The sequence below is a fragment of the Anolis carolinensis genome, chromosome 6 (genome assembly GCF_035594765.1).
Source record: "Anolis carolinensis isolate JA03-04 chromosome 6, rAnoCar3.1.pri, whole genome shotgun sequence".
NCBI classification, from domain to species: domain Eukaryota; kingdom Metazoa; phylum Chordata; class Lepidosauria; order Squamata; family Dactyloidae; genus Anolis; species Anolis carolinensis.
Genome location: NC_085846.1, coordinates 65,223,710 through 65,443,926, shown reverse-complemented (window position 1 = coordinate 65,443,926; position 220,217 = coordinate 65,223,710). Strand labels below are relative to the sequence as shown.

General features: G+C 40.2%; 4 protein-coding genes across 13 annotated transcripts; 3 read left to right on the top strand and 1 right to left on the bottom strand.

Annotated features, from left to right (window-relative positions):
- The first annotated feature begins 4,163 nt into the window (after window positions 1-4,163).
- On the top strand, window positions 4,164-34,321 carry LOC100551686 (protein-glutamine gamma-glutamyltransferase 4). Of its 4 annotated transcripts, none has more exons than XM_008115534.3 (14): window positions 4,164-4,448; window positions 8,735-8,914; window positions 11,596-11,702; window positions 15,052-15,181; window positions 16,444-16,562; window positions 17,078-17,185; window positions 20,189-20,372; window positions 21,316-21,448; window positions 22,074-22,177; window positions 24,712-24,969; window positions 26,547-26,843; window positions 28,102-28,271; window positions 29,906-30,042; window positions 33,317-34,321. In XM_008115534.3, exons 1-14 carry the CDS (start codon window positions 4,433-4,435, stop codon window positions 33,495-33,497), a joined length of 2,124 nt encoding a protein of 707 aa, XP_008113741.1. In that variant the 5' UTR covers window positions 4,164-4,432; the 3' UTR covers window positions 33,498-34,321. The 4 variants fall into 4 exon arrangements, with proteins under 4 accessions (XP_008113741.1, XP_008113743.1, XP_008113742.1 ...); XM_008115536.3 differs by lacking the exon at window positions 33,317-34,321 and adding an exon at window positions 28,689-28,745 and having other exon boundaries at window positions 29,906-29,956; XM_008115535.3 differs by lacking the exon at window positions 29,906-30,042.
- Window positions 34,322-36,897: 2,576 nt separating this feature from the next.
- Window positions 36,898-106,054, top strand: LOC100568257 (protein-glutamine gamma-glutamyltransferase 4). 3 transcript variants are annotated; one of them, XM_062957998.1, is made up of 17 exons: window positions 36,898-37,037; window positions 44,492-44,529; window positions 68,313-68,485; window positions 76,350-76,529; window positions 79,519-79,578; window positions 80,049-80,155; window positions 82,349-82,475; window positions 84,663-84,781; window positions 86,293-86,400; window positions 89,227-89,401; window positions 89,857-89,995; window positions 95,766-95,869; window positions 97,740-97,991; window positions 99,559-99,861; window positions 102,479-102,648; window positions 103,848-103,984; window positions 105,151-106,054. In XM_062957998.1, exons 3-17 carry the CDS (start codon window positions 68,473-68,475, stop codon window positions 105,290-105,292), a joined length of 2,136 nt encoding a protein of 711 aa, XP_062814068.1. In that variant the 5' UTR covers window positions 36,898-37,037; window positions 44,492-44,529; window positions 68,313-68,472; the 3' UTR covers window positions 105,293-106,054. The 3 variants fall into 3 exon arrangements, with proteins under 3 accessions (XP_062814068.1, XP_062814069.1, XP_062814070.1); XM_062957999.1 differs by lacking the exon at window positions 36,898-37,037 and having other exon boundaries at window positions 44,394-44,529; XM_062958000.1 differs by lacking the exons at window positions 36,898-37,037; window positions 44,492-44,529; window positions 68,313-68,485; window positions 76,350-76,529 and adding an exon at window positions 78,362-78,714.
- Window positions 106,055-107,599: 1,545 nt separating this feature from the next.
- On the bottom strand, window positions 107,600-160,153 carry zdhhc3 (zinc finger DHHC-type palmitoyltransferase 3). 5 transcript variants are annotated; one of them, XM_062958004.1, is made up of 8 exons: window positions 159,880-160,153; window positions 152,650-152,725; window positions 141,611-141,940; window positions 139,688-139,812; window positions 130,510-130,606; window positions 128,467-128,548; window positions 126,389-126,519; window positions 107,600-113,016 (listed from the first exon to the last, which is right to left on the bottom strand). In XM_062958004.1, exons 3-8 carry the CDS (start codon window positions 141,914-141,916, stop codon window positions 112,777-112,779), a joined length of 981 nt encoding a protein of 326 aa, XP_062814074.1. In that variant the 5' UTR covers window positions 141,917-141,940; window positions 152,650-152,725; window positions 159,880-160,153; the 3' UTR covers window positions 107,600-112,776. The 5 variants fall into 5 exon arrangements, with proteins under 5 accessions (XP_062814074.1, XP_062814073.1, XP_062814071.1 ...); XM_062958003.1 differs by having other exon boundaries at window positions 141,611-142,060; window positions 159,880-160,152; XM_062958001.1 differs by lacking the exon at window positions 152,650-152,725 and having other exon boundaries at window positions 141,611-142,060; window positions 159,880-160,152.
- Window positions 160,154-169,464: 9,311 nt separating this feature from the next.
- exosc7 (exosome component 7) lies at window positions 169,465-208,231 on the top strand. Its single transcript, XM_062983960.1, has 8 exons — window positions 169,465-169,754; window positions 173,928-174,029; window positions 178,203-178,297; window positions 191,503-191,668; window positions 201,587-201,657; window positions 204,204-204,324; window positions 204,934-205,089; window positions 207,985-208,231. The coding sequence occupies exons 1-8, from the start codon at window positions 169,563-169,565 to the stop codon at window positions 208,087-208,089; spliced, it is 1,008 nt and encodes a 335-aa protein (XP_062840030.1). The 5' UTR covers window positions 169,465-169,562; the 3' UTR covers window positions 208,090-208,231.
- Window positions 208,232-220,217: the final 11,986 nt, after the last annotated feature.

Sequence of the window (220,217 nt, the reverse complement as noted above, 5' to 3'; positions counted from 1 at the left end):
TCCATGGTTTCTGGTTTCCATGGATTGCATCCCCAGCAGAAATGGAGGTTGTACTATATAGTCAAAAGTATATCAACCTCTTTTTTACATTATGAGCTAAAACCAATGGTGACCTTGCCCTGGAAGAAAGAATTTCTACCTACATAAGGAGTCAGTGTGGTGATTTTTTTTTTACCAATTTCATTCTGTTTCTTCAAAGTTCAGGTACAGGATTCCAATGGGTGCGAATCAAGCACTCAGTTTGGATGAATAAGACCACTTAGATAATTATTTCATAACTGGATCCAACCTCATAACTGTGAAATAGAAAAAATGAAGGAATGTGAGATTCATTGGAATCACGTTATTAAGTGTAACAGTGATATGTTATCAGAGAAATATGGAAAGGTCTAGAGCTCAAGTGAAGTACACTGAAAATTAATTCATGATCCACAAGATGATTATTCTGAAGGGGATTTGATAGGGGACATAACAATTCTATCGTTTTTATCCAATCCATGATTTTATCATTTTATTTTTGTATGTGATTTTTATGACTGTTTTTACTGCTGATTGATGTTTATATTGTTGATTGATCTGTTTTATTGTTTTGCTTTTATACTGTTGTGTCTGGGCTTGGCCCCATGTAAGCCGCCCCGAGTCCCTTTGGGGAGATGGGGGGAGGGGTATAAGAATATAATAATAATAATAATAATAATAATAATAATAATAATAATAATAATAATAATAATAATAATAATAGTTGTTGTTTTTCAGAAAATATGTGATATGGAACATGTCGCTGTGACACTGTAATACATGCACTCTACATATGTTCAAATGCTCTTCCCCTTTAACATTCATTCATGGTTCTATTCCAGTATTCCATAAACAAAATCACTAACACTGGAGCCTGATGAGCATTCATGATTACATCAAAGTAAATCTATTAAGATCAAGGTGCTTGCTTACAGGTAACTGCTTTGTATTGCCATTGCAGACAATCTACATCTCCAATGACTATGTTTTCTAGAGGGAATAATCAAATGCCACCTGAGACTAATATCTTTAACATTAAGTCTTTTCACTATAATTTTCTGCCACAGATACCATATCCCATATGATCCCAAATATCTTCTGAAATATTGTCATTCTGTAATAGTGATGTATTGTACGTTATCTTTCTTGATTCTTTCTTTTCTTACCTTGAACTAAGGAAGAGCTATCAACAGAAGACAGGAAACCAGTTAGGGGTGATGACCTCAAAGGTACATCCAAAAGCAGCATGGATTTTTTCCTCCATAAATGTATTGTATTGTGTTTCCCTCTTTACGTGTCTCATCTTGAAGGTCTGCTTTTCCTTTTTCTGGGTCTGATCAGCTATAAATGTCCCAAGGTCACACCATGACTGCTGACTCTCTTATACTTTGCATTTGGAAAAAGAAGAAATTCACGCCCTCAAAAAACTACTCGACAATTACTGATGTGACCGAAGGCCCTTTGATTATTTTTGAGATAAATCTGAATTCTGCAACATTTCCATTGCGTTTGTGACAACAAAACCAAGAGATTTGTGAAATCTGAAAAACTTCACGAAAGTGTTATAATCCAACTCGATCAATCAGAAATGCATGGAGTGATTACCTTAAATCACACCTGGGCCCTTGGTAAAGTAAACTGTAATCCATGAAAACTTCTACCTTAATACACTTCTATTTCACCTGATGTCACTTAGCTCAATGGGATTTATTCATGAGTAAACACACATGGGACTAAAGTGTTTGTTAGCCTTTCAAGTGTTACAAGACTCTGAAAGTATTTTATATAGATGTCCATATGTGGCACAAAGAGGTCATAAAATTAATACTGGTTAAGCATCCCTTATCCAAAAATCCATAATCCAAAACTGTCCACATTGAGAGATACCTTTTTCTGATGGTTTAGTGTACGCAAACTTTGTTTTATTCACAAAGTTATTGAAAATGTTGTATAAAATTACCATCAGGCCATGCGTATAGGGTGTATATAAAACATAAATAAATTTTGTGCTTAGACATTGGTCCCATCTTTAAAATATCTCATTATGTATGTATATACAAACACAATTATTCCAACATCCCAAAAAATCTGAAACTTCTAGCAGAAGAATTAGGAATTAAACACCGCGTTTCCCTGAAAATAAGACAGTGTCTTACATTAATTTTTGCTCCCAAAGATGTGCTACATCTTATTTTCAGGGGATGTCTTAGTTTTCCATGAAGAGGAATTCACATTTATTGTTGAACAAAAAAATGAACATTTATTATATACTGTACAGTAGCTGTCATCACAAACCAGCATAACCAGACAAACTGTGAATCCTATCAAGAATTTCTTGTTACTACCATTATTTCCACTCTGATACGTACATTTACCAATCCTGCATGCTCTGGTGTTCTGTTTGGCGAGCATGCTTCCAAACAAAAACTTTGCTAGGTTTTATATTTAGCAATTCAGCAAAACCTCTACTAGGTCTTATTTTCTGGGGGTGTCTTATTTTAGGGGAAACAGGGTAGCTAGGCAGGGCAAAAACAAAAGCGTTTGCATTACTTAAACACAATACAGTAGAGTCTTGCTTATCCATCATAAACAGGCTGGCAGAACGTTGGATAAGCGAATATGTTGGATAATAAGGAGAGATTAAGGAAAAGCCTATTAAACATTAAATTAGGTTATGATTTTACAAATTAAGCACCAAAACATCATGTTATACAACAAATTTGACAGAAAAAGTAGTTCATTACACAGTAATGCTATGTAATAATTACTGTATTTATGAATTTAGCACCAAAATATCACGATATATTGAAAACATTGACTACAAAAATGTGTTGGATAATCCAGAATGTTGGATAAGTGAGACTCTACTGTATATTATGTATTGCAGGACATCACGACACCATATAGGAAAAATATAATGTCTGTATTGGGATATTCTGCAATACTTACATACACTTTTTGAATTGGAATGCACAAACATTTCATAAATATAATTAAGTAGACTCCAAAACTTGGAGAGGAATCTCATACAGTTCAGTGTATGAGTCAGTCTTATTCAGTTTAGGGATTTTACTCCCAGGTGATGAGAATAGGGTAGCTAGGCAGGGCAATGAGGATTTTGGAGGAATGGATTTTAATCATATGTTTTATATTTTTATATTGTTTTAATTGTTTTATTGGATTTTCATTGCTGTTTTAATTATGTGTAGGCATCGAATTGTTGCCAATTTTGTACGCCGCCCTGAGTCCCTTCGGGTGAGAAGGGCGGGATATAAATGTTGGAAATAAATAAATAAATAAATAAATAAATAGGCAGCTTGATATCTGTCATTCATTAAAGTGCCACAGAACTAGATTTCTTTGCATTTGATGTAAGAAAAAACCTTAATGAATATTATCTCAGGAATGTTACATGTGTATTATAAACCATAAGGCCCTTCCACACAGCCATATAACCCAGAATATTAAGGCTGAAAACCACAATATCTGCTTTGAACTAGATTATCTGAGTCCACACTGCCATACATTCCTGGTCAAAGCAGAAAATGTGGGATTTTATTCAGTAGGGAAAGGGCCCATGTTGCATTGTTATCAAATTTGTGTGAGCATATCATCATAAAGAAGATGGAAGCATTGCATATGGGTAGGAGGAATTAGCAGTGGATATTATTACAATGTTGAATCATGTAAGCTGGCTTCGATCTTAAGTCTTACAGTCTGTATAAGACAATTTTCAAGTGGAATATTGGATGTGTTTTGCTCCTTGCATACATGCAAAAGTGCCCAAAGGATCTGCTTAAAGTTGGCCAAACATGCTAGCTCAGCTCGAACATTTTGTGAGGGAAACCTATTGGTGGTGTGCTTCTTGTGGAAACTCACAGACCATTTCTTCTTGATACACAATCAGTCTGGAATTTCCTGATAAGGGAGAAAAAAATGAGAAAAGAGAGTGGATTACGCCCTATCTCTTGTAATTTGTCATCAAGTTGACTTTGGCTTATGGAGACTTTAGGACCACCATCAACTACCCTTCTCAGATTTCACAATTGCACATTTCTTTATTTGTTGGACAACCTTGTTACTTTAAGAACCAAAATTTTCTCCTGCCTTTGACACAGAGTATTTAAATACAGCTGAATTCACTTGACTCTGCTCTTATACACCAGTCCCTGCACTAATGTGTTTGTAACTCTCTTTGTGTATTAGATAGGCTGCCTGTTAGAAGTGTGTTTGGTGTGTTTATTATTACTACTTAATACCTTTTTATCTTAATAACATTTAAGCTTTTATAATACATTTTAACTTTTGCTTTGCAAGCACCACCCTATAAAAAGGGGGAAAGGTTCCTTTTTCTACTTGTATAAGCTCAGGGCTGTTTTCTCAAAATTTTCAGGAGTAAAGCCTAGGAAACATCATGAGCGAAACAGCAGGTAAGTACAGGTAGAAAGTACTCTTATAGTTTGGACTCTGTTTATAGCAACAGAAGTAAGCTGAAAAAGTGGGGGAAATGGGAGCTAACAACTACAGCAGAGTCTCTCTTATCCAACGTTCTGGATTATCCAACGCATTTTTGTAGTCAATATTTTCAATACATCATGATATTTTGGTGCTAAATTTGTAAATACAGTAATTACTACATAGCATTACTGCGTATTGAACTACTTTTTCTGTCAAATTTGTTGCATAACATGATGTTTTGGTGCTTAATTTGTAAAATCACCTAATTTGATGTGTAATAGGCTTTTCCTTAATCCCTCCTTATTATCCAACATATTCGCTTATCCAACATTCTGCCAGCCCGTTTGTGTTGGATAAGTGAGACTCTACTGTATATCTGAAAAATAGGCATTGCCAGGTGTATACACTACTCTATATCTATAATATATATATATATATATATATATATATATATATATATATATAAAGGGTAATGAAATTTCGGCCTAGGACAAAACAACAAAACTACACATCCCAGAAACACTAAACTTGGCAGCACAACCCTTCATCCATGCCTCTACGTTCATACAACAAAAAGCTCCAGCTACTCCAGAAAACGGCCAGGCTTTGAGACTGCAAGGCTATTCACTGCTATTCCACCTGGCCAAACAAAGGGTTCCCATAAGCCACAGCAACGCGTGGCCAGGCAAAGCTAGTTATATATATAAAAGATAAAATATGTGCAAGCAGTCTTTGAGTTATACACATTCAACTTACAAATGACTCATAGTTTAAAAGGGAGTGAGACAACAGAGAGAGAAATTTACCCCCAGGAAAGGAAATTAACTCACACCAATTTTATGTACAAATTCAACTTGCGAACAAACTTACAGATCTTGTTTGTAACTTGGAGACTGCCTGTATTATGTTTCTATATATGTTTGTTTGATCCACAAAGACTCCTACATGTCTTGATGGTACACATACCCGTCATCATAATCCAACGTAAAATACTGGTGGGTTGGTGGAGGGATCAGGGCAGATAGAGAATGATGGAGGTTGGAGTCCAGCACATTATGTCAATCCCACTCATGAGGGATCTCCATCAAACTTGAGACACATACCCTGCATGATCAAACATAAAATACTGGTGGTGCTTGGAGGGCTTATAGAATATGATAGGAGTTGGAATCCAGCCACATTCAGTAAACTCAGTGATTCCTAATTAAGATGGAAGGTGTGGTTTTCCTTTTAACCCAGTGGTTCTCAATCTGTGGGTCCCCAAATGTTTTGACTTCAGCTCTCAGAAATCCTAACAGCTGGTAAACTGACTGGAATTTCTGGGAGTTGTAGGCCAAAAACCTGGGGACCCACAGGCTGAGAACCACTGGAGTACAATATTGAGCTCCTGGGCTTCCATCCTCGGTCCCATCATGTCAAACACTGATTGCAGGTCTGTCCCTCCCTAGATAGAAAATGCAAGGCTATCACATCAATAAATGTAATAGTCCAGATGAATCGCATGAGCAAGTACAGCCATCTCCAATCTTCCCAGAATGATAGGAGCTGAAACTTTGTGGGAATAGCGTATATGGTTTGAGAAGACTGACCTGAATATAGGAAGGGAAATGAGTCCATCTCTTCATGGAGCAGAAACACACCAATGATGTACAATCCATTCAGTTCAATAGCAATAGCCCTCATTGTACAACCGATCTAGGAATATCTTGGGAACTGCCTTTAGATCTTGATCACAATTTTAGAAACAGGAGTAAACGTTTATTCTATCATGAATGAGCAAATCCAGTTTTAAAAACAATTTGAGCCCATTGTTATTGCTTAATAACATAAGTGTTCCCTCACTTATTGCTTGGGGTTATGTTCCAGGACCACCCGCAATAAGTGAAAATCCACAAAGTAGGGACATTATATTTATTTTAATATTTATACATTATTTTAGTAGTTATACACTATTTTAAGTCTTTATCAACCAATCATGTGTTGATAAATTGCCGCCTTCTCCTCCCATTGCTGCTTGGGCTCCTTTTCTCTCCCTTTGGCTTTTCCTTCTTCCCTTCCTTAGGCTGTAAATTGTAATTTTTTATGATTTATAATAGTCTTTTAGAGTTTGTTGAAAAAACGGGAAACAGCGAATCCGCAAAAAGTGAACCGCGAAGTAGTGAGGGAACACTGTATCTGAACCCCTTCCTTTAAACTCAAGAGCACAATTTGCCTCACATTTGTATTTAATGATTAAAGTTACTATATGGATTGTTGTGTATGCTAAAAGGTTAACAAATACCTTGAAAACCTTCTCTTTTCCAATTCATTTCTCTTATCATCATGATTAATAGTTCTTTAATGGTTTTTACCAGTCCACATGAACATTTTTGTGCGACAGTCTCCCATCACGGTTGCCAAATTAAGGCAAAACTCAAGCTCAAATTATTTTGGAAAGGCATGACTTTTTAGAGATACCGTGTTTCCCCAAAAATAGGATATCCCCAGGAAATAAGACCTAGTTGAGGTTTGGGGGAATTATTCTATTATTCTATGATTATTATTATTACTATTATTATTTCTACCTTTTGGAAGGGAGACAAATGAGGAAGGAGGCATTGTGGCCTAGGATGAAAGAAAAAGCATTTGCTCCATATGCGACTCATCTTGACCCAGAGGAAGCCATTCTTTGCATGCATTCTGCTGTATATGTTGCTGGCCTGCAACTCCCACCATTCCATAGCTAAGGTCTGATGGGACTTGTAGTGCAAAATCTATTTTCCATTGACCTTAAAAGAGTGCTCTGACCATCCACTTGAATGCCAAGTTTTTGATATATACAGTAGAGTCTCACTTATCCAACACTCGCTTATCCAACGTTCTGGATTATCCAATGCATTTTTGTAGTCAATGTTTTCAATACATAGTGATATTTTGGTGCTAAATTCGTAAATACAGTAATTACTACATAGCATTACTGCATATTGAACTACTTTTTGTCAAATTTGTTGTTAAACATGATGTTTTGGTGTTTAATTTGTAAAATCATAACCTAATTTGATGTGTAATAGACTTTTCCTTAATCCCTCCTTATTATGCAACATATTCGCTTATCCAATGTTCTCCCGGCCTGTTTATGTTGGATAAGTGAGACTCTACTGTATATGTATATGTGTATATAAATAAGACATCCCCTGAAAATAAGACCTAGCACATCTTTGGGAGCAAAAAACAATAGAAGACACTGTCCTAAATTTGGGGAAACAGGGTAATAACCTTCTGGAAAAGCATGACCTTTTAGAGATCATAACCTTTTGGCAAACTAGAATCTCCATAACCCTTTTGGAGAACAGTGGCATTCACAATCTTGAAAATCATAACCTTTTGTAAAAGTATGATCTTCCAGAGAAGAGCCAAAAAACTTATTTGAGTACAATCTTTTCTTCAGTGGTATATAACCACATGTACTTATGCAAGACAATTTTTGTTTTCAGTTGTTAGACTGATAACTTAATTGTCTCTAATCTATTAGGAACAGAGATTATGCACAAAAACATCTACTCTTCCATAAATATCTTGTTTTTATATCATGCTCTCAAGAGACAAAAATACAGTAGACTTCGTTAAAAGTAACACATCTGGTTTACTCACAACTTTCATAAATTCTGCATGCATGTACATAACTTGTCAATCCAGTTACAGATAGATTTGAAGTAGTTCTCTGTGCAGATAACAAAGGGCATTTTTCTTATAATCAGCGGCAACATGTGTTTGCTCTTAACAGTCCATAGTCTAAAGCGTCTCTCAGAGTCTGTGCTCTAATGGAGTCTGAAGTCTAAAATAGAGTCTGAGCTCAGAGCAGTCCCAGAACTAATCATGTGGTCTGCAACCCCTCCCACAACATCAAGAAACATAGAGTAAAGGGAAAGCTGCATACCAAAACATACATATTCAATACAGTAAGTAAACAGAATCATATACAAAACAAAAAATTTCTAAAATTTGCAGCATGTTAACTAGATAATCTATGCTAGAACTCTGTTCATTAGGATTGCCAACCTTTCAAGCATGAGGGCTTTTGGACACTGACATGGCCAGAACCAGAAAACAGGAAGCTTTTAATTAAAGGCACAACTGACTGTTAAGTTTTAATATTATTCTACTGTCAACACTTAAGTTTTGTGATCTATAAAATTGAATTAACAAGTATTGTATCACAGAACAAGTTGAAAACAAAAGGAAGTTGGCTAAACAAATACTCATTTATTGTCATTTCCAGTGGCTCCTTTGGAGGCCATTAAAATTGATTTTCTCAGTGAATACAATGCCTATTTTCATCATACCGAAGACTTCGACAACACTAATCTGATTGTGAGACGAGGACAGGAGTTTAAGATAGATGTGACTTTCAGTAGGGAGCTGAATGACGGTGACAAAGTTATCCTACAACTCAGCATAGGTAAGTAACTATCACTATTTTGGCAGTAAAAAAAAAAATTATTAAGAGCTATACTTTCCATTATGTTCCTAATCTGCAATCATTAAAGGTAAAGCTCTTTCATCAGAAGTTGTTGTGCATGTTTAAGCAAATTTGCAGAGATTTACCTTTTTGGAAAAAAAATTCAAATTTAAAGCTCAAGTTAAATGGATCTGTGGGTATTTTGATAGAACCAAACTCATAAACTGGATACTGCAAAGGGAAAATAGAAGTTGGGACACAAATCTGCATTGTTCACCGATACGTTTTCTTCTCTCAAGTAATTTGTATGGATTTCATGGTGTGTCCTATGCAGGAAGTGGGAAGTTGCTCGCTTTTATTAATAGAATACTGAAAAATCTCAAGTTTCTATGCAAGAGCATAGAAGCTGCAAACTACAATCACTCAAGTCAAACAGATATATATACTATTTTTGTAATTTTAGGAATTGCATAAGGAGGAATACAACATAGGTTAATCAATTAAATTTCAAACACACCCAGTGCCAAAAATGAAATCACAATAATGTACAGATATAATACTGATCTTAATGGGATTATGGCAGGAACGTCGTAGATGGCTGTTGCAAAAGCCGTTATACAAGCAGTAAGATAAATCTGACTATATGCAAATGCTATAATGCACCAATATTCATAGATCTCATATATGACAAAAATTAAAGTACAATTTTTGGCACTAACTACTAGTCCTAAAGTGGAAAATTTATTTAATTTTAATATTGTGAAGTTTATTATAGACTTGGGGGGGGGGGCAGTTGATGTTAGGAAGTGAAGTTCAATCAATCAGAAGAAATAGTGCATTCGAGTTAATGAGTATAATGTGCGAAGTAAAGGTAATTTCCCCTGACATTAAGTCTAGTTGTGTCTGACTCTGGGTGTTGGTGCTCATCTCCATTTCTAAGCTGAAGAGCTGGCGTTGTCCATAGACAACTCCTAGGTCATGTGGCTGGCATGACGGCATGGAGCGCCATTGCCTTCCTATTGATCTACTCACATTTGCATGTTTTCGAATTGCTAGGTTGGCAGAAGTTGGAGCTAACAGCAGAAGCTCACCCTGCTTCCTGGATTTGAACCACCAATTTTTCAGTCAGCAAGTTCAGCAGCTCAGTGGTTTAACCCGCTGCACCACCAGGGGCTCCTTATAATGTCCTAGTTACGAATATTTTATACAGTTTTCTTAAAACAACAATACACATTGTTGCTGTTGCCCTCAGCAGTTATCCAATCTACTTCTGTTGGTTAAAAGTTGAGATTTAAATGTCTTTCCTTACTTTAGGATTTTATATACGCATACACACACATCTATCTGTTATGCTTATTAGATATATTACATTCGTCCAATCATAGTTTATTATGTTAGTAGGATAGTTGTTCTGATCAATATAAATTTGCTGTTTAGACTGGAATATTTTGCCAGACTGGATTTGGAAAATGAGATCCTCCCTCAGCTCGGTCCATTGCTGCAGAATGAACAATAAATAGCTGATGGGGTGACTTGCCTTTGTGGTTGTCTTTTTTAATGAATATCTCAATTGGTCTACGTCAGTCCTATTATCAGAACATTAGCTATAGTACTAGACTTCTGCGTGACCTCTAGGTCTCTATCTTATGGAATACAAGATTTGCAATTGAGAGGGGCATTTTGAATTCTCACCCATAGCTCACGATACTACAAATTCCCGAATTAAATACCCTGACACTTAAACAAGTAGCAAAATGTTATGATAGTGTTGTGTGAAAGACCCCCATATTGGTGCTCCCTTTTATCAGCCCACTTTCTAAGACAGTTGTGGGATGAAACTACTTAACTGACTCTTCGGGAAAGCGACATGTACTATGAATTATTAAAAAATATATTTCTTCACCATATCTGAAAATTCAATATTTTAAAGTTACCACTCATTGTAATTATAGATAAAAAAAGGAATTTGTGTGCACTTTTATTTTACTAGAAAATGTATGTGTCAGTATCTTCTTGGAGCCCCCGTGGCGTAGTGGATTAAAGCCTTGTGATTTGAAGGTTGGGTTGCTGACCTGAAGGTTGCTGGTTCGAATCCCACCCAGGGAGAGTGCGGATGAGCTCCCTCTATCAGCTTTAGCTCCATGCGGGGACATGAGAGAAGCCTCCCACAAGGATGGTAAAAACATCAAAACATCTGGGCAACGTCCTTGCAGACGGCCAATTCTCTCACACCAGAAGCAACTCCGGTTGCTCCTGACACGGAAAAAAAAAGTATCTTCTTCATGTAAAGGTATCTGTATCTGGCACCTGTTGACTAGGGGCCCTTTTACACTGCTATATAAAATCTATATTATTTGCTTTGAACTGGATTATATGGCAGTGTAGACTCATATAATCCAGTTCAAAGCAGATAATGTGGAATATCTAATTTGATTATTTGGATTATATGGCAATGTAGAAGGGGCCTCAGATTGTTCCTTTCTCTCCTGGAAACACACACTGATCTGCCAGTCAATGTCTTCCAAGGTCTCCCAAAGATACAGTGATACCACTTTGAGTAGCATTGTACCAGAATAGCTATCAAAATTGTGGACTGAAAAGAAAGTCTGCTGTTCTGTTAATTCTATTAAGGTCTTTATGAATTTGTTAATGCTCCTTTTCATAAACTTGTTTTCTTTCAGGTGAGAATCCAAAGCGATACAATGGGACCATTTTATATCTGAATCTAACATCAAACCAGAAGAAACAACCATGGCATGCTGAGATTTATCAAACAGATGAAGAGAAGGTACCGTATATACTCAAGTATAAGCCGACCCAAATATAAGCCGAGGCATCTAATTTTACCACAAACAACTGGGAAAACATTGACTCAAGTATAAACCGAGAGTGGTAAATTTCAGAAATAAAAATAGATACCAATAAAATTAAATTAATTGAGGCATCAGTAGATTAAACGTTTTTAAATATTTACATAAAACTAATTCAAGACGTCCAACTCTGATTAAATCATTATTCTCATCTTCTTCAATGTAAATGTTCTTATGTAGCCTTTTAATAATAATAGTAAAGGTAAAGGTTTCCCCTGACATTAAGTCCAGTCATGTCTGACTCTGGGGGTTGGTGCTCATCTCCATTTCTAAGCCGAAGAGCCGGCGTTGTCCGTAGACACCTCCAAGGTCATGTGGCCGGCATGACTGCATGGAACTCCTTTAATAATAATAGAGTAAAATAATAAATGTAAGAACAATAATAAAAACCGTAAAATAATAAATGTAATAATATCAGTGAAATAATAATAATAATAAATGTATCAATAATGATAAAATTAGAGTAAAATAAATGTAATAGTAAAAATAATAATAGAGTAAAATAATAAATGTAATGATAATAGAGTAGAAGAATAAATGTAATAATACCAATAATATTAGAGAAAATGTACCATAGATCTTCGAGTATAAACCGATCCGAATAAAATAATAAATGTAATTATAATCATAGAGTAGAATAATAAAGGTAATAATACCAATAATAATAGAGAAAAATAATAAATGTACCATATATACTCAAGTATAAGCCAACCCGAATATAAGCCAACCAGGACCCTCACCTGAGTATAAGCCAAGAGGAGCTTTTTCAGTCCTAAAAAAGGGCTGAAAAACTTGGCTTATACTTGAGTATACAGTACATAAGTTTGAAATACTTTATATGCAGATATCCGCTTAGAGCAAGTGTTTTATATTTTTTTGACTTGCATTAAAAATGCATTCAACTCCTCAACATGGCTGTCATTTCATGGCAAGATCCTGAATTACAACAGAGACCTCCTTTAATAAAGTCCACTGTCAAGAGATAGAAGAGCCCTACAATTTGCAACCCCAGTGCTGCCCAATCATTAATGTCAGTCAATACAGAAAACGATAAGACAATCTGGAGAATGCTGAACTGCATGTCACCCATTCCATACTACAGGCCAAGCCCATAGTCAGAATTTTTTTTGGGAGGAATTGAAACTCCACCCCACCCCAGATGTCTTTTCATGTCAGTGTCTCCTGATCTGGCATCAGATTTCAATAAGGCCCTGAAATTACCATCATTGTGAAAAGGTTCTTCATGGGTAATAGGTCCTGAGTCATTGCTCCCTCTTTAAGCCAGTTCTTGTTGGCCACAAAGGACAATCGGTTCCACAATCAGCAGAAGTTTCTTTCTGTTTTCTTCTGCTTTCTTCTTATTTTCTTACATCAGGACATTTTCCACTGTGAATTAGCAATAAGTTTTCAATCAAGCACACGTTGTTCTGATGGTACTCTGTTTTTTTTTTTTTTTGGTGTCTATTGAAGGGCCCTTCCACGCTGCCCTTTATCCCAGGATCTCATCCCAGATTATCCACTTTAAACTAAGCAATATATAAATCCCCCTGCCAGATAACCTGGGATAAACAGATAATCTGGGATCAGATTCTGGGATATAGGGGCAGTGTGGAAGGGCTTCTATTGCATTTCTCCATTGCACCAAATGGTTTTAGCCAAGCTTCTGATGACCACCTTTACCCCCACTTCTCCTCCAAACACCACACCATACTTACAGAGTGCACCTTGTTGTAAGTTGTAGATATAAATGAATAGAAGCTTTACCATAGTTTTTGAACAAAGATATACCCTGAAGGATAATAAAGTGTCACTCAGGCTTGTGTAACAAGTAACAGTATCTTTACTTCAGTTTAAAAGATCAAACAGGGCAACAATATATACAGCAGTCTCTCTGAATTCACACAGAGAACATAGGAAATAAATAGTCCCTTTAAACAGTCGTTAAATATGCCTCATTTGCCTTATAAATAATCAGGCTTCGGAGAGCTGGCAGCCATTTCCTTCCTGACAATTTTCAGTCAGCGCTCTTTTCACCCACCGAGGTGAAAGTGGCAGTTAAAACCGTTTGTCTCAGCGGCAAACTAGAGACAGCAGCCAATGGGAATTCTGGCTGCTGGCTGGCTCAACCAATCAGCTGGCGACACATGCCTTTCCAGTCAACTCATTCCATCATGGTGTCTTTTTACAAATCCTCACACACCTTGTACATGTAATAAGTAGGCTAAACACTGAACCATTTGAGCTGAAATCTTAGATGAGTCTTCTTATCCACAGGAAATACATATCCGGGCAATGGAGTATTTGGATTTACCACTAATTGAGCTTTCACTTGGTAATCAGAAACAGTCTTGTCCATATAAAATCCAATGGCACAGCTTCTTCTCTTTGCTCCTTTTCCATGGTTTCTTTGGCAGGTCTTCCATTGTGGTCACTTCCACTATGTTAGTTACTGCTGCTATTGCAATGTAAATTGTTAGAAAGCTGGTAATGATCATGTGAATAATCAACATTTGGTTGAGATGGTGCTTGTAGTTCTGGAGGAACTCTAATTTTTGCTTCTCATAGACTTGGCAAGGCGATTTGGTTAATGAGTTAAAATTCATGAGTAAACCAGGTTTTTGTTGGGGTATTTTTCTGGACTTGAAAAATTTGGGGGGTGGTTTGAACCCCTAAACCACCCCCTTGGCTACAGGCTTGCTGCAGACAGTCTTTGAGTTACAAACATCTGACCTACAAACAACTCATAGATAAGAACGGGGGTGAGACAACAGGAAGTGAGACAAATCTACCCCTAGGAAGGGAAATTCCCTCCTGAAAAAGTTATCATGGGGAAAAGGTGAAGCTTTCTCGCAAATCTTTATTTCCATAACAAGCCAAATTTTTCAAAATTGAATTCTCATAGGGACATAAAAATTAATCAAACTGTATATGTACACACATATTTATTTATCTGTTCTTATTTTCATGCTTTCCTAAACTCCATAATTTCCAAGATTTCTCTGCTTAAAATAATTGTATGTGCTCTATAACTTTTGCACTTGAAAACACTCATGGCCTCTTGTTGCTCTTTTGATCACACTCTGCTATTTCCTGTTTCTTCTCCTCGAGCACAATGAACATTTCCAATATAAAGGTTGCTAGTGAGGGTAACGGAGCATCTGGTTCATTCACTTCTTAAAATGCAGCTCCAATTACATGAAGCAACAGGACACCTAATCATGATATCTCCTCCTATTATAACATTATGATTATCTTGTGTTTTTCTAGTGCGTTATTGCTGTGACAAGTCCGCCAGATGCAATGGTTGGGAAATACAGACTGGATCTGATAACAGGGTCTAACACTCATAACTTCAGAGATGCAGTTTTTTATGTGTTGTTCAACCCATGGTGTGAAGGTAACTAATATGATCTAAAGAACTTTAAATGGCAGCATTGCTAAATTAGAAACCGATCATTAAGCAGTGTTCCTCTAAATCCAGTAAGATTTGAGCATCCAGTAAGACTATAAAAAGAGGAGATACGATTATTGGGTTATGTTTTTATTCACAATATTATCATGATATCACAGTAGTCCTTTAAGCATTAGCCAGGGAATGATTAAACAGGCAGTTGTTGTCTGAGAACAAAGCCTCCCTGAAATGTAAGTCTGCCAATATTTCCAGAAATAGCTCCAGGTCACAGAATAGTGAGAAAAGAAGAAAGAATATACCTCACACCTCTGAGGATGCCTGCCACAGATGTGGGCAAAATGTCAGGAGAGAAAGCTTCTGGAACATGGCCATACAGCCCGAAAGACTCACAACAACCCAAAGAAAGAACTTGTTGATATCCATAATCTATTGCAAATAAGTGATCATTAATATGTTGGGTTGCTGTGAGTTTTCCGGGCTGCATGGCCATGTTTCATAAGCATTTTCTCCTGATGTTTTCGCCTGCATCTGTGTCAGGCATCCTCAGAGGTTGTGGGGTCTGTTGGAAACTAGTTGAATGGGGTTTATATATCTGTGGAAGGTACAGAATGGGAGAAAGAACTCTTGCCCATTTAAGGCAGGTGTGAATGTTTCAATTGGCCACCTTGATTGGCATTTAAAAGTCTTTCAGTTTCAAGGTCTGGCTGTTTACTGCCTGGGGAAATCCTTTGTTGGGAGGTGTTAGCTGGCCCTGATTGATTCATGTCTGGAATTCCTCTGTTTTCTGAATGTTGTTCTTTATTCACTGTCCTGATTTTAGAGTTTTTTAAATACTGGTAGTCAGATTTTGTTCATTTTCATGGGTTTTTTTTCCCTGTCTATTGAAATTGTCCACATGCTTGTGGATTTCAGTGGCTTCCCTGTGTAGTCTGACATGATAGTTGTTAGAGTGGTCCAGCATTTCTGTGTTCTCAAATAATATGCTGTGTCCAAGTTAGTTATCAAGTGCTCTTCTATGGCTGACTTTCCAACAGACCTCACAACCTCTGAGGATGCCTGCTATAGATGTAGGCGAAACATCAGGAGAAAATGTTTATGGAACATGGCCATACAGCCCGGAAAACTCACAGTAACCTAGTGATTTCAGCCATGAAAGCCTTCGATAATATGTTGTCTGCCTAAAATTCCAACTGTTTTCTCTCTAGGAAGTTTTCACAAAAATCAACATTCTTATTTGTGTGTTTTAGCGGATTCTGTTTTCATGCCTGATGAGGACCAAAAAGCTGAGTATGTCCTCAATGATAGTGGGTATCTGTATGGTGGATCAGCAACACATATATTTGAAAGACCTTGGAATTTTGGGCAGGTAAAAGATCACTTATTACATTTGTATTTTTTTAACCATTGGACATAATCATGTACAACTATTTCATTGACTTAAGTACATCTGGATGTAAAAGAACACATTAGAAACAAAGAAATAATATAGTTATGTGTTCAGGCTGTGTCTGGCAAAACCCCTGCACGTGGACTCAGAAACTAAGCACAGAAATAAGTCTCTATTGGAGGGTGATGTAAAATTGCTCCTAACGTTACCAACCAAAAACATTGTGTGCTTATTCCAGTTTTTAGGCACTTTGTGCTGGGTGTAAGCCACCCCGAGTCCCTTCGGAGAGATGGTGGCGGTCTACAAGAATAAATTTATTACTATATTATTATTATTATTTACTTCTAGCGCATCTAGAATTGAAATAAAACAAAAACGAATAAAATAGCCCTTCCTTCATGAAGTATTTCAAACTCAACAACTACTTTAAGTAACTAAAATGTATTTGTCAGTAATAAACAACTTACGAATGTCGAAACTTGGCTTTCAAACAGTTTGAAGAAGATATCTTGGATTGCTGCATGCGTCTTCTGGATCTGAGCCTGCTTGGGCCACATGGTCAGAGAAATCCTATACACATTGCCAGGGCCATGTCAGCTTTGGTATGTACTTTTAAAGAAATTAATTTAATACACATTATATTCTGCTTTTTATAAAAGCCAGGAAAAGATGGCATCTTGCTATGGTTGGGTTCAGGCAGTTGGAGCAATTACAAATAATGTGTACTGTATTATGTTTGTTATCTAGAGAAGAGAGCCTAGAATTCAAATAATTGTGTGAATATATTTTATACCACAGACTGCAGGTCATAACCATTAGATAATTCTTGAGCTGCATGTTAAAATTCTGTATGCTGCTCAAATTATGTGTACAACAATAATATTTTATGGATGGAACTAGAAAATATATAAATGTTTAACCAAGAGTGTAGAATGTTGGTTAGCCATTGAAAGCATGCAGTGTCTTACAATACGTACTGGGATTTTACGATTTAAAATTATATTTCCCCAAAATTTTACAATTAAAAAAATATATTGGTGGCAGCAAACTCAGTGTGATGTTTGCTTCAGTAATTGAAATCTGTGATCGTATTTCCTACTATGAGCCTCCGCGGTCTCTCAGATCTGCTGGGGAGGCCTGCCTCTTGCTTCTGCTGCTGTCTCAAACACAGTTGGTGGGGACGAGGGAGAGGGCCTTTTCGGCAGTGGCTCCCCGGCTCTGGAACTCCCTCCCGAAATTAAACTGGCCCCCACCCTGGCCACATTCCGTTAAGATCTGAAAACCTGGCTATTTAAATGTGCGCTTGATTAAATTGGCGTGAATTGACTACTGTCCCTTACCTCCACCTAGACCCAGTTACTGCTCTTCTTCCGGTCCATTCAGTAGAGGTTTATAAGATACTAGCTGTGCCCAGCCATGCGTTGCTATGGTGTTGTGTGGTGGTGTTGGTGAGAACTTGTTGAGGCTGGATGGCCATCTGTCAGGAGTGCTTGGATTGTGTCCTCCTGCATGGTAGAAGGAAGTTGATCTGGATGATCCTTAGGGGTCACTCCAAACCTTAGGATTGTATGATGATGATGTTATTATTATTATTATTAGTAGTAGTAGTAGTAGTAGTATTGAGAGGCTGGGTAGCCATTTGTTGGGAGTGCTTGGATTGTGTCCTGCATGGCAGAATTGGGTTGGACTGGATGGCCTTTAGAGGTGTCTCCTAACTGTCTGATGCTATGATTCGATGTGTATTATTATTGTGCAGATATTGGATGGCCATCTGTCAGGAGTGGTTGGATTTTGTCCTCCTGCATGATATAAGGAAGTTGAACTGGATGATCCTTAGGCTGGGTGGCCATCTGTTGAGCTGAGTAGGTTGCTAGGAGACCAAGTGGGCGGAGCTTAGCCTTCTAACTGGCAGCAATTGGATAAAAACAATTATTCCTCTCCCTCTAGTTAGGACTTTATTTTTCTTTTCTTTTTGTTGTATGAACGTAGAGTCATGGATGAGGGGTTGTGTTGCCAAGTTTAGTGTTTCTGGGATGTGTAGTTTTGTTTTGTCCTAGGCCAAAATTTCATTACCCTTTTATATATATAGATTGTACACAGACATTTGCCTTGCCCCCCAGTGGAATATGTTTACTGCGTCTGACTAGTAGCTATTGCTTGAGTATGTTTTAATGTATTAAATGTTTTATTATTTTATGTTTATATGTCTTAAATGTATTTATGTGATTGTATTTTATTGTGTACTAGCTTGGGGACCCGGCGATGCCCGGGTCATTTGAGAATGGTATTATTTGTCTTTTAATGTTATGTATTCTGTTTGGAGTGGATGAACTACAATTCCCAGAATCGTGTGGTGCAGTACTCTGTGGATGAGGGTGAACTACTGCAATTTCCAGATTCCTGGGGTAATTGTCCCGAAATATCTATCAGTATTCACAGCAGGCAATATTCAGTCTGTGTGCCAAGTTCAGTCTGTGTGCCAAGTCTAGATTCGTCATTGGTTGGGTTCAGTGGTCTTTGGATGGAGGTGAACTACAACTCCCAAAATCAAGGCCCCTTCCCACAAATACCTGCAGTATGTTCAATAGGTCATGAGGCTTCTCTGTGTGAAGTGCGCTCCTAGTGCATTGTCGGTGGGGGTCAGTGTTTATCTGGTTGCAAGTGAACTATAACTCCCTTTTCCCCAAACTTGTCCATTATGTTGTATTGGTTATGGGGGCTCTGTGTGCCAAGTGTGATGCTCATTCATTGCAGGTGAACTATAAATCCTAGTACCTGTTGAACTTCCAGTCCAGTTCCCCTCCAAACCCACCAGTAGTCAAATCTGTAGGTGAACTACAACTCCTGTATATTCCCCAGTAGGAGTGACAGTGCTCTGACTTGATGCAGGGTGAACTACAACTTCCACCATGTGGAGTCAATCCCTAAACTCCTCCAGTAAGTTTAGTTGCAGCTCAGTTCTGCTCTGTTTCTTATGCAGAGAGATTTGAAAGGAAAGGGCAATGGGCGGGGCCATGCAAATTCCACAGCAATTGAGAACCCTGGGATGCCTGTCTGTGGTGGAAGAAAAAGCAAAATCTAGGAGGAAATTGTCCCCAAATGAAAGCATTCCGTGGGTGGTGGGCTGTAGTGTTTGGGAAGGACATTGGCAGGGTTTGGGCTGCATTTTCATGGCACTCGCTGTAACCGCAATATCAGTGGAAAAGAGTGGCTTGCTAGATTCTTAACCCTGGGAAATATAGCCTGTTTGTGGAGGCCGGAGGCTGTCTGTGTGAGTAGACATCCATGCCACATACACATATACGGGTTTTTGCTTTTATTATGGATTTTGAAGATTTGGAAGATTAGAAGATTTAGAAGATTAGATTAGATTAGATTTAGATAGATTAGATTTAGATTAGATAGATTTAGATTAGTTAGATTAGATTTAGATTGCTGGGCTTGGTCCCCATGTGAGCTGCCTCGAGTCCCTTCAGGAAGATGGGGTGGGATATAAGAATAATGTTATTATTATAATATTGTTGAAAGCAACATTCTGACAATAGGGCAGGCTTGAGAAAACTTTGTGGTTTTGTTTTCTTCCCTATCCTACTCCTGTTTGTTAGGTTAACTATGATGAGAATGAGGACGATGATGGAGTGATCCTTGGAAACTGGTCAGGATACTATGAAGATGGTACTTCTCCTGAGGACTGGACAGGAAGCGTCCCAATCCTGCAACAGTATTACAGAAACAAAGAACCCGTACTTTATGGACAATGCTGGGTTTTCTCTGGTGTGCTTACCACAAGTAAGATGTCGACTTTCATAATGACCCCAGTCTTCTCTGAATATATCACTATGGATCTTGCAGTTGCAGAATCTGTAAATCTTAGAAATCAACTGTTTGAAAAATTATTCTTAAGTGACAAGTCTCAGAATCCCCTTGGCCAACACTAGCCACTATTCCAAAAGTAACTTTTAAGCGTTTCTCTAGTCAGTCTAGATTAATGACAGTGAGTGTCATTAAGCAGTAGGGGAGTGTAAATCTTCATTTTTAAATAGTCTTATGTAATTCGTACGTTTTGTATATTCGAACAGATATTAAACACATGAGAGGGGGGCAGCCATGCAAAAACTTACGGATCAAAATTCACGCAATACGTGAATTCTGTAATTCTCGGTAGTCAATTTCATTTTCACTCAATGATATAGCTGTTGTGGCTTTTAAAAATGTTTTTGTCAAAACTTTTTTTAAAATCCCCCCAAATTAGGAGATGTATGAATATTTCTGAAACTTTGGGGGGGGGGGTGATCCCCTATTGTCTTGTGTCATTGTATAGACAATTCAAAGAGATAGCTCTTGTAGTTTTTTAAAAGACGTTGTTTGTAAAAACTTTGATAATTCCCCAAAAATCCATGGATGAGTGAAATGTTCTGAAACTTGATGGGCTAACAGTGCTAAATGCATTCTATAATCCTAGCAAGTTTCATGCTAATAGCTGTAACAATGAGGGAGAAAGGGGCCCCTGAAGTTTCCTCATTGGCACAATTACTTGACGAAAAGTAACGAAAAAGTAGTTAACTCATTATAGTTATAATACAGACCCCGTCCAATTTTGGAAACACTTTAGAAACAATTTTTCCCCCACCACTTAATTTTGTAATGAGTATTGAAACTTTTTTTATTGATCTCACAGGCCTATTAAGCAGATTGCAGCAATTGAGCTATAATGTCCTTCTCTAAATTCCAGTTATGCGCTGCCTGGGGATTCCAGCCAGAAGTGTGACCACCTATGAATGTGCTCATGATCACCACAGAAATATAAACATTGATGAAATCTACAATGAAATGGGAGAAAAAATGAACATATCAGACTTTACTTGGTAATTTCTACCATTTATTAATGACTCTGCTGATATAGTGATGGTTGGTAAAAGGGGCTGAGCAAACAAAATGCATTTAGAGTTCCCTTAAGTATGACATTTTCACCCACTACTTCATCCATACTGTACTGATTTTGTTTATTGAAAGTATTTCATATTGTCTCCCAGTCCACATATAATTTAATTTTATGACATTAGAACATTATTTTTCTTCAATTATTACTGCTATGTGTTTGTCTACTGTTGTATCAGTATAGCAATATAAGAATAAGAACGATAAAATGTAATGATTAAGAAGGAAAAAAAAACACTCACAGAATAGCTTCCCCAGCCTGTTGCCTCTTCAATGACACTTGAGGAATGTTTCGGTTGTTGAACTACAATTCCCATTATCCCTAGCCAGCAGTGCCATTGGTCATACTAGAATTCTAGCACAACACACTTGAGGTTGAATTCTAGCACAATACTCAATTATAGAGCTATGATGCCACCTTAATGCCCTTAACTCAATCCTGGTATCTGAAATTTAGAAAATTGTATTTAAAATTCTCTGTCAAAGAGTTTTTGTGTCTCACCAAAGTACAAATCCCAAAACAATAAAATGCTGGTTTGCAACTGCTTATAGGAACTACCACGTATGGAATGACATCTGGATGAAAAGACCAGACTTACCAAAGGGCTATGATGGTTGGCAGGTGGTTGATGGCACACCTCAGCGTGGCATGGAAGGTATGACTTCACTGTAGATATAAAAGCAAATTAGAAAAGCAAGTCAATGTTGGCTAATGTGATAACATTGAAATGCTGCTCAAACGATCTCACTTTTTTTGGCAGGTACAAAATAAGTTTAGTACTCTGAATAGAATATGCAGGTTTTATTAATCTTCAATTCTTTCATACAGTTAGACCTAATTAAGAAGTAATGAGGCAGAAATTAAGGAATACAGGGAAGGAATGTGGTTCAGCAAGTGGGTGACAAATTATTTCATTTCAGACCATGTAGTAGATCATGCTCACAATAACAAATCGGTTTTCTTTCGAACTGAATAGAATTTAGCAGGAACCCAAATTCTGAAATTCACTTTTGGGATGTATTTTTTTTGTTTAATTTAATATACCCCACCATTTCTGTGGTGTCATTCAAAGTAATTAACAAAAATCTATCTCTTCATCGTACGACAGGGATCCTCCAACCTTTGAAACACAGAGCCAGTTCCTTAGACTGGTTTTTTTTTTTTTTTTTGGGGGGGGGGGGGGGGGGGAGGGGCAGACTAAAGTTTTTGGTTGTGGTGGTGGTGGTGGTTGTGTGCCTTCACGTTGCTTCAGACCTAGGAAAATCATAAAGTGACCTCCTCACAGAGTTTTCTTATTAAGAGTTACTCAAAAGGGGATTTGTCTTGTCTTCCTCTGAGGCGGAAGGAGTGTGACTTGCCTATAGTCACCCAGTGGGATCAGAGCCACAATCCGAGGTTCATACCACAACATCACACTTTCTGAATTCTGAATTCTTTTCATTTCCTATCTTCTTCCTCTCTCTCTTCCTGTTCTCTCTCCCACCTTCCTTCCCTTTTTCCTACATTTCTTTCCCCCTCCTTCCCTCTTTTTCTCCTCCCTCCCTCTCCCCCTCCCCATCTGGGTTGCTGTGAGTTTTCTGGGCTGTATGGCCATGTTCCAGAAGCATTCCTTCCTGACGTTTTGCCCACATCTGTGGCAGGCATCCCCAGAGGTTGTGAGGTCTGTTGGAAACTAGACAAGTGAGGTTTATATATCTGTGGAATGTCCAGGGTGGGAGAAAAAAACTCTTGTCTATTTGAGGCAGGTGTGAATGTTTCAATTGGCCACATTGATTAGCATCAAATAGCCTTTCAGCTTCAAAGTCTGGCTGCTTACTGCCTGGGAGAATCCTTTGTTGGAAGGTGTTAGCTGGCCCTGATTGATTCATGTCTGGAATTCCTCTGTTTTCTTAGTGGTGTTCTTTATTTACTGTCCTGATTTTAGAATTTTTTAAAAAACTGGTAGCCAGATTTTGTTCATTTTCATGGTTTCCTCTTTTCTGTTGAAATTGTCCACATGCTTGTGGAGTTCAATGGATTTTCTGTGTCGTCTGACATGGTGGTAGTTAGAGTGGTCCAGTGTTCTCTAATAATATGCTGTGTCCAGGTTGGTTCATCCAGTGCTCTGTTATGGCTGACTTCTCTGGTTGAGTTAGTCTGCAGTGCCTTTCATGGTCCTTGATTCGTGTTTGGACATTGCCGCGTTTGGTGGTCCCTATGTAGACTTGCATGGTATATGGTGGACTCCTGCAGAGGTGAGAGGATCCCTCTTGTCCTTTGCTAAACGTAGCATTTGCTGGATTATCTTAGTCGGTCTGTAGAGACAGTTTGTAGGTTGTGTTTCTTCATCAGCTTCCCTATGTGATCAGTTGTTCCCTTGATGTGTAATAAGAACACCTTTCGTCTGGGTGGATCTTTGTCTTTACTCTTGTGGCTTGTTCTTGGCCTTGCAGCTCTTCTGATGTCTGTGGTGGAGTCTCCATTGGCCTGCAAAGCCCAATTTAGGAAGTCCAGTTCCCCTTGGAGGAGGTGGGGTTCACAAATTCTTTTTGCATGGTCTGCCAGGGCATTAATTGTGCTTCTTTCTTGACTTGGTTGATGGTTGGAGTTTTTATGTACATATCTATTTCTGTGTGTAGGTTTTCTGTAAACTGTGTGGCCCAATTGTTGATTGTGTTTGCGGCTGACTGGGACATCTAGAAATGGCAGTTTTCCTTCGTTTTCTTTTTCCATTATGAATTGGATGTTTGGATGGATGCAGTTAGGTGGTCCAGGAACTTGTTTAGTTCTTCTCCATGGCTTCAAATGATGAAGTTGTCATCCACATATCTGAACCACTTAGTGAGTTTTTTGTTGTGGTTTCCAGGGCTTGTTTCTCAAAGTGTTCCATGTTGAAATTTACTATGACCGTCCTGAGAGGACTCCCCATAGCTACTCCATCTTTCTGTTCATATAATCCATTGTCCCACTGGACACAGCTTGTGGTGAGGCAATGGTGAAACAGGCCTGTGATGTCTTCTGAGAAATTCTGGTTGATCAGTGCAATAGTGTCTGCTACTGGGACCTTGGTAAATAGAGACACCACATTGAAGCTGATCAGTTTGTCATTGGTGTTGAGCCTTGAGTTGCTGATTTTTTTTTCTCTGAAGTGACCTGAGTCTTTGATGTAGTGCATAGTGAAAAAAAGCTGATTAGCTTTCATATATTTAGTTACAGAGATGATGGAGTGTGGCCCTGCTCCAGTTATTGCCATCAAAAAGGGAGAAGTCTATATTCCATACGACACCATGTTTGTGTTTTCTGAAGTGAATGCAGATATGGTCCTCTGGATCATAAGGAATGTGAACGGGAAAGAGGAATTCATGCGGGTCTTTGAAGACACCAGGACGATAGGAAGGAACATCAGCACCAAAGCTGTTGGGAAGAATGAGCGTGAAGACATCACAGATCAGTACAAATTTCCAGAAGGTAATTCATACATGTAGGACAAAAAGACAAAAGTTTCGATCATGATATCTTAGTACAGTAGACTCTCACTTATCCAAGCCTCGCTTATCCAAGCCTCTGGATAATCCAAGCCATTTCTGTAGTCAATGTTTTCAATACATCGTGATATTTTGGTGCTAAATTCGTAAATACAGTAATTACTACATAGCATTACTGCGTATTGAACTACTTTTTTCTGTCAAATTTGTTGTCTAACATGAAGTTTTGGTGCTTAATTTGTAAAATCATAACCTAATTTGATGTTTAATAGGCTTTTCCTTAATCTCTCCTTATTATCCAAGATATTTGCTTATCCAAGCTTCTGCCGGCCCGTTTAGCTTGGATTAGTGAGACTCTACTGTATATAAATTGCTATAGTGTGATCATGTGGAATCGTTCTTAGTTGGGAATTGTACACATTCAAGCTATCTTTTTATGTACAATACACTGGGTTTGGTCCAAATGTAATCATAATTTAACCCGTTGAGAGAATTGTGACTAACTTAAGTCCCATTGACATCAATGGATCTACTCAGATTCTCAGTTCTTGAATAACATCTTGCTTTATGTCAGTGGTTCCCAACCTTTGGGCCTCCAGGTGTTTTGGACTGCAACTCCCAGAAATCCCAGACAGCTTGCCAGCTGTTAGGAACTCTGGGAGCTGAAGTCCAAAACATCTGGAGGCCCAAAGGTTGGGAACCACTGCTTTATGTGAATAAGGCAGTTACTGATTATTTATTCCTAATGTTTGTTGATTGATTTTCAACCATATTTCTCAGAGCAATCATTAAGAACAAAAAATAAAGCAATGGACTCAGCCCAGCAAGATATACTATATCTGTTTGTTTAAACTGTAATCATGCCTTGCCTCCAGATGATATCCAAGCGATAAGATTAAATCAGCTTTTGTTCTGCCAGTAATGTCCTGTCTGTGTTTACTTAGTAGTAAGTCATTTCTTGGCAGGATTGTGGTCTCATTCACAACATTTTTTAAAAAATCCAGGTCGAACTGCCTCTCTCAGGACTTCTGTCTTATCTAGGCTTTGCTGCAGTTTTCTGACAGTACTCAGTCTTTCTTAAGTTCACATAAATTTGATTTAAAAAAAGAAACTTACCTTATTTACTTCATATGAGTGCTGCGAAACAGCATTGCTGATCAACCAGGAGCTTGTGAAACATGTTGCATCCTAATTTAAAGGAACAAACTCATAATCCCCCAACCACACTTTTTAGATCTAAGCAACAAGATAGAAGAGCCACTGCAATGTAGTGTCCCATAGTCATCCCAGATCACTGATTCAAAAGCAGGCTGTGACCTGTAGTATCAAAGCTGTCAACAGAACTGGGAAATGTTGCAGGGACCCACTTGTCTCTTTCTTCAAATATATTACTCATAAGAGTCATCAAAACTGTTTTGTGTCAGATCCCAGGCTGAAACCAAAATGAAATGGGGGTCATCTGATAATTTCTGGAACTACCAAGCACACCTGATTTGTCCACAGTTGACCATGGAATTAGTTTCCAATGATTTCAAGTTGCTTCTTTCTCTGATTTTCCAGGTTCCCCAGAGGAGAGGAAAGCTATGAAAACTGCTTTGTCTCATGCAAACTCTCTGGAAGACTATACAGCAGCATCTTCTCGCGAGTCTCCTAAAGCAGCGCTCACACTTGGGATAGAAGAAGAAAAGGCATTGGTGCCAGGACAGCCTATTAGTCTTAAAATTGTTGTGAGGAGCATGTCTACAAATGCATGGACTATCAATCTGTGTGTCTCTTGCCACCTGGAGTCATATACAGGAAAAGTACAGGCTGGATTGAAAGCCGTTCAACAGACTGTCAAAACAGAAGGCAAACCAAGTGGGTATACAGATCCACATTAAATAATATATCTGTCCTTTTACATTGATAAAGCTATTCATCTCTAGGAAAATGACTGTATCTCAGGGATGTTGTATGTCTTTCGGGCTGTGTCTCCTGACATTTCGCCCACATCTATGGCAGGCATCCTCAGAGGTTGACTGAACAAAGGATTCCCCCAGGCAAGAGACAAAAACCTTTCCAATGCTAATTAGGGTGATTAACTGAAACATTAATGCTGGCTTCCCAGTGACAAAGGACTCTTGCCACACCCTGGACTCTCCACAGATATATATTTTTTTCCTTTCCTTGCCTTAGTTTCTCCATACCTCACAACCTCTGAGGATGCCTGCCATAGATGTGGGCGAAACGTCAGGAGAGAATACTTCTGGAACATGGCCACACAGCCCGAAAGACATACAACAACCCTGTGATCCCAGCCATGAAAGCTTTCGACAACACATTTGACTGTATCTCCTTTCTCAGCCAGCTTCCCTCTTAGGACCCAGTAAGTGGTGCCATAGATCAGAATAAGGTAAAGGTAAAGGTTTTCCCCTGACATTAAATCTAGTCGTCTCAGACTCTGGAGGTTGATGCTATTGATCTACTCACATTTGCATGTTTTCGAACTGCTAGGTTGGCAGAAGCTGGGGTTATCAGCGAGAGCTCACCCCGCTCCCCGGATTTGAACTGCCAACCTTTTGGTCAGTAAGTTCAGCAGCTCAGCAGTTTAATCCGCTGCGCCACCGGGGGGCCCTATAGATCAAAATAAAAATTCCTAAATTATCTTTTGTACATAGGATTCTCTGTATCAATGCTCCAAAATGGCACCCTTTCATGCTACATACATAGCACTGTGCAGCCACTTTAACTGCCGTGGTCCCATCCTCTGTAATGCTAAGATCTGGAGCCATAAAGGATGAATTCTCTGCCTGAAAGCTGTAGACCTAAACGACAAATCCTGGCATTCCAGAAAATGCCATAATTGGCATTAAAGTGGGATCGTAGTGCTTCAATTGTATAGTGTGACAGAGCCCAGTTTGAAAGGCATCAGAGAAGGGTGGGAGTGTCACAAGAACATCCACTTTCGTGGTATATCTAACAGAAGAATGACATATGAGGTTGGGGCCTTCAATCTGCTCTGTATCTTCATTTGCAAGCAGCAGGCATCAATCTAAAAATTACACAAAGCATCAAATCTGACCTTCGTTATATGTGTGATCTTTTCTCATACTTTCTCTTCACTGCATTCATGCAGTTATACAGACTCCTCTGGTAGTAGATGCTGACATGTACATGGACATAATGAGTTCAACAGAGGATGAACTTCTATTCAAAGTCAATATTTTTGCAAATGTTGAAGACACTCATGAAAACCTTGGAAAACAGATAACCTTGACTTTCCAGTACCCACCTCTCAAGGTGGAGGTAAGAAATTTCATGACAACGTTGATAGTGAGATGGTGGTGCATACTTAAATCCAAAATGAGATGCACCAACAAAAGTAAGAGATACGCACTAAAATGTGTTGCATGAATGGAACAATGTATACTTAATGAAACAAATGTACGATCTCAGCTATTATAGCCACATAGCATAAAGACAAGAATAAGCTACCATATTTGCTCAATTTTAATGCTCATCTTTTTTGACTAAATCACCTTCACAAAATTAGAGTGTGCATTAGATTCACGTAATATGGCAAATACTTTTTTTGTGTTTCAAGGTTTTGAAAATTGAAGTATGCATTAGATTTGATGGGGCATTGGACTCGAGGAAATACAGTATTTGCTTCAATGGGATCACATTAAATAATTGGAATAACCCACTTTTATCTTATTATAGACAAGCTAGATACCGTATATGCTGATACGAGAAACAATGCCAGCTTTAAGAGGACTCGTAAGATTACTGCCTTTAAATTTATTATTACTTTAATAATGATGTAATATTGAAAAATAGTTTGTCTTTTTAAAAACAAACATTTAATCTGAGGCCTTACATTGTAGTTCAAGAAGTTAGTGTGGAAATTTGGTACTTATTTTAGGTCATGTCCAATATGTTTCAGTGTGGATAATGCTGATCAGTGCATGGAAACGACGTTTGAGAATGAAAAGCAAGGAATAGTGTAGTATCTATTTGTGTGGTTGGTAGTTAAGATATTGGTGAACAGGTTGGGTGGGCATGCATCCACATGTGTGTACAAGGACATAGCAAGGATTTGGCACTCTTTGGGCACACAATGCTGCAAATGCATTTAAAGAAAACAGGCAATCTCATTATGAAAGTTCCATCTAGATTTGTGCCGTCGCGCCTGGGGCTGTACTCTTAGTGAAAGAGGCATGGACGTGACATCTTTCCCCAGGGGATTGCTTCTTGCCCTCCTTTAGGGAAACTGGAACTCCCAAGGACCAAAACACTGTAGTTAACTCAAAAACTGGGTTTATTCTTCACAAAGGGGGTAAAAGAAAATATACATTACAGTCTTTGGTTGTTTAAGTCCATGAAGCTTGTCCAGATCCCTCTTTCTCTGGCTGTGAATGCCGGAGCAAACTAAGCCTCAGTCCAATGACCTATATCTGAAGACAAGAGTCTTCCTCTGTTGCCAAAGGACTGATGTGAAGGCGCTTGAGACTCCTCAACGTTATTCAGGTTGGCCCTGAACATGAAGTGTGAGTCCCAAGGGTAAGAACCTCAGAATTGGTGCTGAGAGGTAACTTTTGAAGGGCTTTCAGAGCCAAGCCTCTCTTTCACGTCCATCCGATAGAGTGGAATGAAAAGGAGGAAACACAGTCCTACTCCAGGAAGCCAAACAGTTTTGCTGAGTGAGCAATATAACAGGTACAAACAACATTGATTGACAGATATAAATAACCAATCCAACTACATTTACAGGGTAAGGGCAAAATCAGGCATGATACAGCAATTCAAATCTTGAAACTTATAGTTTGACATATAAATGGCGCCACTCGCGCCGTCACAAGATTCAACATGCTGCTTTTGAGTATAGAACACATCAGTTTTACATTTCTAAAACTCTTTCGCCTTTTTTTAAAAAATAGATGCCAGAAACAGCAAAAGTGAATGAAAGCTTTACCTGTGAAGTGATTTTTGAAAACACTCTCTGCATTCCCTTGGAAAAATGCAAACTCTGCATAGAAGGCCTTGGCATTTTTCCAATGACAACTTTTGACCAAGGGTAAGTTTAATTGGATTCAAGGAATCTGTCGTATCCTGAATCATATCATGTCAGTCATAAGTGGCAAAATCTATATAGAATCATAGAATAGTAGAGTTGGAAGAGACCTCATGGGCCATCCAGTCCAACCCCCTGCCAAGCAGGAAATTACATTCAATAATCTATGCCACAGATTATTATTTTTTTTGTGTCAGGAGCAACTTGAGTCGCTTCTGGAGTGATATACTTATTCTATCCAATACATGAAACAAACAGGACCTTGTGTAGAATGAGATGGTCATTCCACCTGGCTTTAGGTGACCTACAATGACTACAAGCAGTTCATGAAGTCAGAGGAATCTTTCCCAACTGGCACAAAATAACTCGCTCACTCTGGAATATACAATAGAAGAAGCACCATCACACAGAAAGGAATTCCAGCATGATTAAAACAGTAAAGTCAACGAGGAAAATAGCTTTCTCCAAATGAAGAGATCAAGGAATGATGTGTGATGAGACAGGCCATTGCCCTGACCTAGAATTGTGGAAGAAATAAAGAACTCTCATTATCTAAAATAAAACAAGGGTAATGGCTCAGTAATGTGCCGCACATGTGCATATAATTATATGCACATATTTGCACATATAGCTATAAGTTGGGAGACCAACCTCTTACATCTTCTATTCAAAACCCATATGGTTGGTTTGTGCTCTTCCCCCATGCTATCTTAACTACTTGGAAGGTGAACTGGCTACGAAAGGAATAGATCGGTGACTATATAGTTGAATCAAACAGGATTTTTTTAACTAACAAGAATTTGAGACTTTCTCCCCTCCTGAGTCTCACTACCAAGTCTTTGTGAGGAGAGATAAAGTCTTTGAGAGATAAACACAGTTCTGGCTGAACTGAGGCTCTTAATAGTAATAGTAATAATAATAATATAATATAACTTTATTTTTGTATCCTGCCACCATCTCCCAGCGGGGACTCGAGGCGGCCTACATAGGGCCAAGCCCAACAACACAATTAAAATAGAGTAGACAAAAACACAATTCACAGTATAACATAGGTAAAAACAACAATACAATATAAAACGAATATTATAACAGTAGTTTATAATATCAACCAACCACCAGGCACAATTTCTATCATCTTCATGGAAGGGGAAACTAAATCTTTGGGCTCTTGAATCTTTATTTGTTATTATTGTCTCTTTCTTTTATGGTGTTCGGTTGTCTCTAAGATGGTCTCAAAGTTCTGACTGGACGTGCTATTTGTAGACCTTCTGACTCTTCCGAGAACTGGAAGTGCTTTTCTTGAGGCTCTGCTCCTGAGGGGATTCTTAAAAGGGCCAGGGCAACAGAGGCTTCAAATGAAAGAGGTTGTCTAGACTGACCCAACAGAATTTATACATAAAATATTAATCCCTCTAACTAAAAAGGGCTTAACTAGGGGTAAACAGTGAGGGTCTTCATGGGGCATGACAGTTTGTTTAAGACAAAAGTGGGGAACCTAAAAGGATCTTGGGGTGGGGGATACATTACAGCATAAGGTAGAACAAAATCTAATATACATTGGAGAGCATATTGAATTCCTATAGTGTGAATTTCAAACCCTTTTACAGACTATCACAAAAAAAGCTCAAGTTTTGTCAAGCCAGAAAAAAGTAAGATTGAACTTTGCATCAATTTGCACTTCAGAAGAACATCTCGAACTGGTCCCTTCTACAAACTTTTAAGTGTTTCTAGGTGCCTGTGAACACACAAAGTAGATCCCAAAACATGAAGCCTGTCTACTACTTCCCTAAAGAAAGCATATGATCCAGAAATATTTCTGTTCCAGATCCATGTAGACACATAGGCTTTTCTTCTTTAATTGGATACACATGTCAGCTTTCACTGTGTAGATTCAGGGAGAGAACTGCCTAGACTTGTAGTTATAGAGTAAATCTACTTACAGTAGAATCTCACTTATCCAAGCATCTGGATAATCCAAGCCATTTTTGTAGTCAAAGTTTTCAATATATCGTGATATTTTGGTGCTAAATTCGTAAATACAGTAATTACAACATAACATTACAGCATATTGAACTACTTTTTCTGTCAAATTTGTTGTATAACATGAAGTTTTGGTGCTTAATTTGTAAAATCATAACCTAATTTGATGTTTAATAGGCTTTTCCTGAATCTCTCCTTATTATCCAAAATATTTGCTTATCCAAGCTTCTGTCGGCCCGTTTAGCTTGGATAAGTGAGACTCTACTGTATTTAGGAGTTCTTTTATATGGGTTTTGCAGAGGATTTTGCCTAAATATCATCTGGGACATTAAGAACGTTTTATAGTATTCTGAATTTACACTGGCCAACACACATTTTGGTACCTCAAATGTTCGGTATATTTGACCTGCTGATTCCAAAAATGGCACCGCTTTTCCCTTATCAGCTCTAGTTTTTTATATACAGAACATATGCCTTCTACCAGTTGCTATCTGCTCACCCATAAAAAGCCATGATAACCATGTCTAAGAAACGAGAGCTCATGCAGTCTATTCAATGCAATTGTCTGAATCCGCACCCCAAATAACTTCAGGAACTGGCGTAAAAACCAAGACCAAACAAAAAAGAAGTTGAGCTGTATTATAATTCTATAATTATAGAACTATTTCTATAAATCTGGATTTATAATTAATCACTTATGACCATATCTATATATATATAAAAGGGTAATGAAATTTCGGCCTAGGACAAAACAACAAAACTACACACCCCAGAAACACTAAACCTGGCAGCACAACCCCTCATCCATGCCTCTACATTCATACAACAAAAAGAAAAGAAAAATAATGTCCTAATTAGAGGGAGAGGAATAATTGTTTTTATCCAATTGCTGCCTGTTAAAAGGCTAAGCTCCTAGCAACCCACTCAGCCCAGGGGACAGGCAGAGTTAGGCCTCACTTAGGCCTCTTCCACACTGCCTATAAAATACAGATTATCAGATTTTAACTGGATTATATGGCAATGTAGACTCAAGGCCCTTCCACACAGCTATATAACCCATTTATAATCTTATATTATCTGCTTTGAACTAGATTATCTTGACTTCACACTGTCATATAATCCACTTCAGTATGCAGTCGGACACAACTGGACTTAATGTCCGGGGGAAACCTTTACCCTTTACCTTAACTACCACCAATTCCTCAATACTTTATTTCCCATACCACTAGACTTCGCCACAGCAACGCGTGGCCAGGCACAGCTAGTATAATATATAATAACCTTTTTTCTTTCTCAGGAATATATCTCCCGGTCAAACTTCTGCATCCAAAATAGTTTGTACAGCAAGAAAGTTTGGAAAAAAGAAGATAGTGGCCAAACTGAACTCTATTCAAGTGAAAGGAATAACTGAGGAAAAGTTTATAACCATTACTGAGAATGAGGAGCAGCAGGAGGATGAGGAGAGCTATGTACTGTGAATATAAGCTTTATTTGCCGCCTTGGTTGTGGGTCAACTGATGAGAAATAGGCAAGCACGCATGTGTGAGTGACTTAAAGTTACATCTATTTTAGTTCAAGCTAATAGGGATGGATTTATATGGAATAAAAATTTATGTATTTTTCCTTGTAGAGGTCTATGTATTTTGCAATTATACACACAGGTTTGGATATTATATATGATTTTTGGCACCTGAAGGAGAAACACACAAGGTTTGGTCACACATTGTAGAAAATTTGATATATCAAACACAGTGGAGAATCAGTTAAATTGTTATTATAGACACATAACACAAGCATCACACACAGAAGGAAAAAGTAATAATGTGATCCTTTCTCTTGTGCTTGTCCTTTTGTGGCTTAGTTGGCCAATACAGCACAGCTCACCAACCTTTTGCTACCTGTTATGAGAGGCCTGTATGTGTCCATATATATGAATTCATTATGTCTTTGCCTATTTGCATTTGCCAAACAATAGCACACAGTCTGTTTCCCTATCCTATGTATTTACAAAGATGAGAATGGAGAACACATCTAATGACTTCTCAGAATCAGACACAAACAAGAGTTGGATTTTAAATGATACGAGAAATGGCATTTGGAGCCACAGTTGTACATTATATATAAAATGTGGGGTATTATGTGTCTTTTAATAAAAAAAATGTAGTGCTTTTGAAACAAGAAAATGTGCATTTTCTTCAATAAATTGGAATTTTTATAATGAATGGCTGCTATTGTAAAGTTTCATGGGAAACTTTTTTATCTATATCATGCCTCGCAATAAAGAAATTACTACGGGATTCTCTATTTGTCTTACTCTTTTTCTGTCCAATCATGTAACAGAAATACATGAAAATATATTCTACTATTTAACAGATTCATTAGCCTAATTTGGATGGATATATTGGAATAAGGCAAGGAATACGTGTAAATACTTCATTTTATTGAACAATCAGATCTCAAAAGTTCAGAAATGATTAGATAAATGATGAAGTGGACTGTAATACAATGAGATTTTGTAAGGAGGAGCTGAGCATCTTTGCTGCTGGGTTTATATTTAATATGTTTCGTATTTTTTTCTAGGAAGAATTCAGCCTTGATTAGCTCTTTTGCCTTTTTAGATGTTAGCCACCTTGAGGTCCCCATGGGGAGAAAGGAGAGAGATAAATAAAGATAATTTTTAATAGCACTGTCTTAATACGATTTTTGTTTCTGGGTTATAAATGTCATTTCCTAATTGGTTCTCTTATAAAAACAAGGAAAAGGTTTATTAAGCTTGCAAAAACTTTTTTTTTTGTGGGACATGCTGCAGCACATTTTTCTACAGTTTCTCAAAGTCTCAACCAATTCAACATAGTTTTTGGCACAAAAACAAAGTTCCTGAAGGAGAACTACTTTCAAAGTAAATAGGTAAAAGGTAAAGGTTTCCCCTGACGTTAAGTCCAGTCATGTCTGACTCTGGGGGTTAGTGCTCATCTCCATTTCTAAGCCGAAAGAGCCGGCGGCATCCGTAGACACCTCCAAGGTCATGTGGCCGGCATGACTGCATGGAGCGCCGTTACCTTCCCGCCGGAGCGGTACCTATTGATCTACTCACATTGGCATGTTTTCGAACTGCTACGTTGGCAGAAGCTGGGGCTAACAGCGGGCGCTCATTCCACTCCCGGGATTTGAATCTGGGACCTTTCGGTCTGCAAGTTCAGGAGCTCAGTGCTTTAACACACTTCGCCACCGGGGCTCCTACAAAATACTGCACAATTAAACAGGAAAACACTTCCAAACCAGGAACAGACTTTTTCCCTCCAAATTTTGTACATAGTGTAGTCCAGTGATGGCCAACCTATGACACGCGTGTCAGCACTGACACGCCTAGCCATTTTTGCTGACACGCTGCCGCATGCAGATTGATTGAATGACTATTGCCTTTTGTTGCCAAATTTGGTGTGATTTGGTCCAGTGGTTTTGTTGTTTACTCCATGGGAATTATGCACTATATATATATATATATATATATATATATATATATATATATATATATAAAATATCATTCTATTATTATTCTATTATTATTGTAGTATATTATTATATTACTATTATATTATTATAATGAATAATTCATGACTACATTGAAACTACAATAGAGAGAAATCAGCATAGAAACTGCAAGAGGTACCATAGATTGTTGTACATGGAAATAATGGTAGTAAATAGTTTTTGATTTATTAAATACAGTTATATCTTACAATTATATAATTTTGTTATTTAAACTATATATATTGTGAACTTATGGTTTTTTTCTAGAAGTGACACACCAAGTCATGCTAGGTTTTTTTGGTGAATTTTGACACACCAAGTGCAAAAGGTTGCCCATCATTGGTGTAGTCCATGGTATTCATTCCCACATCTCTGCTCCCCGTGGTTTTATTCTTATCTTTTTCTCACCCCAGGTTTTAACTGAGTGTTCATGCGGCCCGTCCTGTTATATTGCTTTTTTGATTTTGTGTTGTACTGTACATGATTATTTTTGTATTGTTGTAATTGTATTATGATATGTTGTTTTTATATTTTGCTATATTGTATTGTTTTGGGCATGGCCCCATGTAAGCCGCCCCGAGTCCCCGTTGGGGAGATGGTGGAGGGATATAAATAAAGTTTTATTATTATTATTATTATTATTATCATCTCTTCTCCAGCACATTTCAATCTTTTTTTACTCTCGAGCTTTCACAACCTTACATAGGGGAATACAATGGCACGGACCATCCTAACTTTAGTATTCAGGGAGATATTTTTTACATTGAATACGAAAGGATGGTCCATGTCCTAGGATTGCCCAAATTTATCATTTAAATTCCATCCAAAATTCATATTCCAAAGTGGCACTGCCAAGCCCATAGCCAAGGGGGTGGTTTAAGAGTTTAAACCACCCTTGAAATTTTTCAAGTAAAAAAAAATAACCTGGTTTACTCAAGAATTATGACCAAACCCCCATACCAAGTACAGTATATGGGAAGCAAAAAAACTATAGTCCCTTCAATTGCTAATTCACAATGGAAAACGTCTTGATGGTAAAGGAAAAAAGAAGAAAATTGAAAACCTCTGCCAGTTGTGGAAACTATAGTTCTTTGTGGTCGACAAGGACTGACTTAAAGAGGGAGCAACGATTCAGGACCTATTGCCTTCCTCTTTTCTACAGGCTGTTAAACAATAGCAGCAAAGCAAGTGCTTATCTGAACTGCGGGCTTCGTCACAGGTGGGCGGAGCTAGCTTGTGACGTCAGCAGAGACTACCCGGAAGCGGGTGCCGAGGTGTCCACGTGCTTTTCCCTTGCTGCTTCAGGGAGGAAGCGCGGAGGAGCAGCGATGCCGGGCGGAGTGGGCTCTGCGTGCGCTGCCGGGGCCGGCCTCTTGGGGGCGCTGGCCGCCTGCTCGGCTAAACTAGCTCTGGGCGCTGACTACTTGCGGACCGCCTGCCTTGCGCTCGTTGCGGAAGAGGAGTCCGCCGCTGGCCTTTGCCTTTGGGTAAGAGAGAGTCGCTCTCGGCGCGCACCTTGGGAACGCACCAGTCAGCGAGGCGCTTCCTTTCCAGTAGGAGGCGTCTGGCTCGCTGCAGAACAGAGGCGTAGATGCGGGCGCGCATGCGCAACAGTATGAAAGGCATTCCGAGCTTGTTGCAGTACACTCTCAGTCAACCAAAACTCTCAAGCAACCGGCATTTTTCAGAATTAAAATTGCACACTGCGTTCACAAAGTTGTTTTTTATGAAACAGTAAAACTGTGTAACATTAAGTTAAGTTTGTGTTTATTTGCTTTTAATATACAGTAGAGTCTCACTTATCCAACATAAACGGGCCGGCAGAACGTTGGATAAGCGAATATGTTGGATAATAAGGAGGGATTAAGGAAAACCTATTAAACATCAAATTTGGTTATGTTTTTACAAAAAAACACTAAAACATCATGTTATACAACTAATTTGACAGAAAAAGTAGTTCAATACATAATAATGCTGTGTAGTAATTACTGTATTTACGAATTTAGCACCAAAATATCACAGTATATTGAAAACATTGACTACAAAAACATTGACTACTGCGTTGGATAATCCAGAATGTTGGATAAGCGAAAATTGGATAAATGAGACTCTACTGTAATTTCTATTACAGTAGAGTCTCACTTATCCAACATAAGCGGGCCGGCAGAACGTTGGATAAGCGAATATGTTGGATAATAAGGAGGGATTAAGGAGAAGCCTATTAAACACCAAATTAGGTTATGATTTTACAAATTAAGCACCAAAACATCATGTTATACAATAAATTTGACAGAAAAAGTAGTTCAATACACAGTAATGCTACATAGTAATTACTGTATTTACGAATTTAGGCACCAAAATATCACGATGTATTGAAAACATTGACTACAAAAATGCGTTGGATAATCCAGAACGTTGGATAAGCAAATGTTGGATAAGTGAGACTCTACTGTATATTGAAAACATTGACTACAAAAACATTGACTACTGCGTTGGACAATCCAGAATGTTGGATAAGCGAATGTTGGATAAGTGAGTCTCTACTGTAATTGTTATTATTAATAATAATTTCTTACCCACCTCTCCTTGTGACTCAATGCGAATAACAGCACAGTCAAAACACACAAACATTGTAAAAAATTGGATTGCTGTGAGTTTTCCGGGCTGTATGGCCATGTTCAGAAGCATTCTCTCCTGACGTTTTGCCCACATCCCTGGCAGGCATCCGCAGAAGTTGTGAGGTTTGTTGAAAACAAGGCAAGTGGGGTTTGTATATATATCTGTGGAAGGTCCAGGGTGAAGAACCCTTGTCTGCCTGAGGCAAGTGTGAATGTTGCAATTGGCCAGCTTGATTAACATTGAATGGCCTTGCAGCTTCAAAACCTGGGTGCTTCCTTCCCAAGGTAATCCTTTGTTGAGCGGTGTTAACTGGAGGTATTAACAGGGCCATTTAATACCTCCTAACAAAGGATTACCCCAGGCAGGAAGCAGCCAGGTTTCGAAGCTGAAAGGGCATTCAGTGCTAATCAAGGTGGCCAATGGCAATGTTCACATTTGCCTCAAACAGACAAGAGTTCTTTCTCCCACCCGGAGCATTCCATAGATATATAAACCCCACTTGCCTAGTTTCCAACAGACCTCACAACCCCTGATGATGTGGGCGAAACGTCAGAAGAGAATGCTTCTGGAACATGGCCATACAGCCCGCAAAACTCACAACAACCCACTTAATGTGACAATTTTACTGTGTTATAAAAACAGCTCCGTGAATATAGCATGTAATTTTAGTTACTATTTTTTTGCCAGTTGCCTGACAGTTCTAGTAGTTTGAGGTTCAATTAACTATGGCCAGATCTACACTGCCATATAGTCCAGATTATCAAATCAGATCATCCACATTATCAATATGAACTGGATTATAACAGTCACGCTGCCACATAATCAGTTTCAAAGTTGATAATCTGTCGATGGGTCTTAAACCCCTTCTACACTGCCCTATAATCCGGATTATCAAAGCAGATTCTACACTGCCATAATAATCAAGTTCAACAAAGATAATCTGGATTTTATATGGAAGTGTAGGAGGGGCCTAAGAGTCTGCTCTATCATGTCAATGCAGAATTTATGGTATGGTATAATATGGAGGTATAGTCTTGGGTTTATTTTTAATAGTAACTCTCAAGCAACCAGAAACAATTTATCCAGTATTTTTCAATCCCCATGCGTGCCATTTAACTGAGAGTCTACGGTATTAAGTTGGAAATGACTTAAAGGCTCATAAATTATCACAGGATGTGGCTGAGAAAGTGTGACTTGCCCAGTTTTATCCAGTGAATGTAATTCAAACTCTGGTGTATAGAGATGGAGTTTAATGCCAAAGCCACAATGCTGGCAACCTTCCCTGGAAGCATCATAAATTGCCTTGTGTTTGTTGTGAGTCTTTTCATGAGAGCAACACTTTTTTCTTCAGAGCTTGTCATGTTGGCGTGTGTCATAGGGGTGCCGTGACTTGCAGATCTTATGCTCTAAATATTTTATGTTTGGAAAGAGAAAAAATGGAAGAGGGAATCTCATGCTCACCCGTGTGGTCCCTGCTTTGGAGCAGAGTATGGGAGAGGCCTTTGCAAAATATCTAGAAAGGAGGGATTGTCTTAATTTGGTTACAGTTGATGCAGAGCTTGTGGCACCTTAAAAGATAAGGCAGTTTGTTGCAGTTCACTTTGTCAGATGCAGGAAGTGTTGCCCAATTACAGGTATGCATAATGAGGGCATGCCATATAATGCAATTCGGGAAAACCTAATATAATGCATTTCAACATAGGCTTAGGACCCTATAACACTATTTCTTGTTTACTGCAATGGCAACATAGCACTTTGTGACATGATTTTTGTTCCTGGGTTATAAATATCGATTCCTAATTGGTTCTATCATAAAAAAAATGGGGAAAGTTTATTAAGCTGCAAAAACATTGTTTTTGCGGGATATCCTGCAGCACATTTTGCTATAGGTTTTCAATGAATATATCCTTGTGGCAGTCACAAAAATAAAGTTTCTGGAGTATAACAGCTACTTTAAAAGTAAATACAGTAGAGTCTCACTTATCCAAGCTAAACAGGCCAGCAGAAGCTTGGATAAGCGAATATCTTGGATAATAAGGAGGGATTAAGGAAAAGCCTATTAAACATCAAATTAGGTTATGATTTTACAAATTAAGCACTTAAACCTCATGTTATACAACAAATTTGACAGAAAAAGTAGTTCAATACGCAGTAATGTTATGTTGTAATTACTGTATTTACGAATTTAGCACCAAAATATCATAATATATTGAAAAGATTGACTACAAAAATGGCTTGGATTATCCAGAGGCTTGGATAAGTGAGGCTTGGATAAGTGAGACTCTACTGTACCGCACAATTAAACAGGAAATAACACTTTCAAAACAGGAACGGAAAAAATTTCAATTTTTGTTACATACTGTAGTTGTCCAGCTTCTTTTCCAAGACATTCTGAGAAAGAAACCTTGCCAGCTCACTAGGCAGGTGGCTGGTTCCCTTGCTGAATTGCTCTTACTGTCAAAAAGTTCCTTCTAATGTTCAATGAAAATCTATTTTCCTGTAACTTCAAAGCATTCAAAGCATTTGGGGCAACAGCAATCAGGATTTCTCTTTCCTGTCTCTGGTATTTAAAGTGCGTGATCATGTCGCCCTCTAGTCTTCTCTTCACCAAGATGAATTTCACTGCTGCAAGTTAAATCCCACTAAGTTCTTGCACATATTGGAGAGTGGGCATAAGTTTGTACCGTACGATTGGGTCGCTAGATTCTTTGACTCAAAGGTAAATGCTATTTTAGATTTTTGAAAAGTTTAGAAACACAGCAGGCTTCAGAAGCAAGCTGGATCAAACATTCCAAAATGGAGACTTTTTTAATTTAAGTGTTTATTTATAAAGACATTTACATACTGCTTTTGGTCACCTCCTCCATAAATGCACTCAAGGTGGTTTATAACAATAACACAAAACACAAGAAAGAAAAATTAGTCCATAGAAACAAAGAAAAGATAACACAATTAACACACAAATTAAACCCACTGAAAACCTAGCAAAATATATGTTATATTCACTGTCCACGTAAAAAAAAAAAAGAGCACTAGTTAACTTTAACTATGGTGAAATTAGTGAAAGCGAGATAGTTACATTGCAAACCCCGAGGCATAGTTATGCTGTTGTGGATCTAGGTTAGAGTCCCTGCATAATTTCCATTTAAGAAGGGCAAAATCTACCTTGAGAAGAGAAAGAGAAGGGGAATTACAAATTTGAGAGTAAAAAATATCCAGTATTTTTCAATCCCCATGCGTGCCATTTAACTGAGAGTTCAGTTCAAAATATTAGTTTTCATGCTGGTGGATATCTGCTTCAACCTTTATATCTCATTTCCTCAACATAGTGATCACTGTCGATGAGTCCTGGGTTTATGGGGATGACCCAGAAACCAAGTTGCAGTCATCACAATGGAAGCATCCAACATCCCCAAGCCTTAAAAAAAGTCATGACAGGTCTACAGCAATGTCAAAGTCATGCTGATCATCTTCTTTGAGTCTAGTGGAATGGTTCATCATGAGTATGCACCACACGGCACAACCGTCACCAAGGAGTACTTTGAGCTTCAGGAGAATCTCATCGAAGTTGGTGACAAAGCTGCTAGAACCACCAAGAGGGTCTGTGTCACCTTCATAATGTTGTGAGATGCAAATGTCCAGACCTGTGGGCAGAAGACAATTGTCAGCTCCATCATGATAATGCACCTGCCCATTCTTCACATTTGATACAGAGTTTCCTGGCCAAATACAGCACACCTGTGCTTCATCAGGCTCCCTACTCTCCCAACATGGCTCCGTGTGACTTTTGGCTTTTCCCTGAGATGAAAATGCCCCTGAAAGGAATCAGATTACGGTCCGGAGAAGACATCATGCAGAATGTGACGGACCCACTACGCACCATCTTCTGACAGTGGCAGAGTCATTGGAAGAAGTGTGTGGCAGCCCAAGGGGACTACTTTAAAGGAGATTAGTATAAAATTGTTATAGCTTAATACAAATCTTTTTAATGAATAAACACACCTTGCATCTTATGCCTTTTGGTAAGCCACTTCAAGTCTTAGCCTGGGAATCAGATGTGATATAAATAAAGGAATTGATGGATGAAAGATTGTTTATGCCATAATTGCCAATCCTTGGTGAAGGATTCCATCAAAAAACCTTTTGAAAGACTAAGAGCATGCTTTTTAATGGATCCGTGTATCTACCTGCTTATGTACACCCATAGAATTCTAGAAATATGAAGACAGGAATTCGTTCTTTAGAAGTTATGTTCGCTATTCTCCAGTAGGATTTGATAAGGTTTGATAATTTCACTCCACCAGTTTTTCAACCTGTCATTTCCATTTATCACATTTTACAAAATTATGCCACAGTGGTCACTTTTCGGTCATCTTGTGCAGACATCATCTTGAAGATATATATTTTTATGAGTTTCAGCAGAGTCATATTTGAGTTCTTTCCTAACTCTCGGATAGATACAATCTGGACCTGGTAGTTTGTTTGTTCTCAGTTTAATATTAAGGTGGAGAGCTTCTCTTTTGTTGCCACTGTTTGCCTCCATTCTTCTGCCTGCTTTCCTGAAAATACCCTATCAACTACCAGTATTTGCATTTCATTTACTGCAGGGAAGAAATGTGCCCTACCTGAGGCACAATGGTATCACCCCAGTATGCCCTTCTGATCCTATTGAATCTGTTTCTAAGGATGGCTGAAAGCCTCTCTCCTTTTTTTCATTCTTCCAGGGACCCTTCTACATTATACAGTTATAGTGCTATGAGTCCACTTTAATTGCCATACCTTCATCCTATCCTATGAAACTTTTGTCATTGAGTGAGGGTTTTTTCAATACTCTGCTAGAGAACTCTAGCGCCTCACCAAATGACAAATCTCCTGTTGTGCAGCTAAGCAGCCCAGTTTCTACCTTAACACAGAAAAGCATGACTCTCCCTCTTCCAGTGTCTCTTTCCTCTATTTTGATTAAGAAATTACCCAACAGTAAGGGATGGAGATCCCATCTAGCATTACTGACTCTGTTAAATAAGGGGTCCTCTGTTACTTATTTTCCTTTACAATGAAGATGTCAAGAGATCTAACCACTGATCTTCCGTTCAAAATACAGTTTTGACTCTTAGGGCATGGTTGAAAGTAACTTTTCCCTTGGTTCACATTTGTGATTAATGGCTTCCCTATGTATTTCTGCCATGAAACACAAAAGCCTCCTGGAGTCTGATCCCTGAGTAACTGAAGACAGCTGAAGGTGCGGTGGAGGCTGGTTAATCCTCATGGAGAACCAACACCTTTCTGTTCTGTTTATTCAAAGGCCCATTTATTTGTGTGCATTCTGATTCTCCCACCCTTACCCTTTTCTTTGCCTTGTAATATTTTGTTGAGCCCGCCTTATGTAAGCTGCTTGCAGGTTGGGCACACCCATCGAAGCACAGTTTCATTAAAAAAAACAGCATAACCTCCTGTATTCATGGAGATTTTCATGGTCATTTGTACAGGCAGTTTCATCCCATCCCATCCCTGTCACCGCTACTGCAACATTGCCCCAAAGATGAAAAAAGAAGTATGTTTTATTAGGATCGGTGGGGAATGTAGGCTGTAAACTGAACTCTTGACCGAATAACAACAACAACAACAACAACAACAGCTACTACTACTTTATTTATGTATCCTGCCCTATCTCCCCAAAGGGACTTGGGGCGGCTCACATGGGGACGAAGCCCAGTACATAAAATACATTTAAAACAAGAGCACATAAAACAAGCATGTAAAACAAGCATATAACCAGTAAAACATGATGAACAATAAAAAGCACTGTTAGAGTATTCAATGGGGTCAGATGATAAAATATATGTGTGTACAGTCATTTCAATTTACAGGTCCTTAGGAGATATAGTCAGATGAACTTGACCATGGTACATAAAAGGACAAGGGCTAAATCTTTAGGATTCCTTTATAGAAGGAATACTGGCAGTGGTTTGTGGCATACAGGCATCGCTGATATTAATTTACAAACCTACTACCCAGGATCTTAAGCAAATACCCAAGGTCTTAAGCAAATTGTTTGCTTGCAAATAGTGTTTTCTCATACCTCCATTCCATTCTTTAAAAGCAGGTCACAAAATCATGGGTTACAGATCAGATGTTTTCTGTTTCATCCAGAATGTTTGTGAAATATTTAGAAATTACAATACAATTCACTGTCTTTCCCAAATTTTTCAATAGTTACCCATGATGCTTCGAATAGGGTGTGGTAGTCTGATGCTTGCATGTAATGCCATAATGTGGACTCTCTTTGCCAAAGCACTAAGATATTCCTCCTCCTCTGCTACAGCAACTGTTACTTCAACAGCTTCCAACTTCATCTCTTCGGTGAGTATAAGCAGACACCTATGTTGCATAATTTTTTTACTGCATTTGTTGACATTTTGCTGTCTAGATATATCCTTGTTTATTTGTATGAGATGGGAAGCTCACAGAAAAATAGTTGTATTGCAAAACTAAGTGTGAGATACACTCTGGCTGCCAAACTCCAAATTAAAACAGACACATTCTTGGAGAAAACAGACTATACCTTTGCTTGATTACAGCTTTAATCAAAGGTTGGCCACACATGGGCCTGGATCCAGGCAATAAGCCCTCAGATCTGGACTGGTGCCAGATTCCTTAGAAATGCCTGCAATATCATTTGAACGAACTCCAGCCATGATCTCAGCTACAAAGAGGTGTGGAAAGCTTTCACCAAGCACTGGGCATGAGCATTTCCGTCCCCATCCTTTAAGTCCCTTACTGGGAATTCTATCCAACCCAGTGTTTGAAGAGCACTGGTCACCAGTCCTGGATCCAAGACCTATGCCAACTGCCCCACAAAGTATTGATAAATGCAGTAACACATATCCCCAGAGATCAGAGGGAGTGTGAGTGGGATGACAGCATGGATCACTCCAGCCAGGAAGTGGAGAGCCAACAGCCAGTTAAGAAGCAGGACACAGCTACCTGCTCATTGGCTGTTCCCACACCAACCAGGAACCTCCAGCAATGAGGAAAATAAAAGGGGAAAATAGCACCATGTGGTGGACAAAAACCACCCATTTCCTGTGCACATGCAGCACCACACAACCTGTTCACCCCATCTGAGTTGGGCATCAGGTTTGCTGCTGGCCCTATAGTGTAGATCTGATTAACTACAAGGGTTGAATGAAAAGTAATGCCTCCACCTTCATAACTCCTCAACGATCATCAAGTTTGCAGGTGACACCAAACTGGGAGGGATAGGTAACACTCCAGAAGACAGGAGCAGAATTCAAAACGATCTGAACAGACCAGAGAGATGGGCCAAAACTAACAAAATGCAATGCTTTTGGGGCCAAGCACAAGTAGCTGCACGTAACAACATCCTGCGGAAACTGACTGGCAGCGCATGGGGTGCAGACCAACAAGTAATAAGAACATCAGCCCTGGCCTTGTCTTTCTCAACTGCTGAGTACGCCTGTCCTGTCTGGCAAAAGTCTGCCCATGCGAAGCAGGTGGACATAGCACTAAACAAAACATGCAGAATAATCACAGGATGCCTTAAACCTACACCTGTTGATAAGTTAGCTGGCATTGCCCGTCCTGATGTGCGATGGGAAGTTGCTGCTAACTGCGAGAGAAATAAGGTATAACATTGTGAAAGCCATCCACTGCATGACTATCAGCCTCCTTCCACCAGACTCAAATCAAGGAAGGGCTTCATGAAAACCACCACTCCTCTTGATGTCCCCCCAGCAACAGCAAGAGTGTCCCTCTGGGCAGCTAAACTAGGAATTCCAACTGGATGGCCCCCTATGAGGGCTTCCTCCCAGGGCAAACCAAGAATGGGCTACTTGGAAGTCCCTGAACAGACTCAGAAGCGGAGTGGGCAGATCAAAAGACAACCTGGCAAGGTGGCACTACCGGGAGGAATCCTCCACCTTGTGTGACTGTGGAGCAGAACAAACAACTCGGCATATGTATGCTTGCCCACAATGTCCTGCCTCATGTACGGAGGAGGAGTTGCTTAAAGCTACGGACAATGCGGTTACTGTTGTTCGCTTTTGGTCTAAAACTATTTAGTTGCTTGTGATTTCCTTTTTTTCATCATTTTTAAAATGTATTTATTATGCAATGCTTTTGACATGAAATAAATAAATAAACTAACAAAATGAAGTTCAACAGGGACAAATGCAAGATACTTCACTTCGGCAGAAAAAATGGAATGCAAAGATACAGAATGGGGGACGCCTGGCTCGACAGCAGTACATGTGAAAAAGATCTTGGAGTCCTTGTGGACAACAAGTTAAACATGAGCCAGCAATGTGATGCGGCTGCTAAGAAAGCCAACGGGATTCTGGCCTGCATCAATAGGCGAATAGCGTCTAGATCCAGGGAAGTCATGCTCCCCCTCTATTCTGCCTTGGTCAGACCACACCTGGAATACTATGTCCAATTCTGGGCACCGCAATTGAAGGGAGATGTTGACAAGCTGGAAAGCGTCCAGAGGAGGGCAACTAAAATGATCAAGGGTCTGGAGAACAAGCCCTATGAGGAGCGGCTTAAAGAACTAGGCATGTTTAGCCTGCAGAAGAGAAGGCTGAGAGGAGACATGATAGCCATGTACAAATATGTGAAGGGAAGTCATAGGGAGGAGGGAGCAAGCTTGTTTTCTGCTGCCCTGCAGACTAGGACACGGAACAATGGCTTCAAACTACAGGAAAGGAGATTCCACCTGAACATCAGGAAGAACTTCCTCACAGTGAGGGCTGTTCGGCAGTGGAACTCTCTCCCCCGGACTGTGGTGGAGGCTCCTTCTTTGGAGGCTTTTAAGCAGAGGCTGGATGGCCATCTGTCGGGGGTGCTTTGAATGCGATTTCCTGCTTCTTGGCAGGTGGTTGGACTGGATGGCCCATGAGGTCTCTTCCAACTCTACGATTCTATGATTCTAGATGGCAGTACTGGTATGCGGCAGGTACTGGCTTGGTCAGTAGACTCTCCTCTACAGTTGCATTTGGCGGGAAGCCTTAGCATTGAACGGTTGTGTTGTTAAAGTGCGAAGTATGGAACCCTACTCAGACAGTCGGTCAATGTGACTTAAGCAATTTGCAGTCATTAAATTCTTGACAGCAGAAGGTGTCACCCCAAAGGAGATTCATGAGAGAATGAAAGTTGTTTATGGTGATTGTGTTGATGTGAGTTCTGTGCATCGTTGGGCAAGTAAGTTTAAAGATGTTGAGGTGGGAACATCTGACTTGCGTGACAAACAAAGAGTTGGACGTCCTGTGACAGCAACCACTGAGTTTCACAAGCAAAAGATTGACAGATTGATTCAGGACGATTGTCGTATCACTCAGAGAGAAATTTCAAGCATAATCGGCATTTCACAAGAACATGTGGGTCACATCATTGCTTTGCTTGGCTATCGAAAGATCTGTGCACGATGGGTACTGTGAGACGCTGGTTGCGGAAACAGAGTGTCAACTTCTTCCGTGACGGCTTCAGAAAACTTGTTCATTGTTGGCAGAAATGTATCCAATTGTCTGGTGATTATGTGGAAATGTGAATAGTGATAGTTAAAGAGCACATTCTAAGGATAATTTCGGCGTTTGATTTATTAAAATATTCCCATCCAAACCCAAGTAACAAAGGTGGAGGCATTACTTTTCATTCAACCTTCATATCTTTTCCAGTGAAAAGGGGGATTTCTCAGGAACCCTTAAAATATGAATCTCAATATTATCAAAAATATTAATACATTATAATAGGGCAAGGTAAGTGCACCCTGTGAACTGCATGTGGCCTCCAAAAGAGTCAGACTTCCCAAAATGTTTAAATGCCCCAGAACACAATGGTTTCTTAACTTGCCCCAGTCCCCAGAACACATACAGAAATGGTTGAGGGGGAAAACAAAAATAAAAAATGGAAATAGATGACAACCATGGAAATTCAACAGAACGGCAAAGCACAGGATAAAATTTGATCCTTGCTTCCACCATATTTTCGAACACTACACAGGACAACATGTTCACAAAATAGAGAGTCATTATTGTGGAAGAAGGAAAAACAGCAAAAATAAAACACCTCTACCAAACTCTTCGTTGGAATTCTGCAATTGAAGACCATGGTTTCTGAAGTACAGAGACTTGACCAACTAAGACACAGCTGAATAAAATCTTACATTATCTTCTTTGAACTGGAATATATGGCAGTATGGACTCAGATATCCCTGTAGATACTGTGGGATTTTCTGCCTTGATATTCTGGGGGCCTTTCCACACAGCTATACAACCCAGAATATCAAGGCAGAAAATCCCACATTATAAGCTTTGAAGTGGGATATCTGAGTCCACACTGCCATATATTCCAGTTCAAAGCAGATAATTTGAAATTTTATTCAGCTGTGTGGAAGGGGCCTTAGTTTATTCCTCACATCATTCAGTTGACCACAAGGAAGATTTAAATTTTCAGATAATATTGATGCAAACTGATGGGCAACTATAATTTCTAGATACAGTTGGACTGCACCTTCTATGATCCCTTGTAAAAGTTTAATGTTAGTTAAGGCTTCAGTTACCCAATCCTTTTTGCATAGTTGTCAAGATTGCCACATACTCTCAAAACATTTAGGAATTATCAGTTATGAAGTATCTTGCTTTTGCTTCTTAACAGTACACATCTGTAAGGAATTTAAAGAATTTAAAGTGTCTATCTGACTGTTGTGTTATACAAATCCATATCCTGGATTACACAGGTACCAGATGTTAGTTGATAAAGCCAATCTTTTGGACCTTATTCTTAAGTAGCTTGGATCAATTGCCTTTCAAACATACATTTTGGATTTATGTGTGTTTTGCCCTAGAATGCACATTTGTCAACTGATTTTGACTAAAGTTGATATAATGAACATTTTTGAGCAAGTTCTGGATCGTTCTGCAAAGTTTGCCTTTTTTCAGAAAATTGCGACTTTGAGTCCATGACGTTTCGCCCACATCTATGGCAGGCATCCTCAGGGGTTGTGAGGTAACCTCTGAGGATGCCTGCTAGAGATGTGGGTGAAATGTCAGGAGAGACTACTTCTAGAACATGGCCATACAGCCCAGAAAATACACAACACCCTGTGATTCCGGCCATGAAAGCCTTCGACAACACTTTGAGACTAGGTTTTATGAAACTTGGTGTGAAATAAAATTGAAGAATTATAGGTGTTATTAGCTTTTTCCCATTTAAATCATTCATTTAATTAGCAACACATGCCATGCCAACAATTCAATTCCAAATTCTTATTCTATGCACAAGAGGATGAACAGCTTTGGGGAAATGAGTGTGGATCTGTTTCTTCTGTTAGTCTGGGACAAGATAGTTCAAGCCATTCTCTTGCCCCCTCCACTTTTCTTCTCTAATCAGTTTTATAACCATTCTATGTCTTAACACCTACAGACAGTGCATTTTGTCAAATTCTTAGAGATACAGTAGAGTTTCACTTATCCAACACTCGCTTATCCAACGTTCTGGATTATCCAACGCATTTTTGTAGTGAATGTTTTCAATATATCGTGATATTTTGGTGCTAAATTCGTAAATACAGTAATTACTACATAGCATTACTGCATATTGAACTACTTTTTCTGTCAAATTTGTTGTATAACATGATGTTTTGGTGCTTAATTTGTAAAATCATAACCTAATTTGATGTTTAATAGGCGTTTCCTTAATGCCTCCTTATTATCCAACATATTCGCTTATCCAACATTCTGCCGGCCCGTTTATGTTGGATAAGTGAGACTCTACTGTAACAGGTTTTTAACTGGACCCAGTGCATGAGTTCATTACAATCAAGATTTGGATTGCATGGCTGGAAATCCATATATGCTATATGTTTGCATAACATGGGGTTGTCTCTTCATAGTTTTGAGGATATTGCAATAGGAGGTGCTTGGTACCTCCTTATTTATTTATTTACAGTATTTATATTCCGCCCTTCTAACCCAGAAGGGGACTCAGGAAGGATCACAATGTGTGTGTGTGTGTGTGTGTGTGTGTGTGTGTGTGTGTGTATGTATGTATGTGTGTGTATGTGTATATATATATATATATATATATATATATATATATATATATATATACACACACACACACATACATACATACATACATACATATATACACACACTAGCTTGGAGACCCGGCGGTGCCCGGGTCATTTGAGAAAGGCATTGTTTGCCTGTGTTCCAAGCGTAGCCTATATCCAATGTCAGCTGGGTTCAGTGGGTGCGGGTGAGCTCCAACTCCCATATGCAAGTCCCATTGTCCAGTGTCCATCCCCCTCCAAACAGAGCCAGTATGTAGAATAGGTCATGAGGGCTCCATGTACCATGTTTGGTCTTGATCAGTCATTTGTGTGGGTCGCGGTGCTCTCAGGAAGTGAGTGAAGGTATTGGAAGTCCCATCGTCCATGGTCCATCATCCTCCAAACTGCACCTGGGTGTAGAGTGAGTCATGGGTGTTCTCTGTTTGAAGTTTGGTCTTGATGAGACATTGATGGGGGTGACAGTGGTCTCAGGAAGTGAATGAATATACTGCAAGTCCCATCATCCAAGGTCCAAGCTCTTTCAAATCTCACCAAGATGTAGAGTGGGCCATGGTGGCTCTATGTGCCAAGTTTGGTCTTGATCAGTCATTGGTGGGGGTCACAGTAGTCCCAGGAAGTGACTGAAGATATTGTAAGTCCCCTCATCCACGGTCCCTCTTCCCCCAAACTGCACCAGGATGTTTCATCCTTCAGCTTTGCTATCCATTATTATTTTTTGATCAGGGAACTTCCTCTGTTTTTCTTTTAGGCTTTCCTTGGCAAATTGCTGTTTGGGGAGACTCATGCACTATTATGGTGGATAGGGATATCTATTACTCTCCTTGGACTTTTGCTTCTCCACACTGGGCCTCATCTTCCAGAAGAACAAAACCATCCAAAGGAAAAGATGAAATAGAAACCTGAGGGATTTTTCATTCATGATGCAGACCGGAAACGAGATCAAGCAAAAAATGAAAAACCAGGCGTTCTCGCTGTCTTCAGTTAGGCATGAGATATTTTCTCTCCTTTTGTTTACCTGGATGGTTTGCAACAGATACCCAATTGTTGCTTACTGCAAAGACTGTGCTGACAGATATGGTGGAGTGAATGCTACAGCACCAAACCACAAAGGAGGAGTGCCTTTAAGGAGAAACTGTAATTCCTCTGGCCTCTGAAGGTCATACATGACAGCATTTGGTAAATAAAATAGTCACTGCAGAACTGAACAAATTACCAATTGGAGCAAATGGTCTTTCACAATTTTAGAAGAAAGACAATGTCATTCTTCTGGCTGTGGAAGGCCATGCATGAAAACATTTGGTAAATAAAGTTACTACTAGAATTTAACAAATTGCTTTATTTATCGTGTCAGAAACAAATCGAGAATACATTTAAAATGTATAATAAACCACAAACAAAGTTAAAAACTTGGCATTATACTAAATTTCCTTTGACCAGAAGCTGGCCACTTGGAGTGCCTCTAAGAAAGTCCTCCGTTGTGCAAGTGGCAGGGCTCAGGCTGCATTGTAGTAGCTGGTCTGTGGCTTGCTCTTCTCCACACTCGCATGTCATGGACTCCACTTTGTAGCCCCATTTCTTAAGATTGGCTCTACATCTCGTGGTGCCAATTGCAGCAAATGGCCTGTCACAATGTTTTAAAAATTATACAGTATATGGTCCTTCTTGGTTAAATAGCCAAATCATTTTTTTAGACAAAGAAACACAATGAATATTTCATTTTCTTGCTCTTCCTACTTGACAATACAGTATAACCCTCCATATCTGTGGGGGATATGTTCCTAAATTCTCCATGGATACCTAAACCATGGCAAATCTTATGTTTCTATACTTGGACTGGAATCATTCCATAGAATTATACTGGAAGACCTAGGCTCCCTCTATACTTCCATATAAAAATCCAAATTATCTGCTTTGAACTGGATTGTATGACAGTGTAAGGTAAAGGTTTTCCCCTACGTTAAGTCCAGTCGTGACCAACTCTGGGGGTTGGTGCTCATCTCCATTTCTAAGCCGAAGAGCCGGCATTGTCCGTAGACACCTCCAAGGTCATGTGGCCGGCATGACTGCATGGAGCGCCCTTACCTTCCCGCCGCTATTGATCTACTCACATTGGCATGTTTTCGAACTGCTAGGTTGGCAGGAGCTGGGGCTATCAGCAGGTGCTCATTCCGCTCCCGGGATTTGAACCTGGGACCTTTTGGTCCGCAAGTTCAGCAGCTCAGCGGTTTAACGCACTGTGCCACCAGTATATGAGTGTAGACTCATATAATCCAATTCAAATCAGATAATCTGGATTTTATATGGCTGTGTAGATGTGGCCTTAGAGAGGAACAAACACATCCATGGGTGTTTTTGGGAGATGCATTAGTGAAACCATGGATATCAAATCCATGGATAAGGAAGTCATAATCTCTCTGTGTGTATTACCGAAAAATACGGTATACTGAATGAATATAATGATTCTGTACACTGCAAAGGGATTTTTGAGTAATTTTATTGATTGCTGCTTCTGGTAAAATAGATTACTATAATTGTGTAGTCTCTGTTAACTCAGCTGTACTTTGTTTTCGTGGGACATTCTGCAGGAAATTTTGCTATCGTTTTTCAATGAATATCTCATAGAGTCTCAACCAATTCAACTTAATTTGTGACAGTCACGAAAACGAAGTTTCTGGAGTGTAGCAACTACTTTCAAAGTAAGAACCACACAATTAAACAGGAAATAAGACTTTCAAACCAGGAACAGAAAATGTTTCAAATTTTGCTATATAAGTGTAATTTTTACAAGCTGTCTTTTAGAGTTTGCACTCTGGCTTTTCTCCCCACTGTAAACCTGGGAGATGCCAAGTTTGGATATAGAAATCACTGCTGTTTGCTTTGGAAGCTCCTTTAAATGTATTTAAGCACCCAGCAAATGGAAAAATTATTTTTCAGCCATGGGTCTTTTTTTGCCAGCATTAGAAGTCTGACCATCGCAGGACTCATTCATCTCTTGACAAAAGCCTAAAGGTGAGCAGCAAAGGAACGTAGGGTGTTGCCTTATCTTTTCTTATGTGACAAAGTGGGACTCCTTTTAAGTATCTGTTCCTCATGCCAGTAACTGTGGCTTATGCCTGCCTTAGAAGAATAATGAAAAAGTTGGTGAAAGAAAATCCAAAAAATTAAGGATAAGAGTGGGCACCTGAATGGGAGTCAATGGCCAGAGTCCTTCCTCAAAATCCCCTGCTGGTCACGTAAACACACACCTGCAAGTCCAACTCTGTAGACTGGATTGTTTTCTCTGTTCCATAATAAAACCAAAATTTATATTGGGGTCTGCTTAAATTGTGTACTTTAAAACCAAACTTTTTTAAATTATATGAACTGGTTTTTAAAAATCATTTTAAGACTTGTTGTTACAGTTGTGTATCACCTCAAGGATCCTGGCAAATTAGGAAGTAATACATAATTTAATTTTTTAAAAATCTATAATTTCTTTTGTGGATCAAAATTTGTATTTGAGCAAGGAAGTCCTCGGTCAAATTGCCATCTGTATTTATATCATCAGAAAGCTCACAGCCAAGCTATGACCGGCTTTGAGATACTCCTTTATTTTAGTGGAAAATTTTCTTTGCCCTGCTTACATAGTTTTCTTTCCTTAACAACTTTGTATCATTTTGCCAGCTTATTTGATCCTACAACCAAACTGGATGGTATTCTTTGCCACATCTACAGACAGGATCTGTATATTATTTGGTCTCCCTAATGGCCCATTAAAAATGTCAAACTGGCTCTCAGTCTTAGATCGTGGAACTTTTACATGCATTGACTTACTGGAGCCAGAATCTACTTGTTTTGGAAAATGGCATTTATAACCTTTTGGAAAATTCCATTTGGAGATCATAATTATTTTTTTAGAAAAGCATGACCTTTCAGAGAAGAGCCAAAATGTAGATTAGAATCTTCTCTTGTGGTATAGAACCAGATATAATTATGCAAGCCAATGGTTTCAGTTGTTAGACTGAATAACCTGTTATCTCTGATCTGTTAGGAAAACAAAGATTTTGCCAGTGCATGAAAACAGCAGTGCTTCAGAAGTGTTTTTCACTGCCCAATATGTGTGTGTGTGTGTGTGTGTGTATGGTAAAGGTTTCCCCTGACGTTAAATCCAGTCATGTCTGACTCTGGGGGTTGGTGCTCATCTCCATTTCTAAGCCGTTGTCCGTAGACACCTCCAAGGTCATGTGGCTGGCATGACTGCATGGAGCGCCGTTACCTTCCCGCCAGAGCGGTACCTATTGATCTACTCACATTGGCATGTTTTCGAACTGCTAGCTTGGCAGGAGCTGGAGCTAACAGCGGTTGCTCATGGCGCTCCCGGGATTTGAACCTGGGACCTTTCGGTCTGCAAGTTCAGCAGCTCAGCGCTTTAACACACTTCGCCACCAGGGCTCCATATCATGCACTCAAGAGACAAAAATGAAGTAGACTTTGACTGAAATAACATATTTGGTTTACCCACAACCTTCATGTGTTCAGCATACACGAATACAAAAACCAGTTTCAGATATGTTTGAGATGGTTCCCTGTGCCAGTCGTCCAGCTCATCTCTCTTGTAACAAAACAGCTATCAACAGGTCACATAGTCAAAGGGGGAGAGAGCTAGAGAGAATGTGGCCTGCAGCCCCATTTATAACTTCTCGGAACCCTAGAGTAAAGGAAGCTGCACCCTAGAACATATATGCAAACATATAGATAAACATTACTAGAGAAGGCTTCAAGAAGGTTGTCATTTCCAACAACTTGTTTTACAGATTGTAACTGATATTTATTTACCCACAGAACCCTTTCATATGCTGTTCTTGCAGGTAAAAGTATAAACTGAAAGCTGTCTTATTTAAAGCTGTCATCATCCTTTGGACTAGGCATAAAAATATGATTTTGAAAAACTTACATTAAAGTTTTCCACGCTGTTTTAAATTGCCAGATCCAACTGGAGTCTCAGGCATCTTATCAGAATTTGTAACATGATAGATTATTTCCTCCAGGCCCTGTCTAAACTGCCATATTATGAAGTTTCAGAATGCACTTTAAATGCATTGGATTACCATTATATGGTAATGTAGACTCGTATAATCTAGTTCAATGCAGTTAAACTGCATTCTGAAATTGCATTATACGGCAGTGTAGATGGGACCCAAAGGGGACAATAATCTCCTCTCCATTGTGGACTTTAGGCTAACTGCCTAGTGATCTACCAAGCATATACCTGGGGATTTTAAAATTCCCAGTTTTATTAAAGTTACAATAGATTGCAATGTTGCTTTTAAGACCTATTGTGTTACAGAATGCAGTTTGTTGGGGTGGTGATTGATTAACTTATGTGGAAAAAGTTTCACAAGTTGGTGTCAATAGGTAAAGGTCAAGGTTTTCCCTTGACATTAAGTTTAGTTGTGTCCGACTCTGGGGTTTGGTGCTCATCTCCATTTCTAAGCTGAAGAGCTGGAGAACCAACCCTCAGAGTTGGACACAACTAGACTTAATGTAGGGGAAAACCTTTACTTTTACCTTTACCTGTGTGACAAGTCACTCTGAAAGAAGACACCAAGAGATTCCAAGTGGCAGGTGAATAACTGCTTTCTCTCAGAATCTACCAGGACTGAACTTAAATCTGATCAGGAGAAACACAATTTTTTCCTGACTCTTAACATAAGGCGAATGGAAGTAGACGAAGAAGACAATACACCCAGATAAATGTGTTGTCGAAGGCTTTCATGGCCGGGATCACAGGGTTGTTGTATGTCTTTCGGGCCATGTTCCAGAAGTATTCTCTCCTGACGTTTCGCCCACATCTATGGCAGGCATCCTCAGATCCATATCTCACAACCTCTGAGGATGCCTGCCATAGATGTGGGCGAAACGTCAGGAGAGAATACTTCTGGAACATGGCCACACAGCCCGAAAGACATACAACAACACCCAGATAAAGCTTCAGAACTGCTCCTCTGGCAGGAAATCTTTTTTCCTTTTGCCATATGATTTACACTCTACAAATATTTGCTGGTTCAAATAATTGCCTTTAGTCTTTCTCCAGCTCAGCATCTTTTCCTAATTCCCTGACCCTGCATTCTTGCTAATACTTTGCTCTAGACTTTTCGAACTCTTCCATGTTTGTAGATGATTTTAACTTCCAAACTAAAGAAATACTCTTGTGCAAAGAGTAGCATAAACACAGAATCTTCACTGTTAGACTCATAGGTTTTTAGAGTTGCTACATTTATCACCCTTCATTAACTGGGGTAGTGGCCTTATTGAACAACTCCCAATATACTGGTGATTGAAACATCACTTCAAAGGTCCTCCAGAATCTCAGAACCAAGACCCAAATTTCATAAACATAAAGTAGGTTGTGAAATATTTGAGAGGACTAAGAGAAGAATTTAAAAAATAACTTAATTAAAATTTAGAGCTCACATCTATTGTGTTACAAGTTGGGATACCATTTTTCATAATGCATTTTAAAGTTTCATGGAGTAATCTCCATGTTATATATACAGTAGAGTCTCACTTATCCAACGTTCTGGATTATCCAACGCATTTTTGTAGTCAATGTTTTCAATGCATTGTGATATTTTGGTGATAAATTCGTAACTACAGTAATTACTACATAGCATTAATGTGTAATGAACTACTTTTTCTGTCAAATTTGTTGTATAACATGATGTTTTGGTGTTTAATTTGTCAAATCATAACCTATTTTGATGTTTAATAGGCTATTTTCTTAATCTCTCCTTATTATCTAACATATTCGCTTATCCAACGTTCTACTGGCCCGTTTATGTTGGATAAGTGAGACTCTACCGTATGTATATATATAATTTTATTAGAAGTTTTAATAAAGATAAAAAGAAAAAATATGGGGAAAAATGAGGAAGGTTAGAAGGAAAGGGAAGAGAGAAATTTATTGACAGACTTTATGAAACAAGAAAAAAATAGAATAATATTTTAAAGATGGAAGAAAAATGAACACATGTTCTCCAGGGAACTTAAAATGCCAGAGGAGGAAAAGCTACATGAAACATTTTTATGGACTATACATCACGACAAAGAAGATTGTTCCTTTAAGGCTCCAAGTGTATCTTTTTTAAAAAAAAATTACTTATGTAAAACGATAACAATTACAACTAGAACAATTATGAACAAAACAAATAAAATACAACAGTGATGGTAACAAACGCAACAAACGGAACTAGATCCTCCATCACCACTCACTGTGATACTTGTACCCTATACCTACCCTTGTAAGTTCCTGACTGGTTGGAGTATCCTCCTCTAGAGGACATAAATGTCCAGGGCGGATTGTAAGAGATAAGATGATCCTGTAGGTAACCTGAACCTAAACCATGTACTGCTTTAAAGGTCAAAACCAACACTTTGTACTTTGCCTGGAAACTAATTGGCAGCCAGTGGAGTGACTTTAATATGGGCGTAAAATGCTCACTCCTGGATGTTGCTGCAACCAATCTGGCTGTCATATTTTGAACCTACTGAAGTTTCCGACCTTGGTAAAAAGATAGGCCAATGCAGAGCACATTGCAAAAATCCAACCTTGAAATTACCAGCTCGTGCACTACCGTCTTTGGGTTCTGCAATTCTAGGAAGAGGCACAGCTGGCATATCAGCCGAAGCTGGTATAAGCACTCCTGACCATCGTATCTACCTGGGCTGAGATTTGGAGAGACGGATACGGGAACACTCCCAAGCTGCGAACACAGTCTTTCAAGGGGAATGTAACCTCTCACAGAACTGGTTGACACACCTTCCATGGAATTCTTCCATCAGTTATGACCAAAAACGTACTGTAGATACGCAGGTGTCAATTTCAGTTATATTGGCTTTTCTCGTGAATAGACTATCAATCACTTAACTTCCCATTACAATATGACTCCCCCTTCCCAACCGATCTACGTGTCCAGTATCACAAAATGAATCCTCTTTGGGCATTTTCTAGGTCTTCCAGCGTGACTTGCACAACCTGTGACTAGGCATGGGCGAATCTTCATAATAATTCTTAATTCGGATTAAAATCGGATATAATCCGCATTGCGAACGTGTTTCCGACGCGGGTTATCATGTTGCATCTAACCTGTGATTTTGAAGCGTTGTAGCCCAACGTTCTAAATGGCTTCGAAATTTGATCAGAATGTTTTTTTTTATTTTTAAATAATTTTTTTATGTTTTAAATATTTTTAAAAATATATTTTTAATGCAACCAAACCAAAGCCTAGCATGGCCTTGCCTCCCTGACCAATCACAGTGCACGTTGATGTAAGGGGGAGCGGTTGTACGTCCTCTGCGTGCCTCTGTAGGCGTCTTTTTTTTTTTTTTAAAGCTGGACTTGGAGCGCCTCGTGGCATTTCGTGTTTGGGTGGGCGCGTGAGTGGGTGGCTTGGCTTGCTCTTCGGCTCCGGCTGGCTGCAAGTGACTGGCTTTTGCAGAGCCGGGCTAATAGGGGAAAGGCCTACTGGCTGACTCCAAGTGCCTGGCTTTTGCAGAGCTGGACTAATAGCAAGCATTAAAGGCAAGGGGAAAGGACTACCGGCTTGCAAAAATTGAAGGGTTATTCCTTTGAAGAATTAAAAACAAACACTCGATTTCTCAGAAATTATAAGGCTTCTTTTTTTCCTGGGTTGGCACTGAAGGCAAGGGGAAAGGGCTAAGGGCTTGCAAAAACTGAAGGGTTTTTCTTTAGAAGAATTAAAAACAATCTATTTCTCTGAACTTAAGGCTTTTTCCTGGGTTAGCTGACTGGGTTGCTGCTCATGGCAAGGCATTGAAGGTTATTCCTTAGAAGAATTAAAAACAAACACTCTATTTCTTAGAAATTATAAGACTTCCTTTTTTTCCTGGGTTGGCATTGAAGGCAAGGGGAAAGGGCTAAGGGCTTGCGAAAATTGAAGGGATTTTCTTTAGAAGAATTGAAAACAAACAATCTATTTCTCTGAACTTAAGGCTTTTTCCTGGGTTAGCTGACTGGGTTGCTGCTCATGGCAAGGCATTGAAGGGTTCTTCCTTAGAAGAATTAAAAACAAACACTCTATTTCTCAAAAATTATAAGGCTTCTTTTTTCCCCCTGGGTTGGCATTGAAGAAAAGGGCTAAGGGCTTGCAAAAATTGAAGGGTTTTTCTTTTAGAAGAATTATAAACAATCACTCTATTTCTCAAAAATTATAAGGCTTCTTTTTTCCTGGGTTGGCATTGAAGGCAAGGGGAAAGGGCTAAGGGCTTGCAAAAACTGAAGGGTTTTTCTTTAGAACTATTTAATCTCAGAACTCAATTACTCTGCTGCTTTGCCTCCTTCCACACCATGTCAAATCTGCTGGCACCAAGTCCCAGAGCTTTGCCTCCTTACTCACTGGATGTTGGGGCGAACTACTCACTCACTATTTCTTCTCCACTTTTTGCGTGCCTGAAGAACTACATTGCCAACCCTACCGCTGTCCCAGGCAGGCGTGGCGGGGGGGGGGCATCCTGTCTGTTACCTCCCACCACATCAAATCCCCGCCTGCCAGCTCCCTGCTGGCAACAAGTCCCAGACCTTTGCCTCCTTCCTCACCGGGTGTTGGGGCGAACTACTCATTCACGGTTGGTGCTCTACTGCTTGCGTGCCTGAACCACTACTCCAAGTTGGCTAGGGCTTCTGGGATTTGAAGGCCCAAACACCTGGAAGGCCAGGGTTTGTGTAGGTCTGCTCTATGATATCCTTGGGCCAGAAATCCTTCATTTCAATAGGGTTCACTTTTAACTGCAGTTTCATGTATCCACATGAAGTCTGAGAATGCAGCTCCTGCAGATGGTGGGGGTTGATACTCCATAATTCACAAATGGTCCAGAAACTGTGAGACATCATGATGTGTGAAGAGCCTGCATTCTTCTATATTGATATTATTAATAGGTTATGCACACACCCTATATCCTTTCACTTGTCAATCACTGAGAGGGAATGGCAGACATTGAAGACTTCTCTTGACACATTTGGGAGTCTCCTGTGTTGCTATGACCAGTCTATCATGAAGGAGAATCAGTGCATTAGCGACTTCAGTGTTATTTCATATTGACAAAACCTTAATCCTTGGTCAGCCACAGGCATTTTTGATTTGCCTTCATGCAGGGAAGGCTGCCATCATTTCTTTCTTTTGGATCATCAGCCTGATCTGCCACCCTTGAATTCAATTCTGGCAGTGCATTCTAGTGTTATCAACAAACAAGAAAATCTAATATGTGACACATTCTGCCAGGCGGAAGTGTACTGAAGACACTCTGGTCCACAGAGTATGGATTAATTCTAAGAATCCAAACAAAGTCATGGTTGATAGGTCTTGAAAAAGTAACTTCTAGTACAGACGTGTCCTCCTTAATTGATTTTCTATTGTTTCAGAGATATAACCTTATAATATATTGTTCTTAATTCTATTTTATTCCCTAAAAATAATGTAGACCCAATGACTCAATTAGATTTACTTGTCTGTTGACTCGCCATTTGAGAATTAATTTTATAGATTTACTCTAGTTGGGAATAACCAACATAATCATAAGCATTACTTTATGTTTGATATTTCAGCTTTTGAATCTTGCAATATTATGGTACGGGTTGAGTACCCCTGATCTAAAATGCTTGGGATCAGGAGTCTCAAAATGACTTTTCAGTGATAAGGATTAGAAATTTGCCTTTAAGAGAAGCTCCAGTGTTCAGTAGACAATGCTCAGTCCAATCTAGATTCAGAGATCAGGGAAATTGAGTTTTCCAGATGTTTCTGGACTGCAGTTTCCACCACTCCTTGCCATTGACTATGCTGTTAAGAACTGCAATCAGATGGAAGTTGTAGTCCAACACCTCCTGAAGGACCAACTGTGCCCAACCCTCTTGTGCAATTAAAGCCAAAAGACGAGGATATTAGACACGTCAAACACATGATAGCTCACAAAATACAAGCTGTTGCCCAATACAAATTCCTTTTCTCACTAGCAGAACAGACTATCTTAAGCAAGGTGGGGAAATTCTGTGAAGTTAGTTAACAGGGCCCCAGCATGCTCTATCTAAAATAAACAAAAGCTTGTGAGCACTTCCCAAGCCAAATCAAATATGCCTTCAGGTGAGCCTTAAAATCACATTTGCACAACAAAACAAAATATGAAACCTCAGTGGGGAAAAGCTATCTGATCATTCATCAAAACCAGTTGTACTCATAACTTTACTTTTCATACCTTTTCCTTGTCCTTGTCTATTAAATTCTAGTAAAACATGCTGCCTGGTATGATATACGTACATTTACTGAAGAGGAAGTTCTCCTGAGTGTATTGGGGCCTCTTTTCATGTAGGCATAAGTAGTAGTGCAATCCCTCATTTACAGGAACAACCAGAACATTGGAAACCAGACAGAAAGTAGGAAAGTACAGACAAGTGATTTGATGTGTCAAGATCAACCTTGTGCCAAAACAGACATTCCTAGATAGATTTACATCAATAAAATGACCATAAATTGGCTGGGATCCAATGTTATGCTGGCAGATCAGAGGCTGTTCCTTTGAACACACTTCTTCCCTAGTTGTGCTAAAGCAGGTTGTGTGTGTGTGTGTATGTGTGTGTCCACCAGCTTGTTACACATTTCAAAAATGTTACATGGTATTCTTTGTGTTGGAAACTCATTTGTTTTATAACTGGCTTCATTGTGATTTACAAAGCTACCTAACCCCTGCTGGGAAAATCCTCACAAGAATCCTTGCAAACCGCTTTCTCCCTGTCTCAGAAGACACCCTCCCAGAATCCCAGAACGGCTTCCGTCCCTCCAGAGGAACAGTGGACATGATCTTGACTGCACGACAGCTCCAAGAAAAATGCAGGGAACAAAACCAACCTCTGCACATGGCATTCATTGACCTTGCAAAGGAATTCGACACAGTGAATCGCAGCGCTCCCTGGACCATCCTCCAAAATATTGGGTGCCCTGACAAATTTGTGAACATCCTGCGGCTCCTCCATGATGACATGATGGCAACAGTCTTGGACAGCAACGGCTCCCAAAGTGACCCATTTAAGGTGGAATCAGGTGTCAAGCAAGGATGTGTTATTGCCCCCACCTTTTTTTCCATCTTCATCGCTATGATACTTCACCTTGTTGATGGGAAGTTTCCCACCGGTGTGGAAATCATCTATCGGACAGATGGCAAGCTATTTAACCTCAGCAGACTGAGAGCCAAAACCAAGGTCACCACAACATCTGTTATAGAACTGCAATATGCCGATGACAACTTAGTTTGTGCACACTCAGAAGAAGACCTACAAGCCACACTAAACACCTTCGCAGAAGCATACGAGAAGCTCAGCCTCTCATTGAACATCGAGAAAACCAAAGTGCTCTTCCAACAGGCACCAGCTAATCCCTCTGCAAAGCCAGGAATACAGCTTAATGGTGTAACATTAGAAAACATTGACCATTTCCGCTACCTTGGCAGCCACCTCTTCACAAAAGTCAGCATCGACACTGAAATACAACACCGCCTGAGCTCTGTGAGTGCAGCATTTCTCCGAATGAAGCAGAAAGTGTTTGAGGATTGGGACATCTGTAGGGATACCAAGGTGCATGTTTATAAAGCTATCATCCTCCTAATCCTGCTGTATGCCTGTAAAACATCACACTCAACTCCTGGAAATATTCCATCAGTGTTGCCTTCGAAAAATCCTGCAAATCTCTTGGGAAGTCAGTATGTTGGAAGAAGCAAAGACCACCAGCATTGAAGCAATGCTCCTACTCAACTCAACTCAATGCTCAACTCCGCTGGACTGGCCACGTTGTCCGAATGCCCGGTCACCGTCTTCCAAAGCAGTTGCTATACTCCCAACTCAAGAATGGGAAACGTAGTGTTGGAGGACAGGGAAAGAAATTTAAAAATGGGCTCAAAGCCAATCTTAAAAACTGTGGCATAGACACTGAGAACTGGGAAGGTCCACTGTGACCAGCAGTGCTGCAGAATTTGAAGAGGCATGAATGGAGGGCTTAAGGTAGAAACATGCTAAGCCAACCCTGACCTTCCGTCTGGAAATCGATGCCTCCACTGTGGAAGAACATGTGGGTAAAGAATAGGTCTCCACAGCCACCTATGCATCCACCGCCAAGACACTACACATGGAGGGCCATCATCCTAGGGCTACGAGGGATTGCCTAAGAAAGTAATATCAATTTAATATGTATCCATTATCTATACCAGAGGTTCCCAAACTAAGGCCAGATCTGGCTCTCCAAAATCATTTGCCTGGCCCCGGCCCTAAACTTTAGTCTTGTGGTCACCCTAGGTCTGAAACGACTTGAAGATATACAACAACAATCCAAATTAACTTGACTATCTCATTAGCCAAAAGCAGGCCTAGACTTCCCACTGAAATACTGGTAAGTTTATGTTGGTTAAATTTATTTTTCATTTTTAATATTGTATTGTTCTTTCTTTCTTTCTTTCTTTTTGCGCTACAAATAAAATATGTGCTGTGTGCATAGGAATTTGTTCATTTTTTCCAAACTACAGTCCAGCTCTCCAACACCATGAACTGGCTCTCTGCTTGAGGACCCCTGATACACTAACACAATAGTTAAGGCACAGTGAACTTGGTGGGTAAAGCCCTGGTAGCCCACCTAATAGACCTGTACATACCCTGTACCCTCATACTGGCAAATACATCTTTAGCTATAAACTAGTGCTACCAGATTTTCAAAACAGCGATACAGAACAGTTAAAATGCATGACTCTCTGAGTCGACAGTCACAAAATAGCTATAAACAGGTTTGTGTCCTGCCAACTGAATGCATTGATTTCTATCAACTGAGTCATGTATTTCTCTGTAAGATTAGCACATTGTCCATGTTCATAAATTACATGACACATACTTTTATGTCTATATGAATGGCCTATACCCAAAAGTAGTTAATTTTTGGCATCTCATTGAGTATATGAAATGAAAGGTTTTTGAAACTTTAAATACGAGGCATTTCTTATAATAAAGGATGTCATCCCTATAAGGGACAGTGCTAGTTACTGCTAGTAAAGGACATTCTTTATTTTAAAAAGAACACCTGACAATACTGTACATATGTAGCGAATTCCCAAAATGAACTGTCGATATTCTTGTCCTGAGGGCTCACAAACTATCCACTTCATAAGTCTTCTGTGAACCATTCTGTCAATACGTTGTCTTCTTGTTCCGCACAATTACAGTCCATAAATTATTTGCTCACAATCAATATTTGTGCTACTCATTAACTTTACAACAATGTACATGTTGTGATTTTTGGAGAGGTATTATTTGCCATAGGTGTAGCCTATTACAAATGCAGAAGGTGTTGATATTTGCAGCCTGTGCTGTGCAAAGAAATTTCTAAATAATCTTGTATAATAGTGACTTTAAAAAACTCTAGGATATTACAGTTCCCAAATGATAATAAAACTGTTTTCAAAAATTGCCTTTCAAGCATTTATTTATTTATCTCCCACATTTATACCTTGCCCTTCTTACCCCAAAGGAGACTCAGCGAGGCCTCACAATAGGCAACCATTTGATGTCAACATATACAATTATAAATAACAGTTACAATTAAAATCAAAGGTTAAAGCATTAGTTATTAAAACATCAATTAAAATTACGCAAGTTCAAACATTGTCTAAAATTAGAATTCAACAGCTTGTGTGTTCTTTTTCCCAGGTCTTATCCACCGTTTTAAAACATAATATTGCAGATACCAACTAAAACAGGAAAGAGGGAATCCAGAAGAGAGAATTGTAAGATTGAAAGAGCTAGATCAGCCACAATTGTTCATCTTTTCTTAGCATCCGTATGATGGCCATCTGATCCTCCATTCCCATCACAGTTAGTATAATTTTCATTCTGGAATATATCATAACATTAAATTATGCTTGGTGGATTAAATTTAAAACCTCATATGAATTCCAACCATCACAGCTGTGTCATCTCACTGTCATTTTGCTGATGACAGAAATGTGATGTGCCTTGGTTCTCTTCCACAGTTCTTCAAGCTCTCCTTTTCAAACATTCCAATATCTCCTTAATTTGATGAGCATTTGATTCATTATTACACACACTAATTGTTCACATCAGTTTCTACAGCTAAAATCTGGACCAATATACGGCAAAATGTGCAGAACACTTGTTTGAAATTGTGTAAAGGTGGCTTTCCATTCATTTTCTGACCTAGTGGCATGATACATAAACACACCATATACTCATTTCTTTGTGTATTCTAGTTTGTTCTAACAAGTATGAAGATGGGTTTCTTTCTTCCATGGTGTCATGGAAGTATCATGATGGTATTGCCCCCCCTATTTACACACTGCCTATGAAATTGTGTAATCCACCTTCCTTGGAATGATTTCCTAATGGTTTCTAATAAGACGCAGCTCTCTAAGTGGTGTAAAAAGCTCACCTTGGGGGGAAACCCAACAATCTTATAGAGCTTACATATACTACTTTCCGTTTCCTTCTTCCCCTAATCAGCCAAGACTTGGACATGTAACTCTTATGTTCCTTTCCCAATCTCTGCCTCTTCTCTGTTTCAGCCTCATATATTTCCATAAAGTCTAGGGTGCTCCTGTCAAGCCAAGTGTTTCTTTAAAATACATAAAAATAACTTCTGTCAACCTTTTTCTTTTTATGGGGATTTCACAGCCTACTACCATATAGCATAACACTATACAGAAAGACATACCATAGAGATTATTACAGCTGGTGTTTCAGTGTTATTTAATGTGCATTCCACTGGAAATGGGGTTAGGAAGATAACACACAAGGTACAATGGTTGTAAGGAGGGTATTTCAGTGTTGGGTTGCTGTGAGTTTTCTGGGCTGTATGGCCATGTTCCAGAGGCATTCTCTCCTGACGTTCCACCCACATCTATGTCAGGCACCCTCAGAGTTTGAGGGGTCTGTTGGAAACTAAGTAAGTGAGGTTTATATATCTTTGGAATGTTCAAAGTGTGAGGATTTGTATAAAGGACACCATGATCTAATGGGTTGACTGGAAAGGTATATGTCGACAGCTGATTGGCTGAGCCAGTCAGGAGCCAGAATTCCGATTGGCTGCTGTCTCTAGCTTGCTGTTGAGACAAACGGTTTTAACTGCCACTTTCATCTGGGAGAGTGAAGAGAGTGCTGACTGAAAATGGTCAGGAAGGAAATGGCTGCCAATTCTCTGAAGCCTGATTATTTATAAGGAAATGAGGCATATTTAAAGACTGTTTAAAGGGACAGTTTATTCCCTCTGTTCTCTGTGTGAATTCAGAGAGACTGATGTATATATTGTTGCCCTGCTATATCTTTTGAACTGAAGTAAAGATACTGCTACTTGTTTCACATGCCTGAATGACACTTTATTATACTGCAGGGTACATCTTGGTGCAGATAGTGTGGTAAAGCTTCTATTTATTTATTTCTACAACCTATAACACAGGGTGGGATAAAGAACTCTTGTCTGCTTGAGGCAGGTGTGAATGTTGCAATTTGTAGAGGCATGCCATAGAATCACACTAGAAGACCTAGAAAATGACTACAATATTACAATTGCCCTTTAACTGCCATCCTATGGAACCCTAGGATTTTCCTTTTAGAATTGGGTGCTTCAAATATTCAACAAGGGAGCTCTGACTCATCACCAGACTACAAAACTCAGGATCCCACAGAATGCAACTCAGCCTCCTGATCATCTAATGCACATGCCTTAAAACTAAGGCCTATGGGCCAAACCCAGCCCACCATGTCATTTTATGTGAACCTCAGTGTTGGACTACAATTCCTGTATTCCTCATCATTAGACATCATGACTAGAACTGCTGGGAGTTGTGATACAGTAACATCTGGAAAGATGCAGCTTGCTCTGTTTACTTAAGATAGTGGGATTTAAATTTAGATATAAGGCTTGTGGCTATTTTTTTTTCCGTGTCAGGAGCAACCAGAGTTGCTTCTGGAGTGAGAGAATTGGCCATCTGCAAGGACGTTGCCCAGGGGACGCCTGGATGTTTTGATGTTTTACCATTCTTGTGGGAGGCTTCTCTCATGTCCCCACATGGAGCTGGAGCTGATAGAGGGAGCTCATCCATGCTCTCCCCGGGTGGGATTCTAACCTGGCAGCCTTCAGGTCAGCAACCCAACCTTCAAGTCACAAGGCTTTTATCCCCTAGGCCACCGGAGGCTCCTAATGGCTTGTGGCTATGATGTCTGACATTAAAATGCTCTTTAAACTTTTGTCAACTCAGAGCACAAGTGCTGTTGACGTGCAATTCTCATTATCCCCAGACAAGATGGTAGATAATCAAAAGTGGTGGGAGTTGTCATTCAATAATACCTGGTGACCCAAACTGGATAGAAACTTATTTATTTATTTCGTGTCAAAAGCATTGCGCATCAAACAAGTCCAAAAGTGATAAAATAATCACAAACAGCTAAATAGTTTTAGACCAAAAGCGGGCAACAGCGACCCGCTAGATAGAAACTAAAGAGCACCAACTATTATGTAAATCAAAATTACATTCGCCCTCTGTATCCATGGATTTTTTGTTCATGGATTCAACAGCCCTTTGAAGGCAACCATAAATAAGGCTGAGGTGGCCTTCAAGGAAAACAAGTTTGACATCCCTGATCTAGTATGGAAAAGACCCCAATAGATGGCAGCTAGTGGCTTCCATCTCAGAGATGTAGAGAATATTTTCTGTGTTTTATCCAAGATTTTAAGTGAGCTCTCCAAGGTGCTGAAATTACTTTGAAGGTAATATTCAATACATGGACAGTTCCTTTAAAATTCAGACCAAAACACAGATTGTATTAACCACCCCACCAACATGGAAACCAAGACCCTTAGATTCTCCACATTTCCTTTTGTGGGTGAAAAAAACCAGAATGCGTTCACAGGTTCCTTTTCATTTCAAATAAGCCACCTGTCAAAGCTATGTTTGATGGATTTCTTACAGCTATTTTTTAGGTTCCGTGTGACGTTTAAGTCATTATTTTATGCTTCAGCAACTCCCTCTTTCCAAACACCACCCACTGACCAGGCACATTCTGACACCTCGACGGAGCGGATAAAAGGGAGAAGGTTCCTTCAGCCCTTGAGGAAAACCTGTGGTGCATAACACTTGTGCCTTTTCAAAACATCCAAGAGCAAAGCCCAGAAGCCACCATGAGTCAAGCTGGTGAGTTACATGAAGAAATATTTGCTCTACTTGTGTCGTTTTCATCCTGTTTGCTCTGATTTGATACCTCCAGCCTGAAAGAATCCAGAAATTCATGCTACATAGCTTAAATAGTCTTATATGTTTACCATTAATATTATCAGACACTTAGGCTCTTAGACTTGAATTCTTTTCTTAGGGTTTCAGAGGAATGTATAATTTGCCACATGGTAATATGTATTTATTAATGTATAGATTGGTATACAGTAGAATAGTGGAGTGGTTCAAGAATTCTGCATAGGTTGCTATGTTTACTAGAAAGCTAAGTTACCTTTGAAGAGATTTTGAAAGTGATATATAGTACAGTGTTATTGTCTTTTTTTTCTTCCAAAAACTGTCTAAACTGCCTCTGCTACTGTTTAATTGCAAATTAAATAAAATAATATCTGAGAAAATAGGGGAGGAAAATACGAAAAAACATCAGTATGCAACTATATACAAAGAAATCATATGGATCCCTTGGTTTTTTTTTTAAATGAACAAAAGATGGTAATTGTAAAGAAAACAACTATTATTTTGCACTACAATTGTGTTCATAGTAAAGGTCTGTGCATACCTTCCCACAATTGTTCTCAGTGAGGCTAAGTCCAAGGTACGTGGATAGCAGCCAAAATAGCATATCTGAAACCTTAGAAGGCTGCGAATTACACTTTTGTTGACTGAGAGTACAATTGCCATAAGGGACTTTGCCTGGCAGTGACAAAGCACATGGTTTTTGATGACGAAAGTATGCATGATGATTAACTACAGAAAAGAAATTCCTTTCTTATGTATTTTTCCCACTGCCAAATTAATACCCTGCATTTCCTTCTTTTTGTTTATTTAACTGAGAAGACAGGTGCTGGTAATTCCCTTTAAAAAGCAATCATGCAAGTTTTGTGAGCAAATAATGTTTTAGAAAGGATTCTTGGCCCAGTATATTCCTATAGCATCTTTGTATTTTCCTGTTTTCTTTCTTCAGGAGTAATGTTTTAATGGCAATATTAGATCTAACTAATACATTCCTGGTGGCACAGTGCATTAAAGTGCTGAGCTGCTGAACTTGCGGACCAAAAAGTGCCAGGTTCAAATCCCGGGAACGAAATGAGCGCCCGCTTGTTAGCCCTAGCTCCTGCCAACCTGGCAGTTCGAGAACATGCAAATGTGAGTAGATCAATAGGTACCGCTCCAGTGGGAAGGTAATGGCGCTCCATGCAGTCATGCTGGCCACATGACCTTGGAGGTGTCTATGGACTACGCCGGCTCTTTGGCTTAGAAATGGAGATGAGCACCAACCCCTAGAGTCAGTCACGACTGGACTTAACGTCAGGAGAAAACCTTTACCTTAACCTAATACATTCCTAATACAATACATAGGGACCACCAAACGCAGCGCCCAAACAAGAGTCAAAGAACATGAAAGGCACTGCAGACTAATTCAACCAGAGAAATCAGCCATAGCAGAGCATTTGATGAACCAGCCTGGACACAGAATACTATTTGAGAACACAAAAATGCTGGACCATTCTAACAACTATCATGTCAGACTACACAGAGAAGCCATTGAAATCCACAAGCATGTGGACAACTTCAACAGAAAGGAAGAAACCATGAAAATGAACAAAATCTGGCTACCAGTATTAAAAAACTCAAAAATCAGAACAGTAAATAAAAAGCAATACTCTGAAAACAGAGGATTTCCAGACATGAATCAACCAAGGGCAGTTAACGACTCTAAACAAAGGATGCCCCAGAGGCAGGAAGAAGACAGCAGATAAGCTTTTCAATGCTAATTAAAGTGATTAACTACACAACATTCACACTGACCTCTCTCACCCTAGACTTTCCACAGATATATATTAACCTCTTTGCTTAGTTTTCTCCATACCTCACAACCTCTGAGGATGCCTGCCATAGATGTGGGCGAAACGTCAGGAGAGAATGCTTCTGGAACATGGCCACACAGCCCGAAAGACATACAACAACCCTAATACAATAATTGTCAGCGTCATTTGCATTGATGCACATACAACATGAAGGGCTGAACTACTTTGGAATAATTTTAAGTCTGCCCTTTCCCATTAATATCCCAATGAACTCATCCCTGTTTTAGAGCTGTAAAGTCATATTTTTTTAAAAATATGTAATAACCTGTAAATAGTTGCCTATTTAAGTAATACTGTGGCATGAAGTTCCATATCGCAAGTAATGTAATATACAAGGGTGGTATAGGAAGGAAAAAAAGAGTGGAAAAACAATCTAGCAACAAATTTAATAAATCTATTGGTTTATTTAGACAAGTGGTCTCCAACCTGTGGTCCATGGACCACCAGTGGTCCTCAAGAACTAAAATATGATTCGCGGCCTCACCATTACTACTCTGTTGCAATAAGAGTAACTGGTCTTGTGAAACCTTCTTATAGTGCCAAGGCAACAAAGATGTTGGGAGGGAAGAAGTTGACTACCCACCAAAGGTGCGACAACAAGCCTCCTGACTGCTGCTTCTCCTCCTCTCCCTTCCCCCTGAGTGGAACCATTCCATGTGCTGCCTGGAAGCGGGGGCACCTTGGTATTTTCATTTTGAGGCCTGTTTCTGGGGTTATTTGGGGTCCTGATTCAGAAAATTGCATTGGATAGATCACATCAGCATTGGATTATTAAATATTATTTTCTGTAGGTAAGCAGATGGTGACTACTGGATGGCATATATTCTGTATCAGAAACTAGAGCTGATGTGGTCTATCCAATGCAATTTTCTGAATCAGCACCTCAAATAACCAAACTGAATCTAAAGTTCACCAAAATCTGATTTGTAACCCTTTGGTACTAATGTTGGAGAGTGGTCCCTAGTCAAAATGGTTCCTGGTCAAAGTGGCCCCTGGTCAAGTGGTCTCTGGTTTAAAAAAATGGTTGTGAACCACTGATTTAAATAGCCTAGTCACAAAGGTCTGACACAAAATCAGTCATGGCACTAAATATTTGCTATTGTGAACTAATTGGAAGTCAAGTGCTTGTTAAATATGAAACAAAGTGGACTAATAAACACTGATGACCTCTTAAAATCTGATGGAATAATAAAAGATTGGGAAGAGTTAAAAGACAAGTGTGGACAAAGTAACTGGTAATTATGGCATGGAATAACACAGAGGATCAAAGCATGGAAGAGAAAGGAAAGCCCAGAAGCAGATTTAGATCAAATGTTAAAATGGAGAATAAAGAGGAAGAAAGGAATTGTGGGATCTGTATATAGGAGAATAGTAAGAAAATAATATGACTTGAAACATATACTGATTGAGGTGTGGGAAGAGGAATTAAATAGTAATGAGAAGAGCATCATATACTGGATAAATAAAACTAAAAAAAATTAAACACCTAAGGATTAAGGAAACACAATGGAATACAAAAAGGTATCAATCCCCACATCAGCTAGCCCATATTACAAAAAGCACGTGAAAACATGTTGGCATAAATGTGGTGAAATCATCATCATCATCATCATTTAATTACTTATTAATCGCCCTCCATCCACGATGCTCTAGGCGATTTACAAGATAAAATTGTAAAGGATAAAAATACATACATACAAATATTGATAAAAATTAAAATAGATTAAAAGCTCTAGTAAAGAGCCATGTCTTGAGTGCTAGGGTAAAAGGCCCTAACTCACGCATGGCTCTCATATAGGGCGGCAAGGCATTCCATAAGGCAGGGGCAGAAACAGAAAAGGCTCTGCGCCTGCACCTGAAATAGGAACCTTCATACATATGTGATGGGATTGTGATAAGTTACAAAAAAATTATAAACAAATAAAAACTGAGAGGGAGGATATATAATGAATAAAAATAGAGTTGAATAAAAATTTTTACTTAGAAAATAGAAGGTATAGATGAAAATAAAGAATGGGCCAAAATTGTAAAATATATTATAGAAACTGCACATGCAACAGTTGCCCAAGGTTGGAAGGAGCACAGAAAATCGGAAATGTATAGAAATGAAAAAGCTAAGAATACAGATTATACAGCAATTGTGTAAATATGTGGATTTTTTGTTTTTTCCTTCGTATTCTCTAGTTGAATGTGAAATGTTATATTCTACTTATATAATCTAATTTTAAAATTAAGAAGTGCTTGTTAATGCACTGTAAACAGTTATATTAATGGATCCTGATCAATTTACTGCCAACTCCTGGTTTAAGACCATGGTGACATGAGTTAAAGTAACTATTACACTACAAGTAGCTACAGAACTGTTTAAGAAACTTGAAACCTGATCAGAAAAGAAACTCACAAATACACACACTGACTACACAGTCTGTGCATGAATTGACAAGTTTAGTGAATGTACATGAGTCTTCTATACCTTACAGCAACCAGTTAGAGAAAAATTCCCAAGACACAAGTAGGCATTCTCATCTATAACAACTTAACCACATACCTTAGATGATTCATCATGTTTAAGTTCAAGCTAACTTTGGAGGTCACATATCTAGGTTCTTTGGGCCAAGTTCATGAAAAGGACAAGATACACAAAAATGATTGAAGGCATCCAAAGTGAAGACACTTTCGCTCAATCTTTGCTGAGCTGGGTAGGGCCATCCCTTCTTTTCAACAACGAGATTGAAACTTGCTGGTTTCAATCTCTGTTTAAAAAGAGACAACCATCACCTTCAGTCCATATAGAGATGAAAAGACAGACATTAACATGCTGCCAGCAATAATAAATAAACAAATAGTAGTAATAAACAGTAGCCGGAAAGAAAGTCTTCTGCTAACTGACAGATATAAACCACACAATCTACCTTTTGATTCGCTACTTTCATTTAGAGCCAAGGATTTTCCACTTTAAAACTACCGTGAGTCAAAACAAAAGGCTATCATTCTTGTAAACAGTATGGTGGATTGAAAGTTCAATTAACTGGCATTCACATTTGCTGCTGGCTATTTATTTTACTTAATCATGACAAATACATTTGCTCTCAGTGCTGGTAAAAAGTATTTGCCTGTTTGTTCCTGTCGTTCCCCATCACATTAACCTCCAGGTCATCATATCTTTACATAATATCTTTAGTCTCACACAGGTAGTCCAATGTATTTTAAAATATTCTAGGGCATTCCAAGAACATTGGAATTATCTGCATAATGGGTTTGCCAGTTTCATTATGTTACAGAAAATTTTTGAATAAAAAAAAAACACTTCCAAAAATGGGAAATCAATCAGCCTTTAATTCTTATCCTTCTGCAAGAATGGAGAAAAAGAACTTGAAAAAAGTTTCTAAAGTACAGCAGTGTGAACAGGAATGTATAACGTTGTGTATTGACATCAAAGCTCTGTTGACTGGCTATGATAAACAGCATTACATCATTTATTTACTTATTTCATGTCAAAAGAATTGCATAAATAAATAAGTTTAAAACTGATAAAATAAAGGGATCATAAGCAGCTAAATAGTTTTAGACCAAAAACAGGCAACAGTGACTGCATTGTCTGTAGCTTTAAACAGTTTTCCTCCGTGCATGAGGCAGGGCATTGTGGGCAAGCATAGAGATGCTAAGTTGTTTGTTCTGCTCCACAGTCACACAAGGTGGAGGATTCTTCTAGGTAGTGCCATTTTGCCAGGTTGTCTTTGGATCTGGCAACTCTACTTTTGAGTCTGTTCGGGGACTTCCAAGTTGCCCATCCTTGGTTTGTCCCTGAATAAAGACAGTAACGGGGAGCCATCTAGTTGGAATTGCCCGATTTTGCTGCCACCAGGATATTCTTGCTGTTGCTGGAGGAACATTTAGAGGAGTGGTGGCTCTCATGAAACTTTTCCTTGATTTAAGTCAATTGGGAAGACGCTGATAGTCATACAGTGGGTGGCGTTCACAGTGTTTAACCTTATTTCTCTCACAATTGGCAGCAACTTCCCATTGCACATCGGGGGGGGGGGATGCCAGCTAGTTTCATTACATCATTGATTCATGAAGACATTAACATAAAATTAGGTGTGAATTTTTTACATAGTGAAGACTCTCTTGTTCTTTAGTTGGTTTATACAAGGCAAAGTCTTTTTTTTCAAATTGGTATTAGTCAGTAAGAAAGCAATGTCTTACTTAAGTCTTCCAAGATTTTTTGTCCCCATAAATCTCTGAACTTCTAATTGCCTTTGAACAGATTGAAAAAACCACTTTACCCTCTTTCTTCCTTTTTTTGAACACCATGGGTCTTCTAGACTCACCCTCTTTTTATCAAACAGAAATGTAAAATCATAGTGCTATCAATTGGATATTTAAACATATATTTTCCCCTCTGTCCGTGTTCTACAAAAATGAATGACATGTGTGTGCCACTGTTATTTAGTTTTTTGTTCTCTGTGTTGGCACCATAGTAGGTTTCAAAGAGCAGTGAAAAAAGAATATTTCTTTAATTGAAAGACAATTCTCAGATTTTCCCAACCAATATAGTCATTGGTCATACTGGGCGGTGGGTGATTTGGGGAGTTGTGGTGTCCAATAGCAATGTATATTTAATTCCGAAGCTCTTAATCCAATACATCTGTGACTCTGACAGTAGACTACATGTTCTATCTGTCCACTGCAATCTCTGGAAACCATATATTTATGTAGAACAACTTTACCCTGTTCTAATCAATCTGATATCATTTGAAGGTACAGTCCGAATCACAAAACACAAAAACAAAAGTGATAGATAGAAGCTCATGAAGTACACAAGAGAAGCATTCCAGGACCCTTCACGTAGTGTGATTTTTGTGTAGCCTGGAACCCTTTTTTCTTACTTGAAATGAATGCTGTCTTAGACTTCCAGCCAAAGCATACTATAGAATTAGTGTGGAGTGGAGGACCTGGAAAATGCCTAGAGAAGCTTTCTCGCTAGAGCACCAGTACGGGCAAAAACTCATATTTTTTTGTATACAAAAAAAGGGGGACTGGTGAAAAAAATGTATTTTTATCTTTAATAAATTTTGAACCACACTTTGGAACATTGAGGAGACCATTGCAAATTTCTTGTTGGTCTTTTTCCTACTCCAGGAGAGCTCCCAATGGTTAGATATTTGTTTTTTGACCTAGGAATAAATCATGGCAAATATTCTAGAACTGGTGAATGGCACGTCCTTGAACACTGCTGTTTTGCCAGAATTCACTGCTTTCTTCAGTTGTCCAAATGTTCTCTATGCAACATTGACTAGGAAGCCTACTTGTAGTATTTTCCTGGCCCACAGAAGCAGGAGTCCCTTCCTCTCTGATCCCAAAGACACCAGTCTTGCCCTAAGGTCAGTGGATCTCTGGGATCCCCAGATGTTTTTGGCCTTCAACTCCCAGAAATCCTAACAGCTGGTAAACTGGCTGGGATTTCTGGGAGTTGTAGGCCAAAAACAACTGGGGACTCCAGGTTGAGAGCCACTGCCTTAAGTGCTTATTCACCTTGCTTACTTGCCCAAGGTTGCCCAGCAGTAGTCCCCTATCTATTGGGCAGATATGTTACTGAAGAATAACTGCAAGCCTCTCTCCACTGATCCCTCCTCCCCCATTAGAGCTCTGATCTATTCTCAGGAGCTCTAGGAAGCAGAAATGCAAGAAAATGTTGTTCTACTAGTGTAAGGTGTACTAGTGTACACCACTCAATCTTGGCCATCATGTGTGTTTCCTCAAAAGAGTTATGGAAGAAACAAACAAGGTTACCAGGCAAACAGACAATAGTCCATCCTGGTTATACTGTTCATAAAAATATACATTTCCCCCAAGTAACCATTATGCCAGTCTTTCTGTAAAGGGTATAAATCAGAAAGTGGGAGGACTGAAAATACAATTTTCCTTACATAAGAACAAATATTGTTATTTATTTCCAGGAGGTCCTCTGAAGGCTGTTGGAGTTGATTTCCTCCGAAAAGAGAATGTCTGTCTCCATCATACCTATGACTATGACAACTGTAGCCTGGTTGCGAGACGGGGACAGTTGTTCAGTATGAAGTTGTCTTTTAACAGAGTGCTGAATGATAATGACAATGTCATCCTGCAGCTCAGTACTGGTAAGCAATCTTGTCCCCATTTGGTCCCTTAAAATATGTCTAGCATAAGATGTGAGATGCATAAACACCTGTCATTCATAGATTCCATATCTGCTGTGAGAAAATGCAAAGGAGTTTAAGCAGATTTATAAAGATTTGCTCCATTCCGACTGGCCTCTAAGTTCTGATTCAAGACAAGGTTATTGAAATGTGAATAAAATGGTGCTAAGACTTGGAACGATATTGAAGAAAGTCAAGTCAGGAAATGCAAAAGCTATGTACTGTCAAAGGCTTTCATGGCCGGAATCCCTGGGTTGCTGTGAGTCTTTCGGGCTGTATGGCCATGTTCCAGAAGCTTTCTCTCCTGATGTTTCGCCCACATCTGTGGCAAGCATTCTCAGAGGTGTGAGGTATGTTGGAAACTAGGCAAGGGAGGTTTGTACGAGGGCTATCCACAAAGTAGGTTACGTTTTGGAATTTAAAATGAACAAAGTATAAGAGAAAATATTTACCATATGCAGTTGAAAGCCACACCCAAATACCACATCTCACGTAGTCGCCATTCAAATCTAGGCACTTACCATAGTGATGAATGAGCTTTGCAAATCCTTCCCCACTAAATTCTGCCGCTTGTGCCCTCAACCACTTGTTTCCAACAATGGGGACGTGGCTGGCAACACAGCGTTTTGTCGACACTGTGCAGCTGTGGGAAGGGCTGACCGGCTGGTTGAGGATGCAAGCGGCAGAATTTAGTGGGGAAGGATTTGCAAAGCTCATTCATCGCTATGGTAAGTGCCTAGATTTGAATGGCGACTACATGAGATGTGGTATTTGGGTGTGGCTTTCAACTGCATATGGTAAATGTTTTCTCCTATACTTTGTTCATTTTAAATTCCAAAACGTAACCTACTTTGTGGATAACCCTCGTATATCTGTGTAAGATCCAGGGTGGGAAAAAGAACCCTTGTCTGTGGATTTCAATGGCTTCTCTGTGTAGTCTAACATGGTGGTTGTTAGAGTGGTCTAGCATTTCTGTGTTCTCAAATAATGTACTGTGTCCAGGTTGGTTCATCAAGTGCTCTGTTATGGCTGAATTCTCTGGATGAAGTAGTTTGCAGTGCCTTTCCTCTTCCTTGATTTGTGTTTGGGCGCTGCGTTTAGTGCATTTGAGAACACAGAAATGCTGGACTACTCTAAGAACTACCATATCAGACTACACAGAGAAGCCATTGAAATCCACAAGCATGTGGACAATTTCAACAGAAAGGAGGAAACCATGAAAATGAACAAAATCTGGCTACCAGTACAGTAGAACCCCGGTTAACCGAGGCTCTGCATTATCCAAGGGGCCGCCGGGGGCACCCCTCCCCCTCCCTCTCCTTCTCTCCAGCAAAAGGAGCCCTCACCCCTTGGAAGGAGCCCATGAGCACCGCTGCCTAGCAGCGTTCATGGGCTGCTTCCCAAGGGGCGAGGGCTCAGTCCAGGGAAGTAGGCCACGAGCACTCCGGCCTCTCCCTCTCCTTTTGTGAGAAGGAGGTCCTTCATGCGAAAGGAGAGGAAGAGGTGGGGCGCTTCCTCCTCCCTCTCTCTCTCCTCTCGCGAAAAGGAGCTCCTTCTCATGAGAGGAGTGGGAGAGGGAGGAGGAAGCGTCCTGGAAGGGGCCTGCGATTGTGGCCTGCTTCCCTGGGCTGGGGCGCCTATCAAAGGGAGACATTTCTTCCCTTTGGCCGGCACTTGGGCCTTTAAGAGAAGCACGAAGCATGTCGCTAGGCAGCGGCACGCCTTACACTTCCCTGGGTCCAAGCGCCGGCCAAAGGGAGGAAACTTCTCCCTTCGGCCGGCGCTTAGGCCTTTAGGGAAGCGCAAAATGTGTCGCTAGGCAGCGGCACGCCTCGCACTTCCCTGGGTCCAAACGCCTGCCAGAGGGAGAAGTTTCCTCCCTCCGCTAGGTGCCTGGGCTTACAGATCGGGTTATCCGAAAAATCAGTGTATCCGAGATTCAGTCTGCCTGTTTAAATCAGATAACCGGGGTTTTACTGTATTAAAAAACTCTAAAATCAGAACAGTAAATAAAGAACAACACTCTGAAAACAAAGAAATTCTAGACATGAAGCAATTAGGGACAGCTAACACCTCCAAACAAAGGATTCTCCAGACAGGAAGAAGCCAGGCCTGGTGGCCACAGGGCCATCAAATGCTAATCAAGGTGATTAATTACAACATGCACACCTGCCTCCAACAGACAAGAGTTCTTTCTCCCATCCTGGACCTTACACAGATATATAAACCTCCTTTGCTTAGTTTCCAACATACCTCACACTTCTGAGGATGCCTGCCATAGATGTGGGTGAAACTTCAGGAGAGAAAGCTTCTGGAACATGGCCTTACAGCCTGAAAGACTCACAGCAACCCAATGGAAAGACAGTTTTGAAAGCAAAAAATAATGGCTATGCCGTGTCTTTTTAAAGTAGCTGATTTAAAGGCATTGAAATCGTTCAAGATTGTCCATACCTTGGCTTTGTTATTAATCAGAACTGAGACTGATTCTGAATCAGAAGAAGACTAGGATTTGGAAGGACAGCTGTGAAGGAACTAAACAGAATCCTGGAGTGTAAAAATATATTGTTGAGTGCTAAGGTTTGTATGGTCCATGCCATGGTATTTCCTATTTTAACACATGGTTGTGACAGCTTGAGAGTGAAGAAAATTGACTCATTTGAGATATGGTGCTGGAGAACAGTTCTACAAACAGCTAGAAAGAGGAAAAAAGTGGGGGGTTTTTTTTGGGGGGGGGGGATGAGAATTCTATCCCTTTCTATACTGCAAATCTCAGTATCCCATAGGCCGCATCAATGGCAGTTGATTCACAGTACTATAGAAGGCCTCAGGTGCCAGTATTATCTATATTAGAGCAGTTATTATAGATGGAGACTGGAACCAAAGGTTACTACTTTGTTATTCTGTCATTTAATTTGCTAACATTGCTTTCTGTGATTTTGTTTTTTTCTAGGTGACAAACCAATGGAATCCACTGGAACTCTTATGCGATTGAATACCAGATCCAAGCAAAGTAATCATCCATGGCATACGAAATAGTTTGAAACTGTCTATACCTTGGCTTAGTTATTAATCAAAATTAAGATGGATTTTGAATCAGAAGAAGACAAAGACTTGGAAGGGCAGCTGTGAAGGAACTAAATAGAATCCTGAAGTGTAAAATGTATTGTTGAGTGTTAACGTTTGTATGGTCCAGTCCATCATATTTCCTATTTTAACACATAGTTATGACAGCTGGACGGTGAAGAAAATTGAGAACAGTTCTACAGATGGCTAAAAAGGGAAAAAAGGGGAGTGCTGATAATTTTAACTATCCTCAGCAATCCATAGGTTGCGTCAATGGCAGTTCAAGTGGATTCACAGTGTTATAGAAGGTCTTAGGTGGCAGCATTATATATATTAGACTGGAACCAAAGGCTACTATTCAGTCGTTCTGTCATTTAATTTGCTAACATTACTTTTTGCGATTTTGTATTTTTCTAGGTGAAAAACCAATGGAGTCCGCTGGAAGTCTTGTGCGGTTGAATACCAGATCCAAGCAACGTAATCAATCATGGCATGCAAACATTTGTGAAACAAATGGGAAGGAGGTACATATCCTGTCTTGAAAGGTCCCATTAGTTTACTTATTGATTTTGATTTCATCATGTAAAAGTTGGTTGAAGTAATTGAAATTGCCCATTAGGGAAAGTCTTTCTATATTTTCCTTTTATGATATATTCATGGTACTAGGAAATGCACATGGGACTAAAGAAAGCTGAATATAACACTGAACATTTGGGAACATGTGCTGCTGCAAATTTGCTCCTTTGCTCAAGAACTTCACAGTTACAATTGAAATTGTTGAGAAACAGAAGAAGAAGCAATTTTCAAAAAATTATCAAATACAATTTAAACATCTCTCATCTGGAAATCCATAATCCAAAATTTATTTATTTATTTATTTGCGGTATTTATATTCCGCCCTTCTCACCCCGAAGGGGACTCAGGGCGGATCACAATGCACATATACATGGCAAACATTTAATGCTATTAGACTTACAACACACCGTATATACTCGAGTATAAGCCGACCCGAATATAATCCGAGGCACCTAATTTTACTACAAAAAAACTGGGAAAACATTGACTCAAGTATAATCCAAAGGTGATAAATTTCAGAAATAAAAATAGATACCAATAAAATTACATTAATTGAGGCATCAGTAGGTTAAATGTTTTTTGAATATTTACATAAAGCTCAAATTTAAGATAAGGCTGTCCAACTCTGATTAAATCATTATTCTCATCTTCTTCAATGTAAATGTGCTTATGTATCCTTTTAATAATAACAGAGTAAAATAATACATGTAATAATAATAATAATAAATACAGGAAAATAATACATGTAATAATAAATACAGGAAAATAATAAATGCAATAATAATAAGATCAGAGTGAAATAATAAACGTATTAATAATAATAATAAAAATAGAGCAAAATAAATGTAATAGTAGCAACAACAATAGAGAAAAATAATAAATGTAATAATACCAATAATAATAGAGAAAATTAATAAATGTACCATATATTCTCGAGTATAAGCTGACCCAAATATAAGCCAACCAGGACGCTCACTCGAGTATAAGCCGAGAGGGGCTTTTTCAGTCTTAAAAAAAGGGCTGAAAAACTAGGCTTATACTCAAGTATATACAGTATATAGACAGGCACAGAGGCAATTTAACATTTCCCAGCTTCTGGTTTCATGAGGGTATGCTCGATTCCGGCCACAGGGGATCTGCTGCTCCATTGTCTACTTGTGACACCGACTCCTTGATGGAGTACTTCCTCATTGCTTTCTGCACGCTGCTAGAAGTTTTTATGGTGTCGTAAATTAGGTAAATTAGCCTCCCCCGCATAAAGCGGTACCTAAATTTTCTGCTCAACAGGTGCAACTGTCTTTTGAGCTGCATAGGTCAACAGCAAGCTAGGCTATTAATGGTCAGGAGCTTAATCTGATCTGGGCTTCGATCTTGTGACCTCTCGGTCAGTAGTGATTAATTGCAGCTGGCTACTAACCAGCTACGCCATAGTCCGGCCCTGATTGGGAGGTACACAAAAAAATTCCCATATCCTAAACTGTCCACATGTGTGGCAGAGATAGTTACATTATTGCTTTCTAATGGTTCCTTGTACACAAACTTTTTTCCATGCACAAAATTATTAAATATTGTGTATAAAATTATCTATTCACTATACCAGGCATGGGCAAACTTTGGCCTTCCAGGTGCTTTGGACTTCAACTCCCACAATTCCTAACAGCCGGTAGGCTGTTAGGAATTGTGGGAGTTGAAGTCCAAAACACCTGGAGGGCCAAAGTTTGTCCAAGCCTGGGCTATACATATAAAATGTCCATGAAACATAAATGCATGTTGTGTCTAGACTTGCTTTATAAGTCCAAGGTATCTCATTACGTACAGCAACAACACATATTCCAAAATCCAGAACAAAATCTGAAACCGTAAACACTTTGGATCCCAAACCTTATGAATAAGGGGTGCTCAACTTTTCACATCTATCCACATCTACACATAAACCATGGACATTCATTTTCTTTTTTTCACACTTATACACATTCATCGCTTCTTCATACTTGCTCATTTTCACACATACTGTGGTTAAATCTTGTGTGGCATTTGTTAGACTATGATATATTCACATTTACAGCAAGCAATGGGGATTTTGAAGGATAAGGAAATATAATCAATACGGTAATATTATCATGCCCTTGTTTTTTCATTAGTGCCTGATAGCTGTAACCAGTCCAGCAGATGCCATTATTGGAAAATACGTTGTGAAGGTGGACACTGGGGCTAGCATTTATAGCTGTAATGAACATTTCTACCTGTTGTTCAACCCCTGGTGTGAAGGTAATTTCTGATTCAATTTCTGTCACTACCACGGAAACCCACTGGCTGACCCGCTGACTCTTTCAACCTCAGAGGAAGTCATTGACAAACCTTCTCTTTAGGGTTGCCTTAAGTCAGAAATGACTTGAAGGCACACAACAATGTAATAACTATAACATACTACTTCCATTTTAGAGACAGTGCACCTCTCTCTAGTAGTTGCTGGAAGCATGTAGCACTTATGAGCAGCTTGGATGCTTCTCATAAGCATCTGGCCTTTGGTCTGGTTTTATTAGCCTCTCAATTTTTTTGACTTTTCTTGGGGATAATGGAATATAACTGCTCTGCTACATATAGCACAGTATTTGTGAAAGGAAGCACTGTTGGACAAGATACGCATGCAAAAGTAAATTAAGGTAAAAGATAAAGGTTTTCCCCTGACATTAAGTCGTTATCGGGTTGGTGCTCATCTCCACTTTTAGACAAAGAGCCAGCGTTATCTGTAGGCACCTACAAGGTCATGTGGCTGGCATAACTGTTGGGAATTGATGAGCCGTTAAGCTCTAATCATCCCCGCAAATCAAGCTTGTGTTTTACCACCCAACAACCAATTACAATACAATGGACATTAGTGATCTTATCTCACGGGGAGCCTCCCTGGTGCTGTTTTTGTCAGCAAGTGTGGTGAAACAGCAGGCGGTGCAGCAACACTTCCCCCATAGCACGGGAAGCACCACCTGAACTGGGCAGAAGTGTGCTGGCTCCATTAGGGCCAGGCCAGTACAACATGGGAAGGCTCCCATGTTTGGATGAAAATATCCAAGGAGGGAAGCATCCCCGTTGTGTGATGGCAGGCATGGGGCTCCATCCCTGAAGCAGGCTGGAAGCGTTCTAGGATGCTTGATTCGGTCAATGTGATGAGGTCCTAAATGGAAGATATATAGTTGTTGAAAATAATGTGCCATAACAAACAGATTTTATTTCATGTCAGGAGCGATTTAAGAAACTGCAAGTTGCTTCTGGTATGAGAGAATTGGCCGTCTGCAAGGACGTTGCCCAGGGGACGCCCGGATGTTTTGATGTTTTTACCATCCTTCTGGGAGGCTTCTCTCATGTCCCTGCATGGAGCTGGAGCTGACAGAGGGAGCTCATCCGCACTCTCCCCGGGTGGGAGTCGAACCTGGCAGCCTTCAGGTCAGCGACCCAACCTTCAAGTCACGAGGCTTTAACCTCGTTGGGTTGCTGACCTGAAGGTTGCCAGTTCGAACCCAACCCAGGGAGAGCGCAGATGAGCTCCCCCTGTCAGCTCCAGCTCCATGCGGGGACATGAGAGAAGCCTCCCACAAAGATGGTAAAAACATCAAAATCATCCGGGCAGCATCCCCTAGGCAACGTCCTTACAGACAACCAATTTTCTCACTCCAGAAGCGACTCAGGTTGCTCCTGTCACAAAAAAGAGCAACCCAACCTTCAAGTCCTCAGTCCTGCCAGCACAAGGGTTTAATCCACTGTGCCATGGGAGCTCCATAGCAAACAGATGCCTTTTACCACTAGAGGAAGCAGTTCTGCAAAAAAAAAAAAGTAAACACAGTAGAGATAGGATGGGAATTTGCCAATTTCCTAAATGAAAATGGAAGTTCACGTCCCATTTGGAAAATGGTGCAGGAAGAAGAGGGAGAAGAAGAACAACCCACAAAGTTCCTGCATGATTGCCAGGACTTTTTCCCCCCTTTCCTGGCCAAAAACTGCAATTTTAATTGAAAAGTGGTCAGCTTTTCCAGCTGGCACATACCGGGTTCTGTTTTTCTGCAACTTTCCATTCCTTCTTCCTCCTCAGTCCCAAATAGTAATAATATGTGAAAAGATGTTACAGCTATCAAACTGGCTGAGATGCTACATCTGCAGTCTCTATCAAGGATTTCTATGAAACACTTGCAGAGAAAAGTTCTGGAACGGAGGGAGGCACACTTTGAAAGCCTGTGCATATCTGTTAGTTGGTGATGCTGTTTGTTTTTCCTGCAACTCCTCACAAGACCCAATTCTGACAAGAGGGTGTGAAAAGACTTTCCAGTTGAATTAGATCAGATAGCCTGACAGTCACACTTGCATGATCAGCCAAGCATAAGCATGTTACTTTCCATCCAGACTTACTGTCAGTTATATGAAAAAGAAGAAAATAGTAATCACACACTTCTGTGTTTGCTTTAGCGGATTCTGTTTTCCTGCCTGATGATGATGAAAGAACTGAGTATGTGCTCAATGATACTGGCTATATCTATATTGGATCAACAAAAAGTATACGGGGAAGGCCTTGGAATTTTGGACAGGTAAAAAGTACATATTCTCATTTTTGCTCAGACGTAAGCATGCCCAGATATTCAATTGACTTGAATAAATTAGAATGTAAAATAATGTGGTGGCGAGAAGAGACATTATGATTCTATGACCCTTTAACATTTAATTTATTTTTTATTTATTTACAGTATTTATATTCCGCCCTTCTCACCCTGAAGGGGACTCAGGGCGGATCACATTATACCCACATAGGGCAAACATTCAATGCCCATAAACACATCAAACAGAGACCGAGACAGACAGACGCAGAGGCAATTTAACCTTCTTCTGAGGGGATGTTCAATTCTGGCCACAGGGGGGAGCAGCTGCTTCATCATCCACTCTGATGGCACTTCTTCATTCCAAGTTGTAAATTAGCTAAACTTGCCTCCCCACTTTTATAAGTGGGACCTTATTTCCTACTTGATAGATGCAACTATCTTTCGGGTTGCTAAGTCAGCAACGAGCAGGGCTATTTTTTATTTTTAATTGACGGGTGCTCAACCCATCACGGGCTGGCCTCGAACTCATGACCTCATGGTCAGAGTGATTTATTGCAGCAGCTGCTCAACAGCCTGCGCCACAGCCCGGCCCATGCCTTCTAACAACAACAACTACAACAACAACAACAACACACTTCATTTATATTCTGCCCTTCTCTCCAAGGGGACTCAGAGCGGATTACAGCATTTACATACATAGGCAAACATTCAGTGCCTTTACAACCACATGACACATACAAAGAAGGATGAGGTTTCTCCTTTCATTTCTGGCTTCTGGAGGCTGTACTCATCTCTGACTATGCGAGGTGCTTTTCCCTCAATTTTCAAGTCGAGGAGTCTGCATTGCCACCTCCTGGTCATGTGGCTGCAAGATTGCTTGGAGCGTGTTTCTTTTCCTTTTCCCACCAAAGCGGTACCTATTTATCTACTCACATTTGAGTGTTTTCAAACTGCTAAGTTGGCAGGAACTAGGGCTGACAGACGGGAGCTCACCCATCTCATGGATTCAAACTGCCAACCTTCAGTTCAGCAGTTCAGCAGAATAAGGGCTTAACCCATTATGCCAGCGTGGCCCCTGTTGTACACTACTAGGAGAGTGCTACAAACACAATTTCCAAATGCCTTGCTCTGCAGAAACTCTTCTTTGGGGCATATCTTGGCAGAAGCATAGTTTCTTTTTGTGCGGAGAAATTGTGATACAATCAGATATAGCTGGCATGATGTCCATTATGCTTTATGTACTAAGAGTCTCAAACTATTTATTCAAAGGTCATGATCTTGCTATAAAATCCTTTCTGCTGCTATTGGAAGCAAATGTCAAGATTTCTAGGTACTCTGGTTTAGTATTATCTTGACTTTTTAAAAAATCATTTCTTTTTTAAAAACTGGATTATCAGAAAAGTACATTTCAACAGCAGTTTGATGTATTATTTGGAAGGGAGGATTTTTTTCTCTAGCAATGAACAATTGAAAGAGTGATCAAACTTGTCTCCCTATCACAGTTTGAGAAAGACATCCTGGATTGCTGCATGTACCTTCTGGACAAGAGCCAGCTTAAGCCAAATGCTAGAAAAGACCCTGTCATCATCTCCCGGACTATGTCAGCTTTGGTATGTTTTTTTAATACATTCTTGTGAACAGGTTATATCCATATTTCAGGTTTCTTGAAGTTTGATACCACATTAACTGCCATAGGTCATGTTCAGAAATCTTTTTCAATACCCTAATATTGAGCGAAGTGGACCCCATATGGGGGAAAGACTCACAAATTAACATAGTTTCTCAAACTGTGGGTCATGAACTCAGTTGGCATCTCCTAACTGTGTGTAGCTTACCACCTAGTGGCTATTTTAGACAATTACATGAACCTGTTAGCAAGCAACTACATGCAGCAAATGCTTCAACTGCTACTTGAGGCTTCCAACCAAGCATGTCAGCATGGTATGTAAAATGCTGAGAATGCTCTACATCCTGCAGTATCAAATTTTCAACCAAGATTTAATTCTTTATGTAAAAATAAACACATCCATCTCATCAGTATACAAAGTAGTCGTGTGCCCGGTAACCGTTTCAGCCGTTTAATTTGTGTTGTAATACTGTTTGTTTCATTTGGATGGCATGATATGGTACACCCCCCTCTGATTCAAAAATAATAGTGAAATGAAAGGAAAGTGGAAATGGTAAATGTTTGGTTGCCTCATTTTTGGCACTCAGCTGTAGGCCCCAGCAGGCATAGGCGCTTTGGGCCTGCATGCCACACACACTCTTTCCAATGAGATTGTGTGTGTGGTGTGCAGGTGGAAAGTGCCCATGCCTGCCAGCAGGCCTGTAGCGAGGGGGGGGGGGGGGGGTTTAGGGGTTCAAACCCCCTCCCCCGAAATTTTTCAGGTTATAAAAAAAACCTGGTTTACTCATGAATTTTAACTGGTTAACCAAATCCCCATGCTAAGTCTATGAGACACAAAACATTAAGAGTCCCTCCAGGCACTATTTCAAGCAGATATTGACAGGTTTGTAGCGGGGAGGGGTGTGTGCTAGGGGTTAAACCTCCCCCCCCCCCGAAATTTTCAAAACCCCTCCTGAAATTTTTTTCTGGCTACGGCCCTGCCTGCCAGTGTATTTCTGGGCCTACACGGCTGCGGAGCAAGGCCACCAGCAAACACGATGGAGGAAAATCCTCAGCAAGCCAGCAAAAGCGTCACGACCCAGCCCTGCACCAAAGATCCCACCGTGGGTCCACCATCTCTGATGAAGAGACCTCAGCAGTGGTGCAAGTGGGGGTGTCTTCAGCCCCAGCCCTTTGACTCCCCAGATGAAAGTGTGGCAAACCCTGATAAAAGGGAAGGGAAGCCTGAGAAGCCCACCTATTGCCACCAATGGGATGAAAATGTTTGTATTTTCAGATGTGGAATGAAAAGACTCATTCGGAAAGATGCCCATTTTTGGGAGAGGCATTCAAAACCTAAAATGGGGCCTTACAAATGAAACAAACAGAAACAGATAGTGATTCTATACAAATGCACAAGACTAATATAAAGTTGCTTTCATTTTCATAAATGATAAATGTATATTTATGTCAAATTAACAATTCTTAATTACTTTAAATCAATTTCTTTGATTTATTATCAATAAATGATTGATTTGCATACCTGTTTTATATATCTATACAGTAGAGTCTCACATATCCAGCACTCACTTATCCAACGTTCTGGATTATCCAACGCATTTTTGTACTCAATGTTTTCAAAACATCGTGATATTTTGGTGCTAAATTCGTAAATACAGTAGAGTCTCACTTATCCAACACTCACTTATCCAACGTTCTGAATTATCCAACGCATTTTTGTAGTCAATGTTTTCAATACATCGTGATATTTTGGTACTAAATTTGTAAATACAGTAATTACTACATAGCATTACTGCGTATTGAACTAGTTTTTCTGTCAAATTTGTTGTATAACATGATGTTTTGGTGCTTAATTTGTAAAATCATAACCTAATTTGATGTTTAATAGGCTTTCCCTTAATCCCTCCTTATTATCCAACATATTCACTTATCCAACATTTTGCCAGCCCGTTTATGTTGGATAAGTGAGACTCTACTGTATATACCCAGGGTTGACTAAAAATGTCTCTGTGTAAAAAGTTAAAGAAGCCCTGGTCTAGAACAGGGAACACTATTTTTCTCCTGCATGATTTTTAGCATCTTTGCCTGATGAAGAAAGCTTGCTTAATGTATTCTATGCTTTGAAGTTGGCCCAAAAAAGGGATGAACAAAATACCAAAAAGGCTGTTATATGGCTTTTGTCCTTGCCAGGTTTCTCATGTTGCTCCATTTCTGGTTAAAGTCATGAAAGTCTCCACAAGAAATAATTAATCTTCTAAATAGATTGCAGTCCTTAGGGCAGTGGTTCTCAACCTTTGGGTCCCCAGGTATTTTGGCCTACAACTCCCAGAAATCCTAACAGCTGGTAAACTGGCTGAAATTTCTGGGAGTTTTAGGCCAAAACACCTGGGCACCCACAGGCTGAGAACCACTGCCTTAGGGAGAAAAGGAGAGAGAGTGAGAGAATAAGAAAGAGAAGAAGATTAGCTCTAAGTTTCGTTCATACATTGTCCATATTGTTAGGTGGGAAGGATATATGTTGTGAGTGTATCCAATGAATCAGTAAAAGCTAACCATGAATGTGGACTAATCTATGAGATCAGCTTGAAAGATTCAGAATTATAATTTCCCCAAACACATGCATCACTCTGTTTATTTGAATAATACAAGTTTCCACCTCTGACCATTGAGTGTCCAACATGTCTTCCATGGATTATTTATCCATCAGTTGTTAAATCTCACAGTGAGTCAGCTTTCAAAGAATGTTGGCAAAATGGAAAGGGTATAAGAGTTAAGTCAGGAGTTTGTGTTCTCTTTGACTGTTCCATAGGTTAATTCTCAGGACGATCGTGGAGTGCTCTATGCAAGCTGGTCAGGAAAATATACAAGTGGTACTTCTCCTCTGGCCTGGACAGGAAGTGTGCCAATTTTGCAACAGTATTACAAAACCCAAAAAAGTGTCCTGTTTGGCCAGTGCTGGGTTTTCTCTGGAGTCCTTACCACAGGTAAGATATACATCTTAAGGGTAGTCTCTCTATGCTATATTTTCCCCCAAATGTTTTAATGGAAAATAATAAATGAAACTTTATTGACCAGAAGCATCATACTTTGGAATATCAAGTGTTGGGAAATATGACTGGAAAAATATTAATGTAGTTTGCCCAAACAAACATGGTTGATCATTCTTGGAAAACAGGATGGTTGGACTAAATTGATTCCTGGTTTGATCTTGCCGGGTTCAACTTATTTTTCATGATCTTCTACAATCCAGGTCTTTCCAACATTTAACTTCTGTGAGCACTGCAACCAGTTTCACAGGTTCAACTGGGAAGGGAGCCCAATCTCTTAGAAATCTGCCTGATATAATCATTAATGAGCTATAACGGGGAACTGATGTTGCAGAACCAAGATGCAAACAACTATAATTTAGAGTTGATGCCTTTATGTATCTGTATTTCAGTTATGCGTTGTTTGGGGATTCCAGCCAGAAGTGTGACCAATTTCGCATCAGCACACGATACAGAAGAAAATCTAAAAGTTGATGTCTTCTTGAATGAAAAGGGAGAAAAATTGAACAATCTAACAAAAGACTCTGTTTGGTAACCAGATTATAACTCACTGATCATTTTGATACCATTGATCATTTATTGAAATTTTCAGTTGTAGGAAAAATTAGAAGCTGAGAGTCATATGCTTCCAAAATGCATTTTGGTTCAACCGTTTTAAGCATTCTAGAATTCTCACAGTTTCTCAGTTGATTCCTTTCTTAATTTAGTTGCTTGAGCTTCCTGAAAGCATTCCTTCAAAGGTCAGGAAGCCCTCTGGTGTTCTTTCAAAAATAGTGCAAGAGAGTGAAACTGGGGAAGAAACTTACATCTCTTTCATCTTATATAGTTATTAGGCTTGCTCAAATAATTCGTTTTCCCCGTTTACCGTTATTGATTCGTTATTTTCGATTGTTTTGAAGCAATATCGAACCTTGGTTGTCCACACGTCTGGATATCGCAGTTTCGAATCGCGAGAGGCCGTTTTTTCTAATTTCTTCGTTTTTTTGTTAAGAAAAAAAAGCTTTTGCAAAGCACCCAAACTCCTTTCCTTTTGCCCCTCAGCCAATGGGAGGCTCAGCCAATGGGAGGGGGCGAGGGGGAAGGAGGCCGAGGAGGAGGAGGAAGACGGAGGGGGGAAATGGCCGCCGCCGCCGCCGCCTCGCCTCAGCTCAGTGCATTAATTAATTGGGCCTTAATGAGCCCCCTTCCAAGCCAAACCCACCAGAGAAACACCCTCAATGCAAACCTTGCAACGTCCTTCTCTCCTTCTTGGACACAAAGGCAAAGGGAGGAGGCACTTCGGGTTCCCAAGCGACCTGAAAAGAGCCATAGAGAAAGGGAGAGCCAGTGCGCATGCTCCACCCTCCAAGGCACACAAGGGGGGAGTTCGCATGGGAGCCGGAAGTGTTGGGGCCTCCGTCCCTCCCTTGCTTTTCCTCTTTGGTCTCCCTATCTTGAACACAGAACACGCATGAAAAAAAACACACCATAATTTCACAATATATAGTTTAAATAACAAAAGGAAGAGGAAGGAAGAGGCCCGGGATGCGAGGGGGTGTGGGCCAGGCCCGTCCTCGGCTGCTCCCGGGGAGGGAGGGAGGGAGGACTACGACTCCCAGGGGCCCAGATTCGCACCCTCCCTCCCCCCAATACAGGTCTCCAGTCCATACCACGCTACATGAACTTGAATGGATACTGTGGTTGTGTTGTCGAAAGCTTTCATGGCCGGGATCACACTGTTGTGGTATGTATTCCGGGCTCTATGGCCATGTGCCAGAAGCATTCTCTCCTGACGTTTCACCCACATCTGTAGCAGACATAGAGGTTTTGACGTCTGTGCGAAGCTAGGCAAGTGGGGTTTATATATCTGTGGAAGGTCCAGGGTGGGAGAAAGAACTCTTGTCTGTGGGAGGCAAGTGTGAATGTTGCAATTGGTCACCTTGATTAGCATTGAATAGCCTTGCAGCTTCAAAGCCTGGCTGCTTCCTACCTGGGGGAATCCTTTGTTGGGAGGTATTAGCTGGCCCTGATTGTTTCCTGTCTGGAATTCCCATTTTCTGGGTGTTTCTGGGAAGGTAATGGCACTCCATGTAGTCATGCCGGCCACATGACCTTGGAGGTGTCTATGGACAACACTGGCTCTTGGGCTTAGAAATGGAGATGAGCACCAACCCCCAGAGTCAGACATGACTGAACTTAACGTCAAGGGATACCTTTACCTTTACCTACACACACACACACACACACACACACACACACACACACACACACACAAGCAGGGACTATATATATATATATACACACAATATATATCACACACACACCAATTTAACAAAGTTTCAGCCACAAAAACAAAGTTTCTGAAGTAGAACAATGACTTTCACAGTAAAGACAACCCAATTTAACAGGAAATAAGACTTTCAAACCAGGAACAGATTACTGCAATTATTAAAAAAAGGTTTATTATAAAAGCTATGAAAATTTGCCAAAAATCAGAGGATAAGGGAAACGTTCCACATTTTGGTGAGCTATCAGTGTTAAATGTGTTCTACCACTGTACCAAGTTTGAAGAAGATCACTCAAAAAATGAGGGCGGGAGAGCCCCCTAAGTCCCCCCCCCCTTCGGGCTGTTTTTGGGCCACCGTGCATGCGCGTCCGCCATTAACGAATTAATTTAGAAAATAACTAATTTTCGTTAATTTCGAAAAATTTTGGGGGCCAAATTCGTTATTAGCAACAAAAACGAAAAACTGCCCCCTCTAGTTTTGAAACGAGTTTAGAATCAAATTTTTCATGGATCGATCAAGCCTAATAGTTATAGCATTTGAATACCATTTTAGCTACCATCTTTTGGAAACCCAGGGTTAGTTGTTTGGTAAGGCATTGTGAAGAATTAATAATGACTAAAGCTCTTTCAGGCAGGGGGGAATCTTTTTTATCCCACCGCTGCCACCAATTTGTGGAGAATTTATAACGACTGACACCAAATTGTGACAATGCAACCACCAAAGATGCAGGGATAAGACCTTTTACTTTCTTCTTCTTCTTCTTCTTCTTCTTCTTCTTCTTCTTCTTCTTCTTCTTCTTCTTTACTTAAGATGGTAGTGTAACTTGGTTTAGAATATAGGCAACTGAGGTTGGGAGATTGAAAGAACAATAACAAGTTTGTTCAGGCACAGAGCTCAGTGGTTTCAATGTAGTTTCTCACTTAGAGTTACACTTTCTTCAACAGTTGCAATAATAACATATGATGAATCCACTTTCAAAATACTTTCTCCTTTCCTTGAGCAGTTTAAACCTTTTCCTATTCCTTCAACTGATGCTATTAACTGAACACTTCTGATCTAACTGGAATTGCTTCCTTTTATCACTCAGATTCTACCAATAACCCCAAACAAGTCACTTGACTTGATTAATATGACACAACTAGATATCTGAGCTTCCCTGGTTTCCCTAACTTGGAACCAGTCTCTTCTCTGTGATTCCCCCGATCACAGACTGACTTTTGAACTTCCCTGTGATTCCCCCGATCACAGACTCAGATTTGAACTTCCCTGTGATTCCTCCGATCACAGACTGAACTCTTTTTAAAACCTTCCCTCTTTTTTCATCCAGCTAGCTCCGCCCCTTTCTTGCTAGCTTCGAAATAGTTAAATTTCTACAGAAGAAGCTATGTTTCTATGGCAACCAGCCTCAGAACGCTACGTTGGCTACTCCCTTCATGTAATAACTATAATACTTACCCTTTTAAAACACAAACACACAATCAAACATAACATCTATAAACCAAAATTCATACTTCATTACAAGCATTAACACTCTCTGTCAAATAATTCCAAATATATCTCAAAACTAGAAGTCTCAGGATTTTGCAGCAATGGCAGTTAAAGTTGTATCAAAGTTGTTCTTGTAAAAAGGTAAATAGTAGGCATGTGCAAATGACCCATAAAAATCGGAAGAATTTGGAAGTTTTATTAAGTTGAAAGTTGAAGCATTAGCATGGCCCACTCCAAAAATGTAAGAATCGTATATGACCCCCAAAACCTTTTTGTTAGTGTTTTGTAAAGCTCAGAAGGCTGCCAGTCAGTTTCATTTAGTGCAAGGCAACAAAAGCAAAATACTACTAGTGAAAGGAAGCATAAAAAGTTAAAGCTACCATACCTGTCCTCCTTTGCCATTTCTCTCCCTGTGTTTAATGGCTTCTCCATTGAAGACTTCATGATGGCTTGCTTCTCGCTTGCAGACAGGGAGAATTGCATTTTGGGAATACACAGAACTTGGGATATGTAGTTTGGGAAGGGGAGCAGCCCTATGTCAAATAATTCAAAAGGTTCTGCTTTAACCTACATTTCCCAGTATGCCTCAGAATGAGAATGCACCAATCAGGACAGGAGAGAGAAAATTGTTTCTCCCCCTAAACAGTTCATTTTTCTGAAAACTTAAAAAAAAATCCCTAAAATTAGTAGATGTATTAGTATTTCTAAAAGTTGGGGGGAATGATCCCCTGTTATCTTGTGTCATTGGATAGAAAATTCAAGGAGCTAGTTCTTGTAGTTTTTTAAAAATGTTGATTTAATTTTTTTTAAAAAAATTGCCAAAAATCCATAGATAAGTGAAACATTCTGAAATTTGGTGGACTAACAGTGGTAAATGTGTTCTACCACCGTAGCAAGTTTCATCAGGATAGCTCAAAAATGAGGGAGAGAGGAGCCCCTGAAGTATCCTCCCTGCCAGTGATGTTTTCCCTATTGCGCAATTGCAGTTGACATTAATGAAATACTTATGAAGATCTGTAAGTTTTGTTAAGTTACAAAATTTTTACCCGAATTTTTTTTGGAAAAAAACATCAGAAACAAAGCGCCTTACTTTTGAACACAGTTTAGAACCATTCTTTATGGATCGCACATGCCTAGTAAATAGAGTTGCTCTTCCCTGGTACTTGAAACATTTTATTCTCCAAACCTCATACAACCGTACTCAACAGATATACCTCATATACCTGCCATTATTATCTCTCTTTGGTGCCATGAGTACAGGTATCAGGTTGAAATCCTCCATGGTCAAGCACAGTAAAAGAATTCTGTGTACAGGACTCCACCATAGCTTGACTCTCACCACTTCGGGTCTCATCTATACTGACATATAAAATCCAGATTCTCTAGGTTGCTGTGAGTATTTCGAGCTGTACGGTCATGTTTCAGAAGATTTCTCTCCTGACATTTCGCCCACATCTGTGGCAGATATCCTCAGAGGTTGTGAGGTATAGATTACCTGCTTTGCAGTGAATTATATGGCAGTGTAGAATCATATATATAAACCAGTTCAAAGCAGATAATGTCGATTATCTGCTTTGATAATCTGGACTATATGGCAATGTAGATCCAGGATCTGTTTACCCCGCTCCTCCGACTGCCCTGCCCATTCCATTGCTAGTGGAGAATGGAAGGCGTAGAAGAGAATCTGGCTGTAATCCCATAGACTAATATAGACAATGGAGTTGAGTCCAAAGTGGGCTTTGCTAAGGGTAGATTCACAGATTGGTAAAGTTGAAAGAAACCACAAGAGTGATCCAATTTAACCTCCTGCCAGGCTGAAGTATAAAATCAAAGCACTTCCAACCAATCCCCATCTGATTAAGAAACCTAAGAGAAGGAGATTTCACCATACTCTATGGCAGCTTATTCCACTGTCGAACAGCTCTTAAAATATCTTATGCCTTTGCATGTCACTAAGAGGATGCCAGTCTCACATTGATTACAATGTTATGTTCCTCCTGTTTCTCCTCTGTTCTCTAAAACCTCTGATGCAGATTCCACTGAAAGCACCGTGAAAGCCACTTACCTCTTTCAAACCTGCTTAGGAAAGTACAGACATGGCATGTGGGAGGTTCCAGTTTCAATCTGAGACATCTCTGACAAGTAATTTAGATAGCAGGACAGGAATCTACCCCTACCCAAGACATTAGAGAGATGAATTACTTCTCATCTTTCTTCAACCTGGAGGACACTTGGTTGAAGAAACAACAGCCTGATGAAATTTATTCATATGACAATTGATGCAACTTCTTCCACTCTCTGGTGTTTTCATTAAACTTTGCTAAGTCCTTACTTTTCCCACCTTTTCAGAGATTTTAGGACTTCAGTTTCCATCCACCCCTATCTGGCACAACCCATAGTGAGGTATCATAGGAGTCACCGTTGTCCAAAAGTATTTGGAGGGTCACAATGACCACACCTCTGAACACAAAGTAGATTGATTTAACATATGAAGCTACAGTTATTAGGTTTTTCTATTTTCACCACCGAACCTTATCTGTCCATAGGAACTTCCACGTGTGGAATGATGTTTGGATGAAAAGGCCAGATCTGCCAAAGGGCTTTGATGGCTGGCAGGCAATTGATGCCACACCTCAGGAAGTGAGCCAAGGTAGGACTTGATCACAAGCAAGTCAAAGTTTACATTTTAGTTTAAAAACTGGTTAAATGGAAATCTTCATTATATCCACTATTTTAAATAATGGGTTGTTTGGTATTCCGTGCAACTCCCAACAGCTGCTTCAAGCCCATAGAGTCCCCACTTTTGGTGCTAAAGTGAACTAACAGCTTCCTGGCAAGGTCTTAGGCCATGGGTCCCCAAACTATGGCCCGGGGGCCGGATGCGGCCCTCCAAGGTCATTGACCTGGCCCCTGTCCTAAACTTTAGATTTAGAGTTGACCTAATTCTACCTGGTCTCTGGAGGTCTCTTTGCTTACCTGTGGTCTTATGAGACCATCTAGATGGCCTTTGAAGGTCCCTTTCCTTACTTATGGGTTTATGAGATCATCTAGATTGCCTTTGAGGGTCCCTTTCCTTACCCATGGTCTTATGAAACCAACTAGATGGTCTTTGAGGGTCCCTTTCCTTATCTATGGTCTTCTGGTGGTCTTATGAGATCATCTAGATTGCCTTTGAGGGTCCTTTTCCTTACCTATGGTCTTATGAGACCATCTAGATGGTCTTTGAAGGTCTCTTTGCTTAGCTACGGCCTTATGAGACCATTTAGATGGCTTTTGGAGGTCACTTTCCTTACCTATGGTTTTATGAGATCATCTAGATGGCCTTTGGGGGCCCCTTTCCTTACCTATGGTCTTATGAAACCATCTAGATGGTCTTTGAGGGTCCCTTTCCTTATCTATGGTCTTCTGATGGCCTGATGAGATCATCTAGATGGCCTTTGATGGTCCCTTTCATTACCTATGGTCTTATGAGACCATCTAGATGGTCTTATGAGATCGTCTAGATCAGGGGTCCCCAAACTAAGGTCCATGGGCCGGATGTGGCCCTCCAAGGTCATCTACCCTGGCCCCTGTCCTAAACTTTAGACTTAGGGTTGACCCAAGTCTGAAATGATTTGAAGGCACACAACAACAACAATCCTAATTTTGGACTATTTCATCATAGTCCGGCCCCCCAACAGTCTGAGGGACTGTGAATTGGCCCTCCACTTTAAAAGTTTGAGGACCCCTGTCTTAGGCCTTAACCTCAAGATATCTCTCTTGGCAGAGAGACTGTGCTTTACAAAGTGATGGAAATCTTTTCATCAGCTAATGTTAGCCTCTGTTTCTGAGAAATTAAACAAGATTCCTGACAGTATCTACCAGAATGGAAGTTGTAACCATGGCTATCACTTGTGAAAATACAAAATAAATTAGGATCATTGAGCAACTCTTGCACCCAACAGAGCAAGAGGTGATTGAGTTAACTTTGAATCCTAAAATGTCAGGAGAACATAGAAATTATGAAAAATGGGGAAGGGAGTATCATTAGTAACCTTTGGAAAGCAAGTCATATCCTAATTTTGTTTACGTGGGTATTTAAGTTCAACATAATTTCTGGCAGCAAACAGCAAAGTGTGCACCATATATTTCCATGCCCAGTTATGTGTAAGATGTATCTTGATTTGCTTATTTATCTCTATTAACAAACCCACGGAGTGATATTTTGTGTGTCTAATACAGTGTGATGGCCACTTTTCCCAGTTTAGTTACCAGTTAGCTTTCATGCTTTTTAACTATTAAAGGTCCGTAAAGGTTGTACTTTCATAAATGTGCAACACTGTAGATAACAAGCACCAGTAAATATAGATGTGTGGGACAATGGGAAACAGCAAATTGGACACTGTAGCGTTTAATTAAATTACTGCTATTATCTTCCTGCTGCTGAATTTTGAAGAGACGTGTTATCACTAAATGATAGGCACATGGACTCTCAAAACAGATGGAGACAAAAATAAATTAATATTCATTCTTCTCTATAGGGATTTACCAGTGTGGCCCTACGCCAATAAGTGCAATAAAAAAGGGAGAAGTCTATCTTCCCTATGACTCTAAGTTTGTGTTTGCTGAAGTGAATGCAGACAAGGTCTACTGGGTTGTAAAGAATGAGGGGGGCGAAGAAAAATACATCAAGCTGCGCGAAGAAACCAAGGTGATAGGGAAGAGCATCAGCACCAAAGCCGTTGGGAAGAACGTCCGGGAAGACATCACGGATCAGTACAAATATCCAGAAGGTGACTGTGACATTGACTTCATAGTGTCAGAGGAGTTAGAATTATTTCCCATATGCACTCATAACTTAGAGATTTAATGCAGAATATTTATGGATTGCTTTTACTGCCTGATCTAGGTTTTTTATGGACCCTTAAATGTTTTCAAGTGGGATGGCCAGAATTACAATAATAACGAAAAATGTATTAGGTCTAAATATGATGTGTGAAGTCAACATGGCGGACACCTCATATGCTTAGACATTTAACATATATAGTCAGTAGGGCTGTGCAAAAAATCGTAAGAGGGTTGAAAGTCATAAGAGATGCATGAAATCCGTACTCACGACCTGTGTTACAAAAACTGCACAGTGCCCCCTCCCCCGTACAAACATTTTTTTAAAAAAATGTTGTTCGTAAAAACTTCAAAAATATCCTAAAAATTAGTGGATGAGCTAAATGTTCTGAAACTTGGAGGGTTTAGAGTGGTAAATGTGTGCTACAATTGTAGTAGCACACATTGTAGTAATTGTAGTAAGTTTCATCCTGATAGCCCCAAAACTGAGGGAGGGAGGAGCCCCATTAGTGCCCCATTGACACAAATGGGCAAATAATATAACAAAAAACTTCGTAAATTTTCAGAACTCTGTAATATATCTGACTTGGACTTCTTACGATTTTTTCAAAACACTTTAGAATCAAAACGGCAGTCACACAAATGTCATTAAGACAAACAAAGCAGGGGTTTTTTGAGTCATGCACATCCATGATAGTCAGTTCTCAGCCTTTGCAGGTTTCACTATTGCAGATTTGAATATTTATGAATTAATACGTTCTGTTTAGGCATATGTACATTGTTTAGCATGAGTATATGGCCATCTTCTGCCATAGAGCTGAACTGGAAGACCTAGAGATTCCTAGATACAACTCTTCTCTACGTATCTGTGGATCTTCCAGCATGATTCTGTGAAGAACGTGTAGCAGAAGTTGACCACAAAGTTATGCTAGATGACCTAGAGATTCCTGGAGAGATGTCCTCTTAAGCCAGTGGTTCTCAACCTGTGGGTCACCAGGTATTTTGGCCAACAACTCCTAGAAATCCCAGCCAATTTACCAGCTGTTAGGATTTCTCAGAGCTGAAGGTCAAAACATCTAGGAACCCACAGGCTGAGAACCACTGTCTTAAGTTTAAAAAAAACCATATTTTTATCTTGCAGTTTTTCCACTTGTGTGCACCCCTAATCCCATCAAATGGGGGTGGTATCCAAAAGCCAGACTTGAAATCAGACTTGTAATATGGCAACTTGAATCAAATAGAGTAAGGATCAAGATAAATCTTGACTAACAGTTTAGGAATATATTCAATGAGGCTATTCTATCTGTGACTTGCAATTAGGTCATATTGTAATCCTTAGAGATAAGATTGACATACATATGAAATCTTTTACCTAGAGTTGTGGATAATGGCGTATTTTTAGTTTTTGAGGGATGGGTAGGTTGCTAATCCTAGTAAAATGAACAGACAAGTAGCAAATGAAGTTGTAGCTAATGATTTCATGTTTGGTTGCTTTCCCATTTCCTATTTTTTCAGAGTCTCCTGAGGAAAGGAAAGCTGTGGAAACTGCTTGCTGCTATCTTCAGTCTTGCAATCTGGGCACCTTGGAAGACCCATCTGCCCAGGATTCTGTCAAATCTGACTTAAAACTTGGGACGGAAGGGGACCAAGCACTATGGCCTGGGCAACCCATTGAGCTGAATATTGTTGTAAGGAACGATTCTCTGGGTACATGGACCATCAACTTTGCTGCCTCTTGCCAGCTGGAATCATACACTGGGAATGTAGAGGCCAGCCTTGCGACCGTGAAGCAGACAATCAAAACAGAAGGCAAGCCAGGTGTGTATACAATCCTACCACAAGGAAAGGTATTGCCTTTTTTATATTGAAAGTTGCCTACTCTTAGATAAGGCAACCCCATGTATAATTTAAGAGCAGCTTTTGAGGCCAAAATTATGGCTTTTGCTTTGATCCATGGATATGTTGAGGATGAATAGGTCACCACATATAACCAAATTTTTCCTTTCTTTTACAAAATGCATAGAGGGAACATAGAGGGTATGTACTCGAGTATAAGCCGACCCGAATATAAGCCGAGGCACCTAATTTTACCACAAAAACTGGGAAAACTTATTGACTCGAGTATAAGCCGACGGTGGGAAATGCAGCAGCTACTAGTAAATTTCAAAAATAAAATTACATTAATTGAGGCATCAGTGGGTTAAATGTTTTGAATATTTACTGTATTTCAAAGAAAAACAGTAAACTAACTCTATAAGTGGAAAAGCAACAATAACTTTACAATAATAATAATAATCATCATCAACAGCTTCATTTGTACCCTGCCCTATCTATCTCCCCCTGGGGACTCAGGCCAGCTTCCAACATAGTAACAGGCAAACATATAATGCCTACATAAACAATGCAGAGCTAGATATAGATCTATCATTATATATACTAATTTCACATGTGTATTTCCCCCTGAAACCTTTGCAAATCCTCTCTTTATGTGCATTTTCCTCCTGCAATATTTGCAAGCCCGATTTATCAATGTTTATATCTATCTAGACATCTGTGTGTGCGTGTGTGCATGCGCGCATACACACATTTTCCCTCTGCACTTGCAAACATGTGAGGGTAAAATTCATATAAAGTTCATATATAAAATTAATGTATACATATAGGAACAGATATACAGGTACATGGAAATCTCTAGTTATCTATATTTACATAGGATTTGCAAAGACCTGTAAACATATAATGAGAAAATTCATATATTAATGTATTTGTAGGGGGAACATCTATATAAATATTTAGAAGCTTTGGGGCATGCATTTACCCAAGGAAGAAATGCAAGCAAAGCCCCCCTAAAAACAACTTTGTCCTCTTTTCTCCTGCCTTTTCCCACCTCTTTTCTTTCTCCCTTTTTCAAACTCTAAAAGTAGTCAGAAAAGGCTTTTTAAAACTTCTCTCAAATGTTCTTGCAATAATAATAGTAGTAGTAATAGTAGTAATGAATCGTGCATATTTGCAAGAATATCTTTTTTTTCCTTCCCCTTCTACCCATGTAATCTGGCTTGCAAGGGTTTCTCTCACACTCTCCTTTTGCTTTTGACAACATTCACTTCTTCTCTGTCTCTCTCTCAAAAAATATGATAACCAGCCTGGGAGGAGAAGCAGAGGAGGGAGGTTTTGGAAAAGAAAACATACTGTGGCCTCCAGGCTCCGTTGCTGGCTTGACCTTGACCCGAATATAAGCCGGGGGAGGCTTTTTCAGCTCATAAATAAGGGCTGAAAAACTCGGCTTATCTTCAAGTATATACGCTACTTAGAGCTAAATAGAAGAGGGTCTGCTTGCTTGAGGAGTTACGATTTATGGGTGAATCGATTGTATTTCTGGTCTTTAAAATGTCTGCAGCTACACAAATACAGGTAGGGAAAGGAAAATAAATGAGGAAAAAGAACAGAATACAGCCTGGAGAAAAAGCAAGGAAAGCAAACTGCCTCTATTAGGGATCCAGTGTATATATACCCTGTTTGCCCTAAAATAAGACATCCCCAGAAAATAAGACCTAGTAGAGGTTTTGCTGAATTGCTAAATATAAGGCCTCCCCCAAAAGTAAGACCTAGCAAAGTTTTTGTTTGAAAGCATGCCTGCCAAAGAGAACACCAGAGCATGCAGGATCGGTAAATGTACGTACTATAGAGTGTTGTATATAGAAATAATAGTAACAAGAAATTCTTGATAGAATTCACAGTTTGTCTGGTTATGCTGGTTTGTAATGACAACTACTGTACAGTATATAATAAATGTTCATTTTTTTGTTCAACAATAAATGTGAATTCTTCTTCATGGAAAAATAAGACATCCCCTGAAAATAAGACCTAGTGCATCTTTGGGAGCAAAAATTAATATAAGACACTGTCTTATTTTCGAGGAAACACGGTAGTGACAAGCAGCAGAGGCAAAACACACTTCCCTTCCATTATTCCTCGTTTACCAAAACTGGAACTTATTTTTCAACCTGAGCTGAATGTAGCAGCACGCAGGGCTATTTGGGCACTTGGGATGGAGCAGAATGATGATAAGTTTTTTAAAAAAACGGCCACCAACTTATACGCAAGTATGCATAGTATTTCACTAGATCTGTGGATTTCATAGTCATATCAAGTGAGTCTCTCCCTCATAGCTGCACAACCCTGCCGGGTCCTCTATTTGCAATATCCTCTTCATTCTTCTCATACTTTATTTGTATTTCTTTCCATTTGGGATTGGCGAAACATCATTATAATGAATGGAGCTTCGCTTTCTTTTTTAATCTTTTCCCACTTCCCTGATATCTCTGCTTCACAAACAAAAGGAGTCATGCTATAGTAAGAGGCATCTGTAAGCAGACACTTACTTGTGTTACAGAACATTTTTCTCTCTAGCTGTCTCTTCTTTGTTTTGGTACAGTTATTGAGATCCCTCTGAAAATAGCAGCTGATGCTTACATGAAGACATTGATGGTCGTAGAGGATGAACTTCTGGTCAAGATCAATATTATTGCGGATGTTCAAGAAACAAATGAGAAGTTCATGGAGGAACTGTATTTCAACTTTGAGTATCCCCCACTCAAAGTGGAGGTAAGGCATTAAGGAAAATCAGTGCAATACTTAATATGTATAAAGCATAATTGTTAAACTCTTGTGCCAGCTGAACTGCTGACCTTAAGGTTGGGCTACTGACCTGAAGGTTGGCAGTTGGAATCCGCGAGATGGGGTGAGCTCCTGTCTGTCAGCTCTAGCTTGCGGGAACATGAGAGAAGCCCCCCAGGCGTCCCTTGGGCAACGTCTCTGTAGATAGTAAATTCTCCCACACCAGAAGCGGTTGCTTCTGCCATGATAAAAAAATGTTGATGAACTGCAAATGGAATAAACAAACCAATGGAGAAGTTTTCTAGAAACGATTAGAGAATCTCAGCTTAATTGAGTCTGAATTGATGTTTTATATGTTGCATGTGTTTTATTTTATTGTATTTTACATTGTATTTACTTTTATGTTGTTTTTAGGCTCCTTGTGCTATTTGTATGCTGCCCTGAGTCCCTTTGGGGAGGTGGTGGTGGGATATAATAATAAAGTTATTAATTTATTATGACACAGCAAACAAGATAGATATGCTGGATTTCGTATCAAAATATCACAAGTCGAACACTTCCCAAGTGTCTAGGACTGTGTGATGTATTTTCGGATGATGCGTGCAGATCCCAGTAGGGTGGCCTTTTGCAGTTAATAATTATTAATAAGTTATTAATTATTATTAAAATTATTATTAGAGACAAAGTAGATGGTTGTCTGATTTTTAAAAAAATAATTATCTCATTCAACCTGCTAGAAGAGAGGGAATAGATGAGCTCAGTGAGAATATGAAATATACAGGCGACTTTGGAAAACAGCTTTGGGTCTCAGATTGTCCATTAAAGGAGTGGCATTGATTCAGACTATCTAGACCTCTAAACTGACCACTAGACTGTTGGTGACTCCCAAATCAGTTTGGCGCAGGAGCTGTTCCAGATTTTACTAATGTACAATGTACAATGACAATAAAGTTATTCTATTCTATTCTATTCTATTCTATTCTATTCTATTCTATTCTATTCTAAATGGGTCTATATTGGTATTGATCCCAAGAGAAAATCATTACCCAAGGATCTTAAAATTTGGCTAGGCTCATACTGGGAGATACAATTTTGTGTGTATGTTATTGTGCTGCTTATTAGCTAACACATTTGATGCACTTTATTTCATTTAATGTGTTCTTCTGTGACCCATCTTTGTTTTACAGATGGCAGAAAGTGCAAAGGTTAACGAAGATTTTACCTGTGCATTCATTTTCAAGAACACATTGTCCATTTCCCTGGAAAATTGCAAACTGCATGTTGAAGGCCTGGGTCTCTTTACGATGGAAACATTTGATCAAGGGTAAGGAGGATGTGGGTCAGAGTTGATGTCAGTTAGAGTCTCCAGTGTCATTTTGGCTAAGCATACTCTTGCGCCTTGAGAGCTTAACTGAAAGATTGAATCTAGAGCAGTGGTTCTCAACCTTCCTAATGCCGTGACTCCTTAATACACTCCTTCATGTTGTGGTGACCCCCAACCAGAAAATTATTTTCATTGCTACTTCATAACTGTAATTCTGCTACTATTATGAATCATAATGTAAATATCTGATATGCATGTGGTATTTTCATTTACTGGACCAAATTTGGCACAAATACCCGATACGCCCAAATTTGAATGCTGGGATTTATAATTCACCTACAATCAAAGAGCATTCTGAACTTCACCAATGATGGAATTGAACTAATCTTAACACACTGAACTCTCATGACCTACAGAAAATACTGGAAGGCTTTAGTGGGACTTGGGGTGGCTTACATATGGCAGAAAGTGCCTAAAACAGAGCATAAGTAAAACATAAAGTATATAAAAGAACAATTTAAAACTCAGAACAATGCCCAAAACCTATGGTGATAACTATCATAGGACATGGCCAGACTGTAGACAAGGCCAGGGAATGGGATACAGTTGACCTTCCACATTTGCAGGTTTTGTGGATTCGATAACTCATAGATTTAACAACTATGGTCACTAGCAACCTTTAGGTCCTCCAGTGTTGACTTTATAATCAACTTCTGCCAGAAGCTGGCCATGATGTCTTGCTGAAGGATCTAGACATCCCTAAACAGAACACCCTTCTAGAATCATTAGATCCCTCAGCACAATTCTATGGTCAATTTCTGATGGAAGCTGACCATAGGGCTGCACTGGAATACTTTGGGATTCCTAGATAAGTATTCTTTCAGGCAAAAAATAACTCACTTTTATAGGGGTACTGCATCCTTAACTCCAGAGAATGTGATGGGGTGATTGTATGATGAAGCTTAAGTTATGGTATTTATTTGTTCCATTCTTATTATCCACTTTTCACCCCGAAGTGCGACTCATTTGTGTCAGATCTTCAGAGGTCATTCATCTATATGTGTCCACTACTGTTTAATACAGATGTCAATTGGAAATCTACACATAATCTAGCCCATTAAGAGATACTTTAATAATGTTCTCTCCTACATTTTTGTCCTTCTTAGGGACTTAGCACCTGGACGAATATTTAAATGCAAAATAGTGTGTGCACCAAGGAAGACTGGGCTGAAGAAGATTGTGGCCAAACTGACATCCAACCAGATTAGAGGGATAACAACAGAAAAGATGATCTGCATTACCAAGTAGAGCATTCCCAAGTGCCGTTATTGAGTGTCAGTAGAGCTGTATGGATGCATTTCTTTGACACTGCTTATAGTACTGCTAGCACAGACAAAATGTTCGAACTGTGATAACTGAAGTGATTTAAGCATATAGCTGTTTTGATTCCAACTATTAAGAAAATAATAGAGATAATTTAAATGTTTCTTGCATATTTAGAGACCTGAGAGCTCATGGTTGAAGAAAATGTGATTTGTAAAAACTGGAGTGATAGAATGTCAAAAGTGAGTTTTTTATAATGGACATCTAAAAACTGTGTATTCCTCCAAATATCGTCAGACTGTAGCTCTCAGCAATCATTGTTAGGATGACCAAGTAACATGGGGAATTGTAGTCCAGCAAACATCTAAAAGGCCACCAAAATCCTAACTCTGATATAAAGCAAATAATACGTTTACTCCTTTTGCTCCTCTAAGTAGATCTGCCAGTTGCTAATTCTGACATTTTCTAATTGCATATCATTTAGAGATCTATTCAGTGTATTACAAAACTATATACAGCCTTCTATTCTCTCTCCGTAACTTTGTAAGATATGCTATATTTTATATATCACACTAAAATTGTTCAGTTTTAACAGGCCAGAAATTCTTCAGTGTGCAATGTGTAAACTTGCTTTAGTATTATACTAGAATATTAACCTCAAAAAGGACAACTGACGTCCTGCTAGTGAGGTTGTGTATTTAACTTTCCTTGTTACACATTTCCCGAAAATAAAGATTATCACTAGCATTTGTCTTCTTGCCTATCTATCCAACTATTGCCTATATATTCCATCAGCAAATTTAAAGAAGAATATGGGGACGGAAACAAAAGTTCTCAATCTTCATAATCCTGTGGATGAACAAATTGGACTTTTTTTATTTACAAATGTTATATGAGATAATAGGGAAATTGTATCAGAAATAGTGCAAAAACATATGCCTAGTGTTCAATGCAAGTTCTCTTTGTGTGGGGATCTGCCCAATTATTAAAAAATACATGTATGTACAGTAGAGTCTCACTTATCCAACATTCGCTTATCCAACATTCTGGATTATCCAACGCATTTTTGTAGTCAATGTTTTCAATACATCGTGATATTTTGGTGCTAAATTCGTAAAAACAGTAATTACTATGTAGCATTACTGCGTATTGGACTACTTTTTCTGTCAAATTTGTTGTATAACATGTTTTGGTGCTTAATTTGTAAAATTATAACCTAATTTGGTGTTTAATAGGCTTCTCCTTAATCTCTCATTATCCAACATATTCACTTATCCAATGTTCTGCCAGCCCGTTTATGTTGGATAAGTGAGACTACTGAATGTGATTTTGTATATATGAGTAAGTGAGTGAGCCTGTGTCTGGGTGAAAACCTGTGTGGGGCACTAGTGACTCCTCTCATTTTCTGTTACAGCTATACTAGTTCATATAAAGCAGTGGTTCCCAACCTGTGGTCCAGTGGTCCACGAAAACTAAAATATGGTTCGCAGCCTCACAGTTACTACACCATTATAAAGAGCGGCTTGTCTTGTGAAACCCTCTTATAGTGCTATGGCAATGGGGATGTCAAGAGCAGAGAAGTTGACTACCCACAAAATGCGTGACAAGCCTCCTGACTGCTGCTTCTCCTCCTCCTCCTCCTCCCTGAGTGGAACCATTCCATGTGGTGCCTGGAAGCAGGGGTGCCTTGGTGTCTTCATTTTTAGGCCTGTTCCTGGGGTTATTTGGGGTGCTGATTCAGAACATTGCATTGGATAGACCACATCAGCTCTAGATTATTTTCTGAGGGCAAGCAATTTAGAAATGCAGCATTTGCATTTGTTTTTTAAAAAAATTATTTTGGGGGTTTCTTTATTTTGTCCTGGTTAAAGAAACATTCCTATTTTAATTAGATAATAAGGGGAAAGCTCAGTCACTCTCTCAGGCCATCAATAAGCATGACTACAGAAAGAACATTTCAGTGGGCAGCACATTTGCAGGACTAGAGTCATGTTGTGAATTGATATGTCATAGAAATACACAGTGAACTTATTGTTCGTACAGAACATCCCCACTCTCAGACACATCTATATAAATTGCACTCATGCCTATTCTGGTTGGTAGAGTTGTTCTGCAAGGGTAAGTACAATATAGGTAGCCTTCACAGAAGCAAGAATTTAAACCTGATGAATTGTGACTTTTTTTGAATCCTATGGATTTGTGTAGTGAGAGAATTGGTGTAGATAAAAAGTGACCTTCACAAAAAGTCACCTCAATGGCACTACAAACGATTAAAAGACAGGACAACCGGTGTGAGATCAAAATAGTGTACTTTTTAATAAGTACCATTATTCAATGGAAGTCAAAAATGAGATACAAAGAGCAAAAATAATACATAAGGTTTGTAAATGCATACACTTTAATTGCATAGAACAGACCAAACAGCCCAATACTGGACATGAAAACACAACATTTCCCCCACAGGATGGGTTCCAGTTCATTATTTATTGGAGTTTTTGAACTAAGGCACCTTTCTGCCTACATAATGGCTGTGTTTTTAAAGACATAACACTTGTCTAAAACAGTAAGCATGGGGTGATTAGTCGCACATGATTAATTTAATAGCACACATATATTTTCTTTCTCCCAAACAACTTCTGAGGTCCTGCCAGTGCAAACAGTTAACATACTAAACATAGAGTTGTCCAAGGCAGAAGGCTTCCATGGAGCTACTCCCATAGGCAGCAAGAGATGTAATAATATAAATGCTGGATTCTGGATAAATAAGCTATTTAATCTAAAGGATCTTTTGAGGCTCTACTCCTAAAACGCTCTTCGGTAGATGCACAACCATGTCAAAACATGTTTGGGGAAGAGTTCAGATGCTTTGGTTCATAGCTCATGAACTAAAAAATGATTTAATCTCAGTCTGCTGCATAAAGCTTTACGAAATGTTTTGAGAATGAATAAGGCACTTTTATTTAACACAGGCAAGAATGTTCCTTTTAAAAGCAGTCCACAAGAATTTAACATTCATATTTATTCCTAGGCCTTTTCCTGCTGGGTATCAAAGGTAAATGTAAAGGAAAAGGTTTTCCCCTGACATTAAGTCTAGTCGTGTCCAACTCTGGGGAGTTGGTGCTCATCTCCATTTCTAAGCCAAAGAGCTGGCATTGTCCATAGACACCTTTAAGGTCATGTAGTCGACATGACTGCACAGAGCACCGTTACATTCCCACTGAAGAGGTACCTATTGATCTACTCACATTTTCATGTTTTCAAACTGCTAGGTTGGCAGAAGCTGGGGCTAACAGTGGGAGTTCACTCTGCTCCCCAGATTCAAACCACTGACCCTTTGCTCAGCAAATGCAGCAGCTCAGCAGTTAAATCCGCTGCACCACCGGGGCTTGCTGGGCATCAAAATAAGATGGTAAAGGGCAATATGGTTGAAATCCACAGGGAAATTGTCCACAGTGGATTTGGTGCTAATTCCCATTATGAAAACTGAGCTAAGTTCCTTTCACAGAACAACCTTCTCCAGTATCTACCTTTCAGTCCCTTCTCTAACTGTGAGGACTGAAGCAAGGAGAAACTTCCCCAAATTGGATGCTCCTCCTTTCATATTGGAAGTGGAAGTAACTTCTCCTTTCTTCTATTGACAATGCCATACCCAAAGTCTACTCAATTGTTAGTCCATTTCCGTTCCATTTCAAGGTTAATTTACTCTTTGCCAATGGATCAAAACGTTGTAATAGACAACTTCTGCAATACAGTAAGATCCCCATTACTGCAGAAGCCATATCTGCAGTCTCTTTAGGACATTGGTTCCCAACCTTTGAGTCTCCAGGTGTTTCAGACTTCATCTCCCAGAAACCCAAGCCACCTTATCAGCTGTTAGGAACTGTGGGAGCTGAAATCCAAAACACCTGGAGGCCCAAAGGTTGGGAACCACTGCTTTAGGAAATCTTGGTTCTCCAGGTGACTTTAAGCTATACTTCCCCCAAAGGACCTAGCAAATTCCAAGAGACTCTGTTGGTATAGGGGTCTTACCATACCTTTGAATGTACAAAGAATGTTCTGACTTAACCAAAAGAAAGAAAAATCACAACCATGTGTATTCCCAAGCAAGCACACAATACAAATGAAGATCAATTTAAAAAAGCAATGCTTGAAATTTTAAAAAGGAACATTTTCCCTCATGTCTGAAGAAGTAAACAATACAAGAGCAATTTACTCTTGTGTAGCATTTTTGAAGCTTTATGAGCAGTTCTTCCAGTATTCCCTCTCTCAAGGCTATTATGCCAATGAAATTAATGTCCTGATAGACAACAGTATCAATATGTGCTCCACTGAAGTCAATAGGGAACCTCAAAGTTGAAATTAATTATTGAGCTGAGAGTAAATTTTTCCCTTTAGGCAATCAGCATATACAAGCCAAAAATCACCATTAGTTGCAGGTTGTACTGTATGCCCCCCTCCCCAACCCATTTAACTCTCTAGCTCTCAAACAGGCACAGGAATGAATCTATCTCTTGTGACACATTTTTCAATAGTGGTTTAAATACAAATAGCAGAGCCTTGCTTTATTAAAAAGGCAGCATCTCTACTTAAAGCCAGAAGTAGGGTCGGATGTTTTGCTATGTGTACAGAGACAATTCAAGACATAGTTACAACGAATCTGTCACATCTATTCAACTGGCATTTTTCACATTAAAATCCTCTTTGAACACAATTTCAAACAGACCCAGACCCAGGATGTTTACTGTCTGTAGCTCTCCCTACTGCCTCCCACTCTGAATAAGGTACAATGTTTTTTGTGCAAACCCAAGTGCTTGGATGATTTAAATTACTAATTTCCATTGACTGAATTACCTTTTCTCCCTTACCCTAGTTTTTTTCAGTATTCTTTCTAAAAGTAAAAGTATATTCCGATTTAGGCCCAAGCAAGTGTTTAAACTTAAGCTTAGCAGGTAACACACTGGAGAACCTACATCTACCTTTCTGCTATCTGATACAAGCAAAAAGTTGTTTTTTTCTTGCTCATTGGTCCCTTCTACAGTTGGGAGAAATGCTCCATCTCAAGTAAACTAGCACACACTTTGCATGTTAAGGAGAACCAGATCTAATGCCTAATAGCTCTAGTACTTCTTAAAAGATCAGGCAACAGGTGATGAGAAAAACGCTGAATTTTCAGGAAGTTGCTACTAGTCAATAGACCATTCTGAGCTAAACAAGCCAATGGTCACACTCAGAAGAAAACTGTTTATGAGAAATATGAATTATGATCATTACTAATCAAAAACAAACAAACAAAAAGCAGAGATAAATGGGCACAAGCATTCACCTGGCCTCTTCTTTAAACAGGGAGCTTAGGAGAAAACATATGAATTTCCATAAGACTATGAGACACCCCTAATTTCCCTTCAAACCAGCAACATTCACCCAATCACCATAAAAGTGAAAATGCTCCTAGCTCTTCAAAGCAAAAGATATTTGGAAGATTTTCAGCTCCCATTCTGCAACACAGAAACTAGCATCCAGGTTTTTATGTAAATATATTACAATTTCGTAAGTAAAGCTTTAAGTGACAACAATAGCTTAAGATACAGAGAATTACTTTGGATGGATTTTAAAAATCAATCAATCTTCTCAATAACAAATATCAAGAAAATGCCTCCCATTTCAGAAGTGCTTTGACATACAACATAGGAAGCGAGACTTGAAATTTAAGCAACACCGACCCAAAATCTCCTGATAATCCTAGCCATACAAGGCTCGTCATAGAGACTCCTCCACCCCTATATTTTCTGTATTTTCACAAGAAATGGCAGTTGAGGTGCTCAAGGCGCTTGCTGATGCTATCTCTACCGATGAGCACCAGAAGGTAAGAAGGTGTCCCCTCAATAAAATATAAAAAGCACCCAGAATTAAAGAGGAAGAATCAGAGAACCCATTCAGCTACTCTTCATTTTATATATTTTCCTTATTGTATATATATAATTCATGCAGACTCTTGCTTTTATATAAGGTTCCCGGTGGTCTCCCTTCCACACTGTGGACTGGATGGCCCTTGTGGTCTCTCCCAACTCAATGATTCTATGAATCAATCTTTGGTTACTAACCAAATAATACTACACTATCACTCACTGACCACTCACAGGAACCTGAAAAAGTCAGTTTTCCCCCCATTTGTGACAGTTTTATTAAAGATACACAGCAACTGAATTATACTAGTCTTACCTAATAGCCATGCATGCACATTAGGGGTGTCTAAAACAGCAGAAATCCATTCTGTTTTCCGATTCCAGGAGATTTGGGTGGGTGGGGGGGATTCAGATTCGTAATTTGGGATCTGGAGTTCCATTTCCGTTTTGGGAAGAATCTTGCCAAAAACAGAACAGGGAGATGAGGATGGGAAACTCGAAATTCAAAACAAAAACAGAACTGATTTCTGCCGTTTCGCACACCCCTAATGCACATGCACATTCCAGGTATTGGCCACTAATCACAATCTCACTGTTCTGTAGCCAGGCCATTACAGATTATTCCACAATCTTTACTTATTTGTAAAATTAACAGATTAATCGGACACTCTTAGGCAAAAGGTATACTGACCGATTCCAAGGAATTCCTAGATAAACAGCCAAAACATAGCTTTTATTTCCCAATGTCTGAACTATATATTTCAACTACCCTTTATTTACAAATATATTTTAATAAGTGCTGGTTTTGCTAGGAAGTGACGACAGCATTTAATCTTTGTAAGTCTTTTGGTTGTAAAACAACCATTGTCTGGGACAAAAACAATTAGTTATAGAACATTAATATCCCCTGAGTAGCCACCGGAAGGAAAAGAAAAAAGCCATTTTTCAATGCACTCAGTAGAAATAAGCACAAGGCGTCGTTGGTTTCCAAGAGTCACTTAGCTGGACTTGTAAGATTTGTTGGTTCTTTGTTTGAATTTCTTAACCTATTATATAACATTTCAATTATTATTTTGTCATTGCCTTCATGGTAATCCCATTGTTGACTGCTTGTGAGGTTACTATTCACTGTATTCTATGGTTTTACTGTTTGGTAAAAACACATAAACATTCATAATGACATGATGTGTATAATTCCTCTTTTCTTTGAAAAAGCAATCCAAGAGTCTCTACTTGACCACTCTTTGTACTGCTTGAGAACATAATACACAGTCAAATGGACTATGAAAAGTTAAGCTAAGCTTTGTAGTTTGCTTCTGAAAGAGTATTTTGTATTGCATTTTTTAAAGGAATGATCAACTTTGTCATTGTTTCTATATAAACTTCATGGAACTTTGCTTAAATGATGATCAGCAGTAAAACATTTGGAATGTACTTGCTTTGCATTGATTTAGTGAGTCCCTCAGCTAGAGAAATGGTAAAACCTCAATGCTTTCATGCAACATGATCCTTTAAAGCTAAGCCTCAAGTGTACACAATTCAACAGGATACTACAGGCACTTTATGTTATTCACTGCACACTTCTATAACCACATCTTGATCAGAAAGCTGCTCAAAAGCTTCCTGGACCATCATCTCAGACGGAGCAACGGTTGCTGTCCCAGCTGGCGGAGACTTCTTGCAACTCAGGTCTGAAAGAGGATTGAGCCACTGCAGTGACAACTGACCCCCGAAAGCCAGCTTGATCCCTTCCCAGCCGCTGACTTTTTCCCAAGTTGGCTCCTGTTTTTTTAGCCGTTCTATGCCCTGCAGGAGACAAAACAGTTTGCATTTATTTATTGAAAGCAAGCACTGCCGCACTTGGGATTCTGTTGTTAGAACAGCACAAACATGTAAAAAATATGGGGTTTTTTTTCTTTTAAAATCAGGGATATGAAGTCTCTTCCAAGAAATAAAAACCAAATGTCTAGAATATAGAATTCAGAGCCTCTTTACATACCCTGTTTCCCCAAAAATAAGACAGTGTCTTATATTAATTTTTGCTCCCAAAGTTGCGCTAGGTCTTATTTTCAGGGGATGTCTTATTTTTCGATAAAGACAAATTTACATTTATTGTTGAACAAAAAATGAACATTTATTATATACTGTACAGTAGTTGTCATCACAAACCAGCATAACCAGAATCCTATCAAGAATTTCTTGTTACTACCATTATTTCCATGTACAACAATCTACGATATGTACCTTTACCGATCCTGCATGCTCTGCTGTTTTGTTTGGTGGGCATGCTTCCAAACAATAACTTTGCTAGGTCTTACTTTTGGGGGAGGCCTTATATTTAGCAATCCAGCAAAACCTCTACTAGGTCTTATTTTATAGGGATGTCTTATTTTCAGGGAAACAGGGTATAATATGCTCACTATTATTCCTATGCAGCACCCTACATTTTTTCAGTTCTTTCACGGAATTTGTATTAGGGCAGGCACTTGATAAAAGAAACACTTGCCAAAAAGTTGTAGCAGGTGACAGCATCTACAGATAGCTCTAAAACAAACACTCGTTTGTTTTTAGACTTCTTCACAATGTCACAGCAGGCACCATGTTCAAATTCCTATTCAATCCTAAGGTAAAGGTAAAGGTTTCCTCTGACGTTAAGTCCAGTCGTGTCCGAATCTGGGGGTTGGTGCTCATCTCCATTTCTAAGCTGAAGAGCTGGCGTTGTCCGTAGACACCTCCAAGGTCATGCGGCCGGCATGACTGCATGGAACGCCGTTACCTTCCCGCCGGAGCAGTACCTATTGATCTACTCACATTTGCATGTTTTCGAACTGCTAGGTTGGCAGAAGCTGGAGCTAACAGCGGGCACTCATTCCGCTCCCCGGGTTTGAACCTGGGACCTTTCGGTCTGCAAGTTCAGCAGCTCAGTGCTTTAACACACTGAGCCACCGGAGGCTCCTATTCAATCCTATGTGAGAGGAAATGAGGAATGCCTCTTCTGATTCTGGCTAAAACCCATGGTTGCTATTTGTATTAGTATTATAAAAACACTAATACTACATTAACTTTTTTTCATGTCAAGAGTGCCTTGATAAACTTCTGGTGTGAGAGAATTGGCCTTCTGTAATGATGTTGCCCAGGGGATGCCCGGATTTTTTGATGTTTTACCACCCTTGTGGGAGGCTTCTCTCATGTCCCTGCATGGAGAGCTGGAGCTGACAGCAGGAACTCATCTGCACTCTCCCCCGATTCAAACCGGCAACCTTCAGGTCAGTAACCCAACCTTCAGGTCAGCAGTCCTGCTGGCACAAGGGTTTAACATACTGCACCACCAGGGGCTCCGTGCTACATTACCTGGGGACCTTTAAATGGGTCGAAATGTTTTAAATAGCTTAACAGTTAAATATTGAAAGTCCTAGCACACACCTTACAACAAATTAAACTTTACCATTTTTAAAAACATTTTAACAATGGATTTTCTAAGTTTTGCATTTACCTTATGGGAAGGCTTATTCTCTGGCCATTCAAAACGTTAGAAGAGGCAGAGCCTACTCACATATACACAGAGAAGTCAATATAATGCATCTTTTCAAACACTATCATTAATCTATTTATTTTACGGGGCGAATATGATGCTGTGATGTCACTACAACTTGCTCTACATTCATCAGAAGAATCTGAAAAGGACTAGTGTCTTATATAACTATGCACCCCTTGACTAGTTAAATATGAGGTTTTGCTGGGGTTATACAGACTACCAACTATTTGTGTGTAACACTGTGGTTATTTCAGATTTTATGCCTGGTTCTCACTCAACATAGCTGGCAACCCCAGAATTAGAAAATATGACAAAGGCGGGAAGCTGTGCACAAGCACAAACATTATTTTACACCTTAGTTTATACAAGGGAAGCCTCTGTTAATAAGGAAAAGACTTAGTTAAACTCTGTGTCAGTGAGTCATATGTTCCACTTCCTTCTTTCTATGACATTGCTGCAAGATAGTTCAACCTTTTCCCTTAGGTATCCAAGGCCAGAAAAATAGAACAAGTCAGACTGCTGAATTGTTTCTCTTTGTGTTATTTCTGATTTACGGCAACTCTATCATAGGATGTCACTGGCAAAATTTGTTCAGAAGGGATTTGCTATTGCTCTAAGATTGAAAGAGTGTAACTCCATGCCACAAGAAGGGATTATCCCAAAATACTAGTCCAACATATGAACTACACTACACTGATTCTCTAGAATCATGCCAACCCCTAAATGTTGCTGAGCTACAAAATCCCAAATAGCCTTAGCTAAAACTCTCAAAAGTAATAAACAATGGAAATTGCAGTTCAACAATATCTGGAGGCCCCCAAGATTCCCATCCAGGTAATGGTATCATGGTTCAGAAGGATCTGGGAAACAAGATGAACTATGAGTTATCTGGCTATTATGTTTGTGAAAAGCAACAGTGTGAAGAAACCATTGACTATTTGTAGTGAAATTCCAACAAAATAAGTTCAAGACAAGGCATTATACATTATTTTCATTTAATTCACAATACAGCTCATTTTAGACACTTAATGGACACAAATGTTTTGGCAAAAGTTTTAAACATATTTTTAAAATACTTCAAACAAATATAATTGATGCATTCTGAGCATACTCCATGACTGATATAGACCCTTAACATGTTTAATAAATATAGTGTGCTTACTATATCCACAAGTTCTGCATTCAAAGGTTCAACCCATTGCAGGTAAGAAAAAAATAATTTTAAAATACAACAAAATCTTTATATCTGTATGAAGTCTTGGAACCAAATCCCTGAAGATTAAAGTGGTCCCACTGTATGTGTAGTTGTTGGGGGGAAGCTCTGACTAGAGAAGCGAGTTACAATGCAAATTCTACATGAAACTCGATAGCAATGACCAGTTTAAGACTGTTAAAGCAATCAAAATGTTTCGGAAGTCCACATGTAAATTTAAGTCACAAAACAAGATTAGGAACTTTTCTCAACTTTTCTCTGTTAGTCCTAGTCTTAACAGGATTCAATGAATAATAAGTGTAGAAGAAAAGTATCATTTACACAATATCATTTTACACAGAACTCTTTCTATTGCTCACATCTCAACTATCAGTTGAGGCACTTTGAAATCCGAGAAATTGTGTTTTTGTTCATATAAGACACTAGACCTTTTCAGACCAGAATTTGAGAACCCTTAATGTAGAAGATGGGGTGGGCATGTTTTTACTATTATATGTAGATGGAGAAGAGATTCCACCTAATTAGGAAGAACTTCCTCAAAGTAGGAACAGATTTATAGTGCAACAGACTGCCATAAAGTCTTCTTTCTTTGCAGGACTTTAAAGAGTTTTGATGCTCACATCTAGGGATGCTTTAGCAGTGGACTCCTGCATGGTATGGGGTTGGATTACATGGCTCTTGTGGTCCCTTTCAATCTTATGATTCCATGATTGCTCCAACACTGTGAAATCACTACTCACTAAATCCAGGGTTCTATTTCCAGTTTTAGGTTTTTCAAAAAACATATCTCTAGTGTAGAAAAGGCGTATACTGTATTTACTTTAATACACCAACAAATCTAATGCCACCTCAGTTTTTAAAACCCTGAAGGCCAAAAAATTATTTGCTGTCCAATGTGATGCACAGCAGCCAAAAGGGCACTCTTTTTTAATTTGGCCACTGTATTTGCTGCATTCTTAGACTGTCTTCCTTAAAAACAAAAGTGTTCGAGCACCAAAGCTTCCACTCATGGAAAATAAAACCTTGGGATGCATCAATGATGTAGAATGAATCCACTTTAACTGCCTTAGTTCCATGCTATGGAGTCATGGGGGCTATAGTTTGACAAGGTCTTGAACCTTCTCAGCCAAAGAATGCTGATGCCTTGCCAAACTACAAATTGAAGGATTCCACAGCATTAAACCATGGTCATTAAATTAGAGATTATGTCCCTCAAATAGGAGCTCCTGAAACAGCTTCCCCTTTTGTTTTGGCTCAGCACTATGATTACAGAATGACGAGTATCTAATGGGCACCCTAATTTTGGCAAAGTTATCTAGTCAAAAAAGGTGAACATTAGATTTAAATAGGGTGTTTTGTGATCAAAGAAGTTATATTTGAAGATGTGCAAACCTCAAGATTTGTCCTTCCTTCAGGAAAGGCCAAGGCCCATTGTGCAGCTATGATCTAGACCAGGCCTCTTCAACCTGCAGTCCTCCAGGCGTTTGGGTCTCCAGCTCTTAGAAGCCCTAGTCAGCTTGTTCAATGGTCAAGACTTCTGGAAATGAAGTCCAAAACTAGAGAGCCTCAGATTGAAAAGGCCTGATCTAGACTGTATAAACCAGTGACTATAGCTAGTTCTGCAAAATACTTGTATGAGAACAATGCAGGACTGTTCCCAATTTCTCTCTTATGTTTAGTGATGAACAGTTCAAATCTCAACATTACATTTAAAAAAACTGTCTCACCATACTTGCAGGCCATAATTGTAAGCAGCGGAGCAACTACATACATTTACTATATGTAGTATAAACACAACAGAAGTGGTTAATAAAAGCTGTACTTCTGGATCCTCTATCTTTGGGTTGGGAATCTCCCATGTACCATTCATAATATACCTGTCTTTACTTTACTTGTTCAGAGAAAATGACCAAGAATGGGATAGAAAACATTTGCAGATACATATTAATGCAACTTGGACAGAAAATGATGGGCTCGGTTTAATACAGAAGGATTTCTTTAACATAAATATAATAACTCCTTTTCATGAACACCATTAACTACAATTCAGTATAGATATATTTGCAGTGATTTATAAAAACAATCAACCAAAAAACATCCTCCGTCCCCCAAAAATAGCACAGCTAAAAACAACAAACGGATAATAGCAGCACAATAAACAAAGTATGTGCATTAAACAATCTCAATGAATGTTTAAAAGTCTGGAAGAATAAAAAGGTCTCCACCAAGTTCCAAAAATAGATCACTTGGGCAGCAGGCAAGGCTCCCTAGGGAATGAATTTCACAGCTACGAGCTTATAAATATTTGAACATTGTTCACGACCTCTCAGTCAATCTAGGACTGCCTCACAGAATGAATGCATCAGAAAGGCACTTGGATCAATGACTTAACACAGGGGACTATATGAACTCATTTTCAAGTTCTCACCACAATGTAGTTTTATATCACTAAAACTTGTTTTTAATTATTCTCTTGTTTCACTATTTTGCATCTCTTGTAAGTATAATATTTGGAAACCTTAATGTGGGTACTTAATTGGAAATAATGGAATATGGGCAATGTTTTGATAAAGAAAACAATGCTGTCATGTTACAGATCAGTCCTTGAAGTGTCTTATTCAGGGCAGAATTTTGGTAGCTATTCCATGGATCAAATGAAGTTAAAGGGAGATATCCTACCTAATGACAAGAAAATTAGCAAATAAGCAGATTTCGGCAGAAATGTTTTGGGCTCAGTGAGCTCAGTGCATCTTAATTCTAACCATACAATCAGACTGAATATTCATTTCCCCACAATTTTTTTTACGAAAGAAATACGTGATTGCTAAGCACACCTTACTTTCAGGGAATGACTCCTACTAAAGTAAACAATTTGCTTGACACAACCAGTTCCCATTTACAGTGATTAAATAGTAATTTTGGTACATAATTTGTTTATTATGTCCTACAATAGGGACAGCTATCTTTCTCTTCCAACACACCAAAGGAAAAATCCAGGGTTTGTTCTTGGTTTGTTACTCAAGCGAATCAAGACAGAAACAAACCAGAAAAGAGTAGCTAGCTGCCCGTATCTGCAGGTAACAAATAAATCATGGAGGACAATATCATGGTTCTTTAGATACAATATAATGAACAAGCACCATAGTGTTGTATATATGCAAAAAACAACAACAAAAAACCAGGGTTTCACACATCCTGTTTGTCTTGTACAAATTAATTCAGTACAATGGCTGTAATAAAGACATAATAATACAAAATTGTGATAACAGAATTTATATTAGAAATGTTCCCGTATAGAACATAAGCCATTATATCAAATTTAAAGATGTTGATTTTTGGGATGGTTTTTCAACATTTGAAACCCAAGTTCTAGTTCATCAGTCTTCTTTCCTCTATTATTTTGGCTATGTGTTTAATTCCCCTTCCAAAAAAATGCAAAGAAACAGTGGTCAGAAAAAGTTTATTGCATTTGTTTCCCAAATGGAAGCATTAACAGAATTGAAAAGATGCATCATTCACATTATTTTCCAAACAAAACAGACCCATCAGCCTCTTCCATTAACATCCTCCCCACTTCATGGCTTTCAGTCTAAAGAATAAATTCAGGACTATAGTTCACTTCGCAGTTCTACTATTTTGGATTTTTTATAATCATTTTTGCAATTGATCCAACAGCACCCTCAGTAGTTTTAAGACCCGAAATATATAATAAATCCCTGCTCTGACAGACACAAACGTGTTACAAATCCAGTCAGTTTAGTGTAATCTGTTCTACCTGTTTGTCTTTTTCAACAGAATGTCCTCCACACCTCTCTCCAGTGCTGACTACATACATACACAACTTGCCATCCACATAATCATGACAGAAGGCATGCACTATTCTGGAACACATATTTCTCCAATGTAAAATATATATGTATCAATATAAAAAGGAGAATAAACTATTAGAGATATAAAAAGGTGGTAATGTTTTTTTTAAAAAAGAGGACAATGCTGACATATCTACACAAACCACTCTGTGCTTAGGTTTCGTCTGGACCTGCCTGTTCTGTACATGAACACTGTTCAAGAAGCATCCAATATTTCAATATTGTTTTAAGCTGATATCTTGCTAATCTACACATTTAAATCCACATTTCTTCTTTTCCTCCAATTATAAGGCATAACAATCCACACATACTCACAAAACCATCCATCGCTTAACCTAGGAAGACAGCTTTAGAAGGGAGCAGGGCAAGGGGGGCAAACGTGCAAGAAAACTTTTTCTGTAGTTGTTTGAAGTATAATAATGTAATGCTGTCAATACATTTTAAATGTTAAATGCAAAGCGATTTTATTAACTGGTCTTCTTGCAGGGCCATACTTTTGTCTTGTATTCTTCAGTTCTCAGTAAGTGAAACTTGACTTCAACAGGTGGGGGGCAGGAAGTTAGATACAAACGGCACAGCGAGAGACCTACTGTGAACTCAAAGCATCATCTGTCATTTAGGAGTCCACAAGTTTTCATTTTAGAAGACGGCACTGTTGGCACAGACTGTCATTCAGATGTCAATCATGATGAGAAAGTACACGGTCAATAAAGATGGGAGGGCACAGAGGAACAAGACTCCCTCTTCACATTAGTTATGTCAGAGAAAGCAGACAGACAACCCAAAGAGACCAAGTAAAGTTACCCAGTTTTTTTAAAAAGGAAAGAAAAAGCTTCAGCCACCAGAAACAGAGGGTTACCAAATTTTCAGAATACAGGGCTGCTTTTTTTGTCTTTTCTCTGCAAGATTCAGTCATCTGATAGGCATTTAAAATGGCCTTTTCACTCTGAACATTCATGTATAATAACCATAGTGCTGTAAATGTGGTTTTGTTTCAGTGGAAATGCTGTTCATGGGTTCTCAGACCACATACTGATATGGGTCTGCTTTTCCTTGGTCTGGAGTAGCAAATGGGCTAAGCCAAACTATAGAGAACGGATGGCCAAATACTGCTTTCATGTTCATCCATTTTGTTTTTTTAGCCCATCTTCTCTCTTCTTTTTTCAACTGTTCTATTCCCTGAAAACAGAAACATGACATTTTCAGTCAGGAACCTATTTTTGTAGTTCTGATTTTGGGGGAAAGGTTCCCTCAACTACTCTTTTAAGGCAAGATACATTCCCTAAACATTTATCTTCCACTTTTTAATTAATAATAGTTAACAAATCTGAGACAAATTATGAAGAAATAATCAGCTGCTGTTCAGGAAATTCCATAATCCTCTCAATCCTATATGTGTGTTTGTGTATATAAGTACACACACATACGCACGCACATAAAGAGATGCTCAATGTGGCAGTTATTCTAATGAAACTGGCTAACATGAAATCCCTCAATATTATCTCATGCTCCAACAATTTTCAGTGTCTTCACAAACAAGTTCAAGACATGCCCTAGTATTAATCAGCCCTACTTTTGAAGTTCCACTAACAAAAGCCAAGGCTGTCAATGGAGGAAAGGATTTAAGGATTAAGCAGAAGCATGTTGATATGTCAGAAAGGAATAATATTAGTAAAGGAGAGAAGGAGAATACATATAGCCCCCTCAGATACTAGGTTTCTAGTTTGTGGGTTACTTCAATATTTGCATTATTAACTGCATTCAAGGAGTGGGTTGTTCTTTACAAAATAGCTAGCAAATATTTTGTTTTAACAATAGACATTTTTTCAAAATGGATCCATTCTCCAGTTCTTCTTACAATCAACTTTCCATATCAACTTTTTCAAAATCAGATCGCACTAGCTATGAAGTGAGAAACTAAATGCCATACAAAGCGAGAAACTGCTCAAAGAATCAGAGGTGCCACAGGGAGCAGAAATGCCAGGTCAAACAGATAATATGGGAACACACTACTGGTTTAAACAACTGATTTTAAAGTAGATATAACTGATTTTAATGTTTGTATATATTTATAATTATCTTATGTCCCGGCATGGAATGCTTGCAGTATATATGTTGTGCTCTGCCCTGAGTCCCGTTCGGGGTGAGAAGGGTGAAATATAAATATTTTAAATAAAATAAAATAAATAAATAAATACTACTGCTGCCCACCGAGGATCTTAAAAACAGAAAATGAAATCAAGAAGAGAACCAGAAATGTGTGGAACTAATTGGACTTTTTCTTCATCCAGAACACAGCTGTACATGCAGATAACAAAACAGAAAATATTTCCAAATACATTTTCAAAACTGTAATTAAGAACCAAAAGAAGAACTGAGTTTGCTTAGGTCACTGATCCTGATGTGGCTGCTGTAAGAAAATGCAGTTTTATTTACGAGGCACACATTGTCTGTGCCCCTGTTGTAGCGTAAAATTATATGGTGTATGTGCACAGCAGGGAATTTGGTGACACAGTAACTATGATGGCAGGATATACCCTAGTGGGCTGGGAGGATGATGCATTTTCCTCAACCACTGGAAGATGCCAAACCTACAACAGATCTTTCCATATTCTAGCACATAATAACACTTATAAAGTATATTTATACAACAAATTAAATTAGGGCATACAGAATAAGCAGATTATATAACACCAGGTGAGAAGCAGCTGCTATATGTGGATGTGAAATGTAGGGATTTCCTTACTCATGAACTCTGGCCATGATGCTATCAATTTCTATCTATACATAAAGAGGGAGGGAGGCCAAGAACATCCAACATGATCTAACTTAATTTTAAAAGAGCCAATTTAGTTGAAAGGGACATTAGTTATAAAACAGGTATAAAGGTTTGTAAGCAAAAGTTCAGAAGATGCAAACTGACAGAACAACAATAATGTTGGCCACAAATAAGACTGCATGTGGAAAATGTCAAAGGATGGTGCCAAGAAAACTTAAAAAGAAGCAAAAATCTTCCCCAACTGAAGAAAAACTGAGGTGCGGGGAAATCATGGGCTTTCACAAAATGTGCAAATTACTAAGGTACAGAATCACTCTGAAATGAAAATTATTGAAGACATAAACATAGTGAAAACATTTGGTAGGGAGGTGGCAAGCCCTTTGAATGATAAAAGTGTTAAATCATTTCTGAAGGCAAACAGGAAGGCTGTAGTGAAGCTAAATTAATCAATTTCATCAGCTTTTGCGGTAGAAGACATTGGAAAGATACCAAGATCTGGCCCATTGTTCTCAGATACAAATAATGCTTTCTGACCTGACAAACTAACAAGTGTCTGTGTCTTGCAGACTTTGACATGGAAATGTATACTGCCATTTTTTAAAAGAAAGAATATTTTATGTATAGAAACAAATTAAGAAAGAAATGCAAATCCACTTATTAAGAAGGATTCAGCATGATGTCATAAAATTACAAAACCTACCATCAATTCAACCACCATGTCAGAAAAGATAAAATTATTACAGGTATTAGAAAACACTGAACATGGCTTCTGCAATAAATGTGCTCTCTTGTCATAATGATAAAAATGTGTGTCATCACATGTGTAGATTTATGGGAAGAAGGTTGCTCCAATAGATATGGACTGCATTCAGAATTAGCAGCACAGCTTGATTGTTACCAGCAGGACATGCCCCAAGTCTGTATGCTTATTCCACTCTTCTGAGAGGAAGTTAGAAGCTTGTGATCACATAGTAGTAACTGCGGTTTGCTATTGTATTTAACCTTTGTAAACTATGGTTTACACACAGCAAAATCTCAAATGACAATCAAATCACACATCTGCCAGGTTCATACTTAAGTTTGCTATAAACCAGGAACAGGAGCTTCCAATATACCCCTTGCACATACTGAGAAAGGTACTGAGCAGGAGCCTTGCTAATGCTTTTGATGATAAAACACACTTACCATTACACCTGAATGCAGACTTTTGTTAGAGAATTTGAAAACACTTCTGACAAAACTCTTCAAATAAATTTGGAAATTACGGTTGTAAATTGCTTTGTAGGGGTTGGAAAAGAATGTAAATAGAAAATGTTCATGCAGAGTAGAGGTGGAAACCATATACCCCTCCTCATAATATTGGATTACAGCTCTCAGCACTCATCGCTATTGGCAGTGCAAGTTGGAATGTTGGGAGTTGTAGCCCAACATTTCCCGGAGGGATGCATGATTTCTATTTCTGATACAGAAAAAACAAGCACTTGGGTCTAGATATTTGTTTGCCAATATATTAACTTGTTCATAACTTATAATCAGGAATTGATAGCAATGCAACCAGGTTTGAAAAACATACCTGATTAATTTAGCATAGGGAAACTTAAATAAGACTAGTGACTTTCTAAAGGATATTTCCAAACTTGGCGGATGAGTAACATAACACATGAGATGCAACATATTTGCAAAGCGATATGGACAACAAAATGTATCATATGTATGTGTGTGTGTATGTGTTGATGAGGCTTTACTCAGGAAAACAGGGTTTGAAGCTTTCTTAAGCGTCAGCTTAGTGTAAAGTAAAAACAAATGTACTGATTACTAGAAATCACTAGAAGAAGATAAAGCTTCCAAAATAATAATTCCTTCATATTAAACTCAACAAAGCATCATGAGCATCAACCACCATCACAATCCAGGAATTAAAGCATCCTTTTTACAAGAATGCTGGAATATACTTGAGGTTTTTAGGGTCATAAAAAAGATGAAAGGAGATGGAACACAGAATACCATAGAGACATTTATCTAAAATGTTTATACCATCTCTCTACAGATGGTCACCCATCTTGAGTATTTTAATTCAAAGTGTCACACAGTTTTATTATTTGAAACTCTTAATGTCATGGAACATGGCTATTTTTATGATCTATCTTCTGCTGTACAGATATACTTCAGTACTAAGGTCTTCCTTGAAGGTGGTTTTCCATGATCTCCTGCTCAACTGAGGTGAATAGTCATTGAGAACAGCCTTTTGGCAATGTCACCTTAGGTCTGAAATTCCTTTACAGCTGTGGTTCTTAACTTGTAAGTCCCTAGGTGTTTTGGCCTATAACTCACAGAAATCCCAGCCAGTTTACCAGCTGTTAAGATTTCCAGGAGTTGAAAGCTAAAACATCTGGGGACCCACAGTTTGAGAACCACTGCTTTACAGAGAAAGTTTTCTTTGCACTGAACATTGGTTTCTTTGGAACCAGGTGAAGATCTTTGCATCTGTCCAAACTGGGAGATTCTAAAACCTTTGGTCAAAAAAAAAAAAAAAAGCTGGCAAGGGCATGAATAAAGTGATGATAGTACAAACACCCACTGTGTGAAGATCTGCAATTTCAGTTATGCATACTGGTATTAAGCAATAATGACTACAAATATGCAATTTATTCCTGGAACACAGTAAGGCAACTGATAAAAATAAGTGATTAAATATTTAACCATCATTTCTACTCTGGAATAAAAATCAGGTGAAACACGGAGGCCTCATGAGGCAAAAGAAGCAGATTTCAAAAACTGCTCACTTTGTTTATGTTGAACCAGAGCTGAATTTCATTTATGGCTGGCTATGCTCACCAGAAAATACTTCAGAGAAGATGAAGGACACTGCAAAAGGCATTAACTGTCTACTGGGAAACAGCCAATAAAAGGGACAAAGAATCATGGCCAACTCTCTGTACGCTCAATAAAATAGACAGATCTCTTCTGCCACTTCCATTATTAAAGGACCATAGCCCTCATACATTCTGAGATTGTCAAAGATTTCCTTCATATGATCTTAGAGAAGTCCACAATAATGTTTAGCTGTCGCAACATCAACTTTGATTTATGGCAGCCCTATAACAGGCTGAGCTCCAACTCATGAACAGCCCTGCACAAGTCTTGCACAGGCCTTGGCATCCTTGAGTTATTCTATCTAATTGGGTTGTGGTCTTCCTCTTCCTCTTATGCCTTCCACCTTGCCAAACATTATGGTCTTTCCTAGTCAGTCTCTTCTCATAAGAAAAAAATAGCCACTTTGGTTTTTAGACAAAATTCAGACTTCTAGAGAGTTCAGGCTACAATAATACCCTCATATTTTTTTTCTTTGAAACAGCACAAATAAAGTGCTCTGAGGAATTACATTTCAATAAAAACAATTGCTTTAAAACCATACATGGTCCTTATTTCTGTAAACATGATTTCTAGTAACATATTTTAATCTCATCAAGGTACATCTCTATGTCAAGGTGGGAATAATAGCAGTGCAAAGGGGAAACTGAGATGCTATAATTATAGTGACTATGAAGACCTCAGACTTTAGTATGCAAGAATATATTCTAGGAGTAAAAGGTCAGCACAAGGAGATTCCGATAGAAAAATATTCTTCACAAGCATCATGTTTTCATTTTCATTTATGCCCCAGGCTGCCTCTGAAGTATGTTTGCTATTTCTTTATTGTTACCTTACATTGACATCTTACCTATTGGACAAATTACGTTTTTTAACCAGAGGAACATGGAAAGAAGCCCGGACCTACTCACCGTTTCATCCGTGCAGATGGAGTGCACCTGTGTTCCAAACATAACAGATGTAAAGATGAGAAAGAGGAGAGCCTCAAAACACAGGAGAATAAGTAGGATCACAGTAGTCGGTGGAGAGAAAGAACTGCACTCTGCAAAAACAGAACACAGCAAAGCACTGAATGCTTTAGACTGAGGTGGTGAGCCACATATGGTTCCTGAACTCTACTTTTATAATTTCTGAAGACTCTACCCTGTTCTCCCACTCTCCAATTTAAAAGAAAGCACAAACTTGAATGGATAGTCCTCCCAACTGTGCAAAGATACCCCAACCCCAAACAGAAAGCTTCCATAACTCTTCCCAATGTATCAATTTTTACTGGAGTCCTTCACAAAATGGAAAATGATGCAACATTACTTCTGGTCACCTTTTTGGGAAGGATTTGGATAAATACAGAAGTACAACACTGTTGGAGAGTTCAGCATACAAGGGAAGTTGCTCCCTGGCTTGCATGCAGTTGAGCACCAGTGTTTTGGACAGAAACAGCTTAATATTTAAATATTCAAAATGGAAAGGAGAATTGCACTCAAGATTATTACATATATAATATGGCATGTCTATACTATATATCTCCCCATTTTTGTTCCAATAGGAATAGGAATGATATGACACACAGGCTTCCATCTGTAACCTCAATCTATAGATCAAAACAAATGGAAATCAAGACTAGTTTGGTTTGCTTGCATCTGCATGTATAGAATGTTCATCATAAAGGAGTCAAAGTTGCAGTAAGTATAGAGGTGGTAAAACAGAATGCAAAAGGCCCTCCCTGTTTTAGGGAAAAAACAGATAATTCAAAAATATCCAAAATACACCTGGTCTCTCTAAATCGTGAAGGAGACAGCACTTCCATACTGTTTGCTGCCTATTCCAAATTGTTTTAAGCTGGAAACTATTGTTCTTTCAAATCCAAAAGTGAAATCCAGTATACTTCTTAGTCTGGCAAAAGGCCTCTCCTGGGGTTCCCTTGGACAGTTTAAGTTGGACCCCTCAAAAGTAATAAAAGCCACGAGCTTTGATTTTGGTACTGTTTTAATTCGACAGGATGGTTGCCTGGAAGCACTATTTTTGAGATGCTCTGGTTCTTCAAAGTGTAGGGAGCGGAAAAGTGCAGAACCAGGGCTGGTTTTATACCCTGCCAACATTTTATTTTGTGACATCTTTCATGTCCCCAAGCCATTTTAGGCCAGGGAGGCCTTTTTCCTAACAGAAAGTGAATCAAAATTTGACTTCAGAATCACCATTATAAAACAAGCTCCTCTTGTTTTACAATGACAAAATTGCTCCTAATAGCCGAGGGGGTATAGGGGCAAACAATTTTGAATTTTGGTAGCGCTGTGTTCTCCAAGTTCTCTGGAGAGGAGCCCAATGCAGCCTCCTTCCACTGATAGCTGCCCACCATCCCAGAGGACCATTTCCAGAATATAGTGGTCTTTTTATGTTTATTGCTGGGTTTATTACCTTATTTCCATGATTTGGTATGACACAGGTATCCAACACTTTAAATATATTTTTACATGAAAAATTGGGATATATATAATATATTCATAGCATGTTGAAAAGAGGTCATAATGAATGATGACTTGAATTGTTAATTTAAAAAAGACTGAGAAACTACAAGGACGAACACACTACTACCCACAACCCTCCAGAGGTGATGTATGCCATAGCTACATCATTATAGATTTCCAGTGGTAGCAGAGTTTGTGTGTAAAAATGGTGGCAGCCACATGGAGTCCAGAGACTGTGTGTTGCTACATTGATCTAAGATAATAGCTATAATTATAATGCAACTGATGTATATGAAATGTGATTTCTCAAGCAAATACTAACTATAGAAGCTTAGCTATATACACAGTTGCAATAGAATGAGACCAAATTCTGTAGGGTTCGATACTATACAACTGTGATAAAACTTGAAGAAGGCAAATATGCAATGAAGCCCAAGAAGTTATTCTTTCCCACAGATTTTATCCATTTTGAAAGAAAACAATGTATTCCCTGTAAGTCAGAAAATGTTACATTTGTCAGTACTCACTTGTCCAGTCTTCTTCAAAACAATGCAAGAAGTGAAATCCAACCATTATCAGGGCATGCAGAGAAATCAGTGCTATATACATCTGAAACAAAGTATGAGTTTTGATCTTTTAAATTATACAGCTTTGAAAATGATGTCATTCTGTCCACAATCGCACTGCATGGACAAAACGTCTAATGTTGTGAGTGAGAAGAATTGTTTTCAGGACATTAGTCAAAAGATTCAACCAAGGAATAAAATCACTAGGTAACATATTTTATTTATTGAGTCATATATGTAGCACAAAAATTTAGCAATGTGATCTTTCTCTACTTTCTAGCTTTCGATTCCTCCACAGAATCAGGTTTACTATCAGACCAAAGCAGCATATTTTTCAATATAATTTTCATCTATGCTAGTGCTATTTAGGTAAGAGGAAGAATCGCAGACTATTCTACACACACACACACACCACTTTGTTCCCAAGAGTAAAAGGCAACTTCTTTTTGAGCTAATATGTATACATTGGGTTGGTAGGCATGTACCATATATGCTCAAGGCACCTAATTTTTTCACAAAACTGGGAAAACTTATTGACTCGGGTAGACGACAAGGACGGGAAATGCAAAAATAAAAAATAAAAATAGATACCAATAAAATTACATTAATTGAAGCATCAGTAATTAAATGTTTTTGAATATTTACATAAAACTGTAGTTTAAGATAATAAGCCTTTAATAAATAAGACTGTCCAACTCTGATTACCTATATACTCGAGTATAAGTTGACCCAAATATAAGCTGGCTCAAGTTTAAGATGAGGGGGGCTTTTTCAGCCCTAAAAAGGACTGAAAAACTCTGCTTATACTCGAGTATATATGGTAAGTTGGACAATACTGTGCCATGACATCTCAAACTATACTGCACCATACAATAGTTTATATTCCAATTCTATGCAGTCATGTTATGCACAGTGTGGGACTGTTCCTCCAAGATAATAGATTGAACAAATCTCTCACTGTCAGCCACATTTTGTTTAAATAGAAGAACCATCTTTAAAGTGGCTGCTTCTACCGAAGATAATCTTATGTCACACCATATTCTTCCCTCCAGCAGTTTGCCTCTGCAACTCTGTCATGTTTTTATTTGCAGAAATAATTTAGTAGAACTAGCTCACTCGCTCTTTTTCTCTGAAGAACAAGCCAAAGATCTAAAGAGTTTAACATCAGTTGCCAATTTTTAGCTGAAGCAGAAATCCAAGACAAGCACTCAGGACAGACAGATATTATTCTAGCCATTATGATTCAAAATTCCTTATCTTCTATCTCATCTGCTAAATTACTTCAGGCAGAGAATGAATAGACCTAGTGGAATATGCCCAGTGGAAAGCTACCTGGAATAAACTAACTCAACAAGGGGTCAATTTTCTTCCATTAATTATACTACATGCCATGAGATAACAGCAATTTCCCATCCAAATTAGATTAAAAGTTTTAAAATAGAACTACTGATAATGTTAGAAAATCTTAGCGGAACAGAGATACAACTTGAAAATTCCAAAGGCATTCCAATCTGACCCTGTCTGCCAAGCAGTCAAGTCTTAATGCCAGCCAAGTTTTTCCTTCTCAAACCAGATCATACTTGACCAGAGAAGGTGAAGCAAAAGTCTCCAGCCAACCAAAATAAACATAGTGTTTTTAAATAAAAACCAAAGAGGTGTCCATGGTGGTGGGACTACCAGGCAACTTTGCTAACAGCAGAAAGATACAGCTGGATGTAAAGCAAAATTGAGTAACAAATGAAATAAGATAGGCTTCATGACTTTCAAAATAATACAGTGATACATGGAATAAAGAAAGCAGCTGATAATTACTCCCAAGAGTGTGGTTTGATTCCTTAATTACTTTATCTCAAACATTTTGCAATGTCAATAAAGTGTTTTTGTTTCCCCAGGAATATTGCACTATAATTATTTCAGTGGGCAAAGAAAACAACACAAACAAATCCTACTTGAAGGCCCCTGTTTGAACTACTTCATAACAAATTCATTTGGTGAACTACTTACTGTAAACAGTACAAAGTACTTTTGGTTGTTCTCTCCTACACAGTTGTTAACCCATGGACAGTGGTGATCCATTTTTCGTATACATCTCTTACAAACACTAAAAGAAGAACAAAAATATGTATGCAATACATTGCAATAAAATCCTAACAATTATCCAATCTACCTCTTACTGTTATTAGATTATAGAGAAAACACTTTCTCTTTTTCCAAAAGCTGCTTTCAAGTGACTTAAACTGAGGTCATACCGTTGTAGATGCTTAGCATTATTCATAATTGAAGAAACATAAACTGGATTTGGAGCAGCATTAATAAGTGATAAACTATTGCCATATTGTCAGCCAACTCAGACACTCTTGTTTTGACTACAATTATATGAGCACAGCTCATTTCAGAAGCTTCATCTGATTTATGTTTGTTCAAAATCTTACCATATGAGAAAATTTTCTTCTTTTTGAGAAAATAAGGCCTGTTTGAAGTGCAATTAACTGTCATACCATCATTTCAAGTTAGAAGTGCTCTCAGGAACTGGATCTATGACAACTGCATTAACCTACACCCTGCAGTTTCTTGTTTTTCTCCTTCCAGCTATAAAAAACCATAATCTAAAAAGAAAGTGGGGAGGACTGCAGGGCATGTTCCAATTTCCACTAATTTAGTTTTTATTGTGATGGCACATACTTGGCTCCAAGTCAAAAGCTGATGATTTCTGTAAAGAGACTGTTAGATTTACCTTGGGGTGGGCTTTTTTGGTATCTTTTTCATTCAACTGCCTTCATGTTTATCTACTCAAGCATTATTAGAGCATACTTTCTTATATGCACTTAAATAATCAGTCACAACACGCATTTTTAAAAATAACTTGAGAACTAATGGCCACCAGTTTGACTTTCTGCATGGGTTTGTGGACTTACAACCTGTTTTATGGGCAGATCTACTCAAAGAAATGGTGGCATAAAGAAACTGACACAAACCCTGACCATTCAGAATGTATGAACTTGGCCTCTGATTCAAATGAGAGATGCTGGCATTACATGCCTACTTTGTTCCTATTTTAAACAGTAATACATGTTCTATGCCTTCTGACTTCATGCCAAACTATCAAAGAGATTTCTAGAGTTGAGAAAGTGTGACTTGATCAAGATCATCCAACGGGTTTGCATGGCCGAGTGAGGAATTAAACCCTGGTCTCCAAAATCATAATCCAATGCTCAAATCACTACACCAAACCAGCTTTCAGCATGTTGCATACAGGAAATCTAAAAAGCAGTTAAATAGAGTATTAGAGTTGGAAGAGATCACATGGGCCATCCAGTCCAACCCCTTTTCACAATCAAAGCACCCCGACAGATGGCCATCCAGCCTCTGTTTAAAAGCTTCCAAAGAAGGAGCTTCCACCACACTTTGAGGAAGTGAAATATATGAAAGTCTGTAGAAAGCATGGCTGTGGGGCCTATTATGTGGCCACCCCCAGCATCCACCCAATTATGCAGAACTTCCAGAACAACTAAAGCAGAGGCAGGCAACTTTACTGAGCCATCCTGGTCAAAATCATTATTTCCCTGCTACCTGTTTTCTCTACTTCCTTACACATAGAGCAACACAGGGAAGTATGAGAATCACAGATTACCTACATGGTATAGATATAAATGCATGTGGGTTTCTATTTTAAAATGTCTTAAGTCATGGACAAGAGAACCATGCCAAAACCCAGTTCTACATGGAGTTAGGAACAAAAAGTATGATCAACAAAGCAGAGATTTCCTTCATGAGCAAACTAAATATTGGAAAGGCATATCAAGCTACCATCTGATATCAGTTGGGAGTATGTTATAATGAATGTCAATAACATTCCTCCAAGCATCAAGCATCAAGATATGTTGGAAAATCATTATGTCCGTGTATCAATTATATAAGAAAAAGTGCTTAGATCATCACAACTGACAAGAAATAAGATATCTGTATACTAGCTTTGTGCAGTTCCCAACCCAAGTCTCAGGAAAAACCAATTCACTTGTCACCAGTTGTGATGACTCATGGGCCTTGTAGTCCTGCTCATGACATTGTAATGCCTGATGAAGAAGAAAACTTGGGTTTTTTACCTTCCCAGTCAGAACTGGAATCTTCTCAGCCAGATCTTTCCCAGGCAGATCTGGGAACCTTGCACCTGCAAGAAAGTTGTGTCCCAGAAGTATGTCAAACAAACCCTGAGCCTACATCTCCCGTGTTCTCTCGCCATGAGTTTTGTAAACAACAGAGGGGTTTGGAAGCAGCCTCGCGCAGGAGTGCGAGAATAATTGCTAAGAATTTGCCAATTAAGCCTGCTTTCCATGAGAATCTTTAAGGAGTCAAACATCTGGTTTCAGAGATTAGCTTTCGTTTCTGGTTCCCAGAGAACTGCTCTCGGCGGGAAAGTTAGACTCTATATAGGTGTTTTACCCGCGGAGTAACTTTGCGGAGTCAATTCGTCAGCCTCCGGAGCGAGTTGTGTCTGGACAGCGCGCTCCGATTCAAGCCTCGTTCCTGCTCAAGCCTTGCCTTGTTTCCAGCCTTCGCTCCTGGTTCCCAGCCTTTGTTTACCTACGGACCTTGCCTTGTTTCCCAGGACTAAACCTTGCCTTGTTTCACGGATTTTACCAAGTTATTCCACGGACCTTGTTCTTGTTCCTCGTTACCTTGTTCCACGTTTCAAGCCTTGTTTTCAAGTATCAAGTTATTTTCTAGCCTTGCTCAAGTTCATGGACTAAAGGACCTTGTCATCTCCCCTCACTTTGCCTGGCAAAGTGAGTGTTTCGGTTATTGGATTACAACTTTGGACCTTAATATTTCATATTGGACATTGTTTACTTGGACTAATTTTGACCTTTCCTGAAAGGTCTGCTTCTGGACTATTTCATACACTTGCTTTTATTTACTTTATATATTTCCTTAATAAAGATATTAGATAGAATCTGGCCTCTGCGTATGGTTATTGGTGCTCTGTAGCCTGGGTCGTGACAGTTTGACTCCGCCACCCTAAGCACCAATTAACCTCGGCCAGAATGTCTACCGGAGCCGGACCTGGGCCGAGCGGCCAGCCGATTACCTACACCATCGACAAGGATGAGGTGGACCGAATCCGTGATAAGCTCAATGCACAAGATGGGGAAATAAAGGGTTTGAAGGAACGCGGAATCCGTCTTCCGGCCATGGCGTTGCCAACCAAGTTTACTGGAGAAGCTTCTAAGGTTCATGTTTTCCGTCGCCAATGCCAAGCTTATCTAGAGGCCCGTGATGCCGAGTTTCCCCAGGAAGACATCAAGGTGGCGTGGATTTACAGTCTCCTAGACGGGCCAGCGGCTAACTGGGCGACGGCTCTGTTCGACCAAGCCTCCCCACATCTAAGGTCAGCGCAACATTTCTTGGACCACCTTAAGGCGACCTGGGGAATCGAGGACAATTTGGAGGCAGCCGGGCACAAACTCCGCCGCCTCTTCCAAGGAGACAGACCCATGTCTCAGTACATAGCCGAGTTCCGAGTGCTGGCCCACAACACCGGCTGGAACGATGTTGCCCTCAGAGGACAATTTCGGGAGGGTCTCAACATTGAAATGCTGGAGGAAATCTCCAAGGTGGATCCTCCCCAAACGCTGGAAGCACTCATCGATCAATGTTTACGGGCTGAAGTCATGATTGCCAACAGGAAACAGTGGGTCCGAGGCCAGGGCGGTAGAGCTGGGGCAAAACCCCCCGCTCCCGCCAGCGTTCAGCCGCGTCCAGTGTGGAGACCCCCACCACCATCCCCATACCCCAGAGGGAGCGAGGAGGTGCCGATGCAGTTGGGCAATGTGCGTCCCAGATTAGATGCCGCCGAGAAGGCCCGCCGCCAACGCCTAAATCTCTGTTGGTATTGCGGGAATGGGGGCCACTTCGCCAGAGAGTGCCCAGCCAAAGGGAAGCCCGCCGCCCGTCTTGCGGCGGCGTCCTCCACGGAGACGAAGGCGTCTGAGGCGGCTGGCGCACAGCCGGCGGGGGAAGCCAACGACCGGGCGTAAAGAGGCTCGCCAACCCGGTCAAGAAACCCATTCAAGAGCCGCCAACCGGGGTCCTGTTCCTTCTAGTGGTCACCTTATGGTCAGCAAAAAAGGGACCCGTCATGATCCACGCCATGATAGACTCTGGAGCTACCAACAATTTCATTGATAGAGAGTATGCCGACTCTCTGGGATTACAATATCATGACTTCACGAATGCCCGTGTGGTGCAAGCCATCGATGGCCGCCCTCTCAAGACGGGCCCCGTAAACCAGTGGTCGGAACCCACCAGGATGTGGATAAGGGAACATATGGAAGAGATTTCCTTCTTTGTTACTGAGGTTCCCCATTTCCCTGTGATTTTGGGGATTCCATGGCTGACACTTCACGACCCAAGCATCTCCTGGTCCAACAGAGAACTGCAGTTTGCTTCAAAGTACTGCCAAAACCATTGCCTCGTAGCCAAGGTCTGCCATGCCACAGACACCGAGCCCATTATCACCTTGCCAAAGAAGTACTCCGAGTATTGGGATGTATTCAATGAAAAAGAAGCCGAAAAATTACCCCCACATAGACCTTATGACTGTGCCATTGACTTGGTGGAGGGGGCCCCGATCCCGCGAGGGCATCTTTACTCCCTGACTGAACCAGAGCAAGAAGCTCTCAGGGAATTCATAGAGACAAACCTCCGCAAGGGATTCATCATAGAATCATAGAATCATAGAATAGTAGAGTTGGAAGAGACCTCAAGGGCCATCTAGTCCAACCCCCCGCTAAGAAGCAGGAAATCGCATTCAAAGCACCCCCGACAGATGGCCATCCAGCCTCTGCTTAAAAGCTTCCAAAGAAGGTGCCTCCACCACATTCCGGGGGAGAGAGTTCCACTGCCGAACAGCCCTCACAGTGAGGAAGTTCTTCCTGATGTTCAGGTGGAATCTCCTTTCCTGTAGTTTGAAGCCATTGTTCCGTGTCCTAGTCTGCAGGGCAGCAGAAAATAAGCTTGCTCCCTCCTCCCTATGACTTCCCCTCACATATTTGTACATGGCTATCATGTCTCCTCTCAGCCTTCTCTTCTGCAGGCTAAACATGCCCAGCTCTTTAAGCCTCTCCTCATAGGGCTTGTTCTCCAGACCCTTAATCATTTTAGTTGCATCAGACCCTCTCAATCCCCAGCCGCCTCCCCAGTGATGTTTGTGAAGAAGAAGTCAGGGGAATTACGCTTGGTGGTGGACTACAGAGCATTGAATAATATCACCAAGCGGAACAGCTATCCCCTGCCCTTAATCTCGGATCTACTAGACCGACTTCGAGGAGCCAAGGTTTACACCAAGCTGGATCTTCGGGGAGCTTACAACTTAGTTCGCATCAGAGAAGGGGACGAGTGGAAGACCGCCTTCCAGACTAAATTCGGATTATTCGAGTCCCGAGTTATGAATTATGGATTATGCGGAGCTCCCGCAACGTTCCAGCATTTTGTCAATGACATTTTCCAGGACTATCTAGATAGGTTCTTGATAATCTACCTGGACGATTTTTTGGTGTTTTCTAGATCACAATCAGAACATGAGAACCACGTCAAAATGGTGTTACAACGATTGCGGGATCATGGACTTTATGCCAAGCTGGAAAAATGCGCTTTTGATCTACAAGAGGTAGATTTCCTTGGATACCGTATCTCGCCTCTAGGGCTCTCCATGGATCCAGCCAAGGTTTCAGCAGTATTGGAATGGCGGGCGCCAACTAACAAGAAGGAGGTGCAGCGATTCTTGGGGTTCGCGAACTATTACCGCAAGTTCATTCCAGATTTTGCCCGCTGGTCTGACCCAATCACTAGCTGCATCCGTGGAAAACAGCCCTTCCGCTGGACTGATCAAGCAGAGAAAGGGTTCCAGCAACTAAAGAAATTATTCACATCCCAGCCAATCCTTCAGCATCCAGATCCTGAAACCCTTTTTGTGGTGCAAGCGGACGCCTCTGATGTGGCAATTGGGGCTGTGCTCCTACAACCGGTGGGAGATCATCTTCATCCTTGTGCCTATTATTCTCGTCAACTAACCGCACCAGAGAGGAACTATACCATTTGGGAAAAAGAACTATTAGCCATAAAGGCAGCTTTTGAAACTTGGAGACATTGGCTAGAAGGGGCCAAATTTCCCATTGAAGTCCACACTGATCATCGGAATCTAGAACATCTAAGAACTGCCCGCAAGCTAAATCAGAGGCAGCAACGTTGGGCTTTATTCTTTGAACGTTTCAACTTCCAGATTCATTATGTGACCCCAGCCCAAACCAAGCAAGCAGACGCCCTGTCACGTAAACCGGAATACGCTGCAGGACGCAAGGAGACCTTTGAATCCCAACTACTACAACCCGAGAACTTTGCCACGCTCACAGTGGGGAACACCAAATCCACTCCCATTGATTCAACTCCCTCTACTCCAGGACCCATCTGTGCTCAAGAAATCAGGGCTAGTCAGCAAGCAGATGCCTGGGCGCAGGACCAACTTCGTCAAGGTCTGCATTTTCCCTTTTCGCTTAAAGATGGACTGCTTTGCTATAGAAATCATGTTTATATCCCACCCGGACCGGGCAGGGAAAAAGCACTTCGTCTGTGTCATGACTGCAAACCAGCAGGGCATTTCGGACTATTTAAAACCATGCATTTGATCCTAAGAGATTTCTGGTGGCCCAAGATCCGCAAAGATGTGGAGAAATATGTCAACACCTGCCCAGTATGCCAGCGCTCCAAGATAAGAAGGGAGAAGCCCTCAGGGCTTCTACACCCCCTTCCTACCCCATCTCGCCCATGGGAAATAATTTCTGCGGATTTTATCACTGACTTACCACCTTCCTGTGGATTCACCACGATCCTAGTGGTGGTGGACCTTTTCACCAAGTTAGCCCATTTCATTCCCTGTGAAGGCCTTCCCACGGCCCAAGAGACTGCAGATTTATTCCTCCAACATGTTTTCAGACTACATGGATTGCCCAAGAGTTTGGTCACAGACCGTGGATCCCAATTCACCTCTCGTTTCTGGAAGGCACTACAAAAACTATTGGGCATAGACTCTCGTTTATCTTCAGCTCATCATCCCCAAACGGATGGGCAAACGGAGCGCACCAATGCCACTTTGGAACAGTACCTTCGCTGTTATGTAAACTACCAACAGGACAATTGGGCTTCTCTGTTACCACTGTCGGAGTTTGCCTACAACAATGGAGTCCAGGCTTCTACAAAAGAAACGCCGTTCTTTGCAAACTACGGCTTCCATCCACGTTTCTTTCCCCCTGTCATTGAAACTTCAGAAGTTCCCGCAGCAGAAGATTGGCTGCAGGAACTCACAGCGGTGCAACAACTTTTGCTCCAGCAACTGGAACAAGCCAAGGAGGACTATAAACGTCACGCGGACAAACATCGCCAGCCGGGCCCCGAAATCAAGGTAGGAGATCGGGTTTTTCTGTCCACTCGCTTTTTGCCCTCCCATCGCCCTTGCCGGAAGTTAGATGCCCGTTACATTGGCCCCTATCCAGTGGTGGCGCAATTAAACCCCGTGACTTTCAAACTCCAACTTCCGCGTTCAATGCGCATTCACCCAGTGTTTCACCGCTCCCTGCTCCTTCCGGCGGATGGTGTGCGGCCAGATGTAGACCGGCCGGCCCCCGTTCCTATTTTGGTGGATGGGGAGGACGAGTTCGAGGTTCAGGACATTTTGGATTCTCGCTTTCACCGCCGCCGCCTGCAATATCTCATTGACTGGGTGGGTTTTGGCCCTCAGGAACGCTCTTGGGAAGACGCCTCCACAGTCCATGCTCCTGATCTAACCCGTCGCTTCCATCAGACCTATCCCGCCAAGCCACGACCTCGCGCCTCGGGGAGAGAGTCCCAGTTTGGGAGGGGCCTTGAGGAGGGGGATAGTGTGATGACTCATGGGCCTTGTAGTCCTGCTCATGACATTGTAATGCCTGATGAAGAAGAAAACTTGGGTTTTTTACCTTCCCAGTCAGAACTGGAATCTTCTCAGCCAGATCTTTCCCAGGCAGATCTGGGAACCTTGCACCTGCAAGAAAGTTGTGTCCCAGAAGTATGTCAAACAAACCCTGAGCCTACATCTCCCGTGTTCTCTCGCCATGAGTTTTGTAAACAACAGAGGGGTTTGGAAGCAGCCTCGCGCAGGAGTGCGAGAATAATTGCTAAGAATTTGCCAATTAAGCCTGCTTTCCATGAGAATCTTTAAGGAGTCAAACATCTGGTTTCAGAGATTAGCTTTCGTTTCTGGTTCCCAGAGAACTGCTCTCGGCGGGAAAGTTAGACTCTATATAGGTGTTTTACCCGCGGAGTAACTTTGCGGAGTCAATTCGTCAGCCTCCGGAGCGAGTTGTGTCTGGACAGCGCGCTCCGATTCAAGCCTCGTTCCTGCTCAAGCCTTGCCTTGTTTCCAGCCTTCGCTCCTGGTTCCCAGCCTTTGTTTACCTACGGACCTTGCCTTGTTTCCCAGGACTAAACCTTGCCTTGTTTCACGGATTTTACCAAGTTATTCCACGGACCTTGTTCTTGTTCCTCGTTACCTTGTTCCACGTTTCAAGCCTTGTTTTCAAGTATCAAGTTATTTTCTAGCCTTGCTCAAGTTCATGGATTAAAGGACCTTGTCATCTCCCCTCACTTTGCCTGGCAAAGTGAGTGTTTCGGTTATTGGATTACAACTTTGGACCTTAATATTTCATATTGGACATTGTTTACTTGGACTAATTTTGACCTTTCCTGAAAGGTCTGCTTCTGGACTATTTCATACACTTGCTTTTATTTACTTTATATATTTCCTTAATAAAGATATTAGATAGAATCTGGCCTCTGCATATGGTTATTGGTGCTCTGTAGCCTGGGTCGTGACACCAGTATAAGCAAGCAGCAGCAGCAATAACAAGAAGAACAGTAACAGGAATGAATCTAGGAACTAAAATTTAACAAGCCCATGCTCTGCAATAAATTTGTAAAGCAGCCTCCAATTTCATACTAATATTTGTACGGGATATTATAAATTGTTCTTTTAGTCTTTTTATTTACACACTTTTCTTGCTTAGTCTGAAAAGAAAATAGCTGTTTTAACACTGATGTATCATATCAATTTTAAAATAAAGGATCCTTATAACAACAACAGTAATAATAATACCTGCAGTGGTGTGCTCTGTCTGGTTTGATACTACAGCATTTTGGACACTTGTAAACCACCTGTCCTGGCTTCAACTGTAAACTTTCGATGAATTCCTTTGTGGCATTACCTTTGGGCACAGCACCCTGGAAATGAAAATATGACATTTTCAGTCATTACAAAACCTATTAGGTCCCATTACAGAGGTGCTGTATATGGATGCATCTCCTAGAGGTTTTAAGGAAGCCAAAAAGTAAAACTGAAAGGTTGGTGTTAGTACCTTATTACTACAAGTTCAACATAAAACCTCAGGTGGGAAATGGAAGAATAACATTTAATGAATGTTTGCCACATGTATCAAAAACATAAGGAGAAAATATAATAACTATAGGAACACAGATGTAACCAAAATGGAACAGAAGAGCCCCCAGTTACAACTTCCATGAAGGGCATGGGGAAAGTGTGCCTCGTAGGTTTCACAGAGCAATTGAAAACCCAAGTACAACCACCAAAAAATTGTGTGTGTGGGGGGGGGGGGGGGGGATCAGGCTGATTTTTTAGTCATGTTTGGAAGCACTATTTGCATGAGTGTGACAGAGCTTTTTTCAGGTGTCATGCTCAGGTGTATCTAACCACTAAATGAAGGCCTGACCAATCCCCAGTATCTTCTCAGGGAAGCCCTCACATTTAAACACAAGCACTCACTAAAAGAAACTGAACTACCATGAAACAACTGACTACTTCTAAACAAATAATTGGAGTGTGCAGCAGTATAAGTTAAGATGGTAAAACACTTGGCTTTCCAGATTTTGATTTTGATGATTAAGGGTCTGGAGAACAAGCCCTATGAGGAGCGGCTTAAAGAGCTGGGCATGTTTAGCCTGCAGAAGAGAAGGCTGAGAGGAGACATGATAGCCATGTACAAATATGTGAAGGGAAGTCATAGGGAAGAGGGAGCAAGCTTGTTTTCTGCTGCCCTGCAGACTAGGACACGGAACAATGGCTTCAAACTACAGGAAAGGAGATTCCACCTGAACATCAGGAAGAACTTCCTCACTGTGAGAGCTGTTCGACAGTGGAACTCTCTCCCCGGGGCCGTGGTGGAGGCTCCTTCCGTGGAGGCTTTTAAGCAGAGGCTGGATGGCCATCTGTCGGGGGTGCTTTGAATGCGATTTCCTGCTTCTTAGCAGGGGGTTGGACTAGATGGCCCATGTGGTCTCTTCCAACTCTACTATTCTATGATTCTATGATTCTATGATTGCTACATCTCCCACCAGTCTAGCTTCATCTCCCACCAGTCTAGGTTGATGGGAATCCCAGTCCAATATCTAGAAGGTATAATATTCCTGATCTCTGAATTAGAAAGATCTAGTAGTTTAATTACTCTTTGGGTACAGAAACATTGGGTAAACTATTTGTTTATCTGCACTTTAAGCTTATGTTCTTTGGCAAATCTTAAGCCTTGAAACTCCTAAAATGCACTTTGATTAAATCTTATCATAGAATAAATCAATAATGCATGCAGAGCACTAATAAGAAAAGCTCAAATATTTTTTCTTCAAAGTACAATTTACTTGCAATTATACCTCTCTGAAGAGGGAGCACACACAACAGGTTTTTCCAGCTTTTCTGTTCTCCATGTCATGGCATGTCAGAAGCATTATCTATACTGTTGAGGAGAACAGAATGGAAAAATTTCCCTTTCTCCTCCTTTTGTATTCTCAGACTTATTCAGGAGATACCTGAAGATCACCCTATAGTTCCTTGACTGAACTATACTTAAAAAATCGCTTAACAAAAACCACTATGTATCAAAAATATAACATTTCTTCTTAGACAAGGAAGGCACATTTATACAAACCTTGCCATTCTATTGGCTCCTGAAATCATACCAAAGAACAAATGATGGCAGCTGGTTAATATATTTTCAGTGACAACACTTACCGGATCTGTTACCATTGCTCGCATATGTGAAGCCAGAGCCAGGAATGCCAAAGTGTTGAAAACTATTCCGTTGATCGCACTGTAGATATAGTCTCTTGATGGAAGCAGCATAACAAGGATGACTACAAAATCAGCATAGAAGACCAAAAACCAGGTGATGACTCCACAGGCAATACCACAGCCATCTCGGATAAACCACATGGTTCCCGAAGAACCGTTGTTGGGAGGTGGGACACACTTGTCCGGCTGGAGATATTCCGGTTTCCTTTCAATGTCTCTGAAGCGGTGGACTGGAGTAATCATCATAGACTATAATGTCCATTCTTGGATCTGAAAAATAGGTGTTGTTGGGGTTTTTTCTCCTCTCAATAGTATTCCACTTTACAAACTTAATTGAGGACTTTCTGTGATGACATGTAGCTCATGGAGGGAATTGTAACAAAGGGAAGACTGAAATAAAAGCAGGGTCAGTTATTGTGGATGAAGGGATTCAGCAAACCAAAACACCCTACTATCGATCACTTCTCGCTTTTCTTTTTTACTTAATTATCACTTCCCAACCTAATCACATTTTGGTATTTAAGGTTTAGAACTAAATTTGTAAGTTACTTTTGAACAAATGTAAGAAGGAAACTGTTCACTGAGTTCAATCAGGATGATATCATGGATATCTGCTAAATTACAAACATCAATGTGGAAAGACTTGATTCCGCATGAATAATACATTGTATACTAATATGCATTATTAAGGTGTGCATCTAACTGCCTTAGATCTCAAGTCCAACCAGAAAGGAAAAGGGTTATTCACATCTTCCTCTCTGTGTGTATGCATAGGTAAGAGAGAGAGAGAAAGGGGGGAGATCAGCACACTTTGTGTCGGGTTCAAAAACTCATTTAACAAGTTACACTGATTTAAAATGAAGTGTATTGCATCATTAGTTATGACAAGGCCATTAGAAAACTATGAGTTGGTTGGTAATATAATTATCACACCTCAAATTAAACTAGGCAATAAATAATGCTCAATGTCCACAACTTGGCTGACGCAAGAATGGATTACATTACGCCTAATAAATGCTTGACATATTTTGGTGCGATTTAAAGATGACAGGCATAAAAATTAGCATAAAAATGTTTATTTTAGCATCACATTGACTTTTGATCTATTTTTAACATACAGTATATACTCATGTATGTTGACCTCATGTACAAGTTGATGGCAGATTTTGGGGTCCAAAATTATGGATTTTGCTATGACTCTCGGCTAAGTTATGGGTCATTCCAGAGAGGAAAGCATCAATGCCACTTCAGGGGTCCACAGTCAACATTTCCCCACAATGACATTCAAAAAGGCCATGCTGGACAGAGTACAACAGGTAAGTGTTTCTTTTAGGTTTTCCTGGCAACAGATAAGTCATGCTTTCGCCACTCTATTCATAGAAGGGAATGGTTCCTTTTTAAATAAGAGTTAAGGTACGGTACTCATACTGACCTGTGCATAAGTTGTCTCAGGTTTTTTGCATTAATGTTTTTGACCAGAATTTCTAGACTTATACACGGGTATAAGCAGTGGTTCTTAAAGTGTGCTCTGCAGAGCCCTTGGGGCTCCGTGAAGGATATTGAGGGGCTCCGCGAAGCATACTGAGGGGCTCCATGCTTCCCCCTCCCCCTCCAAGCTTTCCCTCCTCTTTCATGCTCCTCCCTTGCTGCCAAAATCCTTTTTCCCTCGGGCCCCAAAGTCTTTTACCCCACCTTCTTCACCCCTAAAAGGCTTTTTTCCTTGCCCAAAAACTTTTTTACTCGCACCCCTCCCCGCCAAAAGCCTTTATCGCTCAGCTGCTTTGTCAAAAAACCCTTTCCCCCTGCCTCCCTTGCCCCAAAAAGCTTTTTCCCTCACCCCTCCAAGCCTTTTCCTCCCAGTCCCTCACCCCAAAAGCCTCTCTTTCCTTGCCCCCAAAAGCTTTTCCTTCATTCTCGCCTCCAAAAGCCTTTTTCCTTGTCTCCCTTGCCGCTAAAGTCTTTTTTCCTCACCTTCCTTGCCACCTAGATCATTTCCTCCTCACCTTCCTTGCTTTCAAAACCCTCATGCCCTCCCACTGCTCAGGGGGCACTTTGATTGTGCTTTTCCTGCATGGCAAAAGGGGGTTTTACTAGGTGGCCCCTGGAGTTTCCAATAAAATACTGTTATGTTTATATTGGTCAAAAAGTTTGCCTATGCATTATATATATACACATTCTATATAATATTATATATAAAAATTTATTGGGACCAACGAGAAACTTTTGCTTCAAAAAGGGCTCTGTGGCTGAAAATGTTTGAGAACCCATGGTATATAGAGTTGTTATGCACTGAATTTCTGAAAAACAGATATTTAAGTATCTGAAGTACTAAAATACCAATCCCTATATTATCTGAGTGCTATAGAAAATTTAAAATAACAAAACCAGCTATATTATTTGGGAAAATACTTTCAAATCATATCCATGCATAGGTTAGTCAATATTTGTTCTATGATTAAACTCTCAAATTAGGAACATTGGGGAATATGTATTTTTTCCTCCATAAATCCATAATCACAACATTCAACAGACTTAAACTACAACATTTCTAGTAGCCCTTGGGGAAAGCCATCAGCCTTGGTGACGGAAAACTCACTAATTCAGTTCACTCAGAATTATATATTCATCCTTCATCATGGACTTATCCTTGGTCCTTACTTCCACCAGGTATCCAGTGCTAACCAGGACTAATCTTCAGAAGATATTCCTTACTCCAACTCTGCAGGCCAACAGACCTGGCAATGCTTCAACACAGCTTTACCTGTTTCTGTAGTGACCAGAATTCCCTTTTTCTTAAGCTGACCCATCTAGACATCACATGGCTATTTTCTACCATTCCTTCCTATACTTAGTTATCTTACAGATAAGAAACAAAGCTTTATGGAATCCAATTTACAGTAATGGAAAAGTAATTTCTAATCTCTTGTCTTAGGGTCAGAATATTATATCTAAGGGGGAAAACCAAAAGCTAAATGGGGAAGCCTTTATAAAGACAATGAGGGAATCTAATTATTTCAAGCCTACCAAACATGTTTAACCAGACACAAGAGTTTGGAAAATAAAATGTCAGTATACATTATAGGGGAAGCAAAACCTCTTTAAATCACTGTCAACACAACCTAGTGTCTGCTTTTCATTTGACAGTGCTTCCCTAGTTATAGATAATCAACCATCTCACAGCATTTTTTTAAATGTCAGAGTGGCATTGCACAAACCATCTTATAATCAATCCTGTCAATACAGTATAGAAACAGTACTCACTCTATGATTGGAGGGCACATAAATTCAGTTCATGCCAGCTTTCCAATCCATTAAGATGGGATATTTGTTAGTCATCATTTATAAAAGTGTTATATGTATAGCCTGGAAACTAGCCAAGCTGGTTAAGGGATTTTGGAAGGTGTAGTCCCAAACCCTTGACTTTGAGAAACTCTGGTTTTTTGAGAATAAGCAAGAGCATGAGATTATGGCTACCTATCCTAAATCTGAAGGAAAGGCCAGGCTATAAGTAATGAATTTATAAATATGCACAACACATTAAAAGTCTTGTTTTATTAATGTTTTTAAAAAGGTAATAGGAGCCTTGGCAGAACTGCTAATCTTAGTACTTTGATCTTTGGAACAGTGTCGAGACAGTCACCATTGAATAGAGTGCTTGTGCCTTGGCAGATATCAAAATTTCAGTGGTATTTTGAAATTAAATGATCATAAAAGCCAAGATAGTTACTGAAAATAATGGAGGTTGCCTTAGCTTTCATCTAGCCAGGTAGGATAGTGTCACATTTTGTTACAGAATTCATTAGGCTTATAAGGTAGGCCTTTTCCAAGACTTGTTATTTGAAAAGTCACAAATAATGTACCCACATTTTCTTCACCTGCTACATATAAATTTCTTCTTTATTTAAAGAAATGACACACCTGGGGCTAAAACTGACCCAAAATATTTACTGCATTTTGCTGTTGGGACTACATTAATAATAATAACAAGTTTATTCTTATATCCCGCCACCATCTCCCCAAAGGGACTCGGGTAGCTTACAAGGGGACCAAGCCCAGCATAAGTAAGGATTACAAAGTTACATAATTAAAAACATATAAGAAATAAACAACATAATTAAAGGATTGTTGTGTGTTTTCTGGGCTGTATGGCCATGTTCCAGAAGTATTCTCTCCTGACGTTTCACCCACATCTATGGCAGGCATTCTCAGAGGTTGTGAGGTATAATATAATTAAAACAATTAAAACCGGAAAAGTAAAATATCATAAAAATATATGTTCTCAGGACAGTGTATTAGGGTGTCATAAAAAAGTTGCATAGTCAGATCGTGGCTCCCACCTGCTGAAATATATTAAGACAAAAATTTGTGATGTCATTCTGTAGTTAATGTACAGTTGATCCTTTAAATCCACAGATTCTGCATCCACAGATTCCACCATCCATGGCTTGAAAATGTTCTGGGAGGTACTTTTTTTTATAAAAAACACGCCATTTCATGACACAATTTTATATAGTGGGACTTGGTCTTCACAGGAGTAATGGAAATAAATCACAGTAGACACCAAAAGCCCACTGTACAATGCAGAGATGCTAGACCAGGTACCCAGATGCAAAACAATCCCTCTCCTGTTGGGAGAGATGTTGGCAGAAGAATATAACCTGGATATCTGCCTGTGCAAATATAAATTGCAATTTACTAAAATAGTGAAATGTTCTGTTCAGGAAGATGATAATATGCAATTATTTGCTTTATGAAATCAGTTCCCACTGATAGGAGCAGGAAAAGCTGTGGGGGATAGTAATTCATTTCACCTGCATTTCATGCATTTAATAAAATCATTGTGTATCAGAGGAAACTCTGAAATGGCTATTTCACAGTGACTGAGAATGATCACTGAACATGTGAGATATGGGGCTAGTTGCCAAAAGCTGCTCATAACCTTGAAGTCACTGATTCATCAAAATATTTATCAAGTTCAAGCATAATTGAACAACAGAATATGGAAATGACTCCACAAAGACATGGAAGATATACATTCTGCAGCCGGAATTCTAAAACTAAAGGTAGGAAGGTATCAACTGCATGCTAACCTGATCCTGTCCAGAAAAGAACAAATGTAGATATAGATGTCATGAACAAAAATACAAATATTTAACTGTAGGAAATCCAAAGGCAGAATTCAGGAATACAAAACAAAGAAACAATACAAGAAACATTTGAAATGTTTCTTACATAAAGCATTATTCTACAACATAATATATGGAAGCCTACCAAAGTGCAAATGAGGAAATTCCTTGACATCACTGACCTAAAAGGACAAACTGACTTACCGCTCTTAGAAGGAGTGTATCACAGACAAAATGACCTCTTGGAAAAACTGTGGCATTCAGATTCAGATCAAAAACACTTCGGAGCAACAATAGGCCTAAAAAGAGTTTGAGAACTCCCCAAGTGTTTGAGGTTCAACAACAAAGAAACCAGAGCAACAGAGTCACTGATAAACTGGCTGCCTTTGGGATACATGAACTATGTTTATCAAGCAGCTTCAAAGCACTAAACACTATGAATGTGGGTTAATAATGACTATTCATTCAACTTGACAACCACTATGTGTGTACCTATAGCTACGTTTAAGCTATTTTAGTAGCTAAATAAACCCAGCTAAACCTGGCAATTCTAACTGGATGGCCCCCCATGAGGGTCTTCCTCCAGGGGCAAACCAAGAATGGGCAACTTGGAGGTCCCTAAACAGACTGAGAAGCGGAGTGGGCAGATCAAAAGACAATCTGGCAAGATGGCACTACCTGGAGGAATCCTCCACCTTGTGTGACTGTGGAGCAGAACAAACAACTCTGCATATGTATGCTTGCCCACAATGCCCTGCCTCATGTACGGAGGAGGAGTTGTTTAAAGCTACGTACAATGCGGTTGCTGTTGCCCGCTTTTGGTCCAAAACTATTTAGTTGCTTGTGATTTCCCTTTTTCCTCCCATCATTTTGAAATGTATTTGTCGTACAATGCTTTTGACACAAAATAAATAAATAAAGCTAAACAACATTACATCAATAAGAAATCTTAAGCCCTTGAAAATTCCCTAATCTTCCAACAAATATGTGTAAGCGTGGAAAAAAAAGAAATTTTAAGAATTCAGCAGCACTAAAATTATGTACAGATTTCCAAAACAAAGAAATCCTTGAAGAAGAAAAAATCCTGGTTACAATAGTAACTTTGCTTTCTCAGCTATAATTCTGAGAAAGTTTTTAACAACCAAGATTTCAGCAGACAGTGGCTGTATCTACCCCATGGCAAGCTCAGCACCAAGGAACACCAAGGAATTTAGAAAGCAAGTGGAAGAACTTAGAAGAGACACATACTTCCACTTAGCCTAACTCATGTGGGCTCAAACCTGCTACAAACAGTGCTCTCAATCTAGAACTCCACAAACAAATCCACATCAGTAGAAATATTAGATGCATTTCTAGATGTAGTATTATATGCAGAAAATTAGTCCTGCACATCAAAATGGGAATGCCTTATAAGCAGACCACATATGATGAAAAAAGCAAAATCGTCTGTTTGCTTGAATTCAGGGAAACAGCGGTGATTCACTGTAAAGCAAAATGAGAGGCCTTTTTATTGTTGGCAAGTATTCCTTTCATTATAGATTATGAAATAATCCTCTTCTAGGTGTAAGAAGTTACAAGAGAGAGTTGGGAAAGACTGATCTAAGCAGTCTATGGCACAAATAGGAGCGTCCCCACTCATCCACACCTAGTTTTCTTTTGCTTCTGCAGTTTCAGCAGCTGATTCAGAATTTGGCAAAAGACAATTGGATGAATGTGAGTATCAGACTCACTATTTCTACTTTCCACTATGGTTCCTATCATACTTTTATCAGAAGTCTATAGGATATCAATAGTAAAAGGAACCAACAGCTCGGTCTTACATGAATCTAAAATACCTTAATGAATTAAAATGCTATTACAGAAAAAGAGTCTTTAAACTCTCAACATTGAAATCTGGGATTTTACTGGGGGGAGGCTCTTGTCAAATTAGGTGGAAAAGGAAAGGAAGGGAAAAAGTCAGAGTCCTGCAGAATTCTGAGGTTCAGGCTTATATGTTCAAATAAAAGTAAAGAAAGCAAATGGAATTTTGTATCTTCAAGGTGCTCATGCTCTTGAAAGCTATGTTATGTCCAGACACCCTGAATCAGTTCCTCCAAAATATATAGAAAAAGCAAATTAAACAAGCTATTAAAATTGGCTCAGTGTGCAAGACAGCACTTAAATTAACAAAAATATAGAGTGCCACCATAATTCATATCTGTGAACAGATTCAGAGCAGACTTTTATAATCATGCATTTAACAGGCTGTTTCCTAACACATAGTAAGAGAAAGATCATGCAGCATATTTTCTATCTTTGCTTTTGGTTATCTTTGTAGCATATATTGGTTCAGAGCCAGCACTACAGTTTAAAAATCTTCTGTCAATCACAACTTTAAAAAAATGGCAAGCAAATTTGCTATGTGGAAAACAATATGGGTCAAAGTATGAATTAAAATCTTATATACTTCTGAGGTTTTTGAACCTGTGCAAGTTAAATCCTCTAGGAAACAATGTGGGAAGTAGAAATGCTTGGACCTTCTTACATCTAATCCCCAAGTTTAGAGGTTCCTGCTACACAAATAGACAGAAGGAAATATGATTATAATTAAAGAAGCTACAGCAAACTGGAGTGTTGTGTAGTTCCTGAGCTGTACAGCCATGATATAGCAGCATTTTTTCCTGATGTTTCGCCTGCATCTGTGGCTGGCATCTTCAGAGGATTCTCTGAGGGTGCCAGTCACAGGTGCAGGTTGGGAGAAAATGCTGCTAGAATACAGCCATGCAGCCCAGAAACGACACAACAGTCCAGTGATTCCAGCCGTGAAAGCCTTCGACAATACTATGGCAAACCGTTACCTATTGTGTAATCCCTAATTTCTTCTTGTTGCTTTCAAACTTTGGAGGGAAAGGCAAGTATTAAAATAGCATTAAGAAAGAGAATTGTTTTTCTTAAAGATTAGCACCTAAATAATTTCATTTCAGCATAGAATGTAACTTAATGCAATGGTTTACTGCACCAATAACAATATGGGTCGAGGTATTTCAGGGCCATCAGAACAATAGTGTAGCCAGATGTACAAATATCAGATTTATAGGACTGGCATTAACTTCTATTCATGGCCTATTATTTCTAACACAACAGAACGAAATAGAACAAGTAAATCTTCTGAAACACCCTATGAATGACCCATTTATCTTAAGCCTTTTATGTGCATTAACACATATATCCTGCTCTCCAAGTAATGCCTTCTCAGTTATAGGATATAATTATTATCTCTTGCTATTAATCCAGGTGGGATGTCCTTAATCCACTCGCATTCAAATATGCTGCTCCTCAATCTTCATTTTTTTCCTAACCACCAATTACCGGAGGCCCAATCTATCTGGATTGTGGGAAGGGGGGAGGGTTATACTAGGATAATAAACTACTACCTGGAGTAAAATCATTAGTTGAGATGCACTATTCCATATAGTAAGTATGAGGTAGATGCTTACGCAAGCAATTTTTTGTTTTTGTTGTGTGCCTTCAATTCATTTCTGACATATGATGATCCTAAAGTGAACCTATCATGGGACCTTCTTGGCAAGATTTCTTGAAGCTGAGAGTGTGACTTGTGAGGTAGATTTCCATAGCTGAGCAGCAATTCGAATCTTGGTCTCCAGATTACTACAACAATCCAACCACTTAATCCTAGTGATACACTAAGCAAATTATACTGGGTATTACAGCAAAAATGTAAGATATGTCTTGATGGATCAAACTATCAGATATATATAAAACTTCCTTGCTTAGTTTCTCCATACCTCACAACCTCTGAGGATGCCTGCCATAGATGTGGGCGAAACATCAGGAGAGAATATTTCTGGAACATGATCATACAGCCCGGAAAACATACAACAACCCTATCAGCATATCTCTTGCCATATTCTGCTCACACAGTGACTAACCAGTTCTCTATAGCAAGCTCAACAGTAGGGCATGAGCAACTTCAGGGTAAACATCTGTAAATTCAGTTTAAAGACATTGTTTGGGGAATCCCTGGATATACAGCACAAAAATGCAGCGTCCTGGTATATTGCAAGGCAATATTCACTCACTGCTGCCTCCCTTTACCCAGTTAAAATATAGCAGAAAGATTTTCTGTTCTGGTTCTCATGGTTATATATTATTTTGTTAATCAGTTTCACATCTATACAACTACCTCAATTGTTTTGTTCAGGTGAACGCATTCTTGGAATGCTTACATGAATTTCACAATTTATACAAAAAAACCCACTGCTCATTCTTGATTTATTCTCAACTAACTCCTTCCCTCCTCCCTTTCTTCCTAGGATGTTTCTGACTTCTTTCTCAATTGTACATCTGGTTCAACTTGGAAGATTTTGAAATCATCTACTGCCTTGTTGACTCTGTTGAGGCTAAACACTTCCAAATTTTATAAAAAGTCTCACTGACCATTTCTTTACAAATTATGTCATGTGCAGGATCTTAGACTATGCTTTAATTTTTGAGAAGAGCTGTTGTCTTCACTGGTTCTACAAAAAGATAGCACTATAGTCTGTCGGAAACATACTGGTTTATTATAGCACAAATATGTACAAACTACAGCCTGGTAGCCTACTACTGGGCTACAAACGTAGTAAGTATATGACCTAGACAACCAGTGGGGTGCAGTTGTTTGAGCGTTGAACTATGACTCTATAGACACCAGAGTTCAAATCTCTGTTCAGCCATCTAAACCCACTGGGTGACCTTGGACAAGTCACACTTTCTCAACCAGAGAAACATGCAAAGGAAATGTCCCTCTGAACAAATCTTGACAAGAAAACTTTGTGATAAGTTCAACTTAATGTCACCATAAGCCAGAAATGACTTGAAAGCACACAGCAACAAATTACAAACTACAGGACCACAGGCTAAAACTGGAAATTGCTTTAACAGAGTGAAATTAATTATAATGGAAGTACAAAAACATACCCTGAATGCACAAACACTAATCATAAGAACAATAGGGAATCAAACAGGGAAATATACTCTTTGGGAAGGATAACCTATACTTCATATTCAAGCTCCAAGATACTAAAATCTTCTAATGAATACCTATGCTGGAGCAGCATATAGTAACTATTCTATGCAAATATTTCATTTAAATGCATACATAAACTCAGGTACTGCATAAAACAAAGTCAGCTACTGAATAAAAATGACGGATAGCTTGTCTGGCTGACAGATTCCCCTTGGCCAGTTTGACACAATATTAAACCAGAAGGTGGGGATGTAGAACATATAAGCAACATAGAATATTTGTGCAATTTGGGATCATTTCAAATTTCCTTAGTGCATTAAGCCTACCATTGGCCTCTTCACAGGTTGGATTTCCAGACAGACCAAACCAGTTTCTACAGGGTCTCTGTCTCAGGGTTACAAAATCTAGATACTGAAAAACATAAGCAGCTTGAAAATCTTAAAAAGCACCTCCACTGTATTGTCTTGTATGTTAGTCCAAACCTGGACAGAGTTCAATCCCTCCTCCAGCAACCCACTGACTCATATCTATGCAATTCCTTCTTCTCCAAGGTTACATAGTGAGTTTTTATGACTGCAGGGATATTTCAACTTGGGCATCTGACACTCTTCATCTATTCCATATATTATCCTGATACAGACTATCTCAAGTGGCAAAGCATGGATGCAAATTGCAAAGTACTGAAGAACATCACTGGCAAATAAGGTATCATGTAATGTTTAGGCAGTTGATACACCAAGGAATAATAATATGGAACACAGAATGCTTTTTATGACTCGCAACCTATCTGTAAGCATGATACTTAATCAAAATGTCTACCTACATTATTTAAAGAATTCACTTACATATGGAAGATCACTGCAATGTTTGTTGGTGATCTTTTGAGTAACCATTTCCCATGCCAAGTCTTTAGCTTCTTTTCTGTGATCAAAAAGTAAGTTTCAGATTCACATGGATCAGGATATTTGCAAGACTTGGAAGATCACTCAACACTGGATCAAAATGAACCAATTAATTAAAAAGCCTTTTGGAACTACCAGTTCAGCAAAAGGAATAGATGATACAATATCATATCTCAATTCAGAACAGTCAGCAAAACGCTTTCAAATGCTAATCTGGGGTAATTCATGTGTGATCAGGTTCCAGTGGGACAGATTATGCAGATGATATACTTCACTCTCTGTGTTACGGACCATTATTCCTACCGGCATCTATGAATAGCACAAAGCTGAGATACTGTTTTAGTGGAGTCTAAGACAACAGATATGTGAAAGGACACTGTGAGGAAAGAATACAAAAAGGCACTATCTGAAGATAAAAAGAAAGGAAAGCTGCACTGAACGATAGATGAAACTCTTCAAACAAAGAATGGATGAGAAGAAAAAATAAAAATGGAAAGAAATTGTGTCAGAACCATGAATACAATTACTCAACAATTTGCACAACGGTACAAGAAGAACTGGCATAATGATCACTGCAGAGAAACAGACGACAACAAAAAGACAGAATAAGAGACCACTTCAACAGGATCCAAGAAATCAAAGGGAATTTTAAGTCAAGAGTGCAGTTGCTCTACCAACACACACTGCATGATCAATAATAAATAAAAAGTAACAGAACAGGATCAATTCAAATTCTTACTAAATTCTATCAGTAAACATGCAAAGCAAAAGATTGGAAGATTCTACAGATTGAAAAGGCTCAATACACATTCCAGTTTCTAAAAAAACTGGATCACAATCACATGACTATTGTATTAATTTCCTAAGCAAGCAAACCGATACTCAAAATTCTACAACAAATAGGGAGTTAGAAATACCAGATGCTCAAGCTGGGTTCAGAATAGTAGGAGCCATAAGGGATCACAGTGAAAGCATTTATTGGATAATAGAGTGCACCAAAGAATTTCAGAAAAGTAAACTGTTAAAACAATTGCTGATTCCAATTTCGGGTGTGCATAGCAATACAATTTTAGTGCAATAGCTGTGGCGCTAACAAGTGAATTTGTGACAACTCAGACTGAATAAATTTAATTACAAGTGGATTATTTTGGTGTAGTAGACAAGTCGAAAGACAGAGAAAAATGCAATCCTATGCAGTACATGTTTACTAAATAATAAACTTTGTCAAATTCCATGGGACTTCCTTCCAGATAATATATGTACGACTGCAATCACAGTGGCTTTTATATAATGAACAGACCAGTTAAATAGTAAGCAAATGAAGAAAACTGCATTCTCTGTCACCTAAGCATGGGAAGTCTTAATTTTGTAGCTTCAGGCTGTCTTCAGCTGGCATAAAATAACATAAAAATGGAGCACAGAAAAACATTTCTATTACAAACATTGCCTCTCCCCCCCCCCCCCCCCCCAGGAAAAAATAAAGAATGTTCACCTCTTAAAAATTTGCTAATGATAGTATTGAAATTGCATTTCAATCAAAATAGTTTATTCTGAAATTGTGTCATAATAGCTGAAGTACTACCAAACTGCTTTAATTCTGTCAATTTTGTAGCTTTATTGCCCATTCGTTGAGGAGTACCCAAGAAAAATAATTCAAAAGTATTGATATGTTGAACACCATCAAGACTTATTCAAGTAGTGGGCATATTGAGACAGAGGAGGTATTCAAGTGCCAAAGTAACCTGACTGGTCAAGAAGTACAAAACAGATTGATTTGGGGAAAGGAGGGGCAGCATTTGCTGTTTGATTTCAGACAGCAAAATGTATTGGGCCAGTTTTGAATATACGGTAGATGAAAAAAACTGAAGATTAGTGACAAATTTCTGAATTTCTCTAAGATATGGGTTACTGGTAAATTATCAATTTAGACATCAAAAATTGAATGCAGTACCTCCTTAGCATTAGAAAGATAAGATTCTATGTTTCATTGAAATGCACTACTTGCTATAACTGAAGAATTTCTAATAATATCAAAAACTATCAATCTAAGAATAAAAGAAATAAGCAACATATAACAATTCTTATCAGATTCAGTTGTGTTTATTACCAAAATATCTAGATGTCAGAACAATACAGTACAGATGATTATTAACCAGAATATGCAGTTTTACCTTATACTTCTGCAATTAACATTAGCAAATACTAACTATGGCAATATTAAAATCAGATCCGTTCCTTCATCATGTGAGAGCAACTTCTTGGTTTAGCATTAAGACCAGTTTATGACAATATTCCACAGTTAAATACAGGGCTATGTGATAAGGATGTTTCTGACTGTATTTCTTATCCCATGAAATCTCCTTTCCCATGAGCGCTTATCTCAAAATACACATGTAGTTCCTTCTCCAGGAAGCGTAGCCTTAGTTCCACACCCAAATGCAAAATCTGAACAGAATTTCAGGGCAAGCTCATAACTACTCCATGAAATAAGTTCAGACGAAATAGAGCAATTGATAAAGTATCATTCAGAAACTTTTATTTAAGCACTAGCTGTGCCCGGCCACGCGTTGCTGTGGCGAAGTATGGTGGTATGGGAAATAAAGTATTGAGGAATTGGTGGTAGTTAAGGTAAAGGGTAAAGGTTTTCCCCTGACATTAAGTTCAGTGGGTTATATAACTGTGTGGAACTGCCATATAATCCAGTTAAAATCAGACAATCTGTATTTTATAGGCAGTGTGGAAGAGGCTTAAGTGAGGCCTAACTCTGCCTGTCCCCTGGGCTGAGTAGGTTGCTAGGAGACCAAGTGGGCGGAGCTTAGCCTTCTAATTGGCAGCAATTGGCTAAAAACAATTATTCCTCTTCCTCTAATTAGGACTTTATTTTTCTTTTCTTTTTGTTGTATGAACGTAGAGGCATGGATAAGGGGTTGTGCTGGCAAGTTTAGTGTTTCTGGGATGTGTAGTTTTGTTGTTTTGTCCTAGGCCGAAATTTCATTACCCTTTTATATATATAGAAGTATTTGACCCAGAGTTTTCCCAGTCCAGTACTAATACCTTATACACTGTGCTGCATTGTTTGGAATTAATTTAGGAGTTCTAGTACTCTGAAGCTCAAGCTCTGGTAGTTGAGTGTGCTCTTTAACATTTTCTTCATTGGCCAACTGGCAATGTTGAAGGTCTAAAGTGGCCACTCTTTTATTGGACAAATCAAAGCACCTACCTAACATACACCTGCATACTATTTTTTCGTTTGGAAGCATCAAATAATCACCATATTGTGAAAGTGGAAAACCCTAAGGCCACTAAAAAGATGCCCTTTACCTGGGGGAAAAGTGTGTGTTTATTGTCCTTCTTATGGCAGGCTGAAACATTTTTATTAGGCAGGCTATTAAAGCAAAGTTTTTAAGAACAGGCAAGGGCTACAGAGTGTTCTGAACTGTTTTTAATAGTTTTTACTTATTCATCTTAGTGAGATTTTAACTGAATTGTTTTAGTAATTGTAACATTTAACTCTATTTTAATATTTATATTTCGTGAGCTTTTAAACTTTATGGTTTTTAAGGTTGTGAACTGTTTTGGGTCTTGGTACTGAGATAATATTGGGGTACTACTACTAACAGCAATAACAATAATAGACAGCACTAATGCTGTTTTATGAAAGTGGAAGGCGGGGGGGGGGGGGGCTTGTTATCCTGCTCAATAATCTAGTCTGGATCAAAATGGTATTAATTACCTTTTTTAAAAAAATGAAGCGTACAACCAATTACAAACCCTGTCATGAGTCACCAGTCTCAATGGTCCATAACCTACAGTTTGAGAATCCCTATAATGGGAAAGCCTGTGTAGTACACTAGTTTCAATGGTGAAATAGGAATCAAAGACACTTGATTTCAAATTTCTGATCAGCCATAGAAAACCACTGGGAAAATCACAGCCTTAGATGAAGACACTACCAAAATTATTCCGAATATATCTTGCCAAGAATACCCTATGAGAGGGTCACTATACTTGTAAGGAGCAGTCACTGTAAGGAGTCAGCATGAATGCATGCAAATAACAACAAAAATGAACAAGGTGCTGACAGTATTATTATTGTTAATAATAATATTTATACCCAGCATTATCTCCCCAAAGAAGAGCCCCCCGTGGCGCAGTGGTTAAACCCTTGTGCCGGCAAGACTGATGACATGAAGGTTGGGTTGCTGATGTGAAGGTTGCCGGTTTGAATCCTACCAGGGAGAGCATGGATGAACTCCCTCTATCAGCTCCAGTTCCATGCAGGGACATGACAGAAGCCTCTCACAAGGCTGATAAAAACATCAAAAACACCTGGGCGTGCCCTGGGCAACGTCCTTGCAGATGGCCAACTTTTCTCTTTAATCCAGAAATAGAGTAATAAGTAGTAATACAGCACATGCTATACCCCAGATCACAAGGAGAAATAGCTAGCTGTTTAGCTCTGCTGCATGGAAACACTGGCACTTGGCATTTCTGGGTGTGTGGAGAGTAACATTGGCATTTGAGAATAGCGCATTTGTATATCTTCACATGCTACCAAGACACAAGGGCAGAGATTTCCAAATGATGCGTTACAACACATTGGTGTGTCAGCTGCATTGTGTAAGTGTGTTGCATGAACCTAATAAGAAATTATAAAAAGCTTGGAAATATAAGCTATTATCTTACAAACCATGTTTTTAAACAAAGAAATGAAAGGGTGTCTTGATAAAAGTTGTATCCCCACAGATTTTGTTATAACAATTCCTGTATGTATCCATATGCCTTACAAGGGGTAAGTTTAACCTCCGGTTTGAAAGTAAAGCTCACTTGCTGTATCACAAAATAAGGCATGTCTAAAGATGGTGTTGCCAACATTAAATGTTTTGAAGGCTCTTACTAGATGATATGGACAATGTGACCATGTCTGCTTCCTAAGCTGTCACACTTCTGGTCCCAAGTCTTTTGGATGAGGGACACTCAACTTGTACCAACTGCTCCCATGCCATGATGGATCCCTGCCTTTGACATGTGCCTGAGAGGATCTGTGAGTTAAACCAGGTAGATTATCTGCCTTGATATTTTAGGGGTCCTTCCACACAGCCATATAATCCAGAATATCAAGACAGAAAATCCAACAATATCTGCTTTGAACTGGGTTATCTCAGTCCATGCTACCATATATTCCAGTTCTAAGCAGATAAAAGTGGGATTTCATTCAGCTGTGTGGAAGGGGCACAAGGGCCCTTCCACACAGCCCTATATCCAAGAATATCAAGACAGAAAATCCCACTGGGTTATCTGAGTCTACACTCAGATAATGTGGGATTTTCTGCCTTGATATTCTGGGATATAGGGCTGTGTGGAAGAGCCCCCAGTTCAAAGCAGATATTGTGCATTATCTGTCTTGATGTTCTAGTTTATATGGCTGTGTGGAAGGGCCCTAAAATAAGGAATTGACAGCTGAAGTAACTATACTCTCTCCACTCCTCTCTATTATCAGGCTTTCCTCTTTGCCATTGTCACCAGCAGACCACCATTACATTCTGATTTTAATTTTAACAATGTACATGTCACACAGTTCTGGCCCAGTTTACCTGTCAGAATGCATCTCCCCCTATAAACCATCCCAAGCTGAGAGGCCCTGTTCCGGGTCCCACCTTCTTCACAGATGCGGCTGATGCGGGTGAGGGACAGGACCTTCTCAGTGCTGGCCCTTTGGCTGTGGAACTCCCTTCCCAGTGAAATAAGATCAGCCCCCTCCCTCCTATCCTTTAGAAAACAAGTGAAAACCTGGCTATGGAACCAAGTGTTTAGAGCAGTGGTTCTCAACCCGTGGGTCCCAGGTGTTTTGGCCTACAACTGCCAGAAATCCCAGTCAATTTACTATAGAATCACAGAGTTGGGAGAGACCGCGTGGCTCATCCAGTCCAACCCCCTGCCGAGAAGCAGGAAAATCGCATTACAAGCACCCCCGACAGATGGCCATCCAGCCTCTGCTTAAAAGCCTCCAAAGAAGGAGCCTCCACCACAGTCCGGGGCAAAGAGTTCCACTGCTGAACAGCTCTCACTTAGGGAGTTCTTCCTAATGTTCAGGTGGAATCTCCTTTCCTGTAAGTTTGAAGGCGCTGTTCCATGTCTTAGTCTCCAGGGCAGCAGAAAACAAGCTTGTTCCTCCTCCCTATGACTTCCCTTCACATATTTATACATAGCCATCATGTCTCCTCACAGCCTTCTCTTTCTGCAGGCTAAACATGCTCAGCTCTTTACACCGTTCCTCATAGGGCTTGTTCTCCAGACCCTCATCATTTTAGTTGTTAGGATTCTGGGAGTTGAAGGCCAAAACATCTGGGAACATACAGGTTTAGAACGACTGGTTTAGAGAGTAGCACAGGGCTATATATGCAACCATGAAGTGAATAGCAATGTGATTGGAAGCGCTTCTGGATTATGATTTTTGGTCAATATGTAATCTTTTAACAGCTTATTTACGTATGTATACATGTTTTATGATTTTTATGATTTAATACACCATGTATATACCTCACAACCTCTGAGGATGCCTGCTATAGATGTGGGCAAAACATCAGGAGAGAATGCTTCTGGAACATGGCCATACAGCCCAGAAAACACACAACCATGTGATTCCGGCCATGAAATCCTTCGACAACACATATATTGTATTTTGTTTGCCTTATGTTAATGTAGCATTGAATAATAGCCAATTTGGAAGACGCTCTGAGTCCCCTTTGGGGTTGAGATAGAACGGGATAAAATACAGTAAATAAATATCATATACTGGTGTGCCAGGGATCTAAACGTTGGAATGAATGCGGTGTGACACCACTTCATATGGCATCCTGGGTTGCTGCAATTTGGTAAGGTACCAGACACTATAGCGCATGCATGGGCAAACTTGGGCCCTCCAGGTGTTTTGGACTCCAACTCCCACCATTCCGGAGTTGGAGTCCAAAACACCTGGAGGGCCCAAGTTTGCCCATGCATGCGCTATAGAGACCCTGTCAAGCTACAACCCCAATGATTCCACAGCAGATAAATAAAGTGGTGGCAAGCGGCATTCCCTCCACAGATTGCCAGCCTGGAGGGAGCCCTTGCTCCTTCTTCTTCCCTCCCCCTCCCTTTCAGGAAAAGGCGCGCGCGGAAGCCTTGCCTTACCCAGTCTGCCGAGGAGGAAGCAACATGCGCTCTGCCGCCGAGGAGGCCGCCTCCGCTCCGCCAGGGGCCCGCGCTTCCCTTCCAGGGTCGACCTTCCAGCGCCCAGCGCGGCGTTCCATCCGCCCTGCCGGGGAAAGCCCGCCCGAAGGGAGGGAGGCGGCGAGGGCTCGGCTCTTCCCTTTCGCTTACTGCCGCCTCATTCGCCTTCTACACTGAGGGGGAAGGAGCCCGGAAGTGAGCGACGCTGAGGGAGGCGAGGCTAGGGGGCGTGGCCACCGCCGGTGTCGCTCACTTCCGGGCTCCCCCCTCCCTTCAATCTGGCCGGCTTCTGCAGCAACCGCATTGTTGCTATCATGGCGCGGCTCCTGGCTCGCTCTGATTGGCTGCCCCCCCGCACGTGACGTACTATTAACTCCAGTCGCGCACGCAAACAAAGCAGGAGGCAAAGTTTAGTGAAAATGAGAAATGTGGGAAGAACGTAGTGGGACGCTGCTTTGGCTACCAGGCCTCATTGCTAGGTAATGCTAGTGAAGGGACACAAGGGGCCTGATTTAATTTGATTCATAAATAGCAATGGTACAGTAGAGTCTCACTTATCCAACATGCGCTTATCCAACGTTCTGGATTATCCAACGCATTTTTGTAGTCAATGTTTTCAATACATCATGGTATTTTGGTGCTAAATTCGTAAATACAGTAATTACTACATAGCATTATTGCGTATTGAACTACTTTTTCTGTCAAATTTGTGGTATAACATGATGTTTTGGTGCTTAATTTGTAAAATCATAACCTAATTTGATGTTTAATAGGCCTTTCGTTAATCTCTCCTTATTATCCAACATATCCGCTTATCCAACGTTCTGCCGGCCTGTTTACGTTGGATAAGCGAGACTCTACTGTAATTCTAAATTTTATTTGTTACCCTTCTTGTTTAGTATTGTGTTTTATCTATATCTTTTAGCTGCAACACAGTTCGCAGCTAAAAGGTACAAATAAAACACAATACTAAACATAAAATTGAGTCCCCCTCAGGGTAGAGAAAGGCAGGATATAAATATGGTAAATAAAATGCCTACTACAAAGATTCAAACACAATACTAGTAGAATGCAAAGATCTTTAGCCTTCTTAGAAAGAAGGCTAGTGTTTGAACAAACTACAACTCCAAGAATTCCATAGCATTAATCTATGCCTGTAGAAGTAGTGTCAATTTGCATTAATTCTACAGTGCAGGTACACTCATATATTTATTTCTGAGTCCTTGGTGAACTAGAAATCTGGGGGCAGGTGTGTTTGTGTATATATGACAACACACTGTCATATAGCATGCAGCATTTGGAATTCATTGGAAGGCAATGAACTGGGCAGACCCCGCTTAATTTCCAAGATCTAATGCCATTAGGGCAGGGGTAGGGAACGTCTGGCCTGGGGTCCTTATACGGCCCCTAAGACCATTTGGTCTCGCCCTTGGTCTCCCACTCAGATGCTAACCAAGATCTGACTTGGATCTGGTCCTTGCAGAAACTGAAACTCAAAGATTAAGGAAATTGCAGGAAAAACCCAAGAGTCGATGATACAGACATTGGATATGTTCCGGATTCAAGATGCAGATCAGCAACCAAAGCAAAATAATTTGCACCCCCGACTGGGCAGTTGTGGCTGCTATGGGTGAGGGAGCACCTTTGATGGCCTCCCTTGATAGAGACCAGGGTTAATCAGCCTGGTGTGGTCACAGGTATTGCAAGCTCTGGCAGTTTTGAAGGCTGTGTTCTGTTTACTATGTCAGTATGTAAAGGGTTAAGTGCCTGCAAACTTGGATTGCATCAGACAGCAGAGTCTGGGATAAATTGCCCTCTGCTTCCTATCTTATTCCCTTCTTTGTTTTTCCTTCCCGTCTGTGCCTGCGTGAGAACTGTGTATTCCGTTCGTGAGTAAAACTTGATAGAGAACTGAAGACTCCAGCGTCATTTTTTTATCTAGTGTTTTCTCGTCAGCGACTTCTGCTGCGTGTGTGCCTAGCAAATCGCTCTGACACCTTCTGCATCCCTCCGCAGGATCCCTGGTCATGATTTGTGTAGAGCCTGGTTTGTTGTAGTGGCAGGGTTGGCACAAGGATGAAGGTGGACTGTGAAATTGACAGCATTGCAAGTGGTGGGAGGCAGGTTGCTATTTTTGAACCAGGCCTTTCCCTCCTTGCTCCCTCTCCTTCCCTGCCTCATTGAATAACAGGATACATTTTATTACTATGCCTTTGCGTATCAGGAATTTACCGTACAATTTGGACTGTTTCTAACTATGGCGTTTTGGCATGGATTTCCCAGCAGGACATAATGCCTACAGGTCATATAAAATCCACATAATAATTTGGTTTGGCCCAGGTTGGTTGGTAAAGGTAAAGGTTTCCCCAGACGTTAAGTCCAGTCGTGACCGACTCTGGGGGTTGGTGCTCATCTCCATTTCTAAGCCGAAGAGCCGGCATTGTCCATAGACACCTCCAAGGTCATGTGGCCGGCATGACTGCATGGAGTGCCATAACCTTCCCGCCGCAGTGGTATCTATTGATCTACTCACATTTGCATGTTTTCGAATTGCTAGGTTGGCAGGAGCTGGAGCTAACAGCGGGCGCAGAAGCCGCTCCCGGGATTTGAACCTGGGACCTTTCAGTCTGCAAGTTCAGCAGCTCAGCGCTTTAACACACTGAGCCACTGGAGGCTCAACACAGATAGGGATGCTTGTCCCAGTCTGCCCACTTTACCCGGCTTCTGTAGCTCCTCTGAGCTGACTCTTCTGTGGGTTGGGTGCCGCTTACTATTCAAATCTGAGCCACTTCCAGGTTCCTCTCCTCACACAGGCATCTTCTACTTGTGCTTTTGTTTTTTGCCTGTTCAGATTAATCTGGTAAGCCTGTGCTGCATGGTCTTTGGATACTTTGGATATTTTTAACTAGCTTGGGATCCCGGCGGTGCCCGGGTAATTAGTAGACGGCATTGAGTTGTTTGGGGATGTGAGGAAATATCACTTAAGTTTGGTCCAGATCCGTCATCAGCTGGGTTCAGTGCTGTCTGTATAAGGGTGAACTACAACTCCCAGAGCCAAAGGAGAATCACTCCGAAACCCTGCCTGTATGCTCAGTTGGACATGATGAGGCAGTGTGCCAAGTTTGGTCCAGATCCGAAGTCGGCTGGGTTCAGTGCTAACTATATAAGGGTGAACTACAACTCCCAGAGCCAAAGGAGAATCACCCCAAAACCCTGCCTGTATGCTCAGTTGGGCATGATGAGGCAGTGTGCCAAGTTTGGTCCAGATCCGAAGTTGGCTGGGTTCAGTGCTAACTATATAAGGGTGAACTACAACTCCCAGAGCCAAAGGAGAATCACCCCAAAACCCTGCCTGTATGCTCAGTTGGGCATGATGAGGCAGTGTGCCAAGTTTGGTCCAGATCCGAAGTTGGCTGGGTTCAGTGCTAACTATATAAGGGTGAACTACAACTCCCAGAGCCAAAGGAGAATCACCCCGAAACCCTGCCTGTATGCTCAGTTGGGCATGATGAGGCAGTGTGCCAAGTTTGGTCCAGATCCGAAGTCGGCTGGGTTCAGTGCTAACTATATAAGGGTGAACTACAACTCCCAGAGCCAAAGGAGAATCACCCCGAAACCCTGCCTGTATGCTCAGTTGGGCATGATGAGGCAGTGTGCCAAGTTTGGTCCAGATCCGAAGTTGGCTGGGTTCAGTGCTGTCTATATAAGGGTGAACTACAACTCCCAGAGCCAAAGGAGAATCACCCCGAAACCCTGCCTGTATGCTCAGTTGGGCATGATGAGGCAGTGTGCCAACTTTGGTCCAGATCCGAAGTTGGCTGGGTTCAGTGCTGTCTATATAAGGGTGAACTATAACTCCCAGAGCCAAAGGACCTAGCAACCCGAAAGATAGTTGCATCTATCAAGTAGGAAATAAGGTACCACTTATAAAGTGGGGAGGCAAATTTAACTAATTTATGACGTTGGAATGAGGAAGTGCCGTCACAGTGGATCAACCTATTTACGTACTACCGCCTGACCTTGTTGAAGGAGAGTGCTGTATCCAAAAGACACAGGCAAAAGCTGCTCTGTTTGGAACAGGGAAAATGGCCGCCTCTTTTGCGGCCTAGCACAATGGAGCCAGGCTGCAAGGCCTGAAACGTGTTAGCAAAATGATCAAAGGCGGCTTGGATTGGGGCTTTGGGGGCTAGAAGTGTTCATAAGCATATCATTAAAAAGATAATAACAATGTTCTCTGCTGTCTTTTGAAGAAAGTAGGGCCTTACAAAGAAATTGAAAGCTGAGGCAAGATGGCGTCCCCTTTTGGGCCTAGCGGCGTGGGGCCAGCCTGGAAGGCCTTAAACATGTCAGCAGAGGGGCCAAAGGGAGCCATCTGTTGCCAGTGGGTTCATGGATCATAGGGGTTTTGTGTGTCAAGTTTGGTCCAGGTCCGGCCTTCCTGGTGGTGGCAGTGGTGTTTTTTATTACCAAAGTGTAGGCCGAAAGCTGTTAACTGTCCCAAAGCTAGCATCGTTCTGAGGAGATAAGTAGGCCGAACGAAGCCAGTTGGTAGTAGTTTTTCCCTCAGCAATCCCAGTGGCCTGTGAAAGTGGCGGCCAATCAGAGCTGGCCCATATTCCGGCCGGCCAATCAGAAAGCTGACCCATATTCCGCCTGGCCAATCAAAACGCGAGCACATATTCCGCCAGGCCAATCAAAACACTGATACATACTCCGATACAAACATTCATAGAATCATAGAATCATAGAATAGTAGAGTTGGAAGAGACCTCATGGGCCATCCAGTCCAACCCCCTGCCAAGAAGCAGGAAATCGCATTCAAAGCACCCCCGACAGATGGCCATCCAGCCTCTGCTTAAAAGCCTCCAAGGAAGGAGCCTCCACCACAGCCCAGGGGAGAGAGTTCCACTGTTGAACAGCCCTCACAGTGAGGAAGTTCTTCCTGATGTTCAGGTGGAATCTCCTTTCCTGTAGTTTGAAGCCATTGTTCCGTGTCCTAGTCTGCAGGGCAGCAGAAAATAAGCTTGCTCCGTCCTCCCTATGACTTCCCTTCACGTATTTGTACATGGCTATCATGTCTCCTCTCAGCCTTCTCTTCTGCAGGCTAAACATGCCAAGCTCTTTAAGCCGCTCCTCATAGGGCTTGTTCTCCAGACCCTTAATCATTTTAGTCACCCTCCTCTGGACGCTTTCCAGCTTGTCAACATCTCCCTTCAACTGTGGTGCCCAGAATTGGACGCAGTATTCCAGGTGTGGTCTGACCAAGGCAGAATAGAGGGGGAGCATGACTTCTCTGGATCTAGACGCTATACCCCTATTGATGCAGGCCAGAATCCCGTTGGCTTTTTTAGCTGATGCATCACATTGTTGGCTCATGTTTAACTTGTTGTCCACGACGACTCCAAGGTCTTTTTCGCACACACTGCTGTCAAGCCAGGCGTTCCCCATTCTGTATCTTTGATTTCCATTTTTTCTGCCGAAATGAAGTATCTTGCATTTGTCCCTGTTGAACTTCATTTTGTTAGTTTCGGCCCATCTCTCTAGTCTGTCAAGATCGTTTTGAATTCTGCTCCTGTCTTCTGGAGTGTTGGCTATCCCTCCCAGTTTTGTGTCGTCTGCAAACTTGATGATCGTGCCTTCTAACCCTTCGTCTAAGTCGTTAATAAAGATGTTGAACAGAACCGGGCCCAGGACGGAGCCCTGCGGCACTCCACTTGTCACTTCTTTCCATGATGAAGATGACGCATTGGTGAGCACCCTTTGGGTTCGTTCGCTTAGCCAATTGCAGATCCACCTAACCGTAGTTTTGTCTAGCCCACATTTTACTAGTTTATTTGCCAGAAGGTCGTGGGGGACTTTGTCGAAGGCCTTACTGAAATCCAGGTAGGCTACATCGACAGCATTCCCTGTATCGACCCAACTCGTAACTCTATCGAAAAAATTTTACTTTTACTTTTCACTTTTATTATATATATAGAATAGAATATAGATATATAGATATAGATATATAATGTAATAATTTATAATAATATAATAATACATAAATTTGCAATTATTTATTTATAATAAAATTAAGACATAGGGCGCAAATGATGTTACACATATCCAAACGGCCGTTGGCAGAAAAATGCTTCCCCACCCCTGCTTTAGGATGTTTTGTCTTTTGGCAACCCCAAAAGATTTTGGCAATAAAATTGAACAACTTTACATAAATCACTGCAGATAGAACAGCTCAGCACAACACACAATTTAAAAAGAAATCATACACAGTAGAGTCTCGCTTATCCAACATAAATGGGCCGGCAGAACATTGGATAAGCGAATATGTTGGATAATAAGGCGAGATTAAGGAAAAGCCTATTAAACATCAAATTAGGTTATGATTTTACAAATTAAGCACCAAAACATCATGTTATACAACAATTTTGACAGAAAAAGTAGTTCAATATGCAGTAATGCTATGTAGTAATTACTGTATTTACAAATTTAGCACCAAAATATCACGATGTATTGAAAACATTGATGACAAAAACACTGACTACTAAAAGACAGACTGCAACGGATAATCCAGAACATTGGATAAGTGAATGTTGGATAAGTGAGACTCTACTGTAGATGTTTAAGGATTTTTAAAAGAGGAAAGCGAAAGGAATTTGGTCTTCATTGGTAGTTGGTAAATAAGGATAGTAGTATTTTTATCATATCAAAATATCACTCTCTCATCAAGAGCAAAATCTTAATCTGCTAGTCTGTTTAACTTTTGTTTAGAAGGGGGGGAGTGGGGAACCCACACAATAGAATAGTAGCAGAATTTTAAAGAATAGGAGTTGGATGTCATTAGTATTTTGATACAGAGCTCTAAATCTGACAATGTTTACAGCAGTTTTACATACCTGTTACAATGCTAGAATGCTAACTCCAGAATCATCAGAATAGGCAGCATCTATTCAAAACAGATGCTTCATACAACTCAGTGTGACAACACCTATTCACAATGTATGTGCACTGCAATGAACAAATTAAGTTTTCCCAGTTGTTACTTGTAACTCAGTTCATTCAGGCCGATCAGTTTGAATCGTACTGCATACTTTCCTGAAAGTTCTCTTGAAAACAGTGGGACGTATTTTGAGGATAGCACTATATTTTTTTTTAAAGAAATGTGCATAATCACACAACTCAGAGCCGGTCCAACAATGAGGCAAATTAAGCGGTCGCTTCGGGCAGTAAACATACAGGGGCGCGTTGAGACTGCTTTTTCTGTTGATTTGTTGTAAAACATGATGTTTTGGTGCTTAATTTGTAAAATCTTAATGTAATTTGATGTTTAATAGGCTTTTCCTTAATCCCTCCTTATTATCCAACATTTTTGCTTATCCAACGGTTTTATTTTTCAGTGATTGTTTTTTTTTGGGGGGGGGGGGCAAAATTCTGTTCACCTACACTCGAAAAATACCTGGGGCCGGCTCTGACACAACTCATTCATTCATAATATGCATATTGCTTGCAACACAATTGTATAAAAAGGAGGAGGCCAAGGCATGCAAGCCATCATCTTCTTGTCTGTATAATCTCTGAAAACTAAGCAGTTTTGCATTTTGTACATTTTTATATTGTTCTTCTATTAAATGGTACCCAGCATTAGAGATTTTCCAAAAGGGCTCTTGTATATGAAACATGAAGTAAGAAATATAGCCACCCCTCCATATTCATTGGTTAATTGGTTATTAATAGGAGCTGGGGAGATTTTGCCTCTTATATACATATTTTATTCCAGCACAAAATTTTATACCTTGGGATGTTTTGATGTTATAATTTAATATTTTTATGGCTGTTTTTGGTTTTTTTATTATGATTTGTTGATCTGTGTTGTTTTGGTTGCTATTATTACTATGTAGTATTTTTGTTGTAAGCCACCCAGAGTCCCTTTTGGGAGAAGGGGCAAGATATAAATAATAATAATAATAATTATTATTATTATTCATTGAGGTTATTTGGGGTGCTGATTCAGAAAGTAGCATTGGATAGACATCAGCTCTAGTTTCTTAGATATGATCATCATGATTTCCTATTATGGTGAACTGTCATGTAGCATATGTTCTGTATCTCAAACACTACGGACCTCATCACACTAGAGTTTGGATTCACTTTAAATCCACTTTAGGGAGGAACCTTTAAACAGCTCAGCCAGACAGGTCCTGGGCCTAACCAAACTACAAACCCCAGAATTCTACAGGAGACAGAAACCGGATTTAAAGTGAATCCATGCTCTGGTGTGATGAGGCAGCAGAACTGATATAGGAAAACTGGTACCATTTTTGGAATCAGCTGGTCAAAGATACCCAGAAGCAGGACTAACATCTGAGGCACCAAAATGAGCGTTGGCAAGTGATCTAACCTGCAAAAGTCAAAACAGCAAATGTGGCAAGACAGTACAGAATGGGCCCTTGTTATCTCGTGTTTGGTTCCATGTCATCCACGGAAACCCAACACGTTGTCTGAATGCCCGATCACCGTCTCCCAAAGCAGCTACTCTACTCCGAACTCAAGAACGGGAAACGTAATGTTGGTGGGCAGGAAAAGAGATTTAAAGATGGACTTAAAGCCAACCTTAAAAACTGTGGCATAGACACTAACAACTGGGAAGCCCTGGCCCTTGAGCGCTCTAATTGGAAGTCAGCTGTGACCAGCAGTGCTGTGGAGTTCGAAGAGGCACGAATGGGGGGCTTAAGGGAGAAACGTGCCAAGAGGAAGGAGCGTCAAGCCAACCCTGACCGAGACTGCCTTCCACCTGGAAACCGATGTCCTCACTGCGGGAGAACATGCAGATCAAGAATAGGTCTCTTCAGCCACCTAAGAACCCACCCCCAAGACACCAAGGATGGAAGACAATTGTCCTCGAACTACGAGGGATCGCCTAAGGATTTCAAGTCCCATTCTATACAATGGCATAGCACGACAGGTTTCCTAAAATGGCAAAAAATTAAGATTTAGTTTTGGAGGGAAGGGGGGACTATCTGCAGATGCAGAATCTACAACTACGGAGTCGACAGCAGCATGCTTTCCTGTTGTGAAGAACAATTTATTTCCCATAGACCAGGCATGGGCAAACTTGAGCCCTCTAGGTGTTTTTGACTCCCACAATTGCTAACAGCTGGTAGGCCACAATTCCGTCGTATTTATTTACATGTGGACCAAATAAATTTGCACTCAAAAGGAGCTGACTTCCTCGCTTATAATCCTATGGAATCACACTCGCTCAGCTTCAGATGAAAAGCGCCAAGATCATCCTAGGGCCCTTCCACACAGCCATATAATCCAGAATATCAAGGCAGAAAATGGGATTTTATTCAGCAGTGTGGAAGGGGCCTTATTTTCTGCCTTCAGCTAGTACAGCTATGGGCAAACTTGGGCCCTCCAAGTGTTTTGGACTTCAACTCCCACAATCCCTAAAAGCCTACCTGCTGTTAAGAATTGTGGGAGTTGAAGTCCAAACACCTGGAGGGCCCAAGTTTGCCCATGCCTGGTCCAGTGCCATCTCTCCCTTCCTGGGAAGGACTGCAGCCGAGGGCGGGAAATTCCTCGGCGAAGCCCTGATCAGCCTTCTCCATCTGAAACGCGGGAGTAAGAATGAGTCACTTAAGGCGATGAGGCAAGAAGATCGCGCCTACGCAGCAACAGAGTACGGGGTTCGAAGCCATACGTCATTAGAAGACGCGGCGAAAACAGCAAGCGGGCAGACTGGGGGCGTTCTGAGGCTGCGCAGTGTTTCTCGTCTCACTATGGCTTCCGTGGTGCTGTGCCAAGCGGAGAAAGTGTACATTATTCACGGCGTCCAGGTAACGGCCGCGGGGAGGAGACAGGGCCGGGGAAGGCGTCTTTCGTCCGCTTCAGCATTTGACCTGACTGTCCGTGAGGCCGCTTCATAACAATGTGTCAGAGCATGTGCAGAGTTCATTTTCGTCTCTGCTGGTTGCTGATTCACACTCCTATGCTTATTATATTTATAAAATATAAAAGTACATTATTATTTTTTTTATTGTGAACGAGCTACATACCCTCCTGATGTGGATTCAAACTGCTTGTTGACTAAGGGCCCTTCCACACAGCTATATAACCCAGAATATTGAGGCAGAAAAATCCCACAATATCTGCTTTGAACTGAGTTATCTGAGTCCACACTGCCGTATATTCCAGTTCAAAGCAGATAACATGGAATCTTATTCAGCTGTGTGGAAGGGGCTTTAAGTGCCTTCTACACTGGCATATAATTATCATCATCATCATTTAATTACTTATTAATCGCCCTCCATCCAAGATGTTCTAGGCGATTTACAAGCTAAATTGTAAAGGATAAAAATACATGCATACAAATATTGATAAAATTAACATAGATCAAAAGCTCTAGTAAAAAGCCAGGTCTTGAGTGCTAGGGTAAAAGGCCCTAACTCACGCATGGCTCTCATATAGGGCGGCAAGTCATTCCATAAGGCAGAGGCAGAAATAGAAAAAGCTCTGTGTTTGGTCCTTTCCAAGTTCACTTCTCTAGGACCCGGTATATAAAGTAAGTCGCGTTGGGATGGTCATTGTGACCTCCAATGATGGAAGAAGGAGAGCCGATCCCTAAGGTACAAAGGGCCCTGGCCGTAAAGAATTTTAAAGGTCAGAACTAGCATCTTAAATAAACCATGGGAATCAGTTGGAAGCCAATGCAAATGCTGCAGATCTGGTGTTATGTGGCGTTTCATGAGTGTTCTTGTGATAATCCAGATTATCAAATCAAATAATCCACATTATCTACTTTGAACTGGATTATATTACAATAGACTCTCGCTTATCCAATGTTCTGTATTATCCAATGCAGTCTGCCTTTTAGTAGTCAATGTGTTTGTAATCAATGTTTTCAATACATTGTGATATTTTGGTGCTAAATTCGTAAAAGCAGTAATTACTACATAATGTTACCAGGCACTGAACTGCTTTTTCTGTCAATTTGTTGTAAAACATGTTGTTTTGATGCTTAATTTGTAAAATCATAATGTAATTTGACATTTAATAGGCTTTTCCTTAATCCCTCCTTATTATCCAACATTTCGTTTATCCAACGTTCTGCCAGCCCGTTTATGTTGGATAAGTGAGACTCTATTGTATGTGTTATCGAAGGCTTTCATGGCCGGAATCACTGGGTTGCTGTGAGTTTTCCGGGCTGTATGGCCATGTTCCAGAAGCATTCTCTCCTGACATCTCACCCACATCTATGGCAGGCATCTTCAGAAGTTGTGAAGTATATTGGAAACCGGACATGAAACAATCAGGACCAGCTAACACCTCCCAACAAAGGATTAACCGAGGCAGGAGTCAGCCAGGCCGTAAAGCTGAAAGGCCTTTCAATGTTAATCAGGGTGATTAATTGCAACATTCACACTTGCCTCCAACAGACAAAAGTTCTTTCTCCCACCCTGGACCTTCTACAGATATATAAACACCCCTTGCTTAGTTTCCAATATACCTCACAACCTCTGAGGATGCCTGCCATAGATATGGGTGAAATGTCAGGAGAGAATGCTTCTGGAATATGGTCATACAGCCTAGAAAACTCAAAACAACCCTGGATTATATTAGTCTACACGGTCATAAAATCCAGTTCAAAGCAGATAATATGGATTTTATATGGCAGTGTAGAAGGTGCCTTAATGGCGACCCTTTAGAATTTCATAGAGGGTTTTCTTAGGCAAGGAATCCTCAGAGGTGGGCTTTTCCCCCAGTTCCTTACTCTGAAATATTCATTAGTGTTCTTCCATCAAGAGTTGACCTTACTTAGGCCCCTTCCACACTCCTGAATAAAATGCCACATTTTCTGCTTTGAACTGGAATACATGGCAGTGTGGACACAGGGCCTTTCCACACCCAGAATATCAAGGCAGAAAATTCCACACTATCTGTTTTGAACTGGGTTATCAGTCCACACTGCCATGTCACACAGTTCAAAGCAGAAAATGTGGCATTTTATTCAGATGTGTGGAAGGGGCCTGTGTGGAGAGGGCCCCAGTTCAAAGCAGATATTGTGGGATTTTCTGCCTAAATATTGTGGGATTTTCTGCCTTGATATTCTGGATTACATGGCTGCGTGGAAGGGCCCTTTGCCTCCAAAATCAGACAAGTTCTAATACCTTTGGTGTATTTAGGCATCTACATTAAAAGTAAATAGTCCATCATTTCAAAGGCAGAGCTTACGGATAAAGTCAATTCTTGTCTTGAAAAATAGGCAAGGAAGTGTAAACATCTCTGAAGGATTTCTGTCCAATTTTTCACATCTGAGATTAAGGAGGCAAGCCTTCTAACCTAACGTTTAGGTTCCAAAGGGCCCTTTCATGCTGCCCCTATATACCAGGATCTGATCCCAGATTATCTTCTTATCCCAGATTATCTGGCAGTGGAGACTCATATAATCTAGTTTAAATCAGATAATCTCTCAGGGATCAGATCCTAGTATATAGGGGAGTGTAGAAGGCGCTCAATCCCTTGCCAGGATGAAACCTTCATATGAATTAATGAATGAATTAGCATGCTGATGCACAAATACAGTAGAGTCTCACTTATCCAAGCCATTTTTGTAGTCAATGTTTTCAATATATCATGATATTTTGGTGCTAAATTCGTAAATACAGTAATTACAACATGACATTACTGCGTATTGAACTGTTTTTTCTGTCAATTTTGTTGTGAAACATGTTTTGGTGCTTAATTTGTAAAATATAACCTAATTTGGTGTTTAATAGGCTTTTCCTTAATCCCTCCTTATTATCCAAGATATTCGCTTATCCAAGCTTCTGCCGGCCCATTTAGCTTGGATAAGTGAGACTCTACTGTACCTCAGCATTTAGAAATCAATGACTAATCAAAACAGGGGGTTCCTCATTTGGAGATCTCTGGCCAGTGTTCCTCTGTTCTCAAACATTTGCCAGTGGTGTTTTTGACTTTGAACATCTGCTTGATAGTTAGACATATAACAGGCTAAATTTTCCTTGATCTAGAAAATGAAGTTCAAATTGTCCTCTAAATCAAGGGGAAACTTTTTTCCCGTGACCCCTTCCCACACAAGGAATTTTACATGACCCCGGATATATAGATTTATAAAATAGGTATAAAAATCAAACATTTATTGAAAACAAATCAGCATTTGCAAGGCATGCTAAATAGGCTGATTTTCCCTTTTTTTGAAGTACAACTAGCATTTTCTGCAAAGTCCACTATAAACACTGCACTTCGTTGTTAAAAGATTTGTGTGAATGTCTCAAACAGCACTAGATTCCATTCAGAAAACGTTTACTGTTGTCATTTTTTCACAACTGTAGGGTCGGGACCTACAGTTTAAGAAGCAGTGCTCTCAATCATAGTTGCTGGGAACAAGCATGGCAAACCTTGGATTCACAAGCTCCCCTTTTCCCCTCTTGCTGTTTTCCATGCAGAATCAGAGTCTGGAAAGGTTTGGAGGAATTCTAGAAGTGCTCATCCTAAAAAATAATTTTTCCAGATTCTGATAACATTAAAACAGTACCACAATTCATGTGAAACCGTGAGAAAGCATTTTCATATTTTGATTGCTTAACTTTCCTCTTTTAGCTCCTTACATTTAAATATAACATGCAGTTGTGGTTTGTTTAAAAGGAAATGCAGGATAACATTGTAAATCAGGGGTAAGAACTATGTGGATTCCAGATATTGCTGGACTTCAAGCCCATCAACCACATGGTTGTGTAAGCTGACTAGAATTGATAGGAATTGCAGTACAGTAGCATCTTGAGAGTTACACATGCTCTATAAATATTTTACCATCTAATCTGGCCCTGAGTATTTTATGACTGGACAGAAATCAGACCTTGGTTTTACTTAGAAACCAACTTTTCTTTGTTACTCATTTACACTGATCAACATACTTATGAATCGTGTATGTACGTTTATACATATCTGTGTGAGTTAGCACTAAATAACAACGTTGATGGATCTTTTAGGAGGATCTTCGAGTTGATGGCCGTGGCTGTGAAGATTATAGATGTATTGAAGTGGAAACAGATGTAGTATCTAACACAAGTGGATCTGCTAGAGTTAAACTTGTAAGTACACCTAACTATTCCTGCTGTGGGTTTCTATGTGTTATTTTAGGAGCCAGTTCTTACTACCGTGTTTCCCCGAATATAAGACACAAGTGTCTTATATTAATTTTTGCTCCCAAAGATGCACTAGGTCTTATTTTCAGGGGATGTCTTATTTTTCCATTAAGAAGAATTCACATTTATTATTGAACAAAAATTGAACATTTTATATATACTGTACAGTAGTTGCCATCACAAACCAGCATAACCAGACAAACTGTGAATCCTATCAAGAATTTATTGTTACTACCAATATTTCCATGTACAACACTCAATGGTACGTACATTTACCAATCCTGCATGCTCTGGTGTTCTGTTCGGCAGGCATGCTTCCAAACAAAACCTTTGCTAGGTCTTACTTTCGGGGGAGGCCTTATATTTAGCAATTCAGCAAAACCTCTACTAGGTCTTATTTTCTGAGGATGTCTTATTTTAGGGGAAACAGGGTATGATTTTAAGATCTGAGTTGTTGGATTTTAGAGGTTCTGCCCTAGCCAGTCACTGAGCTTTCATAACAACAGAGCCTAGTAACAATTTAAAGAACAACACACACAACACATTTACTGTATGTAAAGCTTTCATAGGATAAAACAGATGTGTGCATTTGGCAGAAACTGTTAATATGATGTGCCTACACAATTACTAAAAGCAGCTGTTACTTTAAAGTGAAGCTGGATTACAAGCTAGAAGGGCTATATTACTATGCAGAATGACTGGAAGTTAGATTCTGCCAAAGAGATTTTAAAGAGGCAGTAATAGTGGCCATCATCCCCCAGCTAGCGCTGGAGTGGCAAAGCAAAATAAATAAATAAATCTTTAAATATCCAGTAGTATTAAAGCAGAGGAATGGTGGCAAAAATTAAAATTATGCAAGGGACGTGATAAATGAGTCTGGGTAAGAAAAGTATATAATGACAAGTTGTCTGGTTTTGCAGGAGATAGATGGCTGAGAGATAGACAAAGAGCAGCAAATAATAATAAATAATAAAGCTTTATTTATACCCCGCCACCATCTCCCCAACGGGGACTCGGGGCGGCTTACATGGGGCCATGCCCAGGACAATACAATATAGCAAAATATAAAAACAACATATCATAATACAATTACAACAATACAATAAATAATCATGTACAGTACAACACAAAATCAAAAAAGCAATATATCAGGGCGGGCCGCATGAACACTCAGTTAAAACTTGGGGTGAGAAAAAGATAAGAATAAAACCACGGGGAACAGAGACATAAGATAGAAAAACAGTCTAGAGGATAGATGATGGGGGGAGTAACAAAAAAAAGTGTGTAACAGTTACTCTCCGAAAGCACACCGGAAGAACCATGTTTTTAAATCTTTCCTAAAGGCTAAAAGAGTGGGGGCTTGCCTGATTTCAATGGGCAGTGAGTTCCACAAACGGGGGGCCACAGCAGAAAAGGCCCTCTCCCTTGTTCCCACAAGGCGGGTCTGGGATATAGGCAGTGGCGACAGGAGGGCCTCCCCTGACGATCGAAGAGATCGGGCAGGTTTATGGTAGGAGATACGGTCACGGAAGGTAGGTGGGTCACAAACCGTTTAGGGCTTTATATATGATGGTCTGCACCTTGAATTGGGATCGGAAAATGAACGACAGCCAGTGGAGCTCCTTAAACAGGGGAGTAGATCTCTCCCTGTAACTCGCCCACGTTATTAATCTGGCAGCCGAGCGTTGGACCAGTTGTAATTTCCGAGCCGTCTTCAAGGGAAGCCCAACGTAGAGCACATTACAGTAGTCCAGTCTAGAGGTAACTAGGGCATGGACCACCGTGGTCAAGTCAGACTTCATGAGGTATGGTCGCAGTTGGCGCACAAGTTTAAGTTGTGCGAAAGCCCTCCCGGCCACCGCCGACACCTGAGCCTCAAGCGTCAACGCTGAATCCAGGAGGACCCCCAAACTGCGGACCTGTGATTTCAGGGGGAGTGCAACCCCGTCCAGCACAGGTTGCCACCCAATATCCCGATCCGACGAGCGACTAACCAGGAGGGCCTCTGTCTTGTCAGGATTGATCCTGAGCTTGTTCCTCCTCATCCAGTCTGCCACAGCGGCCAGGCACTGGTTCAGCATCCGGGGGGCTTCCTTGGAGTTAGATGGAAACGAGTAGTGGATTTCTGTGTCATCTGCGTAGAGATGGCAACACCCTCCAAAACTCCGGATGACCTCTCCCAGCGGTTTCATGTAGATGTTAAATAGCATGGGGGATAGGATAGACCCTTGCGGGACCCCACAGGTCAATGGCCAGGGGTCCGAGCAAGTATCCCCCAGCTTCACCATCTGGGAACGACCCTCCAGGAAGGACCGAAGCCACAGCAGAACCGTGCCACCGAGTCCCATCCCGGCGAGCCTCCCCAGAAGGATACCATGGTCGATGGTATCGAAAGCCGCTGAGATGTCCAAGAGAACCAGCAGGGTCACACTCCTACTGTCCAGCTCCCTGTGGAAGTCATCCACCAAGGCGACCAAAGCCATCTCGGTGCTGTGCCCAGGCCTGAAGCCAGACTGCGAGCGGTCCAGAAAAGTGTCATCAAGGAACTCCTGGAGCTGCGTAGCAACCACCCGCTCCAGAACCTTGCCCAGAAATGGGAGGTTGGAAATTGGTCTGTAGTTGTTACATACAGATGGGTCTAACGAGGTCTTTTTTAATAACGGTTTTACTACCGCCTGCTTAAAGCAGGATGGAACTGACCCCTGACCCAAGGAGGCATTTATAATGGCCACAAACCAATCCAACAACCCATCTTTGGCAAAGATGGGTAGTTGGATTGGAAGCAAAGGCTTCCTAGACCTAGTTATTCATATAGTGCCATGAGATACAGTGGTAAAAAAGCATGGTGAAGGGAGACATGAAATAATAGGGTAGATAAGAAGAAATAAAGATCATATGAATACAGACTGCTTTGTTTTGGAGGAAATGAAATAAAAATGGCTACGGGATGGACAAAAGAGATATCCTAAATCATAAAAATGTGAATGAGAAGATGGTTTCAACTGCATTAAAACGAAAAGTCAGATGTCTAAAAGCAGAATGGGCCTTGGGGTAAGAAATAAGGACCAAAAGAAAAGGGATACATGGAAAAGCTAAAGATGTTTAGCAATGTGGAAACTGAAAATACAGGCATGAAGAAAGTAGATGCCACTAGAGAAATTTGTTCTTTGAAAAATATTATTGAGGATGTGTACACAGGTGGATCTGTTTACAACTGGCCAAAAGCTATAAGGGATGGTTTACTAGTTGGGCAAATAGCCTGGAAGCTAGGAAACAGGTAAGGTATAGGTGCTACATAACTTGAAGAAACTTTCTGGTAAGCTTCCTGAAGGACAGAAAATGCTGGCTCAGAAGCAGAGATCAGAAGAAAAGGTCTTCAAGGATTTGAAGAAAAGAGGATAGGAGTCAATAGAGAAAGGGAGTTGAAAGGGGGAAAACCACAGGGTCAATGGAAAGTCACACGGTATTATCAAAATTGCTTTGGAAATGGGTATTTATAAATCGTAAAGCCATGTGTCAAGTTGAATTAACCTGGGATGTGGTCAAAAGAATTACATTATCATTGATTTCTATGGCTAAATTTTGGCTGCATAAGAACTACTGAGAACACCCCCCCCCCAAATATAGAAATTAATTAAAAGTTGTATTCATATATTAAAAATGAAGAAAAATACATGTATTAAATGTAGAATTGCAAGCTGAAGGGTTTTCTCAGTCAAATTCAGTGTTGCAGGCAATATATGTGTTCATCATACTTCATAAAAATGACATGTGTTTCATAGCCTATGCTATGTGAAATCTGCAGTTACATTCATGCTTAACAGCCCTGCTAACCGCTATTATTTGAAGATTATTGTGAGGAATTACAGCTATTGACTATGTTATTACCACCACATGTTAAATGCAGATGGTTCATTAGCAGTGCTTATGCATTTTAGCTCATAAAGATAATGCATTAGTTGGATGACTTTTTCCGTAGTTTGCATGAGATTTCAGAAGACTAATATGGTGATTTTAAAACTTTTTTTATTTTTTAAGAAGTGCAGAATAACACTCACCAATATAGAAACTAGAATGGAGTGCTGATGGAAAATCAAAAGATTTGCTGTATTTTAACAGGGTCACACAGACATCCTAGTTGGAGTCAAAGCAGAAATGGGAGTACCAAAGTTGGATAGACCAAATGAAGGCTTCCTGGAATTCTTTGTTGACTGGTTAGTATAAGCTGCTCATAGTATAAATATTACCATAGTCCACCAATGCTAAATTGATATTAGCAGCAAGACTGAGAATGCTATATTTCTTTTCAAAGTTTCCATGATGATAAGAAAGACTATGGTGATCAGTTGTGCTGATCTGGTCTTCCTCCATGGACTCAAGATGATATACATACAGTATATACTTGTGTATATGCTAGGTTAGGTACTAATACTGCTTTTATACTTCTGATTAAAATCTGTTGTCCGTATCCGGACTTGGTTTAACTTGCTAGCCCAATTAACATTGTCAAGAAATGGTTAAATTGATACTCATTCACCTCCTGCCTCAATCTACCTCCTTCTTCGGTGATCTAGCTATCTGCTCAGTCACACAGAAATAAATTCACACTTCCCGGCTGTCAGTTGAAACCAGCGGTTTTTAATTTTATTGCAATACTTCACAATATTTACATAGTCTTGCCGGAGCATAGCTTTTGTGCACTGGACCTCAATTGATCACTATATGGAAAGCATTCTTCTGTCGCCTCCCACATTCCACAGCAATGACAAATGAAATCTCTCGCTATTTCCCTCTAGCCATAAATCTCTTCTCTATTCAGTTAACTCTTACATTACTGGATTACATTCTGCATTACAGACACATACTGTCAGTTAGTTTTAAACTATAAATACAAATTTCAAAACTACACAAAACAATACATTCACAAACATCAGGCAATAATTAACTCATTTACCCCAGTGACCTTTGTTAGCTTTGGGATATTGATGTTTCTGTTTGATGTTTTATTTCATGTTTATAGAATTTATTTGATAGCCTATGACTTATTTTAATTTTAGTTGTTAAGTCATAATCTTGATTTTATATGTTGGGTTATTATTTCTTTGCTATTTTGTGTGTATAGGTTATTCATGTTGAAGCATTGAATGTTTGCCTTTTTGTCATTGGAATCCGCCTTGAGTCCCTTCAGGGAGATAGGGCAGAATATATATAAAGTTACTTATTTATAAGCCGACCTCAACAACAGGTTTTGGGGCCAAAATTATGAGTCTTAATGTGATCCGTGTAAAACTTGAGGACAAAACCTTGAGGCTGAGCACATGCTCTTTGGACTCATTCCACCAAGAGATGAAAATATCAGTGCTACCTGGGGTCCAGCTGCCTCTGGCCACCATTGCTGCTGTTTTCCCATTCAGGTACTCCACAAGCCCTTTCCCTGCCCTACTCAGAAAAGGGGTTAGTTTTTTGACAAAAGGTAATGTACATTATTAACTCTTATCAAAAAAGGTGAAAGTCTCAAAGAAGCAGACCTACCACCACCTTTACTTTCAGTTGCAGCACCACTTCAGTCCTTTTGAGCAGGAAAATGACACTAGTGGTGGCTTTTTGGTTCTATCCCACCTTGAAGCAGAAGAAGTAATTTTTCCTTTTCTGATAGGATTTCCTAAAACGGACTTTGTTCTCGGTAGCCATCTGGGAAGAACCTAAAAGAAGTGCTGCTTCCCCACTGGTCCTCGTGACTCTTTGGCACTACTTTGCCTTGGTGGGGAGAGCAGAGGGAGATCAGTGCTTGTTTTATGGTAGGTTCTCCCGGAATGGTCTTTGCTTTTCAGGGAGAACTTAAAAGGAGTGCCATACACACCCTCACCACAACCCATGGTTATCTGCAGCCAGCCCACTTGTCTCCTCAGAGGAGAAAAAGGAAGGCAACAAACCCTCAAATGCCCCTCATCACTGCCACTGTTTCTTCATTCATGACTGCCAGAGACCTCTTATATGGCTGGTGAAGCTACTGGTTTTTAGTATTTCATTTTTCTTCTTTGACTCCTCTTCACTGTCCAAACAACCACCCTCAGTTGTCCATAGCCATCCCACTTGTCTTCTCAAACAAAGTGGAGAGCTGAAATAACCAGCCTCATACTTACTGTATTTGTGCATAAATTCATGATGTAGTCAGTTTGACTAGAAATAACAGGTCTCAAAATTTAGCTAATGATTCTACTGTCTTTTGTTTTGAATCATGTTTCAAAGCCTTCGCAAAATAAGAATTCATCTTATTGATAGAAGTTGTAATTTATGTTTGTTGATCTATTAATCTGGACCCCAAATGGAAACCATAAGAAAAGTGAGGACTGGTTTAATTTAAGAAGAAGAAAAAAAATCCTTGGATACCTTTTGAAAGATAATTTCAAATGCTCTAGTCTTTAGAAGGTTTAAGATGTTTTTGTTTTCTTTCTCAAGGCTTCCTTAACCTGTTTATTTCATTCAACTTGTGCATATTGTGGAAACCAGTGTTTTGTAGTAGTTTAACCATTGGACTATAATTTTAGAGACCAGTGTTCAAATTCTTGTTCAGTCTTCAAACCCAGTGAGTAACCTTGGGCAAGTCTCTCAACCTCAAAGAAAGGCAACATACCTCTGAACAAGTCTTGCCAAGAAAATCTGATGTTCGTCATAGGTTGGAAACAACTTGACAGTACACCCTAACAACATGTTAGATTTGGATGAAAAGTTTGTTGAAATCCATATTCTGCTCATTTTTAGTGCTTGGGAACCTTTGACTATGAAATTTATTATTAACAAAGTAATGCCCAGGAATACACCTGCTTTCTTCATAAATGTAAGCTTAAATTTAGAATCAGTTCAGGCTCAGTAGCTTTCCACTAGATGGCACCAATTGAACAGATTTTATAGACTAGAAGTGTTTCTTTTTTTATCATTTACTGAAACTTTCTTGTGTTGAATGTATTCAGTAGGATTTTTTGTTATAGTTTAATAATCCTCCACACCCTTCAGCACATAATATAAAAAGTGACTGTAATTTTGACCTCATTTTAAGCGTGATCTTGTTTTCTTTTTCATTTTGAGAAAGACAAGAGGGGAATATAAAAGGGGTGCTTAGATACAAAAAAGTTCTTGTACCATTAACATTTGTGTGGAAGAGCTACTTTCAGCAGACATTGTTCATAACATGGATTAAAGCTGCTGAGATCCTCTCTTTCATACACTGTTAAAGATATGGGAGTCTTGTCTTCTTTGTGTAGTGGTCACTAGGCACGAGTCTTCCACTAGAATGTTTTATTTTGTGTGTTAATTGCATTGTTATTGAAATGAGAAATGAATCAAATGGAGGCTGGTTTTTAAAAATGTGGTTATATGTAGTGCAATATTCCTGAATTAGAGGAATACTTTTATGACTTTGTGCTTAAAATTCAGGCAACTTCTTAAGTCATGAAGTGTGCAACCCAGACATTAAAGAAATTGAGAGTTACCACTAAGTTGTTTTCTTGATCTTCATCAATGCAATTTACCCAAAAAAATCCAGTGACCAAGTATACAGGTTTCTGATTGATTTAGTTAGAAATTGGGCATGTACACATATTGCATATATGTAATACGTGGCTAATGCTTGTGATTGTCATGGGAAGAGTTGCTATGACATCCTAGAATATTAATCAACTTCTCGTGACAAGAGTGTGAGCAATGAATCATTGACTCATTGCAATTTATATCCTTGAAAGTAAAGTTCACTCATGAGAGGAACTATTATGGCATCCTGAAATATTTGTAATTATTCCAACTTTTTGTGATAAGAGTGTGAGCAATGGAACATTGACAGGAAAGCTCAGTATGGATGGAAGAACATCAGGGTTTCCCATGAAATGGGTGGGACAGGGTGAAAGAAGTCATATGTCCCACTATGTCCTATTACTTTGTTGTTTGTTTATAATAAATCCATTTTGAGAGAAGCAACCCAGCAATGAAATGATGCAGTATAAAGCACATCTAGGCAGCAACGACACTTAAGGTATATAGTTCTCAGTATTCAAAGCATTTTCATTCATTATCTCAGTAAATGCAACAGCATAGCATATACTTTGTTTTGGAAAGAAAATTCTGTAATTGTGGCAAAATGCTAAGCCTAAAGAAATAGTCTTTAGATGTTGCTGTAACGCATTCGTCCTTTAATTGAGCACAGCACAGATCTCACCTTCAGTGCATTATGGATTTAATATGGTTTGATGTCCATGTGAATTGTCTATTAAATCTCTACTGCAATTTAGAAATTGAGTTTGCTCATAATTTTGTAGAGGCTAAATTGCTCAATGCAGGTAAATTAGATACTAGTTAGAGCTTTAATGGTTTGAACATTTGACTGCTACTCTTCTAATTTCCATTGCTCATTTTCTTTAATTAGGTACTCCCTGTAGGTCCTTATTCCTCATTGAATGTTGGCCTTAGTACTGCTTCGAAAGGATTCAGCCACAGTGGATTTTGGGTTCCATCCCCTCCTTGTATCTCTTCCAAATTGCTAGGAGATTGGCTGTTATTGTATTTTATTAATTTTTTTATTTACCTTATCTTTTTATACCATACATATATGCTATCCAAATCTTAAGTTAAAACCTTCCAAATTAAGTAAAGCACAATTCTCTAGTCTTACCCAACCTTTTAGCCAGCTAAAGCCTGTGTTGCACTAGAGCCCTGAAGCTTTTTTTCAGCACAAACCACACACTGTCCAGATAATCAATTGTAAGAGTTTATTAAAGTAGAGTTTAATAAAAGCTGGATATATGAAAAGCAAGCAAATATAAAAAAAGAATCAAAGTTCAAAAGGTTGTGTCCATAAAAGCCGAAAGTCCAAAAATCCCCTCAGAGAAAGTCTCTAACATAATTCAAGTGACATATCCAAAACCAGGTACATAGATCTAAGACAGGCAAAACTATGCCATTCAAGACAGGGTACATAAATCCAAGGCAGGCAAAACTATGCCTCATTAAACAAGAACACAGAAACAGGTTGAAGACTTGGTTACATGAATTACAAGGCCCATGACACCAAAAGTTCTTGACCTGATTGCAGCATTGCTCTCACAAAGAAATGTATCAACATGAACCACTTTTAAAAGCCAAAAATCCCTCCCATGAGATCATTTCTTTTGCACCTGCTCTCCTTATTTCTGAGCCTCAAGGAAACTCTTTCATGATATTCTAGCCTGATATTCTATATCTAATTCAGTACTGTTCCATTATCCAGGTGCAGGTCAGCAGGAGGCACTAGAGAGAGAAGGATAGTCCATTTTAGGGGGGCGGATTGAAGGAGGAAAACCATTTCCCCTGTTTATGCTGGTTATTCCCCCTCCCCACTTATCTTATCATAAACAAGGTTTATTTCCATGACGGGGACATGGGTGGGGGAAATAACAGGAAACCAGGGGGAAATGATTTTTCTGCTTCAACCCACTTTCCACGCCCATAAAATGGACTGTCCTTCTCTCTCTAGCACCCCCTGGTTGTTCCGCCCTGATAGTAGAACAGTACCTCTAATTCCTTTCTAGAACAGAGCTTTCCAAACTGTGTGTTGTGAAGTGTTAGTGTGTTGGCTGCAATGTATGGGTGTGTTGTACAAACGTAAGGAGAAACCTCTGAGTCTATATGAAATAAGCAATAAATCATATACTTTCTAAAATATAAATGAAACATTTTCATGAGTTATGTTGTGCCCCATACATTTCATTATTGCAGTTTATGTATGTGTCCATATCTCTTATAGGGGATGAAATACTGTGTCATGAAATGATGCGTGTCTAAAAAGTGTGTCACCAACCTGAAATGTTTGGAAAGCTCTGTGCTAGGAATTTCTTAAACAAAATGTGCTATGGCTAGACAGATCCAACATGATGGTATCACCTGAGATATGTAGGATCTGACTGTCATTACTGAATAGTAAACGGGAGGCATCCCCCACATATTTAGATATACTGTACTTTTTGGCTTATGCTAACTGGGAGGTCGCTAATGCAAATTATGTCACTTACCATGCATATTATGTTGGTTACAAAAATGATTAGCTTTTCATATGTGAGTCATAGCAAATGAGTTGTAAGAACTGAGCTTCCTTTTCCCTGCCCATCCCACAAACTCTACAGGCCAATTGGAACTAGAGTTGCTGGCCAACTCCTCACTGTTTGCCATGGTTTGACTTTCTGGCTTCCTGTGACTATGACAATTCCTTTACTCTTTGGATCCCTTTTCCTGGAATAAATGTGTTTTCAGACTAATATAAACCTTGCCTTTGCCATGCATGTTCTCAACTGGGCATGTTATTAAACTAACACCTCTGACATGGCAACTGAAATCATACAATCTGCTCCTGGATGTTGGCACTCATAGCACATAAATATTATTGCTATAAAATAATTTAATGCATATTTGGCAAATAGTTTGAACCAATGTTCTCCCCATATTTCAATGCACCAATTCCCTTATTCCCTCTTTCCCCCAAAATGGATGACTGGAATGGCAAAACAGTCAATGGGTCAAGGTCAGTAGAAATACTGTCTTTCTTTCTGGTAGGCCCTTGGGCAACATGTGGGGAGTGCATAGCAGATGCATTCTTTGTCTTTATTGGAATACAAATCAAACCAAAGTATGAAATATTTCTTAAAGAAAGATCATGCTTTGCTGTGAGTTGGTTAGTACATCATAAAGACACTGAAAGGGAAAAGCAAGGGAATTATATCTGTACGTGGGGAGGTTCTAATTACCGTTCTGTCATAGTCATTTAGTTCTCCCACACAGCCATGGTTTTTGTGCATGTTCTCTCAGAAAAAATATTCTATTAGAACATTTTGAATAGGGCATCAGTATTTAATTGTTTTATTGGTAAGAGAAAGGTGTTTAGAGTGATTTAAAAGGTGTCTGCAATCAGTCAAACAGCAGGTGTTTTCTTTGTAAATATATATATATAAATATTTTAATTGCAGGGTTTTTTTAAAGCCAAAGTGGAGGTAGCAGACATCATTTCTGCTTTCACACACGGGAAAAATTTATTTCTTTGTTGGGTGTGCATCATCTACAGAAATGAAGCGTGTGCTGTTCAGAATTATTGTGTTCACTAATATAGTAGAGTCTCACTTATCCAAGCCTCGCTTATCCAAGCCTCTGGATTATCCAAGCCATTTTTGTAGTCAGTGTTTTCAATATATCGTGATATTTTGGTGCTATTTTCGTAAATACAGTAAATACAACATAACGTTACTACGTATTGAACTACTTTTTCTGTCAAATTTGTTGTATAACACGATGTTTTGGTGTTTAATTTGTAAAATCATAACCTAACTTGATGTTTAATAGGCTTTTCCTTGATCCCTCCTTATTATCCAATATATTCGCTTATCCAAGCTTCTGCCGGCCCGTTTAGCTTGGATAAGTGAGACTCTACTGTATTCAGATTTGCTTGGATAATGCATTACAATAGGGGCGAACAATGTTAAAAGTTCATGTAAGCCTTTCCTTTGAGTGGCTTCCAGGGGACATGTGAGCAATTTTGCTATTTTTTGCATCTCCCCGAACCATTTTAAGCCACAAAGAGGTCTTTTCCTTTAAGCAGGAAGTGGTTTCTGATTCACACTTTAAAAAAAAAAAAGCGTATCTCCTGGGCTTAAAACAGGCCAGGGAGGCTCAAAAATGGATGAAACTTCCCTCTATTTTCCTCAAGGGCATTTGGGGACAAAATAGTTTTGATTTTTCTTTTCTTTTGCAGGGTAGTATTACTCCTCCAAGGTTACTGGTGAGGCTCCTTAACACCTGATAGTTGCCCAGAGTTGTCATTATTAGAAATACTGAGATTTCTTCATTTGGGCCACACTTATGTATTGTGCCAGTAACATACCTTTCTTCTTAGATTGGTGTTATGGGATGTGGGGTTATGTTAGGGTTGTCTCTGCTTGAAAATGGGGGTCCTTCATTGTCCACAAGCATAACCTCTTCATCCCCACTGTTCGCCACAGCAGTGTGTGGTTTGGCATGCCTCAGATTAGTATTCAAGGCAACCCTTTGCTAGAACTGCTCATTGTGCACCAGGGCCGGTCCAACAATGGAGGCCGTTTAAGCGGCCGCTTCGGGCGCACGTCAAGGGGGGCGCTGTTGAGGCTCCCTCTCGCACTCCTCGGCCCACTCGCGCATCTCTCGCACTCGGCCCACTCGCGGCCCTCTCGCACTCGGCTCAATCGCGCCCCTCTCGCACTCGGCCCACTCACGCCTCTCTCGCACTCGGCCCACTCACGCATCTCTCTCACTCGGCCCACTCGCGCCCCTCTCGCACTCGGCCCACTCATGCATCTCTCTCACTCGGCCCACTCACGCCCCTCTCGCACTCGGCCCACTCACGCCTCTCTCGCACTCGGCCCACTCGCACCTCTCTCTCACTCGGCCCACTCGCGCCTCTCTCGCACTCGGCCCACTCACACCCCTCTTGCACTCGGCCCACTCATGCCCCTCTCGCACTCGGCCCACTCACGCCTCTCTCACACTCGGCCCACTCACGCCCCTCTCGCACTCGGCCCACTCACGCATCTCTCTCACTCGGCCCACTCACGCCCCTCTCGCACTCGGCCCACTCACGCATCTCTCTCACTCGGCCCACTCACGCCCCTCTCGCACTCGGCCCACTCACGCATCTCTCTCACTCGGCCCACTCACGCCCCTCTCGCACTCGGCCCACTCACGCCTCTCTCGCACTCGGCCCACTCACGCCCCTCTCGCACTCGGCCCACTCACGCATCTCTCTCACTCATCTCTCTCACTCGGCCCACTCGCGCCCCTCTCGCACTCGGCCCACTCACGCATCTCTCTCACTCGGCCCACTCACGCCCCTCTCGCACTCGGCCCACTCACGCCTCTCTCGCACTCGGCCCACTCGCGCCTCTCTCTCACTCGGCCCACTCGCGCCTCTCTCGCACTCGGCCCACTCACACCCCTCTTGCACTCGGCCCACTCATGCCCCTCTCGCACTCGGCCCACTCACGCCTCTCTCGCACTCGGCCCACTCACGCCCCTCTCGCACTCGGCCCACTCACGCCTCTCTCGCACTCGGCCCACTCGCACCTCTCTCTCACTCGGCCCACTCGCACCTCTCTCGCACTCGGCCCACTCACACCCCTCTTGCACTCGGCCCACTCATGCCCCTCTCGCACTCGGCCCACTCACGCCCCTCTCGCACTCGGCCCACTCACGCCTCTCTCGCACTCGGCTCACTCACGCCCCTCTCGCACTCGGCCCACTCACGCCTCTCTCGCACTCGGCCCACTCGCACCTCTCTCTCACTCGGCCCACTCGCGCCTCTCTCGCACTTGGCCCACTCACACCCCTCTTGCACTCGGCCCACTCATGCCCCTCTCGCACTCGGCCCACTCACGCCCCTCTCGCACTCGGCCCACTCACGCATCTCTCTCACTCGGCCCACTCACGCCCCTCTTGCACTCGGCCCACTCACGCCTCTCTCGCACTCGGCCCACTCACGCCCCTCTCGCACTCGGCCCTCTCGCCCTTGCAGCCCTCTTGCCCCTGAACAAGACCTGAGGCCAGGCCTCTGGGCCTGCTGCTCCACCTGCACCCTTCCTGGATTCCTCTCGCAACGCCCGGCAGCCCTCCAAGGCTGGAAGGAGCTCTGGCAGGTCGAGCAGGCCTGTGCCCCTGCCATGCACCTCCTTGGGGACCCTCTCAGCCATGAAGACGGGGCAGGTAGGAACCCGTCCCTGTTCCCAGCATTTCGCCAGGCATGTCTCCAGGGCAGGCCTGGGCCAACTTGGCAACTGAGGGGGGAAATGGAGGGGCCTGAGGCTGGGTTGCTGCAGGTTTTTCAGCTCCCTGGCCATGTTCCAGAAGCTGGGACATGTGGGCCTACTCCTAGGATTTATAGTTTCCTAAGGCCCCTTCTTCACAGCCATAGAAGACAGATTATCAAGGCAGATAATCCACATTTTCTGCTTTGAACCAGATTATATGCATCCACACAGCCATATAATCCAGTTCAGAGCAGATAGTCTGGATTTTATATGGCAGGGTATGGGTTCTTCTACATAACCATATAATTGAGATTATGAAGGCAGATAATCCAGGTCATATGCACTGAACCGGATTACATGCATCCACACAGCCATATAATCCAGTTCAGAGCAGATAGTCTGGATTTTATATGGCAGGGTATGGGTTCTTCTACATAACCATATAATTGAGATTATGAAGGCAGATAATCCAGGTCATATGCACTGAACCGGATTATATGCATCTACACAGCCATATAATCCAGTTCAAAGCAGATAGTCTGGATCTTATATGGCAGGGTATGGGTTCTTCTACATAACCATATAATTCAGATTATCAACGCAGATAATCCACATTATCTGCCTTGAACTGGGTTATCTGAGTCTACACTGCCATATAATCCAGTTCAAAGCAGATAACCTGCATTTTATATGGCAATACAGAAAGGGCCTAAGAGTATATTGTAGTGTATATTGTAGTGGTGTACTTCAGAGGGATGCATATATCTCACCAAAGGGCAGCTGCACTTTGGAATTAATGCAGTTTGACTCCAATTTCATTGCCATGGCTCAATGCTATGAAACCCTGGGAATTGTAGTTTTATAAGGTCTTTAAACCTTCTCTGCCAAATAGTTTAGATGCCTCACCGAACTATAACTCCCAGGATTCCATAGCATTGAGCCGTGGCAGTGAAAGTGGAGCCAAACTATGTTAATTCCACGGTGCCTCACTTCTTCCAATGGAGAAATAAAGATACAAGTGCCAGTTAAGTCCAGTGGATTTCTTTATTCATACCAGGGGTCCCCAAACTTTTTAAACAGGGGGCCAGTTCACGATCCTTCGGACCGTTGGAGGGCCAGACTATAGTTGGCCACTGAGCAATAATAAATAAATATATAAATAAATAATAATAACAATAAAAAAGAGGGTTGGAAGATACCCTTTGGGCCATTGGCTTAGAAATGGAGATGAGCACCAACCCCCAGAGTCACCAATCCCCTTCTGCTTTGTGCATCGAAAGCACAAGCAAAGCACCCCTGACAGATGATCACCCAGCGTCAATGTGAAGAAGAAGAAGAAGAAGAAGAAGAAGAAGAAGAAGAAAGAGGTTTGGAAGAGACCCCTTGGGCCATTTAGTCCAACCCCCTTCTGCCTGTGTGCACCAAAAGCACAAGCAAGGCATCCCTGATAGATGGCCACCCAGCCTCAATAATAATAATAATAATAATAATAATAATAATAATAATAATAATAATAATAGGATTGGAAGAGACCCCTTGGGCCATTTAGTTCAACCCCCTTCTGCCTGTGTGCACCAAAAGCACAAGCAAAGCATCCCTGATAGATGGCCACCCAGCCTCAATAATAATAATAATAATAATAATAATAATAATAATAATAATAATAGGATTGGAAGAGACCCCTTGGGCCATTTAGTCCAAATACCTTCTGCCTCTGTGCACCAAAAGCACAAGCAAAGCATCCCTGATAGATGGCCACCCAGCCTCAATATTAATAATAATAATAATAATAATAATAATAATAATAATAATAATAATAATAATAATGGTTGTAAGAGAAGAAGAGACCCCTTGGGTTACTTAGCCCAACCCCCTTCTGCCCTTGTGCCGTGGGGTTGGATAAATGGCTTCGATGGGCCACATCCGGCCCCCGGGCCTTAGTTTGGGGACCCCTGATTCATACCATATGGAGAGGGGCAGATTTCTCGCCCTTTTCATGATATTGTTTAAACTTCCACTCTATGTCTAATTTTTGTTTTGTGTAAGGTAAAGGTAAAGGTTTCCCCTGACGTTACGTCCAGTCATGTCTGACTCTGGGGGTTGGTGCTCATCTCCATTTCTAAGCCAAAGAGCCAGTGTTGTCCGTAGACACCTCCAAGGTCATGTGGCCAGCATGACTGCATGGAGCACCGTTACCTTCCTGCCGGAAGTGGTACCTATTGATCTACTCACATTGGCATGTTTTCGAACTACTAGGTTGGCAAAAGCTGGAGCTAACAGCGGGCGCTCATTTCGCTCCCGGGATTTGAACCTGGGACCTTTCGGTCTGCAAGTTCAGCAGCTCAGTGCTTTAACACACTTCGCTACCGGGGCTCCTTTTTGTTTTGTGTATTTTATGGAAATATGTTTCCATATGTATATTTTACGGAGTGTTTTTAAATTATTATGTGTTCTAGCAATGTTGTCAACCGTCTTGAGCGGGTAAGAAATAAAATTATCATTATCATTATCATTATTGAGTTGCTGTGCATTTTCTGGGCTGTCTGGCCATGCTCCAGAAGCATTCTCTCCTGACATTTCACCCACATCTATGGCAGGCATCCTCAGAGGTTGTGAGGTCTGTTGGAAATTAGGCAAGTGGGGTTTATATATCTGTGGAATGATGTCCAGGGTGGGATAAAGAACTCTTTGAGGCAAGTGTGAATGTTGCAGTTGGCCACCTTGATTACCATTGAATGTCCCTCACATATTCAAAACCTGGCTGCTTCCTGCCTGAGGGAATCTTTGTTGGGTGGTGTTAGCTGGCCCTGATTGTTTCATGTCTGGAATTCCCCTGTTTTTGAGTGTTCTTTTTTACTGTCCTGATTTTATTTATTTATTTATTTATTTCCCATACTTGTGTCCCGCCCTTCTCACCCTGAAGAGGACTCAGGGTAGCCTCACAACTGCCAACAATTCGATATCCGATTGTTTTGGGGGGGCGCCAAAATTCTGTTCGCTTACATTTGAAAATTACCTTGGGCTGGCCCTGTTGTGCACTACTGAGAGTGCTGTCTAGGGATTTTGTGAATTGTGGTCTAAAAAAGTAAGACTTCTCAGCTCTAGTTTGTGCCAGTACTCTTGAGTAGCTGGCTTTCCACTAGGAAGGGGGTTGCATGTCCTTTTGAAATGCTTTTTATGTGTTGAAATTGGAAACCGCTGGTGTTGATATTTGGGGAAGTTGATTAAATTCCTTTAGTAGAAAATAAATAAATTCAATGCAGCAGCAGCCAATTTAAAAACTGATGATGCTGTTGCTTTAATCTGTTCCCACTCACTGCATTTGTCTCCTTAACCTGTCATGTTCAATAGGCTATGTTGTTAGCAGTTTTCTAATTTGTTTCTTATTCTTAACCTGAATAAAGAATGAACAAAATGTTAAATGTTATAGAGAAGAATATTATGTTAAACTTGTTGACTAAAATTTTGTGTGTGTGTGTGTGTGTGTGTGTGTGTGAAACAGATTCAGAATGTTATTTTAAATCTGAGGACTAAGATTTTGAAAATTGAAATATATATGTTAAATATGTGGTTAAGGTGGTTATTGTGGTTAAATCCCTCATAGAAGAGAAATTGGTTATTGTTCTTTCCAGTTCCGCCAATGCTACTCCAGAATTTGAAGGCCGGGGTGGAGAGGAGCTGGGCACTGAAATTGCAAACACCCTCTACAGAATATTTGACAATGAAAGCAGTGTCGATTTGAAGTTGCTTTGTATTAGTCCCAGAGAGCACTGCTGGGTGCTTTATGTTGATGTCTTGGTAAGCAAAACAAATTTAAGCATAACACCTTGTAACAAATTTGAAAAAAAAATCTGTTTCTGGTTTGAAAGTGTTATTTTCTGTTTAATTGTGCAGTACTTACCATATATACTCGAATATAAGTCGGGTTTTTCAGCCCTTTTTTAGTGCTGAAAAAGCCCCCCTCGGTTTATACTCGGGTGAGGGTCCTGGTTGGCTTATATTTGGGTCGGCTTATACTCGAGTATATATGGTACATTTATTATTTGTCTCTATTATTATTGGTGTTATTACATTTATTATTTTTTCTATTAATAATTATTATTACATTTATTATTTTTCTCTATTATTGGTATTATTATATTTATTATCTTAATCTATTAATTATTATTATTACATTTATTGTTTTACTCGTATCATTGTTACTGTTACATTTATTTTATTTTTAATAATAATAATACATTTATTATTTCACTCTGATCTTATTATTGTTGTTGCATTTATTATTTGACTCCATTTATTATTGCATTTATTATTTTACTGTATTTTTATTAAAAGGATACATAAGCACTTTTACATTGAAGAAGATAAGAATAATGATTTAATCAGAGATGGACAGTCTTATCTTAAATTACAGTTTTATGTAAACATTCAAAAACATTTAATTTACAGATGCCTCAATTAATGTAATTTTATTGGTATTGTAAGGGGTGATTTGGGCGTCCCCCAGACATTTATACATTACCCGAGTTCGCCAAGCCGCTATGAGACCATTCAAGAGCCCAAAATAGTTGAGGACAAAACACCTTTATTAGGTAGCTACCGACAGACAGGGCAACACGGGCTGTTGCTGATCCAAACTGTCTGTCCAGAGCTAATCAGCCCCGGACAATATATACCCTACTTGTTTACTACATTTCTAGTTCCCCTTTCTGAACTTCTAGTTCCCCATTCTGAACTGGGCTTTACTGGAAAAACCACAAACACTTCCTGAGTTGTAAACAACTTCGGGATATTGCCCAATCATGAACTGTAGAATATTTCAACAGGTGCAGCAAAAAGTACATGTATTGCATACATTGCATAAGTTTCTCAGAATCAACTGATTATTGCTAAACATAGAACATCTGCTATCTGTCGCAAGACAGCCAGTTGCAAACTTTTATCTTTAATTCAGAGGGGAGACTGGTCTTCTAAGTTCCAATCAGACAGGCATTCCAAAATGGAGTCACTTTGGTTCAGTGACCCCTTCATTCCCCCGTTTTTTCATGTAACCAAGAAAGACAATTTCTTGGTTGCACAGGTATCCAATTATAGTGGGGTGGTTCCCTTTTCCAGGGTGTTCAGCTGTATGTAACATGTTGAACTTTTCTGTGCTGAGTGAAAGTAGCAGTGATCAGTCTCGCCATTATTTTATCTTTAAGCATGACATGATACATGGCAAAAAGAAACAAAGCAAGAATCATGATTTGTAACATGACAAATAATATTTTGCTGAGGTCCCTCAGCCACCCAATCCACAAGGTAATCAGCGAACCTGTTTTAAATCTTTCTCCCTCAGTTAGATATCAGGATCATAGCCACGTTTTTCATCATAAGCTCTTTTAGGCCTGTTTCACCGGTCTGTTGCCCAATGCCTGCAGGGGCTGCTCTCGCGGGTGTATCTCAATATTGGTGGGGACTAGGGTACCAATGGTGCAAGTACCAACCCACAGTGGGGGTAAGATTTTTACCTCCCCACTTCCCACATATCCAGAAATACCCCGGAGGCAATCCTCCCATGGCATGGTTGTCAAGCAAAATGCCGGGCCTTGGCCTACCAGGAATTTGATATTCCATTGGGAAGTTTCCTCGTGTCCGGACCAGATCTTGCCGTGGTGGAGGCTTGCCTCCCGCCGCAGGTGGCTGAGTTGCTGCACGAGGCAGCTCCGACCCGGGCGTAACCACATACATCTTAGGGGGCGTATTTGTTTTCCCATTACGTGCCGGACGAGAGGGTGGTTTCTTGTCATCACCCTCTGGCGAGGAAGCTTGCCTTCTCAGTCTTTGTGGTTGTGGCTGTTCAACTCTATGGTGTATGTTGTCATAGTATACAGGGAGAGAGAGATTACAATGGGGGTAATCTCCTACCTCTATGAGGGTGGCTTGGGGAGAGTTCTTATGATCAATTCCTGAGATCCCATCTTTGGATCTTGCCAAACAAGCTGATGCAGTTGGTGCAGAATCATCATGGGCCAACATAAATTGAGCCGAATCAGTCAACCCCTCTTGGTCAGCATATGTCCAAGGGGTGAACAATTTCCATCCAGATACATCCAGCAGTGGCCCTGCTTTCATGACCCAACCCTCATATTGGGAGTGAGGGCTATGGGCACAAATCCAGCAGTCTTTAACCTCTGCTTCTTTACTATATCTTTAATTAGTTGTTGGAACGTGTTTCTGTCCCAACCCATATGTGCCCGCACCAACGGCATCATGATCAATATTAAAAAGCATAATTGTGTCCTCATTTTCACACTTGTGTTTGTCCTCAATATTACAGCACAGAGCACAAAAACAGAATACAATACAACCCACGAATCCCCACACCCAAAACCCAGTGTCCATTCGGTCTTTTGGGACACTCTCGGAAGTGTACCCTCCTTCCTTCTTCAAGGCGGTTCTAGGTAACCTGACCTCTGGGGCTAGCTCTAGGTAGCTTCGGGCCCCTCCTCTTCAGGGCAGCTCTTGGTAGCTTGACCCTTAGGGTGTGTGAATTTGAGTGGATTGTCCTTATGCAGGTTTACCTTCCAGATGTCAGGGTCTTTGGTGGTGTAGTCCTTTTTTGGTACCCCCGGCTTCACATCTCTTAACTTCACAGTAGTAAGAGCTATTTGGACCACCTCCAGTGGTCGAACACCTCTGGTGGTCCCTTCCACCTTGGGCCGAGGGTATCACACTTCCAATCTTTCAGCCAACCCTGGTCTCCTGGTAAGAAAAACATGTAGCGCAGTAACCGGGAAAGGGATAACGCAGCATTCAGTACATTTATACAGTTTGTTTAACACCATATCCAAAATTTGGACTTCTTTTATCAATCCTTGTTTTCTCAATTCATGTATGTCTCCTTGCAGAGATCTAATTTTTCAGAGGGGGTCTTCCATACAACAACTCATAAGATGACAAACCCCCACTTTCATACATGTTGGTTAACAACCTGTCCAAAGATTGGACTTTTTTCCAGAGCCCTGTTCATTCTTTTACCCGAAGATTAGGGTCAATTACAATGCAATTTCCAAGCGGTGCCTCCCACCTGGGCTAGGCACCCAAGGACCTGGTGAACAAAGGCCGCGGGCCTCTGCCACCTGGTGACCAAATGACTGAGCCATTGTCACCCCAATGTGTAGAGCATCCCGTGCCCAGGGATTGCATCCCTTGACAAGGCACGCCTGACCTCTACAACTCTTTCAGCGGTGGTTGGAATCCACCCTGAATACTCCAGACCCTTGGCATCTTCGGCGAAATCAACTACCAAGGACTCAAAAGATTTAAAGGGTGTTGTTTACAAATTTCACATCCTGGGGCAGCAGCTCCGGCCAAGGCCTGCAAGCCATCCACCCAGAGCTGCCCCTCCAAGAGTGAAGCTATTCCAATTGCACCTAAATGGGTTTGTCTACGAATTTCTTTGATAATTTCCATCCCAAAGCTTTTGGGACATAAATTTTCTCATTGGGTAAGATAAAAACCTTACCCTTCCATTTTTCCCCTTCTGCTAGGGCCCACTCCTTCTCTTGTGCGGAGTAAGTCATGGACTCTACTACGGGCGTAACATCCAATTGTAAAATTGCTTCTTCTGATGTGCTTTCATCTGCTGCTTTCCTAGCTTGTTGGTCTGCCAGGCGATTTCCCTGTGTTACCTGATCCTCACCATACTGATGTCCTTTGCAATGCATGACTGCTATCTCTTTTGGCTCCCATACTGCATTTAAAAGTTGCAAAATTTCTGTTGCATTTTTGATCTGCTGTCCTGCAGAGGTCAGCAGTCCCCTTTCCTTATAAATGGCACCGTGGGCATGCAAAGTGGTGAAGGCATATTTCGAGTCAGTATAAATATTAACTCTTTTTCCTTTAGCCAATTGGAGGGCCCCAGTCAGAGCAATCAGCTCGGCCCGTTGTGTAGAAGTCCCCGGAGGCAACCCCTTTGCCTCTAGGGTTTCCCCATTGCTATTCACCACTGCATACCCCGCTTTCCTTTCGGAACCAACCACACGACTTGACCCATCTGTGAAAAGCACCCATTCCGGAGCCTAAAGTGGCAGATCTTTGAGATCTGGCCTACTTGAATATACTTTGTCCACTATTTCTAAACAATCATGCTGCATCAATTCTCCTTCCACAGGTAACAAGGTAGCTGGGTTCAAAGTGGCACACACTGACAATTTAACCTGTGGACTGTCTACCAACATGCTCTCATACTTAAGCATTCGGCTATTGGTGAGCCAATGGTGTCCCCTTTGTTCCATTAAAGTCACTACCGCATGGGGACATTTTAAAATCACAGGCTGCCCTAAGGTCAGCTTGTTTACTTCTTCCACAAGAACCGCAGCAGCCGCTACAGCTCTCAAGCATGAAGGCCATCCACAGGCCACATTGTCTAATTGCTTAAACAAATAAGCCACCGGCTGAGTCAACACTCCTACAGCCACTCCTTTGCGTTCTCCTACATACATACATACATACATACAATGCTGGGGCAAACATCAAAGCTTTCTTCAATTGCTCAAACGCATCTTGCTGTTCAGTTCCCCACGCCAAGGGGTCTCCTGACTTCCCTTTGGTAGCCTCGTGGAGGGGTTTGGCATATAGTCCGAAGTTCGGAATCCATATACGACAAAACCCTGCCTCTCCCAGGAATTCTCTAACCTGTTTCCTAGTCCGGGGGTAGGGATGGAGCAAATGGCTTCTTTGCATTCCACCTCTAACCTCCGGAGACCTTTTTTTTCCAAACGAAATCCCATGCACTTAACACTGGCTGAGCCTTTTTCCCAAAACCTTGTAACCTTTATCACAAAACAAAGCTATAACAAAGCCTTAGTTCCTCTCAAACATTCTTCTCTATTATCTGTTCAAAGAACACGCAACAAACAAAGCATCTTAGGTTATAATGACACAAAACCACACTGGTCCCACAAAACTCACAAAACACACCTTGAGTCTGGATAGGGGAGGTCTTGCCTTCCCCTTTTCCTTTCCATTAGGATGCCAATTTCCATTTGGGAACCACCTGTAACTATAACTCTATTCCTTCCAGTCATCCCATTGTTTTCTGCCATACACTAACATTCTTCCACCCATTCTGGATCCTTTCGCACAACCTCACACAGATACACAAATTCTTAACCTCTTAAAGTGTAAACAGGATCAAGTGAACCTTCGGAAAGTCACTGGGGAGTGAAGGGGAATGAGGGCCACTCTATCTCACGCGACACACGCAACTTGCATGCCTTTATTCCTTTCTATTATCCGCCTGCAAAGCTTCCAATAAGCTATAGTGTCATGCACTTTATGTTCTTCTCATACACACACAAATAACAGCCATATACATTTTCATACAATCATGCATTTTCACTCTTGTAGGGCACAATGCCTCAGCTCCCATTTCTGTTCATTTTATATAGATATTCCTGGAAACTCAAATTCATCATCTTCTCTCAGAAAAACCAGCCCATGCTTCATCCAATGCAGGATCAACCAATCCAATTGCAACCGGACCCCTACTGGGCTGGTTAACAGCTCCACGGTTCTGTCTCCTTCCTTTCCAACTTCCACTTCCATTTTGCACTTTCCTATTCTGTCCTCCTCCAAGATCCACCTTACAATCCGCCGCCCAGTGCCTTTGCTTGTGGCACCGTGCGCATTTATTCTTTCCAAGCTCATGCCCTAACACAGCGGCTATAACCTTGGCCCTACGAGACACCGCTGCCTCTTCCCGTTTGGCTTGCACGGCCTCCCGGGACAAATAAACCTGATTTGCTATTTCCATTATCCTCTCCAAAGTCAAATGAGTCAATCTAGCATCCTTTTGTAACCTTCTCCGTATATCCGGCCAACATTGGCTGGCAAAAACACTCTTCAGCACTATCCTTCCTTCAGCTCGATCACTAGGATCATCCATATCATAAGGAGAAAACTCCTCAAATGCTTCCCTGAGCCTTTCTAGAAATGCTACTGGACTTTCATTCTGCTCCTGCTCCATCTGGTAGATCTTTCTCAAATTTGGAACTCTTGGAGTCCCTTTTTCCAGGGTACAAACATTCAGGTTCTGATACAGCCTCAATGAGTTTCTACCATTTACTATACTCAGATCCCCTTGAGGGTCTACTCTCACTGGGAACACTTTCTCTTGGTATACATCCACAACATCCAAACTTCCAAACAGTGCACTGAGCACAAACACAAACCAAATACAGCATCCAAACCACCAAACACAAATCCAAACCAAACACAGCATCCAAACCTCCAAACAAGGCACCATTTCTGCCTCGGCTGTGTACTCCTTCAATTGCTCAAAGTTATTCAACATACATCGGAGGGGGGTCATTGGCCCTCCTGTCCCTTTCGATTCTTTCCCACCCATTGGGGTACGCGGATTTGACCCTGGCCCGCACAGCCGGAAGATCAACGGTCTTCCTCCGCTTTCCCACTGGACGTGAAAGATTATTTTCCTAGTGGAGTATGTCCCCAGACCGTGGTCGGACCATCCTTGCACGTCTTGCTACTAGGGCCTGCCTCCGGACCTGGTCGGATTCCCCTTGCAGGTCTTTCCCAGAGCTCTCTTCCCTTTGGGGTTCTCTTGGTTCCCAAGGGATTCCTACGGGACCCAGAACTGCTTCTACAATTTAAAACTCTCCCTCCCCGCAATGCTAAACAACAAGCGGTTTTAAGAGGTATACTTGCCTAATTCTCGTTCCGTCCCGCGGCGGCCGGCCGACTTTCCCAACGGTGGTTGTCTCACAACTTCTGTTTTGGAGGAGAGCACGCCTTTCCTTCGCTCGGGTGCCGCGAAGGGAACCACCGGTCGTTACCTCTATTGAGAGGCCGTGCGCACGTCTCGGCGCGGACCGTACGCAGCACCCCGGAAGGGGGAAGCGGACACGCCTTGCTCCCAAGAGCAGCTCCGAGTGGGCTACAACGGAACCTTGGCAACTAAAAAACACTACAAAGCCCAAAATTTCATCACTACAAAGCCCATAATTTCATCCCGGACGAGCCCCCAGAAATGTAAGGGGTGATTTGGGCGTCCCCCAGACATTTATACATTACCCGAGTTCGCCAAGCCGCTATGAGACCATTCAAGAGCCCAAAATAGTTGAGGACAAAACACCTTTATTAGGTAGCTACCGACAGACAGGGCAACACGGGCTGTTGCTGATCCAAACTGTCTGTCCAGAGCTAATCAGCCCCGGACAATATATACCCTACTTGTTTACTACATTTCTAGTTCCCCTTTCTGAACTTCTAGTTCCCCATTCTGAACTGGGCTTTACTGGAAAAACCACAAACACTTCCTGAGTTGTAAACAACTTCGGGATATTGCCCAATCATGAACTGTAGAATATTTCAACAGGTGCAGCAAAAAGTACATGTATTGCATACATTGCATAAGTTTCTCAGAATCAACTGATTATTGCTAAACATAGAACATCTGCTATCTGTCGCAAGACAGCCAGTTGCAAACTTTTATCTTTAATTCAGAGGGGAGACTGGTCTTCTAAGTTCCAATCAGACAGGCATTCCAAAATGGAGTCACTTTGGTTCAGTGACCCCTTCAGTATCTATTTTTATTTCTGAAATTTACCACTCTTGGCTTATACTTGAGTCAATGTTTTCCCAGTTTTTGTGGTAAAATTAGGTTTCTCGGCTTGTATTTGGATCGGCTTATATACGGTACTTTGAAAGTGTTGTTATATTCCAAAAACTTTGTTTTTGTGGCTGCCACAAACTATCTGACTGTTAGCCAGTTTGAGTCCCTTTCCAAGGGAGAGAGAGCAGGACATAAAACAAAGTAAATGAATATGTTGAATTGGTTGAAACTTTATGAGATATTTATTGGAAAAACTATAGCAAAATGTGAGGCGAGATGTCCTGTAAAAACAAAGTTTTTGCAGTTTAATCAACTGTTTCCATGTTTTTGTGATAGAACCAATTAGGAAATGACATTTATAACCCAGGAAAAAAAATAGTGTTACATTGCGTAATTTAAAGATGAGCTTCAGAAAATGTGCTACTTGGTTCAATAATCATATTTCTCTCAAAGCTGGGGTAGATAGTCTTAATGTAACCACATCTATAGATGCCATTTGGGCTGATCTTCCATTATATAATATTGCTCTGTGCCATGAAGGATCCTGGCCCCCTGGTGGTGCAGCGAGTTCAACCGCTGAGCTGCTGAACTTGCTGACTGAAAGGTTGGCAGTTTGAATCCAGGGAGTGGGGTGAACTCCCACTGTTAGACCCAGCTTCTGCCCAGCTAGCAGTTTGAAAACATGCAAATGTGAGTAGATCAATAGGTACCATTCCAGCGGGAAGGTAACAGCGCTCCCAGCTCTTTGGCTTAGAAATGGAGATGAGCACCAACCCCCAGAGTCAGACACGACTAGACTTAATGTCACGGGAAACCTTTACCTTTAATGAAGGTTCCTTTTCATTGTGGTCATGCACACCTCCACTGCAGCGCCAAATTCAGAGGCAGGGCAGCATTTCCATCCCTTCAAGCAAGCATTTTCGTGTTGAAACGGTGATCAGTTTTCTGGTTGCATCAGCCCCAGAACACCAGAAAATATCAGCTCCAAACAGGGACATATAGTCCAGTTTGATTCTGCAAAGTACAAAACAAAATTTAGGAGGGTCAACACCTTATTTTTAGGACGTTTCACCACTTCTGAAGGGTTCAGGAGCAGAAATTTTCATTTCAAGAAGCAGAAATTATTTTTTAAAGGACACAGAGCATATGAGAGCGATTGCTTTAAAGAGTTGCTTGCAGTGTTTTGCACTGAAATTCAGTAGCTTGGCAACAAATTTAAAGGCAAAATGGTGGGGGTTTTTTTTTAACCAGTGCTGCAATGATGACAAACAGTTGCAAGGGGACGTATAGTTAGCTGTTTCATATTGTCTTATACTTTTTTCATTGTGTTAGCACAAGGAGAAGAGCGAAATGTATCACTTCTAGTTTCTTTTTGTTTTCCTGCACACAATTTGCTCTGAGCTTCCATTATGCTCTTCTTGAAGTATGATTTGTTCTTGAAAAATCTGGAAGATGAGGAATGGTCATGAAAAGCATCCAGTTGTTTAAGGAAATTACTAGATTTAGACTGGATCTTCAAATAATGGAATAATTTTCCCAATACTAGTATTGTATGTCCAAACTTTGATGACCCAATTTTAAATCAGTTAAATATCTTCAGCCATCTATTATTTAAGTAGATAAACTTTGTACTGAGGGCCTTTCTTGTTCTTCATACTAGTCCAATACTAAAGTACCCTTTGAATAATAAACTAAATCCCATGTGATTTTATGTAGGTGGTTTAGAATGTTTCATATTACACATGCCCTTCTGTCCAAAGTGTTTCTGGCTTCATAAGATACTTTTTAATTTAATTACTGGAAAGCACTATATTTTGATTAGATTTTAACCTATTACCAAAACAAGAAAAATATGTGTACTAATCTAATGCCCATTCTATAGCCAAATCCCTGAGATCCAAGCCAAGAAATCTGCAGGCTTGACTTTTGTAAAGGTTTGTTCGATTAGTCCTCTTATCATTGGACATATTTTGTGATTTGGGGATTTATATTTGAATATCTTCTTTGAGGGAGAATCAGCAATACATTCAGGGGTTCTAGGACTGCTACATTTGTAATACTTATCATAGAAAAGTAACTATTATTTTTTATTTCAGCTATTGGAATGTGGTGGCAACTTGTTTGATGCCATTTCAATTGCAGTAAAAGCAGCTCTATTTAATACCAGGTAAGAGAGCATACATGATCTTCAAAAGAGAATTTGTGGAGCAAAAGGCTCTGTTTTAGCCAAAATCAGGGATGGGTCACTCTCTCCATGACTCCCAGTTTAGTTCTCCAGCCAGGTTCAAAACACTGTAATTCCATCAGGCTTCCTAACTTTGCCAAGCAGTCTAGTTAAAAACATCTTGTCCTATGTTTTTCTTCTTGCTATATTATATAAAACTTACATAGCACTTTGGCCCAGTACAAAACAGTTCTGGACTGTTTATTTGAAGGGGAAAAAACTCTCAACTTTGGAATAAGTCCGTATTATGCTGGGAATGTGCCTTTCCTCTGTCACAGATGGGAAGGCTGTTCTGAATTATTTGCTGATACAATTTTATTTGTAAAACGGTTACAAAAAGAGCACAAACCTTTGGATAGTGAAAAGCCCTTCTATTCTGGTGTTTTTGTGTATGTTGTATTCAAACCTGACTACAGACCAATGATAACAGAAGAAATTGTCAGCTTTGAACTGACCGAGTGGATGTGACTATTTTTATGGTAAATGTGATGAATCATAATTATAATGCTATTAGTAAAACAAGAAGTGTTGTGTGTGTAGTGCTTTTTCATTTTACAGTTGTATCTTCGCCCACCTGATGCTCTCCTAGATGTTTTGAGTAAATTCCAAACAACATCATCTGGGATGCCCAATTATTTCGGATAATGGGACTTCTAGTCTAATATCTGTAAAAGTCCCAGTAGGAAAATACAATTTTAAAATATAGTATTAAACCGCTGGGAGAGGTCATCCGTAGGCATGGGGTGGGGTGTTATCAGCATGCTGATGACACACAAATATATTTCTCCATGCCTTTAAAAACAGCCTCAGATGAAATGGGCGTGTCTCCTTTGAATGAATGCCTGGAGGAAGCAATGGGCTAGGTGAGGAAAAACAAATTGAAGCTGAATCCAGACAAAACAGAGGTGCTTGCCATCTAAAATCCTAATCTGAGGGTGGAGGCATGTCAACCAGTCCTGGATGAGATTACACTCCCCCTGAATGACTGTTCATAGTTTGGAAGTCGTCCTGGATCTGTCTCTTCAAATGTTACCCCAGGTAGATGTGACAGGAGTGCTTACTACCAGCTTTGGCTGATATTCTAGCTGTGGACTTCTGCAATACGCTTTACACTGGGCTACCTTTGTACCAAGTTCGGAAACTCCAATTGTCTCAAATTACGGTAGCCAGATTGGTTACAGGAACATCCAGGAGTAAACATATTACATCTATACTCACACCAGAAGCAACTTGCAGTTTCTCAAGTCGCTCTTGACAAGCACAAAAAACCTCTATTAAAGTCACTCCACAAGCTGTCAATTAGTTTCCAGGCAAAGTACAAAATGTTGGTTTTGCTCTATAAAGCACTACATAGTTTGGATCCAAGTTACCTACAGGATCGTCTTCTCCCATACAATCTGCATCAAATGCTTAGGTTCTCTGAGGGGAGGCTACTCCAAGCAGCCAGAACCTGACTGGCCACTGTCACAAAGTGCCTTTTCATCGGCTGCCCTAAAACTGTGGAATGACCTACCAGAAGAGCTGCGACAACTAAATGAGCTGTCGGAATTTTAAAACCATCTAAAGACCTATCTCTTCCGGCAGGGCTATCCCAGCCAGTTCTAATCACAAATTTTAAACTTGCTTCTTGTGTTTAATCTTTGTTCTGTGTATTTTAATATGCATTTTGTAGAAATATGTTTTAATATGTGTATTTTATAGAATGTTTTAGATGAATTTGTGTTTTTAGCAATATTGTAACCTACCTCGAGCCGCAAGAAGAGGCAGGTAAAAAATAAAGATTATTATTATTATCATCATCATTATTAAAGGTATGAAAGTTGGGTGTAGAGACTGCAGATTGAACACTCTTCTGGCAATATAAGCTAGACCTAGATTTCGCTCTGACATGGCTGTTTGTTGATGGTGCCACACAGTAGATGATGCTATCACCCAGAAATACATCAGCGTGGGACCATATTATTAGAACCACAGTTATTACATATTTTTATTTCACACATTTATATCCTACGGTATCATTTTTCCAAAGAGGTCCAGGGTTGCTAATAGCGATATGAAACATTATTACTAATAATTCACTGTCACCATAGAAACTATGTCACCCGTATAACCTTTACACATTCTATATTATCATTTATCAATGAAATTGCAAGCAAATGGCAGATTACTGAAATGCTCCTAGTTCATACCAAAACAAACTATATCTTCATTGATATAACCTGTGCATTTGGTATGTCCACAAAACATCAAATGCACACTGTTCTGTGAATTTAACTTTTGTGCTTCTGGCCCCTGCTTTCCTTGTTGTCTGTCACACAAATTTTTATATGAGCATTTATTCATGGTATTAGAATGAAACATGTGACTCTTCTGTTGGGTACCTTCTGTCATATTTGAATGCTTGGCTTTGATAGAGAAATGGGGTAAATTCCCATGACAAATTCTCAAGGGGGGGCATATTGGTTGACATTCAATTCTGTTTTCTTCAGGATACCCAAAGTGCGTGTTTTGGATGATGAAGGAGGACGGGAAATTGAGCTCTCTGATGATCCCTATGACTGTATTCGGCTTAATGTAGACAATGTCCCCTGCATTGTAACACTGAGCAAAGTAAGCATCTGAAAATTCTTGTTTGCTCTTCTCTACAGTTGTCTCTCTAAAGAGGTTGACTGTCTACATTTTTATTGTCACAGCAAGCTTTCAATATCAAACAAGGTTTTTCTAGTATACCATTTTCATATCTCATTCCTTCCAAAGTAAGGTAGTAGGAGATGCAGGCAAAGCCAGCAGTGTTTTGCTTGATGCTCAGAAGGTCAGAAAATAGATTGGCCTGCCTGAGTTGTGTTTAACAAACCAGGTGCAGCTACCAGCAAGGCCCTGTCATTCATCTCACCTCAGATAGTGGGGTTGAATACTTTAAAGATTAACATATGGACAATCTGATGAAAAGGCAGTCAAGACATGCAGGGTACTTGTGCTCACAGGTAGAAAAGAGTATATTTAGTTCTCCATATTCACTGAGGTTAGGAGTCCTCGAGGGCAATTCTTCTGGAAGTTGACCATAAAATCACCCCGGAGAACCTAGAACTTCCTAGATATAACATATAGATGTCTATTGGTTCTTAACAGAAATATGTGTATCCTCAGAAGTATGTCTGTATTCACAGAAAACTATGCCAAGAATTGCAGCTTAAGTTTCTTGCTTGTGTATTTTTTCAGATTGGTTATAGGCATGTAGTGGATGCCACCCTTCAGGAGGAAGCATGTTCCTTGGCTAGCCTCCTCATTTCTGTGACCAGTAGAGGTGCCATGACCTGTATGAAAAAAGTTGGAAGAGGGAGCCTTGATCCAGAAAGCATATTTGAAATGATGGAGGTCAGTGGCGCTTGTAAATAATAATATCATTCCAACTCTAGTGTGCATTTTGATATATTATTGAGTACATCATACATGTTGAAGTGTCAAGCTGTTTTGGTTTAAAGGTTTACTTCACAAGATGTCAGATAATTTGAAAAAACAAACTTGAAGATGTATTTCCTTGTATTCATTAAAGCTTCCACATCTAACAAGTGCTGAGCCATGACTAATTAGCCTTTACCAGGACATGATATAATTTTTTTGCACAGAACTAGATATGCAGTGCAGGCATTTTGCAGGATGGTCACCTACACAATTATAAGCAGTCTCCACAAATTTCAGACCCTTGCCTCTTAAAGGGTTTTTTGCAACCCCAAAACAAAAAGAAAAGAATCTTCCAAAATGTTATTCTCATATATTCTTTATTTTCTTTACCATTGGATTAGTTTTTGAAATAGATTTTTGTTGCTGTTGAATGTCATCCTTTCTATAGTGGCAATGTCTTGATCTTCATAATCTTCAGATATCCAGACAGCCCAGAACTCTGAGATACAACAGATTCTTCTTCCACTTAGGTTGGGGGTTAGAGCATCAAATAACTTGTACTTCTGTTTTATCCATTACAGTCTGGTAAAATGAGCTCCTTGATCTGTAGTCTACCAGGCAATTTTCCATTTGTTTTTGGTTTTTTTTGCCATAGCGAGATAATCAGGACTTGAACATAATGTATGCTTGTCTAAATCAGAGCTTGGAGAAGTTGCTGTTACAAGCTATGCTTGATACATGTGACTGACATGAAAGCTTTTAGGCAGGGATATGCCTTCTGCCATAGTCTGAATACTAAGAGACAGAGTTGAATTGTTTTCCTGGATCCCTGACCATCTTGGGAGATGGCAAGCCTCATTTTAAAAATACAAACTGGAATTTTCCTTTGAGCCCCTTTCCTCCTTCTGACAGGGAAATGGTCTCATTGCATTCAATAAAATAGTGGTTAACTATCTTGTTTGTTCCTAATGAATTGGAGTTCTTGCCAAACTGGTTCAGAATTGTATACCTTACATTTGATTGGCTTTGTCCCATGTGTTGCAACCCCATTGTTTCCATTAGAGCAGGGGTCCCCAAACCAAAGCCTGATGTTCGGGTTGTCTGTTTTTAAAACTTTAAGCCTGCAAGAATGCTATAGAGAGTGTGGGGGAGAGCTTTTTCCTTAAACCAGTAAACATGGGCATTGGTTTTTATCATTACTTGTTTGGACTATAATTACCAGGATAATCAGGGCCCACTGGCCATGTAGCTAGAGATTCGGGGAGTTTTAATACAAAAAAGTAACTTTCCCAAGGTTGGATAAATGCAGACAGATTCAACATGGGGTGCATCTGCACTGTAGAATTAATGCAGCTTAACACCAGTGGCTCAATGCTATAGAATGTGGGAACCAAAGTTTTGCAAGATCTTTAGTTTTCTGACTTTGTTGTTCACTACCCTGAGTCCCTTCGGGGAGATAGGACAGTATATAAATAAAGATTAGCCTTCTTTGCAAAATAGTGTGGTGCCTGACCAAACTATAACTCCCAGGGTTCTATAGCACCGAGCCATGCCAGTTCAAAGGGACTGCATTTATTCTACAATGTAGATCAGGCATGGGCGAACTTCAGCCCACCTGATGTTTTGGACTTCAACTCCCAGAAATCCCAGCCATCTTACTGGCTGTTAGGAATTGTGGGAGTTGGAAGTCCAAAATGCCTAGAGCAGGGGTCCCCAAACTAAGGCCCGGATGTGGCCCTCCAAGGCCATTTACCTGGCCCCCGCTCTCAGTTTTAGACTTAGGCTCGCCCAAAGTCTGAAATGACTTGAAGGCACAACAATCCTACTTGATTATCTCATTGGCCAAAAGCACGCCCACACTTCCCACTGAAATTCTGATAAGTTTACAGTATGTTGGTTAAATTATTTTTATTTTTAATTATTGTATTGTTCTTTCATTTACCAATATTGTAAATGAAATATTGTACATGAATGATATGATAATAATATATTGTGTATATATATAATATTATTAATAATATTATAATGTAATACGATATAATATTTATTTATTTATTTATTTATTTATTTATTTATTGCAGTATTTCTACCCCGCCCTTCTCACCCAATAGGGGACTCAGGGCGGCTAATAATAATAATACAATATAATAATATTGTATAATATAACAATATATATATTATATATTAAATGTAATATTACTAATAATATTACGGTATAGTGGTATAGTACAATATATTAATATATAATGCTAATAGTGTACTATGCTAATAATATAATATTGTATGTACATACAACTTGTAAGCCGCTCTGAGTTCCCTTCGAGGTGAGAGAGGGTGGGGTATAAATGTAGTAAATAATTACTGGTAAATAAGTAATTGTTGCTGGGGTTTTTTTGATTTTTTGTTTTGGTTTTTTTGCACTACAAATAAGACATGTGCAGTGAGCATAGGAATTTGTTCAGGTTTTTTTTCAAATGATAATTCGGCCCCTCAACAATCTGAGGGAGCATGAATTGGCCCTCCACTTAAAAAGTTTGAGGACCCCTGGCCTAGAGGGTCAAAGGTTTCCCATGCCTGGTGTAGATGTACCCACAGACTAATATAAACCCAGAAAGTTTTGCTGTGGTTGAGTCTTACTATATGTTAAAGAGAAGCACAAAACTTTTTAAGTTTTTCATTATTTTTTAAAGTAATCCTTTAACCAGATTCAAATGTGGCTGTTTGCTCTAGGTCAGTTTTTAAAACAATGGCATTCACATTTAACAATAATTTTTCTCCCAAAACATTATCTATATGGTATGTTTTCTTCTTGCTAAAATTCTCCTGTGTCATGCTGTGTTGGTTTTTTTGTTTCCATGTGCATTCCAGACTGGAAAACGAGTCGGCAAATTATTACATACATCTTTGCAAACTATCTTAGAAAAAGAAGAAAGTCTTGGAACATCACGGAAAAAGGTTGGATTCCTGGGATGAACTCCATCATTACATCGGTCTTGCTGAACAGCAATCAAGGAGGGGGGGGGGGTAATTTTTTCTTTCCTGTTTATTGCAATTTTTTTGGTATTGTTTCCAAAGATGAATATATTTTCTTAAATAAAATTACATCTTTTTTCTCCTCGTTGTCATATCAACTCTGATCAATTGCTTCAAGACTGGTAACGGGGCACAAAATATTCCAAACAACTTCACAGAAATGGAATAGAATGTAATGATTGTGGTATTAGCAGAATACACTACTATATCACCAGATAAGATTTAGAGAGTTGTGCATAGAGTAAAATAATGCTGCAGAGGTGAACTTTCTTTTTCATGCTGCTGCTGAGGAAGGTGTGTCCTCTTTATTGGCAAGACACTCTCCAACTCAGACATACATAGCCCTTTTTCTCCAGACAGACAACTGCCTGCAAACCCAAACGGAATTACTGTCTGGTCCATGAATAGACTTTGCCATGGAAGCTTTAGCCATTAGGGCTGGTGGAAATTTCCATGTGTTGCTGCGCAGTTACTGCCACGTTTTCTTTGTCATGCATCCAGTATTGCAATAAAAGGAAACATCTGTATTGCAAATTGTTCAGTGTTTGTCCCAGAAACATTTAATTGCTTTTGCTCAGAATGTAACATCCCAAGGCCTCATGGAATAAAGCAAGCATTTCAATTAGTCCTCAGGGCTTAGTAAGAATGGGGGGGGGGGGATTAGTGTATCCATTTGACAAAAATACTTTGCTTAATATATCTGTTATGGAAATATTCTTCTGAACCAAACAATTGTAATTATAAGGCAAATCAAGAGGACTATAACTAAATCCCTTGAGAGCAATTCAAGAAAACATCCAGGGCTTTTCTTTGTCCCATGGAAACCTTTTCAGTTGCAGCTTTTTGGATAAGAAATTGGTCCCAAATGCATTTGTTCAAGCCACTAAATTACTATAATCGGTACAAAATGGAATGAGGAACCATTTGTAAAATCAGTTCTCTAGATTTCACTTTTGTATGGTGAGCATTGTGAGAAGGTCATAGTTTGAATTAGACTGGAACTCTGAAAACCTGGCCAGCTTAGGCACACCAGAATTCTTGCATTCAAAAGTAAGTGTTTTATGCCTGAAACTTATATACAGTAGAGTCTCACTTATCCAAGCTAAACAGGCCAGCAGAAGCTTGGATAAGCGAATATCTTGGATAATAAGGAGGGATTAAGGAAAATCCTATTAAACATCAAATTAGGTTATGATTTTATAAATTGAGCACCAAAACTTCATGTTATACAAAAAATTTGAGAGAAAAAGTAGTTCAATACGCAGTAATGTTATGTTGTAATTACTATATTTACAAATTTAGCACCAAAATATCACAATATATTGAAAACATTGACGACAAAAATGGCTTGGATTATCCAGAGGCTTGGATAAGCGAGGCTCGGATAAGTGAGACTACTGTATATGATTATATTTAAAGTAGGCAGCTTCCATCAATGTGCATTTTATGGAGATCTTAAGGTGAACCTATCACATGGGGGGGGGGGTTGTCTCAAGATTTATTTAGAGGGGATTTGTTTTTGCTTTCCTCTGAGTGACTAACTTGGCCAACCATGGAACCTTATGGAACCCATACAGTTACATGACTAAGATGGGATTCAAACTGAACAATGAAATCACTACAGGTATATACTTACAGTTTGTATGTTCTTTCCGCCAGATCAATGCATAGAAATGAATTACAATTTACGTATCTGCTGTTATCATCGCAATTAAGTGAGTTCTAAGCTTATGCAGGACATCCTCTTAAGAAGGCAGATGAAACTAGTCTCCACAAAAATTCAACTTTAAATTAATTTCTTGGCTGAAGCAGACCTTCATATTAAGCATGTTTACAGCAAAGTCCTGCCAGATAACTATGGAGGCTTCCAAGTAGGCACAGCCAAAAAGGTCATCCTGTTATTTATAGGATGTTCTGTTTACATAAGTTTCATATCATTAATGCATGCAATAGCTGGTGAAGGATCTATTATCTGTGAACTTATCCAACCTTAAAATTCCTTTAAACTTGGACTATCTAGTGGCAACAAATTCTGAAGAATTATGGAAGTGTGCCTGTGATCTCCAGGTCAAGCTATTACAATCATATCTTGTGGGGTATGTTAGCCAATGTTTGGCCCTAATCTGCATTTTTCTAAGGCATGAAAGGATCACAAATATCCTTTTGGACTTATAAAATTGTTTCTCCTCATGTGGAATCTGGCTGTCCAAATTAAGGTTGAAAAACTATGTCCAGAGAGCAAAGAAAATTGATGTTTGGACTCCTGTTTGAAGACTCCCCCAAGGGTTTTTTGTAGTAAAAGGTAAAGGTTTCCCCTGACATTAAGTCCAGTCGTGACCGACTCTGGGGGTTGGTGCTCATCTCCATTTCTAAGCCGAAGAGCCGGCGTTGTCCATAGACATCTTCAGGTCATGTGGTCGGCATGACTGCATGGAGCGCCGTTACCTTCCTGCCGGAGTGGTACCTAATAATAATAATAATAATAAAACTTTATTTATACCCCGCCACCATCTCCCCAGCGGGGACTCGGGGCGGCTAACATGGGGCCATGCCCAAAGCAATACAATATAATAAAATATAAAACAGCATATCATAACATAATTAAAAGTAATACAATACATAATAATAAACATCACATCAAGAAATCAAGATACAGTCAAACAAGAGCAGGCCGCATGAACACAAAGATAAAACCCGGAGTGAGAGGGACAGAGTACTCCAATGTGGACAGGGACATATGAGACATATGAGAGTGGGGCAGTTTAGAGGATAGATGTTCGGGGGGGAGTAACACAGAAATATATAACAGAAGTTACTCACCGAAAGCACAGCGGAAGAGCCATGTTTTCAGGTCTTTCCTAAAAGCTAACTGTAATATACAGAACACATCAAGTTCACAGATTTGTGGGCAGAATTTTGAGGGGAAAACAATTCGCTGTGATAAACACTTTCTATATTTAGGTAAGCCTTTAGCTTATAATTTATGTAACAAAAATGGCTTTGAATGTGTGGTGTATTTATCTGTTTTTATTCCAATTTTGTATTATGTTTTTTACAGAATTATAGAGTTATAGAGTTGGAAGAGACCACAAGGGTCACCCACTCCAACCCAGTCCAACCCAGCACAGAACCCAGTTTCTGTTTAAAAACCTTCAAAGAAGGAGACTCCATCTCACTGACACAACATATTCCATGGTTTAACAGCATTTACTAAGAGGATGTTTTCCTAATGTGTGCCGTCGCGCCTGGGGCTGTAAACTCTTAGTGAAAGAGGCATGGACGTGACATCTTTCCCCAGGGGATTGCTTCTTGCCCTCCTTTAGGAAAACTGGAACTCCCAAGGACCAAAACACTGTAGTTAACTCAAAAACTGGGTTTATTCTTCACAAAGGGGGTAAAAGAAAATATACATTACAGTCTTTGATTGTTTAAGTCCATGAAGCTTGTCCAGATCCCTCTTTCTCTGGCTGTGAATACCGGAGCAAACTCAGCCTCAGTCCAATGACCTATATCTGAAGACAAGAGTCTTCCTCTGTTGCCAAAGGACTGATGTGAAGGCGCTTGAGACTCCTCAACGTTGTTCAGGTTGGCCCTGAACATGAAGTGTGAGTCCCAAGGGTAAGAACCTCAGAATTGGTGCTGAGAGGTAACTTTTGAAGGGCTTTTTGAGCCAAGCCTCTCTTTCACGTCCATCCGATACAGAACTTGCTGATGGAATGAAAAGAGGAAACACAGTCCTACTCCAGGAAGAGGTGGAGCCAAATAGTTTAGCTAAGTGAGCAATGTAACAGGTACAAACAACATTGATTGACAGATATAAATAACCAATCCAACTACATTTACAGGGTAAGGGCAAAATCAGGCATGATACAACAATTCAAATCTTGAAACTTATAGTTTGACATATAGATGGCGCCACTCGCGCCGTCACACTCCCGGCCTAGATTTCCGGACTTTCGGAAATCTAAACAAAATGTAGTTAAATACCTTTAACTATAATAACTTTAAGACTGTACGTCTTGTGAAAATAACTCAACCATGTCGCTAATAGGCCTGTCAAATAAAAAAAAACTTTTTCGTTAGAGATGACCTTAACCTGGGCCTTGCGCACTCTAGGAGCATCTTTGATTAAGTAACACCAAATCCCCAACCTTTACGTTGGCACCTAACAATCCAAAACCCATAGTTTCTTAGGGCAGACTGAGTAATTGACCTTCCTTGGTGTTTGACTTTTGTGTGGAAATGCTGTGTCAACAGCAGAGCTATGTGGCTATGGTGTGGCAAAATAAAAGGATTTTTAACACAGGATCTAATCTTTGCTCTTTTTAGTCTACCTCCAACCCTAAGGAGACCCTCATTGTCCAGGAAGGGGTTCAAGTCCTTTAAACAACTATTTTTGGGCAAGGATGCTTTTCTTTCTAAACAAGCTATTTCTTCTAAAAAACACTCTCTTTGAGTGGATCTCAGGATGACTGTTGAGGCTTTTGAAAGATCTTGGGGCTGAATTGCACCACTGTTTTTTGTAGTGATGTAATGTATGAGCCTGGCTATGGCTGCCTGAAGTCTAGTCCATTTTGAAAATCTTTCAAACTTGGCTGGATTTCAACCTTGCCTTGAAAAGTCTTGGCCATCGATGGTAGATTTGCAGGACTGAATTTCTGGCAATTCAGTGTCTTTGAGCACGGAGATGCTTTCTGGAAAGGAAGGATTTTGAAGACATTTGGGTCCAGTGATCCAGGATGACTTGGACAACTTTGCGGCTGATGTTCCTCGGGATGTCACATCTGCCGGATTTTCTGAAGTGGATATGTAATGCCACTGCTCTTCTCCCTCCGCACACACGCTGGCTGGTTCAGCGTAGTTGCTTCTGAAGAGGTCTTCCACAAACTGGGTGATCTGGGTCTTTACCTTCGGATCTTTTAGCATCCTTCTTCTTAAGGACAGGAGACGATGAAGGGCAACATCTCTGTTGTTGGGTAGAGATGGCCTTTCCGGCTTGAAAGGTAAAGGTGCTATCCAATTACCTTCAGAGACTTGAGTGACTTGGCTGTTCATCATCTCAAGGAACTTCTGTTCATTTTTAGAGAAGGCTGTTTGCTCATCTCTCTCTGTGACTTCGATGATGGAAGAGTAATCGGGCATTACTCCCTGGCAGCAAACTGAGATGTGGCTGGCACATCCTTGCATTAGTGAAGGCCTTTTAGTGACAGGCTGGAACATCTTGTTCAGGCAGACTGGGCCTAACACCGTCCATCCTAAAGGCAACTGCTGGGCCATGGGTGAACCCTTAGGACCTTCAATCTGGTTTCTAACACGGAACAGTGTGGGACAATCTGCACCGATAAGCATGACGATGTCTGTTTCCAAGTCCAAAGCTGGAATTAGATCTTGAATACCTTTGAGATGAGGATGGGCTTGTACCACCTCCTTCGTGGCTATCTGTTCTTTGTTCCTGGGAATCAGGCTGCATTCTATAAGGTCAGGAAGATCGTACCTGGCCTTTTGTCCGACAGGTGAGATTTTGAACTTTGTTGCAACTCTGCCATTCATCTTATTCTTTCCAGAACAAGTGGATATGGTGTATTCTATTGTCTCTGTATGAAGATCGAACATGTCGAAGAACTCTGGGGTTGCAAGAGATGCGTCACTTTGGGCATCCAAGGCGACGTAGACCCTTTTCTTATTCCACGGCTGCTTGTCTGGATACACCTCTGCCAGGCAGATTGGGTGGCAAATCCTGGGCTTGTGGCTATTTTGACAAAGCTTGGTGCAGGCAACCGCAGGAGCCTTGAGGGCTACCTGAGGTTCTGTAGGCTTTTGGTCTTCTTTGGTTTCTTCTTTGGTAGGAGAATTTGACTTTGCTTTGAATTGAGGGGAATCGAAGTTGTGCATTGCAGAGCAATGCTTGATGCTGTTGCAGTGTTGGCATTTAACCTTTTCTTTGCAGTCCTTGGAGAAGTGAATAGTGGCGCCGCAGCATCTAAAGCACACCTTGGCCTTTTGAACTATTTGGAGTCGTTCTTTGTAAGGCTTCTTTGCGAACTCTCTGCATTCAGCTAGGCTGTGTGGCCTTTGATGAATGGGACAGGATATGGTGTTGTTGCTGACTGGTTGAGCAGAAGTTGCAGGAGTTGCGTCTGTCATCTTGACACTCAGGTTCCTTCTAAGATCTTTGCCCTGGGCTTTGTCTTCTTTGGAGGTCTTTTCAGGCTTTAGGCCTTGGTACAAAGCGAGAAGACCTGTCTGAGGGTCATTCCTCTCGCGGGCTGCTCTAGTGACGAAATCCACCAAAAAGGTGAAGGGCGGGTATACATTTGCATTCTCCTCTTTGTACTTGAACACCTGTTTCCCCCAAGCTTCTCGAAGAGGAAAAGGAAGTTTGCAGAGGATGGCACTCTGTGACGTGTGCTGGTCCAGACATGCTAAACCTGGCAGCTCTGGATTTCCTTTGGCTGAAGCTAGCTCTAGTAAAAGATCACTAAAGTCCCAAAGCTGTTTGCAATCTTTCATCTTCAGTGATGGGAACCTGTTGAGTCGATCCATGAGGGATGCTTCTATCTCAGTGCTCGCACCGAAGCGCTGGTCCAAGCGAGACCACGCTGTGGACAAAGCTCTTTGGGGGTCTGCTACATGAGCAGCATAAAGTCTTTTTACTTGCTCGGCTGAGCTGGGTCCAAGCCACGCCATAAGAAGGGACAGTTCTTCATCCGCTTCTAGCTTGAAATCTCGAATGGCCCTCATGAAGGTGATTTTCCACAGAAGGTAGTCATCCGGTCGGTCAGTGAATTTCTGGACGCCTTTGTCTCTGATGTCTCTTCTTGGATTTCTCAAGAGGGAACCCAATTGAGACTCCAGTGTGTAAGGGTACATCTGAGGAGTGTGATGTGGCGTGACAAACTCAATGTTCTTCGGTTGAACACATCTTTTCGCGATGGTAGGCGATGCTGGGTTCAGCAGATTGCTGGCAGGCAGCACCTCTGAAGCCTTCATCTTCAGCGATGGGAGAACTGACTTGGTATGCAGGGATGAATGTGGTGGTTCACTCCCGGCCATGCCTTGCCAATGTGAATGGACATCTGGATGTTGTTGAAAGACGTCATCCTTTTGTTCCCAAGTAGACAAGTGGTATCTCTGAGGCCTAAGTACAGGAATGGACTCTGACAGAGATGGCACTCTCCCGGCCGTGCTTTGCTGTACTTCTGAGGAATGGGCTGGCCTTGAAGTTGCGAACACTGGAACAGGTGAGCGATCTTCAAGGTGGCAAAAGGAGATATGACTCTGCACTACAGGTGATTCCGGTTGCAGATGTGCTGAAACCTTTGCTGTAGGCTCTTGTGTTGGCAGGAAACTAAGGTTTTCTTGTGTTAGTTCCTGTGATAGGGCTTTGGCTAGAATGTTAGCTCTGACTATCTTTTGTGCTGTGTCTCTTTTTACTTGAAGCAGATCTAGATCCCGTTGCAGCTCATCTTGCTTGGCTTCAGCCATTGCAAGCTCTATTTCTCTCTGGGCTCTGGCCTGTGCTAGGCCAGCTTCTTGTTGGGCCCTAGCCTGCGCTAGGTCAGCTTCTTGTTGGGCCCTAGCCTGCGCTAGGTCAGCTTCTTGTTGGGCCCTAGCCTGCGCTAGGTCAGCTTCTTGTTGGGCCCTAGCCTGCGCTAGATCAGCTTCTTGCTGGGCCCTAGCCTGCGCTAGAAGCAGTTTCTGCTTGGCTTTAGCCTGTTGAAGGAGGAGTTCCTCTTCATTGAAGGCAAAGTCTTGCCTAGCCATTTCTGCAGACGCCTCTGCTTCTAAAACCTCTTTTCTAATTTTCAAACGGACAGCCTCTCTGTTGTAGTGGGCTGCTTTGGAAGAAGTACTGATGAATGAGTGTGTGGATTGGGAGGAACTGCTATGCCTAGATGAATGCTTGGATTTAAGGCTAGCATCATTAGATGGAATCTTGAGCAGACTGGATCTAAGGCTTACACATGGGGAGCCTTGAACCCTTTCTTCTGCACCTTCTACAAGGGGGGATTTGACCCTTGTTTGCAAAATCTCATTGCTATGACTTGCCATTATGTAATTCAAAAGGAAACTTATCCCAAATTTCAAACAGTACAAAATGCAATACTAATTAACTATACAATTAAAGGCACACAAAAGGGCAATTTTAAACAAGACAATTAAAACAGCTGCTTAACTGGGAAGTTAAGCCTGGGCTTTCATAAACTTGCAGCAGGCTTTGAAGAAATGGCAGGAACTGCAGAAGGTTGGAATTTATTGCTTTGCAAACTGGGTTCTGGAAGAGGCTTGGTTGGTCTGCAAAGGCTGACTTCTGGAGAAATGTATCTACTTTGCAGAAACCTGGATTTTGCTGCAGTTGCAAGAGCTGAATGTAGCGATTTGCTGGCTTGCTTGATAAACAGAAAAGGCGGGAAACTTAGCAAATGTATCAATTTTGCAAAGGCTAGGCTTCTAGCAAATGTATCCACTTTGCAGAAGGCTTGAACTTGCTGCAGCTACAAGAGCTGAATGTAGCAATTTGCTGGTGGCTTGAGATGCAAAAAGAGCGGGAAAGCTTGCAAATGTCTCAATTTTGTGAAGGCTGAGCTTCCCTCTGGAGGCAAAGGCAGGCTTCTTTTGACTTCTTTATCTTTAGGAGACTATGGGCTTGGCAAATTCAAGGCCCTTCCTGGCTCCTTCTTTTCCCTTCTTAGCATTTCTGGAAGGCTTCTTTCAGCAGTTCTGGAAAAGAAGGCTTCTCTCTCAGCACTTCTGGAAAAGAAGGCACCTCTCAGCACTGTGCCGTCGCGCCTGGGGCTGTAAACTCTTAGTGAAAGAGGCATGGACGTGACATCTTTCCCCAGGGGATTGCTTCTTGCCCTCCTTTAGGAAAACTGGAACTCCCAAGGACCAAAACACTGTAGTTAACTCAAAAACTGGGTTTATTCTTCACAAAGGGGGTAAAAGAAAATATACATTACAGTCTTTGATTGTTTAAGTCCATGAAGCTTGTCCAGATCCCTCTTTCTCTGGCTGTGAATACCGGAGCAAACTCAGCCTCAGTCCAATGACCTATATCTGAAGACAAGAGTCTTCCTCTGTTGCCAAAGGACTGATGTGAAGGCGCTTGAGACTCCTCAACGTTGTTCAGGTTGGCCCTGAACATGAAGTGTGAGTCCCAAGGGTAAGAACCTCAGAATTGGTGCTGAGAGGTAACTTTTGAAGGGCTTTTTGAGCCAAGCCTCTCTTTCACGTCCATCCGATACAGAACTTGCTGATGGAATGAAAAGAGGAAACACAGTCCTACTCCAGGAAGAGGTGGAGCCAAATAGTTTAGCTAAGTGAGCAATGTAACAGGTACAAACAACATTGATTGACAGATATAAATAACCAATCCAACTACATTTACAGGGTAAGGGCAAAATCAGGCATGATACAACAATTCAAATCTTGAAACTTATAGTTTGACATATAGATGGCGCCACTCGCGCCGTCACATAATGTTTAAGTGGAATCACTTTTCCTGTAACTTGAATTAATTATTCCATGTCTTCATCCTTGGAGCAACAAAAATAACTTGCTTTCTCCCCAATATGAAATCCTTTTAAATGTGTAAACATGGCTATCATATCTCCTCTTAATCTTCTCTTATCCAAGCTAATCATGCCCAGCTCCCTACATTTTGGCTGCCTTTTTGAGTACAATATTCCAGCTTGTCAATTTCCTTGAATCGCGGTGCCCGGAACTGGACACAGTACTCCAGGGAAAATCTCATCAAAACAGAATAGAGTGGTGCTATAACTTCCCTTGATCTAGACACACTACATTTCTATTGATGGAGCCTAGAATCACATTGATTTTATTTATTTTTTTGTTTAGCTGCTGTATCACACTATTGACTCAAATCCATCTTGTGGTCCACTAAAACTCCTAGATCCCTTTCAGAGGTACTATTGTCAAGCCAGGAGTCACCTCTGCATTTCTTTTTTTCTGCCTAAAAGTAATACCTTTCATTCCTCTCTGTTCAAATTCATTTTGTTAGTTTTGGCCCAGCTTTCCAATTTGTTAAAGCCATGTTGGATTCTGATTCTGTCCTCTGGGTATTAACTACTACTAATTTGGTGTAATCTGCCAAGTTGATAAGCAGACTCTCTAGTCCAGGGGTCCCCAAACTTTTAAAGCCGAGGGCCGGTCCACAATCCTTCAGACTGTTGAGGGGCCGAATTATCATTTGAAAAAAAATACAAACAAATTCCTATGCATACTACACATGTCTTATTTGTAGTGCAACAACAACAACAATGAAAGAATACAATATTTAAAAATGAAAACAATTTTAACCAACATAAACCTATTAGGATTTCAGTGGAAAGTGTGGGCCTGCTTCTGGCCAATGAGATAGTCAAGTTAATTAGGATTGTTGTTGTTGTTGTGTGTCTTCAAGTCATGTCAGGGCCTAAGTCTAAAATTAATTATTTATTTACTGCATTTATTTACTACATTTATATCCCACTCTTCTCACCCCGAAGGGGACTCAGAGCAGCTGTATGTACATACAATATATTATATTATTAGCATAACACAATATTAGCATTATATATTACTATATTGAACTATACCACTATACTATTATATAATACTAGCTTTGCCCGGCCACGCGTTGCTGTGGCTTATGCTTTCAGGGTGTTGCTCTTTTTTTACTGTCCTGTTTTTAGAGATTATATTGTTCTGTATTATTATTAATCGCTTTGAATGCGATTTCCTGCATTTTGGCAGAATGGGGTTGGACTGGATGGCCCATGAGGTCTCTTCCAACTCTACTATTCTATGATTCTATATCACAGTAATTATTACATATTATATTTATAATCTTATATTATCTGCTTAGAACTGGATGATATGAGGCCCCTTCTTCACAGCTGTATAAAATGCACACTGAAGTGGATTATATGGCAGTGTGGAGTCAAGATAATCCAGTTCAAAGCAGATAATATAAGATTATAAATGGGTTATATAGCTGTGTGGAAGGGCCTTGAGTCTACACTGCCATATAATCCAATGCAAATTAGATAATCTGTGGAAGAAGCCGAGGCCTAAGTCTGCCTGTACCCTGAGCTGAGTTGGTTGCTAGGAGACCAAGTGGGCGGAGCTTCTAACTGGCAGCAATTGGATAAAAACAATTATTCCTTTCCCTCTAATTAGGACTTTATTTTTATTTTCTTTTTGTTGTATCAACCTAGAGGCGTGGATGATGGGTTGTGTTGTCAAATTTCGAGGTTGGGGGGGCCTGTAGTTTTGTTGTTTTGTTGGTCGCCGTGATGCCATCACTCATTTATATATATATAGATGTAATATATACCATATAATTAATTATATGGTATTACTATTAGTATTATATTGCAAGATAATAATAAGATTATTATCAATATTATATGTATACACAATATATTATATTATTAAAACTGATATAAAAATATTATATTACAAAACTGAGGGTGGGGGCCAGGTAAATGACCTTGGAGGGCCGCATCCGGCCCCCGGGCCTTAGTTTGGGGACCCCTGCTCTAGTCTATTCCACTGTCCAAATCATTGCTAAAGAATTTAAATAGCACTCAGCCTAGGACAGAACCCTATGACACCCAACTAGTCACTTCTCTGCAGGATAAAGAGGCATCCTTCATGAGCAGCCTTTGAGTTCAGTTGGTCAATTAATTACACATTCACAGTAGCATTGTGTAGTCTACATTTTACTACTAATTTTCACAAATATCATGGGGGACCTTGTAAAAGCCCTTGCTGAAATCAAGAAATGCTACATCTACAACATTCCCTTCATCCACCACACTTGTAACTCTATCAAAAAGGAGATTAAAAATAGTCTGACATGACTTGTTTTTGAGAAACCCCTGTTGACTTTTGTGATCATATAATTGCCTTCTACGTGTTTAATGATCTGCTCTAGAATCTTTCCTGTTATGGATGTCAGGCTGACTGGGTGGTAATACTATGTAACATGATTTTTGTTCCTGGGTTATAAATGTAATTTCCTAATTGATTCTATCATAAAAACATGGAGAAAGTTCATAAAA

What these genes read in the sequence shown, in the direction of transcription:
- LOC100551686 (XM_008115534.3), top strand. An exon ending in AACATATCAGACTTTACTTG is followed by an intron (nt 21,449 to 22,073) that starts GTAATTTCTACC and finishes AACTGCTTATAG; the next exon opens with GAACTACCACGTATGGAATG. An exon ending in ATGACAACTTTTGACCAAGG is followed by an intron (nt 30,043 to 33,316) that starts GTAAGTTTAATT and finishes TTTCTTTCTCAG; the next exon opens with GAATATATCTCCCGGTCAAA.
- LOC100568257 (XM_062957998.1), top strand. An exon ending in CTCTGGAGTCCTTACCACAG is followed by an intron (nt 89,402 to 89,856) that starts GTAAGATATACA and finishes TCTGTATTTCAG; the next exon opens with TTATGCGTTGTTTGGGGATT. An exon ending in CAAAACAGAAGGCAAGCCAG is followed by an intron (nt 99,862 to 102,478) that starts GTGTGTATACAA and finishes GTTTTGGTACAG; the next exon opens with TTATTGAGATCCCTCTGAAA.
- zdhhc3 (XM_062958004.1), bottom strand. Translation starts at nt 141,916, where the DNA reads ATGATGATTACTCCAGTCCACCGCTTCAGAGACATTGAAAGGAAACCG. An exon ending in GAGCAATGGTAACAGATCCG is followed by an intron (nt 139,813 to 141,610) that starts GTAAGTGTTGTC and finishes TTTCATTTCCAG; the next exon opens with GGTGCTGTGCCCAAAGGTAA. An exon ending in AGTACTTTGTACTGTTTACA is followed by an intron (nt 128,549 to 130,509) that starts GTAAGTAGTTCA and finishes ACTTTGTTTCAG; the next exon opens with ATGTATATAGCACTGATTTC.
- exosc7 (XM_062983960.1), top strand. Translation starts at nt 169,563, where the DNA reads ATGAGGCAAGAAGATCGCGCCTACGCAGCAACAGAGTACGGGGTTCGA. An exon ending in GATCTGCTAGAGTTAAACTT is followed by an intron (nt 174,030 to 178,202) that starts GTAAGTACACCT and finishes GTATTTTAACAG; the next exon opens with GGTCACACAGACATCCTAGT. An exon ending in GCATTGTAACACTGAGCAAA is followed by an intron (nt 204,325 to 204,933) that starts GTAAGCATCTGA and finishes GTATTTTTTCAG; the next exon opens with ATTGGTTATAGGCATGTAGT.